Source organism: Rhinatrema bivittatum, chromosome 2 (assembly GCF_901001135.1).
Source record: "Rhinatrema bivittatum chromosome 2, aRhiBiv1.1, whole genome shotgun sequence".
Taxonomy (NCBI): domain Eukaryota; kingdom Metazoa; phylum Chordata; class Amphibia; order Gymnophiona; family Rhinatrematidae; genus Rhinatrema; species Rhinatrema bivittatum.
In genome coordinates this window covers 179586422-179874779 of record NC_042616.1, presented here as the reverse complement: position 1 = coordinate 179874779, position 288358 = coordinate 179586422, and the positions used below count along the sequence as shown (strand labels likewise).

The 288358-nt window shown below is 43.1% G+C and overlaps 1 protein-coding gene and 2 long non-coding RNA genes across 4 annotated transcripts; 2 read left to right on the top strand and 1 right to left on the bottom strand.

Moving 5' to 3' along the window:
- Window positions 1–84913: 84913 nt before the first annotated feature.
- SDHAF3 (succinate dehydrogenase complex assembly factor 3) lies at window positions 84914–252327 on the bottom strand. 2 transcript variants are annotated; one of them, XM_029588932.1, is made up of 3 exons: window positions 251966–252097; window positions 251690–251872; window positions 84914–87249 (listed from the first exon to the last, which is right to left on the bottom strand). In XM_029588932.1, the coding sequence occupies exons 1-3, from the start codon at window positions 252047–252049 to the stop codon at window positions 87046–87048; spliced, it is 471 nt and encodes a 156-aa protein (XP_029444792.1). In that variant the 5' UTR covers window positions 252050–252097; the 3' UTR covers window positions 84914–87045. The 2 variants fall into 2 exon arrangements, with proteins under 2 accessions (XP_029444792.1, XP_029444793.1); XM_029588933.1 differs by lacking the exon at window positions 251966–252097 and adding an exon at window positions 252148–252327 and having other exon boundaries at window positions 84916–87249.
- Window positions 252263–252987, top strand: LOC115084283. The gene is made up of 2 exons (XR_003854514.1): window positions 252263–252421; window positions 252631–252987. It is a non-coding gene; the product is annotated as an uncharacterized LOC115084283 (long non-coding RNA).
- Window positions 252988–274912: 21925 nt separating this feature from the next.
- LOC115084284 lies at window positions 274913–276006 on the top strand. The gene is made up of 2 exons (XR_003854515.1): window positions 274913–275052; window positions 275230–276006. It is a non-coding gene; the product is annotated as an uncharacterized LOC115084284 (long non-coding RNA).
- Window positions 276007–288358: the final 12352 nt, after the last annotated feature.

The following is a 288358-nucleotide window of genomic DNA, read 5'->3' as shown; positions in this document are numbered from 1 at the left end:
GTTGCTAGTAATAGCAGTAGCTATTTTCTAAGTCAACTTAATTAATAGCAGGCAATGGACCTCTCCTCCAAGAACTTATCCAATCCTTTTTTAAGCACAGCTTCTGATGCAGTGGCTATTCCCTAAGTAAACTTGATTAATACCAGTTAATGGACTTCTCCTCCAAGAACTTATCAAAACCTTTTTTGATCCCAGCTATACAAATTGCACTAACCACATCCTCTGGCAACAAATTCCAGAGCTTAATTGTGCGTTGAGTGAAAAATAATTTTCTCCAATTAGTCTTAAATGTACTACTTGCTAACTTCATAGAATGCCCCCTAGTCTGTTAACTGAAAGAGTAAATAACCAATTCACGTCTACCCATTCTAGACGTCTCATGATTTTAAACACCTCTATCATATCCCCCCCTCAGCAGTCTCTTCTCCAAGCTGAACAGCCCTAACCTCTTCAGTCTTTCCTCTTAGGGGAGCTGTTCCATCCCCTTTATCATTTTGGTTGCCCTTCTCTGTACCTTCTCCATCGCAACTATATCTTTTTTGAGATGCGGCGACCAGAACTGTACACAGTATTCAAGGTGTGGTCTCACCATGGAGCAATACAGAGGCATTATAACATTTTCCGTTTAGTGAGTCAGACCAAGAAACTTTTTGAGAAGAAACTTGCCATTAAGTCAAAAACTATTAATGAAATCTTATTCAAGTATATTTGAAGCAAATTGTCTTTGATGAATCAGTTGGGTCACTAGATGACTAAGGGATAAAAGAGGTGTTCAGAGGGTTTATGGAAATAGCAGAAAAATTTAATGAATTCCTTGCCTCATGTTTTACAGAGAAGAATGATGGGAACATTACAACACCAAAAACATTCTTTTATGGTGCGATTCTGAGCACCTAAAGTAAATTTTGTGAAAGTGGAAGATGTAATAGATTAAACTGACAAACTCAAAAGTAACAAATCATCAGAATACAATGGTATTCACCACAGAGGTCTGCAAGAACTCAAAAATGAAACTGTAGACCTATTATAAGTAATCTGCAACTTATCATTTAAAACAGACACAGTTCCTGCAACCCGAAGGGTAGCCAATATAAAATCAAATTTTTTAAAATGTTTTAGGAATGTTCCAGGAAACTATAAATAAGTAAACCTAACACTGATGCTAGACAAAATGATGGAAGCTATTTTTAAAAACAAAATTACTAGCCATTTAGATAGACATGACTTAATGGTGAATAGTCAATATGGTTTCAGGAATGAGAAGTTTTGCCTTACAAATCTATTACACTTTTGAAGGTGTAAATAAACATGTGGGTAAAGGTTAGCCAATTGATATAGTATGGTTTGTAGGTATGTGGACCCTTGGCCCGAGGCATGAGTTGTTACAGCCTGTGGGGAGGAGCCCCACAGGTTCGCACCATCAGGAGGCGAGATACCGGCACAGCAGAGAGCTCTAGGCACAGCAGTGGAGAGGCCCCAGGGTCCAGGAGCTAACTCCCACAGGGTGATAGGCTGTAGGTGGTTCTTGGAGAGAGTCCCTGGAGAAAGAGGCACCAGGCAAACTGCGGAGCAGAAGGCACAGGGATAGTCAAGTAGGAGGTTCTCCGGGAGGTCAGCCCCAAGGGGGCAGAGCTGCAGCATGGTGGACGTAGGTAAGAGATGTAGACCACCACGGGTTTGGATAGTCCGGTCCCGAATGCAGCTGCTGATGTAGGCAGGAATCCAGAGAGTGGAGGTATTGCCAGCGATGTAGCAAGGGACTGACCCAAGGAGCGGGACAGCTGACAGTCAGGAACAAGCTGGAGTCCAGCCCCATGGAGCGGGGTGGGACTAGGTAGTTCTCCTGAATAGAAGCATGGCCTGAGGAGCGGGGAAGCAAAGCCAGTCTTGGTGAGGATACGGGTGCAACCCTGAGGAGCGAGGAGGGCCAAACGAGGAACTCACAGCTTGCCACGGTGTTCCGAGTAGCTAGAGCCAATGCAGAGTAGGACCCAAGAGGCACAGAGCCAGATCAAGGAGCGGGGTAGGCCAGGGAAGCGAGTACCCGAAGGAGCACACACTGACCCCCGAGGAGCGGGTGCCAGACAGGGTCCAAGAGCAAGGCAGCAGGTAAAATCTCAGGAACACAGAGGAGTTCAGACCTCGGATGGAACTAGTTGCCAAGTCGGGTTGCTGGGGGCGAAGGTGGAGCTTAAATATGAGAGGCCGATGATGTCATCATAGAGGGACGCCCCCGAGGTTCCCGCCGAAGAGGCTTCAAAGGCAGGGCCTGTGACGCGTGCACACATGCCTAGGGAAGCCCAGCATTGGAGTAAGAAGTAGCGGCGTTCATGCTGCCGCGAGAAGTCCCGCAGAGCGTGGCGATGTAGACAGGCCCACGCCATGAGCAGCCCTGGGGAGGGCAGGAGAGCAGTGCAGGACGTGAGTTCTCGCAGTTGCAGCCATCTGCAACCAACAGGTATAACAGTGTATTTGGATTTTCAGATGACATTTGAGAAAATCAACTATGAGAGATTTCTCAGGAAATGAACAGTTCATGGATAGGAGGCAGTGTTCTACTGTGGATTGGTAATTGATTAAAAGATAGGAAACAGAGGGTAGAACTAAATGATCATATTTCCAAATGGACAAATGTCATTAGTGGAGTGCTCCAGGGAGTTATATTGTATTTGTGCTGTTTAATATGGTCATAAATGATCTGGAAAAAGGAACAATGAGTGAGGTGATCAGATTTGCAGATTCAGAGTTATTAAAGCAGTGGATTGTGAGGAATTGCAGAAGAACCTTGCAAGACAAGGAGATCAAGGAGATCAGAAGAACCTTGCAAGACAAGGAGATCAAACATCTGATTGGCAGATGAAATGATCAGACTAGATATGTCATATGGATTTTTTTCTGCCATCATCTGTTTCTAGGAAATGTAATGTGAAAAAGTACAAAGTGATGAAGATAGGGAAATATAATCCCAACTACAGGTACAAAATCACTATTGTGTATTAGGAGTCACCACACAGGAAAAGGATCATATAGTTCTGGTGTACAATACATTGAAATCCTCAGCTTAGTATGTGGCAGGAGTGAAAAAAGCAAATAGAATGTTAGGAATGATTGGAAAAGGAATGGACAATAAAATAGAGAATATAATATTGCCTATGTATCGAGCCATAGTGCAGCCATACTTTGAGTACTGTGTGTAGTTCTGGTCACTCCATCTCAAAAAAGACATAACAGAACTAGAAAAGGTGCAGAGGAGAGCAATACAAATGTTAAAGGTGATGGAATGGCTCCTGTATGATGAGAGACTGCACAGGTTAGGGATCTTCAGTTTGGAAAAGAGACAGCTGAGTGGGAACATGATAGATGTATATAAAATAATGAGTGTGTTGGAACAAATAAATAAAAGACAGTTATTTACCCTTTCAAATAATACTAATGTATCCCCCTCTTCAGCAGGGGTCACATTCCCAGCCCTGGAGAGCACTGGATTCATATAAACAGGGTGGGGGAAAGAGTTCTTTGGGCCCTGTGGAATGGGGGCTAGAACACCTGCAAGGCTAAATTGGGCAGAGGTTACCTTCAAAATTAAAGCACAAGAGAGACCAAAATGTTATTCTAAAGAGAAAGTTAATTAACTTACAAACTATCCAATTTCAGCAGTACAAAAACAAAGTTCACAGCAGAAAACGTAGACAATCCAGAAATAACACAAAAGGTTCAATAATCTTCCAAATAATTTCCACAAACACAGATCTTATGCTTTATGAGTCTTTGCAACTCTTAAAATGCTTCTCCTTCGTTCACAGGTGCTCTACTGTTTCCAAAAGAAGTCTCTCTTGTTCTTTCTCCACTCAGTAGATGACCCACAAAAATCCTCCTCTTGTTTCTGGTGGACAGATTCTCCAGGTTTCACTTCTGAAATATCTTAAGAAAGGGGTTTTTTTTTCCTTTCTAGAGACACTCCCAAGGACTGGAGAGGAGGGCCAAGATAATTTCTCTTGTTGTTCCTCCCTTTCTCTAAACTCTTTACATTTCTTTTCTTCTCAACTCAACATACACTGGTTCTTCAACAACTAGAACTCCAAGCCAATTTCTTTTGGTGCCTCATGGGAGGCATTTTCATACTTCTTAATTTGTTCAATCCCCTTTGAGTGAAGAACTACCCTGTCAATCCAATAAATTACTTACATCTCCCTGAATTCCCTCTGAACTTAGTTTTGCCAGAAGATTCTCAATGATAACCAATACATCTACCCTCTGAATGCCTAATGACCTTCCACTGCCATAAAATTCTCAGTAGTAAGACATAAGACACTCCAACAGACTCTAGTGGCCAAGCAGGGGCCACACTAAGAGAAAGGGACGTTACTTTCATGTAACAACCAGCAGATTTAAAACAAATCGCAGAAAGTACTTTTTCATTCAACACACACTCAAGCCATGGAATCTATTGCCAAAAGATTTGGTCAATGTGACTAGCATAGCAGAGTTTCAAAACGGTTTGGACAGGTTCCTGGAAGACATAAAATATTTTTAACCTGCTGGAGTAGGAAAAACCATCACTATCCCTGGGAGTGAGAAACAAGAAATATATCTACTTTTTGGGATCTGCTGGATACTTGTGACCAGGACTGGCCACAGTTGAGATGGGATGCTGGCTCAATGGATCTTGGTCTGACCCAATATGGTATATCTTACTATCTTATGAAATATTTGCAAATGAACACACTCATCTATAGAGATCTGACCCTTAACAAAATATAGATCTGTGGAAAATGTAGTTAATCCAGACTGACACAAGATTCCCTGGAACAAAAAAAAAAGTTATTGCAAGCATATCTAATGGAAAATATTATATAAAACTATAATTCCATTATTAAAAATACTGAGCAAAATCAACTATTCACCAGTTTTATCTCTTGAAATGTCTTCATGAAGCTAGCAATTGTCAATTTGCTCATCTTTGCTTGTCTTGAAATGGGGACACAGGTGACCATCTTGAGAATAGAGACAAAGAGGAAAGACTAGATTTAGTTAAGTTGTAGAAGAGAAAGAGATGGTAGAATGGAAGTGATACAAAGGACTTGATCCATTCTAGGCCTTTCTCCCATTCTGTGTCTCTGGAAAATTATCTTTTATTTTTGTTAAAATAATTTTTATTAACCAGAAGACATTACACACACATGGGATAACAATAGCATATGCAACACAGAAAACAGCGTACAAGTGTTGCACATAAATGTTCGGTCCAACAACCAATCCCACTGTAAACGTATTCCCTGGTTTACCTTTTTTATTCCATCATCCAATCCTGGCCCTATCACCCCCTCCCCGCAGAACCAACTCCATATCTTGATGAATCAGGCCATAAGAGATCATGTTTTGAGAACTACAATGAGGACCAGAAGGAGAATTTGAGATGGCAAGATGGATGTGAGTATAGACCAAGTATTAAAAAATAATAATAAACATACTGCATTCAGCTGCTGAAGTGCTCACTGCTATATATGAATATGCACATTCCCTAGAGAAGCCATTGTTCTGTTAGGAGAATATAAAACAAGCTAAAATCCTACTCACTTCGGAGGGCCTAGGGACACCATTAACAAGAGTATCAAACTTTGTCAACATACTTTTCAAAAAATGCCTGCTCAGTAAATGGTTATAAGATTATAAAATTAGAACATGCCAATTGAAATAGATATATGCAAAGACAGAATCTAATAAATCGCCAGTTTTACAGATCTGTGTGTGCTTCCTTTTTACTTAAAATCCGTGTACAATAACACAGTAAATATAGGCAGTAATTCAAGATGAAACAGTTAAAGACATATCCGACCAGCACCTGATCACTCAACCCTCAATATATCCAGTGATTCCATATGTTTTTAATAACTACATTATGCAGGACTGCCTATGCTTAATCCCAGATACAGTCATAAAAGTGCACATAATTATAACAATGAAGAATTATTGATTATCAGGTAATGACTACTTATGAGCAAATTCTTGCCAATTGGGCTCTGACCAAATGATAAGCAAGCCATGCAGTTGTTCATTTATAATTTTTATATTTCCGAGATAGCAAATTAATGAAACACACTTTACAAGAATTGTTGTTTCTCAGAAGAGATTTCATAAATATTTTCCATTAAATCATGCATTTCCATTAAATCATGCATGGACAATGACAAAGAACCAACTTTGATTAGCATTTATCCAACCACAATGTGTTCGAGAGGGCTTCAAGCTACAGAAAATCATGCTATCACATGAAACAAAATGAACTTAGACAATCTTTGTCCCCCACAAGGTGATTTCAAATCTGCATCTTTCTTTCAACAAGCACACATCTCGTGTTCCAAGATAATTATTCTCAAATGTAAAATTACTTTGCTACCTCTTTATCTTGTTTTATTGCAAACATTTTAAATAAAAAGCAAGCATTTAGGACATTAATAATTAAGAAGAATGAGTGGTATTTCAAATTGAATTGACTTTAACGTGGCACTCACATCAGGGGGGGAGGGGCAATTTTAAAAAGCGCCCACATTGTTGTAACATCTATGGTTGCATCACACACAGGCTTTGTACCAGGTCTCTTTGAAAATTTCCCCAGGAAAAATTACCCACAGAGATTCACACCTGCTTTTTTTGCAGGTATTTTTTCCCTTGAAAATAACTAGCTTAGATGAGAAAATGTAATCTACACACTTTATTTCCCTCCCCTGACCTCCACATACCCTCAAGGCCCACCTATTTTTTTACCCAGCCAAAAGTATGTGCATTGTTTATCCTGGCACATACCATTTGAGGCAGACATTTTACCCAGGTAATTCAGTATGTATGAAACTTGTCCTCTTAATGACTAAATGCTGTAAAACTGCTTTCAAAGTCAAGATTAAATTACAGCTAAACTCATCAGAAATTTTAGAAACCAACTAGATGATGGTGTTGCGCTGGAGGTGGACCCTTGGCCTGGTGCAGGATTGGTACGGCCCTCTGGTCAGACCCAGAGAGCGCCTGCTCCCAGGAGGCGGAGCACAAGAGGAGACAGAGGCTAGCTGGAGCTTCGCCAATAGCAATCCGGGCTTTCCGCAGGTTGAACCTTTGGGTACTCGGACTTAGGTAGGCCTCTGAGGGTCTCGCGGAGAGGTGTGCCCACCACGAGCAAGGGTGCGTGGCTGATGCAGAGGGAATGGACTAGACCTGAACTGGAAGCTCCAGAGACCTCAAGGAGGTAACAGTTCAGGAAGATTCTCCGAGCGAGGTAGGCAGCGCCTGCAGGTCTAGTCAAGTGGAAGCCGCAGTTAGTTTCTAAGCAGGTTGGTCTGATAGTCACAGTAGGCCAGAAGAGAATGTCCGAGTGAAGCACAAGGGTCAGAGCCAGAGTATCAGTCCAGGAGAAGTCAGCTAAAGCAGGGGTCAATACAGAGTCAGTCCAAGTGTAGTGAAGGCAAGCGAGGGTCGGTTCCAGGTGGCAGACAAGAGAATGGCCAGGTAGGCAGTGGTCAGTTCCAGGCAGCAGGCAAAAGAATGGTCAGGCAGACAGTGGTCAGTTTCAGGTGGCAGATAGGAGAATGGTCAGGCAGGCAGAGGTCAGTACCAGAGGTCAGTCCAAAGAGGTACTACCTGAGAAGGATACAGGAACACATGGAGCCACTGGGAACGGAGAGACACTGGAACACGGAGACACTGGAACAAGAGAACACTGGAAAACAAAAAGGCAAACTAGTACACCAACGGTGTCGACCTGATTGCCAAGGCAGGGATCAGGAGTCTGAGCCCTGCCTTATATACAGGGCTCTGGTGATGTCATCTGAACGTGCCTTCGTTGGATTTCCCGCGCTTGTCTCTTTAAAAGAATGGACGTCGGCCGCGCGGGCACCTAGGGTGGGGCAGAGATGGCCGAAGACGCGGAGCCCCGATGGGATCCGCTGCAAGGCCTGCAGGGATGAGGACGCTGAGGCAGGCCAAGGAGAGCGACGGGGACACCGGGGGTTAGCGGCAGCAGCCAGGCCAGCGCTTGTGGAGGGCAGCGCGAGGTGAGCAGGGCCAGTCGCAGCACCCACACGGCTGGGACGCACAACAGTTTCAGATGGTAAACCTGTAAAAGGTCCCTAGATGTTATACTCACAGAATGAGCCAATCGATGCCCTCTTTCCTACCAAGTTCAGAGTAGAGAAAAGGGGTCTGGAACACATTCATCTCCCAGAGGTAGAGAAGGAAAGCAAGGTTAAAAAGTATTACATCAAGCAGGGTAATTTTATGGATTTCTGATTTAAAAAATGTATTATTAGTCTACAATAAACTGGCAACAAGTATATTAAAAGTAAAAGAATACTGAATATAACAAGCAAGTTGATATTTAATAACAAATCATTTTCTTTTCTAGAACTGGTTCACCCAAGAAAGTTAATAGTGCCTTTGTCAGATAAGTATAGTTTTTACTCTATCCTTTCTAACAATGTTTATAAATTAATCACATTTTATTATTAGAAATTATTTTTTTGTGTGTTGTTTACCTTCCTTATAGATGTTTCAAGCTTCCAGATTGTTCTTTAGAGCTAAGTATAGTTTGTCATTTTGTTGTTTTCATGTTTCTCTGGTTTAGTTGTTCTTGTGTGCTCATCTTATGTATGTTTGTGTGTTTTCTTTATAGTATCTTTAGCTAGCTAGACTGGCTGTATTATGGATGGTGTATACACTTTTCTTTTGTCTTTGCTCTCCTGCCATTTGTCTTCTTCCTTCTCTCCAATGTTTTTCTCCCGGAACCTACTACCCTATTCTGTAAATAAATCTACTCTGGCTCCATCGATCTTCCAATAGTGTTCCCTAGTGCATGTCACTATGGTGTCCTCTAAATGTACTAGACTCTAACTAATATAAAATAAATGGATAATCGATTCTCCCTTTTCTAATATGATGAAAGAAGGAACAATTGATGTGTACTTGGTTGTTTATGCCTTTACTCACATTCTCTCTCTCTCAAGATAGTTATATCTTGAATTGTTTTTTACTTTAAATTCAGCACTTTCTTTTACTACTTTATCTTGGTGAATTTGTATACTATGTGTTAAATATCCACAACAGATTCCTGTTCTGTTATATTATTACAAAGAGTTCTTCCTTTGTTTTAAGAACTTGCATTGAAATCAAATACTAGAAGACTTTTCAGCATATCTCAGTTTTTAGCTGATTAAAAAACAACTTCCTTCTGACTGTTTTCCAGCAGTTTCCCTTGCTAAAATCAGATCTGTTGCTACAACTGTTTAACTTTCTCTCTGACTTTACTATCCAAAATAACTCTGGACACTTATTAGAAAGTAACTCCTTTAAATTGTTAAAGGTGTCAGGCCTAACACAGCTTTAATCTGTACTATGCCCACTCCAAATTTGATTTTTGCTATACTCACATAGTCTCCAAATTTTGAGTGTTGCTATACTCACACAGTCTGAAAAGTCTTTCTTTTAAATTCAATATAATTTTATCTGCACTGCACTCTATAAAAAGCTGATTTAAGTACCACATTTCAGTTTTAATTTACTACTAAAGCTGTCTGCTCTCATCATTACCTTTTATTTTCTCAGTTGGAGAAACTAGTACTTTTAAAATCTCTCAATCACTCTTACACATTCATATATATATATATATATATATATATATATATATATATATACATACACACACACACACACACACACATATAGATATGTGCTTTTAATTGTTCCCCAAATCTTTAGGTACTTAACTATTGCTTGGCTGCCACTCCAGATGAGCCACAGCTCAGCACCTCCAATTTGTACTATTTCAACTGTTTCTCTCCTAATTGTGGTAACTATAACAGCTTTTATTTCTTATAGTATCCTTGCCTCACTGATAATACTATCAAAAGCAGTGCCCATTAAATAATGTTTCCTTCCTCACACAGCTTTCTTCCATCCTTCTTACTGCCCTGCCCTGTAACAGACTCTTACAGGAGGTAGGGGTAATGCATGTGAAAGTACCAAATGTGCCTAAGATGGCAAAAGCCCTAAATCCCCCTCTGCTTAAGACACACCTAGCCAGTCAGGTTTTCAGGATATCCACAATGAATATTCATTAGATAGATTTGCATGCATTGCTCCATGATTTAAATAATTTATATTCAACTCACATCAATAAAAGTTCTGGGCGGATTACAGCATTTCACATACATAAATAATATCAATTAAGGAAATTGCAATAGAGACTCAATAATGTCATAAAATCATCAATTTAACATGCATAAATAATAAAACAGAAAAAAAATACATTAAAACAATGCATGCACAACTCTCATAAAGAGTAAAGAACACCAACAATGTTAAACAGATACCGAGGTATGTCCCAAGAACTGGATTGAGAAGCTCTGTGATAAAGGATGCACACTGGTAATAGTCATATTCAGGGTATCACGATGTTGTGAATTATTGCAGTACAAGTGAGATGTCAAGATCCAGCAGTCTTTGAAACTTCTGTTGGCAGATTTTGTTGTGTTACAGGAGCCTCCCATAGATGGAAGAGGGAAGATAACTGGTAAACTGTGATACCATGTGAGCAGTCTTTAGCGTTAGAGGACAGAGCAGTCTGGACTCCGGCCTTTTCTCCATAGAATATGTTTTATTTTCAATGAAACAGAACAATAACAGAATTACCTCATCAACTTAAATCAAGACATAGCAGTCACAGATAGACAGTCTCTCTGCATAGTATCTGCCGTCTCCTCCTCCCCTGCTCCCTCCTGGGCCTGCCCATTATTTTCCCTGCTTAGGGCAACACTTTGCCAGCTGAGGTTTCCTTGGTTCATGGTCTTAAGCTAGACTAGCTGTTTCCAAACACTCATGATATTTAAACCCTAGCACATGATTTAAAACACATCAGCTCCTATTGTAGGTCATTGTGCTAAGAAGCAACATAGCTTCAGTCAATTGCGATGGACTATCAATGACCAGGATGTGTATACTATTAGAGAAGGAAATCATCCATTGTGGTTAAATCATAGGCAATAATTTTGGATTTACACGTTATAAACAGTGGTTCCTAAAGGATCAAATGAAGAATTGTATTGGATTTCGTTAGTGTGATAACATTGTTGACAGCTTCCATTAAGAACATAAGAACATAAGAAAATGCCATACTGGGTCAGACCAAGGGTCTATCAAGCCCAGCAACCTGTTTCCAACAGTGGCCAATCCAGGCCATAAGAACCTGGCAAGTACCCAAAAACTAAATCTATTTCATGTTACCATTGCTAATGGCAGTGGCTATTCTCTAAGTGAACTTAATAGCAGGTAATGGACTTCTCCTCCAAGAACTTATCCAATCCTTTTTTAAACACAGCTATACTGCCACATTAAATTTCATCTGCCATTTGGATGCCCAATTTTCCAGTCTCACAAGGTCTTCCTGTAATTTATCACAATCTGCTTGTAATTTAACTACTCTGAACAATTTTGTGTCATCTGCAAATTTGATTATCTCACTCGTCGTATTTCTTTCCAGATCATTTATAAATATATTGAAAAGTAAGGGTCCCAATACAGATCCCTGAGGCACTCCACTGTCCACTCCCCTCCACAGAGAAAATTGTCCATTTAATCCTACTCTCTGTTTCCTGTCTTTTAGCCAGTTTGCAATCCACGAAAGGACATCGCCACCTATCCCATGACTTTTTACTTTTCCTAGAAGCCTTTCATGAGGATCTTTGTCAAACGCCTTCTGAAAATCCATATATACTGCATCTACCGGTTCACCTTTATCCACATATTTATTAACTCCTTCAAAAAAGTGAAGCAGATTTGTGAGGCAAGACTTGCCTTGGGTAAAGCCATGCTGACTTTGTTCCATTAAACCATGCCTTTCTATATGTTCTGTGATTTTGATGTTTAGAACACTTTCCACTATTTTTCCTGGCACTAAAGTCAGGCTAACTGGTCTGTAGTTTCCCAGATCGCCCCTGGAGCCCTTTTTCAATATTGGGGTTACATTTGCTATCCTCCAGTCTTCAGGTACAATGGATAATTTTAATGATAGGTTACAAATTTTTACTAATAGGTCTGAATTTTCATTTTTTAGTTCCTTCAGAACTCTGGGGTGTATACCATCTGGTCCAGGTGATTTACTACTCTTCAGTCTGTCAATCAGGTCTACCACATCTTCTAGGTTCACCATGATTTGATTCAGTCCATCTGAATCATTACCCATGAAAACCTTCTCCATTACGGGTACTTCCCCAACATCCTCTTCAGTAAACACCGAAGCAAAGAAATCATTTAATCTTTCTGTGATGGCCTTATCTTCTCTTAGTGCCATTGGTGGATTTAAATCATGTGCTAGGGTTTAAATATCTTGAGTGGAAACAGCTAGTCCACACCATTTAATAACTTTCTGCTGCCGGAGATACATGGCAACTTGTGCAGATTGTGCAGACATTGTTCTGAAACCTGGCCACATCTGGAGATTTAGAAAGCTAAGTATATATTGAAATAAGACATGAGATTGAGCAGTTGTTTCTAGCCTTTTTGATTGGATAAGGTAGAAAGAAGATCTATGTTCACTATATGTGTTGTGCCAGGAGATGGACCCTTGGCCTGGGGCAGGATTGGTAGGCTCCCTGGTCAGACCTAGAGAGTGCCTTCCACCAGGAGGCGGAGCACAGGAGGAGACAGAGGCTAGCTGGAGCTTCACCAATAGCAACCCAGAGTTCCCTCAGGTTGAGCCCTTGGTTACCCGGGCCACCTTGTCTTAGGTGGGCCTAGCAGGATCTCCGAGAGATAAAGTTCAGGGGTGTGCCCACCACAAACAAGGGTGCGCAGTCGATGTTCAGGTCAGGGATTCCAGGAGCCAGAGAAGGCCAGAACAGAGTCTCTATGTGGAGAACGAGGATAAAGGCTAGAGTCAAGGATAGTGTGGTCAGCCAATGCAGGGGGTCAATACCAGTGGTCAATCCATGGATGGTCAGTCAGTCAGGCAAAGGTCAGGTTCCAGGCAGTGGTCAGATATGGTCAGTGGTCAGGCAGAGGTCAGTTCCAGACAGTGTGCAGATGTGGTCAGTGGACAGGCAGAGGTCAGTTCCAGGCAGCATGCAGACATGGTCAAAGGACAAGTAGAAGTCAGTTCCAGGCAGCATCCAGACATGGTCAAGGAAACAAGCAAAGGTCAAATCCAGGCGATGGTCAAACATAGTCAAAGTAACAGGCAGAGGTCAATACCGAGAAGACAGTCTGAATGGTACTACCTGGGGAGATGAAGGAACAGAAGGACGCTGGAACAGGAGACTGGAACAGGACACTGGAACAGGAAGGTAAACTTGCTATCACAATGTGATCGACCCAAAGCAGCACTTGATGTTAGTCCTGCTGGACCAGGACCCCAGCTTCTGAAGAGAAGGGTCAATGGGAGGAACGGTACCCCAGGGAATGGACAGCCAGAGGCACGATCCGAGGCAAGCGCTGTACAAGGCAGACATGAGCCGAGTCCTTGGTGGGAAAGACCTGATTGCCAAGGAAAGGAAGTGGGGTCATAACACTTCCTTTTAAGTAGCGATCAATCAGGGCGCACCATGGAGCTGGGTTCCACCCCTGGCCCTTTAAGAGGCAGGGCGGTCCACATGTGCGCGCGCCTAGGGTTGAGGTCGATGCCATGGAGGACGCCGAGCCCCGCTGTGAGGCCTGGTCCAGAGCGGGAGCACAGGAGGACCGGAGATGCCATGAACTGGAAGCGACCATGGAGGGGACGTGCCCGGAGCTGGTAGAAGGAGTAGCGAGGTGAGCAAGCCCGGCCATGGAGCATACGCAGCCGGGAAGCACAACAGTATGAACAAGAGAGCCATGAGTTTCACATGAATATTTTCATTTAAGACATTTTTAAGTCACTAATTTCACAGCATATAATTAAAAACATTTCTTAAAAATATTTTTTGTGAATCTGCAACACAATGAGGTGGTGGGTGGTTTGTTAATGATTATAACTGAAAAGATTGGCAACCAAGTCAGTGCTGGGACCAGTTAATATATGAAACTACCACGTATCCACTTTACTTGGTGATTTTGAATTTTTCAAGCAGAGTTTCACATATTAAGATTGAATAGGGTTAAAAGTATTGAGATTTGTATTGTTATATTGTTAACCCCAAGAATGGACATTTTGGAGATTATTCAGTTTAAAACTTTAGCCTGCCAGGAGTGTCTGCAATGATTGGTCTCGGTATCTTCTGTCATCCATTGCGATATCCATGCTGGTTGTTGTGTGTGGTTGGCCTATCTGACTTCTGGGGGACACCAAGCTCATCAGAATACATAGGCCACCTTTCATTGATTATTCAATATCAGGCCTACTGTGCTCAGCATAGCCTGCATCCACATGGGCAGTTATTTTGGTGCCTCTCCACCCTGCAATGAAGTATTGTCTCAAGACCTTGCTCAACAGCCTCTCCAACTAGCAGCATATAACCTGCTAATCCTTATTTTTTAGGTATCTGGAACACTTAAGGTATAGCACATACTCCCCCACCCATTGCTAGTGAAAAACAAAAGCAAAATCTCAGTTTCAAAAATCTATTCTATTTATTTCTACTAAAAAAAATTACTATATGGTTGTCAGATTGATGTGCAGATACAAGTACCTGGTGATCCAGTGGGAGTCCCAGGAGCAATCTCCCGCTCTCGGGCCGTCGGCTGCCACTAATCAAAATGGTGCTAATGGCCCTTTGCCCTTACCATGTGACAGGGTATCCGTGCCATTGGCCGGCCCCTGTCACATGGTAGGAGCACTGGATGGCTTCAGAGAAAAAGGTTACGTTAGTATTTTTTGCCAGTGTTAACAATTGTGAGAGTTTTGAGATAATGGGCTCTGAGATAATTTTGTGAGTTAGTAAAGATTAGTATTGATTTGTAAGCATTAGTATTAAGAGTTTGAAAAGATCACTTACTTGATCTGAAAAGATGAGAGTACTGGTTCCTAGGCAATTAGTCTCTAATGTGTGTAGTGAAAAGGTGTTAAGGAGAAATGTTATAAGAAACAGGAAGGGAGATTAGCTAAAAAGGCCAATTGTTAATCTATTTGTAGTGTGATTCCATCAGAGGAAATGTCTTTTTTTTTTTTTAGTATTTTTGTTTGAAGTAATTGCCTTAGAAGCAAAGATGTATAAGAAAGCAAAAACTGAGTAAGCCTCATTGACATCTATAAGTTCACCTCTTGTCTGAGGACAGTCACAGGGAAAGTGATCTATTTCTCCACAGTTGAAGCAGAGCAGCAGACCTGGACCCTGTGACTGATATCTTGCTTTCAAAGTGCGGCATTCCAGTCCCAGTGGTGGCAGTCTCTCTGGTAGCCTGGGGTACTCTGGCATTGACTGTGCCTGATGGAAGGTGTCAGCTGCTTCTAAGGCTGTCCCTATGGTGATCTTTGGGTGCTGGTTTTGGTTTACTCACTGTCATATAGGCCGATCCAAGCCATCCAAAATCTGCTCCAGTAGAATCAGTTTGGCTACTTTAGAGCCTGTCTTCACTTCAAACTGTAACTATTTCCAGCCTATATTTTATTGCTGGTAGAAAAGGTTTGCAGACTCTCCCTAGATTGAAGGATTCCTTGCCAAAACTGTTGCCAATATACTTCTGGGATGTACCCTGCTCTCAAGTAAAATGTCTATAACCTCTACATAGTTGGCCTTTCCAAGCAGCTTGTAAAGCATCCTGGCTGCTGCCTGTCAATAGATTCCATAGGAACATGGTCCGCATGGACTCTGACCATTCCATCAGCTGCGAGGTTTGTTCAAAATTGACTAAGAAGCAGTCTGGGTTCTCACCTGGGTCCATCTTAAATAGTAGGAGAGACGGTGGGGTAGATTGCGCTGTAGTGGTTTGTACAGTTTGTGCTAATTGTGTAAACTGCTCTTGTAGTATCTGCTGCTGGGCATACTTGTTCTGTACAACAGTTTGTAGCTGCTATTGCTCTTCTGTGGGGGCCTGGAGTAATCGCTCTGTGCTGGCTTGAAATTTTTTTTCTGTATCTGGGACCTCTGCACATTAAGAGGAATGCTATCACTTCACCAAAGTCATTGAGAGAGAAAAAATTACTCTTTTGTATTCCAAAAAAAGCCTCTAGTCTATTCGGCTCTAGCTTACTCTATTGTCCTTTCTGTCTAGTTGGAGCTAGCCCCCTTGGACTGCTGTTCTTAACTTTTGACCGTGCCCCCCCCCCCCCCCCCCCCAACAAATATTTTTTTCTTTTTTAAGTGTAGATCTCTGGTCTGTGCGGGTGATTAGACCGGGCATCCCACTGCTGCCTCCAGATCTGATTCCATGCAAACTGTCTTTTGGCTTTAGAAGGGTGCTGGAGGACAGAGCAATCTAGACTCTCACCTTTTCTCCACAGAATCAGGCCAATGCACTATCGGTGCGCATAAAATGGGTGCTCATGATTGAGCACCCACTCCCTTAATGTGCACCAATCCATCTCTCCTGGGTGCCCAGTAAAAGGAGGCAATAGGGGAAATTGCATGCCCCTAGTGCCTCCTTGGCAGTGGGTGCCTGAGAGAGGTGGCTGTCAGCCGGTTAGGAAAATGGACGCTCATTAATTGAGTGTCCCATTTCTTAACCTGACCACCAGCATTCTTTTTTTGGGGGAGGGGGGAGCATTTCTAATTTTTTAGTTTCTCCGACTTAATATCACCACAATATTAAGACAGAGGAAGTACAGAAAAGCAGTATTTTTTGCTTTTCTGCATACTTTTTGGAATCTTCCCAAATTAACACCTGCTCGGGGCAGACGTTAATTTTGGCGAATAAAAATGTGTGCGTCGGGTGCACTTTTTTTTTTTTTGTATTGGAGGAATAGATAATAGCCTCGTCAACATGCATTTACAAGTGATGAGCACCTGTTTCGGGGTTATGGACACACATCCAAAACGTGCGTTGAGCCATGCAGTGCGGCCAGCGCACGGTATTGCATTGGCTTGCAAATGTTTTATTTACAGTGAAAAAGAACAATAGCAGAAATGTCCTGCTTCTCTCATCCATTTAAATTAAGACTTGGAGCAGTCTTGGATAGACAGTCTCTGCAATGTATCTTTAGTTTAGTTTATTGATTAATCACAGTTTCTTACTCTCATAAATCAGAATGATGTATAATTAAAATATCAAACTAACAGTGTCATTCTAATCAAAATAAAACTGTAATGATAAAACAGTTGAGTAACGCTTCACTAACATAAACCAAACCATAAAATATTATGACAGTGAAAACAGAAATACAAATCAACATAAAATAATTTAATGTATTAAATATAATAATAATAATAATAATAATAATAATAATATACTAAACAATCATCAAAATAAAATGAAGACAATTAAAATAATACAAATGGATAAAATTCTGCCTTTGCCTCCTCCCCTGGGCCTCCTTATTCCCCTGTTTAAGGCAATGCCCTGTCAACTGAGTTTTCCTGGTTCATGGACTTAAGGTGGACCAGGCTAAATGCTTGGCCCTGGTCTTTTAAGAGGATCCTGTTATACACTCCTATACATATTCCCTGATTTATCATTCTATCTAGGAAAGAACGAGGAGGGTGAAAAATTACTAACCAAAGTAATTTATTATTGCAGATCCTGTTAAGAATGAAGTGAGGAGAAGCATTGGGGTAGATTTTAAAAGAAGCGCGCACGTGCTACCCGGCACATGCACATGTACTCCCGATTTTATAACATGCGCACATATGATATAAAATCGGGGGTTGGCACACGCAAGGGGGTGCACAATTATGCACTTTGCATGCGCCGAGCCACACTGCCTTCCCCCATTCCCTCCGCCCTAACCTGACCTTCCCACCCCTTCCCCTAACCTTTCTTCCCCCTAGCCCTACTCTAACCCTCCCCAAAATTTTTAATTTACCTTTTGCACCTGCCGGCCAACTGCCTGCGCACGATCCCAAGCACAGCGGAAAATGGCCGCTGTGCCTGGAGCCTCTGACCCCGCCCACACCCCACCCCTTTAGTAAAGCCCTGGGACTTTATGCGAGTCGCTGGGCCTTTTGAAAATAGGCCCAGCACGCGTAACCTTTTTAAAATCCGGCCCATAATGAAGGGTAACCTGGTCAGTGATTAGCGTGATTTCATTTAGCTCAAATGAATTCCAATACATTTTCAAAGAACATACTGAGGGGCAATGTGTGTTTTTCAGGTGCCTAGTGTTGCGTCCATCGGTCTTCGACAGCTTCGCCCCACCTATCTCTCTCTACTTGCGGCTCCTCCCGCTCACCTTGGACTGATGGCCGCTGCGGCATCTGCTTGCCATTCTCTCCGGCGTCCCCGGACCAGCTTTGGTGCTGCCTCCCGCCATTCTCCTTCAAGATACCTTTAGGGCGCGCATGCGCATGCCACCCTCATCTTTATTTTCATGTTGGTGCGAACCTCAGGGGCGTCCCCCTGTGCTGAAGTCACGGCTCCAGGGTATATCTGCCTACAGTATTTGCTAGCTCGTTAAGTTAGCAACAGGATTCGTATGGATGGGATTCGCTATCCTTTCCTAAACTACTCTGCCACTCCAGCTCTATCTGGAACTCTTACTAACCTTCGGGGTCCTTAACGGGATACCCACTCCTCGGGGGCCCTCTCTGCTTCTTTCAGGTGCTATCAGGAAACCGGTACTCGCTCCTCGAGGGTCCATGTTCCCTGTGTCGCTGCCTACAACTTCTACCCTTCTACTTGGAAGAACTAACTTACAGTCACCATCAGTGAGTACTAGGGGTGTGCATTCGTATTGACCGCATATGTAAAACGCTACTTATATTTTTTTTTTAACTTAAAAAAGTGATGAGACATAAACGATCGGATTTCCCACATATCCAACATAGCTATGTTGGATATGTTGGAAATCGCGATTGTTGATCCAAAATAAAAATTTAAACCCCTCACCTTCCTTAATCCCCCCCCAAAGACTTACCACAACTCCCTGGTGATCCAGCGAGCAGTGAGGACGCCATTTCTGAAAGCCTTTCCGAGGAGCAAGTGACGTCGGCGCCACGTCGGAGTGATGCGGCGTCACGTGATTCCCCACGGGTTCGCGCCGGAACGCTCGTTCGGCCCAAAAGGAACTTTTGGCCAGCTTGGGGGGGTCAGGAGGCCCCCCCAAGCTGGCCAAAAGTTCCTTTTGGGCCGAACGAGGGTGCCGAAGGGAACTCGCGGGGAATCACGTGACGCCGCGTCACGCCGACGTCACGTGATTCCCCGCGGGGTCGCTTCTGGGATCCTTGTTCGGCCCAAAAGGAACTTTTGGCCAGCTTGAGGGTGTCAGGAGGCCCCCCAAGCTGGCCAAAAGTTCCTTTTGGGCCGAACGAGCGTTCCGGCGCGAACCTGCGGGGAATCACGTGACGCCGCATCACTCCGACGTGACGCCGACGTCACGTGCTCCTTGCAAAGTTGGTCAGAAATGGCGTCCTGACCCCGCTGGACCACCAGGGAGTTGTGGTAAGTCTTGGGGGGGGGGGGGGGATTAAGGAGGGTGAGGGGTTTAAATTTTTATTTGCACATATGGACATATACTCAACTCATTGAATTCTGTTTATGTCCATATTGACCGCAAATGGGACCCCCTTTGGACATATGGACATAAACTTTTGCTCTGCACATCCCTAGTGAGTACAGAAAATCTCTCTCTCTACAGTACTGCTTCGCCGGAATCAGGTACTTGCTCCTCGAGGGCCTGCTCTCTGCTCCGGAGCCAGACCTCTCGTCTAGTGGAATCTCTGCTACTGCTAGTGAGTACAATGCTACTGAGTCTCTTTGCTCTAAGGGATCAGGTACTCGCTCCACGAGGGCCTGCTCTCCCTGTCTCGGAGCTCTCCTATTTCTATTTGGGACTCTGAATGCTAATCTTATTGTGTGCTCATAACTCTGTCTCTTTCCACTACAGCACTGCTTTACAGTGGATCCGCTGATCCAGCATTCTATGAGAGACGCGCCCAGCCGGGCTCTACAATCACTACTCACTACTGCCACCTCTGGAGGTTCCATAAACTGTTTAATAAAAGATTCAAATCTGTATTTGTCCGGAGTTTAGCCTGACACTGTGGTCCCTCACAGGACTGCCCCCTGTGGGCGTGGTCAGTTGCCACAGTGTCCAAGGATCCATCCAAATACCATTAACCATAACACTAGCTGAGAGCCTTCTTCCTCTGTGGGAAAGAAGTGCATCATCCTTTGTGTTCTTTTATTACTACACTATATTAGTGTCCAATATGAAAAGTATGTTCTCATAAGTGAGGAAGAAATGCATCATACTATGTCCTTTCATTAGGTATTAAGGGTCTAATATGAAATATGTGAAATATCTATGGTTATCTTCTTGTAAAAGGAAGAAATGCATCTTTTTCCAAGGATGATCTTATGCTAGTTTTCTTTTATATGCTCCTAACAGATTTTGTCATTTTGTCTGATGTCTGTTTTCAGATTTCTCTTAATGCATCTGATAATATACTTTATTTGCATATCTGACTTATGTAGGTATGGATATATATGGTGTCCCTGGGGGTCACTAGTTGCTTTTGGAACTAGGTTAGTGTGAAAATGTTTCCTATTAACAGCATTATATGGCAATTTTTCTTAGAGGCTGTTCTGGGTTTGGAAGTGCACACTGGCATTCTGTCCGGGGGCTAATCTCACTGGGGATCTACATTGGGAGTTAGCTGAGGGGCTTATCACCTGCACACACACAAGACTGACTTGGGGGCTTACCAAATGTAAACATATACACATCCAATTACTGGGATTATAACTGGGATCTTGAACCCAGTAACTTATTCTCAAAAAAGTGCTTATGTGCACACAGTACATCACAGTTCCAGAGCTTTATGAAAATAGATTTATTTGAGCAATAAGAGGATAGAAACAAGAATAAATAAAATCAGATAATACAGAAGAGTTACTTGCAGATGATAATTACTAATGAGAACACCTAAATATATCTAGATACATGAAGCTTATATTTCGAAGGGATCAATCTGTGATATCATGTCAAGGAAGAATAAAATCTGTGTGGCTCTGATTACTTACACCTTTTTCCACTCTTTAGTTCAGTACTCACGGTCTATCCCTCTGCCAGTTATACTCTTTCTATTTGTATATCTGAAACTATGTTATAAGAAATGCATGCAGTGTTTCCAAAACACAGTCTAGGCTGTCTCTTGTAATTCTGACACCCTCACATCCAATTCTGCTTAGCTGTTGGTAACACTTATTTGTACAGTAGTTACAATCATGTGTCTGTGTGAAAACTCCAAATCCACTAAGGCCTAATTTCTAAATATATCCTCAGCTAGAGTAGTCAGACTCAGGGTAAGTAATTCATTTACATTCCATCTCCTGGACTCAGAGGACTCACACTGACACCTGCTGGATGAAAAGTTTCCTATTCTATGGTTATATTGGTGTCAGCACTATTCCGAGCAATGTTTATTACTTGTTTGGTATATAAAAACATTAAAAACTAGCCCCCCTTATTTCTGTTTTTAATTCTACTTTACTATCCTCTTGATCCTTAACACATGACACTTTTTGTGAACACATGCAAAGTTAAATACACAATATTCTGTACCCAGCATGTTTTCTTATTCTCTATCCTGTGTTCTGCAGACTACAAGATAAATCATTAACATAAAACTACACAATACTGAAACAAACAAATCTTCCCTTCACATTAAAAGAGCAAGAAATACTCAAGCACATAAAGTACAGACTCATATAGACTTGGAACCCCATCCTGGTACCAGAGACCTCATTAAGTAAAGATGTAAGCGAGGACCTCTAGGAAGAGTGAGCCCTTTCTCAACACAACACAAGCTGGCTCTCAGAGTATGAATGTGTGATTACAAACATGGGTTCTTGGGAGAGTACATCTGTAATTCCGCAGTGATTCCTGGTGACCTGTTGGCTTAACCAGCCCAGCAGGGCCATGCCACCATGAAAGCAAGTGACCCCTCACTGGCTCCTAGGAAATGCCCTTCAGCAGCCTAGGGAGACTGATGGACTAGAATCTCCTTGAACCTCCCACAAGAACATTGTTGTGTTGTGTTGTGTTGTGTTGTGTTGTGCTGCTAAGAGAGGATCCTGTAAAAGGAAATGACTATTGATAAGAACTTGTTTGAAGAGGGACTAAGTTACTTATGTGTAAGATTCTGAGTATGATCTGGAAGAAGTGTTAGCAAAGGATGAGGAAATGTTATGAGTATATTTGGGTTTTTTTCTGCTGCTCATCTCTGCTCTGTGATTTCCTGTGATTCATCCTTTTGGTAAGCTTTACTATTATGATGTTGACTGCTGGTAACCCCAACAGAATAAACTTTTTTTATTATTATTATTTTGAAGATGCCCTTTGTGTAGAATTGTTTGATTCCAGAGCATGGGTTCAAAGACTGAGTCTGCCAGTCAAAAGAAGAGACCACTGAAGGAAGCGTAACTATTGGGGTCCAGTTAGATGTTTCACATAGGGGAAAGTGAGGAAATAAGCCCTCTGGTTCTGGGCTAAGTCCACTGTACCATCAGATCAACCATTATTTTAATTTTCAGAACCCACAGAGACTAGTATCAGGCTCCAAATCAGCATCTATATATTTTATGTACCCCAGTTGGGGATTACATGTTGTATGTTTAGAAAAGGCTACAGCTCTTGAGTAATAAAACCCCAGACTTAAAGCATATATAGGTAGAACTCAGAGGAAGAAGACAACCTTTCAATTCTGAAATCTCTGACGATTGTGTCCAGCTCTGTTACCACATATGTGTGGCCTCAATGGCACATGCTCCTGCCTGATACGAATGGAGTAGAATGGAATTAGCTGGAATGAGGAAACTTGATTCACTGAATTTGGTGGCCAGTCATGTCTTGGCTTAATGAAGTCCTTCCTTACAGTGCTCAGTCTGTCCACTGAGGCCTACAAGTTGTTCAAGCCTTTAGCAGGGCCTTCAACTCTTATGGAAATGGAAAAGCTTTTTATTGACTGCTTTCAAGCTCTCATTCTCATTCTGCCTGGCAAATTCCTACCAGGTATGATAGGATGGCCTCTGCTGGACCTAAACAAGGCACCCACTGATGGAAAGCCTTCTCTTCCATGCAGACTCTCTTGGCTGGGTGTCATCTAAGGGTATGAATCAAGCATCCTGCGATTCGTGATAGAGATAATATCTTAGCTGGGTTAAGAGCTTATAATGGGATAAGCAGTAGAAAAATTTGAGGCTGCAGGGCAAAGTGATTATTACTGTCTGATGTGAATGAGTAATGGTTCTCTATTATGGCATCAGTCCTAAAATATTACAATTTGAGGTCCAAGAAAAATCCAGAAAAATATCCAGTTGTACACTTAACAAAAGCATTCATTGAGGTTCACTTCTCCCATATATAGCAACTATACTCATTACAGTATGTGAGTTAGCTGTGCATTTCTTTTTTTAAATAATGGATTTGCAGAAATAATTTTATATAGAATGGTAGTTGTCTTTTCCTATTTTTTTCCTTTCATACTGTGCTGCTTGTGCAAAAATGGCCATATACATCCAGAGGGGTCTGAAAGACATTATTATTAACTAGACAAATTGGTGGATTAATTGAATAATTTGATGATTTATGTGCTATTGCAAACTTCATAGCACAATGTATTTGGGTCTTGCAGCATATGAAAAAAACCTCTAAAATCACAATAGATAAAAACATAAATAAAAAATTGGAAAGCTGAGAATGTGCCTTACATGAGCACGTTTTAAAATCTGCTGACATACACAATAAAAGCCGACAAAGTCTTATGGAAGACACATGGGTGCTAGATGTGCTGGAATAACCACTTAAAATTAGGAGCATACTTATGAATGGTTGGTGTATTTTACAACATAAGCACAGAATTATACACACATTTAAAAATTCTAGCATACACACGTGCATGGAGACACACACGCTCATTTTAAAATTATCATCTCTGGTTTTAAACAATGAATTGACAGGGTTGTGAGGTTTCTCTGTCCAAATAAAGTCATAAGGTTGAATTCTGTCACATCAGAAATAAATTGCTTATGGGACATTCCAGTTTCATTCTTTTATAATATGGCATTCTACTTGCAAATCCTCAGAAGGTGATTAGCTATGCTTTCTATTCTAAAATAATGCCAGTTTACAGCTGATAAATATGTAGCCTCCATCACAGTCAGCCGTAGTAGGCATGGGGGAACACAGGGAGGAGAAAGCCGTCTTATCTGCACATAGTTCTGGCGTTTTGTCACTTTAAACTGCCGGATGAAAGAAGCAGCACACTGCGGTTCAATTGGAAGCATTAGAATCACTCCCTGAGAAAGCTTTTCAGCGATACTCCAGCCAATGTCAGCGTATTTGAGACCTCACAACTCTTTTCTGTATCAAATTACAAGCCTAGAGCGTTCACATTTAGCATCTGAAGCATTTTTTCTTCTTCTGAAGAGTTACCAAAAATGTTTATGAGTTGTTTGAATATAAGGAGCTCTCCTTCTGTGTTATTTTTATTATTTGAGTCCCTATTGGCAGAAAGGGAAGGTCCCAGACCACGCAAGGCCCCACAACTCCCCAGTGTTCCTGAAAAGGGGGGAAAAGTCAGTCTTTTCAAGGTTCTTAGGGTTTTGCTTCACTCTGGGGCTCTTCCTCACACCAGTTAGTTACACAAAAGAAAAAAAAAAACACTCTTCACTCTGTAAGCTATTGTTCAAAACGCCACCAATAGCAGGAAATCAAATTAAAAGTCCAGAAATTCTGGTACACCACAATGATACAAGTCTAAAATTTGTATAAAACATCTGTTTTTTTTCACACCCTCCAATCTTCTTCTCACAAAGGTAAATTCTTGGTGACATAAGAACATAAGTTGCCATACTGGGTCAGACAGAGGGTCCATCAAGCCCAGCATCCTGTTTTCAACAGTGGCCAATCCAGGATGCAAGTATTGTACTTGGCAAGTACCTAAACATTAAATAAATCCCATGCTACTAATGCTGGTAATAAGCAGCGGCTATTCCCTAAGTCAACTTGAGTAATAGCAGTTTATGAACTTCTCCTCCAGGAACTTATCCAAACCTTTTTTTAAATCCAGCTATGATAACTAGGGATGTGAATCGGGCTTCGGACGATTGAAAATATCGTTGATATTTTCAAAATCGTCAGAAATCGGGGGCTCTCCCGAAATGATAGGAAAACCCCACAATATTGATTGTGAGGGTTCTCATCATTTTGGGGGAGGGCGGGAAAAACGGCACACAAAAATAACCCCTAAACCCACCCCGACCCTTTAAAACTAATCCCTTTGCTTCCCCCACCCTCCCGACCCCCCAAAAAACATTTTACAGGTACCTGGTGGTCCAGTGGGGGTCCCGGGAGCGATCTCCCGCTCTCGGGCCGTCGGCTGCCACTAATCAAAATGGCGCCGATGGCCTTTGCCCTTACCATGTGACAGGGTATCCGTGCCATTGGCCGGCCCCTGTCACATGGTAGGAGCACTGGATGGCCCGTGCCATTTTTAAAGATGGTGCCAGCCATCCAGTGCTCCCTCCATGTGACAGGGGCCGGCCAATGGCACGGATACCCTGTCACATGGTAAGGGCAAAGGCCATCGGCGCCATTTTTATTAGTGGCAGCCGACGGCCCGAGAGCGGGAGATCGCTCCCGGGACCCCCACTGGACCACCAGGTACCTGTAAAATGTTTTTTGGGGGGGTCGGGAGGGTGGGGGAAGCAAAGGGATTAGTTTTAAAGGGTTGGGGTGGGTTTTATGTTTATCGGCTCGGGCGCAGCCGATAAACAAAACCGCGATTGGGCCCAATGGAAAAAAAACCACATGTGAATCAGAACCAGAATATGAACCGATTCCAGTTCTGATTCACATCTCTAATGATAACTGCCCTTCCCATATTTTCTGGCAATAAATACCAGATGTTTTTTGTGCATTGGGTAAAAAAGAATTTTATGAAATTTGTTTTAAATGTGCTACTTCCTAACTTGATGGAGTGCCCTCTAGTCCTTGTATTATCTGAAAGAATAAATACTGAATCCACATTTACCTGTTCTACTGCTCTCATGATTTTACAGACCTCTATCATATCCCCCCTCAGCTGTCTCTTCTCTAAGCTAAATAGCCCTCACCTCTTTAGCCTTTCCTCCTATGTGATCCATTCTATCCCCTTTATCATTTTGATTGCCCTTCTCTGTACCTTTTCTAGTGGAACTATATCTTTTTTGAGAATCAGTGACAAAAATTGCACATGGTACTCAAGGTGCAGTCTCACCATGGAGCATTACAGAGGCATTATGACAGTCTCTGTTTTATTCACCATTCTGTTCCTAATAATTCCTAACATTCCTTCTGCTTTTTTTGACTGCTGCAGCACATGATGTCTAGAATATTTTCCTGGGTGATAACTCCTAATAAGGAACTTAACATTATATAAGTACAACATGGGTTATTTTTCCCTATATGCATCACTTTTCACTTGTCCACATTAAATTTCATCATCGATTTGGACACCTAGTCTTCTAGTCTCACAACTACCTTTTCTCCTTGGGCCCTCCCAATACTTTTTGGGTAGCAAAACTCTTTTCTGTGTGTCTCACTTTTGTTCCTCTCTAGAGCCTCTGACTGAAATGTTTGATGGGTTTTTAACTTTGTGAATTTTCCCAGGCAGACTGTTCTCCCTTGGGACTCCCCGGTACACTCATCTAGGACTCTGCAGAATTCCCTTCTCTCTTGGGTTTTCTCAGAATCCGATACTTTCTCAGGATCTCTTCTTCCAATACTCTGGCCTCTCAGGAATTCCCCTCCTGGGATCCTGAAATTCTCCTGCTTCTGTTCTCCACAGACCTCCTCAGTGGAGGGATAAGGCCCAGCAAACTTCCTCCACAAGGAGAGACACTTGCTACCTCACCCCTGTACTAATCTTGATTCTTGACTGCCTCCATGTCACATGGACACAGGAATTTGTTAACATTCAAACACCTCCCAATAGAATGGTATACTACATTGGCATACTTCAGTACTCTGACTTCACACAAAGGGGTAGAGGCTCTGGTTGGAGATCTCTGACACACACTGCTGGTAAGCAGACCTGTTGAAGACACTTCTATTGTACCAGAAAGGGGCAGAATTTGGCATCCCCCATTGCAACTTGCAAAACCACTCACAGCTGTCCGACTCAAACACTTTTAAAAGCATTCTTAGTAAATGCAATAGTTTACAGTAGAAAAAACTTAAAATTTTGTTATTATATTTAAAAGTAGATATGCACTCATTAGTGAAAAAAATAAGCATAGGCAAATAAGCTTATGATTCTTTATCAGGTGCATACACTTATTATGAGGATCTTGCAAATACCTCAGACAGTGCACTCATCTTAAAATATTTTGGCCCTGATTCACTAAGGCTTTTCTCCCATTCTGTATCTAGGGGCAAAAAGCCTTAACGATTCAGGCACTTTATGAATTCTCTCTATTAATACAGTTTCTGTGTAGCATACAAAAATAAAAATTCAGGAATAGTGATGAATTATCCTTGATCACATGTCTCTAGACCTAGTTTAATGTTTTTTTTCACTGCAAATATATTTAGCATACAGCACTGATGTACCCAATATAACAAGAAGGATGTCACTGCCTTCCTATCTTCCCCACTCCTAATTCAACCCTGTCAACACACACATTACAGTTTTCCAGGAAGTGGCAAGACCCTTTCAAACCTAAAAACGTCATCTCCTGACGTATTCGGTCATAAAATAGATTCTGCTTCTACTTGACCTTTCTGCATTAAGCTGCAGTCTTAGTTCACAGTTATTAGTATCATGGGAACAAACCATAAACAGTCAGCATTATTTGCCATATAATATAGTAAACTGTGAAATAGTTATTACACTTCTGATCTTTAACATCACTAAAATAAGACACACTTATTATGAAGAATTTTATTAGTGTACATAATTATTGAAAGGGAACATTAGATACTATACTTATGCCTTTCAAACGTAACCAGTGATCTTGATTTACTGTTTATGGAAAAATCTTAATCAGTCAGACTTAAATGTATTATTACAATCAACGTTTATCTGCTGGCAACATTATTAGAAAGATTCCACAAACATTTTCAGATTCAATAACTGAGTGCTCTGGCACAGGCTGTCAACTCCTATTCAGCATTCAGCAGTTCAACAAGTTAAAATGCAAAGACAGAGCAAACATACTGAAAAAAAGGATATAGTCTACTAATAAGCCAACATTTGCATTTATAAGAACCCTGATGAAAGTTCTTATGAATAGAAAACATAGATCTAGTAGTAAACTATGAGATAAATCACAATCCAGATTTCTCCCCAGATTCATATATATATGAATCCAGAAAATAGCCACAATACTCTGGTGTAATTTAAATATTTCTCCCCAGATTCATATATATATGAATCCAGAAAATAGCCACAATACTCTGGTGTAATTTAAATATTTCAAATACCAAAAAAATTATTTTTTTTATATTGTTGCTTTACTTTGTTCTATTATATACCTAAAAATAAAAAAAAAAAAACAATTGGACACCAACCGCTCAAGTATTTGTTGGCAGAAAAATATTTCTTTGAAAGGGAAGAACCTCAGACAGTCACTCTGGAAAACGTCAGCTTCCACAATATTATAGTGTCATGTTTGCAAGCAAGCTGCCATCACAGGATTAAAAACCCTTTCATAAAGACTCTATATATCTAATATCATTTTAAAAACATTTTGAAATTCTTCCCAATATACTTAAAAAATTTTGTTAGCACTTAATATCCTTAAGATATATTTAAAAAAAAACAAACTGTCAGTAGAACAGCTAAGGTACGGTAATCCTTGCCCTGCTGAACATAAAGGGGTAGATTTTAAAAGGGTTACGTGCGTAACCCTTTTAAACCCGCTCCTGCGTGCGCCGAGTCTATTTTGCATAGGCCCGGCGACGCGAGCAAGCCCCGGGACGCGCGTATGTCCCGGGGCTTGAAAAAAGGGGCGGGGAGTGGGCGGGGTGGGAGCGGGACGGAGGCCTCCAGCACAGCGGCCATGCCGGGGGATCGCGCAACCTACGCCTGCCCGGAGGCAGGCGCAACCTTTTCACAAAGGTCAGGGGGGGTTAGATAAGGCTGGGGGGGTGGGTTAGGTAGGGGAAGGGAGTGGAAGGGAGGGGAAGGGAAGGGAGGGGCTCCCCTAGGGCTCGGCATGTGCAAGGTGCACAAGTGTGCACCCATCTTGCGCGCGCCGACCCCGAATTTTATAACACATGCGCACAAATCTACGCCCACGCGTATCTCCTAAAATCTGGCCCAAAGTCTGTTTCTATGTGGAAAAGATCATGCATTTTAAACGTTTTTCAACTCAAAAAATAGCCAGAGGATATCATTAAGTATTTTGCACCAATCAATGCAAAAGCATCTAATCCAATCACAACACTGCATATAGAATAGACAGTTCAAACAGCCAATCAGGGCAGTTCTTTAGTATGCAAAATACTCACAAAGAATCATTCATTATTAACAGAGTTACCATTCATAAAAATTGACTCCATTCAATGGCTAAATTAAGTACTCTTGGTTATCAAGTGTCAAGATGGAAGATCCATTGTTGCTCTCATTGAACAAATTGAGCACTGCAATTCCCTCCTCGAATCGAGACTGGGGTGGTGTCAATTAAATAGTACTGAAGATCAAAAAATCTGTGTTGAAAACTAATGCATTGTTGAACTATTGGTGCTTCGAGGTTCTGATATGCTATAAAGCTTTTAAGTTCAGAGAGGTATGTTTTAACTTTTTGATAGTCTTTCCAACATAAACCAGTTTATAAGGACAGACCAAAGTATATACCACATATTAGGGATGTGCAGACAAAAAGTTTTCGTTGATAAGTTGAAGTTGAGGGTCAATTTCGTTCAATATGGACATATGGAGAATTCCATAAGTTGAGGGTCTGTCCATACGTTCACCGGTTCCCTAAATAAAAATTTAAACCCCTCACCCTCCTTAATCCCCTCCCCCCAAGACTTACCAAAACTCCCTGGTGGTCCAGCAGGGAGTTAGGAAGCCATCCCTGCACTCGTCTGCGATTTCCTCATGGCGCCGATAGCCTGTGTCACAGGGGCTGCTGTGCCATTGGTCAGCCCCTGTCACATGGTCACCGGCGCCATCTTGTACTCCTACCATGTGACAGGTAGGTCATGTGGCAGGAGGTCGCTCCGGGACCCCCGTTGGACCCAACCGGAACTTTTGGCCAGCTTGGGGGGGCCTCCTGACCCCCCCAAGTTGGCCAAAAGTTCCGGTTGGGTCCAGCGGGGGTCCGGGAGCGGAGGCGCGGAGGAGCACGTGACGTCTGCGTCACGTCGGAGTGACGTGGGGAGGCCCCCCCAAGCTGGCCAAAAGTTCCGGGTGGGTCCAACGGGGGTCCCAGAGCAGAGGCGCAGAGGAGCACGTGACGTCCGCGTCACTCGACGTGACGCTGACGTCACTCGACGTGACGCCAACTTCACGTGCTCCTCGCAAAGGAATACAGGGATGGCTTCCTGACTCCCTGCTGGACCACCAGGGAGTTTTGGTAAGACTTGGGGGGGTCAGGAGGGTGGGGGGTTTAAGTGTTTATTTAGGTTCAACATATTCAACATAGCTATATTGAATACGTTGGAACTCGCGATGCGTTTCTCCTCAAACCTTTTTTTTCTCTTTTAAAAATATAAGTTGCGTTTACATATGCGTTCAAAACGAATGCACACCCCTACCACATATATCTGTCAGGCTACATGGAAACAACAGAGTTATGATGTGACAGTTTCTGGGGGAAACTTCTGATCATTCCAGGCTTTTTGCTATCAGTCCTAATGCACTTTGGTACTTGAAATACTGAGAGCAAATGGCAGCAGCAGTATTACAATTATTGTACTTTGCTGCACTGGGTGGAAGTTCAAACACAGGGGTTGGCCAAAAATCTCTCTCCAGAAATTAAGTCACTTTATAATCCCTGTGTTACTCCCCTCTTTGATTTAAAGGCAGAAAGAAATGACCACACCACTCCCCAGGGCCAATCTCATTGTTCCAGAGTCTCCAGACCTCTAACTTTTCACTCATCACACGGTTATCCACTAAGGTGCCAGGATTCCACCGGCAGGGAGGCAAACAAGCCTCCGGGGCCCTAGGTGCATGATAGGTGGGGATCTATACACAGTCTCTCCAGTCCCGCTCAACCTTTTTTACAAGGGTACTTACTCTAGTAGATCTCAGGAGGCTAATCCTACAATTTCAGAAAGAGCAGTCAAGAAAGTGGGGTTCAAATAAAATTGTTTATTGTAACTCATAAAAACTTGATACAAAGCAAAAACAGGAAAATAAAAAAAAAATACACAAAATAAAAATCTTGGTCGCTGAAATTATTTCCTGCTGAAGCTGAGTGGTCCACTTGTGGTGAGCCTTCTCCTTCAGATTATTTCTTTGAATTTGAAACCGTCTCTGATGTCAGTGGGAGGAGCTGGGACTGCTATAAAACCTGCACATCGCTGGCGCAACGTCAAAGCTGCGCACGGCTAAGGAGCGCGTGGCTTTGCCCGGATTGGAACAGAATAGAGCAGACTGGTTTATTTCTGTCAGCGGTCTCGAGATCATTGAGAAGATAAGTAAAAGTTTTTTGTTAATTGTCAACTTGAAATACAATCACTACTGGGATAAATTTATACAAATTATATAATTGTCCTATATCATTTTAGTCTTTTCCCTTTTTTTCTTTGCTATGCCTCATACAAAGAGGAAAGCAAAAGTGAAAGAGTTTTCCTCAACCTCTACTCCAACCTTATGACTAAATCAATCTCGGATAGTCAATTTTTTTTCAAAGAACTCCTTCATATACACCGGAAGAAGTCGCAGGTAGTTCTGGCCAGGAGCAGGAGCCGAACTCCTAGACATGTGAAATATCTCTAAGTCCCAGTGCTCAAGCAACACCAGGACACCCCCCCCCCCCAAATCTGGAAAGATAGAGCTGGATCCTGGCAACCAGGATTTTAAGATAAAAACAAGTATTACTTTGTTAGATTCCCAGAGAGAAGCTGAAGGATTAGTAAACATCTCGGAGAACCTAGAAAAACAAGGTTCCAGGGAATTGAACAATGTGTTTACATCCTTTACAATTGAAATTGGAGGGCATCTGTGCAGAAAGGAACTGAAAATCAACAGCAAATAAGGGTTTTTCTATAATTACACCAAAAAAATTTACAATTGAAGAACTTGGGACTATGTTGATTTTCATGCAGAAATCCATAAATAATCTTACAGATACAGAACAGGAAGCTTTAAACAAAAATATTTTAGTACAGAATAAGATAGAAAAAATTGATAAAACTGTTAATTTGTTAGAAAAGAAAGTAGAAGATATCCAAAAAGTACAGGCCAACTTAATAAAATCAGAGAAAATGCAAGAGGATAAGTTTGAAACATTAGAGAATCAGTTTAGGAAATTTAATCTTAGGGTGTTAAACTTCCCTAAGATACATTTGGCCTCCCCAACTGATCTACCTTATAAATGGCCTGTGACCGACGGCCCGCAAATGCGCAGTAGAGCGCAGCTCTACTGCGCATGTGCGGGCAAGGATGTCGATCAGAAAAAAAAAATGGCGGTGGGGCCGCAGGAGCGGGAGGAGAAGCAGCGGCGCCGCGCGCGCGCGCGGTGCCGCTGCTTCTCCTCCCCAGATCTGCCGGCAGATCTCGGGGGGGTCACTGCCGCGCGCGCGGGAGTGACCCCCCCCCGAGATCTGGCGGCAGGAGCGGGAGGAGTTAATGGAGCAGGGTGAGGGTTGCGGGAAGTCGCGCTTACGGCGCCGGGAGGAAATGGAGGTGGGTGAAGGGAGGGAGAGGGGGACTGAGTGAGTGGGAGGGAGGGAGGGAGAGGGGGACTGAGTGAGTGGGAGGGAGGGAGAGGGGTGACTGAGTGAGAGGGAGTGAGGGAGAGGGGGGACTGAGTGAGAGGAGAGGGAGGGTGGAGAGGAGTGGGTGGGGGAGGGGGGTGGTGAAGAGTGAGGGGAGAGAGAATGAGGGGGAGGTGAGAGACAGAGGGATGTAGCCCGTTTTAACGGGCTTTACGGCTTGTCTATTTATAAGTTATTTGAAAAACATATTAAAATATTCAGAACTAGCTATTCCTATATTATCGAGGATCTATTATCTCCCACAACCTCAGAATTTAGATAGTAATCAAAAGCAAAAGAATCCGGTTGAAGCAGATCTTAATCTTACTGATTTTTTAGAAAAATCATACGAGATGAATATAGAGTCAAGAGCAACCTTGATAGTTCAGTTTTCTTTTTTGCTTGAACGTGATTCGGTAATGAGGTTATATTTCAGATATCAAAATCAAGATTTGTATGGCCAACGCATCAGGATCTTCCCTGATATAGCACGTACTACTCAATTAAGACGAAGGAAATTTATATCCATGAGAGCTGAAGTACTAGAAAGAGGGGCAAAGGTTTTCTTAAGATACCCGTGTAGGTGTCATATTAGTTACCAAGACTCGAGATATGTTTTTAATCAACCAGAATAATTGCATATATATATCTTGATTCACACTCCTAGATTCTACACAGAGCTGGAAAGAAAATTTGTTTGATGAAGGTGTTAGACAATTGTAATAGAATATGATTATTCCTTATTACTGCTTCGTTTAGTTACTTAATAACCAATCATCTCAGATTTCCTTACATTTCTTAATAATGGATGTATACATATAGGGGCAAGATAGGCTTGGTGCATGCAGGGGGGGGGGGTTGGGGTAGGTTTTTGGGGGTTACGCGCGTAACATACGTGCGTAACCCTCTGAAAATGTACCCCATAATGTTGATGAGTTAGCTTTATATAGAATTGTAAATGAGATATTTACCAATATACATCTGTATAATTATAATTGTAATTCATATATATAAATGCAAATCAAAATCAAAATCAAAATACTTGGATACAGATGGAATAAAACACCAAGGGCCAGATTTTAAAAAGGTTATGCGCACCGGGCCTATTTTCAAAAGGCCCAGCGACAAGCGTAAAGCCCAGGGATGCATGTAAGTCCCAGGGCTTTACTAAAGGGGCAGGGATGGGGGCAGGGCAGTCCGGGGGCAGGGCGGGGCCAGGCTCCCGGCACAGGGGCCATATTTACTGCTGTGCTGGGGATCACACGCCGGCAGTTGGCCAGCGCGTGCAACTTGCACCTGCCCAGAGGAAGGCGCAAAAGGTAAAATAAAGGTTGGGGGTTAGAGTAGGGCTAGGGGGGAAAGGCTAGGGGAAGGGGTGAAAGATCAGGTTAGGGGTGAGGGAACGGGGGAAGGCAGCGCGGCTCAGCCCATGCGCAACCTTTTAAAATCTACCCCCAATTGTCTTAGTCTCTTTCTCTCCCTCTTGGACTCAGAATCAATGTCCCTTCCTGGTGACAGATTGAAAATCTCTTCTCCAAAATGTGGATAGGAAGGTGGTGATAAAAAGACTTCCTCCCATCCAAGAATAAAGAAAACTTCTCCAAAACAGTCCTTACTTCTGGCAACTATAGTCCCCACTTTAACTGAATGCAGAGCAAGGTATCTAAATCCTATCCCCTCAGGCAGTGGGAAAAAGGTCCTTCTGAGCTGGGAGCAGGCCAAAAACAAAACAAACTCTCTCAAAAGGCAAAAATTATTTTCACCACCACTCACAAATGGACAGCCCCTCTTCCAGTTCTGTGAAGGCAGCAGGCAAGCAGGGCAAAGTCCTACTCCTCTGGATCAGGCTGTGGAGCCTGAATATGGGGAATAGATAGGATATCGTTGAGGGTGCGGTGAAGTGTATTGGATAGGTGAGAGGGTTGTTTCATTGATTGAATTATTAGCTGGTTGCGTTAAAATTCGGGTATATATACTAGGTATGGGTTAAGCTCTGGTCTACCAGCTGAGCTAGAAAATTCTGTATTGGTACATAAGGCTCTTGTTTGTAGGCAGCAAGTCATTTCTGAATAATTGCACTCAGATCCTGATTTAAAATACTTCTGTTCCATTGTCGGGATGTGTGAAAACTCACTTTCAAATATTTTTGACAACATATTGCATACGTTAGTGGTACCGAGGAAATGAAAAGCTTGCCACAAGGATTACTATTCTACAGCAACCTGTCATTTCAACAATCGGGACTGAACCAGTCTCCCACTTCTCAGCTGCAAAGAAATTGAATGCTAAGCTTCAGCTATCAATTTATAGGATTCAAAGAACAGAAACCTATAATTCTGAATGTTATCGATTTACCCTACTGCTCACAGCTGTGTAAAAGCTGACAGAAATCAAAGCTAGCAAAGACTTGTATTGTTCAAAAACAGCTTTTCACTTGCTATGTTTTATAACAAACAAAATATTTAAGGATAAAGAAATCCTGCTGATGGAGAAAAGATAATTGTGTGGAATGAACAACATCTAAAGCTGAATGTGTACAAGAAAGTTGAGTGCCTCCCTGATTACTTTCCTCCACTACAGAACATCCTCCCTCCAAAATACCTAGCCTATTCCATAAGCTTATTGATTGGAATGAGCTTTATTGACAGCCCCTGGGGCAAGAGAGTGCCAGACCTTGCACAGTTGTGACACCTATGGCCAGACTCAGGGTTCACAAATACTGGATTCTGAAAGGGAATGTTGATAGATGGACTAGGTTTGGAGGTGGAGGTGGTGATAAAAAAACTGTGTTAAAAAACCCCAATTAGTGTTAAATGAAGGCTCAAAGTGCTGCAGGTTGGTTTTGATTGAGCTTGAAGCACAAATGAGCAGGAGGAAATTTCTGGGTTAATTAAACCAAAACAGCATTCCCTTTTCTCCCACGTCCAAATAAAACGTACAGATTTATTACACTAGCTCAGGGATAGACAACTCCGGTCCTGGAGTGCCACAAACAGATCTGGTTTTGAAGTCACCCACAATGAATGCGCGTGAGATACTAGCTTTTCCATTTAACACAAAAGTACAATCCAATGTGAGACAGATTCTGCTGCGGCAGAGAATTAGTAACAGAAGTCTAAAAAATAAAAAACATGCTGGCAAAATTTTCTCTTTTTCACCTTAATTAAATATTCCTCAAAAAATGAAAACAAAAACTTTAGAAGTCCAGTTTAGCAGTGAAAAACTTTGTTACCATGCCATTAATGTGGAAAACTTTGCAATACCTTGAGGACAGTCTTTCAAGTGATAAGTTGTGATGCAAGGGAAAAAAATCCCATACAAATCCCCTCCGCTTCTTCCTCTGTTCTCATTTCCACCTCGCCTCCATCCTCCCTCTCCCACCTCTACTGCTCCCTTCCATTTCCCACCTCAGACCCTTACCTATTCCTCTTCTTCATGGGGGTCTATGCTCCAGCTGGCCTCCCAGCTCACTTGCTTCAACATCAGGTCTTCTTTGGCTGGTGTATCATGTGCTCCCCACGGCCCCATTGTTTGGTCCAGAACATGGCTCCAGTCTTGGCTTTTGCCTTCCTGACTGCTGGCTAGTCCCACCTGTGATGTCATGTCTGATGTCAGTGTCACAGATGGGATGGACAGACAGAAGCGTAAACATAAGTGCTTTTATTATTACTAAATGTGCTAAAACATAAGCGCAACATCGCATTGATTAATGCAGTGTGATATCCAGGGCCGGTGGAAGCACTAGGCGAACTAGATCTGGGCCTAGGGCACCGAGTATTAGCGGGTGCCGCGAGCAGTGGTATCCTGAGGGGAGCCAATGCCCCCGGGCGCAGGGAGGCTCATGCGGCCGCCAGTGGACCTCAACCCACTGGTGGCTGAACAGCGACACGCATATAGCAGGAGATCGGAAGATCGCGTTTAAATGCACTGATACTCCTCCTCCTTCCTGCCTGCGCGGCCCCAGAAGTAAACGTTGCCGGAGCCGCGCAGGCAGGAAGGAGGAGGAGCATCAGCACGTGCAGAAGAGGAGCAGCGTTTACGGGCCGCCGCAAATCCCAAGTCTCAGCGGCCCGAGAAGAGGAAGAGGCCCGGTAGCAGGGCCACTGCGGCCCGAGAAGATCAGAGCCACTGCAGAGTCCATCCTGCGGCGACCCGCGAAGAGAAGGCCCAGAGGTGAGAAAGAGGCTGAGGGTCTGTAGAGTGTGTGCGTGTATGAGATGAGTTGAGAGACTGTGTGTGGGAGTGAGGACCTGAATGTTTGCAGAGACAACATGTGACAGCCTCTGTGTGTGTGAGAGAGACAGCATGTGCCAGTGAGAGACTGTGTGTATGAATGATTGTATGAGAGAGAGCATATGACAGTGAGAACCTGTGTGTATGAATGATTGTATGAGAGAGAGCATGTGACAGTGAGAGCCTGTGTGTATGAATGATTGTATGAGAGACAGCATGTGCCAGTGAGAGCCTGTGTGTATGAATGATTGTATGAGACAGAGCATGTGACAGTGAGAGCCTGTGCTTGAGCAAGACAGCATGTGGGAGTGAGAGAGAGCCTGTGTGTGTGAGTCTCAGACAGCATGTGCCAGTGAGAGACTGTGTGTATGAATGATTGTATGAGAGAGAGCATGTGACAGTGAGAGCCTGTGTGTGAGAGAGAGAGAGAGAGAGAGAAATGCATGTGAGAATGAGAACCTGACTGTGTATTTGAGGGAAGAAGATGGAGAGAAAAGAAATAGGAAAAAAAGACAATATAAAAGGAATTGGCAAAAAAATAAGAAAGGGAAGGTGGAAAAAAAAAAGCCTGTGACCAACCGATTAGAAAACTAAGATCAGACAGCAAAGGCAAAAAAAAAAAAATACTTTTTAGTGATTGGCACATGTAATCTTTGGGAATGTGCAAGAATAGCACTCTCTCTATACGGATCTCACAATGTACGAGATTAGCATAGAGAAAGTGGAAGCCTATGGGGCCTGCACAGAGGAGGCAGCAGAATGGGCTTCAGGGTCAGTAGCAGCAATCGGCACCTCCCCAATAGCCATGCGGCAGCAGTGACAGTGGCAGCAAAGGAATGAGAGAGGTTCTGAGGTTGCTGGTAAAAGAAAGAGAGGGGGGGGGGGGGTCTGCCTTTAGTGTGTGCATGTGTATGAATGGGACTCTGCCTGGGGGTGTATGTGTGTGTATGAGAATGAATTGGTGCCTGCCTGGGGATCTGTGTGTGTGAGAATGAATGTGTGCATGCCTGGGGGATGGGGAGGGAGTGGTGTGAAAATGAATGAGAGCCTGCCTGGGGGTCAGTTGCAGTGTGTGAGAATGACTGGGAACTTGCCTGGGTGTGTGTGTATGTGAGGGAGCCAGTGACTGTGAGAGCATGAGTGCGTATGAGAAAATCCAAGGGAGTAAGAGTTTGTGTATGTGGGGGAGAGAGTGTCTTACAGCCTGAGAGTGTGTCAGTGTCAGTGAGAGCGAGAGGTTATGGTGGATATAAGAGCATGAATGTGTATGTATGTGACGGTGCATGTGTGAGAAAGAATGGACATGTGAGTATGTGTGAGAGAGAGGATAACCTCCTAATCCTCGACAATATCAGGGTGACTGGAAATCAAGAGCTCCCACAGAAGGGGACAGCAGGGGCTTTTTAAAATCCTTATTAGTTTTAATTATTGAATGTTATTTGATATATGTGCTGTTTTGAAATATTTTATTGGTGTTTGGGAAATTGTAAAAAATGTATATGATTTTAATTAATAGAAATTCTGTTTATCCGTAGTTTTAAAATATTCATTTATTACGGTTTTACTATTATAACTGATGCTTTATGTTTCTTGATTTTATGTGTTTTATGAGGAATAGTGGTTCTGTTTTTCTATTGTTAATACAAGGAGTCTGGCTTCTTGGAGTTTCCATTTCAGTTTTTGTCTAATTTGTGCTCCTTCATTTTGTATTCTGTATTTGGTGAGAGTCTGTCTCTACTCTGTGTGTGTGACCGTGATGAGAGATTCTGCTAGCATGTAGTGACTGTATAGGGATCTATAGCAATTGGGTTTGTTTTGTTTCCTCAGTAGGTGGTGTATTGGTATTCTAGGACCCAGTGTAATATTTACCCTTGCTTTTTCACAGGTAGGGTTATTGTTGTTTGAGTCCTTGGTGTTATTACTGTTATGTTATGATGGGATTGCAGTATAGATTTTGAGTGTATTTTTTTGTGGGGTTTTGTGTTAGTTCACAATGTGCCTGGCAGTGGAAGCTGTTTGAGCTGCTGTTACTGTGAGGTGGCACCAGAATTTGAAAATATCTTTTAGTATGATGAGCTGTAAGGGAAACATCCAAGCTCCATTGTTTGGGAGAATTTCAGTGGATGCACAGAGTCAGAGAACTGGAGGTGCAGGATTTATATTTATTTAACATTTTTCTATACCGACCTTCATGAAAAAGATTCACAGGGGCTTACTAACTTAGGGGCTAACTAAATAACCATTAACAAGATGGCAAAAGGCAAAGTTACATATAACAGGGAAATCAAACTTGGAGGCTAGAGTAGCCGGGAAGTAGTAGGATAGCAAAACTAGAGGATAAATATATGTGCAATGAGACTAGGCAGGGCGTCTAGTCAGTTGGGCGAAGCCTAGTTGAGAGGCATGTTGACGTTAGGGGAAGGCTTGGAGGAAAAGCCAAGTCTTATGTTTTTTTCGAAACGTCAGAAGGCAGGGTTCCAATCTTAGGTCTATCAGCAAGTTGTTCCAAATGATAGGGCCCGCTGTGGAGAATGCACGTTCTTTGGTGGATGACAGATGCGTGGCTTTAGTTGGTGGGACTTGAAGGGTACCTTTATATGCTTCTCTGATAGGTCTTGAGGATGAGTAAAGTTTGAGAGGGATCTGAAGGTCTAGTGGTAGCTGGTTGTGGATGGTTTTGTGGATTATCGTGAGTGCCTTGTGCAGGATTCTGTATTTTATTGGCAGCCAGTGCAAGTTTCGGAGAATGGGAGTGATGTGGGCTCCTCAATTAGTGTTGGTTAAGATTCTCGCCGCTGCGTTCTGGAGCATCTGTAGTGGTTTGGTGGAAGAGAAGATCGCACGCGAAAAGGGACTTTTTGCGTGCGATCACTAAATGGGGGTGGAGTCAGGGCGACGTCAAGACCAGAACAGGAGGAATTCGGGGTGGCACAGAGGCAGACGCCATGAAGACTTTTCGCTGCCAATTTCGCGCCCAATAGCGCCATCTTTTATGATGGCGCTATTGGGTGCGAAAGCCATCAGCGATCGCACCGCAGAGGTGTGATCGCTGCCGGCTTTCGCAGGCCCATCCCCCGCTTTGCCCCCCCTCCCCTGCCCTCCAGTACCATGCGATTCAAAGAGCCCGGCAGTATTAGAGAATCCAGGCCTAAGTCTAACACACAAAGCAGGACATACACTCGACTTCATCTTTGTAAATGATTATACTGTTGAAAAAATTACCCCAGATTTAGAGTCCTTGGTCTGACCACAAATTAGTATCTACTACAATATCTTTCAATACCGCCCCCACTGACCATCATTATAGTGAGTTACGATTTTCTGTTCGAAAACCGATAAAGCTGTTATTGTTTGTAAGGTTTTGGGTGGACCCTTGGACCCTATGGCAGATGACCACACCCACGGGGGGAAGTCCTGTGAGGGGCCACAGGTCAGGCTCAGCTTTAGGACACACAATACAGAATTATCTTTTATTAAACAGAGTTGAGAAGCCACCAGAGGTGGCAGTAGTGAGTTGAGATGAAGCCCGGCGGGGCTTGTAGTCCCTCAGGACACTGGAAGAGCGATTCCTCAATAGCTGTGCTGTAGTGGAGAGAAACTGAGATAGTGAGTACAGTGGAGCATACACAGGGTTCTGGTATAGAGCCTCGTTAGTTGATTACTCACACAGCGGTTTCTCCCGGAAGGTAACACAGAAGCTGGAGTAAAGGCAGGACCTCGAGGAGTGAGTACCTGGTTCCAGGGAACAGCTCTGAGAGAATATAGATGGTAACTCACTGATGGTGTAGGCAACGGGTTCTTCCAAGCAGAAGTGAGCTCAGGCAGCAAGTCCGGGCACATGGGCCCTCGAGGAGCGAGTACCGGTTCCAGACAGTGACCTGAAAGAAAAGAGAGAGGCCCCCGAGGAACGGGTACCCCGATAGAGTAAATCCAAATAAGGAGAGGCAGAGTAGCTAGGTACGGAGAGCGAATCCCATCCGTAAGGAGTCCCTTGCTAACTCAAATAGCTAGCAAACAGAATAGGCTTTTGTATCCGGGATGCATGACGTCATCACAGGGGTCGCCCCTGAGGTTCGCGCCAAAGAAGGAATAAGAAGCAGGGCCGCTCAGCGCGGGCCCTTTGGCAGCTGAACAACATAGCGGGATGCAGCGCCCAAGCTGGACTGGGGAAGCCGGAGAGGATGGCAGGCAGACGCCGCGGCAGCCAGATGTCCATCAACCACGGGAGGAGTCGCCAAAGAGGTACGGAGGGTGGAGTGGAGACGTCGGGCAGTGACAGTTGTAACAAAAGCCAGATGATTTAATTGAATCCCTGCCTCTAGCCCTTGAAAATGTGACTTATGAAAATTCAGAAATAGCTGCCTCATCCTGGACTTATGCAATGTCTCCTGGCTGATAAGCTTAGTCCTGTCTTTAACAAAACTATTTCAGGAAAAAAAAACCCACGTTCGCCCTTATATACTAGACAGGTAAATTTTCAAAGGTCCACGCGCATAAATTTCAGAGTTTACACACGTTGATGGGCCTTGCGCATGCTGTGCGCATTTTTCAACAGGCCCAGCCAAGCACGTAAACCCCAATATGCGCATAAGCACCAGGCCTGTCAGAAGGGTCGGGGCAGGGGAGCGGGCTGGAACAGCACCATTAGCTGCTGTCCTGGGGAAGCGCGCGTCGGCAGCCAGCCAGCGCACAGAAGTTGCTTCTGCTCCAACGGAGCAGAAAGTATAAAAACAAAAAAAAAAATGTGGCTAGTTAGGGTTAGGACAGAGGTCAGGGTGGAGAAGGGAAGAGTTAGGAAGGGTAGGGTTAGGAATAGGAAAGTTCCCTCCCAGTCTGCTCCTTAATTGGCACAGACTGGGAGAGAACTGGGGGAGGTCCGATTGCGTTGCCGCACATAGTTTACTAAAGTTCACCCCCATGCGTGTGCTGCCCACACACGCGCATGCGGATTTTAAAATCCAGCGCGCATGTCCATGCAGCCATGAGATTTCAGAACGTGTGAGTGCGCTGGCATGCGCAAGTTATAAAATCAGCGTGTTCATGTGCGCGCGGGTGCTCCTTTTAAAATAGACCCCTAAGGACTTAAGGGAATAAAAATACTACCCAGAAAAAGAGAAAGCCTGTGGCATAAGAGGCCATCTGATCAAACACTTGATTCTTAAAGAATTCTTCTTAAAAAATATAGAACAGTTATTAACAATGCTAAATGTGATTATTATACTAAAAAAATCTATGATTTAAAATTTAATCCTAAAATTATTTTTCACATGGTCCAATGTTTAATTCTGCCTAACTCAGATAACCAATATTCCAAATCAGAGATTTAAAAAAGAAATGTAATGAGTTTGCTAATTTCTTTAATCAAATATCTTTAATTTATTGAATAGCCTCCCTGCATCTTCAACACAAAAAATACTTTTGCCAATGGATGACTATCTCCTGGACTTCCTTTCAACCTACCTGTTTCTTAGAAATTCAGTCAATTTTGCTGACAATGAATCCTACTAATCACCCATTAGATTCAATCTCTCTTAAATACCTAAAAGTAATAGAATTAATTACTCCTATTACCAGGATTGTAAACTTATTCTTTCTGAAAGTCATATGCCAAATTCCTTAAAATGTGCTGTAGTTATTCTAAAAAATAAAAAATCCGACACTACTGACTTACCACTCCGTCCTAAAGTTATTGAAAAAATAGTGCAGACAAATAATATTCTCTATCCTTCTCAGTTTGGTTTTAGAAAAATTTTTAATACTGAATCTTTATTAGCTTTGTCCGATACTATTTTGACAATGGACAATCCTATTTTTTTATTTTATTAGATCTATCAGCAGCATTTGATACTGTAGATCATAATATTCTGATTCAAAGATTAATTGATATCGGCTTGAGTGGTTCCATTCTCTCATGGTCCATTTTCCAGATGATGTATTGTCCTCTCGCACTGAAGACAAGTCTCCCAGGGCTAATGCCCAGGAGGGAAGAGTTAGGCCAGCCATCATAGTTGGTGATTCAATTATTAGAAATGTAGATAGCAGGGTGGCTGGTGGACGTGAGGACCACCTGGTAACTTGCCTGCCTGGTGCGAAGGTGTTGCGTTCGTGCCTGCTCTTGCCCTCGCTCCACCCTCTCTACCTCTGAAGCGACTCCCTTTGGGTCTGATGGACAGTTGCTGCTGCGGCTTCTCCTCGCCATTTCTTCCTGGAGTCCCCGGGCTGGCCTGACGCTGTGGATCCGCCATGTTCCTGATGACGTAAGGTGCACGCGCTCCTAAGTTTGTACCAGCAAGGGCGTGAACCTCGGGGGCGTCCCCCCGTAGTGAGCACTGGATGGCCGGCACCATCTTTAAAAATGGCGCGGGCCATGGCCGGCCATCCAGTGTTCCTACCATGTGACAGGGGCCGGCCAATGGCACTGATAACCTGTCACATGGTAAGGGCAAAGGGCCATCGGCGCCATTTTTATTAGTGGCAGTCGATGGCCTGAGAGTGGGAGATCGCTCTCCGCACCCCCACTGGACTACCAGGTAATTTTAAAACGTTTTTGGGGAGGTCAGGAGGGTGGGGGAAGCTAAGGGGTCGGTTTTTAAGGGTCGGGGTAGGTTTTTTGTTTATTGGATCGAGCGCAGCCGATAAACAAAAACCCAATTGGGCCGGACAATAAAAATTTTAAGATTTGAATCAAAACCGGAACCGATCAGATTCCGGTTCCGATTCACATCTCTACTAGAAACCATTACAGAGATAGTAACAGACAGAGTTACCATCGCTCTCACAGAGCTGTCCCTGGAATCAGGTACTCGCTCCTTGAAGGCCTAACTCTCTCCAGCTACTGAGCCTTCTTATTAATCTATGTGAGTGTATCATCTACTTCTGGTTATGTATCCAGCATATCCTGTCTACTCACTTTGAGTCTCTCTCTACAGCTCAGCAAACCCGGAGATAGCAGTTCCAGTATCTGAGGGACTTCAGCCCTGCTGGGCACATCAGCTCACCACTGCCACCTCTGGTGGTTCTACTACCTGTCTAATAAAGAACTATCTGTGTCTGTCTCCATACTCCAGCCTAGCCGGTGGTCCCTCTCATGATATCCTCCTGAGGGTGCTGTCATCTGCCATTGGCCCAAGGATTCACCATTCTACATTAGACTGCTCATCTCTCACACTTCAAGAGCTGAGTACAACAAACTGCTACCTTGCAGTCTAACCCTCAACTGTTGCTAACATCTCCTTCCTCAGGAACTGTATCATTACCAATTGCTACTTCTTGCAGGAACCATATAGATGGCCAACACCTCCCTTCTGGGGAGTACTATTCAATGATTATTTCATGTTTGGTCAAGAATATTTCCATCAAATACATATAATACCAATGGGGTCACCATTGGCTCCATCGGTAGCGAATTTATATTGGCGGAGCTCGAACATCATATAATCATTTCCAGTTGGTGGTCTCAAATTAAATGTTGGTATTGTTTCATTGACGATATATTTTGTATATGGAAGGATCAGAAGAACGTTTGGAAGAATTTCTTCGATGGATCAATACAGGTGATAGTCATCTGCAATTTACAGCTCAGACATCGCACAGTCATGTCACTTTTTTGGATGTGGTGGTGTCATATAGTAATGGAGTATTTTCTACCACAGTACACCGCAAGTTAACAGACCAAAATAATCTGTAAAAATTCCCCAGCCATCATGCCCACAGTTTCAAAATGGGCTTACCAGTAAGCCAGCTTTTTAGAATTAGCTCTTCCTAACAGGAGTTTGAATTTCATGCTGACATACTGAGAGATAGATTTAAGGCAAGGGGAGATCCACAGAGAGTGATACAGTGGGCTTATAAAAGAGCGAAATATAGTGATCACCAACAACTTCTTCAATATAAACCTAAGAAAGAGGAATCCAGATTGGTATGTGAACTCCAACAATCTACAGCAGTTGGAGTCATCACAGCAGCCATCAAGAGACATTGGCATATATTATCCCTTTCTGAAGTTTTTAAAGAACCACCTATGTTTGCCACAACTCGATGCAAGAACATCAGAGACATATTAGTACACTCATAATTACAGCAAGAAAGTCCGGTAGTGGACATTATAGGACATCAAGCTTGTAGGCATTGCATTTGGTGCCAAAAATCAATCACTGGCAAAAAATGGGAGGACCCAGATACTGGATATAGGGTTTGGAGAAAATCTAACACAGACTGCAATTCGAGCAATGTCATTTATGCAGTACTATGTCCCTGTCCCAAATTATATATTGGGCAAACCTCCCAGCCAGTGAAGGTGAGATTGGGAGAACATAAATCGCATTTCAGTATGTCTAAATCCACGGCACCTATGGTTCAACATTTGCAAGATGCTGGACACAAGTTTGCAGAAATGCAGTGGACTATTTTGGAGCAAGTCAGTACTTCTATGAGAGGAGGAGATTTGAATATTAAATTGAACTACCAAGAAGCATTCTGGATTTATACTTTAAATACTTCCCATCCACAAGGTATGAATGAAGATCTGAATTTAGCTTCTCTTTTATAGGATAAATATTGACATCAGCAGAGATTTTTTAGGATTTTTCTAGTTGTTTGGCTCTTTAAAAGCCTGGTTGTTGTAGTCAGCAGTTACCAAAGCAATACAGCGCAACGAGCGTCACTTACTGAGCGCCTATTTTTTCGGGCGAATTTAAGTTTAAGTGAGAACTTCTGGGTGAATAAGCGTGCTATTGGTTACCGCATCAGCAAGCTCTCTGATAGGTAGGATTAACAAACATGGACCCATATATTAGATTGGTCATGCCGTGGAACTTTTGCCATTCAAGCCATGGGATAGAAAACCGGCAGAACAACAAAGCAGAACATGTGGAACTTCTTAAAAATTTGGTGATACACTTTTTCTTCTGGAGCTTGTTCAATAGCGTTAACATCCCCTGAAGAAGGACTATTAGTCTTAAACATGTACATGTCAGGACATCCAGAGTGAATTATCTTCAGCAGGAGGAAAGTATATATAATTTTTTTGAGACATAAAAAGAAAAATTTTCAGTATTCAATGGCGATTTATACAAGGCTTTTTTAAAGCCAGTTTGAATTGCATGTTTCCCCACTGATATTAGAAAGTTGGCATTTAGTTAAAAGTAGTAAAAGTTCAATAACGTTTAAGGATTTTAAAAGAACTTTTTTTTTTGTTGGGACTTTCACATGTTTAAAGGTACCGTATAAAATCACGATAATGGAGGTGGTTGGAAGTTAATGATTATACTCACAGAGAGGTACAGGGACACCCACACAAATATATGAAACTTTCAACCTACCCCCCAAAAAAATGTTTTGTCTTGAAAGGAAGTAAAAATATAAAAATAAAATTCAAAATAAATCACAATCCCAGAGCGTGTGGTATAAAATAAGGGATTTTCAAAAGGCCCAGCGAAGCGTGTAAAGCCCCGGAACGCGTGTAAGTCCCGGGGCTTGCAAAAAGGGGCAGGGCGGGGCAAGAGGCCTCCGACACAGCAGCCATTTGCCGCTGTGATGGAGGATCACCTGCCAGCATGGCAGCAGCGACCGAGTCTAGGAAAGGCTATTATAACACTGGAGGCATTAAAAGAAAGAAGGGAGGTGCCAGTAATGAAGAGAGGGGCCACTACTCTGTGTTTGGCCACAAATGATGAATGTCAGGCCCTCCCCCCAGTTCTTCTTGGGCAGAAAGAATCGGAGATATCAGCACTTGCCTGGTGGTTGAGAATAGGCAGTGATGGCAGGACACGGCGCCTAAATTAGACTCCCCTGTTAGGGTATTCTAATAAACTGCTGTGATCATATGCAACCCAGAGATGTGTCACATTTCCTTGTGTGTGTAATGTTGCAGTGTCCGGCCAAGATGAGATGGGGGTGGGATAGAACCATGAATGTCTGAGCTGTCCAGTTAATAGAGAATAATGTTTCTTTTCTTTTCAGCAGGTTTTATGAAATCAAAAAGTGCTATGATTTCATTTCTGTCTGTGACACTGTCAGAGGTGGGCAGGTAGGCAGGCAAAAGCAGAAACATAAGTACTAAAGCCTTTCTTTGGACTGAACCATGTGGCAGGAGGGGAGCCCATGCCCCATCAATTGAAGGAGGACTTGGGGCTGAGTGAGTGTACTGCAGGGCCATCTGCTGGCTGAAGAAAAAGAGTGCAGAATGTGGTTGAGGTGGGAGGAAAGGAGAAGGAAGAGGTAGGTGTGAGAGGAGGGAAGAGAAAGGAGAGATAGGAGTGGGGGCAGGGGAGAGGGGCAAAGAGAGTGGGAGATGGATGGAATAGAGGGGAGGAAAAGAGAGAGCTGGGGAAAGGAGAGTGGGAGGGGGAGGGGAAGAACATGGAACAGAGTGCAAGGGGGAAGATAAGGAAATATTAGAAGGAATAGAATTTTGCAGATTTACCTTATATTGTTAAGGCTGCTACACAAAATATTGGGTAGCAACTAACATAACTGTTTTCCAAAAATAACAAGCTAAAATGTTTCACCTTTTGCATGTTGGAAAAGAAACTGGATGAAGAATGTGCGTTGCCCTCTCTTTTAGCTTCAGCTGGACATCGTGCTGATATTTTTCAGGGGAAAAACAAATTTTCAGAATTCCATCTCCATTCCCCCCAATATGGGAAGTTTATCACAGGAAAAACTTGCAGTTTATTATAGGCAATGTGTGAAACCCATTAATTAAGAAGATGATTCTCATTTTAAAACTAAGTAGAAAGAATTGTCTGTGCACCTCTAACCATTTCTCTAAGTTTCTTTTCTTGTAGCCATGAAATATACATCTTACTTAATCTGTCTATGTTCCTCATTTCTTTTTATCATCTATTGAGATTTAATGTTGCTTTTTAGTTTGATATTAATATTAATTTTATCTTCATAACTGGGTGCAGATGTGTCCTCATTTACACCATCTCCATCCCTTTCTGTGTAAAAGTAAAAAAAACCATTCAAAATTAAATTAAATCAAATTAATTACTCAATCATGTTTTATATTATTCCTCCAAGGACACTTCTATAGCATCCAAAATGATTGGTTGCGTTTAGAAGCTTGAAGTGATGGAAGAAGGGAAAATTGAGTTATAAAAATATGTATTATGCCAATGAATTAAAGTTAACTCACTTGAGATTCTTTCAGAAGCCATACGGACAAGCTATAAAACATATAAACATGAATACATGGGTTATTGCAGAAAGGAGAAAGAACATTTCAAATAAAACATACAGTAATTAATTTACTGCCTCTATCAACTTGATCATTACATACTGTGTTGAAAAACATTTTCACATGATAGATGGTACCTGCCCAGGTGTCTTTATGAACTAATGTCCTTTGTGCCTATTTTCCTACTTATCAAATATGTATCTTTACATTAAACTGAATGTGAATGAATAATTCATAATATTGACTGATGGAATTTTAAAAAGCCGTTTAATTTCCTTTGGAGTTTTTCCTTGGTAACAAAAAATGTTCAGTGCTTCCAGTTTAAGCATTTGTCATATGTAATCAAATAATATCATTCATTTAAGTTTTATATTGGTAATAATAGGTTTCAGACTGAACATCTGCACCAAAAGAACATTCTTACATTATCCAAAACTAATTTGATAATACAATAGACTCCTGTTATGACCACTTTTTAAAGTCAATATATTATCTGCCTATGGAAATAGGAAGGTCTTGCCCCACTCTTGAGAGGGTATCCTTAAACCCCACCACCTTGTGACAGTGCCATTGGGAGCATTGGGCTTGCCCCAATTTTACAAAATGCTCCATAATAGCATGCTACAGCAGTACAGCATTACTGGGGGATGCAGGACCGATAAAGCCTTGCCCCGCAGGTTATCCTACAATTTGATCCTTGATCACCGAAGAAGTTCTCTGCAGTGCAATGAGTCCCTGGTCCATAAAAAAGCAGGGTCATTCATTAAGTATACCAATACAATTTTAGGGTGATGCACAGGCCAATCCCAGCCATCAGAACTGAAGACTTGACAGGTGACTTGTCTTGCTCCCACCCACTGATGCAACGTAGAAGCAGAATACCACATTATTTGGTGTTGTTTGCCTGGCCAGTTTTCAACATTGCACATGCGGTGCACCCCAGGATGTGGTCAACTCTGCCACCCAACAACCTAGCTGTGGCCATACCCTAAAATCAGTAATGCCGCCTAAAGCTCTTAGTCATCAAATTGGGAAACCATAATAATGCTGTTACATACTGCATATTGTTGTCAAGACGGCATTTCCCCTTCTCAATTAAAGGAGGATATTTCAGATTGGTGCCAACATATACAGTTGCTCCCATTCAGGAATGGTAACATATATTGCCATACTATTGCAGTAATAGCACAGCCACTCTGAGACCAAAGCAAATTTTTCCAACATAGATGAATAGCAATAGAATTTCTTAGGATTCGTTAACACATGTCTGATTATTCGTAGCTCCAGGAGGTTGATCTGAGATAGATGTTCTGTTGACAACCAGATCTTTTGAGTTCAAAAGGAAGCTATGTGTGTGCCCCACCCCTTGGTGGATACATCCTTTGCCAGCGTTACTTGATGTGGTAGAAGCCGAAGAGGAGCACCCATCGCTTGGATGTTTGAGCCTAGCTAACACTGGAGAAACCTCTTCATGTCTGCTGGATGCAACAAGGGGTAAAGCATGGAGTGTAGAGGCCCCACTGGAGAATCCTCATGTTGAGGCAGGTCATGGAAACTATATACATTGCTACCACCATATGCCCCAACACAACCAGCATTTCTCAAGCTGGAACTTTATCCCGCTTTAGCAGGTTCAGGATCAAGGATTAAAGGCAGAATGCCCACTCCAGTGAGAGGAACACTTTTTCCTCCAGGGAATCTATAAATGCTGCAATGAACTTGATTGAGTAGAAAAAAGGTTTGACTAATTATGAACTCCCTGCGACTGGAAGAGCTGGATCATTTTCTGCAGGGAGTCTAATACCTCTGCTTGTGAAGGTCCCATCACTAGCCAGTTGTTCAAGTAAGAAAAATGCAAATTCCCTGGTGATGAAGGTGCATTGCTACTACGGTTAGGCATTTCATGAAGACCTTCAGGGCTGCCATGAACCCAAAAGGGAGAACATTGTATTGGTAGTGAGAGGAATTCTCTACAAAATGGAGGTATTTCCATTGGGAGTTTTAGTTGGGTAACATAAGCATCTTTCATATCAAGGGGGCACATCCAGTCTTTTGCTTGAATGAAGGGTAGGATGGTGTGGAGGAAATTCATTTTGAACTTCTGTAACAAAAGTTCTTGATCAGTATTTGTAAATCCAGGATGGGTCTCAATCCCCTGACTTCTTGGGGATAAGGAAATAGAAAGAATAGAACCCCTTGCTAAGCCATTTGGGAGGGCAGGTTCTAGTGCTCACTGGCTGAGAAATGACTCCACCTCAGAACAGACCTGAGTCAAGTGAGATGAATCCATATTGAAAGGCTGTGCTGAAGGATAGAAGTACAAATGGTAACAAGGTTCCACAATTCTGAGGACCCAAATGATCCTTTGTGATCTTCCACCACTCATCTAGAAAAAGGTGAATCCTCCCATATATTGGAGGGGCCAATGCATGAGGGTTAATTCCCTTTAAATACTAGGCCCAGGATTAGGCTGTGCTTGTTGTGGCATCTTTGGTTGATGTCTCCCACACTAACGTCCGCATGCTGGAAGCTGCTTTTGTAGTAACACAGGTGGTGAATGAAACTGTTGAAATTGGTGGAAGAGGCATCTCTGGAAGAAGGATGATTTAAATGCAAAGTAAGGCTACCTAGAAGAAGACAGTTGATTGGTAGCATGTTGCTCCGTAATTTGGATGACTGTTTCCTTAATCTTGTCCCCAAATAGTTTGTCTCTGAGCAAGGGACATCAGCCAACTTGTTATGAATATCTTCATGCAAGCTGCTAGCTCTCAACCAGACCATCCTGCATGCAATGATGGCAGCTGGATAAGACCTAGCTGCAGTATTGAATAATTCATATAACAATCAGAGAAGATGATGTTCGTAATCTTCTGCATCCATAAGAACCTGCTGATAGTCAGGGGTTTCAGCTTGTTGATACAATTGTGTAAGTATTGTACCATGTAGAATTTGTAGGCTGTGATGTGGGCATTGAGCATTGAACTCTGGAAACCTTCTTACCAAAACTGTCCTACAATCTAGAGTCATTTCCCAGGGGAGGGGTGGGGGGATGTTGGAGAAGATTCTAGTCTTATCTCAATTTAATGCTAACTCTACTACCACTGACTGATGTGGTAGCTGAACAACTCCAAACTCTGGGATTTGTTGCACTCTATATTTCAAGTCCAGTTTCCTGGCTACTGAGGTACAGGATGCAACTCTCTCACATTCTCATTTGTAAATCTTATAGGATCAAATCAATTAGGATTGAAGCAGGCATGAGCAGTCTTTCTACAATTAAAGACCAAAAGACCTTGGTGCAAGGGTCCTAGTCATTAAAAACCTTGACTCCTATTGCCTTGCCCAACTTGTCCAATAATTTGTAGTATAAGAGGTCTTCTGTTGGCAAAGAATGCATCAGTGGATCAGGTAGGGAGTTCTGAGAGAATACCCATAGACCCTTTCAAAAAAGAGAGAAGAGAAGGTGCACCATAAATCCAATGATGATGAAGGTGACTGGGGTGGGGTCCTCATTCATCCTAGAGGGGAATATTCCTAGGGTATGCTCCAGATGGTGGTGTCCTTTGCTTCTTACTCAGACTGACTAGATTCCTCTACAGAGATGGATGATTGGGGGCAAGATCCTGCCACTGGGACATCTGACAGGAGCTTCTGAGGCATGAAGGTAAAAGGGACTCACCTTTGAAACAACAAGTATGCCACTCTAGAAAGAAGAGATTAAAGAGTGCCATCTTTGTCATTTCCTGCCAGTGAGGCAAAAAGAGTTTTCTTCAATTCTGCTACCTGATCTATGGGTTGCTGTGACCTATACCCAGGAGTTGGGGAAGGAACATTCTCTTCTGAGACCAGAATGAATCATCCTCCTGAGAAGCTCCTAGTGGACTCCATGAGGGAGCCTCTTCCAGCATCAACTGCACTGGTGGATGCATGGAAACCAGAGATATAATGGAGCATATTGGATTTGAAATCAAAGGAAGCAGGATGGAGACAAGGACATCAACATGGAGGGAGGTAAGTGGTATGAATCACCCTCAATGATTGTGCTTGCTTCAAATGCACAGATGGGGCCAGGGACTGGTGTTCTGATTCTACTGGAACATGGACTATTGAGGGTTATGAAGCTGGGTGTGCAGACAAATTGAATAGCTGCATTGGCTGATTCTGCAGCAATGGGGAAATAGGAGTGGAGGCCCAGTCATCAATGACACTTCACTGACACTGAGTCCTGGAGCATCAATGCTGCCGATGGCTAATGCTTTGAAAGCACCAGGTTAATTGATGTGACTACTCCCGATCTTAGCTTTGGCAGCAATGAATGCACCATTGGATCCAACACAAGGCACATCTTCTTGTGCATTGAGAAGCCCCATGGGGCTTGTGACAAAGGGCTTACCAACCCCCGTTGGTGATGCTGTCATGCCTTGCTCGATACCAACCAAGTGCTAGATCTGGGACCTGGCACCACAAAAGAGGGAGCTTTACTTGAGGAGCATCTCCTCCTCAGCTCAGCATGGAAGAAGTCCAAGGAGGCTGTACTGCAAGAAGAGTAATGATTCCAACTTTTCACCGGCCCATGAAATTCTACCATTTTCCAGACCCTGTTCCTCTGGGACCTCAGTGACTTCCAGCCACAGTCATAGCAGTTGGCTATGTCATGGTCTTTCTCCACACATTCATAACAGATATTGTGGTCATTGGTGATAGATATCTTTGAGCAACATATACAAACCTTGAAGCCGGACATTCTTTGGCAGCATACATGTCCATGAGGAAGCTTGGATGAAAAAATGTAAAAAGACATACAAGGCAGTATGTGGGAACTCCTGCACATGCTCAGAAGATCAAAAGCTCTATGAGCTAGGAGAAAAAGTTCCATTTAGTGTAATCGAATGACATCACCCAAGTGTCATAGCTAATTCATCCCTGCTTGTTGACAGAGAACACTTTGGCCATAACCTATTTGCCAAATAGTAGTGTCAATTTACCCTCATCTGGAATCTTAATACATTGTGATACTTTGTAAAGGACTAAAAAAAAAAAAGAGAGATGTATATGAGCTTTTAAGACCACATTTTCTAGAACATCTCTATTCTATGTGGAAGACACATGCTTGCAACAAATGTTTGGCACTTGATAAATAAGATCTAGTAATGTGAAGGAAGCAGAACTTGCCTAGATTTATATCTTATGCTTCTTTATATTCCAGGTTCTGTAATAGGATGAAATTTCAAAGTTCTCATATATCATTTCAAGAAAACAGGGCCTTTTTTTTTTTTTAAATAAAATACTACCCTTCGCTCTTGATATCTAGCTTGAGTGCGTAGACAGTCAGTTAAACCTTCTTCCCAGCTTTAGGTACCAGAGAAAACTCAGTTCATAAATACCAAGCAACATTTATTAGAATGATGAATAATTCAAAACACACAGAATGAGAAGGCATCAAGACAGGAGAGACTGTTACAGGTGTGATAAGTTCTGTCTTGAAGCCTATTAGTCTGAAGGAAACCACTGGTGCTGTAATAGAAGCTGTGGAGCAGGAATGGTGAAAAACAATGCTTCTGCGGGGCTTATGGCAGGGTTCACAAAAAGATGTTAGCTTGTCAAGAGTCTATCTTCAATTGAAGTCCTTCCAGGAAGTAAACTGTCCTAGGCTTCATTTGGTTAGAAGACCAATAGGAAGAAGAGAGAAGCACAAAGAGACTTAGCAGGGAATAGATCTAATACGAAGTTCATAAACATTCAATCAATAATCAAGATACAGAAAGGTTGTACCCTGTAGAAAATCAAAGCCAAACAATCTCATAAGATGACACAGGGTGGCAATATACTTAAGAAAAATGCAAATATATTGTGGAAACAGAATAACTAATCTTAAATTTAAGGGAGAGAAATACAAATCATATTTTACATGATATACTGGTCTACAGTCAAAATGCTTTTAAAATGAATTTAGTCAAACTTTACTGAATCTGGATCACTGAGAATGAAAATGATGCTTAAAATTTTGATTGACTTTAGTGTTCAAGATATGCTACTGGGTCACTATATACTAGGGGGTAGATTTTAAAAGGTGCGCGCGGGAGTAGATTTGTTCTCGCAACCCGGCGCGAACAAATCTACTCCCGATTTTATAACATGCGAGCAGCCATCTTCCGTTCCCTCCGAGGCCGCTCCGAAATTGGAGCGGCCTCAGAGGGAACTTTCCTTCTGGCCCCCCCACCTTCCCCTATCTAACCCACCCCCCAGCCCTAACTAATTCCCCCCCACCTTTATTTTACAAGTTACGCCTGCCCGAGGCAGGCGCAATTTGCACGCGCCGGCCAGCTGCCGGCACACCATGTTCCGGTCTAGGGGCTGGTCCAGAGGCCATGGCCATGTCCCCGGAACGCCCCTGGGCTGGAACCATGCCCACAGCCCCGCCCACAGAACGCCCCCCTGTGACACGCTGGCTGTGACACTGCCCTGACATGCCCCCCCAGGAAAGCCCCGGGATGCACGCGCGACCCAGAGTTTACGCGCACAGGGGGTGGAAGGGGTAGCTTTTCAGGGGTTACACGCGTAAGCCTTTGAAAATCTGCCACTAGGGATGCACATGGAAAAAAAATTGTTTTCATTTTTCAGTTTGTTTTCAGGAGGGGTTTTTCCATGAATTTTGGTTCATAGAATGTTTGATTCATTTCATTCACATGAAATAAACGAATCAAACATTAAAAAAAAAAATTACCAAAAAGCAAAAACATGGCCTTCCACCCACCCAGTGGGGATCTGCCGGCAAGGCCTCGGCTTTGGCCAGAGCCCGGACACAGGCCAGATGCCGCAACTTTGCCTAGAGGCCGGGTCCCAAAACCAAGGCTTCAGCCCAGACCCGGATCCTGATGCCTGGGCCTTGGATTAGGGTCATGCCCAGGCCCAGTGCCCAGGCCTCGCAGCTCCACAGATGCTAGCTTCTTCATCTTCTTTCTTCTGATGCTGTATACTGAGGTCATGGCAGAGTTAGTTAACTCTGGCCTATTTATTCCCGTGGATGCCACCATTTTGATATAAGGCATTGCCATACAATTGACATAGATCAAAATAGTGCCATCCGTTAGGGTGAATGCTCCGCAGTTAATTAACTCCGGTGCAACCCTGATGCATGGCTTCAGAAGAAAGAAGACAAAAAAAACCTAATGACCATGGAGCCGTGAGGCCTGTGCTCCAAGCCTGGGCCTGACACTGTGCTAAGGCCCAGGCATCGGAACCCAATCTCCAGGCCAGGCCATGGTGTCCAGGCTGGGCCAAGACAAGACCCCATATTCTGGATGTGACCTTCAGGCCAAGTTGCAACATTGGGCCTGGACTCAGGCTCCAGCCAAAGCACAGGCATTGGGACTAAGGCTCTCAGGATGCAACATGAGGCCTGGGCTCAGGTTCCAGCCTAGGCTGAGGCCCAGGCATTAAGACCCAACCTTAGGGTTGGGCAATGACATTGGCCCTGGGCCAAGTCTCCTGCCCAACCAAATACCCAACAGATCAGAAAATGTATTTAGGGTTTCAGGTCTTGGCCGAGGCCCTGCATTGGCCTGGGTCTAGGTCGAGACTACAGCATCTCACTCTGACCTCGGTCATGGGCTTTACCTTGGGCCTCCGTCAAATGCCCTAGGTGAGGCCCCAGGCTCGGGCCTAGGCATAGGCCTGATGCATTCATTTCAAATGAATGCAATGAATAAGGTTTGTTTCATTCAGGGGGCTCCAATTCATTTCAGTATCCCCTAAATGAAACAAATTGCCCTTATTCATTGCATTTTTGAAATTTGTTTGAAACAAATGCACATCTCTAGAATATATGACTTTTAACTTGGAATTCTGGAAGATAAGTAAGTTAACAAGGGAAAGAATCTCATATTAAACCAGACATGATGCATTTAAAGGCAGTGTGGAAAGCCTTCCAGTTAGTAATAACAAATTTTCTTGGAAAGGCAGAAAACTACAAGGATTTGGTGGAAAACCTCCTCAAGGCAGCAATAGATTTGGCTGCAACATGTCACTAAACATACATTTTTTGCACTGCATCTAGATTTTTTTCCCACCAAACTGTGGAGCAGCGAGCAATGAGCATAGCGAGAAATTTCAACACGACATTGCAGCAATGGAAAAGTGGTGTCAGGGAAAATAGAGCCCATCAATGTTTGCAGACTAATGCTAGACAATGACAAGACATGTTCTATTTAATGACTGCAAAAGACAAGACAAGAAGAGCCGAGTAGCCAATGAATAAGTTTTTGGCCTTTTGTTTGATAACCCTTGCTGTAGTTACACGATGTTAGGTTCCATATTAGGAGCTACCACCCAAGAAAGAGATCTAGGCGTCATACTAGATAATACATTGAAATCGTCGGCTCAGTGTGCTGCAGCAGTCAAAAAAGCAAATAGAAAGTTAGGAATTATTAGGAAGGGAATGGTTAATAAAACGGAAAATGTCATAATGCCTCTATATCGCTCCATGGTGAGACCACACCTTGAATACCGTGTACAATTCTGGTCGCCGTATCTCAAAAAAGATATAGTTGCAATGGAGAAGGTACAGAGAAGGGCAACCAAAATGATAAAGGGGATGGAACAGCTCCCTTATGAGGAAAGGCTGAAGAGGTTAGGGCTGTTCAGCTTGGAGAAGAGACGGCTGAGGGGGGATATGATAGAGGTCTTTAAGATCATGAGAGGTCTTGAACGAGTAGATGTGACTCGGTTATTTACACTTTCGAATAATAGAAGGACTAGGGGGCATTCCATGAAGTTAGCAAGTAGCACATTTAAGACAAATCGGAGAAAATTCTTTTTCACTCAACGCACAATAAAGCTCTGGAATTTGTTGCCAGAGGATGTGGTTAGTGCAGTTAGTGTAGCTGGGTTCCAAAAAGGTTTGGATAAGTTCTTGGAAGAGAAGTCCATTAACTGCTATTAATCAAGTTTACTTAGGGAATAGCCACTGCTATTAATTGCATCAGTAGCATGGGATCTTCTTAGTGTTTGGGTAATTGCCAGGTTCTTGTGGCCTGGTTTGGCCTCTGTTGGAAACAGGATGCTGGGCTTGATGGACCCTTGGTCTGACCCAGCATGGCAATTTCTTATGTTCTTATGTTCTTATGTAAATTTCTCTAAACCTTTTGCTGATTTAAATTATTAAAGTGTTACATAAACAGGACAGGTGGCTTATTATGCAACCATAAATACACAAAAAGACGTAAGTTTACAATTTATAATTAAAACTCTACTACCTATTAGAGATGTGAATCGTGTCCTCGATCGTCTTAACGATCGATTTCGGCTGGGAGGGGGAGGGAATCGTATTGTTGCCGTTTGGGTGTGTAAACTATCGTGAAAATCGTTAAAATCGTGAGCCGACACACTAAAACCCCCTAAAGCCCACCCCCGACCCTTTAAATTAAATCCCCCACCCTCCCGAACCCCCCCCCAAATGCTTTAAATAACCTGGGGATCCAGCGGTGGTCCAGAACGGCGGCGGTCCGGAACGGCCCCCTCAATTGAATCCTGTTGTCTTCAGCCGGCGCTATTTTGCAAAATGGCCACCGCAAAATGGCGGCGGCCATAGACAAAAACGATTTGACGCAGGAGGTCGTTCCGGACCCCCGCTGGACTTTTGGCAAGTCTTGTGGGGGTCAGGAGGCCCCCCCAAGCTGGCCAAAAGTTCTTGGGAGTCCAGCGGGGTTCAGGAAGCGATTTCTTGCCGCGAATCGTTTTCCGTACGGAAAATGGCGCCGGCAGGAGATCGACTGCAGGAGGTCGTTCAGCGGGGGTTCCGGACCGCTGCTGAACGACCTCCTGCAGTCGATCTCCTGCCGGCGCCATTTTCCGTACGGAAAACGATTCGCGGCAAGAAATCGCTTCCTGAACCCCGCTGGACTCCCAGGAACTTTTGGCCAGCTTGGGGGGGCCTCCTGACCCCCACAAGACTTGCCAAAAGTCCAGAGGGGGTCCGGAACGACCTCCTGCGTCGAATCGTTTTTGTCTATGGCCGCCGCCATTTTGCGGCGGCCATTTTGCAAAATGGCGCCGGCTGAAGACAACAGGATTCAATTGAGGGGGCTGTTCCGGACCGCCGCCGTTCTGGACCACCGCTGGATCCCCAGGTTATTTAAAGCATTTGGGGGGGGGGGGGTTCGGGAGGGTGGGGGATTTAATTTAAAGGGTCGGGGGTGGGTTTTAGGGGGTTTTAGTGTGCCGGTTTTCCTGCCCTCCCCCTTCCCCCGATTTACGATTTTTTTAACGATAAATCGGGGGAATTGGTATTGTATCGTGGCCCTAACGATTTTTGACGATTTAAAATATATCGGACGATATTTTAAATCGTCAAAAAACGATTCACATCCCTACTACCTATGCAATAGAAAGACATAATATGTAAAAACTTAAATATCATGGAAACAGTAGCCAGTTACATGGTTTAATTGTCATATTTGAATTCAGCACAACAACATTGTTGCACCTGTGGACCCTTGAGCTGAGACAGAATTAGCCCAACCTGCAGGGAGGAGCATTGCAGGTTCCTACCATTGGCAGGTAGACCCGGATGAAGCAGAGACCTGGCAAGAACTTCGTTATGCCAGCCATCATGCCATTCGGGTTGAGCTTTTGATGCCAGGGCCTCAGTGTTAAGTGGGTTCTCTGCTGATGGCAGAAGTGGTGGTCCTTGGATTACTTGGTACACAGGCAGGCGGTGGTCAGATGAAGTCAAGGTCCAAACAATGGTCAAAGGCAGGCAGCATTCTGGCATATCCAAGATCAGACAGTGGTCAGAGGCAGGCAATGGTCAGGCATATTCAAGTCAGGCTGAGGTCATACCAAGTATCCATCTGAGAGGAGAGGAGGGGCAGATAGGTAAGGCAGGCAAGCAAGGAGAAGAACAGGTGAGCAATGAAAAAAGAGATGAAGACTTAACACAAGGCTGGAAGTAAAGACAGGACGCTGGAACAACATGCTCCTCTGTTGCGCAGAGCCAGCAAGGGCCTTTTATAGGCCTCAGCGTCTGATGTCATTAGGGGAACTGCATGTTTTTTTCTGCCATGGGCCCTTTAAATCAAGCAGCATTGGGCGCGTGTACCTAAGGGAAAGCAGCGTTCTGCCACAGAGAGGTTGGGTGGCATTTTGCTGCATCAAAGCATGGCGTTCTGCCATGGGAAGAGCCAGAGGGCCTTGGGTACATTGGGGGCCTTTGGTCCAACCAAAAGGGTGAGTGCGGTGGTCCATGGGAACAGCTCATGGACCGCCAAACATAACACTATCCCACCCCCCCCGAGAGGCTATAGGTTTCTTGGGGTACCATAGATGGAATTCTCTTAAGAGATTGCAGTCCTAGATGTTGGAGGCTGGCTTCCAAGATTTTTCTTCTGGGCCACAGTTGTTCTTTGAAATTTGATATTCAATTTTTTTGCCTCTACAACAACAATCCAAAACCTCCTGGACTTCATATATAGCATCTTCATCAGTGGTCACATCTTGTGGCTTATGCGACACTCTTGAGGGCCAAGAGAGTATTACAAGTTTGAGCAGTGACACATGAAATATGTTGTGGATCTTCAACATGGGTAGTAATCTTTGTTGGGATGTGACAGGGCCTTATTGCTGAAGCACAGAGAAAGGTCCAATATGAAGTGGTGCCACGCGCATAGATGGGAGTTATAAGCATAAGTGCTGAGTACTCAACCAGACTTTTTCTCCTACTTTAAACTGAAGAGCCGATCTTCTATGGGCATCTGCTGTTTTCTTGGCTCTGCCAGTGGCTTTCTCAATCAAGTGATTGGTCCGTTCCCATAGTTCATGCAGAGTTGAGCTGCTGGAGACAGGACTGTCACAGGCAGTTGTAGAGATGGCAGAGACTGTTTACCATAGACCAGCTGAAAAGGTGAAGAGCAGGTGGCAGCATTGATATGATCGTAATAAGAGAATTTGGCCCAAAGTAAGAGAGATGCCCAGTTATCTTGGCACTAATTGACTTAGGAGCAGAGGAAGGTTTTGAGAGTACAGTTAGTACTCTCTGCTAGTCTGTTATCTTGCTGGTGATAGGCTGTAGTGTAGACAAGGGTGATACTGGCAATCTCTTTGCAAGAAGTTCAGTATCTGGAGTGAATTGAACTCCTCTGATAGTATGTGTTGAGGTAGGCCATGCAGGCAAAAATCTTGGAAGGTGAAGAAAAGCACTAACTCTGGTGCAAAAGGAAGGCCTGGTAATGGGACGAAGTGTGCCATCTTCGAGAACCGATTAATCATCACTCAAATCACGGTGGTGCCGTTTGAGACAGGGAGATCCATGATAAAATCCATGGACAAGTGGGTCCAGGGTTCCCTGGGTACTGGCACCTAGAGTCAGCCATGCAGCACTTTTTGCTGTGTGCAATTAGGCCATGAATCAACATAGGCCTTGACCTCTTGCTTCATCTGGGAACACCAGTAGTGTTTTTTAAGTAATTCAAGGGTTTGTGCTCATCCAGGATGACCTGCGATATGGAAGTCATGGGCCCATTTCAACACCTTCACATGGAGTCTGGAAGATATTACCATCTTCCATGGAGGGACATATCAATAATGTGTCAGGGATGTTCTGGGACATCCTTGGTCTGGAAAGAATGCAAGAGGGCATCTGCCCATTGATTCTTGAGTGCTGGGTGACACCACAATTCAAAATCCAAGCAAAGAACAAAGACCATTGGGTCTGTCTTGTATTAAGAAGCTAAGCTTGATGTAGATGTTAGAGGTTCTTATGGTTCACGTATATGGTAATACTATGTTGGGCTCCTTCAAGCAGATGGCATCTTCCCTTGAGAGCTAATTTGACAGCCAAGAGCTGTCAATCTCCCATTCTGTAATTATGTTCAGCTGGCAAGAACTTCTTAGAAAATAAGGAACATGGACGACGTACTCCTTCTGGGGTGTGCTGGCTGAGGACAGTCCCTATGCCCAGGGTAGAGGCATCAACTTTCAGGATCCAGGTTATACAGGCAAGGCTCATTTGTGAAGGCATTTTTAAACTTCTGGAATGCCTCTAAAGCCTCAAATGGCCAATTTTTGATATTTGTACCCTTGCAGATAAGGGCTGTAAGGGGGCTGCCATGGAGGAGTAATTTGAGATAAACTGATGATAATAATTAGCAAATCTCAAGAATCATACGTGCAATGAAGTGGCAAAATCTCAGGTTTTTTCTTCAAAAAGATATCTTGGTAGTCCGTGTACTGTGGAGGAAGACCAGGAAATAAGATAGCCACAGTCATAGGACGAGGAGGTTCTATAGGTTCCAAGCAGGAATTTATGCACCCACGGCTCCATTGGGTGAGCTGTAGGATAGCCCAATCAAAGTGTGGTTGATGCTGCTGGACTCACGGTAACCCCAGTATAATAGGGTAGATGGCCCTGAAAATCACATGCAGATTGTTTTTTCAGGTCCAGGAGATTGGTGCATAAGGCCACAGGGATTATGGTCAGAGTGACTTATGGAGGAGATTATTAAGGGAGACATCATCTGGATCGTGGGAATTAGGAGTTGGTCAAGATAAAGTTTCATCCAGAATCAGAATCCACAAAAGTTTGCATGGAGAAATGTGTAGAACCCAACTCCAGGGTCATGGGAAGTTGTAGTTGAGAAGCTGGAACATTAAGGCCTAGGGTCATCTCCCTGCTAGACAATATGCGTAGACCTTTCACGACCTCAGTGGGCACTGGGCCAAAAGGTGCACCGAGCAACGCAGTACAGGCTGCTGTCCATGATGGAGCCTCTCCTTTGGGGCCAAGCAACAACATCCCAATTGCAGTGGCTCTTCGGAGGAGGAGAGGTTGAAGGAATAGCAGCCAGAGGTGAGAGCGGGTGCTGAAACTGGGGCACCAATGCAATATTCTTTTGTTCTGGATAGGTCTCTTGTGCCCTTTGCTGTAGATGGTGGTCTATTTTGCCAGTTAGAGTGATGAGCTCCTCTAGTGAGGTAGGGAGATCCGAGGCAGTGAGCTCATCTTTTATTTTAGAAAAGAGGCCTTTGAGAAAGATAGTTTACTTGCTATCTTCTCTCCAGTTTAGCTCAGTAGCCAGTGTCCAGAACTCTACTGCATACTCTTCCAGGATTCTGGAGCCTTGACTGCTGCATGGCCAGGCTTCTCGAAGACAATTCGAAATTGTTCAGTGAACTGCTGTTAGTTGAGCAAGAGGCGATCCCCTTGTTCTCAGAGGGGAGAGGCCCAAGTAGGGCTATTCCATCCAACAGAGACAGAATGTATGTAGTTTTCACCTGGTCTTTGGGGAATAATGGTGCTTGTAGTTGAAAGTGCATGAGGCACTGGTTCTAAAATCCGACATTGCTTGGGATCCCTGGCATATCATGGTGGAGGTGGTAACTGTGGTATAAGATGGCTGGAGGCCATAGAAGGTAGCAGTGCAGGTACAGGTAGAGGTGGCACTGCAGAAGTGGTCAAGACATCCAGGTGAGTGGATAGCTGATCCATCGAAGTGGTCAGAAGTTTCAAGGTTCTTTGATGATTGTGCAGCCTGTAGTCTAGACCTGGAATGGCCTGCAAGGAAGTCAAGTCCACCAGATCCATGACCCCCTGTTGCATCTGTGAATACTTGGGCCAAGGCAGGATTTGCACGAACTGTAAAGAGGAGCCCTGCAGGTTCCCACCATCAGCAGGCATACCCAGGTGAAGCAGAGACTTGGTAGGGCCTTCACCTATACCAGCCCTCATTCCCCTCGGGTTGAGTCTTTGGGTGCCAGGGCCGACAGGTCTTAGGTGTGGTCTCTGCTTATGGAAGAAGTGGTGGTCCTTGGATCACTTGAGTCATAGGCAGGCAAAGGTCAGGTGAGTCTGAGGTCTGAGCAGTGGTCAAAGGCAGGCAGCACTTAGGTGTATCCAAGATCAGGCAATGGTCAAAGGCGGGCAGTGGTCAGGCGTAACCGAGAACAGTCTGAGGTCATACCAGGTATCTGCCCGAGAGGAGAGAAGGGTTGAATAGGCAGGGCAGGCAGGCAAGGAGAAGAACAAGCAGGTAATGAAGAAGGAGATGAAGATAGGATGCTAGAGCAACACGCTCTACTCTGGAGTAGGTGGACCTTTTGCTGAGGCATCAAAGCAGAGCTAGCAAGGGTCTTTTATAGGTCTCAACATCTGACATCATCCAGGGGCATGTGGGGCTTTTCCCACTGTGGGCCCTTTATATCAGGCAGCATCATGTGCCCACATGCCTAAGGGGAAGCACTGGTAGTTGCGGCAGCAGTATCTTGCCACATGGAGGTTGGGCTGCATTTCACCGAGTCAAAGCAAGGCATTCTGCTGCAGGAAGAGCAGGAGAGCCTCAGGTACATCGGGGGCCTGCAACACGATCAGGAGGGTGAGTGCTTGGGTTCATGGGAGCAGCCCTCAGTCCGCCAAACGCAAAAAACATCAATAATAAATGATACATTTTATCGCTGAAGCAGATGACTTCTATAAATTTGTGTACCAGTGCTCTCCGCATGTGTTTGTGGACACATTTTATGAATTACCATAACTAGCTATTAACAGATTTGCTTTTCAGTCCTCAGACATACAAACAATACTGTTAGCTTATTAAAAAAGAATATTTTTTTCAATTTTGTGATAAAGTGCTTTTTTTGGAAAAAAAATACACATTGAGTGGCATACAGTACTCAATTTATATGTGCAGTAATGCTTCTGTGGATGCTCAGTAATCAGTTTTAGAGAGAAAGAAAAAATATTACCAAAGGTTTAAAGAAAAGAAAAATAGGAGGCTCATTAGGTGGGGAGTCGTCATAAATAAATAAATAAAACATTTGCATGTATTTATAGATATGTGCTAAATGTATCCCTTATGACAAAATTAATTAATCCTATTCAAATCTCTTTAAATGTTATGTACTAAGTCTTTGCATCATGACACAGCTGACAGAATCCATCTACAACATTTAAGGGCCAGAGTACTGTGTGCTAATGCTTTTGCAAGTGTTAACTTGTATTAAAAGCATTATTAATATGTACAATCTATCTTATATAACTTATCGAGATTTTTAATGTGCATAAACAAACTTGCAAGAGATTTCATGCAAGATATATGCTAATGAGATGCAAAACAGTTCATTATCTATTTGCATAAAGGAAAAGAACACACTATAATGCCTTTAGAATTTAACAGATGCTTTAACACAAAAGCTTAACTCAGGGGTGTGTAGTTAAGTTTTTGTAAGAACGTCCACATTGTTAATATTAGCAAATCAATCACAAATTTATGCACAACTCATTTGCATCTCTCGTTAAAATGGGCCATTAACACGTTAGTGGATGATGTTAATGAGCTTTAGTACATTGACCCCAAGGTTTGTTTAAATTATTTTAGAAGTTGTGTCTAGGCTTCTTTTTACTGAAGAGTTAAGACATGTCCTGCTATGACTCTAGGAAATATCAGATGACTGATTTTTATAAACAGATCTGTGATTTCAGTATGGAATGATTTAGTTTCACTGTTTCATGAAAACTACATCACAAAAATGCCACTAGAATAATAATACAGCTTATGGGGCTGTTTTCAAACATTTTAATGAAGTCGCATTGCTTATGGCTAGGAAAACTGGAACAAAGAATACAATTTTTTTTTTCTAATTTTCTTTTGAACATTCACTTATATTTCATTCCTGACTTAAACATTTCAAAGAATACAAATATTTCCTAGGAATTTATGGCTTAATGACCTACAATATGGAATGCTGTAAAGCTCAGATCATAAAAGCTGCACATCACAGCCAACAAATTTATGCAGAGAAGGAAAAAAAAAAAAACAAAGCCTGGCAGCGGTAATGTAGAAAAGGTTACGAAAAAACCTAATGGATTTTTAAAGAAATATCTGTGGAAAGAATGCAATTATTACTGTCATTGTTCTGTGTAGGGTAATGGAGATAATAGCAGTGATAATTTAAAGGGAGTAGAAATAATGAAAGATACCATTAGGAAGCAGCAACATCTGTAGGTAAAAAATATAAATAACCCTTTCTATGAATTGTTTCTTTTCAACATCACAGAAACCGTTCCATTTAACTTATTTATAAAATGATTTCTGAATGCAGGGAGAGAGAAAGTTAGGGAGTGGTGAAGATTAAGGCTACACCCCCTCAAAGAACTTGCATGAGAAAATTTGGCACAAATTCTGTCTTTTTGAAATCAAAGAACTAACAATGCCAATTTGCAGCTGTCTTAATTTTAAAAGACAGACAAAACTAGACAACAGGCTTGTGTTAAAAACTTGCTATTTGTTCTTGCCTTAATTTTTTTTTCTACCCGCATGACATTCTGAAACCATTTCCAACCCATTTGGAATCTTCTGAATAAACACTTAAGCAAATGCTCCTGAAATAAAGTTACCATAGTTTTATAAGGCAGATGATCTCTGTAAAAAAAAAAAAAAAAAAAAAAAAAAAGGTTTTTGGGCAAAATTGTAATAAGTTATTATATACTGGGAAATAAAGGCTCAGTCTCACACAAAGAGGACAAGGGTCATATAACTCTGTTTGGTTCTATTTATGCACGTATATGGGCATGCAGAAATCTACCATAATATTTTATAATCTGTATGTATTTGATTTTAAAATGCACGTATATCCACCCCATGCATGTTGCGATACACACAAATATCAGCAAAATACTGAAGGCACATAGTTTTTCTACCTATTTTATAAATTAGAACTTGTTTGCCTAAAACCAAGATTTATATGCTTATGTCCTTATCTTCCAATGAAACTGCTAGCATGCAGTTTCATGGGTGTGTCCCCTGGTCCTAATATTTTTGGAGAGTGTAAACGACTACTTGTTGTGGTTTGTTATTTGCTGTTCATGATCTTTTAAAAGTCCAGTGTGCACCAAAACTGGGAGATATTTGAGTATGTCCGGCCCGTGCGCACCAAGCAGATTTTAAAAGCTGCCCGTGTACGCGTCCAAGTAAGAAAGCCCAAAAAAGGGGTGGGGTATGGGTGTTCCAGGACTTTAACATGAAACACCCAGGGTATTTATGCGCACAAGTGCACACTGGGGTCCCCTGCCACATAACTTTGCCAGTGCTATGGATGGTGTGTAAGTAATATAACAAAAAAAAACTAGTCAGAAGGGTTTTTAAGGGTTGGGGCTAACAGGAGGACAGGGAGGCTAATAACCTAGAGAGATTTAGAAGTCCTATCCCTTAACTGGATGAACCGGGAACAAACTGGGAAAACTAGTAATGGCGTTGGCATGTCACTTATAAAATTTCCCCACTTACACTGTAGAGGCAGCATTTGTGTGCACATGTATGCATGTTCATCCTGTTTTCTACCATGCATACGAGGTATAAGCGCGATTGTTATAAAATGGTGACAGCAGGCATTTGCACATGCACGTGTGCCCGTATCAAAGTTACCATCTAAAGATGTAATTTTCAAAAGGATTTACATGCTTAATACTTGATTTTACACATGTACAGGAAAATTGGCTCTTACCTGCTAATTTTTGTTCCTGTAATACCACAGATCAGTCCAGACCAGTGGGTTATTCATCCCTTCCAGCAGATGGAGTCAGAGAACAAAACTTTGAGGCACTGCTGCTTAACCAAAAGTGCCACCTGCAGGAACTCAGTATTGACCTGAACCCAAGCCAAAATACTTAAAAAAAAACCCCTTCAGACAGATATAGGGAACTAAAGGTTGGATACCCCTGAACTATAAACCTTGTTCATCAAGAACCAAATAAGACAAGGAAGTGGATGCTGAAACTGCCCTCTAAAAGAGGCATTGTTTATGAAACAGAAAAATTCCATACTAAACAGCAAAACTTGGCAGGAAATTAGTCTTTTGGCATCAAACCAATGGGATGAACCCAAGCACCCCTAAACCAGGTGGGCCCCTGAAAGACCTATGCACAGGACACTCTCCCCGAAGGTCGTCTCATCCTATGCCCTGACATCTAGACGATAATGCCTGGTAAAGATATGAATTGAGGACCACACTGCTGCCCTAAAAATCTCCTGTGGCAACAGAAGTTGGACACTCAGCCCAGGAAGCAGCCTGCGCTCTAGTGGAATGCACCCGCAAACTGACAGGAATTTGTCGGCCCTTACAAATGTAAGCCAAACAAATGGCCATCTAAGCCAATGATATATGGTAGCCTTAGAGGCCTTGTCCCCTTTCTTCAGTCCACTGAAGAGGACAAACAGATGATCTGAGTGATGAAAGGCATTAGTAACCTCCAAATACCAAAGTAGCATTCGCTGCACATCCAGAAGATGCAATTCTCTATCCTGAGGAGAATCTTTCAACTACTCTGGAAACCCTGGAAGATCTACTGTCTGATTAACATGAAAGGCAGACACTACCTTACAACAAAGGAAGGCACTGTTCTCAAAGAAATTCCATTCCTGGAAATCCACAAAAAAGGATCCCATCATGACAGAGCCTGAAGTTCTGAAATCCTTCGAGCTGAACAAATAGCTACCAAGAAGACCGCTTTCAGGGTCAAGTCCTTCAGGGTCGCCCTTCGCAAGGGTTCAAAGGTGTGTGTGTGTGTGGGGGGGGGGGGGGGGGGGGGGGGGTCTGCAAAGGACATGAAGAACTAGGCTGATTCTCCAATCTGGGCAGATCTTTTGCACCAGAGGACGTAGCAGCTTAGCCCCCTTGAGGAACCTTACCACATCCGGATGAACACGCAGAGTCCTACCCTGAAACTTGCCTCGAAGCATACCCAAGGCAGCCACCTACACCCAGAGTGAGTTATAAGCCAAACCCTTGGACAACCCCTGCTGCTGGAAATCCAGCATATGCAAGATGTCCACCGCCAGAGGATCTAGACGACACTAAAGACACCAAACATCAAACAGTTTCCAGTCCATAATATACACCATAGAGGTCACCGGTCTTCTGGATTAAAGAAGAGTTGAGATGACCTGTTTGGAGTAACACTTCAATCAAAGTCTCCACCTCTCAAAAGCCAAGCTGTGAGACAAAAGCGAGCCTCCCGATCTGAAAATATAGGACCCTGACGCAACAGGTCTGGGAGATGAGTCAAACTAAGAGGACCTTCCATCGCAATACGCACCAGATCTGCGAATCACAATCTCTGCAGCCACTTCGGAGCCTCTAGAACCATGGTCCCAGAATGTGACTCTATGCACCTGAAGTCCCAACCTATGAGGGGCCAAGGAGAAAAAACGTACAGAAGAATTCCCATCGGCCAAGGGCACACCAGAGCATCAAGGCCCACCAAGCCGAGTTCCTTTCAGCAACTAAAGAATCTCTCCATCTTGGAGTTGTTGCATCGCCATAAAATCCAATTGGGGATTGCCCCACCTCACACAAATGTGATTCCATGCCTCCGGGGACAACTCCCATTCCCAAAGATCCAACTGCTGCCTGCTGAGAAAGTCCTCCTGCACGTTGTCTACTCCTGCTGAATGTGATGTGGCTAGGCCTTCAAGATGACGCTCCGCACAGGCAAATAATCTCTGAGACTCCAATGCCATTGCATGACTCTTCATGCTGCCCTGCCTATTGATGTATGCCACAGTCATCGCATTGTCCGAGTATACTTGACCCATATGACCCCAGACCAGGGGCAGAAAAACCTCCAGGGTTCGACGGACCGCCCTCGTCTCGAGGCGATTGATGGACCAGAACTTCTCCTTTGGTTGCCACAGACCTTGAGCGGATCAGCCCAAGCACACTGCTCCCCAACCAGAAAGGCTTGCATCCATGGAGACCACCACACAGTCCGGAGGCTCCAGATACATCCCCTTCTCTAAATTGGGACGAGACAGCCAGCACAAGAGACTGGACCCGGACTCCTGAAGCAGAGGGAAAGGAAGATGAAACTCCCCCATGCAGGTGCTTTGCAGTGGCCTCATGTGCGTGATGCCCACGGAACCAAGTCCAACGTGGATGCTATGGACCCCAGAACCTGTAAACACTATGGGCACCTTCAGACAAAGAAGACGCTTGACATGAGACTGCCACTTTGACACCCAGTCTGCTGCCAGGAAAACCCTGCCTCACTGAGTGTCGAAGTGGACCCCTAAGTAAACCAGGGACTGAGTGGGCTCCAACTGACTCTTCTGCACATTGATAACCCAACCGAGAGACTAAGGTGGACATCACTCTTCAGATGGACTTCTCACATTCCTCCCTGGACTTCATTTGAACCAACCAATCATCCAGATATGGGTGGGCCAAAATTCCCTCCCGGCAAAGATCCACAACCACCACCACCACCACCACCACCTTAGTGAATGTGCGGGGCACTGTTGCTAGGTTGAATGGGAGGGCTCTGAACTGAAAATGTTGACTCAATAATTTCAAGTGAGCGAATTTCTGATATTCCTGCCAAATGGGGATGAGCAGGTATGCGTCCGTCAGGTCTAGGGAGGTGAGGAATTCCCCTTTGCGAACCACTGCCATCACACTATGCAGCGTCTCCATGCTAAAGTGCGGAACCCGAAGGAACCGATTCACCTTTTGCAAATCGAGAATGGGCCGAAAAGAGCCCTCCTTTTTTGGCACCACAAAGTAAATGGAATACCTTCCCTGACCCTGCTCCTCCAGAGTAACAGGAACAATGGCCTTTAGGGCAAGCAGCCTATGCAGCATTCCTAACACTGCCTCCCACCTGATGCGGGAGACCACGTGGGACTCCACAAAGGCCTCCCAAGGCAGGTACAAAAAATCTAGAGCGTAGCCTCTCATATCACCTCCAGCACCCAACGGTCCAAGGTAATCTTTTCCCACTCCTCGTAGAAGCTGGACAATCTGCCTCCTATAGCTTCTAAGGAGGATAGGGACCACTGGCTTCATTGGGATGATTTTCTGCTCCCAGTTCCCTGCCCAACACCATCTCTTCCCGACCTGCATATTCCATGAAATGACTGCTGGTGCCTGCCGCCCTGTTTAAAGATGGAAACAGATGAGGACTTGCTGGAACGAAACTGACGAAAATCCCAAAAATGAACCAGAGAAGGAAATACCTTCTTACTGGGCTTCCTGTCCTCAGACAATCTATTTCCCTTGGACTCCCCTAGGACCTTCATCAACTGATCCAGGTCCTCTCCAAATAAGTTTCCCCTTAAAGGGAAGATTACAGAGCTGGACCTTGGGTGATAAATTGGCCAACCAGTTACGTAACCACAGCAGCATATGAGCTGCTATTGAGACCACCATGCAGCGAGCTGAGATATGCACCAAATCATACAGGGCATCCACCATGTAGGCTATGCCTGTCTCCATACAGCCTGCAATGTGCTGCTGTCCACTGTGGACAAAGGCATTGGGCCCTTCTGAACCCAACAGAGACAGGCCCTTTGCATTAAATTGGCAGAGACTGCTGCCCAAAGACTCAGTGCTGAAACCACAAACATCTGTTTAAGCTGCACCTCCAGCTTATGATCCTTGACTTCCTTCAGGGCCGCTGCCCTGGCCACCGGGATCATCTTCTTGGTTACCGCTGATACAGCCATGTCCACCTTCGGGATCCTCAACAGTTCCTGGGAGTCATCCATTAAGGGGTAAATTTGGCCATTACTCTGCCCATCTTCAGGCCAGCATCTGGGGAGTCCCACTCCCGGTTTACCAGCTTTCGGATCTTCCTGGACAATGGAAAAGCGCTAACGGATCCCCTCAGCCCAGCCAGGACTGGGTTAACACCCTCATTATCTGACTCTTCCTGAGTGTCCTTCACTCCTAATTTCTCCAGCACCTGCGGGATGAGGGGCTGCAGTTCATCTCTTTTAAACAGATGCACTACCCATGGATTGTCTCCCTCCAGCACCGGAAATTCATCGGGATCAGGATCATTTTTTGCCCCATCTGTGTCAGGGGTCGGTGGGGCACCCGGTCAGCCCCTGCATCAAGGAGGTCCAATTGGAACTGATCCAAGTCCTCATTGTCTCTGGGACCAGCCTCTGCAGCCACATGGTGCAAACCCAGTCACTGAAGAATTTCACAAGTCCCCCGAGAGGCCACCTTAGACTTTTTAGCCACGGGAAACCGGGGGCAATCCCCTGCCTGCCTTTTTCCTCCACTTCTCCTAGCCAGGTAGACCTAGTGGAGGAGGAGGATAAAATCCGGGGAAAAAATCTCCTTATCAGCCACTGCACCCTCCCCTTCAGAGGCATCCTGGTCAGGCAGGGTGAGAATCACCCGACCGCCCTGTGATCTCCTGCACTGCCTCTCTGGTGGCAATAGAGACAGACCCTGCTGACCTCCTGCCACGAGTTCCTGCGTGGCTTGAGGGGCCTTCCTGCTCCGAAACGTATGCTGGGCAGAAGGGCCATGAGTTCAGACATGCGGCAGGTGACAATTTTAGATGATGATGTCATGCCTCCTGATTGCGCCCCACTGCGCTCCCCAACGAGGCTTCCTATGCAGTGATGCACGCCAGACACGGGTCCACTGAGCTGCCGGCAGGAACAAATGCAAACCCTGTTGGAGAGTTCCCAGGAACGCTGACAGAGTTCAGTCGGCCCCACAGGACTACAGAAAAAATGAGGCACTGCAGTTCCCTCCCAGCACGAGCATCGCAATCGACCACGAACCCCCTGAGCCCCGGGGTTACCAGTCAGGCAACTGCCACTCAGTCCTGCACCTCCCGGCCCCGGCCGACAGCTCCCGTTGACTAGGCCCTCCCTGAAGTTCCTGCTAAGCTCTACTCCTTTGCATCATGTACGCTACTGTTTTTATTTTTTTTTTTAATTTTTTTTTTAAACAAGGAACTTAAACTTTATTAAGTGGGTACTTCCCTGACCAGAGGAAGAAGGCTGAGAGGGAGCCTCGGAGGGTCGAGGAAGCCAGGACCCTGGCTATTAGACCATTCGGTATATTGTGGGCAAACCCAGTCAGGGGTATACCACCCCACTCAGCGGCCCGGCTCCACCTGAGGGATGGCCCACGAAGATGCCTAACACCTCAGGAAGCGTCCGTGATCTGGAACCTAAAACTACAGTAAAAACAAAAAAATCTTTCTTTTTCTTCAAACTAACTGTTTGCAGGTGCATCTGTACCATCTGCTGGAGTCAGAGAAATACTGAGGTCCTGCAGGTGGCACTCTCAGTTAAGTAGCAGTGCCTCAAAGCTTTGTTCTCGGACTCCATCTACTGGAAGGGATGAATAATCCACTGGTCTGGACTGATCTGGGTATGTTCAGGAAATGCACTTTACATTTATAAGTGAGCTTTTGAAAATTGCTACCATATAATATATGCCAGTGAATTGCCAATAGGTTTTATATGCGCAAGTGCATTTTACACGCACAAAGGAACTACAATAGTATGTTGCATCTACACGTGTAACCCCTTTGAAAATCACCTGTTAAGAGAAATTTCAAAGCAGCGCATGGGTGCGCATTGACACTTGTGCGTTGGCACGTGCCCAGGGACACAGCAATTTTATAACTTGCACATACATACGCGTATATTCTAAAATAGCCCAATCATGCAAACATGTGCACCTAATTTTAAGTGGGTGCACAAATCCAGTTTCTACCTTGTAAGTCAGGGTATTTTAAAACCCAACGCATGTTCACGCCATGCCCGGTTTCACCAGTTTGTCCCACCATCTTGCCCAGTATCAATGTCAGCCTAACAGGTCTGTCCTGGTTCCACCCCGGAGCCCTTCTTAAAAACTGGGAGTCATGTTGGCCACCTTTCAGCTGCTGTTAGCGACAAATTAGTGTTGAGTGTGACTGCAATTTATAATTTTAGTTCTTTTCCATCCAGCCCAAGGAACTTGTTATTTATTTGATTTATATTCTGCTTTTTGACTGTTATTGTTTAGTGTATAATTCTTATCACTTCTTCCCATTCCACAGTGATGTCTTCAGAGGCACTAACCCTAAGGAAGGCCTCTGGTTTGGGAATCACCCCAGTATCCTCCCCCCTGAAGACTGATGCAAACAAATCATTATGCTTAACTGCTGTGGCCTAATCTTCAATAACCCTCTTAGCCCCTTGGACATCCAGAGGGCCAACTGCCTTCCTCGTTGGTCTCTTATTTCTCACTCATTGGGAAACTTATTCTTATTATCCCTTTCTGTCCAGCCTTTTCAATGTTTTAAATCTTCTCTGGCATGGTTAGTGCTACCTTCTATTTTCATCACTTGCATCTCTTTTCCATTTTTTAAAGGAATCTTTCTTGCCTCCAACAGCACTGTCTCCAGCAAAGTGAGGAGACAATAATAATGAAGGGCTTTCATTATCCCTTTTTTGATGTGTGGGATGTACTTCAATTCGGCTTCCAATATGATATTTGTTTAAATTATTCCATTCATTATGCACACCTTGAACCCTTCTGTTGGATCTCGAATATCTTTCTAACCAGTTTCCTCAATCTTTATAATTCTACTTTTTGAAATTCAGGCAAACTGCTGCAGTTTTGTCTTGGACTTTTATTCTAATAGGTATATCAAGTTCAATTATGTTGTAGTCGCTGCTACCCAGCAGTTCCACCACTGTTTCCCACTGTACAAAGCCCTGCATTTCGCCAAGGCCCAGGTCTGTTAGCAGTGCACCTTAACTCATGAGCTTTCAAACCAAGTGCTCCAAGAAGCAGTCATTTATATATCTAGAAACCTTACTACTTTTGCATTGCCTAAAGAGAGAGTCACACAATCAATTTTGGGATAATGAATGCCCTTCATTATTATTGTCTCCTCACTTTGCTGGCTTGCTTAATCTCAGCATACATTCCCTAATCTATTTCTATCATCTGGTCCACTGGATAGTAGTATGCTCCCACTACTAAACTTCCCTTATGCTCTCTTGGAAGTTCAGTCCATAGGGTTTCAAGACTTTGGCCTGTACCTTTTGAAGTTTAACCTTACTTGATTGTATGCCACTCCTGCTGGCTACCTCACCACCGGATCAATTTCTCCTGTTACTTCTATATGTCTTTTACCCTGGTACCCCACTGGTTGTCTTTCTACCAGGTTTCCACGATGCCTATTAAGTCTATATTCTCACTCATCACCTTACATTCCAATTCATCAATATTTTTTTTATTCAGGCTGGTGCTCTCCTACCCTTTGACCTTGCTCCTCCAAGGACAATCTAGGGGTGCTAGAGGGGAGGTTTCTGTAGGCCTCATTGATGTTCCTCTCTATCTCCTGAAGTTCCTCCAGATCAGCGACTGTGGCATCCAGCGATCATAATCTTTCCCTGTAGTACACATATTTCTCTGCACTAGTACACAAATACAGTCTCTTCCCTACTGGGAGATAATCATTCATGTTGCATGTGATGTAAAAGATTGGATAACCCCCATCTTGCTGCTGGACTTTGTCCATAATAATATTTTTATTTAAGCTCTTTTGCAAGTTGTTTTAGGCCAAGTGATTTAGGAAGATTTGGTTGTATTTATGTTTTGTAGGCTTATTCTGTTAACTTAGGGCCTGATTTAAAAAAAAAATTACAATCATTTACAATTGGGTTATACACATATAAATATACTTTACCAGTGTAAGTGGGCTTTTGAAAACTGCTACAGTATATGCCAATTATCTATAGGATATGTAAGTGCATTTTACACACATAAATGGCTTTTTTAAATTGCTATGATAGTATGTTACATTTACAGGTATAAACTTTTAAAAATTACCTCAATTACCACAATTAATCCTGATTAATGAAGGATCCAACCTCTGCCTCCCAAGAGGATATCTATATACAGTAAGGAAAAAAGCCTGTGGGACTGGGATGGTGGGTGCACTACTTAATCCACCTTCCTCTCAGCAGAATAGTTTTAGAATCACCAGCAGATCCCAGCAAAATACCTTTATAGAGTTTATGCAGTTCTTCACAAAATTACCTTGGTTAGTGCCTAGAAAGTCCCCCGCCTCCCCCCCCCCCAAAAAAAAAAAAAATAAACCTGAAATTTTAGAAGTACTCGAGTCTTACCTGCTTTAAGGTGCTGCTGCTCTATTGCTAGATCCCCTAAGACTGAATTTTTTAAGAAGAAAGAAATGAAGGCATCAGGCCTCAAAGACTTCTCAGAATCGAATACTTTAGTAGGCAATCCATGCTTACCTTTTATAACAATGTACCACTTCTTACCTTTTAACAATGAATGAATTAGGTGATACCTTACATTCAACAGAACAGCTTTAGAATCACCAGCAGTTCAGCAAAATACTTTCACAGAGTTTATGCAATTTAATTTACCACAAAGTTACCTTAGCTAGACCCTAGAAAGTTTCCAGAAAAGAATCTGAAGTCATAGAGGTCCTCTTGGTCCTTACCCAATAAAAGGTCTAGCATCTGATCAGAAAAAGACAGAAGGCATATGGGACTGTTTTGCACCCTTAGGATCTACACAGAAGAAATTCCGATTACATTAAAACATACTTTTTGTGAGTTGGACCCTTGTCCATCATTTTTGATTCAGGGAACTAAGGAAGCTTTGTTCTCCCAATTGTTAATGGTGGCGAATGCCTCCTTAAATGAAAGCTTTTTCCCACAACAGTTGAAACAAGCAGCGATATGCCTATTTAAAAAAAAAAAAAAAATAGGACTGGACGCTCAGGATAAGGCAAATTTTAGACGAGTTGCCCACACACCCTATTTTAGGGAAGGTGAGTGAGAAAATAGAAAGCCAGTTAATTGATTACATTGAGACCCAGAAACTGTTGGACAAATTCCAGTCTTGGTTCATGGAGTCAGTGTTAATGTTATGGTTGGATGATCTCTATAGATGGTTGGATAGGGAAGACAATATGGTGTTCTAGTTGATTGTCAGCTGCCTTCATCATGGTCATCCATGATGTTAGGGTTGATTGATTGAGAGAGCTGGAGTAGCAGGAACTGTAATTGAATTGATTTGTCTTATTTTAGCAACCAGGCTCAACAGGTGAGGATGGGGCCTTTGTATGTTGAAAACTTGGGAACTCCTTTATGGAGTTTCCCAAGGCTCAATACTATCTTCCTGTTTAATCTGTATGTAAAGCCACTTTATGGAGTTTTGAAGGAAATTATATTATATTACCCTGGAGTTAAAAAAAAAAAAAAAGAAAAAGAAAGAAAGAAATCTGAGAGTTTGGTTAGACATAGGATTAAATTATGAGAGATCAAGTGATGGCTGTTAAGATGGTCAACTTTTAATCGGCTATGTTTGGTTAAGAAACTGTGTCCATATTTACTCAGACAGATCTTATAACAGTAATTCAGGTTTTAGTATTGTCAAAACTGTAACTCAGTTTATAATGGACTGCCAGAAAACAGCTGTTTACAGATAGTACAGAATGAGACTGCATGTGCTGGGGTACATTTTAAAAGACAGCGCGCGCGTACTTTTGTTCGCGCATCAGGTGCAAACAAAAGTACACTAGATTTTATAAGATACGCGCGTAGCCGTGCGTATCTTATAAAATCCGGGGTCAGTGCGAGCAAGGGGGTGCACATTTGTGCAACTTGCGAGCGCTGAGCCCTGCGCGCGCTGCCCGTTCCCTCCGAGGCCGCTCCAAAATCGGAGCGGCCTCGGAGGGAATTTTCCTTCCACCCCCCTGCACCCCCCCACCTTTATCCAAAAAGTTATTACTGCCTCCGGGCAGTAGTAACTTACACGCGCCAGCGCAGTAGGCCCCGACACAGGCCGCTGTGTCAGGGCACTCGGCCACGCCCCCAGACTGCCCACACACCCCCAAACATGCCCCCTGGCCATGCCCCCGACCACCCCTTTTTGCAAGCCCCGGGACTTACGCGCATCCTGGGGCTTGCGCGCGCCGCCGAGCCTATGCAAAATAGGCTCGGCGGCGCGCGCAGGGGGGGTTTTAAAAGGGTTACACGCGTACCTTATGCGCGTAACCCTTTTAAAATCCGGTCCTCAATGGGCCATTTAAAAAACTAAGACCATGTCTTTTCTGCTGAAATCACTGCACTGACTTCCAATTATAGTCAGGATGGAATTTAGAATTATGCTTAATTTTAAAGTATAGAATGAGATGGGCCCTTCCAACTTATGGGACAATTTGAGGCAATACATACCGGGATGCCAGTTACACTCTGAGCAAAAAGAATTAATGACTATCCCAGATATATTGGAGGTTAGATTAGAAAGGACAGAGAAGATCTTTTTCTGTGGTGGCACCTTATAGAACAGATTACAGGGTAACCTTAAACAGAAAGATTACCTCCAGTTCAGAAAACACGTAAAGACACGACTCTTTCCTCAGGTTTATCAAGTTAAGAGCTAGATTGGTCAATACAGGGGTATGCATGTGTTGAATGCATAGTTGTGGCGAGTGAGTTAATAATAAAAAAGCAAGGTTGGTTAGATATACAGGACTATGGTAAGGTTGCTCAATGAGATGATTTAATTTTTATTTATTCATTTTGAAGTTTAAAATGAAGGATGATAAGCATATGAACTGAAACCACTGAATATAATTTAATTCATAGTGGATTTATGCACATTTTCAATGTTTCAAATATTTTATTGTGCATTTTTTTGTTGCAGTCTATATTTACAATGCAACGTGATTTACAACATCATCAATATTGTAACTATAAAATGCAGTCTTTACATACAAGGTACTCAAATCATATTTATGTAGCTAAAAACAACCTATTACTTTTTGTATTGTTATAAAGAACTGACATGGGGTAAATTCAGTTAATGGACAATATACTGAGCATAACACTCTATATAGCTCATGCATGGGTATAACAGCAGACATTTTTTTAAACTTAACATTGGGTAAGAGGTAAGAATTAGGTGTTTGTTCAAATAATATAACAAAATCCTTTTCTTTTTTAGTTCAAATATATTTTAGAAGCATATCAAAAAACAATATAAACCATTTCAGAGACAAAAATCACTGTACATCAAATGTATATTTAGCCAGCTAAAGATTTCACCGAGACTGAGCCCTGCATAAAATGATGCATGGAATTCCAGGTCTCTTGGGATTCAAAATCAAAAAAGTCCCAATGCAAAGACTTTGAAAGTAATATTGTGAATGGAGACAATAGAAAGGTAAAATTCTTTTTGTTCTTTAATATTTTTTTTAGAAAAAAAAGACCTGTTTGAGCAGTAACATATGACACCTTTGGACAGCTCTAACGTCTCATCATGGGTCAAAAAAACTTTTTTTGTTGTTGTGTTATGTGCATATTTCTTACAAATATATTAAGAACTATTTCCTAGTTTTCGCTTTTACTTTGTGTTCTGAAGAACATTAATGAGATAAGTGCTCAGTTTTAAAAAAAAAAAGAATACAATAGAAGGTGAATTTTAAAAGGCCGGTGCGTTAAAACTGGGAGATATGCATATCAGGTTGGCATGCGCTGAGCAGATTTTAAAAGATGCTGGTGTACGTGTGTATCTGCCACTACGTGCAAAAAAAAAATTCTCTCAAAAGGGGGAAGGGCATGAGCATTCCTGGATTTTACCTGCAAATACTTATGCGCACAAGCACGTGACGGGGTTCCCTGCCATGTAACATTTTCTGCTACGAATGGTATGCAAGTAAGAGAACATGATACAGATCAGTGGGGCTTTAAGGGTCAGGAATAACAGGGGGAAGGTCGGCTACTAAAATATGGGGTTTGGAAGTTGTATCCCTTCCCTGGGTGAACTGGGAAAATGGGCAATATGTTGTGCTTTCACAGAAGAATGTGTGTGTGTGTGTGTGTGTACTGTGTTAATTTGTGGCCATTTCTTTAGTAACACAAAAGACTGACCAAAGGAAACACAAAAATGTAGGGCTTAATTCATTTAGAGGTAGATTTTAAAAACATACGCGCGCGCGAACAAAAGTACGCTGGATTTTATAAGATATGCACGTAGCCGCACGTATCTTATAAAATCCGGGGTCGGCGCGCGCAAGGGGGTGCACATTTGTGCAACTTGTGCACGCCGAGCCCTGCGCGCTCTGCTGTTCCCTCCGAGGCCGCTCCGAAATCGGAGCGGCCTCAGAGGGAACTTTTTTTCTACCCCCCTGGCCCTATCTAGACCCACTCCCTACCTTTATCGGAGAAGTTACTACTGCCTCCGGGCAGTAGTAACTTACGCGTGCCAGTGCGGCAGGCGCCGACACAGGCCACTGTGTCGGGGCACTCGGCCACGCCCCCGGACCGCCGACACGCCCCCAATCCCTAACCGCACCCCCTGGCCACGCCCCCATCCACCCCTTTTTGCAAGCCCCGGGACTTGCGCGTGCCGCCGAGCCTATGCAAAATAGGCTCGGCACGCGCAGGGGGGGTTTGGAGTAGGTTTTCGGGGGGTACGCACGTACCCCTTTGAAAATCTACCCCTTTATGTTCAGAAATATTTTCTGCACATAAAATTTAGTTTTAAGCACATAAGTACAACCTATGCAAATAAAATTCAATTTTATGCATGTAAAACTGCATATAGACTACTGCAACAAACCAAAAAAATCATGCTGAAAAAAAAAAGCAGAAATGAACGAACCAAATCAAAAACTGCTTGTGTGCACATTCCTATTAGTGGTGATTTTCTAAAACAAAGTAAAGAGTCAGGACCAGAGGTGCTTCCACCTTCTTCAACTGCAGTGTGAAAAAAGAAGCAATATGCCACAGTTCCAAAAGATTCCAAATCAGTGAGCTGGTGTGACCTGGTAGAAAATCAGTATTGGTCCCCATTCAGAAGTATGTAATGTGCAAAATGCACCGCCCTCATTATCCCGTTCCTGATATGCAGAGTCACTCTGCTAATGTTACCATTTGTAATTGGGTATAGTAAGCACAATTAGCATGTCCACACCTTGCTTTTATCTCGGATCCAGGACAAGAAGTCAAATATATTTGTCCACACTTGAAAGTAAAAGGAATGCCACATATGAGTCTGGGAATGCTCATATGGCTACAGAAATTCATAACATGAAAATAAAAAGCATACCATAAGAACCTAAGAAATGCCATGCTCTGCTAATCAAAGGTCTGTTTAGCCTAGCATCCTCTCTTTTGACAGTGGCCAATCCATGTCATAAACACCTGGCAGATCCCATAAAGTAGATCTATTTCCTGTTAATCACTCCCATGTATAGCAATAGCTTTCCTTGGTCTACTCTTAAGTCTTGTGCCTGCTACTATCCCAGAACTACCTTATTAACCTATTACAGGTTCGGAGCTGTGGAAGGGTGTTGGACACCACCTCCAAGGTGGCACAGGATGGCAGGGCAGACTAGAATTAGGTTGGGCAGTCTGGAGAGGCTCAGGAATGGAGTGCAGGCAGGACTGGAGCTCAGAAATGGAGTTCAGGCTGGATTGAAGCTCAGGAATAGAGTGCAGGATGGATTGGAACTGCATGGACGTAAGAGTGAACTGGAACACTGGAGTAGACTGGAGTTGCATGGAGCTAAGAGTGAACTGAAACACTGTAGGTGCATGGGAGTAAGTGTGAACTCAGGAACTCAAGGACAGACTGGAACACAGAACTTACACAGGGCAAGGACAACACACACCATAAAACCCAAAGGCAGCATAGGCAAGAGGGCCCCAGCAATCAGAGGCCTAGTAAAAAAAAAAGATACCTAGGGAGGCCTCTTGGCTAGGCCAGACAGAACAGAAGGCCAGGCAGCCACAAGACAGGAACAAAGATCAGAAGACCGGTTGGCCACAAAGCAGACCAGAAACAGAGGGCCAGAGGCCTCAAGACAAAAGAAGGCAAACTAGAAATCAGAAGGCTCAGTGGCCATGAGACAGAACAAAGAAATGCCTGCAAAGGCCGAAAGGCAGTAGTGGCTTGAACAAGGAACAGAATAGCACTCTATGCCAAAGCACTGAGGCAGAGGTTAGACAGGGTTAAATAGGACTGGGCTGGGGATGTGGTGCAAACAGACAAGAGGGGCTTGGCCAGCCAGGGGAGTGAGCTGATGGAGGTCTCCTGGTGGTGCTAAGGCAAGAAACCAATGACATGAAGGAGTGTGCAATTCGGAGCTGGTCTCAAGAGTCCTCTGGTGGAAGGGAAGCCATGCAGCGGCCTGAATCACAACAGTATCCCCCCTTTAAGACCCCCTCGTCCTGGCTGAGAGAGAATGCTGAGATTTGGCCAGGCGGATAACTCTTGCTAAGCAGACTCAGTTTAGGGCAGAGGTCCTTTCTTGGGTGGCTGGTGTGGGTAAATGTCCCTTCATGGGTGGATGGGCTGTGGACTGGTACTCTCTTCAGGGCAGACTGGCTGGGGATAGGTGCCCTCTTCAGGGGGGACTAGCTGAGATGAAGCATCCTCTGCTGGACAAAGTTGCTGTGAGTAGGTGCCCCTTGCTGGACAAAGTGGCTGGGGCTCCTCCTGAAGCTGCATAGCTGGCTGGGGCTCCTCATGGAGCAGCAGGGCTGAAATGGATTCCTCCTCAACAGCAGGACTACACTAGTCAAAACAGGACTGGAATCTACTGCTAGGTGGACAGGTTGGAGAGAAGCGCCCTCCTCTGGGTACTGGGCTAGAGAATTGGAGACTCTCTGACATGGGCTGCCTGGAGAAATGGGAGCTTTCTGCAGTAAGGCATCTAGATAGGGCTGCACCTTTAAGAATGGTTCTGCAGGCCTCCCAGAGGCTTTTCCCTTGCACCCGGACAGTATCAGGAGTCTGAGTTTAACAGGAGACAAACCCAGGAATGAAGGGGCGGTAGTAATCTGACCTGGATTCAGTGTAGCAGGACTGGAGTTGGTTTCAAAACCTAGATGATTCTTAAAAGATGCAAAGCAAGCATATTTTTAAAAAGTACATGCAAGTCTTCCTATAAACCTGGACAGATTTTCTTAAATGTCCAGGTTACCCAGCTCAGAGTGGATGGTAGCTACAAACTGGCTGGAATTAGCTACTTGCTCAAAGCACCTGATGGGAAGTGAGATTCACAGATTGACTTAATTAGGTTCCTCTGAGCTAGAAACTCTGCAGATGGGGACCAAACAGAATTATTCAAAGTAGTCCTTTAGCCCAGGTCACCTCAAGTGGAATCAGGAGATTCAGTTTTCCTAGGTAAGGGCTCTAATTTATCTGCAGAAATCATTTCAGTGCTGATTGCGTGATTTACCTTAGGCTGACAAACAGAGGTTTTCAGGGACTTTGTTTTCTTAAAAGCTGCTGTGCTGGAGTGTTCTTTAGCACTCTGCAAGCAGGCAACCTTTATTCCCCTTGTCTGTAGCAACACCTCTGTGGACTAGCACAAGGACTCCAAAGCACTCAAATTCTGGCCTTCCATGGCTATACTTGAAAGCAAATCTCATAGAAGCAGGGAAAGGTATGGAATTCCCCTGGGTTCCCACCAAAACTGTGCCTTTTAAACTGCTTTAGTAAGGGGAGGTTTTCATTACTGCTGTGCAAGCAATATTTGTTTTTGCAGAATCTGATTTGGAATTAGGGTTCTGTGCTGAATTGGCCCACAAGTATCTTTAATTTTCCTTCTTGGCTGAGGTTCAGGTTTTAATAATGCGTTCTTGGAAAATGGCTTGTGGCCCCACAGATGGGGCAAGTTTCCTCTGGACATATAAGGCTGGGAAAGTAGGGGCAATTCCACCAACTTGGCTGAGAGCAATTGCAGTTCAGTTAAGTTATGGTATAAAAAAAACTTTTCTCCCCATATCTACTACATACCCATGTTTGATGGTCTGGAAACTGACATACTAAGCACTCTCGGTAGTACAGATGGCTTAATGTCTGGAAGGTATTGCAGGAATAATACTGCTTAATAGCATAGCTGTTAATCTGAAAAGAATTAAAAGTGGATTTACCAGGCTGGTTTAGGGTCCTGCCCCCACATCTGGAAATGATGGTTGGCTTCGGCATCCTGTTGTGGGTTCAGAGGTGGGGGAATGGTGGTGGACTACCTCCAGGGTAGCACAGAATGGCAAGACAGAATAGAACTAGGTTGAGTAGTCTGGTAAGGCTGGAGCTCAGGAACTGCATTGCAGGCTGGGCTGGAGCTGCATGGAGGTAAGAGTGAACTGGAACATGGGAGGTGCATGGGAGTAAAAGTAAACTCAGGAATATAAGAACAGATTGGAAAAACAGGACAACACAGACCATGAAACATAAAGCCCAAAGGCAGTGTAGGCAAGAGAGCCCCAAGGAGCAAAGCAGAGGCTTAGTAACAAAAAAGAGACCTAGAGAGGCCTCAGGGCTAGGCCAGACAAAGCAGAAGGCCGGGAGACCACAAAGCAGATCAAGAACGATGAGCCAGAGACTTCAAGGCAAACTAGAAATCAAAAGGCCCAGAGACCACAAGAAAGGCCTCAAAGCCATAGTGACTAGAGCAAAAAGAACAACACTCTATGCTGAAGCAGAGTTTAGACAGGGTTAAATAGGACTGGGGTCTGGGCATGGTGCAGACAGGCAAGAGGGGCTTGACCAGTCAGGGGAGTGAGCTCATGGAGGCAACTGGTGGCGTGGAGGCTGTATGACTGGCTGAGGCAAGAAACCAAGGACATGTAGGAGAGTGCAATTCTGAGCTGGGCTCACCGGAGTCCTCTGGTGGAGGGGAGGCCTGCAGTGGCCAGAAATGCAACACAACACATACCCCCCCCCCCAATACCACTCTTATACACACAGCTTGTTCTCTGTGACACTGATCCACTGTGGCTTTTATACAATTATTAACACTTGGAAATACTAATTTTTTATAGCTCACAAAATTACTCCAAAGTCTATTTTCCCAGAACACCAATAATTATTAACACTTGCAAATACTTAAAACTATCACAGAATATACACAGCTAGTAATAGTTTAACCCACTATGAAATTTTGTTTTCAAGGTTTAAATGCTTTTTTCCAGCAGGTCCAACTTACCACCAGTAGATGGTGGTTATATAGTCAGCACTGTCTGAATGCCTCTTCCACTCTCACTACCTTATCAGCAATACTGCATATTAAGGAGGAACAATTCTCTCATAAATATTGTAAGCCTGCATTTTACTAAAACATTAGTTTCTACTGTAAACTCTCCTAAGATAGGATGCCTTGACATCTTAGAACTAACTATATAGAAAAACCTAATACAGGAAGGTTCAGAAAGGAAAAAGGGCTGCTTATCTGACTTGTACAACAGATATGAATGAGCTCCGTCTCCAGCCCTCTGCAATCTGGAACATTCATATCCCAAGAAAGGCATATTGAAGTTGGGTACCTATAAAACACATTTACAACAAACTAATTCACCATTATGAGTTTGCACACAAGAGGCTTGAGTCTTTATTTTAAAATATATTTTTCTCTAAAGAAAAAAGAATTGTATTTCTATACATGTATGGGTAAATTTACAAAGTGGTGCACGTACATGGACGCACCAATTTCATAACATGCATGCGTCACCATATGCATGTTATAAAATTGGGTTCCTGCACGCACGTGTGCCCGATTTTATATTGGCGCACGCATGTGCATGCAGGTACCGACTTCCATTGGCAAAAGGGGGGAGCTTGTTATAAATGCACAGCGCCACGATCGGCCCTTTCCCTAGTTCCTTCCCAGTCCACTCCAATAAAGGAGCTGACTGGAAGGGAACTTCCGAAACCCCTACCTATCCTTCCTTTTCCCCTCTCCTCTCCTCCCCAACCCCTATACCCCTTCTACCTACCCTAAATTTTGTTTTACAACTTACCTGCTCCTCCGAGCAGAGGTAAGTTGAGCACGCCGGCCTGTGCTGTCCCTGCCGGCCCCCGCAATGCTCCTTTTCAAAAGCCAGGCACTTCCGGGCACAGCAGGCGACACGCACGTGGCCGAGCCGCTTGGAAAATGCGCTCGGCACACGCACAGCCCAGTCACACGCTTATCTCCCGGGATTTGCGCATGCCGGGCTTTTAAAATCAGCCCCATATTTAGTACAGCGTCAGCTCCTGTATAACTGATTCTCTGTTAGGCTGTGCTTTCATACACCAAGAGCCATGAAACCAGAATGCACAGTAGCAGAGTCTCACCTTGTGTGTGTGTGGAAGAAAAGGATAACTCTCTTAATCTTTCACCTTATCCCAACCAGTCTTTCTTAACATCTCACCCTATCCTACCAGTGTCTCTCTTTCCATGTCCCCCACCAGTCACTCGTAAGTCCTCATCTTGTCCCCACTAGTCTCTCTCAAACCCTCACCCCACCATATGTCTCTTGCGCTATAATGCTCCCGCCACATGTCTCCAAGTATAAAGTAAATTAAAGAGCCTGGGCTCTCCCACAGCAACTTCATCTTGTTCCTGCCACTGCCCCACTACTGCTTGAGCCACAATTAATCCATGCTGATCTCTTTTTTTTTCTTCCCACTCCCACGCCGTCTTTTCTTCATGACAATGGTCCATTGCGGTTTTTACATGAAAAGCCTAGCCAGTGTTTAAACATATGGGAAGAAACTAAATTTATTTTTTTGTGGTGCTGTAGTTTACCAGTTAAAGAAGAGGGTGTGAATCTGGCTCCTTTACCCCCAAGTGTAAAGACATAAAATTATCAAAATTTCTTCCACAGGAAGTTCTCTGAGTTGGACTCTGGCAGCCTTGAACAGGCACAAATATATTAAGGACTGAGGGTTGCTGAAGGTGAATAAATGAGACAAGTATTTGGTGAATAAATAATTGTAGGTATGTCTGTTTATTGGCACGGAAGGCTTCAATTGCACATTTATGGCGCTTCCTCTTTACGCATTTTCTTCTTTTATTAAATTTTTGCTCCAGTACTGGTTTTCATAATAGTTGCTATTCTGGGTTTTTCAGACCACACACCCCTCCAGAGGCCAATAGAAATTTGATGAATTGAGCCTGTCATGAATGGCATAATTCTGGTCATGCATAGCTACAACTTGGTTGAACTGTTGCTAAGAAAATAGTTTTTAGATATTTTTTCTGAAAAGATAAAAAAAGAAGATCACATGCCCTGGTCCTATCCATCTGTGACACCATGGTACAGTACTCCAGGGCAGGACGTGTGGGGCTGCTGAGCCTGGAAAGACCGTGAAGGCATCTGGGGCTATGAAGCCATTGCTTGGATACAGGCATCCACACAAGCTGACTAAGAAAGCTAAAGGGTGCTGTGGAAGGACGTCAGTGCCAGCAACTGGGATCCTGGAACAGGCAAGTTGGCCACACAAGTCGAGTGGGCCAGGGACAGATAGGAACACAGATGGGATTCTGGACCTGTGAGGCAGACGCAGGACTCCACAAGAGCCACCTGAGAAACTAGAGGGTGCTATTAGTGTCAGCAGCTGGGGTCCTAGGTTGCATGCATCTCTATTCAAGCTAAAAGATGCTGTGGCGGGGAATAAGAGATAGTGTTATCCAGAGCTCTGGAGCCTGTGGTTGGCTACAGTGTGATAGACAGACCAGGAAGAGGAAGGCTAGTAGAGGAAAGAACACCAGCCTAATCTTCACACCCTCTGGGTGTATAGGCTTTCCAACTTGTTTGGTAGATAGAGTCAATCTTTAGCCTTTGTATAATAAAACATCAGAGGTATATTCCAATGGCAAGATAAAAGCACTATTTGTTATAATGCAAGCCTCTAAAATGTGACTGATTTCTGTGGAAATCTTTCAAAAACTGACAGCGATTCTGTTTACAGCAACAGACATTTCTATGGATTCCTAAAGATTGCCCTCAGAAAGCTGCCACTTTTTAGCAGTCTAATATATGCCTTAAACTTTGTCACAGTAGTGATAATCACAGTTAGCATTACAATTCGTCTAAATGCACACTTTGTACAAACACACTTTCTAATTCTTCTCTGCTGGATCTTCAGCAATATTAAACTGACTATTAGGTTTTGTGGCTTCTTGCATCAGTTCATGTAATTGTCCAATCTGTTCTTCTCGGAAGTCATTAAGTTTTTCCTTTGTTAGGGGAATTCCATAGTATGTCTTTTGTGTTGGATTTTGGATGCTTTCACTGGTTTGATGTAGGAGCACTGCTGCATATGCCTTTAAAGGAAAAGAAGACAGATGGTGGTCAGTAGGCAGCAGTAAATTTAGCAGTGACTGTATTAATAATTATTTTTCTTAAACTACCAGCATCTATGCAGTTGATCCAAATTAAGAGTTACATAAAATCTTTATGTTTTGTAAATTTATTTTCAGTTTTTTTATTCTTATGTCTTAAAGGATAACTACCTTCTGTTCAGGTCAATAACTGTGAAATCAATTATTTCCCACTATCTAGATATTATTGAAGTCATCTGATATGGCTGCAGACAATCTAATACTCATGTCATTTTTTACATATGTCTCGCTTCAATATAAAAGTTCACTGAAATGGAAGAATTTTTCTTTTGCTATGCTTCTGAAATTCTTTAGTGAATATAAGACTAATAACAAAGGGATAGACTAAAGTTCTCCATTTTATTGCAAAAATAGAAAGGCAGTGATAGTGATTTCCCACACTGCTCCATCAATGTGCTTCAACTCCCTTCAGAAGAAACGAGGCTATCCATTAGTGCCTAATGTGAAGGCAGATTTATTCTTGGGGATACCTATCCATTGGGAACTGGACTAAGACATCAGACACACCTCACACAAGCCACCAAAAATCAGATAGGAATTACATTCAGTTACTACCGTAGTACCAACTTGAACAAGCTACATAAAAGTGAAAGGCTCTGTATCTCTACAATAGTCCACTGAGCTATTGTAAAATCTGCCTGGCAACAGAGACAGAGGGCCAGGCTGGGTACCCTGTGTGAACTTGATCGTGTCCAACAGGTGGAAACTTGTGTGTGGGTGATGGAGATAAGACAGTTTAGTCGAAAGAGGACCTGTGTGAGCTTGATAACAAGAAGACTGCAGCAGCATGAGCAATGATGTGTTACCACGGGTAAACCTTATCAATACAGAACAGGCCTGTACATGATACTAAGAAAAGGAACTATGCTGGTAGTAGGGGAGGAGTAGGATAACTGGAAATTAACAGTTACTGGAAAGTTACAAGAAATCTAATGACACATGACGAAAGGGCTTAAAATGGTCAGAGAGCACAAAGCCTATAGCATGAAAAAATGTATATAATAAGTTTAAATGTGACAAGCATTCAGAGAATGAGGTAAAAATCAGGCTTACTCTAACCTTCTGAGAAGCCTGGCCACATTCCCAATACTTTGTCTGAACAAGGCATATCAATAAAGCTTAAGTCTATTGCTTACCTTGTGTCCTGAGTATTGGTTACTAAGAGGCAAAACACACACTATCCTCTTAGTATTATCATTTATTATTAGGTTGCCAGGGTGCTGAAGAAGGTGGAAACAACTCCTGCCTGACCCTGATAGCTCAGAAATTACGATGGAGTACTGAATAATCTGTGAAGAGCTTCCATTATAGTGCCATACCATGACGGTACAAGCTCAGCATTTTAATTACTTTATACTAAAGACCATAGAAAGATGAATGTTTGGGCATCCATATAAAGGTAGTTAACCACCCCAAAATTTAGACAATTATTACTTTGACAATGATATAGTGCCCTAAAACATGGTGCTTTATGACAAATTACATGCAAATAAAATGAGGCCCGGCCCCAGAGGTTGTACAATCAGTGACAGTAACTTTCAAAGGGGCATGCAGGTGCACATGGTGAGCACTGGGAAGCAGATTTTTTTTTTTTAAACATACACACACTTACACATGTATGTTATAAGAGAGCCTGGGCGCACATATGCAGGTGCCCTATTGCACAACAGGGGTACACAGCCAGGTATGACCGGCGCAAATGGGGGGAATTTTACAATCGGCGCATATCCAATCCATGAACAGTTTACCAATTCCTGAACCAGTTCGCCCAGTGTAGCGCTAGGTCCTCCAAACCCCCCTGGTTTAATAGCTCATACTCCCCCCCAGTTATGCCAGACCCTTAAAACCCCTCAGGGATGGCTGGGTTTTTGTTTTTTTTTATTTAACACCTCCTTCATAGCAGAAGTAAAGTCACGTGGCACCAGACCTGGAAGTGGGCCCAGATAGGTAAGTATTTGCGTGCACATCTCATAGCCCTGCCCTAGAGGACCCATGCCCAAATCACACCCACACCATAATCCCTTCCTGAATCGGAGTGAGATATTTGAACCTCGGGAGATGCGTGTGCATGTGGGCGCCTTTTAAGATTAGATGGACATGCGCATGTCCTACATGCACGCGCATCTCCTAATTTTGGCGCATGCTGGGCTTTTAAAATTCACCTTTAAGTAGATACCTACAGTAATGAAAAATAAAGTGACTTGCCTAAGTCACAACAAACATCGGTGGCAGAGGCAGGATTCTCAGTCCATTATTACTGCTACTTATCATTCCTATAGTGCTACTGGAAGCAGGCTGTATCATACAGATACATATAGTTCACATGTTTATATATTATCATTACTGAGGGAAGAGACGGTGTCAGAAAAATAGGTGTAAGGATTTTAATCCACTGTCTCTTGCCCTCAAAGGGCTTCAAACAGTATCAGTATTTAAACACCAAAGATTCAGATCATGTACCACGACTCCATATCACGTTATAAAAAAAAAAAGCTTTATTCATAAACCTATCAAAATGTACCAAAGGTCAATATATCTGACAAGTAACTATCAAAAAAGTCTTTTCAAATATACACAACTCCAAATGGCTGCCGAGCAATACTTAGCTTGATAGATTCATCGACAATTTTTATGCTGAAACATGGGCCATGCTGAGTCGGTGACTCTATCGAGCTAAGTATTGCTCGGCAGCCATTTGGAGTTGTGTATATTTGAAAAGACTTTTTTGATAGTTACTTGTCAGATATATTGACCTTTGGTACATTTTGATAGGTTTATGAATAAAGCTTTTTTTTTTATAACGTGATATGGAGTCGTGGTACATGATCTGAATCTTTGGTGTTTAAATACTGATACGGTTTGAAGCCCTTTGCGGGCAAGAGACAGTGGATTAAAATCCTTACACCTATTTCTCTGACACCGCCTCTTCCCTCAGTAATGATAATATATAAACATGTGAACTGATTAAGGTTGTTTTTATATATATATATAATTCTTGTGACTATTCAGTCCCTACATCTCTTTACTTTTTGGATTCTGATGTTCATCTGGGGAGGTGTTTGCTCTTTTGCATTTATTATATGATTGGAAGAGGCAGAGCTTAAGATTTAAAAGCAACCCTAAAAACTTGGTTTCTAGGTGGGACTTGAACAAGGTCAGAGAAGGAGCATGGCACCAACTCAGGAAGGTTACACCAGGCATTCAACGAGCAAAGTGGAGAGTGCAGCCTTGGAAATGGTCAATGGATGACAGATAAGAACAGCATATTATTCCTACCAATAGGTCATCTACTCAATAAAATCAATTAATTAAATGTTTTAAAAGAGAAAGATACAATATGATGGTAAATAATGACCACGTGTAAAAAAAATAATAATATATATATATATATATAAATTTCTTGTGAATAATACACATAAAAGCATAACACTTTGCTTCACAGATCACAAACTTCAATATGCAAAGCTCTATTTTAGGGTATCTAGTATGTTAACTGAAAAAAGTGCAGGATCTGACATATCTGAATTTTAATAAGGCAATTTTTTTTTTTTTAAACCAAAAACTCTCTCACACAAATACTTATACACGGACAAGTGGCTCATTTGGTAATGTAATTAGCCTTTAATTGTTTTCTATTTGTATGACTATGCACAAATCAAATCCAACACAGTTTCTTGGAAACATGCCATCGAACTAAAGTTGTAGAAGCACTTAAACTTTGTAAATCACAGGCTTTTCATACTGGCAGATTCTTTTATCTTTTTCTAGTTGCAAATTCCTGCACAAGACAAGGGAAGTAATACCTCACAGTTTCTTTCCATTTTGCTCAGTGCACATGTAGGGTTTTTTCCTGCAACTAAATAAAATGAAAAAAAAAAAAAATCACACAAAATGTAAGCACTTGCCATTATTCAAGCAATCCCAGGAGAATAGACTCAAAGATAAGAGCTCCTCCAGAAGAAAAACTAAAAAAGTATACGCTAAACAGAGGTAAAATTGTCACTAAATCCAGAAATCCTTTAGAGATCTTGAATATGTCCTTTATCGCAGTAACATTAAATACTTCATATTTTATTTAAAAAAAAAACCAAAAACGTGGGAAGTTAAACTACAAAAAAAAAAATTCAATTGCTTAGCATGCCATTATTTATACATCACAAATTTCAAGTCCATAATGGTATCAATTTATGCATTTTTATAAGAATTAGAGTACTTCAGAATCTGAACTATTTCTTAGACAAATGGAGGCTTGGGGTGACTCTGAAAGCTTTTCTTATTTTTATTTTCCTTTATGATTAAGGTTTCTATTCTGAGGCATTTGTTAATTATAAAAGTTAAATGTTTATTTTCCAGCTAATTGGAGTTCAGAGTTATCAGTGTTTTCGCAGTGTGGCACTAACGTTGGGTACCTTTTCAGCTGAACTTAATACATACATTTGTGCAGCTGAGGAGTTAGTAGCACAGAAAAAAGTGGATAACTAAAGCAGGCAAGGGGAGGGAGTGAGAAAGTAGTAGGGGAAGTGGTGTTTTTCCAATGGTTAGCCAATAAACCTCTATTTTAGGTTTTGCATCGGTGTGTTTATCTGTGAGAATCTAAAATCAGAAGCCCTATTTATGAAGCATTCAAAGAATCCTCTGATGCCTCTCAATACTGGTATCCAGAAGAAATGTGATTCTTTTATTTCTAGCTCATAATAATAATAAAAAAAAGTTCTCTTCACCTCTTTCAGGCCAATGCAATATTGGCGCGCGTTAAATGCTTCCTTAATATGTGCCGATATACCGCTCCAGGGCGCCCAGCGCAAAATGCAAATGGGCTGCCATAGTAAAGAGGCGACACTAGGGGAAATTGCACGCACTTTTAGCACGTCCTGTGCAGCGGACGCCCAGGAGAGGTGGCTGTCACGGCATTGCATTGGCCTGTTTGTATCTAAGGCACTGATGCAGCAAAAAAAAAAAAAAATAATAATAATAATTTTTGCAAAGATGTAAATAAAGGAACAAGTGAAAGATGGCTAACTTCCTCTATCTTTATTTTCACTGCAGGAACAGGCAAAAATTAATTTGAATCTTCTATACATTGTTCTCTTTATCTTTTTCTAACAATTTGTAGTGTAGTGTTTTAGCAATCATATTAGTTGTGGAGAAAACTGGAATTCTTGTAAGGTTGTGTTAACTTTTATTGGAGAGCAAAAGCGCCCCCACAATAATGCACAAGTAACCCAGTGGAGAGCCAAACAATTTTACTGAAATTTTTGAACACAAACTTAATGAAAAGTCATCAAAACTGTGGAACCTTGGCTAGATTTCAAGCCAAAGGAAATCACAATAGGATCATCATTTACCAGTCTTACAAAAAATAAATTATTCTTTTGAAAAACTTGTACAAGTAATGTCATACGTCAGTAAATGCACAAAGCTCAAAAACATCAAGCTATAATTCTTAACTCCGGTGCACCTTCCGCTGACAACAGGTCCCAACACCAATGTTTCAAACAACTGTCTCAGGAGACCTGTGGGAAGAGAACAAATGTCAGTGCCGTATTCAACCAATTATAAAAATTTATATTAATTCCTGCCACACCTCCAACCTTACTTAAAACAGAAAAAAAAAAGACATATTAGGGGCACATGATGAACTTTAAAAAAAATGCTGTACATCTTGTTGTGGAATTTCTCATCATAATTCAGCCAAGCCCGGCCATCATATTCCTTGTAGGCCTAGAGGATGATATCTGCCTAACTTAGCATGGGGCTGTTCTGAGACAGGTTATTTTGTCTGATAACCCTTATCAGGAATGCATGAGTTTAACCAATAATATTCATGGGGACTCTCTTGTCTGAGCTATGTACAGCATCCTCATTCATTACCTTCAACTGCACGCCTCTCCAACGCGTCCCTCCATGATCCTGAAAATGACAATATATGAAAGTTTCTTGATCTTCTTGTGGAGGGATCTAGGGGCACTTTCCCAAAGTTTAGATGAGATTGTCAGGGCTGGGGGTCCCCTAGACACTTCTCCAGCCATGGTTGAATGGCTGTGTGCTCTCATGAGGGCTCTGGTGTCTATTTGCAGAAGCCAGTACCCCCAAAGGAATTGTCCTGCTGCCAGCCATGAACTGCTTCTGCCAATGCGGTCTCTGCCTCGCTCGTCACGTATTTGGTCTGCGAGCCATTTAGTTCTCTCTGGATCCCATTAGTAGAACTCTCCTGGCAACTTCCTTGGTTGGTTTTGATGCCTCTCTCTTGGGTGTGCCTCAACTTCGATCCCTCATCGATGCACTCCCCTACAGCAAGCCAGCTGCTTCACCTTTATCCCTTGCCATTCCCTACGGGAGTCATTGTCAGAGCCATTTCATATATGACTCCCAAATGCAGACTGTAGCACGTAACTCCTGGTTTCAGGCCAACTTACCTCTTTTTGCTGTTGATGGCATTCCTCTAGGTCCCAACTGACTGCCTTGGCCATGTGCAGTGTCTCAGCTCCGTGTGGTGTCCTCTCCTACTGCCCTCGAGACAACTATCAAAACACTGTGTTGTGGGAGAGCATTGGTGTGCTGGGAGACTGCGTGCACAGAGTGAGGAGAAGGGCCAGTGGGGGAGCAAGTCAGACAGGAGGCCCCAATGTGCCACTGGAGCTCCACTTGGTCGGACCGCAGACAGGCCTCCACTCGCAGCATCCAGTTACAGCTGGGCTCTAGGCATGGGGCACGGGCTCATGTATTTTGCTCTGACCATTATTCTCAGACTCCATGGATGTTTTGTACCTGAATCCCAGGTGGACATACTTTCCCCATCTGAGAGTACTACTGACCAGTAACAAAGAAGAGTGGGAAGAGTGAATTTGATGACTATATCCACGATTGCACCAAGGGCCTGAAAGATTACATTTCCTACTGGATGAACCCTGGTGTCTCTAGGGGCTCTTGTGAAGCAGGTATGAGAAAAAGTGAGGTCCAGAACGTAGAAGAGCTGCCTGGGGAACTTTATGACCCCTAAATGTGATGCTTCCCTGAAAGGGGGGGGGGGGGGAGGCACACTCTTTTTACACAGTTTAATGGATACAGCCCTCCCCCTCCCCTGGATATAAACTGAGCAAACATATCACAAGCTTGGATTTTAAATTTCTGTGTAGAAGAATAAGTCACCTCAAATGTAAAAATTGACCAAAGGGTGAATTTGCTTTGAGGTGATGCGGATGAAAACTGTTCCAATCAATAGACTTATGATGAATAAAAATGGCAACATCTAAAAAAGCTATGGGCTGTAGATCAAACTTGTAAGTAAACTGCAAATGTGGATCACAGGTGTATAAAAAAAAAAAAAAAAAAAGTATACTTCCTCAAAATCACCAGCTCATAAAAGAGGACATCAAACAATACCCGGACAATAAATACTTCTGAAAAAACCCGAAATGAAGGTTTGCTATATCAGGGTACATTAAGGCACCTTTCACTTGCAAACAGAACTGATCTTGAAAAAGAAAAAAATTCTTAGTACAGTATGAGAGAGCACATAGAGTCAGTAGAATACGAAAATTAGACCTCTGTTCTAAAGTATCCCTTACAATATGTAAGGCAGGATGTTGTAGAATAATGGTATATCGGTTGTTACCAACACCAACCAAGGTGGCAATGCAGGCAGATCCTGTAACGTCTTCATGATGTGAGAAGAATTTCTGATACAGGATAGCAATGATGATACAAAAGGATTCAAAAATTTATCAACAAATAGAGAAATTGGTTCCAATAATGACCCCTATGGAGAGATAATAGTACAGTCTGGAGGATTAAACATGTCTTTAAGTATCTTTGGTAAATTGTAGATAACAGGCACAATAGGTGAGGATACAGCCAGAAAATTCTTCTCTTTTAATGTAAGTACATTATTTGCAAATCCCTCTTCAACCAGAGAATGAATGGCTAGCTAAATCTCTGCTATAGGGTCCCCAGGGAGGACTTGATAAAATGCAGAATCACTCAATTAAGATTGTATCTCCGCTATGTATTTAGCTTTATCCATTACCACTATAACCCTGCTTTTATCAGCATATATGACAACAATTTTTGACTCCTCACAGCTTCCCAATCTGATCTGGAAAAATTGGAATATTAATTAGACTATGAAATCCCAGCAATGGAATAAACAACTAATTTCTGGAAAGTAAATATGGATGGATAGATATGACTTGGTATCCAATTTGTTGGTTTTCGAAGTAATGACTGATCACTTTCCTTTTCAATGGTAGAAAAACAATTCCACAAGTAAAGATCGTTAAAATCGAGCTAGTGCCACATGTATGTGAAACAAATAAGCATTAGAAGAAGGAGCATAAGATACACCAGTGATATTGTCATATCCGATATATTTATGGCAGTGCCTTTCAAGAGAATCATTGTTTACTGGAGATCTGTCTTTCCTCATTTCTAACCAAGTTTCAGCATCCCCGGCTGTAATTTGCAATGAGTCCAGGATGGCCATTCCTCTGAAAAAACAGTGGACATGGAATCTAGATTGTGTATCATCACTTGATGAATCATCAGAACTATTAGCAAACGTAATATTTTTAAAGAGTTATCAGATCTGACATCCATGGATAGATGGACTCAATTATAATCATCATGCTTAAATTTTTTTAAATTTGAACCATTTAAAATCAGCACAAAAAGACTGCATACGATCTTGTAATGATGTAAACTCAGATTCATACTCAATCACAGATTGTTCCCTCAATAAATTTAATGCATTTTCCAATTCTTCTTTAACTTTAGTTGATTTTTTTTTTTTTTGCTTGATTGATGTTTTACGTAGATCATGTTGTTGGGGGCCTGGCAAGAATTAATATGTCTTTATAATGATTGGTTCAACATGGAACTATGACAGTTCTCTCTGCAAAGTTCTCCTGAGGTATTCATTCAAAATACCAGTAACCAGAACCCAGTGGCAGCGGAATGTGCACTAAAGGTAAGTATTATAGCTTAATATGTTTTTGAGTTCAGTGCATTTACTGATGTAAGGCATCACCTGAAAAGAATAACTTACTGAACATTTTTGGTAAAAACTGAAAATGTTTTGTAGGACTTGCAAATGATCCTGTTGTGGTTTTGTTTGGCATGAAATCTAGTCATGGTTTTGATGCCTTTTTATTAAGTTTGTGTTAAAACTTTTCAGTAAAATTATTTGACTCTCCACTGGGTTATTTATTTACATTATAATAGACTAACCAAAAAGACGTTGTAGTGCATAGTTCCCTACTTCAGATGACATCCAGTTAACAATTTGTACTAATTGTCACAAGATGCATTTGTTTTTTAGGATAAATTATGGTATAATCCATAACACACTGTCATTCCACTGTACTTGTGCTCTGTGCATTCCAAGGAATATCTATGTACTACACATTTATAATATGAATTTAAATACATATGACAATCTCCTAATCATGATCCATACCAGAAAAAATAGGATATGTGGCATTTTCAGAGGCCAATGGGTAGCACTATGTGCTATCATGGATGACATTTGTGTTCTAATAAAATCTCACATCATCTTGACAGGAGACAAGATAATCACAGATCCATACTATAACTCCTGGATAGATCCATGCTTGAAAGTTACTTGCTTCTAAATTAGATACCAACAACTTTGAACACATGAAGGGAAAGAACCCGAGAGTCATGGATTAAAAACAGCATTAAGAATATACACTTGTGATTTGTTGTGCCAGAGTCCAAAGGGAATCATACTGAGAGTGGTAAGAGAAGTATAAGCATGTCACACAGTATGCTGTGGAATCTGACTGTGCCAAAGTGAATTGTATATGTCTACTGGATATACCACATGGTTGTAATAATAAGGCCAATGATACCACATGGTTGTAATATAATGATACCACATGGTTGTAATATAAGCCCAATGATAGGGCCAAAGAAATGTGCATGCAACTCATATCAAAGATGAAGGATATTAGATTCCACTTTAGGTGTTCCTTTTTGTTTTCAATTTTCACATTTGCAATGCTAAAAATGTTATAGCAGGACAGATTGCAGGAAATATCAGCCTGGGGGATTTTTTTCAAAACCAGCTCACAGGCTATCTGTCTGATTCCCTTGTGCATTTTCCTTGCAGCATGTGTTTCGACAGTTCCCAAAAGCATGCCAAACTGACCCTTCACAGGTACATCATGTGACCTGGAGCCTGGCTGAACTGAGTCAAAAATTCTCCAACATAAATTTCATATCTTCCCTAAATAACTAAGTAGTAGAACATACCCTAGATCAGGAGTAAGCAAACAGAGCTGTGTGTCCTCTTCCATCCATGCAATCGGTTGCCATCTGCCTCCAAGTCTGGTTACATCTCTCATAATTATATCTTGGATTTCTACTCTGGTGTTAAAGTCTCTTGTGTGTGATGGTAAATGGAACTTACTCTGAAGAGAGAGCGGTGTTAAGCAGAGTGCCACAAGGATCGGTTTTGGGACCGGTCCCGTTCAATATCTTTGTGAGTGACATTGCGGATGGTATAGAAGGTAAGGTCTGTCTTTTTGTGGATGATACTAAGATCTGCAACAGAGTGGACACGCCGGAAGGAGTGGAGAGAATGAGATGGGATTTAGGGAAGCTGGAAGAGTGGTAGAAGATATGGCAGCTTAGATTCAATGCCAAGAAGTGCAGAGTCATGCATATGGGATGTGGAAATCCGAAAGAACTGTATTTGATGGGGGGAGAAGGGCTGATGTGCACGGAACAGGAGAGACACCTTGGAGTGATAATGTCTAATGATCTGAAGTCGGCAAAACAACGTGACAAGGCGATAGCTAAAGCTTGAGGAATGCTGGGCTACATAGAGAGAGTAATATCTAGTAAGAAAAAGGAAGTGATGATCACCTTGTACAGGGCCTTGGTGAGGCCTCACCTGGAGTACTGTGTTCAGTTCTGGAGACCGTATCTCCAAAGGGACAGAGACAGGATGGAGCCGGTCCAGAGAAGGGTGACCAAAAAGGTGGATGGTCTTCATAAAATGACTTATAAGGAGAGATTGAAGAACCTAAATATGTACACCCTGAAGGAGAGAAGGAGCAGGGGTGATATGATACAGACTTTCAGATACTTGAAAGGTTTTAATGATCCATGGTCAACAACAAACCTTTTCCATTGGAAAAAAATCAGTAGAACAAGGAGTCACGTTTTGAAGCTCCAGGGAGGAAGACTCAGAACCAATGTCAGGAAGTATTTCTTCATGGAGGATGCCTGGAATGCCCTTCCAGAAGAAGTGATGAAGACTAAAACTGTGAAGGATTTCAAAGGGGCATGGGATAAACACTGTGGATCCATAAAGGCTAGAGGATGGGAATGAAGAGAAGAGCCATGGGGGTGGAGTACTGGAGTGGAGGCTACTACCTGATGATTACTACCCTTACTCAATAAGCCTTCACAACTCCAACATTACTCTCTGCTTCAACGGCAAGGGGAAATGTAGAAAAGAGGATTTGCATTCAAACAACCACCAACAAGGACTGAACTTCACAATCTGGGTAAACAAATAAGCATGGGGGAAGCTTGCTTATTTCAGCGGTTACTACCCTAAACCAATTAAGCCTGATACATCACTTTGAATACATATACAGCACTGCTCTTTGCTTCAATGGTAGGGGGGAATGTGGAAAACAGGTTTTACATTCAGACAACATCCAACAAGGCATTGATCTGTGCAGTCTGGGTAACCAAGCATTGGAGTAACTTGCTTGATACGGTGGTTACTACCCTTAGCCATTAAGCCTTATGTTCACCTTTGATGAAACTCCAACATTACTTTCTGCATCAATGACAGGGGATGGCAGGAAATTTGAATCAAACAGTTACCAACAAGGGCCCTAAACTTGGTGGTTGATGAAACAGATAAGTATGGGAAAATAATGAAACAGATAAGAATGGGTAAATAATGAAACAGATAAGTATGGGAAAATAAGTGTGGGATATTGCTGGGCAGACTGGATGGGCCGATTGGCCTTTTTCTGCCGTCATTTCTATGTTTCTATGTTGTCAACCAATCAGCTCTTGAACCAGTTGCCAAGTAATATGACAACTACACTGCCAGCCAGTGTTAGACACAAACAGCCCCACGCACTCTTTCTGATACCCATTTTGTGTCTGAGAGAGGGTGTGTGTGGGTTTCTCTCTCTGACACAAAGACACTCTCACACAAACTTTCACCTCTCAGTGTATGGGTGTGTCAGAGAAGTGTGTGTATGGGTGTCTTTCTGTATCACAGAGAGAGAGACACCCACACACATACATACTCTCTCTCTTTCTCTGACACACACACATTCTATCATTGTGCTGCTGCTCATATGCTCACACTCCAGTACAACCACATCATTATCTAATAAGTTTCTGCTTGCTGCCAGCCCTTCCCCTGCCTGCAGCAGCCTTCACCCTCTCCCATCCCTTTTTGGCACCCTGACTTCAAGAGACTCACTGGTTCTACAGCCAGCTGGCCCTTTCAGGAGGGCCTACAGAAACCTCCCCAACACTGCATAGGCACTTCCTCTTGGTTTGCCCCATCCTTTTTTCTGCCTGTAGCTTGCCTCCACTTTTCCATATACAACCCCCTCCCCATTCCAATGGGGAGGGGGTTGTATATGGAAAATATCTGTATAACCTGTATAACCTGCCATAATTGTTGTAATTAAGCTTCCATATATATCCTCTATATAATCTATATATCCTCAATAACTACTGTAATTAAGCAACTATGTTTAACCCCGTTAATCTACCTCTCATGTAAACTCTGCTACGTTCCTCTACCTTTCTCAGCTGCTGGCTTTCCTCCTTTCACCTCCTCCATCTCTCTCCCCCCCTTTTTCACTCCTGCTTCATCCCCCACTCCCTGTTTTATGTAATTTCCTCCTTTCTCAAGTTTATTGTGAACCGGCGTGATGTGCTTGCACGAACACCGGTATATTAAAAGCTGTTAAATAAATAAAATAAATAAATAAATAAATGTCCAGTGGCTGCGTGCTACAGAGTCTGCTGCTCTTATGGTTCTCCAGGCTTTGCACTCCCTACCTACTCTAAAGGAGGAGTAGGGAAGGGAGACCAGACTAATCTATTGTTCCTCCATGACTTAGAAAGAAAAATGAAGCCCTTGTTGAGACTGGAGAGACCAAATGACCCAAAGTAGCACAGTTCCAAAATCCTGCTTTCCCATGTGAATCCAGTGCAGCCAGGGATGGTGCAAGGGTATTAGGCATCATAGGTAAAGCTTACAGCTTTGTATCTCCCAGCCCTTCCTTCCCCACACACAAAAATCATGCATTTATGATAATTTTACATATAAAAAGCCATTCAAGTACAGTCTTATGAGGTAAAAGTATTATTATATTTACATGCAGTGCTGTGGTGCCAACCAGAAAACCCTGAAAATAAAAAATAAACCTGTTGTAACACTTATTGAGAGTGGGTTTGGCTCTCAGAAAGCCTTGGGCATACTGAATCAATTAAACATACTGAAACAATTAAAATATAGTAGAACTCCAATACCAAAACAGCAATAACAGCCAGCATTCGAACAGTTACAACTCTACCTATGAAAAGGCAATGCTACAAATATTACACCAGGTCCTAAAACACCAGTTTGAAAACCAGAACAAGCTAAGCTACTATAGGTCCTAAACAGAAACTACATGCTAGCAGAATATCTCACCTCTGACACACATTCAGAACACAGATCAACCCTCACCAAATACAGAGTAAAGAGATCAGAGTATAAATAGAAATGTGCAGACAAAAACTAAACTGGAAACTGCAATAAGCCAGATCCTGTATGCAGTATAACAATAGAAAAAGAGAAACATTACCATTCCTTATAAAATATCAACAATTAAATTAAGAAATATAAGTCAGCAACAGTAAAACATTACAAATAAAAAGGATAAATATTACAAAACAGCTGACCATCCAATAATTAAACTAATATTAAACTTTAAAAAATTTCCCCAAAACCAATAACATATTTTAAAACAGCAATCAGATTAAAAACATTAATATTTAAAAAAATAACCCACTTTCTATACTTTCCAGTCACCCTGAGATTGTTCTGGATGAGTGGGGGTGGGGTTGTGCACAAACTTTCTCTTCCTTCCCAAACACACTGACACACAACACACTCCCTTCCGCATGATGACACATTTACACGCACACATGCTCCCTCATACCTAATGACTTCTACATAGATATGCTCCCTTGCACCCACTGACATCTACACACACACGCTCTCTCACTCCCATTGACTCCTACAAACATGCTCCAACACCCACTGACACCTAGACACACATGCTCCCTTGCACCCACTGACACCTAGACACACAAAGTCCCTTACTCCCATTGATACCTATACACTCCCTCCTCCCACTGACATATATACACACACATGCTCCCTCACACCTTCTGCAAAACACACATGCGCACCCTTGCACCCAACACATATACACACTCCCTCCTTCACACCCACTTTCACCTACATACATTCCCTTGTTCCCACTGACACCTACACACATGCTCCCTTGCACCCACTACCACCTGTATACACGCTCCCTTGCACCAACCGACACCTACAAAAATGCTCCCTTGTACCCACTGACACCTACACACAAGCTCCCTTCCAGCCACCGACACCTACACACTTGGACCCACTGATACTTAGACACACATTCTCCCTTGCTCTCACTCATACCTACACGCTCTCATTTGCTCCCACTGACACATTCATACACACATCCATGGCAACACACACACATGCGCTCCCTTGTACCCACTAATACCTAGACACACATGCTCCCTTGCTCCCATTGACACCTACATGCCCTCCCTTGCTCCCACTGACACTTCATACACACATCCGGGCAACTCACACACATGCGCTCCCTTGCACCAGCTGACACCTACATACACTTGCATACTCCCACTCTCTCTCTTCTCCCCTGCTGCCTTGGAATATGCAAAATAAATAAATAAATAGATTATACTTAAATTGGTGGTCAGGAGGAATGCAGGCAGGATTATAAACTGATGGCTCTAGTGTGGGAAGAGATAGACAGGCTCGATGCAAGGGGGGGGGGGGGTATTTTTTGCCACTGCTTCATTATAAGGGGACCACTGGCAGAAATAGGTGAGAGATGTTCAGCTGTGGTGAAGCAGCAGCTGGATGTCTGCTGGCTGCCTCCCATGGCAAAGAGTGATGAGGTCGGGAAAGAGAGGCAAGCTCGGGTGAGGGGAAGACTGCAGGAGCATTTCCACTGCTGTGGTAGTCAGGGGAAGGGAAGGAGCAGTCCCACATTGATCAGCGACGCTACAGGGCAAAGGACCAAAACAAAAAATTGCAGGCCCATAGAGCCACGGCTGCAGCTGCGGAGACAAAAAAATTGAAAGCATAGGCCTCTGGAACTGCGACTGCAGTCACAGCAAAAGGAAGGAAAACAAACAAGCAAACAAAAAAACCAGAAATGAGTAGAGCCTTGGTGCAAGCTCCTATTCTGCCAGAACAGTTGCTGTGGGGCTAGGTGCTAATTGCAGCTGCACCGCAGACCTGGGGCCACTGCGATCAACACCATTGTCACGTGACTGCCCTGATCGGCCCACCGAGGCATGCCTGAAGCCCCGATAGGCCAATCCGCCCTGTGTTATAGTGTTGTAGGAATTTATACAAAAGGTGAAATCTGTTTGAGATTTTGGAATCCATTACAGATGCTAAAGCAATATGTGTTCTGTACATACTCCTTCTGAAAAACTGAACTGAATTAGCTAAAGCAGGAGGCAACTGTGGATGAACGTTAATAAAGGGAATTAAACTAAATAATATGAGGATAACTTTCAAACAACTGTGCGAGTAGGCACATATGCGTGTATATGGCTGTGTGCAGATTTATGATAGTATTTTATAACCAATGCATATCAGATACACACATATTAAAAAACTACGCATATCTTTACCTCGCAACATACATTGCATGTGAATGCTTATGCACAAATGCAGGAAAGTATTTTGATGCACTGAATGTGCTAATGTTTCCTACTTATTTAAAAAAATATTTATGTGTATATTTTAAACAGGAAAATAAAATGGTATTTATGCGTGCAAGTCAGTCTATTTTAAAATATGCACACATAATTTAAATTACCAGTTTTACTGAGTACTCTACCAGTTTATTCAGTCCTTCCCCAGGTTATTGAAACCCTCCTGATTCTTCAGCCTGAACTCCCCACAGTTCACCCCACACCTCCTATCTGACCAATAAAAACATTTAGTATCACTTTTGCAATGTAATTAGCAGGTGTAAAATTATACATGTTGCCAAATCTACATAAGTGTCATTTAAAATAGCAACTTATGTTTGTAAATGTTGGCCCCCCTCTCCAGAACACTCCTAGACCACCCCCGTTTTACATGTGCATATGTGCTCATGAAAAGTAAATTAAGCACAGTTTCGATTTTTATAAAATATTAGGGATGTGCATTGGTTTTCAACAAATGTGCAATCCACAACAAATAAGTCCCTGTTCGTTTGATTCATGGGTTTGCAAAACACATGGCGATCCCCCACGAATGAAACATATCATATTAGTTTCATTCTTTTGGTTCGCAGTGCTTTCTTAGCGGCCGTTTGAAATAGGAGAAGGCCATGTGGGGAGTATCCATAGCAACAACCAGCCCTTTTCTGTCAGTCATAAGTGACCTCACAGCCCTGTCATTGAGTGGGTCAAGGTTGGCAAGGAGTCCAGAATGCCAATGTATCAAAGCAAAGCATTTTTTAAATTCAGCCATTCGCTGCTCTCAGTGCTCTGTGATGCTGTTCCTGCTGTACTATTTCTACCTTAAGCACTCGGCGCGCCACACACTTTCTTCTTGGCTTTTGTCTAGGGAGGTGGCATTACTCAGAGCTAATCTCTGAGAGTCTCAAATCTGTATTCAATTGCTATTGCTTGCTACTTTGAAATAATTTTCCATTGAAAAAGATATTTGTTCATTTTTGCTGCTGTGCCAGCCGGGCTTATTTTTACTGCACTTTTTTTTTTTTTATTGAACTCAGACTGTCTCGCTGTCTCTCCCACTGAGACAAGCTGCCAGCAGTGGCATTTTGCTGCTGATCTTACCCCCCTGGCAGGGTATGGGTGGGAGATAGCCACTGCAACTCTCACACTATCTGGGAGTTGGTATTTTCAAACAACAACAGCATCACTAGGAATTGTGCTTGTTCAGGCTTCCAGTCTTTTCTCTGGAGTTTAAATTTTTTTGTGCACACAGAGCAGTTTCAGTTGTAGTGTACAGCAAGGCACTGCACTATGTGTGTGTGTGTAGTTTTCCACACTCACATATATTGATATAGAGATTTTTTTTTAAATCCAAATTCCCAGTAGGCCTCTGGAGTTTAAATGTTTTTTGTGCACATACAGCAGTCTCAGTTGTAGTGTACAGCAAGGCACTGCACTGTGTGTGTGTGTAGTTTTCCACACTCACATATATTGGTACAGAGGTGTTCAGTAACCAATAAAGAAATAATTCTTTTAATTGAAATCCCTCGTAGGCAGTGACATTAAATCCATGATTTCAGGGAAAGGTAGATGTGGTCGAGTGATTGGGACTGGCAGAGGAGGCACTTCAAAAGGCAGTGCCAGTCCCCCATTAAAGTTAAAAGGGGAACTGTTCCAATCTAAAATTTCTGGACGGGCAGGCAGTTCCATCTGGAAAAAACTGAAATTTGAAGATGATGCACCGCCACCACCTGTTTCTGACCCTATTGTTTTGGAGGTGAGGGAAGGGGAGGCTGAGTCATGCAAGACAAAAGGGTGAGATCCAAAAGCAGCAGTGCGACAGCAGACTCTAGTTAGCACTGACAATGTAGCACAGACACTGTTTGCTTCTGATTCCGATGAAGAATCATCTTATGTGGGATTCTCATCATCAGAAATGGAAGAAATAATAGCTGAAGAAGGTTTAGGAGGATTAGTTAGTTCTGTCTTAGCCTCCACATCAGTGCTGGAGGGGAGAGATGAAACTGATGATGAGGAGGAGGAAGAGCAGTTAGCGCAGGCACAGAGTGTGACTGATGCCCCTGGCATTGCTTCTTAGGGTGCACCCACTACTTCAACTCCAGTGCCAGCATCCACCCTGAAGGCTATAGGAAAGGGATCACGAAAGAAATCTGTGATCTGGAGCCACTTTAAAATGACAGAGGACCCACGTTTTGCTCAGTGTAATTACTGTGCCAGGGCTATTAGCAGAGGCAAGCAAATGGGACATTAACTAATTTTGGCATGATGCATCTCATGCAGAAGCAACACCCAACAGTACTGACATCTGGGGATGGTGGCAGTACCAGTCAGGGGACCCCTTTCTCTAGGCAGCATAAAGTGGTTGAAAAGGAGCAAAGTCATCCCACGCCCTCAGCCCCTTCTAGCAGTAAGGTGGCAGGCCAACAGGCCCCTGCCATGTGTCAGAAGCAACAACCCACCATGGAGGAAATGGGGTGGTGTTCGGTAATGCTATCCCGGGGAAGGAGGCAGGCAGCCTCAAAAGTTGTAACCAGGAGCATTGGGGAAATGATTGCCCTTGATGACCAGCCCTTGCAGGAAGTGGAGAATGTGGGTTTCAAACATTTGCTGAAGGTCTTAGATCCAAATTACAAAGTCCCCTCCAGAACCACATTTAGCAGAAAGGTCATCCCCAGCCTGTACAACCAGTATCACAGTCTCAACCACACGCTGCTAGCTAAGGCAGAGGGGAGTGTGCATTTTACCTGCGATATCTGGACCGCCATGAATGCTGGCAGTCCAGAATGCTCTTACCTCTCCCTGACAGCACACTGGTTGGAACTGGCTGAGGCAGGGGCAGGCAGCAGCTCTATTAATGAACAAGTACCAGGGTGGCAGTGGGCTTTACTGCACACCCACCTGACGGACAATGCCCATACCTCAGCCAATATTCTAGCATGCATCAGACAGATGTTGGTAGGCTGGCAGCTATACCAGCAAGACAGGAATCTTCAGGCAGGGTTCTTTGTCACAGACAATGGGGCAAACATGGGAAAGCAATATCCTATGGGTGCATTCAGAACATTCGATGTTTTGCACACACTCTGTACCTGGTAGTGAAGTCAGGTCTGAGGTTGGAGTTGTCCATAATTTCTGGACTCAGGGCCAGGCATACAAGAACACTCAAACTCAGTAAAAGGTATAAATTCAGTTTTATTTGGCTTTTTTTTGGAAGTGTTCCTGGGAGATGCTGTATGTGGTGTGCCCTTTCTAAATAAACAGCATCTCAATGAAGATAGGACATGCCCTGACTTTTATAGTTAAAACATACAGTATTGCCGAAACTTCCAGAATGGCGTGACTGCCCAAAGACTTATTTACAAAGATACATTATGCTGTTGTCATGACAATCTATCATGTATAGGAAATGCTTGTGAGGATCACTCCCCCCAACTGAGAATTCTTCTAACCCTGTTCATCCTCCCACCATAAAAGTTCCTTTATCAACATGGCTTTGATGGCCTTTGTTCTTCTGTTCTTCTCTTGATATTCTTTGTTGTGTAAACAGATAGCAAGTCTGTGGCCTGAATAGGAAGCTCAGCATGAATTCCGTTTTCTGGAGCCAGGACTTAATTAAAACTGTACCCTCAGGTGCATCTTCATTCACCTGGCTCCTGTCCGTTGAGATAGGCATCTGCAAGACAAAAGCCTGCATCCTGGCTTCCTGCAAACCAAGCTTCCCTGTATTGTGGTGCAAATATTGTCATTGATGCCTTCCTGGCCTTTAATTATAGGCTTTGCAGAGCCACAAGTTTCCCAACTCTTCTACATCCTTTGAATCTGTGATAGTCAGAAAGTCACTATATTTCAGCAGTTGTCAGTATGAATCAGCCCTCTGAGGATTCTGGGAATGGCTGAATAAGCCAAAATTATGAACCAGAGTTATGAATTATATCAGAGTCCAATCACCATGAGAATGAATACCTGCATTCGTTAATACACAAGTACAGGAACATAGCAGCACACTACCACAGAAGTGTGAAGACGGGGCAGGTTCTCCATGAAAAACAGTGATTTAAGGATGCCTCACAAGCATCTCATTCAAGACATTGGCACCCAGTAGAATTCCACCTATATGATGCTACAGAGGTTAGTGGAGCAGCAGACACCCATTCATGACCTTTCTGTGGAAATGGACATAGGTGTGCAGAGTCCCCTAGGGCATCATGAGTGATTAGTCATTATTCAGTTGGTAAAAATCCTGCAGCCCTTCAAGGATGCCACGGAGGAGCTGAGTTCCAGAAGTGCCACCTTGGCTGACATCATTCCTATAGTTAATTTTCTGGAGGAAAATTTGGAGGGCTTTAAACAGGAAGAGGGAATGACAGCAGAGGAGCTGCATTGGTTGGACTTTTTGCAGAAGCAGGTGCAAGAGAGATTAAGACCTTTAATAAAAGACCACAGATACGTGCTCTCCACAGTCTGTGATCCCCATGTGAAAGGGAAACTCACCCTACAGTCCGATTGTCTCACATTTGTGAAGAACCCGCTGTTAGTAAACGTCCATGAATAGGAGCACCATAGGCAGAGACAGATTAGGCATGAAGTAGAGGAGGAAACAGCAGGTAATTCAGAGAGTAGTGCAAGCCCAAGCAGGAGCAGCACTCTGTCAGCGGCAGCTAGTACTTCTTCCTCCACTTCAGTACGCCAAAGCCATGTTGCCCCTAAAATGTATCTGTTCTGGAATGGGCTAGAGAGAAAGCAGCTGGCAAGAAGGACTTTCAGCCCACCCAAGCAAAGAAGACACCAGCACAAATGTCAGTGACACAGTATCTCACAGAGCCCATAGAGGACAAGGAGACAGATCCGCTGGCATATTGGGCACACAAGTCCACTGTCTGGCCACACCTAGCCAAAGTGGCTCAGCGATATCCGTCATGTCCACCAATCAGTGTGCCCAGTGAACGTGTATATCATGAGCCCTCATCGCTCAAAGCTGGCCCAGAGTTGATGGAAATCCTAGTGTTTTTGAAAATAAACATGCCTTTGCTTGAGTTTCCAGATTTTCCCTGTGAATGGCAAGATAAATAAAAGCAATTTAAAGGCTTGCAGCAGCTCCAACTGCCTCATATGCTCCAGAAAATATCAGTACGTGTACCTGAGCTCACCGCTGTGCCTGTCCGTCCAGCCCTTACGCCACTACAAGGGCTTGACCTCAACTGATGTGCCTGCCCGTCCAGCCCTTATGTCACTACAAGGGCCTGACCCCAAATGCTGTGCCTGTCTATCCAGCCCTTACGTCACTACAAGCGCCTGACCCCAAACGATGTGCCTGCCCGTCCAGCCCTTATGTCACTACAAGGGACTAACTCCAAATGCTGTGCCTGTCTGTCCACTGTCCAGCCCTGATGTCACTACAAGGGCCTGACCCCCAAATGCTGTGCCTGTCTGTCTACCCCTTACGTCACTACAAGCGCCTGACCCCAAACGATGTGCCTGCCCGTCCAGCCCTTATGTCACTACAAGGGACTAACTCCAAATGCTGTGCCTGTCTGTCCACTGTCCAGCCCTTAGGTCACTACAAGGGCCTGACCCCACCGCTGTGCCTGTCTGTCCAGCCCTTACATCACTATAAGGGCCTGACCCCAAACACTGTGCCTGCCCATCTAGCCCTTATGTTACTACAAGGGACTGACCCAATGCTGTGCCTGTCTGTCCACTGTCCAGCCCTGATGTCACTACAAGGGCCTGACCCCCAAACCCTGTGCCTGTCTGAGTTTAGTTCTAGTATCTCTAATTTCAGTTTCATGTATTTGTGCATCACTTCTTTCCAGAAAATTCTTTTTCCTGTTTTGCAACATTTGGAATGGAAGAACATAAAAAGCTGACTTAAGATGTTTGGAGCTTGCATATTTCATATGACCTTAATAATATGGGCCATTTTCCCTAAACCTTTCTTAAGTGCCAACATTAATGTTTCTAGTACTATAGAAAACTGGGAGTAGTTGTACTCTAGTTCATCCTCTGTGTTCCTATAGTTTACAGACGCACTGTGTAGGGTACAAATTCAACATAGGTTGATATTGTAGATTTGGACTTGAGTAGCAGTTTTTTTATTTCTGAGAGCTCTTCAAGTTCCTTTGTCATCAGCTGAAGTGCATAAGTACAGTTAATAGCTTCTGGGTATTGACAAATAATCTCCAGCTCAGTTCTTGCTTCACAAAATGCAGTCTCTATTGCTCTAAAAGCATCCTCTGTTTAATTATCTTTCACAAATGAAAAAGATGCCATTTTCTTCTGGCAGTGAACCAGTTCAGGAAGAAGTAACAGATCAAACCACAACATACCTGCAGAAAGGAAAGGGAACTCTTCCCGGGTGTCGCCTATCTCTTAACACCTGCTGACCCATGTTGAACCGCTGTTCACATGGAAACCTCCTCCACTTCGCCACACTTTGTAGGCTCATGCCCCATTCTCGGGGCGAACCCATTTCAGGGAGCCCTTTCCTGTGCAAAGGAAAGGGAACTCTCCCGGGTGTAGCCTATCTCTTAGTACCCGCTGACACATGTTGAACCGCTGCTCATATGGAAACCTCCTCCGCCTCGGCCTTCAAAAATTCTAGTTTGTATATCTGCTACATCCACCAGATTTTAAAAGACCAGCGAGAGCTCACTAGACGCCAAACGGAACCATTACACTCTAGGAGCGAACCCATTCTAGGGAGCCCTTCCCTGCACAAAGGAAAGGAAACTCTCCCCAGGGCTCTTGTTTGAATATTTGCTACTACCACCAAGATCTGTACCCGCAGCAGCTCCACCCCACCCAGGCATAGTTCATCATGTTTCAGGTCCTAGCACGCGTGTTAGATTCCTTGGTCCGTGTTTCAAGACGGGTCGGGCGGACAGTACACCCCGGTTGACAGTCACACTGCATGGAGAGGGTCCCGTCCCCCTTCAGCCCGCTCCCCTCTTCTTGGGTTCTATCTGAGAAACTTGTTTGCTGTTTGAGCTCTCTCAGAGTGTCTCAAATCTTTATTCAATTGGTATTGCTAGTTTGCTACAATTAATTTTCTATTGCTGAAAAATATATTTGTTCTTTTTTGCTGCCGTGCCTGCCAGGCAGCCAGGCTTTTTTCTACAGCACTTTTTTTTTTATTGAACTACTTGTTGACTTTCGGTCTCGTGCTGGTATTCAGCCTTAGATGGAGTTTACCACCCACTTTCAGCTGCATTCACAAACAACTCGAATGCGAGAAGACCTGGTCCCGGCACACCAGGGGCCACTACTACCGACCTAACAACATCCACAGGCTAAGCCTCATCTTGTCTTGCCTCCTTGTCTTTCCCCTAACACCACCACAGTGACCTGACTACCTCAGCTCTGCCAGCCTGTCTTACCCCTATCAAAACCACAGCGACCTGACTACCTCAGCTCTGCCAGCCTGTCTTGCCCCTATCAACTTTCTGCCACTCTGCCTTGCACCATACACCAGACGACTCACTCTACTCCTTGTGGTGTTCTTGCCACTATCACGGTTCCTCAGTGTGTTGGTGCTAGTCTTTCTGCTGCTTTGTCCCTTTTATTGGCGCTTGCTATGTTCCCCCTTCATTGTGCTGTAGGATGTTGATGCCACTTGTCTTGCCACTTTGCCTGTCGTGCTGCCTTTGAGGGTTCATGTAACTGTTATTGGTGCTCTCTTTTGAAGCTGTGCTGTGTTTTTGACACTCTCGCTGCTGCTTTGCGCCTCTGTTAAAGCACTCTTGCCACTCCTGGTACCCCTTTTCCACTTTAAAGTGGCTTAGGCTATTCATGCCACTTTGGTGCCACTTTGCCACAGTCTAAGTACCTTGGAGCTCTTTTCTCGTTCTGATGATTGCTCCCCAGAAGTTTCATCAGAATTGATAAGAAAACTCCAATTTTGCAGCCAAAAATAGGCTGCAAATTCTTCCCCCATTGACTTTAATGGCAAAAGGAAAAACGAATGAAAATAATAAACAAATTTGTTTTTTTTTCCCCTATGAAACTAATGAAATGAATTTGGGTCCCGGCGAAATGAAAAACGAAACTAATTTTTTTCTTCTGCACATCCCTATAAAATATGGATTATGCGAGTAGATGCTACTTACATGTAAATCTTTTACACAGATAACGCTTTGAAAATTCACCCTGAACTATGGCTGCTCTGGTCATTTCTATTCAGCCTCTAGTACCCAAATACATTTTAAAAATGGGACTTCTTGTTTGCTTGTCTATGCTATGTCTGTCCTTCTCATCAGGTACACCTGGATATGGTCAGATGCGATTGTGCACAATGAACATGATCATGCAGCAGCAACAATGGCAATAGGAGCGCTGATCCTGCTGGGTGGGGGTGACAGGCCCAGGGCATCGATTTGGTGGCTCTGCACCTGTGAGCCAGACGGGGTGCTGAGCTGTCAGTTCCACAGCTGTATTCCCTGCCTGGCACTGATGATGATGTTTTCAATTCTGAAACCTGCCTGATTTGTTCTATGCATCAGCGTGCAGTTTCCAACTTGTTTTGTTTTTCCATAAAAGCTTTGAGCTCCAAATAGAAGTTCCATAGACGTTTTAATAGCAACGATTCCAAAACAAGGTCAAAAATATTATTTTTTTTAAACTTAAATCATTTTTTTTTTTTATCAGTAGTTTACTCAGTCTTTACATATGTAGTTTCTCATATTAAATAATGGAAAAACAGCTTAAGCAGAAATATTTGTAATCGTGAAATCTTTTATCTCAAATCAGCTCTTTGTTAATTTGTTCCCATACATGGTGCATCTGATAATCTAAGCATTTATAAAATAAAACTTATGGTCAATGAAAGAGCAAGAAAATTTGCTTGGAGTGTCCACTTTATGACAATCTGCAAATAGATTGCCTACATGAAGATTTAATATGGCAAGAGCCAACCTAATAAAGTATCTGTGCTGATGTACGTATAAAGGCTGCTTTATAAAATCACATGATTCAGGCAAGAGTATTCGACAATTACTTTAATGTCCAAATACATAGAAAGCAAGAATGAATAGAATGGTAGAGAAATCCCTATGACTGTTTTTCTCGGTTTAATGGGAAAATGCCTTTTTTTTTTTCTTCAAAGTTTGGGCTAGATGCATACATTTCCTGGAAACGCTAATTCAGTTTCTTTTTTTTTTTTTATAATATAGTTGTATTTCTGAAAATTTGGTTGCTGTAGATTAAACAGTCTAGGAGATAATATGTACAAAAACAAAAATACAAAAGCAATTGTTTTTGTTTTAAAGGGAAAAAGTGCTAACAATAGCATTCTTCAGAGTTTTACCTACAGAAGGTTTTTTTAAAATAGATTTGTGAAGAACTGCATTAAAATCCTAGCAAAGATCTCAGCAAAATTAGTCTGATTTTAACATATGCCATATTTCATATTTGTCCATATAATCAAACTACTACACAAATTGGTACAATTGGTGGTTTCTTACTGAAGGCAGGCTCTGGACTAAAATAGCAGTTATAATGATGATCAGGAATGAAAACACTAAACCCTGCGAGTCTTTAAAGTTTTTGATCAAACTTTATGGAGGTCTAGAATGGGTAAATGGGAATCGGTTATTTACTCTTTCAGATAATAGAAGGACTAGGGGGCACGCCATGAAGTTAGCATGTGGCACATTTAAAACTAATCGGAGAAAGTTCTTTTTCACTCAATGCACAATTAAACTCTAATTTGTAGCCATGGGATGTGGTTAGTGCATTTAGGGGCAGATTTTTAAAAAATACGCACCAGGCGCGAACAAAAGTACGCTGGATTTTATAAGATACGCGCGTAGCCGCACGTATCTTATAAAATCCGGGGTCGGCGCGCGCAAGGGGGTGCCCAGCGCGGCCTGCCTGTTCCCTCCGAGACCGCTCCGATTTCGGAGTGGCCTCGGAGGGAACTTTTCTTTGCCCTCCCCCCACCTTCCCCTCCCTTCTCCTACCTAACCCACCCCCCTGGCCCTATCTAAACCCCCCCCTTTGTCGGCAAAGTTACGCCTGCTGAAAGCAGGCGTAACTTTGCGCGCATCGCCGGCAGCCCCGCTCCATCCTCCGGTCCCAGGGGCATGGTCCGGAGGCCTCGACCACACCCCCGGGCCGGCACCACGCCCCCAGGCCCGCCCCCGAAACACCGCGGCACGCCCCCTCCCTCCCCTTTTCGAAAGCGCCGGGACTTGCGCGCGCGGCCCTTTTAAAATCCGCCCCTTAGTGTAGCTGGGTTTAAAAAAGGTTTGGATAAATTCTTAGAGGAGAAGTTCATTACCTGCTATTAATCAAGTTGACTTAGAAAATAGCCACTGCTATTACTAGCATCAATAGCATGGGATAGACTTTTTTTGGGTACTTGCCAGGTACTTGTAACCTGGATTGACCACTGTTGGAAACAGGATGCTGGGCTTGGAGGACCATTGGTCTGACCCAGTATAACATGTTCTTATATTATTATTATCTGGAATACAGGCAAATATAGCTCATTTTCTTCCTAAAAGGGGTGCACTATAACATACCTACCATCAAATACAATTCAGACAGTTGCATGGAGAATATTCACCTTTAGTGCAGGAAGCCACCCATTGTATCTGCAAGAGCAGAAGCAAGGGGAGAAGGGAAAGGAGAAAAAGTATGGATAAAGGAAGCATGAGCTAGCGACATTTCAGGCCATGGAGTAGCCAGGTGGGAACAAGTAGGCTACAGCTCCCTAGAAACAAACCAGGCCAAACCTGGCAAATTGGATGGTGGCCTATGAAGGAATCCTTGCAGAGATCTGAAAGTGTTAACTGTGATTATAAGTGAAATATAATTAAAATTATAATGCACAGATAGAATAACCAGACTAAGTTATACCAATGAACCAAACACTTTCATAAAGTACAAACTGATTTGTCTTGGTTCTGAGATGTCTCAGGTCAGGCTGAAATGAGATGAAAACATTAGATTGGGTGTTTATGTATGTTCCATAAACATAGCTTCTATGGTTGTGAGTTTATATCATAAGATAGATGCCCTTTTTGCAACAGTAGCTTATATTACAGAGAGCCAAGATGGAACAGGATGTTATCGTGGCTTGTGAAAGCTAAACTGGTAGAGTGAATTAGGCTATGAAGTTATCATCTTAGCTGACCAGATAAGGTATATGTAGGAATGGAAGAAGGAAGAGAAAGAAGCAGCTTCTGATAGTGAAAGAACAATCTGAACAGTAAAAGACTTATACATGAAAAAAATAAGTGAATAGATTTTCTGTCTGTGCTTATATCTTACCTATTATTACATATTCGTGTGTGTGGATAAAAGGATATAGATAGATATACAAGCAGAAAAACATCTCAAAGGAATGGAGAAAAGAGCACTAGTATTATTAATGTGGTATTAATTAAAACATGATTCTTTATTGATCACTCACAAAATTTTTTAAAATAAATGAACACCTTAATGTTAACAAATGTAGCACAAACTAACAATCATGTGACCCTGTATACAAATAAGTATTGATAAGTTAAACATAAATCAGTTGCAGACTGTGCACTCCTGTGGCGTGATAGCTAATACAATTGTTGTCAATGTTTGGCCATCATAGCACAATTGCTTTCAAGCAGACCTAAGTATGTTACAACAATAATAAACACAAAAACCGTTTAAACAAGAAACATGCTTTACCTTAACAATTATAAATGACAATATTGGAAAGTACAAAAAATGAGTAGTCAGAGTATTATGCATAAAGTGCTTGCAATAGATCAGAGAACAAATTGCAAAAGCAAAAAAAGGGGTATGGTGTCAATTGCCCAGATAAGGTCCTGTTTTACCAAAAGCGGCTTCCTCAGGGGGGAACCCCTGAGATAAAGAACACCCGATGATCTTAGGTAGGCTTCTCGTCTAACAGGGAGAGAAACCAAGAGAATATATGGGCTAAAACGCCACTTGAGTTATTAAATATAGATGAATTGGCTCATATACTAAACTGGTGTAGAAGTTTAAAAAATGTCACTCTCCGTCAAGTGGCCAATTCATGTGCAGAAGGAACAGAAGCAGACTTAACTCAGCTAGCTGAAGGAATGTGACAGTCAGGCAAGGAGAAACACGCTCTCAATGAAAATCCACAGTATCTGAAAATGCGGGCAGACCCCCTCTTCAGGCTGTCTCGCAGTAAGGATCACGACTGAAAATCTGTTCCTGCTGGTGAGAATGCACAGCGGGAAGAAGGCTTAGCCATGGGAAATAAATTTTCAACCGTGATCCTTACCGCGAGGCAGCCATACAATTATATTAGCTATCATACCATAGGAGTGCACAGAATGCAATATGAATATTTTGAAAAATGTTAATATTTAATATTCAAAACCGTTAAATTTTATTACATCAATTTTCAAATAGTATCACTTATCAATCTTATACAAAAAATTATTTTAAAAATGCAAGTTAATCGGACCTTACAATACCTAACCATTTATACCATAAAATACACAAGAAAATCGAACCCTTAAATTCATTTACATTTGAAAAAGCATATTTTTCCATGAGTATATCCCTCATAGTTGAACCAAAACACCATAAAATGCTTATAAACCAGTTGGAGCTTAATGTTTTAATGCATATGCAGCTAAGCGTCACAGTTCAATCCAGTGTATATAAACCAGTTACAGCTTAATGTTTTAATATTTAAACATGTGTTTAGCTGAGTGTCATGGTTCAATCTCTCCAAAGGCCTCTTTTTGTCGAAGTGTCGGCTTCATCAAGGGAATGTATTTTATCACCGAACAAGTTGTTACTCTATATGCTTATATCGAAAATGTTCAATTTAATAGTTGTATATCAAAGTATTAGACCTTAGCAACATTCTTCACAAAGTAACTAGAACCATTCATCATGAGGAATAGTAACTTGTAGTCTTTTATTAGCTTTACAAAATACTTCACTGGCATATTCTTGGGTATTGCAACACGTTAACAAGAGTTTTCAAAATGTGATTGCTCACTTGTATTCTCGTATCGTGCTGTAAACTATTGCATACTTCAAAGGAAAAACGCTTACAAACTACAGTTATTGAAATCCAGGCAGCATTACCAGTTCCGATCAGAGACTTCCTGGTTATGAGTTTATATATTTGTAATAATAGGTAAGATATATAAACTCACAACCATTAAAGCTATGTTTATGGAACTTAGGGGAAGATTTTAATATGTGCATGCGTGCGTCCATGTGCGTGCGCTTCCCAGGACGTGCGCATGTTACAAAATCATGTGGCCGCGCACACATGCACAGCTGATTTTATAATCCGTGTGCGCATGTACATGTGGCGCGTGCAAGGGGAGTGACTTTTACAAACGCTGCACGGCGACGCAATCCGGGCTTCCCCAGTTCCCTCCCATTCCGCTCCAATTAAGGAGCAGACTGGGAGGGAACTTCCTTAACCCCCTGCCTAACCTTCCTTTCCCTTCCCCTCTCCACCCCACCCCCTAAACCAGGGGTGGGCACTTCGGTCCTCGAGGGCCATAAACCAGTCTGGTTTTCAGGATATCCCTAATGAATATGCATGAGAGAGATTTGCATGCACTCTGCCTCAGTTGTATGCAAATCTATGTCATGCATATTCATTAGGATATCCTAGAACCTCGACAGGTTTGTGGCCCTCGAGGACTGGAATTGCCCACCCCTGCCCTAAACCTAACCTACATTACTTGCTGCTCCTCCAGGGCAAAAGTAATTTACGGCCAGTGCACGCTTCCAGGGATCAGTGGCTAATGGCCGCTGTCCTGACCGGTCTCCATCCCGGCCCGCCCCCTTTTCAGGGTCCAGCACTCATTCACATACTGGGGTTTACCTGCGTGGCTGGGCCCATTTGAAAATTCAACCGGCACGTATAAGGCTTGGCTACGCACGTAAACACCAGGATTTATGCACACAGGGGTTTTAAAATCTACTCGATAATGTTTATGGAAGATATACGAACACCCAATCAAACGTTTTTATCTCATTTCAGCATGAGCTGAGACATCTAGGAGCCAAGACAAATCAGTTTGTACTTTTTTTGAAGATTTTTGGCTCTGTGGTATAATTTAGCCTATATAGATGTGTGTGTATGCATATATAACTCTGGTCATCGGGCAAGTCATTCTTATCTATATTCTTCTCCTCCTCTGCCAATTCTCAACGCCATGCTTTTCACCTTGCTGCACTACGCACTTGGAATAAACTTCCTGGGTTGGTGCATCATGTTCCTTCTCTGACCTTACTCAAATCCAATCTAAAACCCAACTTTTTGAGTCTGCTTTTAAACCAACTACTGATTATCTCTCTCACAGTCTTATTGATTTTAACCATTTTCTTAATAAATTAAATTCCCACTCTCTCTTTCACCCTATATATGATTAGATTGTAAGCTCTATGAACAGGGACTGTCTTGTAGATATTTGTGTAGTGCAATGTATGTCAAATAGCACTACAAAATGAGTAGCAGTAGCAGTAGTAGTAGTAGTAGTAGCAGAAGTTGTATTTTCTTCATAGCTGTATACGGAGAAATTTCTACTTACCTAATAATTTCCTTTTCTTTATTAAGGACAGGTGGATCCAGAACCAATGGGTTATGCACCTCAACTGGAAGATGGAATTGAAGCAAATCTGACATCACAGTATATATACCCTTGCAAAGAAATCAGCCTGCCAGTATTCTCTGCAAAAGTAAACTGTGGAAAAACTAACAAAAACTTGATTATTAACAGACAGCCACTCTAGCATTCAGCTAACCGGAAAACACTGAACTCAGATAATGAGTGTAATAACACAAGTCTAGTGACTGGATTGATACTTACCAATAATTCCTGGAACACACAGCCAAGCAGGAGGACAATAGCATAACTATCCAGCAGCCGAAGGCGGGAAGGTGGATCCACCTATTCTTATCAAAGAAAATGAAATTATCAGGTAAGGAATAATTTCTCCTCTCTTAGCATTTGGATAGGTGGATCCACAACTAGCGGGATGTACCAAAGCTACTCCCAAATAGGGTGGGAGGCTGGCCGCGGTCCGATCAATACCACACATGTGAAAGCTGCGTTCTCCCAGGCCTGCATATCCAAGCAGTAATGCCTGGAAAAGGTATGAAAGGAGGACCACGTCACAGCTCTGTAAATCTTGATGGAAGACAGCAATCTAATCTCTGACCATGACACTGCCTGATCCCTAGTGGAATGAGCCCTAACCATCCACATATGTGTCTGTGAATACCTTCTTAATTCAGCGGGCTATTGTAGCCCATGACGCTGGCTCACCCAGTGTACCCCCACCATGGAGTATAAACAGCCGGTCTGTCTTCCTGAGAGGTTCAGAAATCTCTAAATACCTCAAGATATGCTTCTTGACATCCAAGCACCATAACAGGTAATATTCCTCCACATCTCTCTCCCTACCCAGAGTCGGCAGGCAAATTGATTCAAGTGAAAATCTGAGACCACCTTTGGCAAAAGAGACGGAACAGTACACAACTGTATCACCCCTGGAGTCACTTACAGAAACAGTTCCCGGCAAGACAATACCTGCAGTTCGGAGACTCTATGTGCATAACAAATTGCCACAAGAAACATAATTTTCAACATAAGTAACCTCAAGGAAAGGCTGTGCAGCGGTCGAAAGGTAGGACCCACCAGAAATCCAAAACCAGTTGCCAGACTCCACAAGAGTACTGGCAACTGCAAGGGAGAATGAAGATGCTTCACCCCTTTTAAGAAACATGCTATATATGGATAAGCCAAGAAGAGTCCACCATTCATGTGACCTCGAAAACAGCCACCTGTACGTTCAATGAATTAAGGGCCAATGCTTTTTGCAATCCATTCTGTAAAAATTCCAAAATGAACAGGATCTTAACCATACAAGGGAAAATCCCTCGATCCTCACACCAAGTCTCAAACACTTGCCAAACCTGCACATAGGCTAAGGAAATGGAGAACTTAATCGCTCGTAGCAAGGTGGCAATCACCACAATGGAATATCCACGCTTCAGCATCCTAGCCCTCTCAAGGGCCACATTGTAAGAGAAAATCGAGTCAGATTTTCATGAAGAACAGGCCCCTGCCATAGCAAATTCCTGTGAATCGGTAATTGGATAGGAGGGTCCACCAGGAGCCTTCACAAATCTGCATACTACGGCCTCCTGGGCCAATATGGACTCCCCAGAAGCACCATCCCCATGTGACTCTTGATCCTCCAAATCATTCTGCCCTACATGGGCCACTTGGGAAAGGCATATAGGAGCTTGCTCACCAGCCACTCCTGCACAAGGGCATCAATGCCCAAGGACTTTTGATCTCTCTGGTGAAATAAGAAGCGAGGAACCTTTGCATTGTGAGATGTCGCCAGCAGGTCTAGAAATGGTAATCCCCAGCAGTCAATTACGAACTGGAATTGCCTCATTTGACAATTCCCATTCTCATGGGTCCAGACTCTGTCTGCTGAGAAAGTCGGCTCTTACGTTTTCTTTTCCTGCAATGTGGGAAGCTGAGATCTCCTGAAGATGCACTTCTGCCCATTCCATGAGTTGGGCTACTTCCTGCGACACTTGCTGGCTCTTGCTTCCTCCCTGCCAATTGATGTAAGCCACTGTCATTGCATTGTCTGACATTATCCGGACCACTCGACACTGAAATCAGTCAATGAATCGTAAGCATGCCAACCGGACGGCCTGGGCTTCCAGCCAGTTGATGCTCCAGAGAGACTTTTCTGTATTCCTGCGCCCTCGCGCCAACAGCTCCTGACAGTGGGCCCCCTGGCACAGAAGGCTCGCATCTGTCATGATTACTAACCCCTTTCTTTAGATAGTCCGCTTGCAACCACCACTGTTGCATGCTGATCTCCACCAGCAGGTGAATCTGTATTGAATAGTTTTGAGACTGTGGACTAAAACGAGCCAGCAGAGTGTGAAGAGGACACAAATGTGCCCCTGTCCAAGGAACCACGACCAGGATGGCTGCCATCAAACCGAACAACTGTAGATAAGACCACACGGTCAGGTGTATTGTTTCTGTCAATAGTCGCACCGGCACTATCAGCTTCTGAACGCAGCCCTCCAGCAAGAACACCCTTCCTTGCTTCATGTCGAACTGATCACTGAGATACTCCAGTTTCTAGTATGGCTGCAGATTGCTTTTGGCCAAGTTCACCACTCATACTAGTTCCTGTAGCAAGGAGATCACCTTGCGTGAGACCCGAAGGCTCTCTTCCAGACTCTTGCCCTGAAACATCCAATCATCTAAATACGGGTAAACCAGAATGTCATCCTTTCTCAGCACTGCCACAATCACCACCATAACTTTGGAAAAGGTTCTGGGCGTGTTGGCCAAACCAAAAGGCAGTGCTCAAATTGATAATTTCGCCCCAAATCAGCGAAACGCAGAAACATTGATGCTACAAATGAATGGGAATATGAAGGTACGTCTCTGACAAATCCAGGGACGTCAGAAACTCTTCTGACTGTACAACCAATATCACTGAGTGTAAGGTTTCTATGCGAAAACGAGTCACCCACAAATGACAGTTGACTCCCTTAAGATCTAGGATGAGGCAAAAGGAGCCCTCCTTCTTGGATACAACAAAATAAATGGAATATCGGCACATATTTTCTTGCGACCTGGGCACTGGAACTACAGCCTGCAGGCTGAAGAGTCTTGACAAAGTACACTCCACTGCTTGTCTAATCTGCGGAGAGTTGCAGGGAGACACCCCTTCTGGGCTGTCTGGGATGAAAGGACTGAGACCTACCCAAAGGCAGAGTATTCTTGGAAGCTGTTCCTCTGTAGGGTCAAAAGCGCCTGAAATTCCTGGCCCGATCTCTCACGCCGAAGAAGCGAGGTGTCTGCTTCTTATCCTCTGGTAACTGAGGAATCTGGGCCTCACCCTACTTTTTGGCCATTTTTTACACCTCACTCTCAAACAAGAGTGATCCTTTAAAGGGCAATTTTGTAAGATTAGACTTGCAAATTTTATCAGCCAACCAATTCCTGAGCCATAGCTGATGCCTGACCACTATTACTGAAGCCACCACTCTATCCGAAGTGCAGACTAGGTCGCAACCTGCATGTGCCAAAAAGGCGGCTGCTGGTTCCATCACTGCCCTAGAATTCACACCAGATTCATCAACTTCCTGAGAGAGAAGTAAACAAGAGCAAGCCACCAGGGAACAACAATAAGATATCTGTAAATTCATTGCCATCACTTCAAAGGCCTGCTTAAGGATGGTCTCAATTTTTCTATCATGTGTATCCTTCAATGCCCCTTCCCCTTCTATGGGGATAGTCATCTGCTTGGCGACAGCAAACACAAGTGCATCCACTTTAAGAAAACACTTCAAAATACTGCAGCCAGAATACTGATGGGAAAAAAGAGGAGGGACCATATAACCGAAACTCTAGCAGACTTACATTGGTTACCCATCGAATACAGGATAAAATACAAGGCCTTATGTACCATACACAAACTAATATATGATAAAGAAGCAGACTGGCTAAACACAGCCTTACGAGTACACGTTCCACAAAGAAACCTCCGCTCAGCAAACAAAGCACTACTAACAATCCCTTCAGTAAAGTCAGCAAAACTAACCCAAGTGAGAGAAAGGGCTTTATCATTGGTTGGGCCCATACTATGGAACACGATGCCCCCTGAACTCAGATTACAGAATAATCTCAAAACGTTTAAGAAAAATTTAAAAACATGGCTCTTTAAAAAAGCCTTCACTAAAGAGTGTGGAGGGTAGAGAATGAAAGTACACGGAAATGCAGATGAGAATGATTTTATTCAATCCTACATTTAAGAAGTAATATCTCAAAGAGATAGTAACTCAATAATATACCTGGACTTGACCAACATTACTCAAATAATGATTTTATTTATGAAATTGTAACCGAACTTTATTGGCACCTGTTAGAATGTACTATATCCTAGATTTACTAACCTTAGTCTATGTGCCTATTTGTAAACCATTGCAATGGTATATAACTTAGCGACGGTATAGAAAAGTTTTTAAATAAATAAATAAATTGCTCTCTTGCAGCTGGATCCAGGGGGTATAGTCCTTCCAAGGCTCATCCCCCTTTAAAATAAGTTCCAGGGCATCCCTTTCAAGATCAATCAATTCTTGAAGAGCCTCCATAATAGGAAAGAAACATGAGGCTTTGTGCAAAGAAATCCTCATGGGATCTTTCTTTGGCTCACACATGGAATCAGCCCCCAGTACCCCCCATCATCTTCACTGTCTAGGAAATCAGAGTCAGGGAAATCAGATCTAGGGAATCTGCAGCCTGTGATCCTGAATTGTTAAGATTGACTGGGGCCAATGACTGCGCCTGAAGAAAGGACTGCAGCCCTTGAAAAAATTCCCACTCAAGTAAAGTCAGAGGGGTCCATGCCAAAACCAGGGGGCATCAGTCCTGTGCCCACTGAACTACCTTCTCTCGCTGACGCACCAGTTAGGGGGAGCCCCAGTTCTAGGCGAAACCTCTGACAATTCTTTTTCTATTCCCGCATCCTGCTGGAAGGACTGGGCTTAGCAAAATCAGATGGAGTAAAGTCTCCCTGAACCTCCAAACATTGCTGACACAAGTTAGAGGGAATACTACACTGAGGTGCCCGAATATGGCAAGCAGCACATAGGGAAAGGTCCTTAGGCTTCTTTACTATTGGCGACAGTCAGGCATATGAGAAGTGTGCACCCAGCTGTGCTCGCAATAGGCGCTTAAAAAATAGGTGCTCTATGCACTATTTAGGAGGATGCCCAATTTGAGTGCCCATCTAGGTGCCCCTACCTGCACAACTGAGCGCCCAGTTAGGCATTCTTATGCGCCAAACTGAGCGCCCAGCAGGTCGCACAACTAGATGCATAGCCGGGTGTGCAAGTGCAAACAGACATACCTGAAAAGGGCAGACTTATGCGCTGAGAAAAAATGTACAGACACCGTCATGACCTACATTGCAGTGAAAAATATAAGCCTGAGAGCAAGGCCTAGCCCAGAAGGCTGCTCAACCTGCCAAGCTGCCCGAGTCCCCCAAGCTCCCCCGAAGGCGGGAGCTGATGTTAGATCGGCGCACCGAGCATGGAGACCAGAGGAGAGAGGAATCCCTAAACTCAATTCCCCTCTTTTTATTTTAAATGTTCTTTACCTGAGCTCAGCGTGTCCCAGCTGAGTACGGAGTTGGTCTCTGGCTGCAGGGGCAGAGGGCATATACCTTTACCTTTGCGCTTGCCTTCCTGCACCTGCTTGCCTTTCAACTGTTTTTTTTTTTTTCTGTACAGCTAAGTCCACAAAGCAAAAACCAGCTACCAGACCAAAGTACTCATCTGAGAGAAGAATTTGAAGAAATCACCTTAGGAAACTCAACTGAGGGAGGGAGGGAAGGTAATGGGGGTATCACCACAGGAGAGCAGGGCAATAAACTTCTTTCTTCTTTTCTCCTTCTATAAAATTTTTTTTTAAGGCAATGCCCAGTAGGGAGATACATGTCTACCATCTGTTGGAGACAGAGAATACTGGCAGGCTGATGTCAGTACAGGGCTATATATACCATGACATCAGCTTTGCTCCATCTCCATCTGCTGGTAGAGGTGCATAACCCACTGTTTGTGGATCCACCTATCTGAATGCTAAGATAAGGATTCTGAAGCTTGTCTTTTTTCACAGAAAGGGTGCAGAAGCAGCAGCTAAAACTGAAATAGAGTTTAGGAGAGAATGGGATAAACACGGGGAATCCTTAGATGCTAAAAGTGGAAAGTGCAGCTAGCACTATCTAGTAACATGTATCTAAGCATTCATAATGTCATAGTTGCATGATTCAACATGGGTGTTAGGGCTACTAGAATGTACAGCAAAGTAGTTATATGAAATGTTAGAAGTCCTAGTGATAACGTAAGCCAGGTCATCTGACAGGCTGTGTTAGTAGACTTGACTAGCAGCTGGGTCTGTCTGGCAGGCTGCAATTTCTGTAATAAACTAGAAGTCTTAGTGGAAATGCAAGAACTTACATAACCAGGTCTGTTTAGCAGGCTACACAGGGGACCAAGGAGGTCAGATACTTCCATCAACAGCCATACTAGTATTGCTATTTATATTATAATAGAACCTTGTGGTTAGACACAGAAAAAGTAGGTGCTAGAGGGAAACTAAATGTGGATTTTGTATACTCTACTACCCAAGACAGTAGAGTACAAATGGGAAAGACAAAAAGACTGTCCTTTAAAAGGAGAAATCTGTGGTTGGCAGCTGCGATGTATCAATAGCAACGTAGACTGAGTGGGCAGATTGGATGGGCTGGGGTTTTTTCTGCCATCATTTGGATATCATAAAGTGACTGTATACTTTACAGGAAGCTGCAGCTAAATCCTATTTAATTAAAATTATTTTTGTTGTCAGCCTTTTGAGTCTCTTACAGAAAGTTTTCTTTCTCCTTTGTTAGTGATAGGAAAAAAATCAAACCTTCTGTGCAGATAGTATTAGGGGCATACAGATTAACTGATTATGCTTTTTCTGCCAAAGGAAAGTTTTTCTACCTAAATAGATTTCTTGGAATTTCAATAATTTTTATTTATTTGATTTATTTGCGGCTTTTATATACCGACATTCGTTTAGTAACATCACATAGGTTTACAGTTAACATAAAAAATTTAGCAAAGGAGCTTTACAAATGAAACAATTGCCAAATATAATAACAAAACTAGATACATCTGAAGAAAACGTCAAAGAGATTAGTAAAGAGAACTAGTTAAGTCAATGATTAATTACAGAATTAAAACATTTTCAACAAAGCAAATTAAAATATAATTTGCGAACAAATTGAGGATATGAAAGATAACTGATTATATCTCATACTACGTATTGTAAGACGAAAAACATATTGCATATATGAACAGAGATTTAGGATATATAAGACAGGAAGGGGTATTAGTTGCTTACGGATAAGGAACAGGAGGTAAATTTCTGTGGATAAGGCATATAATAAATATTGTAAGATAATAATATGAGTTGAGTATTAACTCCGTTGAGCCAGGCAGGTTAGTGGCAGCCTCTCTCTCCCCACAATCGCCGGTCCTTATATGTTCTATTAAACTGTCTACTAAATTTTCTTGGTTATGCACAGAAATGTGAAAATTGTAATTCATATGTGAAAATGCTTAATAAAGATTAAATTATAATATGAGTTGAGTATTGAGCGAAAGATTATAGCTCTGAATATTCGGAGGAGGAATATTATATGTCAAAATGTGGTAAGCTGAAGGGTGTAAATGGGTTATGAGTTTAAACCATGAAACTAAAAGACTGACCAGCATATGAAAACAAAATGTTGTGGGCAGAGGCCTTCTTATATAAATCCAAGTCATGGACTTTTGTCTCAGCTATGACTTCTTCCTAAGCTGAAAAAATATAACTAAAAGAAACAAATGCATACTACTCTGTAAATATGTTCCCTTGCCCACTTATTCTCTCCGTTTTAGTTCCTCTTTTTCAGGCTTCCCATTAGAGTCTTTTACCTTTTGTTTTTTAGGTTGTCCCCCCACCTCGCCCTGTTCTTTGTAATTTCCACCTTCTGTTAAGATGTAAACCGATATGATGTGTATTTTAATGTCTGTATAAAAAAGCTGTTAAATAAATAAAAAATATTCTACCTAATACTTATAAACTGCATACTGCAATTATTAGGGCATCTGTATTCTGTTTACCGTTATATAATCACAAAACATTCTGTCCTTTATTGGTAACATTTTATCTAAGATGAACAACACAATTTTCTTGTTACTATCTCTTTGTTTTAATTCATGAGTGCATATCATCACATTGCACGACAACAAAGGCTAATCCCAATAATGATATCGCCTATTACACAAATCCTAGGTCCCTCTCTGTTTACTTTATCTCTATTCAATGCTCATTCGCTCTCCAAAAAAACGCACATCCTCAACGATTATCTTATAGAAGTCAACCCTGATATCTGTGCAATCACAGAAACATGGTTAAAACATACAGATACTGTACTAACAAACCAGTTTCCCACGCAATCTTACGACCTCTTCTCAGTCCCCAGACCCAAAAAAAGAGGTGGAGGGCTCCTCCTGGCAGCAAAAAAAGGACTAGGCATAACCTTACAACATACTAACACCTCCCCCAAACTAGAATTCTCCCTCTTTAAATCTGAACAACTTTAATTAGCCCTCATCTACGCCCCACCAGGAACCTTAGAATCAGACCCCTCTCCTCTGATCGAGCTTATAGCCAAACACATTAACGCCGACAAACCCACAATAATCCTAGGAGACTTTAACCTGCATGTGGACGCTTCTCCACAATCCATCAACTGCGTAACAGTTCTCTCCTCACTCAATCACCTGGGTTTTACTCAAATTGTCAACAGCCCCACCCACAAAGCAGGCCATACGTTGGACCTCATCTTCATTAACGATAGCTTTACCATCTACTTCAATCCCACCTGCTCTCCAGTTCCCTGGTCAGACCACCGGGTCATCTATACGACCCTTAAGATCAACAATCCACCACCTCAAGTCTCTACCAAATCCACCATCCATTTCAGGAAACCATGTTCACTAGACCTACTCAGCGAAAAGATATCCGAAGCACTAAATCAACTAGATCTCACAGACGCAACCACAGCAACTACCTCATGGATCAATCTCAAAATAAAATTGCTGATCAAATCTGCCCAACTTCAACCAAAACCATACAACCCGCATTGGACAACAGAAAACCTTGGTTTACCCCTGAACATTAAATCCCTCAAGCAAACACTAAGAAATAAAGAACAAAGCTGGAGAAAAAACCCGACCACTTCGTCACTTGCTAGCTACAAATCCCTTCTCAATATATACAGGAACGCCATCCTTAGAACCAAGAAAGACTTCTACGCCAAAAAAATCCACAACTTCATTTTTGACTCAAAGGCACTTTTCTCCTACGTCTCTTCACTTACCAAACCATCTCCTCCCACCATTCCAGACCATCAAGCACTCAACAAAGCCAACAAACTCGCCAATTATATCAAGACAAAAATCGCCAGCCTTACCTATTCTCTCACAACCAACAGCCTCCCCCCAATACACCATCTCATAACCCTGCCTCAACAAAACGCTAGTCTCGAGTCTTTTGAGCCCACCTCTTCTCTTGAGATAGAAAATACCCTCAAGAAACTCAAACCATCCTCCCACCCATCAGACCCATTACCAACAAATCTGCTCATCGCCATCCCGAACACCATCTCAAAACCAATTTCTGAAATTAACACATCTCTTTCTCAAGGCCTAGTATCCAACCAGTTAAAATTGGCAATCCTCAAACCTCTGCTAAAAAAACCCAAATGCCTCTCCATCGGACCCAGCTAACTTTCGACCAATCACAAACCCACCTCTCATTGCCAAATTGATGGAGAAAATTGTCAACAAGCAACTGTCAGAATATCTGGAAGACTATAACATTCCGTCCCCGGCTCAGTACGGCTTCCGCAAATTCCTAAACACCGAATCTCTCTTACTATCTCTCACAGACACCATCCTCGTTAACCTGGAGAAAAACAATCCTACCTGCTTGTTCTTCTAGATTTGTCTGCAGCTTTTGACATGGTAAAACACACTATACTTATAGACCAACTAGCCAACATAGGCATCAAAGGCTCAGCTCTCAGTTGGTTTCAGTCCTTCTTGAGCAACAGTTTCTATAAAGTCAGGATAAAAACAAGGAATCTCATCCAGTCCTTACAGATCAAGGAGTCCCTCAAGGATCTTCACTTTCACCCACCCTCTTCAATATCTACCTCCTCCCTCTCTGCCACCTACTCACAAACCTTAAGCTTACCCATTACCTCTATGCGGATAACATACAAATCCTTCTCCCGATTACAGAATCCCTTCAAAAAACTATCACCGCTAAACCCTTTCGCCCGCCCTCCCTCCCACCCTTATTTCCCTTTAACCTGTAGCAATATTACGAAATGTTATAAATAAGTTCCTTCTGTATTTACAGTTGTTTTTTCTCTCTCTCACGCTACCTGCATTTCTCTCTTTCCTCTCCTATCTCCCCTACCCCTCGCCCCTTTCTTGCCTGCTCCCATCCCTTGCCCCCTGTTCATTGTAATTCCTCCTTCTATGAGTTATTTGTAAACCGGCGTGATGTGCCTTACGAACGTCGGTATATTAAAAGCTGTTAAATAAATAAATAAATAATCACCTACTGGAATGACTGCCTTCAGCCAATTAAAGACTTACTCTCTAGCCTCAACTTAGTAATGAATGCCAATAAAACTGAAATGCTCATTATCTCCCATGACCCCCTCACCAGCTCATCAAGCTCCTCTCAATCAATAAACTCAAATAGCATGTTCTCACCTGACGTCAGGGATCTTGGAGCCTGGCTAGACAACAATCTAAACCTAAAAATGTTTATAAACACTACCACAGAGGACTGCTTTTACAAACTGCAAGTCCTCAGAAAGCTAAAACCCCTCCTTCACGTCACTGACTTCTGGCTAGTACTCCAATCCATCGTACTATCTAAGCTCAATTATTGTAACGCCCTTCTACTCGGTCTCCCCACAAATACCATCAAACCCTTACAGATGGTACAGAATAGGGATGTGAATCGTTTTTCAACGATTAAAATTATCGTCCGATAATGTTAATATCGTCTTAAATCGTTATAGAACACGATACAATAGAAATTCTAACGATTTATCGTTAAAAATCGTTAAATCGTGTTAGTGCGCACTAACGGGAGTTAGTGCGCACTAACTCCCAGTTAGTGTGCACTAACTCGATTTAGTGCGCACTAACTGAAAATGATACAAATAAACACTTTCCAGGTCACTGAAGGTCAGTTAGGAATGAATATGTGTTCCTATTGGCTGGCTGCCCTCTTATCTATTGATGTTACCAAGGTTACCACTGAGGTGATGGTTGGGGGGATGGGAAATGGAACTGGAAACTAACGAACACCAACAGAAAATGAAACAAAGTGTTCACACTTCCCAGGTCAGTAAAGGTCACTTAGGAATGAATATGTATTCCTATTGGCTGGCTGTGCTCTTATCTATTGATGTTACCAAGGCTAACACTGAGGTAATGGTTGAGGGGATGTGAAATGGAAACAGTTGGAAGCTTGACAAAAAAAGTAATGTAATGATCAGCACTCACGTGACTAGAACTTGTTTGTTTATTATTTTTGTTAGCAGGCACCTGAAATGCTAGTGCATGTTGAATTTGCCAATCACTGTGCATTTTAGAAAGGTGGTCCTGGCTGGAACTGTACACAGTTCAAATATATGTAATTGATTGTTGGTAAGTGTAGATTTTAAGTGATTTTCCTGCACACAGTGCCCTAACCCTGGCACCAGGGGTGTTGTGATCTTCCTGCACACAGTGCCCTAACCCTGATACCAGTCTGAGACAGCTCCCTCCCTGCATTACTAGTGAGTGGCTGGCTTCACAGACAGGGGGGAGCTGCCTGACCCTCACTCCTGACTTCCCCCATGTCCCAGCTAGTGAATGGTGTGTGGGTGAGGGGGGGGGGAGGATGGTGAAGTCTGAGACAGCTCCCTCCCTGCATTACTAGTGAGAGGCTGGCTTCACAGACAGGGGGGAGCTGCCTGACCCTCACTCCTCCGGGGTGATCTTCCTGCACACAGTGCCCTATCCCTGATACCAGGGGTGTTGTGATCTTCCTGCATGCAGTGCCCTATCCCTATTAATACCAGGAGTGTTGTGATCTTCCTGCACGCAGTGCCCTATCCCTAATACCAGGGGTGTTGTGATCTTCCTGCATGCAGTGCCCTATCCCTGATACCGGGATGTGTGCAAGAAGATCCCAACACCCCCGGTATCAGGAATAGGGCACTGTGTGCAGGAAGATCACAATACCCCTGGTATCAGGGTTAGGGCACAAGTTCTAGTCACATTGACTGATCACATTACTTGTTTTGTCAAGCTACCAACTGTTTCCATTTCCCATCCCCCATATACTGTCAGTGGGAAGCTTGGTAACATGAATAAATAAGAGGGCAGCCAATAGGAATACATATTCATTCCTAAACTGACCTTAACTGACCTGAAAAGTGTCAAATTGTATCATTTTCAGTTAGTGCGCACTAACTCTCCGTTAGTGCGCACTAACTCGAGTTAGTGCGCACTAATCGGAAAAAACGATTTTTAACGATTTTTTAACTAAAAAATCGTGCCTAACACGATTTTCTTGCCCTGCCACACGATTTCTATCGTTAAGACGATATGGAAAACGATTCACATCCCTAGTACAGAACGCCGCTGCCAGAATCCTCACAAACTCTAACAAAAGAGAACATATCACTCCAATCCTTCGTAACCTCCACTGGCTTCCTATTAAACAAAGGATCCTCTATAAAGTTCTCACAATCGTTCACAAAGCAATACACAAACTTGCTCCTATCACGTTAAGCACACAACTTCAACCTCATACATCTTCCAGAGCAATTAGAAGCGCATACAAAGGCACACTGTATGCCCCGCCGGTAAAATCATCATTGAGCAAACGAGCACTATCTTCAGCAGGCCCCCACCAATGGAACGTGCTCCCCCCAGATCTAAGATTTGAACCAAGTCATCAGGAGTTCAAAAAAAAAAAAAGTTAAAAACCTGCCTTTTCCGCCAAGCCTTCCCAGACATTTAATGCAGCCCAGATGCTTTGATAAACTCAATTATGGGATACCTCTTGGTTATCCTATTATGACTTTTTTTTAACTGTACTATGATTTTGAGTTCAAACATTTCTTGTAATTATACTATACTATGTTTAATTTGTACTTTGTTCTATTGTTCTATGTAAAGCCCCTCCCCTTTTTTGGGCATTCCACTGTAAACCAGAGTGATTTGTATTTCATACAAGAACATCGGTATATAAAAATTAAAAATAAATAAATAAAATAAATGAGTGTTCTGTATGAACTGTTGTGTTGTAGCTATGAGAAGCATGTTTATCAGGTAGGAAAACACTTTTCTCAGATGTTCTACCTAGAACAGTACAAAGCATGGGACTTACCCAAGTAGTCTGAATACTTAAAACGTGGGAGGGAATTTCCTATTATACGTTTCATCTCTAAAATCTAGCATCTGCTGATGCTTATGCATCAATTCTGTAATGTTTATCAAATGTGTGATTGGATGCCCAATCAGCTGTTCTACCCAACTACTCTGGTGAAGCTGAAGGTCTTTTTGCCCAAAAGATGGCCACTGATCTAGTAGAATATGCTTCAGCCCCTGTTTGGGTCATTTGGAGGGTTTATTTATTTAAGTTTGTTAATGCCAGAAGTGCAGAAAGCAGGTTTGCTTACCTGTAACCAGGGTTCTCCGTAATCAGCAAGATGAATCAGCCATAACACATGAGTGATTTTATCCAACAGCACTGAAAAGACCACTCCCTCAAAACTCAGTAAGCAAAGCTGCTTACCTGTAACAGGTATTCTCCAAGAACAAAAGGATGTCAGCCCTCACAAGTGGGTGACATCATCCGATGGAGCCCATCCTGGAATCTTTATATAAAAAGTTACTAGAACTTTGATTCTGTGCTACTGGGCATGTGCAGGCTGACATGATACCATATGTCCACATGGGGGGGGCCTTAGTCCTTGGAGAACACCTGTTACAGGTAAGCAACTCTGCTTTCTTCAAAAACAAGCAGGAAGATTGTCCTCATATGTGGGAAATCTCTAGGTACAGATACAACAGTGCCAACAGGCACAACAACCATTTATGTTAGGAACAGGATTTTCTTCTCTATATTTTCTTATGGGGGCAGCCTGGAACAAAAACAACAGGCCCTAGGAAGAAAAGGAGTTGGGTTCGACACCTCAAAGAAATTCTGCAGGACAGATTGGCCAAACCTACAGTCACATCAAGACTCTTTGTACAAAGAGTAATGAGAAGTGAATATGTGGAGAGAACTCCACACATTCCAGCCTTGAAGATCTCCTCAATGGAGGCCTCTTCTGCTGTCATGGCTCCTATACTATGAGCAGGGCTGGCCATTGGATAGGGTGAGCTGGACAGTCACCCAAGGCTAGGCCTCCCCAAAGCTTGGTTGACCAGGTCTGCTGCCATGATTGCCCTTCCACCCCCCTCCCCCCCGATAGCAGAAGAAGTGATCATTAATAGCACATTGGCTTCCTCTACCGTGCTAGGGTAACTCTTGCAGTATGAGCCTTGAGTATATGGATCTTGCAGCTCAAAATGAGAGACTGACCTCCTGCAGCAAAGAAAGTTCTTGAGCTATTAAGTGCCACCTCTTCTGGCTGTGGCGGATCCAAAGAAGAGCTAGGAATACAGCCATGGGGGGGGGGGGGGGGGGAGAGGGTTTGAGAGTACGAGGAATTGGCAGCATGGAGCAGGATACCTACAACATATACGGTGGTGGAAGCAGGGTGAGGAAGAACAAGATAGAGTTGTGGTGGAGGAAGGGAGAGAGAAAGGGAGGGGGCATGAAGTAGGAGAGGATCAAAGATAGAGGGTTAGGACCCAAGATGGGGAAGAAGAGAGAGGACTGGGACTGGTGGAACTGAGAAGGAAAGAGGATCACATCTGAATGGAAGGAAGAGTGAGAGTGTACAGGAGATCTGGAGGGAAAAGGGAGGGAGCAAAGAGAAAACATGGGATGCAGGGAGCTGGAGAGGGGATAAGGAATGGAAGGATGAAGAGGAATAGAGGATATGAGATGGTGGGAGAAAGGGATTGGAAAGTACAGAGAAGGGTGACCAAAATGGTAAGGGGAATGGAACAACTCCCCTATGAGGAAAGACTAAAGAGGTTAGGACATTCCAGCTTGGAGAAGAGATGGCTGAGGGGGGGATATGATAGAGGTGTTTAAAATCATGAGAGGTCTAGAACGGGTAGATGTGAATCGGTTATTTACTCTTTCAGATAATAGAAAGACTAGGGGGCACTCCATGAAGTTAGCATGTGGCACATTTAAAACTAAATGGAGAAAGATCTTTATCACTCAACACACAATTAAACTGGAATTTGTTGCCAGAGGATGTGGTTAGTGCAGTTAGTATAGCTGTATTTAAAAAAGGATTGGATAAGTTCTTGGAGGAGAAGTCCATTACCTGCTATTAATTACGTTGACTTAGAAAATAGCCACTGCTATTACTAGCAACAGTAACATGGAATAGACTTAGTTTTTGGGTACTTGCCAGGTTCTTATGGCCTGTATTGGCCACTGTTGGAAACAGGATGCTGGGCTTGATGGACCCTTGGTCTGACCCAGTATGGCATGTTCTTATGGAATCAGTAGAGAGGTAAGTGCCAGGACAGGAGCTTCTAATGGTGGTGGTATGAGAGGTAGAAGAAAGCAGATGATAGCAAGATATGGAATGAGTATAGAGGCTGGAGAGAGACTAGGGAGTGGATGAAAGATAGAGGGAGAAACAGAAGAATGGGAGAGACATAAGAATGGAAAGGAGATGAGAAAGGAAGAGGAATAATGGATAGCAAGGATAGTGAAACTGGGAGATAGAATGCTGGTAAGTAGGCAAGAGATGAAAATAAGGAGATTGACAGGACTGTGAGGGACAATGGGTTTAGGAATAGAGAGGTAGGATGGCAAGAGGTAAGGAAGGGTGCAAGGATGTCTACATTTTTCTATTTCTAATTTGTGGTCCCTTATTCTGTATTAGATGATGGACATCTGGCTATGTTCTTCATGTTTGCCAGAGGTGAAGCAGTAGGAGAGAAATTAAATTACCTAAAATTCAGGAAAAATCTCAAAGCATGGCTTCTTACTCAAGCCCATGGTGATTTGTAGGCATTCACCTTGATTTTGTTAGGAATTTATCCAAATCTTTTTTAAAGCCAGTTACACTAACTACTGTAATCACATCCTCTGACAATGAATTTCAGAGCTTAACTATGTATTGAGTGAAAAGGAATTTTCTTCAACTTGTTTTAAATGAGCTACTTGCTAACTTCATAGAGTGCTCCCTGGTCCTTCTATTATCTGAGAGAGCAAATAACCGATGTATATTAACTTGTTCATGTCCTTTCATTATTTTATAGACTTCTATCATATCCCCTTCAGTCATCTCCAAAATGAACAGCTCTATTCTTAAGCCTTTCCTCATAGGGCAGCCATTCCATGCCCCTTTTCATTTTGGTCACCCTTCTCTGCACTTTGCCCAGTGCAGCTATATCCCTCTTGAGATGCGGTGATCAGAACACACAGTACTCAAGGTGCAGTCTCACCATGGAGCAACACAGAGGCATTATGAGATCCTCTGTTTTATCTGCCATTCCCTTCCTAGTAATTCCTAACATTCTGTTTGCTTTTTGATCGCCACAGCACACTTAGTTGAGGATTTCAATGTATTATCCAGTATGATGCCAAGAACTCTTTCCTGGGTGGTAACTCCTAAGATAGACCCTAACATTGTGTAACTACAGCAATGTTATTTTGCCCTATATGCATCACTTTGCACTTGTCCACGTTAAACGTCATCTGCCATTTGAAAGCCCAATCTTCAGTCTCACAAGGTCCTCCTGCAATTCATCACAATCTGCTTGAGATTTAACTACTCTATATAATTTTGTGTCATCCGCAAATTTGATCACCTCACTCATTGTACCCCTTTCCAGATCATTTATAAATATATTAAAAAGCACCGATCCAAATACAGATCCCTGAGCTGTTTAACTTTTTCCACTGTGAAAACTGACCATTTAATCCTACTCTCTGTTTCCTGTCATTTAACCAGTTTGTAATCTACAAAAGGACATCTTCTCCTATCCATGACATTTTAGTTTTCTTAGAAGCCTCTCATGTGGGACTTTGTTGAACGCCTTCTGAAAATCCAAATACACCACATCTACAGGTTCACCTTTGTCCATATGTTTATTCATCCCTTCAAAAAAAGTAGGAGATTTGTGAGGCAAGTCTTCTCTTGGGTAAATCCATGTTGGCTGTGTTCCATCAAACCATGTCTATCTTAATATTTTGTGATTTTATTCTTTTTAACAGTTTCCACAATTTTTCCCAGCACTGAAGTCAGGCTCACCGGTCTATAGTTTCCCAGATCACCTCTGGATCCCTTTTTAAATATAGCGGTTACATTGGCCATCTTCCAATCTTCAGGTACATCGGATGATTTTAGTAATAGGTTACAAATTAACTTAAATAGGTCTGAAATTTCATTTTTTAGCTCTTTCAGAACCCTGGGGTGTATACTGTCCAGTCCAGGTGATTTATTACTCTTCAGTTTGTCAATCAGGCCTACCATATCTTTCAGGTTCACCATGATTTTGTTCAATTGATCTGAATCATTACCTATGAAAACCTTCTCCGGAACAAGTATCTCTCCAACATCCTCTTCAGTGAACACCGAAAGAAATTGTTTAATCTTTCCACGATGGCCTTACCTTCTCTAAGTGCCCCTTTAACCCCTTGATCATCCAACGGTCCAACCGACTCCCTCACGGGCTTTCTGCTTCAGATATATTTTTTAAAGTTTTTATTGTGAGTTTTTCCCTCTATGCCAGTAATCGTTTTGTCTTCCTTCCACCTTTCTTAATGTGTAGAATACATCTGGTATTTTTTTTAGCAATGTCCATGCCTGTTGCACACTTTTTACCTTTATAGCTGCACCTTTCAGTTTTTTCTATCTATTTTTCTCATTTTATCAAAGTTTCCCTTTTGAAAATTTAGCGTTAGAGATGTGAATTTACTTACTGTCCCCCTTCCAGTCATTAATTCAAATTTGATCAAATTATGATCACTATTGCAAAGTGGCCCCACCACCGTTACCTCTCTCACCAAATCCTGCGGTCCACTGAGAATTAGATCTAAAACTGCTCCCTCTCTCATTGGTTCCTGAACCAATTGTGCCATAAAACTCATTTATTCCATCCAGGAACTTTATCTCTCTAGCAAGTCCTGATATTTCACTTACCCAGTCAATATTAAGGTAATTGAAATCTCCCATTATTACTGCGCTACCAGTTTGGTTAGCTTCCCTAATTTCTCTTAGCATTTCACTGTCCGTCTCACTATTTTGGCTAGGTGGACAGTAGTATACTCCTATCACTATACTCTTCTCCAACACACAAGGGATTTCTACCCATAAACATTTGATTGCGCATTTAGTCTCATGCAAGATCTTTATTCTGTTGGACTCTATGCCATCCCACCACCAAGATTCTCATCTCTCTCTCTGCGATATAATACATACTCCGGTATAGCACTATCCCATTGGTTATCCTCTTTCCACCATGCCTCTGAAATGCCAATTAAGTCTATGTCATCATTCACTGCTATATTTTCTATTTCTCCCATCTTACTTCTTATACTTCTTGCATTAGCATACAAACATTTCAAAGTGTGTTTTTTGTTTGTATTTCTGCTTCTGAATTGGCAGGGATAAATTGGAAACTTTTAGCTCAATACAATCATGCAGATTTTTCAAATTTTTCTGTTTGGTTTTAAAAAGCAGAATTGTTTGCTTTTTTTTTTTTTGTTATAGAAAATTAACTGTGAGATGAAATGAAAATTACAGTTCTGATTTCCTAGAGCATAATAATGCAAACAATAAAACTATCAACATTATACCACTGGTAATGGGGTTTAATATCAAGATTCAAGTTTAAGTCATTCGCCAGTAAATCTTCTGTAACAATCTAGAATTCATCCTTCAGAGACACTTAAGCAAGCTATTAAAAAAATGAATGCAAAACAGTTAACCAAATTACATTAGATAACCTATTAATAAATCAAATATAAACTGACATGTTTTACATTTCAATTTGAACTCATATAGAGTTCACAGATGCAATATCTATCTTTTCTTGGCTGAAGTTCACAATATCCATTTTAACATGAAAATTTCAATGAATATCTCTACTGCATTTTCAGCATTAGTGGAATATTTTATTTAAATGATTTTAATGGTGTTGCAATGTTTTGCACTAAGATGTTTTATGAGTAACAAAAAGCAAAGAATAATTTGCTATGCAGGGAATATATATAGAATCCAATATCCAATGTGACTCACAGAAAGCTGGGGCAACCATCAAAACTGGCACAGCTAATAGGTATGATTCAGAGAATGCAGTATGGCTATAAATTTCAGCACATCTTTTTCAATTTACGTGATACTATTTAACAATCACGCAAACTAAAAGTAATGATCTTTCGTTACTCGCATAAAGGAAATATATGAACAAAAAAAAGAGCAATGCTATCTCTGGAGGCATGGCATGCAGCAATGTATGTTCCATGCCATAATGTAACAAAATGGTATGCAAAAACTGTTGGCAACGTAACGGGTCTCTGTCACTACTAAAACGATTTCTCCATAGCCATTGTCATAGATTAGTATTTAGGAACTTCTAGCTAAACAGTTAAACAAATAAATAAGCTTACCAAGTAAAGGAAACCAATTCAATGAATATGGCAACCAATACAATATTTTAGACCCAAAAAAGAATTCATCATCATTGCTCTTATTGTCAGCAGTTGCTTTTAACTTATATTGGTATATTTCTTATGATGTGTTTTATAAAAGATTTCAAGATTTGTTACAAACATTTTACAATCTGTGGAGCAGTTATTTGAAGCATCAGTACATGTATTTCACCCAAATATTTCACATTTATACAAAAAACAAAGCAACTACAACATAGTTTGCTCCCTCACTACCAACACTGCTTCTGATCCGGAGGGCACAGACTGAAATCGCAGATGAAATTTCCTCACACTCCACAGAGGAATTGGCTGTTTCGTTCCCTGCTAGGTATAAAAGCTATTGCATTTTTTTCCATCAATAATCAGGACTGAATTAGCCATAATATGTGGGTGACATTATCCAGCAGCACTGAACATACCTCTCTCTCATACCTAGTAGAGCTTTTTTGCTCTATTGAGCATGTGTGGGAATTCCTGTTCAGGTGTTGCCACGTGAACCCCTTCAGTCTTTTTTCAACTGTGCACTAGCTCAGATATGTACCTCTATCTCTCTCTGTTTTTCTGATTCTTCAAAAGTTTATCTTTAAAAAGTTGTCTCACTGCTTCAGCTTCCCCAAAACAGCACTTTTCAGTACCACCTTTCTCAAAAAAAAAAAAAAAGTTTTCATCAGAATGTCTACTAAAAAGAAAGCCACAGTAAGTAATAATTAAGACTGTATTTGTGGTAGGAAAATGTCCATTACAGATGGACATGAACTCTGCTACCGTGGCCTGGATACAGTCCACAACCAAATTAGTTGTTAGAATTGTGGACGGATGTTCTTGCAAACACAAAGATCCAGGGCCTGGAAAATGGAGGACTTGCATAAGTCTCAGAGAAGCCACAATTGGTCTTCTTCCTGAAGTGCAGTCTCATCTGCCTCACTGGGAATAAAGTTGAGCACTAGGTCCTCTAAAATATCTCCATCGCTGAACAGGCTGAATCCTCGGGGTTGAGTACACAGAGCTGCCAAAGAAAAGGAGCACCACTCTGCATAACTGCTGAAGAAACTCACAGGTTTGAGAGCATCAGCACCTTTCACGTACAAGACTCCATCAGCACCATCAATGCACAAAGCTGCATTGGTGCTGAAGCATAACATCCTGGCACCATTGGCGTGTAAGATCTCTGCACCATCAATGCAAAAGTCACCGGTGTCACCAATGCATAAGTCCTTGATGCATAGAGCCTCAGAACATCGATCTTTAATACCTTTACCATTAGAAGTATCGATGCATCATGCCACGAATCTTCCAACACAGCTATATTCTGGTAAAGGAGCAGAAGGGGACAAAATCCATCTTCCTCCACCAATTACTACAGCAATCTTGCCAACAAAATTACAATCATAAGGTCTACATCTAGAAACACCAGAACTTATTTGCTCTCTAGTGCCTATTATTTTCAGTTGACCTCCAGTTCAGATTCTGCAAAGTTCACAAGATGTACAAGATTCCATTTTAGGATCAGCAGATGACCCACCACTCAGACCAAGTCCGACAACATGTCAGCCACTTTACCAAGTAACAGAGTAGGTGAAAAATTTATTTTCCTTATTAGTAGCTAAGGGTAAAATGGGTACCATACAACATTTCCATTTCAGAATGTTATCTTTACTTCTATGACAGGGAGTCCCAGCATCAACAATTCATGTGGATTCTCCATCAGATCCTCCACAAGTTGCTTCTAGCCCACAGCATTTGAGGACACTAGCCACTCTGAGTATGTCCAGGAGTATACTCTTCCAAGGTGACAGAGGAACCCTCCTCAGTCACCAGCTTTATCATTGGAGTTCCCTCATCCCTAGGTTCCAAAGAGAAATCAACGGGAATTGTCTTTGAACCTCCCCACCACAACACTCATCTCCCCTTGAAGATCTTTCCTGCTCCGGTTTCTGGACAAATTAGGAAAAGCCTTTGGAGTAAATGTGCATAAGGAAAAAAGTCCTTGATTAGATGTCTTGGGCCTCCTCCAGGCTCTGCAAGCTCAAGTGGACCCAGGTGCTATTCAGATCCATCATATCCTGCAAGATTTACAAATGAGAATGTGTGGAAATTAATTTCCTGCACCCAATAGCAAAGAAATGTGACCTCAAAGTTAAAAAAATCTATAGGTTTTGGAATAGTGCAATTACCCCATCAATGAGTAGTAGTGGAATCGGCACTTAAAAGAGCAAATTAAAACAAGAATACATTAAAATATGCCACCGGGGAAAGATCCCAGGCTATCGGACAATTTTGGCAAAAAGATATTTCAAAGCTCCATGCTTAATGCATGGATTACTGATCATCAATTCTACATGATTCAGTACTTACACAATAGTATACAAAGCTAACACCTTTTCTTCCTGCCAGTGATGGTGGAATTGCATACCATCAGTCACTACTGGATGCCAAAGTGTGTATATGACATCTTCTTCAATCTGTCTACAAGATGTTTGATACCACCTCATGTTCCTTGTCAAACTCCATTGTAGCTCACTGCATGGCCTGGTTGAGAACCAGTACTTTACATGAGGGTGCCCTCGAGAAGTTGGTGGACATACCCTGCTTGAGTGATAACCTCTTCAGCGAAAAGCTGAAACAGCGGATGAAAATAAAGAAGCAGCATGTGGTGGTGCAGTCCCTTTCCACAGGACTGGACCAGCAGTCTTCTGCAAGGCGTATCTTCTATGTTTTTAAAAGATCATATTTCCAAAGATGCCTCATCTGGCAATTCCAGTGATGCTGGATGCAGTCTCTGCTTCTGCAACAGCAACTTCTGACTAGTGCTTAACAGCCTGAACATAGTCAACCAAAAGCAGCACAATAGGTCCAGCCCATGCCTTGGCCAAGTTTTTGTCCAACCTTCAGATGCAGCAACTATCTTCTCTGGTTAGGGGGAGAATCGATCACTACCTAGAAAAGTGGCGTAAGATCATCAAAGATCACTGGGTTCTCAACATTGTGCAGACTGGATACCACATATGTTTCTCCCGGCTTTCCATGCTTCCTTACTGCTCAGCCTTCAATCTGGATTTGTCTCACTTGAGCAAGGAGGTGGACTCACTCCTTGAACAGTGGGTGATAAAACTGGTTTCTCCCCATTTCCATAGCCACAGGTTCTATTCTCGTTGTTCCTCCTCACCAAGAAATCTGGGGGACAGAGACCAATCCTGGATTTAAGAAGAGTGAACATGCATATACTCCAGGAGAAATTAAAAAATAACTCCCTTTCATCCAGGAGAAAGTGTGGATGTGCACTCTAGATCTCAAAGATGATTATGCTCGCATTCTCATCCACCCTTCCCATTTGCAATATAGACAATTTGTTGTGGCTTCTTCTTACTATTAGTACAAAGTTCTCCCCTGCCAAGGGTATTCACCAAATGCCTAGCTGTAGTAGCAGAGCATCTATGCCACAAGGATATCCAGGTCTTCTTGTACCTGGACAACTGTCTTGTGACATCCAATTCCCAAAACAGTGTTCTAACATACCTGGACATAGCAATATGCCTCCTACAGTTGCTCAGCTTCCTCGTGAATTTCAAGAAATTGGCTCCAATTCCATTCCCAGAAAATCAAGTTCATTGGAGCATGGATAGATTCTCAGCAGGACAGAGCTCATCTTGCCACAGATCAAATGCAAACTCTCCGAGCAGAGACTGCTCAACACAGATCAGACAATTGCCACATGGCAGCAGTAAGCGACATAGTATCATTGACCCACCTCCACATGCGTCTCCTACAGTGGGGCCTTCGATTCCAATGGGATGAGTTAACTCATCCCATAAACCATAGGGAGAGTTCACCAGAAATAAAACAGAGATTTGATGGTTGGACCCCTCATTCTTCAGGAAGGAGCACCACTGACATCATCTTCTCACCAAGTAACCTTGCAGCAGATGTTTCCATAAAGGGTTGGCGGAACTGCAAAGGCCCAATTCAAATTCAAGGGACATAGTCATTCCGGGAAAAACAATTCCAAATCAATTTTCTTGAGTTGAGAGCCATAAGGAATGCTCGAACAATTTTCCTTCGCCACTTTCAAAGGAAGAGCATTCTCATCCAGACAGACAATCAAGTCATCATGTTAGACGTGAACAAACAAGGACGCATGCAATAAAAATATGGGAATTGGCATGCAAACATCAAGCTATACTGCAAACGACCTACCTTCAGGTTCCAACATGATGGCAGATTGCCTCAGCAGAATCTTTCATCCACACTAATGGTCCCTTCAGTAATCAATAGCCAACAGACTATTCAATCTCTGGGGATTTCCAGCAAATTATTTGTGTCACAGCTAAACAGAAAACCAGAAAAGTATTGCTCCATTTTTCCTAGCAAGATCCACTGAAGATGCTTTTCTGCTAAACTGGAATACAGATATCATGTACGCTTTTCTACCAATCTTGCTAATATCCAGGACGACACAAAGTACTGAAGGACCCGGCTCATCTAGTTGTCATAGTTCCAGCATGGCTCAGTCAAGTCTGGTTTGTATATCTAGTTCAGCCAGAGACAGTCCAAATGTCTAGGTGTGGGAGAAGTGGTCAAGACCCTGTTCCACACACCAGGATGAGAACCTCCTCCACTTCGCTTGGTAGGACTTCCACGAGGAAGGCTTATGAGAAGCTACCAGAACTTGTGAGACATTGTTCGAAAGGTGGAGGGACTGCATCACTAGCCTTTCAACATCCAGACTGTGAGGGCCAATGACCGGAGATTTGGGTGGCGCAGCCTGGCATGATCCTGTGTGATTAGGTCGGGCGAGGTGCCCAGTTGGATGGGTTCCTGGACTGACAGGTCACAGAGGATCGGAACCAGACCTGCCACGGCCAGTGTGGGGCTGAGGATCAAGGAGTCTTGGTCTTGTTGTAGCTTCACGAAAGTCTTGCCTATTAGTGGAATCGGAAGAAATGCTTACAGGAGTCCCGCACTCCAGGAGTGGGCGAAGGTATCCATGGCTGGTCCCTTTCCCTCCCTGCGCAGGGAGAAGCAATTCACCTTGTGGTTCTGCGAGGACGTGAAGAGATCCACATCCAGCTGACCCCACCGGTGGAAGACCTTGTCCGCCACAGAGGGGTTTAGAGACCACTCGTGGGGGTGGAATGTCAGACTGAGGCGGTACACCACCACATTCTCCATCCCTGCCAGGTATACCGTGTGCAGGAGCATAGAACATGGCAGGGCCCAGGCCCAGATCTGTGCTGCTTCTTGATAGAGGAGATAAGAGCTTGTGCCCCCCTGTATGTTCAAGTAGCACATGGCCACTTGGTTGTCCATCTGAATTAAGACGATCCTGTTGGACAGGTAGTCCTGGAACACGTAGCTCGCATACCGCATCGCCAGGAGTTCCAGGAAGTTTACCTGGCATCTTGCTTCAGGCTTCGACCACACCAAGTAACAGGCTCCAGCATAGACGGCACTGCCCATGGCGGCAGGCATGGAGTTGCATCCTCCTCCTCCGAGGAACCCAGAATCGGGATCGCATCGGAAGGAGGGACCAGTGGCGAATGGGGCACCGGAGGGCCTGCTGGCACCGGCTACATTGGTAAGGCACAGAGCAAAATGTCCAGCCTTTCCAGCAAAGGCACTAACATGGAGGGTGCCGGTTCCGGCGCCGGCGCCGGTATGGGAGCCGGCATTGGTGGCTGCTGGAGACCCTGGAGGGCACTTAGCACTGCCTGTTGAGCCATACGATCCAACTCCTCCCTAAACACGGGCATGGTGAGCACTGACCCGGGAGGAGGCGGCATGCTGGGTGTCACTGAAGCCTCCACGGGGTCCGCGGAGGATCTGTGCCAGACACCAAAACAGGTGGGGAACACCCTGGGCTCCCAGCTTTGGAGGACGGAGCCTCCTCACCTCAGGGTCACCTCAGGGCCACTTCAGAGGGGGTCTGGCTGGCGCCATTGCCCCTCCGGTGTCTGTGCCAACACCAGACAGTGATGAGTATTGGTGCCGGTGTCTGTGCTTCCCATGGCACTCGGCCCGGTTCTTCTCCGGTGCCGAGAAAGATGACCCTGAGGTCTTGGAATGGCCTGATGCCAGTGAGGGGCGATCTCCCACGCTTTGATCATCATAGCAGGGAGGCAAAGAAGAAGGTCCTGAGTCAGATCGATCCCCAAGACTCAACATACCTGGTACTGGAGTCGATGGAGCCAATTGCCGGAACCAAACAAGTGCTCCATCTTGTCCAGGCAGGCGCACAGGCCTTTGGGGATCATCCAAGCACAGCTGGGACACCAATGGACATCGTGGGAAGGCCATGGACAGAGAACACAAACATCATGCGGATCCATGATGGACATAGTCCACGGTCACTGGGGGCACTTCCGAAAACTGGTCACCATTAAAAAAGGCTGGCACGCGGTCAGTGGCCACTGGGAGATAGGCGCTCTGAAACGGACCGCAACAACACAAATAAAGTACCTACCGAATGCCAGAGGAACCGATTCGCTATGGGGGACCGCACCGCGGAAAAAACGAGACTGAAGAGGGACCCCACATGGCTGCGGGGTTAATGGCATGCTGGGGTATGCTCAGTGTTCCAGTCAAAATTTCTAGAAACTTTGACAAAAGTATTCCGTGCCGGGCTCCATCTGATGATGTCACCCATGTGTGAGGACTACCATCCTGCTTGTCCTGGGAGAACTTTACATCTCATTACTGTCTGGGCAATCTCTCAAAAACTGACAGCAAATTCAGACAAGCAGTTTTAAGTACCTTGTTCATTCAGAAGTCTACTCTCTACAGTGGGGATTAGGTTGATTATTAAGTAAATGTTCCACTACAACCCTCAGCTTAGAACTCCCCACATATTATGACTAATTCAGCCCTGCTTAATGAAGGAAAAAGCAAGTTTGCTTACCATAAATGGTGCTTTCTGTAGACTGCAGGATGTATTAGCCGTACTAAATGCCTGGCTCCTTGAAGAATCGACTACATAGCTAGACTTATTTCTAAAATCAACTAAAAAGGCTCATGAGGCAATACCTGAGCAAGAATTTCCACACATGCTCAGTAGAGCAAAAGGATCTACTAGCTATGAGAGAGAGAAGTCTCTTCGGTGCCCAGGGCCAGATTTACACATTTCTACGCCCTAGGCCAAAGCACAATTCTGCACCCACTCCCCCTCAAAAGTTGATTTATAATTTTCAATTTAATATGTAATAGTTTATTTTTGAAACATGTAAGCACTTAATACAATCTTTATAATCTTTGAACCATATATTTTTTATTCAAAACTACACTACTGCACTACTTATGAAATTGCATAACATTAACACATACAAAAAAAAACAAAAAACTTTCCATCAAATTTCTTCAAGTCGTCTTAAATATCTACTAGAATTTCTTCCTTCGTGCTTTTCTCCATGAAAAGGCTTCAATTGTTTCATTGAAGTCGACAGATCTTGTTAAATCTGCATCAATGCAAAGAAGTACAAGGGCATTCAGCTTATTTTGCTGCATCATAGATCTTAAATGATCCTTGATTCTTTTCAGAGAAGAAAAAGACCTTTCAGCTGAGGAATCCATCACTGGCATGCAGACAAACATTCTTAATAAAATGTCAACGTTTGGATAAACTGTTTGTGGTCCTTTTTCTCGTAGCCACTTGCAAAGTGCTAAGGGGTTTATAGTCCCAATGTTGCAATCAGTTTCCTGTAACTATTCCCTGCCATTTATTCGAAACGTATTTAAACTGATGACGAGTGAATCCAGAAGGAAAATAAAACAGACAAAAACCAGTTAAAACTTTTTCAGCCCGCGGGACCCGCATTGCCCCGCAGAAAGTTCTTCTGTACGACCCGCACTGAAATATTTTGAACCCAACCTGGCCCGCGGGTTCGGGTCGGGTCAGCCCGCAAAATTCAGACATCTGCCTATATAACCCATACGAGGTACGACGACTACTTCTTTGGTTAGTTCAAATTATTCACCCAGATGGCGTATTTGATACAAAAAGCAGCGAATAAAATTGACATAAAATGCAGAAGATTTACATCGATTCTCATCTGACATTATAGAATTTTATTGAAATGTTTTGCATTTTGTGTCAAACTTACATTACATCACATTAAATGATGCTGCATAAACAAGCCATAAGTTGTGTAATGTTTCATGTTTTGTAATAAAAATTGCAGCCGCCTCATAATTTGGCGAACACCCCCGTCAACTTTTTCTGCTTACGGCTTTCTGCCCTGAGTTAACAAAACAGTATATAAAAGTAGTAACAATATATTTTACGTTTCTATTATCAGTAGATATGTAGAAGACAAGCGATATGAGCGTAATGAATCACTTGGAATCACTATTGTAACGCCAAATCTGGAATTTTCCTTTAACACTTGGTTTACGCTGTGTGTGTGAGAGCAAAATAGCAAATGCTTTTTTGCCTGTGACTGAGCAAGACAGTGCAAATTGTAGAGATAGACAATGTAAATGTACCGCTCAATTTATTTAAAGTATTTGGATGTAAATTTAAAAAAACAGCATTTTATATGGCCTTTTCAAAATAATACTGAAAAGTTTGTAAATGTTTGATTGTTATTTCTGCTGTATATACGCCCCCCTGACTGCTGCGCCCTAGGCCATGGCCTAGGTTGGCCTTATGGGAAATCCAACCCTGTTGGTGTCGCTGGATGCAGTCACCCTCATAGTGGCTAATTCATCCGGCTATCTACGGAAAACATGGTTTACGGTAAGCAAACTTGCTTTAGTCTGTCAGTATCAAAACTTTCCACTCATACATATATAAATTAATGCAGGAATGGAACTTTTTTTTAGAAAATTTTGGTACCAGCCAAAATTCTTAGGAGCCAAAAGATTAAAAAAAAAAAAAAAAAAAAAAACCACCCCAAAAACCTCCTTTATGTGTTTTGATTTTTTTTTTTAATTTAATCTTTATTATAATTTTCCAAATTATTAAAGTAAGACAAAACTTACAAAAGAAAAAAAGAATACAGCCGTATTAATAATCATGGTAATTATATATATGTCCAATATCACATTAAGGATTTGGCCAATTAAGTTAAAATGTGATATTGATTTTTTTTTTTTTAACTCTTATTTGGATTATTTTTCTTTCAACTTTTGCTCTCCCCTGCCTCCAGCTTCCCCCCCCCCCCAAAATACTCTCTTCTTCAGCAACCCAGTGACTGCTAATCTTTCCAGCCCCTGCCCCCTCCAGGAGTCTAGAGCTGATGCTGCTCTTTAAGCCTCTCTTTCGAGAGGGGATGAAGCTGCACTTACAGACCCCAGACTTCTGCTGTTCCTCCCCCACCCCCTCCCAGCAGCTAATACCCTTGCTAGTCCAATCCCTCCTTCCAATCCTGGTAGCTGCTGCCCCTCTGACTGGCTGCAGGTGCCAAATTTTAGGAGCTCAGGTTATTACACTTCTGAATTAATGGATGCACGCACTGATTTTATAGATTAGTAGATAAAACGTAGGGCCACATTTTAAAAGCATTAAATGCACTAAAAAGCCCATATATGCAAATATGTGGGCCATGCATGAGCTACGCAGATTTTAAAAGCCACTAATTACGTGTGTATGTGAGGACTAAAGAGAGGGGCAGGACATAGGCATTCCAGGGTGGGGCTAACAGCTCCGCAAGTAAATCCATATTTTAAAACCGGAGATCATAGTATGTGGCAGCTTGTTAATCATGTATATTTACGGCTGCTCCTGATGAGGTGCAAGTCTGCAGAAATTATTTAGGCCTAAACATGGCAGGGTGAGGGGTCTGGAACACCTGGGGAGCGTGCAGACTGAAGAACCAGAGGGGTCTGGATGACCTTGAGATAGACTGGGCAAACTGCTGGGCTAACTGGTAAAACTGGGAATGTCCTTCGTCTGAGCGTCTTTTAAAATCAACTTACCTGTGTGTGTTAAGGCTGACAAGGCCCTAAGGAAGATAAGTTTGCTCAAGGAGCAAACATACACGCGGTATTCATATTTTAAATCATAACGTGCAACTGCGCGCATGGTTTAAAAATCCAGTGTATGTCAGCTCGTGCACCCATATGTGCATGTATGGGCGCCCTTGCACTTCTTTTAAAGTTACCATCATAGGGGTAGATTTTTAAACTTAAGCGAGCGCGTCCATGTGCGTGCGCTACCCGGCGCGCACACATGGACAGGCGATTTTATAACATGCAGGCGCGCGCATGTTATAAAATCGGGGGTCGGCGCGTGCAAGGGGGTACACAATTGTACACCTTGCGTGCGCCGAGCCAGGCCGCACTGCCTTCCCCGTTCCCTCCCCCCCCACCCCACCTTCACTTCCCTTCCCTTATCTCCCCCGCCCTTTCCTCCCATCCTTTTTCCTTCTGTTATTGCAAAACTTACTTCAGCCCTGGGGCTGAAGCACGCCGGCCAACTACCAGCGCACAATCCCCGGCACAGCAGCAAATGGCCGCTGTGTCGGAGGCCTCTGACCACGCCCCTGCCCGCACCCCCAGACTGCCCCTTTAGTAAAGCACCGGGACTTAAACACGTCCCGGGGCTTTATGCGCGTCGCCGGGCATGTTTAAGCCTAAACAATTTCTGTAGACTTACAACTCATCAGGAGCAGCCGTAAATATACATGATTAACAAGCTGCCACATACTATGATCTCCGGTTTTAAAATATGGATTTACTTTTGCATAGGCTCAGCGGCGCTCGCAAGCTCCGGGATGCGCGTATGTTCCGGGGCTTCGAAAAAGGGGTGGGAAGGGGGTGGGGACGAATCCCCCGGCACAGTGGCCTGTGCTGGGGATGGCGAGCTGGCGCGCGCAAGTTACACCTGCCACAGGCAGGCGTAACTTTTGAAATAAAGGTAGGGGGGACGATTTAGTTAGGGCTTGGGGGGGTGGGTTAGATAGGGGAAGGGAGGGGAGGTGGGGGGTGGCCGAAAAAAAGTTCCCTCCGAGGCCACTCAGATTTTGGAGCGACCTTGGAGGGAACAGGGAAAGCCATCGGGGCTCCCCTCGGACTCAGCACGTGCAAGGTGCACGTGTGCACCCCCTTGTGTGCGCTGAGCCTGGATTTTATAACATGCACGTGGCAGCGCGCGCATGTTATAAAATCGGGTGTAGATTTGTTCACCCCGGTTGTGCGAACAAATCTACGCCCGCGCGTAGATTTTAAGATCTGGCCCTGAGTGGCTATTAATAAGATCACTAAATCCTTCTACCCTAAATTTTACGCGCAATCTAACTTATACTTAAAAGATGGTATTTACCTGATATCTTTGTCATCTATTAGTCACAGCTCACTGAATAACAAAACTGCAGTATAGATCTTTATACTCTGGTCAAAGCACTCTTCTTTAAAAGGAATGCTTTCATGCCCAAAATATATGTACAACTTGCAGTCCAGCTAGGAGAATGTCTACTTTTTTCAGCAACAAAATTTGGACTCAAATGAATCCTAAACTAGATAACCTTGAAGACATCTTCCTGTTTCTGGATATATCCATTTGGTGCAGCAGCAGCAGAATATCAGTGATATCAGCATGTCCCCACCTCCCATAACATCCTGCATTAACCAGGGCACCAGCAGCACAACTCTGATGCTCACAGAAGTAGCTGAAATCTCTTTTCAAGATAAGGTTAGCTCAAATTAGGGTCCTTCTTAAATTCAAGCAAATACACCCAATATATTGTTTTTTGAGAGGGGGAGGTTACCTTTGAGTTTAATTAGAAACATATTTCTCACAAAATCCAACTTTTCCAAGAAAGCAGTGCAAAAATATGAGGGCAGTTTGAATGTTTTTGTATGTCCAGAAAAAATCATTTAGAGAAATCCACCCTCTGGTTCTCATGAAATGTACATTACGCCTTTTTTCCAATAAAGCCCCAATTCAAACTTCTACTACAAAAGCATATGTAGGACAAAAACGGGGCCACCATATACCATCCATACCATGCAAACAAAATCTGTCATGACATCCACCTTCAGTGTGACTCCGATATGCCATCCCAAAAGGATGGAGCTCCCCATATTAAATCTAAACCTTTTCCCACCATTTCCTAATGGCCATTCTCACACATATATATCTCAATTGTTTACATTAAGTCACTGTTCATGCCGATGATTAGTATGTATGTTATTAAGTGATTGTTTAAGTCATGCCATAATTTGTATGTCATGTTGTAAACCGTGGTGGACTTCATTTGGAAAGACACAAGACAGTATATAAAATAACTAACACATGAGCTTGACTCCTACATGTGAGTTGGATATCGCATGCCTAAGTTTCCATGAGGCCTCAGCTGCTAAAGAACCTCAAACTGTTACAGCCAGAATAATTTAAAAACAAACAAAAAAACAGTTATTCAGCAAACAAAAGACAAAGAGTACTCCAACTTCCATGGTGCTTCTGGTACAAAAAGAATAAACTATCAAAACCACATTCATGTTGTTTAATCATATCAGACATTCTAATCTCCGCTCAGGATTTACAAATTAAAAAAAAAAAAACAAAGAAGGAGTGAATGCCATTACCATCAATCACAAAGATGTCAAACTGAGTTGCAACATCATATCAGACAGAACCATGCCCTAAAATCAAGCACAAATGTAATGAGAGTCCTAACATCACTGCTAAGCCCTACAGCAGGCTGCTGTGCAAACTTAGGTTTATGCTGTCTATAAAGACAAAGAATCACTATGCACGTATCCTGGAAGAGTACGGTGCTCAGGGAGTTAATGGGAACACTTTCAGTCAAGCAAGCAATGATATACAGGCCTTTAGATACTGATGTGCTCACATGGCATTCAATTTGAATTGGATATTCTTTCATGGCAGTGGAAGACAAAGGATTAGCATTAGATTCTGCATTATTCAATCCCTGAGTACCACCTTTTTAGTCAGACATTGTCACATATGAATGATTTATAACCAGCATTATACTTTTGGAAACTAGAGGGAATCTTGACCTTTTTTGCTATGTTTCTACAGTATGATACATGGATTCTGTTGAATTAAATTTAAATTTTGGCATATCCCATGATAAAAACAAAGGACATCAGTTATAGGTCTCCTTTGATATAATCTACATAGTTTTAAAAATCAGTCCACTACCCTGTCATTCCAAATAAAGTCCACAACGGTTTACAATCTATAAAATCCAGAAAGCTAGAACAAGCCTAATATCAAGCCATAAAAGACGTTTCCTTGTAGTTTTAGCTACTCTAGGCAGGTACAATAACACTTTCCATTGATATATGACTGTGTGGAAGGTTTAATCAACAAATGGAATATGGCAATTAGGACAAGGTCATAGGAACTCAGGTTAATATGACAAAACAAGTGCATTTAAAGATAAAGACCAAAGATAATGGAAAATCGATCCAAAGTCTAAATACTTATTCATACTGCAATGAAAGCCATTATATATCCTTGCTATTATTATGCTAAGCATGTTAATTAAATGCATATGCAGTACTACTAGATACTATAATATGATTAATACAACTGTAATATATTAACTGCTGATAAATATAAATGTATTAAGATTCAGCCACATTTGTTATCAAGATTTAAAGTATGTATGTTAATGCACAGAAGCTTTAGCTCATGAAAAATACAGTTGGCTTTTTTTTTTTTGGAGTGGTTATTTCTTTGAAGACTGACTAGTTCATAGCTACTGTATATTGAGACATTTTATCAACAGAATTGGAAACTCAATGATTCTTTTGGTACAACTATCACATACTTATGTAGCATTGTGAGATAACTTTACTAAAGCATAGAATCTTAGACAAAACAGTTTCAGATTGATAAATGCTCATTTCTAGTCTATTTAAGTTTGAAAATATTTAAAAAGTATAAATTATTAAATTTGAGGATGCATAATCATCATCTAAAAAGACCATTCCCTGAAGTTTCTATGAACAGAACACATATTGATGATACTGTAGTGACTGTCACTTATACTGTAGCACTCACTTCTGGAGGGAAGAGACAGGTAACTATAGCCAAGATTAATGCTCACTGTAAAAGAGTTAATGGAAATCTCTCCTCAGCTATTCCCACTTGAGGATCTCCTTTCACAGCCTACTACCAATTGCTCTTTCATCTCTATAATTAGGCAAACCATGACACCAATACAGATCCATCTGCTAAAACAGTGGTTCTCAACCTTTTTCCAGCTGGGACACACCTGACAGATGGTTCTCACATGCATGACACACTGAACATGTGACCATCACGGGGCTAAATGTAATCATGCACTCTGCATCCACAGGAACCCCCTCAGCAATGAGGGCAGAGCAGAACTAGGGCATTACCCTGCACAACTCGCCATACAAAACAGATATTCTGGTTCTGATGACATCTCAGTAAAAGCAAAACAAACTCCCTTTACTACCAGGCACAATAGCCTTCCTTATGAAAAGACAGTAATTTACCACTCATGCATGTCCTATTGAGAAAGCACAACAAATAAGATTGATACAAATGCCTACATGTTAGTAAAATACCTCACCTCGGTCACACACCCAGAACTGACCTTCATCAAGTACAGAAAAAACACAAATTATAAATATGGAGACAGAAACTGGAATGGAAAAGCAAAAAAGCCATTCTGCATCCAGTGCGAACCTGGAGAAATGGAAAGAGAAATATAGCACTTAACAGACTCTCAGGATTTGCAATAATGCACACAAACTAACCCGCACAAAGTTACACCTGTATTATGGAACACACTCAAACAGTAACAACCCAATCTAAGAAATACAACTATTAAACCAGGCCCTAAACACTAATACATTTCCTATTGGGAAAACAGAATAAGCCAAGCTCCTATAAAGCCCCACACATAAATAATTGTAAAGCTATAATAAAAATATTGCAAACAGCTGCTGAACAGAATAACATCCAACAATTAAAAACCCATACAAATTATTAAAACATGTCCAAATACCATTTAAATATTTCAAAATAGCAGACATTGCATAATACCCAATAATTAAAATGGCAGTCAATCAAGAAAAATAAACTTAAAAAGCCACCTTTACTTACCCTCTCCAGCAACTCTCCTACTCCTTTCCCTTCCAGGCCAATAGCACTCACCAGAAGCAGGAAGAGCTGCTGAAGCTCTCTCCTCACAGTGCTCTTCCTTAGTGCCCACAACCAGTCACTCACACACATGCACACCTCCAATCAGACCCCACGATCAGTCTTGGTCTCTCTCACACACACACACATACACACACCGGTCATTTTCCAGACCAGTCTCTCTCTCTCACACAGAAACACATCACCTCCCTGACCAGTCTCTCTTTCTCAATCACACTCATGCTCTCTTATATACAAGCTCTCAATCACACACACATGCTCTCGCACCCATTCACACCAGCTTTCAGCCAGGCACCCATTCATACCCACACACACAAGCTCTCACTGCCAAACCTCTTCTTCCTTCGCTGCGGGGATGGGCTCCAGTTCTGCCGCGGGTTTACTCCGGTGGACCTTCTTTTTTGCCGCCACGGGGATGGGCTCCCGTGGCGGCCTTCCTTGGTCGGAGTCAGGTTTCCTCTTTACCGCCACGGGGATGAGTTCCCGTGGTGGCGAAGAGGAAACCTGCCTCTTCTTCCTGCCTCACCAGCCAATGAGAGGATCCCTCCTTTCTTCCTACTCCCACTGGCAGTTAGAAGGGAGGAGGCTTCCCATTGGCCCGCTGGGCTGGAAAAAGGGAGAAGAGAAGTATAACTGGGGCAGTGGGACACCTGGAGCCATGACACACCTGCCGGTGCTTGGCGACACACTGGTGTGTTGTGACACACCGGTTGAGAATCGCTGAACTAAAATGTTTAATCATTTTGTCGAAGCTCACCACAAAAAAGGTACAAAGTTTGCCTTCAATACTCCATTTACTGATAATAGAAATAGAAAATGTGGTATCTCTCCATTACTCCCTATCGGGCCGATACAGTAAAGTCCGCGGGAGAGCGGACTAACGCCCGCTCTCCCGGCTCGCACACCAGCCCTTTGCCGGTGCGCGCGATTCTCTATTTAAATTAGGTGACACGGTAAAAACGGGGAAAAGGAGGCGCTAGGGACACTAGCGCGTCCCTAGCGCCTCCTTTTTGACAGGAGCGGCGGCTGTCAGCGGGTTTGACAGCCGACGCTCAATTTTCCGGCGTCGGTTCTCAAGCCCGCTGACAGCCACGGGCTCGGAAACCGGACGCCAGCAAAATTGAGCGTCCGATTTTTGGCCCGACAGCCGCGGGCCGAATTCAAATTTATTTATTTTTTTTTTTTACTTTTTTTTACTTTTCGAGACCTCCGACTTAATATTGCTATGATATTAAGTCGGAGGGTGCAGCGCCGGAAGAAATTAGCGCCGACCTTTGGGTTGGCGCTAATTTCTGAAAGTAAAACGTGCAGCTCAGCTGCACGTTTTACTTTCTGTATCCCGCGCGCATACCTAACAGGGCCATCAACATGCATTTGCATGTTGAGGGCGCTATTAGGTGCTACAGGTTGGACGCGCGTTTTCCTCCCCTTACTGAATAAGGGGTAAGGGAAAACACGCGTCCAAGACCAGGCTAACAGTGCCCTCCGTTGGAGCGCACTGTACTGTATCGGCCTGTATGTATTCCACATAATTATTGTGTCACTATTTCCAAAGCACCACACCCTAGTTCTTGAGGTCTGGTTTTCTGGGTAACCAAGCTATGGAAAATAACTTGGTTCTCAGACTGAAAGGCACACAAATATTCCTGATGAATATTCATTGTGAATATCCTGAAGACTGAGAAATTTCTACGTGCTTGATAATTTCCTTTCCTTTAGGACAGTTAGATGAATCCAGAACAAGTAGATTATGCACCTCTATCAGCAGATGGAAACGGAGCAAACTGACGTCACAGTATATATACCCCTGCAGTGACATCAGCCTGAAAGTATTTTCTTCAAAAGCAACTGTGGACAGACTAGCAAAAAACTTGATTAAAAACAAAATAACCATTTCAATACTCAGACAACAGGAAACTCTGAGCTCAGACAAGAATGTAATAACACTAGTCTAGGGGCTGGAGTAACACTTATCAGTACTCCCTGTAACATGTAGGCACACAGGAGGATCCATATGCAATCATTTGGCAGCCAAGGGAGGTAAGCTGGATTCATCTGACTGTCCTAAAGAAAAGGAAATTATCAGGTAAGAGTAATTTCTGATTTCTTAGCATTCAGTCAGATGAATCCAGAACAAGTGGGACGTACCCAAGCTACTCTCGAATAGGGCAGGAGGCTGCCTGCGGTCCTGTCAAAACCACACATGCAAAGGCTGCGTCCTCCTGGGCCTGCACATCCAGATGATAATACCTGGAAAAGGTGTGATCATATCGCAGCTCAGCAAATGTCGACGGAAGACAATAAACTAGCTTCTGCCCATGACACTGCTTGAGCCCTAGTGGAATGAGCCCTAATCTGACTAGGTAATGGCTTCTCAGAATCCACACATGCAGCCGTGACTACATCCTTAATCCAGTGAGCTATTGCAGACTGCGAGGCTGGCTTTCCCTGTCTAGTACAGCTGTGAAGGACAAACAGGTGATCCGACTTCCGCAAATGCTCAGTAACCTCCAAAAACTGACAATATATATCTTGGCATCCAAAGGTCACAACAGACAATACTCCTCTACATTTCTCTCTCTCTGTCCAGAAATGGTGGGAAGATGGACTGATTCAAGTGAAACTCTGTGACCACCTTCGGTAAAATGGAAGGAACAATACGCAGCTGTACCGTCCCTGGAGTCACCTGGAGAAATGGCTCCCGGCAAGAAAGGCCTGCAGTTTGGAGACCCTATGCACAGAACAAATTGCCACAAGGAACACCATTTTCAAGGTCAGCAACTACAAGGACAGAGCACATAGCAGTCTAAACGTAGAGCCTGCCAAAAAATCCAAAACCAAATTAAGACTCCATAGGGTCACCAGAAACCACAGAGAAGGATGAAGATATTTCACTCCTTTCAGAAAACAGGCCACATCAGGATGAGCCAACAAGGATCCACCATTTACCTGACCCCTGAAACAGGCGAAAGCTGCTACTTGTACCTTTAAGGAATTTCCTGCAAAAATTCCAAAATAAGCAGAATCTTGACCAAGGAAGGAAGAGTGCCTCGATCCTCACACCAGGCCTCAAACACTCTCAAAACCTGCACATAGGACAAGGAAGTGGAGAACTTTCTAGCTCTTAGCAAGGAGGAAATCACTGCTGCAGAGTATCCATGATTCAGCAAGTGAGCTCTTTCAAGGGCCATACCTTAAGACAAAATCTAGTAGGATCTTCATGAAGAACAGGTCCCTTCTGCAACAGGTTCCCGTGCGCTGGAAGTCAAAGAAGCAAATCCACCAGGATCCTCCGCAGATCTGCAAACCACGGTCTCCTTGGCCAATTTGGAGCAACCAAGAGCACCATCCCTCTGTGGCATTCTATCCTTCAAATCAATCTGCCCAACATGGGCCATAGAGGAAAGGCATATAGCAAATTTTCTTCTGGTCACTCCTGCCCTAGGGCATCGATCCCAAATGACTTCAGATCTCTTTTATGGCTAAAGAATCGCTGAACTTTTGCATGGCGCAAAGTTGCCAACAGTTCTAGGAACGGGAGAACCCAGCGATCCCGAATCAGCTGAAATGCATCGTCTGACCATGCCCACTCTCCTGGGTCCAGACTCTCCCCTGCTGAGAAAGTCTGCTCTTATTAGTGATGTGATTTGGCCGAACCTTTTGGTTCAGCCTTCGTTATTGGCCCGCCATGGGCCGAAACAAAGCCCGAAACCCACCCTGAATTACAACGAGGGTTGTAAAAAAACAAAACAAACAAACAAAACAAAACACAACCTAAACCCGCCCCAACTCTCCAAATTTAATTAATTGCAACCCCCCCATCCCGACCCCCCCATCAAGACTTACCGAAAGTCCCTGTGGGTCCAGTGGGGGTCCTGGGAGCGATCTCCCACTTTCAGGATGTCGGCTGCCAGTAATTAAAATGGCACTGATGGCCCTTTGCCCTTACCATGTGACAGGGGCTATCGGTGCCATTGCCTGGCCTCTGTCACATGATAGGAGCAACGGACAGCTGACACCATCTTAAAAAATGGCACAGGGCATCCATTGCTCCTCCCATGTGACAGGGGCTGAGCAATGGTAAGGGCAAAGGGCCATCGGCACCATTTTAATTAGTGGCAGGCGACAGCCCGAGAGGGGGAGATCGCTCCCAGGACCCCACTGGACCATCAGGGATCTTCGGTAAGTCTTGGGGGTGTCGGGAGGGTGGGGGGGATGCAATTAATTAAATTTGAAGGGTTAGGGTTTAGGTTTTTTTGTTTTTAATGTGACCTTTCTCCGCCCCCGAAATACGATAAGAAAACCACATTAAATTTCGTGGGTTCTCTTATCATTTCGTCGCCCTCCCGAAATGCGACGAAATAGGAAATATCGTCTCTATTTCCTATTTCGTCGCAAACGAATGCACATCCCTAGCTCTTATATTGTCTTTGCCTACAATGTGCGAAGCTGAGATCATCTGGAGATACACCTCTGCCCATTCCATAAATTGATCTATTTCCTGTGATACTTGTTGGCAAGCCACAGTCGTTGCATTGTCTGACATTATTCAGACCGATCGAACCTGCAGCCTGCCGCTAAACTGTAAACATGCCAACTGGACCATCCTGGCTTCCAGCCAACTGATCCAGAGAGACACTTCCGTGCTGTCAGCTCCCAACAGTGAGCTCCCCTCAAGGAGATTTGCATCCGTTGTCAGTACTAGCCAGTTCGGTGGGGATAGGGAAACTTCCTCCGTAGATGATCCGCCTGCAGCTGCTACTGAAGTTGGGAGGAGACCTCCATTGACAGGTAGAGCCGAATCGAATAGTCCTGAGACTACAGATTCCACCAAGATAGCAGGGAGCACTGAAGAGGACGCAATGTGCCCTCGCTTATGGTACCTACTTCCAGGTTCGCTGCCATTAAGCCAAGGACCGGCAGGTAAGACCATACGGTCAGGCGCAGAGTGTTCAACACACATTGAGCTAGCAACTTCTGAATTCGAGCTTCCAGCAGGAAAACCTTGCCCTGCTTTGTGTTCAACCAATCCCCCATATATTCCAGTGACTGAGTAGGCTGAAGGCTGCTCTTGGCTAGGTTCACCACTCAGCCGAGCTCCCGCAACAGGGAAATCAATTTGCGAGTCATTAGGCAGCTCTCTTCCAGTGACTTGGTGTGAATCAGCCAGTCGTCCAATATGGGTGTACTCAACTCTGCCACAACCACCACCATTACCATGGAAGAGATTCTGGGAGTGGTGGCCAGACCAAAGGGCAGCACCCAAAATGAAAGTGGCTTCCCAGAACTGCGAACCGCCGGAAGCATTGATGTTCTAGTTTTATGGGAATGTGGAGATACGACTCGGACAGATCCAGAGAGGTCAGAAATTCCTCCGACTACATGGCCATTATCACCGAGCACAATGTTTCCATGTGAAAATGCTTCACTCGTAGATGACTGTTGATGCCTTTGAGGTCCAGGATAGGACGAAAAGAGCCCTCCTTCTTTGCCACAATGAAATAAATGGAATATCACCCCATATTTTCTTGAGATGTTGGGACTGGGACCACAGCCCTCAGACTGAGGAGCCTTGTTAATGTACCCTTCTTCTTCTGCGGGGAGTGGCAAGGAGACTCCATGAACACGTCCCAAGGAACACTGCGAAACTCCATCACATATCCTCCTATCACCTCCAGAACCCACTGATCCAATGTGATTTCGACCCACCTCTGATAAAAGAGAGACAGGCATCCCCCTATCGCCTGTTCCCAGGGATGGGTCGGCAAACCTTCATTGGGAGGTCTGAAAGGTTCTACTACCTGAGCCTCTTCTGGGTTGTCGGGGATGAAAAGACTGAAATCTACTGAAGGGTCAAGTCCTCTGAAAGGTCTCTCCTCTACAGGGTCAAAAATGCTTGAATCCTCTAGCATGACCTCTCATGTTAAGGGAGCGCTGCATTTGCTTCTTATCCTCCAGCAAACGAGGAACTGGAGATTTGTCCCACTTACTGGCCAGTTCCTCCACACAAAAGTGAACCATTAAAAGGCAATTTGGTGAGGTTAGCCTTGGAGGTCACATCGACTGATCAATTTCTTAACCATAGCTGACCCCTGGCCGCTATTATCGAAGCCACCCCTCTGGCTGAAGTGATGACCATATCACAGTCTGCATCTGCCATGAAGGCAGTAGCTGGTTCCATAACTGCCCTGGAGTTTACCCCAAAGTCATCAACCTCCTGGGAGAGAAGCAAACAAGAGTGAGCCACCAAGGAACAACAAGAAGCGATCTGCAAGGTCATTGCTACAGCTTCAAATGCTTGCTTAAGGATAGTCTCAATCTTTTTATCATGAGCACCCTTCAAGGCCACTTCTCCTTCCACGGGAATAGAGCTCCGCTTGAAGACTGCGCACACAAGTGCATCTACCTTCGGAAAACGTAAGTGCTCTCTTACCACTCTATGCAGAGGGTACAGACCTTCCAAAATCTGACCCCCTTTGAAATTAGCTGCTGGGGTGCCACAATCAAGATCAATCAATTCTCGAATGGCCTCCATCATGGAGAAAAAACAAGAGGCTTTATGCAAGGAAACTAAAATGGGATTTCTCTTTGGCTCAGATACTGAATCCGCCCCCGGAACTCCAAGCATTTTCAAGGTCTGGGAAATCAAAGCTAGCAGTTCATGTCTATGAAAGAACCATAACATGGTACTATACAGTTCTTATCTAGTGAGAATGTCACCACCCTCAAGAGAGGGAGGATCGGCATCATCATCCTTGCCATCTGGATCTCTATCCAGATGTCTCTCTGCCACTCTAGAAGTACTCTGGTGCTTAACAGAAGGTCCAGGCAAGGTTCCTACCTGCACCTCTGCTCTAGGAGCATTGGACAGGGCAGAGGACTGCACCTGAAGAAAGGATTGCAATCCCTGGAAAAATTCTACCCATGAAAAAGTAGCGGTATCAAGACCAGGAAGTACCTGAGCTATATTCAGTGAGCTACCTTCCCCTGCTGAGGAACCAGTTAGGGGAGTTCCAATATCAGGCATCCCACCTGAGTTTTTACCCAGACCCACATCCGGCTGGGAAGAACCAGGCTTAGTGAAGTCAGAGGAAGACAATTCAACCTGAGCCTTCAAACGGCGCTGGCACAAAGCAGCAGGCACTCCTGGCTGAGACACCTGATTATCACAAGCAGTGCAAAGAGAAAGATGTTTAGGCATCTTAGGTGCAGGCACTATTATGGCCGACAGTTCGCTGAGCTGCAGCTGGAGGCATCCATCTAGCTATTTAACTTTTTATGTTTTTTTACGCGTTCAACTAGGCTCCCAAAACTTATGCATCCAACACACAGGCCCACCCACCTAGGTGCTTACGTAGGTGTCTAAGAAATAAACACACAAAAAAACTTAAGCACACAGTACCTGTGTGCAGAAGTAAATGCACAACAAAAAACCTCTTCCTAAGTCTCTCTCTTTTTTTTTTTTTTAAGACTTACTGGAGCTCAGCCTTACCTGAATAATAAAAGGACTAGGGGCATTCCATGAAGTTAGCAAGTAGCACATTTAAGATTAATCGGAGAAAATTCTTTTTCACTCAACGCACAATAAAGCTCTGGAATTTGTTGCCAGAGTATGTGGTTAGTGCAGTTAGTATAGCTGGGTTCAAAAAAGGTTTGGATAAGTTCTTGGAGAAGTCCATTAACGGCTATTAATCAAGTTTAGTTAGGGAATAGCCACTGCTATTAATTGCATCAGTAGCATGGGATCTTCTTAGTTTTTGGGTAATTGCCAGGTTCTTGTGGCCTGGTTTGGCCTCTGTTGGAAACAGGATGCTGGGCTTGATGGACGCTTGGTCTGATCCAGCATGGTAATTTCTTATGTTCTTATGAATACAGAGATGGTCTCCAGCTAAGGGGGGAGAGGGCATGTGCTGTTACAGCCGCGCTCAATTTCCTGCACCCACTGCCTACAGCTGCTTAAGCAGCTAAGTCCACGCCAGCTGAAAAATCAGCTAACGGACCAAGGCACTCGTCTGAGGGACCACGGAAATCACATCAGGAATTCTCAACTGTTGAAGGGACCATTTGGTATCACCACAGGAGAGCATGGCGAATTTATTTCCTTAATTCTCCTTTTCTTTTAAAATGAAGCAATCCCCAGTGGGGAGATGCATGTCCACCATCTGCTGGAAACAGAGCATACTGGAAGGCTGATGTGACTGCAGGAGTATATATATTGTGATGTCAGTTTGCTCACTCTCCATCTGCTGGTAGAGTTGCTTAACCCACTTGTTCTGGATTCATCTGACTGGAAGCTAAGAAACAGGTTTGTTTGCAGTCTTCGAGGACAAGTGTTGCCTACTCCTGTGGCAAAACCTTGAGCTCAAATGCAATACTTTAGAATTTATTTTTTTTTTATTTAAAAGTTTTTATATACCGCGTTAGGGTTAGGTATCTAACCATCTTAGCGGTTTACATAATAAAACACACATAATCATTGACATACATTAAAATACAATAAAATTACAAATTACATTCATTTATATTTGTATCTTCCATAGAATGGCAAGTATTGCTGAAGAGCTATGCCACTAAATATTATAACCACCCAGGAACTGTGATCCCAATGTCAGCAGGTCATGAATGCAAAAACTAGGATCAGTTATCATACTAAGTCCTCCAAATCATTTAAATGACCTTAGAGAAGACTTTTTTTTTATTTTTTTAATTAAGACACATCATACCACCACTAATAGTTTCCACTGCAAAGCAGTTACTCCAGGTATTCTTACTTAGAATGTAATCTCGACAAAGGTAACTAGACATAAGCTTTCCAACTTCAGCAACTATCACCAAACCAGTTAACAATAATAGATTTGGTAAATGTCATAATTTCTTGCATATTTTCCATAACAAGATTACAAGCACTAAGGGGTAGATTTTCAAAGGATATACGCGCGTAACCCTTTAAAACCTACCCCTGCGCGTGCAAGCCCCAGGATGCGCGTATATCCCAGGGCTTTGAAAAAGGGGTGGGGCGAGCCAGGGGCGGTCCCGAGTCCTCTGGCACAGTGGCTGTGCTGGGGGTTGGCACGCTGGCAGCTGGCTGGCGCACGCAAGTTACACCTGCCAGAGGGAACGGGGAAAGCCATCGGTCCTCCCCTAGGGCTTGGCATGTGCAAGGTGCACAAGTTTGCACCCACTTGCGTGTGCCGACCCCGGATTTCATAACATGCGCGTGGCAGCGCACGCATGTTATAAAATCGGGTGTACATTTGTGCGCGCCGGATAGCAAGCACAAATGTACTCCGCACACGTATGATTAAAAATCTGCCCCTAAGTGAAGCATAGTTTATGAGACATCATGCATGTGTAAATATAATAACTAATGTAGGAATCCATGCACATCTGAAAGCCTTACTTGCAATTATAAGTGAAAAATAGCTCAAATTATAATGCAGAGATAGAATCCAGGCTAAATTATACTGATTGGTCAAAAACCTTCAGCAATGTCTAAACAATGTGGGGCAGATTTTTAAAAAGTACGCGAGCGCGAACTTTTGTTCGTGCACCCAGCGCAAACAAGAGTATGCTGAATTTTAATAGATACGCACATAGCCGCGCGCATCTTTTAAAATCCGTGGTCGGTGCGTGCAAGGCTGCGCAAAATCGGAGCGGCCTCAGAGGGAACTTTCTTTTCGGCGACCCCCACCTTCCCTTTCCTTCCCCTAACTAACCTGCCCCCTGGCCCTAACTAATTCCCCCCCCCCCCCCACCTTCATTGCAAAAGTTACGCGCACTGGGCCACCATGTTCCAGTCCGGGGCTGGTCCGGAGGCCGCAGCCATGCCCCCAGAATGCCCCCGGGCCTGAACCATGGCTGCGGCCCTGCCCCCGGAATGCCCCCGATGACGCGCCGGCCGCGACACGCCCCCCCCCCCCAGGAAAGCCCCGGGACTTGTGCGCGCCTGCAGCCTATGCAACATAGGCTCGGCACACGCAGGGGGAGCTTGGGGCAGGTTTTTGTTTTTTTTTTTGGGGGGGACGACACGTGTACCCCTTTGAAAATCTGCCCCTATATCTTACTTGTTGGATAGCATTGAGATGTCTCTGGTCACTCTGATATATTCATCTTAGTGTCTGAGAATGCTCAGCTGCTCTGGTTGTGAGTTTACATCAAACAATATTTACCATTTTGTAGCAGAGAAATATATTACTAATTCACAAGATGGATTAATAAACTGATATCTTGGTTGGTGGGAAGCTTGGTAAAAGCTAAACAGCTGAGCAACTAATTAGGCTATATAGTTGCCATCTTAGCAGAGCAGACAAGATGGACTCTGATGAGGAGATGTGGAAATGGAGAAAGAGGAAAAAAGGAAAACAATTTCTGATGGTGAGAAGAGCAGTAAAGAACACTTGTACTACGTGGAGCAATTAGCGATCAGAGTACTGTATCTTATTTATGCAAGAATGCTGGATCTCAGCTATCTGCAAAATATTTTTTCCTCTTCCCTTCATGATCCCGATTCCTATCATTATCACATCTTTGATTTTGAATTCAAGCTTGCATATATTGCTGTTTGAGAAAAAGAAATATCACGTTTGTTGTGTACACCATTCTGGAAAGTTTCAAGATCATTTACTTTACAGTCTGAAACTTATAACCCAAAAGGGATTTGTAAGAAAAAAAAAAAAAAAAAGGCAGGGAGAGAAATCAGCATGTCTCCAAAAAATTCTTTTGGGATAACATAATGAGCATTGGTTATTTATTGTATGTCTGAAGGGCTAAAGGAACTCATATGAAGAATTGAAAGTATCACAGAACTGTACACTGAATTCTTTACAAGAAAACATATGTAAAATATCTAAAATCTTAAAGATGGTAAAACTAAAAAGTAGTTTCCAAGCTTATATGTGGCTCCCAGAAACAAAGCTAATGTTTAAAGATGCCCACTTATGGGAAACCAGTTACCAGCTCTGCAGCAGCAGATACACTTAAAGTAGAGTGGCTGCTACACGCACCAATTAAAGCAGCAACATAATTAAATAAACCATTGCAAATCTAAAAGAAAACACACAGCCACATGTAGGTTATGAACAAAAATAAGGAAAACAACATGCAAAAAGCCTGCATGTCAAATTTGCTTGCACAGTTTTGAAATGGCATAGAAAAAACTGTGCAAAACCTTCTGAAGGCACTATTAAACCTTTGCCCAATTGCATTTACCACTTTGAGCAAACTCCAACAGTGCACTCTGCACACATTTTTGCTTGTAGAATTCATGTGATTTTTATTTCATTTTCTGTTGTTGTAATTATATATTTGAGCAAAAGACTCACTGCTTCAAAACTGTGCAAGCAAACTGACTTGTAGGCTTTTTGCACTTTTCTTGTTCTACTTTTCATCAAAAAAACTGAAATGTACCCAGAGATCTATAGAAGTAGTAACTACTTCAACGTCTGTTTATAAAAGATTGCTGATTCTTGATTTTCTGTTCTTTGAAAATGTTCTCTTTCTTACTCCAGTTAAATAAGCCATTTAATAGTAGTCTCCCCTTCTTATACCCCAAAAATGAAAAGCTTGGAAAAGTAGGAGTCCATCTAATACAAACCAGAAATATTTAGATTACTGTGTAATGATGAACCACATAAACAAAACCTCTTACCATACCTGCAGCCAGTATACCACAAGTACAATTGAACCTTTCTGAGCAATGCAAGCGGTTAATTATATAACCATATACAATACCAGTTGCAGTCATGATTGGTTCTCCAAGGAAACTCAAAGTAAAAGACATTTAACTAAGATAGCATGGAAGAGATTACAGAATGTTTTCTCATGTAGGGTCCAAGTCCAATAATCAAATACTTCTGAGATTAAAAAGCTATTTATAACCACAGCGGTCATTCAGAGGTACACATTCAATGTCTACTCTACTCAAGACATTTGAATGATCCTTTTGCATCACCCATAAGTAAACTGCACAAATGCAAGGTGGTGACAAAAGAGCAGCAAAAGACGTCAAGATGTTATCATATACCAAACAAACACACTTCTCAAATTTTCAGCCCCTTCAGCAACATTTATTTTCAAGCATAGAGATAACACCTAAACAAAACTTATAAGGTCTACTACAGCTAATAAATCATAACTCCTCACCAAATATGGGAAATGTCCAGTCTAGATACAGTACTAGGTGATAGCAGATGAGAATCAAGTGATTGTCTTCTGAGCACAAGATTCTAGTCCAGCATATTTTAACCTTGCTATAACCCTCTCAGTTCCAAGGGGAGCCCTCTCTTTCTAGTAATGATTATTACAACCATGGGACCACTACCTTGAGCTTTCTTCAAGCATTAAGGACTTTAATTTACAAAATCTGCATTATAAAAATGATTCCAGTCACTGTAAACGCTAAAGGAAAGAAAATGTCCGGTTGCAAACATATGTAAGCTGAAATTCTAAATATCAATGGCTCAATCAAAACAGACATTTCAGCCTTCAAAACTGTTCATATGACTACAACTCTTGAATCAATTTAAATGGATAATTCATGAAATTAAATGGATTTTAAATGGATAATTCATGAAATTCATGAAATTTTATACATGCAAAATAGTCAAAAATGTCAATGTGTTATATTTGGCTCGAAGTTTTAGATTTGTTTTAAACTCTTGCCTGCAAATTAGCTCTGAATGCAATTTTTGAAAACACGTATTTGTGTAAATGAACAAAAGGTGATATTATAAATGTAAATCTAAAGGTCCTTTTAGTGAGTCCTTCTAACCAGAATATGTAACACCTGCATAAAATGCCATAAACTTTTACTGTATTTACGATACAATATCATTCTCTCACAGTGAAGATATGGAAAGTACATAATTACACCCTCTAGGAATGATGGCATCCTTTCATTAAGCATTTACAGTAACAGCAAAATCTTACTTTCTAATCAGTTGCCCAAGATAAAAAAAAAAATTAAAACCCAGCTCAAAATAGTTGCCAGTGAATCCTCCATCACTAATAGGATACAGTTCCCTTTCTATTTTTTGTGTGTTTTTGTTTTCTGTAACAGTATGTTTGTTCCTTTTTCTAATTAAAGAACTGTTGTTATCTGGATAATCCACCTGGGGGGCAATTAAAAAAGTTCCAGCTATTACTCCCTTCCTCTTTCAGTCTAATTATGGATTGATTTTTTTTCAAAGGGGAAGAATTTATTAACAGCCAGGGAAAAAGTATATGCAGACATGTTAAACTGAGAATCCCAAAAGAAAACAACAAAGAAAATGTGTTCAGCGCTGTGATTACATAATACTCCCTTGAAAATTACATTATCATTCGCTTGGCACCTCTACAGGACACAAGTGCTCTGTTAATTAAAATCAGTTTATCTTCCTGTAGGCCAGGCAATGAAATGTCAGAAACTCATTTAATGAACAGGCTCAACTTTAAGAATACCAAGTCAAAATATCAGTTTGGTCCAGACTGGATCTTTTCATATCCTCAATATAAACACATTTGGACATCTGTACTCCTTTTTGGAGTACAGAGAAGTTCCAAATGAGTTCTTTTTGAATGCCACAATGTGCTGCTGTTCCTTCACTGCGCCAGCAAACATGTGCTTCTTGACCGCTATAACAAAGGACCTGGTAACATAGGATATTTTGGCAGATAAAGGATTAACTGACCCATCTAGTCTACTCAGTTATTCTGTCCACATCATTAAGGATATATCTTGGCTGCCAGTCACAGAGCATGACTGCTTGTAAAATATCACACCCTATTTTATTTTTATTTAATGCGATTTAAAAATGCTTTAATATCAGATGCTGAAAGCACTGTAAAACACGACAGTCTTTTGTTGCCTTGGGACGATAAGAATACAAGATCTCCTCTTTACTTCACACCCAGTACCCTTCCCCATGCCAAGCCAGAAAGCTGTTACCTGGAAATCTGGCTTCCCAGATCCCCTACATGGCCTGCCAGTGTCAGCTATGTGAGAGCCTGCAATTCTACTAGGACTCTTAGTTACTTAGTACTGTACTTGCAGCCTGCCAGATAAAGCCACTCTGCATTGCTTGCCAGCCAGACCTCACTATGTGAATGAGAACCAAAGTCTTCTCGGGCAATCCAGATACCAGAATAAACAGTGAGCACTGGCTCTCTACCCTTAACGTCCTTCTTATGAGACACCAGGAAGAAACTGCATCTTTCTCTGGCCAGGGCTGGATAGGCAGTCTATTCCCTTTGAGCCGAACTTCCTGTGCCAACTAAAAAACACAGAGGGTCTTAACATTCTCATGAGTCACCACTGGATCCATGTGAGAGGGGGTCCCCACTGATCCACTATCTTCTGAAAAGTCTCCTGGGTATGCTCCCATTTTCCAAAATGTTTTGGTTGAGAAAATCATTCTGAATGTTTTCCAGATTCGCAATATGAGCTGCTAAAATTTGTAGAAGATTCTTCTCCACCAGTGACACAGAAGACTTGTTTCCATGGATATGCCTTGGTTTTGAGTTTCTCCCTGGCTATTCACGTAAGCCACTACCACAGCATTGTTAGAGAGTACCTGGATTGCCCTCCCCTTCACCAGGGTCAGAACATGCAACAATGCTAATCTGATTGCCCTGGTTTCCACTCTGCTGATGGACCACAAGATCTCCTTCTGTAACCAAAGTCCCTGAACAACTTCAACATGGCAGTGGGCCTTCACCTTGTCAAGCTTAAATCTGACTTGAAAAGCACCCAAAGGGGTGGCTCCAGACTCATCCCCCTTCAATAGATTCCACAGCATGGACCACTTAAATACTCTGCCTCATCAATTCTGGGAACAGAAGACAACACTCATAGCCCTAACACTGATGGGACCAATGAGATAGAAGGAAAAATTAGAGAGGACGAATGCGTGCCCTGGCCCAGAAAACTAGATCTAAGGTGGTCACTATACACCCCAGAAGCTATAGGTAATCTCAGACTCTGGATGTCCTTTCAGCAAGGAATTTTTTTCCATCTGACTTGCAAACTTGGCTATTCTCTTTTCTTAGATACAGTTGTATCAAACTGTGTGTTTCAATGAAACTCTACATGAACAGAAGCTGATACAACCTCTACATGGTATAACATTAAACATGATGGGGGCAATATTCAGTAGGAATGTGCATTCATTGCTCCATCCGTTTCATTAGTTGTGGTGGTACATGCATACCTTGTGGATTGATAGTACGCGCATATGTTTAATGAGTTACGCGCATACCATGCGTGTACTATAAATCCTTGAGGTACATGCATACCGCCAAAATGAATGAAACAAATGGAAGAATGAATGCACATCCTTAATATTCAGTCACAAGCCAGGTTGTAAAATGAGCTGGATAAGCTTATCTGGCTAACTTTCATGGGATATTCAGTGGTACTGCCACACCATTGAACATACCCAACTATCTTAAAGACAGATGGATAACTTTATCCAACTAACATTAGGATTTCTCTATGGCATGACCAGAATTAACCGGATTAGTTATCCAATTAACCTAACTCTGCCCCTAAGTTATCTGGCTATAATTTAGCCAGATATATGCCCAAAATATTCAAAAGTCAGAATTTAGCTGGCTAACAATGTTATCTGGCTAGACACCTCTGAATATGGACCCCCAATATCTTTCTGCAATGTTTAATACACAGTTACTATTTGCTCTTTTTAAAAAAATAAAAATAATAAAACAGTGAAAGTGGCTTGTGCAAATTTTGGACACCCTTTCTATCAGTATTTGATAAACCTCTTTTGGCAGAAACAACAGCTTCCAAATACTTTCTATAGCTAGCTAAATATTCTCTTCTTCTTACGTTTGGAACTTTTTTCCTTACGCTTCCTTGAAGAACTAGCTCAGAAAAATTGTAAGATCTCCTTGCATGCACTGCATATTTGAGATCTCCCCACAGATTTTTAATAATGTTCAAATCTGAAACTGTAAAGACCATGCCAAAATCTTTATTTTTCTTTCCTGTAACTACTTCAGAGTTTTGAGGCTTCGAATATTCTCCATACTCATATATATGTTAAGGAGGTGGAGAACTTGCGCGCTCGAAGCAGTGTGTCAATCACTGGTCCTGAGTATCCACTCTTTTTCAGGTGAAACCTATCAATGGCCAGACCGTAAGCGAGAATCTCGTTGGGTCTTCATGGAGGATCGGTCCTTGCTGGAGTTGATCCCTGTGTGGAGGTAGGCATAGAGGGTTTCCCGCCAGAAGCCTTCGCATGTCCGCGTACCATGGTCTTCTTGGCCAGTCTAGGGCCACTAGAAGTACCAGCCCTCTGTGGTGTTATATCTTGCGGATGATTCCACCTAGTAGTGGCCATAGAGGGAAGGCGTACACAGTAGGTCCTCCTGTGGCTAGGTCTGGATGAGGGCGTCTATTCTCTGGGACAGCGGTTCCTGTCTTCGGCTGAAGAACTTGGGAACCCGGGTGTTGGACCCAGTTGCCAGAAGATCCATGACTGGGGTTCCCCAGTGGTTTAATATCCGCTGGAAGGCTGCTGTATTTATTTATTTATACATTTTTTTTATATACCAACCTTCCTCAAAGATATCAGGTTGGTTAACAATGCAGCAAATACATCTCAATTAACAGTACAATCAAATATAGCATAAAACAAAATTAATACATAAAACAGTTCAACTCTTTATATTTCTCCAATATTAAATACTAAAATGAATAATTATTTCATTCAATATGTCCCTCAACTCAGCACAAAGATAGCTTCTTGAACCTAAAATTCCTAACCTAAAATTCCTACCCTCAGTAGGATCCAGACTCTCTCTGCTGAGGCAGTCTGCAGTGACGTATTTTCCCGCGATGTGGGCGGCTGATATCCCTTGTAGGTTTGATTCTGCCCACGTCATTAGGGGCTCTATTTCCAGAGACACCTCCTGGCTTCTGGTTCCCCCCCTGGCGGTTGATGAAGGCCACTGTTGTGGCGTTGCCGACATGATTCTGACTGATTTGCCCCGGAGTCTGTGACAGAACCGTAGGCAGGCTAGTCTGACTGCTCGGGCTTCCAGTTGGTTTATGTTCCATGCCAACTCTTCTTTGTCCCATTGCCCTTGAGGCGTTAGCTCCTGGCAGTGGGCTCCCCATCCTCACAGGCTCACATCCATGGTGAGCAAGGTCCATTCCGGTGGGGATAGGCTTGTTCCCTCGCTCAGATGGTCTTCATGTAGCCACCATTGTAGCTGGTTCCAAACCTTCACCGGTAGCCAGAGGGGAGCGGAGTAGTTTTGAGACATCGGGTTCCACCGTGACAGTAGGGAATGTTGTAGGGGCCACATGTGGGCCCTTGCCCACGGGACGACTTCTATGGTTGATGCCATGAGTCCAAGGACTTGGAGATAGTCCCATGCCATGGGAAGGGTGGAGTTCAACAATGCTCGTAGTTGTTCCATCAATCTCCTTCTCCTTGTAGGGGGAAGGGTGACTTTGTTCCATATGGTGTCAAACCGGACTCCCAGGTACTCTAGGGAGTGGGAGGGCTGCAGGTGGCTCTTGGGTGTGTTGACGACCCACCCAAGGCTCTGCAGTATTTCCTTGACTCTGGTGGTTGCTTGATGGCTTTCCTCTGGCGATTTTGCTCTGATCAGCCAATCATCCAGGTATGGGTGCACGAGGATTCCTTCTTTCCTCAGTGTCGCCACTACTACCACCATGATCTTGGTGAACGTTTGGGGAGCCATAGCTAGCCAGATTGGTAGGGCCTGGAACTGGTAGTGATGGCCCAATATCGCGAAGCGTTGGAAACACTGATGGAAACGCTGATGGATGCGATGGATCAGTATGTGGAGATAGGCTTCTGACAGATCCAGGGAGGTCAGGAATTCTCCCGGTTATACCGCCTTTATGACCGAACGCAGGGTTTCCATGCGGAAGCGAGGTATCTTCAGGTAGCGATTGATGGTCTTCAGGTCCAGTATGGGCCTGAATGTTTCCTCTTTCTTGGGCACGATGAAGTAGATGGAATAGTGCCCAGAATTCTGTTGGTGCGTGGGCACCGGTGTTATTGCCTTTAGGGTGAGGAGTTTTGATAGTGTGGTTTCCACTGCCTTCCTCTTGGAGGGGTCGTGGCACGGAGAAATCACAAACTTGTCCAGGGGGATGCTGTGGAAGTCCAGGTAGTATCCCTCTCGGATGATGGATAGGACCCAATTGTCCAACGTTATTTCGACCCATCTTTGGTAGAATAGGGCGAGTCTTCCCCCTATGATCTCTTCCTGTAGATGGGTCTGCTGATTCTCATTGCATGTTGCGCCAGAGGCCTGGTCCCGAGCTGGCTCCTCTTTTGATGTGTCTGTTCTGAAAGGACTGTCCCCTGCCGGTGGGGCGAGGGGCTTGGTAAATGTTTTTGTATGGTCTAAAACGCTGGGATCCTCTGCCCTTGGGTTCCCGGAGAGAGGGGCGTTGGTTCCTCTTGCTTCTGTCCTCCGGTAGACGGGGTACTGGGGACTCACCCCATTTGTTGGTTAATTTGTCCAGTTCGCTTCTGAACAGGAGTATTCCTCTAAAGGGCATTCTCGTGAGCTTCGTCTTAGAGGTCATGTCGGCTGACCAGCTTCGGAGCCAGAGCTGTCTTCTGGCTGCCACTATGGACGAGAGGCTCCTTGCTGAAGTGCGTACCAGGTCTGAAGTTGCATCCGTGAGGAATGATATTGCCGGGTCTAATGCCTCGACTGGTGTAGTTGCATCCCTGGCCATAGCCAGGCAGCGATCTGTAAGGTCGTAGCTGATATAATGTAAGACTGCTTGAGGATGGATTCCTGCCATCTGTCATTGGCATCCTTGAGTGAAGCTCCTCCCTTGACTGGTATAGTAGTGCGCTTTGTGGTGGCGCAGACCAGGGCATCGACCTTGGGAAACCTCAGGAGTTCCTTCGTTGCAGGGTCCAAGGGGTACAGAGCTTCTAGGGCTCACCCTCCCTTAAAGGTGGCCTCTGGAGCATCCCATTCCAGGTCAATCAGTTGTTGTACGGCCTGTAGTGTAGGAAAATGGCATGAGGTCTGGCGGAGCCCGGCCAGGAAGGGGCTCGCCTTGGACTCTGCCGTGTTGCATGTGTCCGGGATGGCCAATGCCTTCAGACTCATGGCTATGAGGTCTGATAATTCATCTTTTGGAAAGAAGTGCATCATGGTTCGATACGGTTCCGTTCCTGGAGGGATTTCCCTCTCTTCCAGGGGTTCTGATTCCTTCTCAGAGTCATCTGTGTCCCCTAAGGGGAGGCATTTGTCCAGGTGAGGCTCATCAGATAAAAGCCAGAAGGGGCCTGGGAAGTTCTGGGCCACTGGCGGTGATTGTGGCTGTGCCGCTGGTGGCCCTGTCTGTGCATGGATGTAGGATTGCATTTCAGCGAAGAATCCCGCCCAGTTGAAGTTACCTGGGACCGCATTGGGTCCGACGGCACTCCCAGAGGGCCCCCACTGTGGAGGGGTCAAGTCAGTCTCGCTGGTGGATCCGGAGTCCTCTACGGGCTGAGGGGGACCTTGTCTCGGTTCTCCCCGAGCTTCCTCACATAGCAGGCACAGGGCGGGGTTCATCTTGGACTGCGCCGCTCTCAGGTGGCATGCTGGACAGAGGGCTTGACCCTTAGCTGTCTTGGACGGCGGTGCCATGATTTGCACGTGTATCCTGTACAGGTGCGCGTGCCGGGAGGCCTGGTTATGCTCTCCAGGTGCACCTACGTTGTGCGCATAGGAGCGGAAGATGCACTTGGCACCCTTGAGCATGCCACTGTGCGCCCAGCCCCAATGTGCATGGAGTAGATGTGCACGCTGCTATGCGCACAATTACCTCGCAGCAGGAATACCACTATCAGATGCCTTCATAATTGCATTGCACCTCCCCCACTTATCAAGGCCCCATGGCAGGAAAGACTTTGGAGATGCCCTTTGATGATGTTGGCGTGGCTGGGTATTTAAACCCCAGCCATGCTCCAAGTCCTTGCTTCAGCCTGCAGTGCATGTTGCTACCCTTCATGCCTCATTATCCTGCTTGCCTTGGTGTTCTGCTGTGTTTCCTTGCTGTGCTCCTGCCATGTCCACCTCTCTGTTGCCTTGCCCTGTCCATTCTGTCTTGTCGTGATCCTCAGTGTCCATCTTTCCTTGTTTTTTTTTCTCTTGCCTGCCACTTGGTACTGACCTCTTCTACAGACCTTGACCATTCTCATGCCTGGCATCTGGTATTAACCTCTGCTAAGGACCCAGACCACTCTCATGTCAGCTGCCTGGTATTGATCTTCACTATGGACACTGACTCCTCCTTAAACACTGCCCATAACTGGACTCTCTCTGCCCATGCCTTAAGGGACACTCACCTAAGCCCTGCCAGCCCCTGGAATCCAAGGGTTCAACCTGCTGGGAACGGGGCAGCTATAGGTAAAACTCCAACTCCAGTCCCAGTAAGGGCGTGTCCACCAGATATCAGCATGAGCCTAGTGGGTTCACCTACTAAGCTGCGCTAACCATGCCACAGTCCAAGGGCTCACATTCATGACACTGCTGCTCCATGTAGGCTAACCTCAAGTCTTCTGTTAAGGGTAGTAGCAACTGCTGCTCCATGCACACCACCCCCAAGCCTCAATGGAAATTATAGGTGTACTAGAAAAGTTACACCATTTCTGCGTTTCCTTTCTCAAGCTAGCAGTGATCCTTTGTGTTTGTCCCACACCCTTTTGAATTCCGTTACTGTTCTCAACTTCACCTCTTTTTCCAGAAGGGTATTCCATGCATCCACCAACTTTTCTGTGAAGAAATATTTCCTGAGTCTTCCCCTTGGGAGTTTCATATTGTGATCTCTAGTTTTACAGTTTCCTTTCTATTGGAAAATATTTGATTTTTGTGCATCATTAATTATGAATGGAAGTGGTCCAGAGAAAGGCAACCAAAATGGTGTATGCTAAGAATGGAAAGCCATATGAGATGAGAATGAAGAACCTTAATATGTATGTCCTGCAATAGAGAAAAGACAGAGAGATATGATAAAGACCTTCAAATACTTGGGGACTGAAACTGGACCCTGGGGTAAGAGAAAATAAATTTAGCTTTTCTTTTGGGAGTTGGAGGGGAGGCGTTCTGGCTGTTATTTTGGTGTATTACATTTTGCTGGATTCTTCTAGCCCTCCTCAGATCTTCTTCTTTTCTTCAAGCAGCTCAGTGTGCTGGAGCAGTCAAAAAAGCAAACAGAAAGTTAGGAATTATTAGGAAGGGAATGGTTAATAAAACGGAAAATGTCATAATACCTCTGTATCGCCCCATGGTGAGACCACACCTTGAATACTGTGTACAATTCTGGTAGCCACATCTCAAAAAAGATATAGTTGCGATGGAGAAGGTACAGAGAAGGGCAACCAAAATGATAAAGGGGTTGGAACAGCTCTCCTATGAGGAAAAGCTGAAGAGGTTAGGGCTATTCAGCTTGGAGAAGAGACGGCTGAGGGGGGATATGATAGAGGTCTTTAAGATCATGAAAGGTCTTGAACGAGTAGATGTGACTCGGATATTCACACTTTCAAATAATAGAAGGACTAGGGGGCATTCCATGAAGTTAGCAGGTAGCACATTTAAGACTAATCGGAGAAAATTCTTTTTCACTCAACGCACAATAAAGCTCTGGAATTTGTTGCCAGAGGATGTGGTTAGAGCAGTTAGTGTAGTTGGGTTCAAAAAAGGTTTGGATAAGTTCTTGGAGAAGTCCATTAACGGCTATTAATCAAGTTTACTTAGGGAATAGCCACTGCTATTAATTGCATCAGCAGCATGGGATCTTCTTAGTGTTTGGGTAATTGCCAGGTTCTTGTGGCCTGGTTTGGCCTCTGTTGGAAACAGGATGCTGGGCTTGATGGACCCTTGGTCTGACCCAGCATGGCACTTTATGTTCTTATGTGCGCCCGGCTCGGTTGTGCGGACAATGTGGCGACCAAGGGGGGGGACAAGGTGCCAGTGACGTGGTAAGATGGCAGCCCCCTCAGTGGGTCTCCACGTGGGAGGACCCTCTTGCCGGATCGGGGTCTAGCCCGGACGTGGCTGCTCAACCCGAATGTACAGACACCGGAGGGACGATCTGTGTGGCTGTCTGAGCCTCGGAGACCGGAGACTTAGAGAAAGTTTTCTACCTTACCTTGTCTCGGTGCTTTCCGGAACTCTGCCGAGCGGTCTCCGGCTGCGGGGGGGGGAAGGGAATTACCTTCACTGCCACGCTCCGTTTTGCACCTGCTGCCTCTCAGCCGCTCAGGGGGCTTACTTCTGAGGGATCTTGGAAATCACCTCAGGAAATCTCGACCCAAAAATATGGAACTGGTTTTCTGATCCTTTGAAAGGAAAAATTTCATCCTTTGACCCTGAAAGTTAGAAAATCATTTGGTTACCCAGCCTAGCTTGTCTGGTATTTCCAAGTTGTCCCTGACCTCTGTTAATTGCAAAATAAGAGCAAATGTTATCCTCTAGGAGCTTATGAGGCTTTGCTTCCCCAGGTCCTTGACCAGCTTGTTCAATTTCTCGCCAAATAAACAACTCCCTTTAAAAAGAAGCTTGCTTAAACGAGCTTTGGATGGAGCATCCACCACCCAGTGCCATCACCAGAATAGCCTCTGTGCCACTAATGAAGCTATAGATTTGGAAGAAATTCTAATGAAATCATACAAAGTGTCTTCAAGGAAACCAGCCATCCGACTCCAATAGTGCTGCTTCCTAACTTTCTGGCAATTGTTGCAACCAGTGCAAGAGTGCCCTAGCAACATTAGCACTACAAATGGTGATCTGCACCATCAAGGACATGGAAGATAAGTCATGCTTCAGCAACACCTCAGTTTTTCTATCTTGAGGATCCTTTAGGCTGCTCCCTTCCATCAGAAGAAATGTTTTGCAGGTGATTGTGGGAACCAACACATCTGACAGAAAATGGATACAGCTTCATCAAACCTTTGATGCCTTTCAGGCCACTCTCAGGGGACTCCCATTCTCTGCCAGAAGCATTCCTTCTACTTCTGAATGAATGGGAAAGGTCTTTGACAAATTGGTACTCTCTCAACCTTATAATCATCAGTCCTGAGAAATGTGACCACCTGAGAAATAAGAGAAGTAATATTGTCTCTGTGGAACAGGGGGATGGCAGAGACATCCTCGCCGTCTGATGACAACTTCCCAGTGATCCATACAAACTGTGCATGCATGAGTCGCATGCAAATGACAGATGACTCCTTTGAGATCCAGGATGGGACGAAAAAAGCCCTTCTTCTTGAGAACAATGAAATAGGAATATCGGCCCATATTTACTTGGGACATGGACACTGGAACCACAGCCCATGGGCTGAGGAGTCTTGACAATGTACATTCCATTGCCTGTCTCTTCTACAGAGAGTTGCAGGGAGATATCATGAACATGTCCTGAGGAACACTGAGAAACTCCAGCACATAGCCATCTATCATCTCCAGAACTCACTGGTCTGTAATAATCTCGACCCACTGATAGAAAAAAAAGAGAGGCGACCTCCTATTTCCTGTTCCCATAGATGAGTCGGCACACCTTCATTGGGAGGCTCGGAGTGCTCCACTACCTGAGCCTCCCTGCCTAGGATGAAAGGACTGAGATCTACCCGAAGGTCAAATCTTCTGAAAAGCCATTACACTGTAGGGTTGAAAACATCTGAACCCCCTAGTATGACCTATTGTGCTGAAGGATCACGGTGCCTGTTTCTTATTCTCTGGTAATCGAGGAAACAGGGACTCACCCCACTTATTGGCCATTTTTTCCAGCTCACGCCCAAATAAGAGCGAGCCTTTAAAGGGTAACTTTGTACGGTTAGACTTCAAGGTTCTATTGGCCAACCAATTTCTCAGCCATAGCTGATGCCTAGCCACTATTACAAAAGCCACCCCTCTGGCCAAAGTGTGGACCAATGTGCAGCTGGCATCTGCCAAAAAGGTGGCTGCTGGTTCCATCACTGCTCTGGAATTTACACGATTCATCGAGAGAGCAGTAAACAAAGAGGGAACCACCAAGGATCAACAGGAAGCTATCTGCAAATACATTGCCATTGTCTCAAAGGACTGCTTAAGAATAAGCTCAATTCTCCTATCCTGTGCATCCTTCAAGGCCGCTCCCCCTTCTACGGGAATAGTCTGCTTGGTAACAGCACACAAAGCACATCCACCTTCAGAAAACGTAATTGCTCTCTTGCAACTGGATTCAGGGGTTACAGTCCTTCTAAGACTCATTCCCCCTTTTGAGATTAGCTTCTGGGGCACCCCATTCAAGATCAATTCATTTTTAATGGCCTTCATAATAGGAAAGAAGTATGAGGCTTTACACAAGGAAATCAAAATAGGATCTTTCTTTGGCTCAGACATGGATTCAGCCCCAGGTACTCCCCAGGAAATCAGAACCGGTTAGTCATCTCTATGAAAGAGCCACAACATAGTTCTATATGGCTCCAATCCTGGAGGAATTTCCCCATCCTCCAGGGAGTAAGGATCAGTCTCATCATCCATATCATCTGGGACCCTATTGGGACCAGCTCCAGGCATACCCCGATGCATACCCGCAGAACCAGGCGTGCGGGATTTCACCACCTGCGATCCTGACTTGTTAAGATTGGCCAGGGCTGGGGAGTGCACCTGAAAGGATTGCAGGCCTTGAAAAATATTTTACCCAAGAAAAGGCAGAAGAATCCATGCCAAAACCAGGGAGCAGCTAACTTGTCCCCACTCAAATAACTTCCCCTGCTGCCGAACCAGTTAGGGGGAGCTCCAAAGTCAGGCGACCCTTCTGGCAGCTCTTTTTCCTTTCCAGTACCAGGCTGGGAAGAACCAGACTTAGTAAAATCAGATAGAGGTAATTCACCCTGAGCCTCTAAACAGCGCCGACACAAATTAGAGGGAATGTCAAGCTGAGATGCCTGAAAATGACAAGCAACACATAGGGCAAGGCGCTTAGGGCTCTTTGCTATGGGCACCATCAGTCTGCCAATACACAATTGTGTACCCAGAAAATTAGGCACACAATACTATAGCTATATAAATGCCCAAACCAAGCTCCCCCAGGAAGCTCAGATAGTGCATGTAAAAAAGCACGTGTGCATGCGTGTACAACTGAGCACCCCAGTAGATGCTCCTAGGCGCCCAACCAGGCTCCCAACCAAATGCACAATGGGCCGTATGGTCAGGCGCACAAGCACAATCTGACAGAAACTGAGGAGGGCAGTCTGCGGTGCATAAAAACTTGTAAAAACGCAGCAAACCAGATAAGGCTTAGAGCGGGGCCTAGCTGCAAGGGCTGCTCAAACCACCAGGCTGCCACCATCCCCTAAATGCCACCTGAGGCGGGAATGACGTCAGATCATGCGTTGAGCTTGGACTGGGGGGAAGGAGGAAGAATCCCTATTCAGCTCCTCCACTTCATTATTATTTTTTTTTTTTAATTACTCTTTACCTGAGCTCAGTCCATCCCGACTGAGTACAAGTTCGGTCTCTGGCTCCAGGGAGAGAGGGCATAAACCTTCGCCGCGGTCGGCTTCCTACACCCACTTGCCTTTCAGTTTTGTTTTGGGTTTTTTTTTACATCTAAGTCCATGTCGGTTGAAAAACCAGCTACTGGACCAAGGCACTCATCTGAGGGACCATGGAAATCAGGAATTCTCAACTGAGGGAGGGACCTTAAGTTATCACACCACAGGAGAGCAAGCTGAATAATCCCCCTTTTTTTTTTTTTTTTTTTTTTTTTTTAAAGCAATCCCCAGTAGGGAGATGCATGTCCATCATCTGCTGGAGACAGAAAATACTGTTGGGCTGATGTCACTGCAGATATATAGATACTGTGATGTCAGCTTTGCTCCGTCAACCAAATAAAAATGTTATAGCTCTAGAGGTTCTAGGATCCTTGTATGGGTGTTCGAATTAATCAGCCAATGAAGATATTTTCCAAGCACCGAGTACAAGAAAAGTTTCGGGCCCAGGCAGGGACCATGTTTCGCCACATGGGCTGCATCGGGAGGACAGAAGCCCAAATACTCAACTAGTTGTGCTGTGTCTCAGCAGATTGCAAAATCAGTCAAGTCCATATACACGCAAAGGAAAGTCCATAAGAACCAACAACTAAACAAAAGTAACTGTTTCAATTGGCGAAAACAGAACAATTTCTCAAGGTCTTGTATGTTGTAAATCCCAGAAACAAGTAACTTTTAAACATTAGCACCATTTTTTAGAATACAACATTTTCCATGTGAGAGAAGAGAACCAGCAAGTGTTCAGGTCTTCATGTTTGCTGCTTAGCTCCTCTATTTCTTAAATGTGACCCATAGGAAACAAAATATTTCACCTGTATCAGATATGCATGGCAAAAGTCAGAATTTTAGATTTGCCATTTGCTCTGAGGACAGCAGTGGAGCATGAGAATTTTGACATTTCATTAAGGAGGTATGGTTTAGTGGTTGAAGCAGACAGCTAAGTATGTTCAATTTTAAATCCCCCTTCATTAGCAGTAAGTAGTCATAGTTTAAGTTGCTATACCTTTCTGTGCTTCAATTTACCTACATACTACCAGGATGTTAGTCAGTGCTCTTGTGCTTAAAAATAAAAGCTATCTACAACCATCCTAGAAGTCACTGCATGTATGATTCTGAAGTAATAGGTGTGTAAAATATGTTGAAATCATATTTGAACGAAAGAGCTGTATCAAACCAAATGATTATCATATGCAGAAAAACAATGTACAGAATAATGCTTATCACTATAATCATTTGCTTTCATTAGACAATAGAATGAAAAGTGTCACCAGGTCTTCATTTATTTATTTGTGGCTTTATTTATTTAAAAGTATTTGTTATGCGCCCCTCCAAATAGTCCAGGGCAAGTTACAACTGAAAGTCTGGCTTATTCTCCAACATGAAGAACCTGTCTGAGGCTTGATAGTTATGTCTGTCACTGGAAAGACAAGAACATGAAAGACAACGTCTTACAAGAAGCCAAAATGTGAATAATAAACAGATAAAATGCATTATCTGTTCCTAATGTTCTTTCTTGCGGGTTGCTAATGGAACACCCCTTGCTAATGGATAATTGCTCAGAAAGTTGTTTGTCGTTTATGCACTTACCATATGTCATCTATGCACATTAAGGTGTACTTTTGTGGGCCTTCTTGATGGTCTAGTGATTAGTGAAAAGAATAGCTAAGCAGGTTATTAAGAAATTAGCCATCAATGGGTGTGGTCACCAAACTATCCAGAAACCAAAAGTGGACACAATTTGTACCCGTGTACCAAAATATTCCATGGTACAGGCAGTTTGTCAACATGTACCCTCAATTGCCTGACCATCCAATTAGTATAGTAAGCTGTCCGGAACATTTGCTATCTGGCATAGTATAAATAGCTGTTTCTCAACTTCCTTTCAACAAAGAAAAAAGTTTAAGTTCTGAGTCATGAGCTTAGGACCGTTAATGGTGGTTAAGGACCTGCATATATAATGGGACTTAACCTGCTGGCACCTGATCATACTGGGGACAGGAAACGATTTGTGACCTGCCCAAACTGGGAGGACTTGAATGCACTTCTGTGCTACTGCGCAAGTAGGCATCCATTGGAGGTGGTTGAGCCAGTGGGATTGAGGCAACCTTAGAGATGATGTTGGACATGCAAGGGGAAATTTATGCCTTACTGGTGGTCCAACAGCTGGGGAGACTGAAACCATAGCAGTATTGTAACTGCAGGGGGATAGGCTGCATCCAAGGGACTTGTGGCTGCCAGGGAATGACTCTTATTGGTTGTGACTCAGAGGCATGCACTGAAGCAGCTCCCTCAAAATGTTATGAATTCCACTGATTTCCTCCCACAGCACTTCCTTATATGCCATGCAGCTCCTCTTGCAGCACTTCCTTTATGCCCTGTGTTTCCTACTGTAAGCCACAAAGAGGTCTGCAAAACAATCATTTTGTACAATCATGTGACCCTTTGCAGGAGTGAACGGCAACCACTGATCTGGACCTGGTGAAACACTTTGCTTTTTTCCTGTGCATCCTTCCACATCACTTACATCATATGCAAAGAGTTCAGGAGTATGTGGTTTGCCATATATGGGGTAATTCTCATCCTCAAAGTGTGTCTTGTTCTCATTTCCTTCCTTACTCATTTCCTCATCATGTTTGGCATCTGCAGACTCCTGGGACCCATCCTCTTCAGATAAGATTGCCGTCTCTGGACTTTCAGCCAACACTGTAAGACATCGCCCATGTATTGCCTGACCACCAGGACCAACTGCAGGCCCTACCAGCCTTTTGGGCCATAGACAATCTGCATATCTATAAAAACATATATAGTTTGATTCTTGAACCTATATGCAAATACCTTAATGCCTTTCTTACAAAAAACAGTCACCGGGAGATCACGTGATGTGGTGAGCGGGGTCGGTCACGTCTGCCTCCGCTCCGAACGGCTCATCCTGCTTCTGACCTCTAAAACCTGCTAAAACCCCGGACATCGACCTCACCTTGGTTGAGTGACATTTTCGCATGTCTATTACATCTTTTATGGCCAAATCGCCATCAAACATGGCACCAAAACTGGCGAAACGGGACAAGGAACACCCTAAGGCAGCGGAACCTAAAATGGCGCCCGGAACACCAACCATGGCGTCCGGAGGGACCCCTCCGGTGAATGCACTATCTCCCTCTTCTGTGACGGCAATCCAAGAAGCGGTACTAGCGGCTCTCGAGGGGAAGCTAACGGGGATCTCCGACCAAATTGCGGGGCTACGGGACTCCTTTCAGGAGTATGCCCCTCGTCTGTCGCAGGTCGAGGAAAGGACGTCCTCCCTGGAAGACGCGGTCACAGAGCTGCAAAAGACAGTACGTACCTTAGAAACGCAGCTTCAGGAGCAAACAGACAAATCGGAGGACCTCGAAAACCGGGCCCGTAGGTCTAATATTCGTTTTCTGGGTATTCCGGAGACCCTGGAGGATAATGCGCTACGCCCCACCTTGTTAAAATGGCTGCCGGAGGTTTTAGGCCTGCCGGCGCTGCAAGGGCCTCTGGAAATAGAGCGGGTGCATCGTATAGGAGCCAGGGGTCCGACTCAAACGAGGCCTCGTGTCGTTATAGCTAAAATCCTGAACTTCCATCATAAAGAGCTTATTATGCAGGCAGCTCGGAAAACTGAGAATTTACAGTTTCAAGGCACCCCAGTACGGCTGGCCCCAGATTATTCTGCGAAGGTGGCTGCCCTACGAAGAGCCTACGCACCTATCTGCAGCACTCTAATCGCTAGAAACATTCGTTTTGGAATGCAGTTCCCAGCGAAACTACGCATCAATCACGCAGGGAAGTGGCAAACATATAACAGTGTTGAAGAGGCCTCAAAATTTTTGGACTCTTTAAACAAATGACATGCAATGCATTAATGCTCTGTTATGGGGTTTATTCCTGTGTGTTGTTTACCTGATTAGAGAGGTTGGAAGCAGGCTCTGAGCCGAACGATCATTCATTTGGATCTTCGTTCAGTACAAGTGACTGAACGCTTTTGGGTATGGTGAAGGGAAAGGGGGGAAGGGGGGGTGGGGGCTTTGGTAACTCGGGAATAGTGGGATTTTTTGTTCATACTTCTCTTTATGTCTTTTTCTAGTGTTTCCTCATTGGGAAATGGTTGGGAGTTAGGGACGCTGGTTGGCTGGGAGCCAGTTCCCTACCCTAAATTGGTACCGTTTTACCTTTTAAATTGTTTTGCTAGAGCTAATGGGTAGTAAATGTAGGCTCATTTCGTGGAACGTAGCTGGACTGGGTACTCCCATAAAAAGGAAGAAAATTTTCCAGCATTTGCAAAGGTTGCGGGTCAATATTGCCTGCTTGCAGGAAACACACCTCTCCGAGCCTGAAAGTAAAAAACTGTGTAGGGAGTGGGCCTCGGCTTGTTACTTTTCGGAAGCCTGCGGGAAAAAGAGAGGGGTGGCCATTTTAATACACAAAAATACCCCCTTCACATTACACCAACAACTTAAAGACCCGGAGGGCAGGTACGTTGTGGTGGTAGGCAATCTTGCAGGGAAGGAGGTGACTATATGTAACCTTTATGCCCCCAACGTGCCTGACCAAGGTTTTCTCAACCATTTATCCCAGCTCCTATTGACAAACGCACGGGGGGAGTTACTATTGATGGGAGATTTCAATAGCATTGCCAACAGTGCTTTGGATAAATCACAGTTGCCCGCTAGTTATAAACCCACCTCTGAATCCAGTATCCGACTCCTTTGCAAGCGTCTAGATCTTATTGACATCTGGCGTACCTTACATCCAGAGGTGCGGGAATACACTCATGTTTCTAGAGCGTATGGTACCATGTCAAGAATTGATTACATTCTTACCCCTGCCACCCTTTTTTCAAGTGTCGCGGAGGCGGACATAGGTTCCATTATTATTGCTGATCATGCCCCGATTTGGGTAGACTTGTGGCTGTCTGCATCGCGCTCTGGTCATAGGTTTTGGAGGTTTCCGGGTCAGTTGAAGGAGGACAAGGACTTCCACAGCTATTTAAAGGAGAAGTGGGAGGAATATGCCAAGCACAATGCACAACATTATAGTGACCCCTCTTTATTCTGGGAGACGAGTAAGGCCGTTCTCAGGGGGGAAATCATAGCTTACTCTGCTTTAAAAAGGAGGAAACTAAACGCAGCTATCTTGCAGTTAGACACTAAGCTTCAGGCTGCAAAGCTGGCGTTGGCTGGGAATCCCTCGGGTGCACATCGGGAGGCTTATGCGGCCTGTCTCAATGCGTTAAATGCCCTTTTACATGTAAGAGCCCAGCGCTCTTTAAAGGCTTCGGAGCACTTCTTCTTTCGGTATGGCAACAAATCCAGTAAGCTGCTTGCTCGGTTGGTTGCTGCCAAACGGAAGAAAACCTTTATTGGCAGTCTCCACTCCTCAGCTGGGACTCCTTCCCATACAAGCAAGGATATTTGTGAAATTTTTCGCCTATTCTATGGCAGCCTATACAGTGAGGATAGACTGGGGGGGAAAGCCGATGAGAATCAATTTTTTGAGGGGCTCCAACTCCCACAAATTACTTCTTTACAAAAGGAGATGTTAAGCCGACCTATCTCGGCCGGAGAGGTACGTGGAGTAATTAAAACTTGTAAAAATCACAAATCACCGGGACCGGATGGACTGACATCCGAATATTATAAAATTCTCAGCCCTTCCATTGTAGATACTATGGTGTCCTTTTTTAACCATGCCTGGGATACCCAACATTTCCCTGCGAAATTTAATAGGGCGTATATTACAGTATTACCCAAGCCGGGTAAGGACTTGCTTCAGGCGTCATCTTATCGTCCCATATCCCTATTGAATACTGACCTAAAGATCTATGCCCGCATATTAGCAATTCGCCTGAACTCTGTCCTGCCTGCGATAATATCCCCTTACCAGGCGGGTTTTGTGAGTGGCCGGAATGCGAGTGCCCATGTCATTAGGCTTCTCGCCGCCATTGAAGCATCACACACCTGTCAGGTTGAGTCACTGGCTGTGGGGTTCGACTCAGAGAAGGCGTTTGACAGAGTCTCTTGGGATTATATGTTTTCTGTTCTCGCTCACTTTGGCCTCCACAGAACGCCTCATCACTGCCATCTTATATTGTATGAGGACCCGATTTCCCAGATTGTGGTCAATGACTCTCTCTCCGATGGGTTTCAGATAAAAAGAGGGGTCCGACAGGGCTGTCCGCTCTCCCCCATACTGTATATTCTGTCTTTAGACCCTTTACTCCGTAAGCTAGCGGACTCACCGGTTATACACGGCATGCCACTTAAACAGACTTCTTTTAAACTAGCGGCTTTCGCTGATGATATGCTGGTCTTTCTTAGTAACCCATCTGTGTCCCTGCCTCATGTGTTACATATTCAATCCACATTTGGCAAATTTGCGGGTTTAAAAGTAAACGTAGACAAGTCTGAAGCTCTGGATGTGCTGGGAACGCTACAAGCCAAATGGTTGGGAGTTTTCCCGCTGAAATGGGTCTCGACCTCATTAAAATATCTGGGGGTTATATACCAGCTCTCCCTAGTCAAACCTACATGTTAAATGTTACACCTCTTAAAGTGAAACTCCTTAAAAACCTATCAGCTTGGCAGGGTTTGCCTTTATCTTTGTCTGGGAAAATCTTGTTACTTAAGATGATGGAAATTTCAAAATGGTTATATCTGTTTCATATGTTACCGCTCTGGTTAAAAAAACGTGACATTTCTGACATCACAAAGGAATTGTTTCCTATTTGTGGAATGGTAAACGAGCCCGCATCCCATTACGGGTACTTATGGCTTCTAGACTGGAGGGTGGTCTGAACTGTCCAGATTTGGAAAGCTACAATCATGCTTGTCTACTGCGCCATGTCAAGGACTGGGTTTGTGACTCGTCGACTAACTCTCCCTTGGACTTCTATAAATGTTGGCTATCTCCACATGCTCCTAGTGCGGTTCTCCAGATGCCCAACTTCCCACGTCTGTTGTGCGCAGTATAGTCATCCGTCCTATAAAGCTGGCATGGAAACATCTTTGTCGTCAGCTGAGAATCTCGTCTGGCCCGCATGCAGGGCTTCCTATCAGAGGCTGCTTGCTGTTCCCCCCAGGGATGACCTATTTTCTCTTCCAACGGTGGTCCCAGATGGGTCTGCGGTTCATGCACCAGCTCTTTGATGCTACTGAGAACCCGCCGCGACTGCACAGTTTCCAGGACTTACAATCTCTATTCATCTGCCTGCAGCGGACTTCTTTGGATTTCTCCAAATCAGACATTTCATACAAGAGCAACAAGACCTTCACCCGGAATTCCTCTCCCATTACATTTCGGTGCGGACTTTTTATGCTTGGGGAAGATGGCAACGCAACTCATGCTCTCAATTTTATGCAGCGCTGACTGGCCTACATTCTGGACATGTCCTAGATCGAGTAGCTCAACGATGGTGGAATTTGGTACTTTCCTGCAATACTGCCAGTTCTGTTTTTAAGAAATGCTTCTTGAGACTACCAGGTTCTGTTGAAAATGTTTATTGCGTGACAAAGCCCTACAAATTTCTTCACCAGGCATTTTATTCGCAACAACAAGCTTTCTACGTGGGCGCCACTCCACATAAGAATTGTTTGTAGATGTGGACAACAAAACCCGGACTTTCTTCACTGTTTCTGGGCATGCCCTTGCCTGCAGTTATTTTGGGGGCACTTACAGCACCAGCTAGAGGGACTCTGGGACTGCGTTCTCCCCATTGGATCCGGTTATTGGCTCTTGGGAGGGATCCCACCTCAGGTTTTCTCTCCTACTGATGAGCAGTTGCTGCTGTTCGACAAATTCTGCCTCATGGCCAAGTTTCTATTTTGGCACACTGGACAAACCCTGCCCCGCTGTTTGCCTTGGTTTGGCAGGGGAAGATCCGTCAGCTGCTACACTGGGAATTGCTCACTGCAAAGCAAAAGTCGAAATCGCAGTATATTCGGACGTGGAGAGTCTGGGAGCTGTATGTAAACCAGCTGCCCGCTGTGGAACGGAACTTGCTTCCCAAGTAACACCTCCCTTTCTTGGGAAACTGGAAGGTTTGCAAGTTTTTGCAATGGATGTGAGTGACTCTTTAAAGCTTTAGACCAATACCACTTACTATCAATAACAATCTTGCTATGTTTTTCCTGTAATGCTTTTCCCAGGCTCTCTATGTATTTACTTTGTCCTATTGTTAGCCAATTCTCCCATGAGGTTTTCTTGGTCTCAGATTCATGATTGTTTTCCTTGTTACCAAAGTCTATGGGGAGGGAAGGGGGGGGTTGGGTTGGACTGGAATGGAATGGGTTCTGGGGATAAAACTAAAATCGAGCGGCAATCGAGACCTTGTACGGTATCTATTCTTTGCCAATTTCTGATGTTCTGTGCGCAGTATCTGTGAATTTATCATGTTTTGTTGTGTTGACTGTTGCTGAATAAAAATTATTACACAAAAAAAAAAAACAGTCACCGTGTCCAATGTCTGAACATGAGGCATTTTGCTCTTCAACCACTCATACTGCTGCCTCAGCTATGGTGCTCAGGACCATCCATTCAGATGAGGAGAAAGTAATCTGTCTAGAGTGCTTTTCTGACCTCATTCTGACCTGTTTTTCCTGGACCTTGCCTCTTGTGGCTGCAGTCTTGTATATTTCTGTTATTGTGAAAGATGCTATTCAATTTGTGGTAGACTTTCTCCCATATCAGCTATTTTCGATAAGATCCCACTTTACTAGAGGCCTTCCCATACATGTTCATCACCCTCTTGACAAGGTGGTCTACCTCCCAGGAATGGAAGTTAGGAATCCTCAGCAGAAGTCCTTTACCGCCAGACATGGTGCTGTCTGGGGGAAGAGGCAATAAGACCTGAGGATTAAATACTCTCATACATACTTAACAAATATGTAATTATGTATAGATGGGGGCTGGAACTTGCACCAAAAAATTAAATGTGTGCACTTTTACATAATAGAAAGTAATAGTTTGCAAGGTACCTGTATATGCATTCTTTTTCACATGTACGTATGTATACGGTAAAATCTTCTATATATGCGTGTGCAGCTTTAACTTATGTGCTAGAAAATTTGTGTGAGGAATCTAAGGCATGTGTGGATGATAAAAAAGGCATCAGTTTGTGAGGTTAATATTGCGTATGCCCTAGCTCTTCACCTCCATAGCGGGTATTTTAGCAGACATAGAAAGGCCCTGCATTCACCTTAGTTCACTCATCTATGTTTTCTTATAGCCCTTGTGTATTAGAAGAACTTAAGAGTGTTTTTACCTTGAAGCTAATGCTTGTTCTATGTTTTCTACAACCACCATTATTGTTAATGCATGTCTGTATACGAAGCTAGTATGGGTACAGTCACGTCAGATGATTTCACTTGAACTCTAATGGGCTGCTTTGTGTGGATCCTTGTCCATTATAGGGGGCCAGTTATAGGGGCCCAGTTGTTTGACATGACAAGAAATCCTTAATACTAAGAGTCTCAGATAGCTCACAGCTGTGTGCTTTTCTAAGGAAGTCTTCACATTCTCCTTTTACATATGTGTCAGGCTGAAGCCAGGAGCTCTCAGGGAGATGCTTAAGGGCTAGCAGGCTTCCATTGGCATGTAGAAATTCCTGTGATGTATTAGAAAGATGATGAAAAGGAATCATAGTTGTGAGCTGAGACCCTTGAGGTGGAAAGCTGGCCCCTAGCTGGATGGTTAGCTGTTGTATGAAGATCGATGGTGAGGATTGGACGCTTATTAATGTCAGCCTTCTGTTCAACTTTAGTTTTGCTACAGCCAGTAGGGTGTAAGACTCAATTTTGGGCCTATTTATTCCTTTATATTACCAGCATTTGGGAGATAGGAGTAGATGATTAGAACTAGATGCAGATAGCTTTTGTTGAAAAAGAGCACCTCCTGTATATCTATATGCACCTCTTCTCTGCTGGGCGGTTTCCGTTTGGTGAAAAGAGCATTTTTTGTCAGCAACTTGTCTTCTCATTGTATGATGGCAGTTGTAGTGTTGCAGCAAAGATATTACCCTCTAAAGCACTTATTTATTTTATTTATATGCCACCTTTTGGCATTTCAAAGTGGATTACATTCAGGTACTGAAGGTATTTTCCTATCCCCAGAGAGTTCACAATCTAACCCCTAGATTCATCAAAATGCATTAACACATTGATAATGCCTGCGTTAAGAAAAACGGGTGTATTTAGGGAAATTTTCCCTTTACTGGACCACGCAGTAACTTACCGCTTCGCGGTGCGGTAAACTTATCGCAATCTGCGCTAATCCCTATTTTTCATATGTGAGAGAGAGAGAGAGAGAGAGAGAGACACACACACACACACACACACACTATATACAAGGCCTTCATATTAGTCAACTATTTATATCTCTATAGGAGGGCCATCTAATAGGTCAAGGTGAGGTGTTGGTGGTGCTTTATGGTTTAGGGGCCATGTTCTCATGTAGAGTGAAACGTACGAACAGCACAGTATACCTTGGTGAAGATGTTTTTGCCCATTTGGGTGAGGAAAGTCTCACAAAGATGACATTTTGTACTATATTATCTCACCCTAGCCTGACTTTCCTCACTCCAAATGACATCACATCTTCACCAAGGTGTACTGTGCTGTTCGTACATCTCACGCTACATGAGAAACTGGCCCCTAAACCGTAAAGCACCACCAACACCTCACCTTGACCTATTAGATGGCCCTCCTATAGAGATATAAAGAGTTGCACACTGTGAGGCCCTCCCCAGAGGCTCGCTCTCTCCATCTACTCCTCTCCCCTCCTCCCCAGAAATGGCCAAAATGTAATTCAAAACATTTATCGCGAATTGCATTAGGGCCATTTTGGGCATAACCCACAGCCTAACACCAGGAAAAAAGGTGTAGTTATTTCCGGCGTTAAAACCATGTGATAGCATGCGTTATGCTATCTCACAGTGTGATATTGCCCCTCATTTTCCTAAATCCCACCCAACTTCCACCCTGATCCCGCCCCTCCCAAAAATTTGCATTTGCGCCATGCGTTAGTATTTTTATCGCATGCATTAACACCATAGTGCATTTTGATGAATGACCCTATTAGTTTGTACCCGAGGTACTGGAGAGTAAAGTGACTTGCCCAAGGTCACTAGGAGTAACAGGGGAATTTGAACCCTGGCTTCCCCTGTGCACAGCCCACTGCACTAACAGTAGGCTACTCCTCCATTCCTTGTATTTGGGATTTAGCTTCAAACACATCTCTGGGACTTAAAGGAAATAAGATCTAAGTGGTGACATTTATCTCTGTAGTGTAATGGACATAGTAGCAAGGACACTCAGGGGAGCATTGCTTTGACTTGACAGTCATATTCTTGAACTGAACCAAAGCTTGTGATAAGGTAGGAGAGAGGAGGATAGAGATTATTGGAATGAGTAGGATAATTAGCTACATGCAGGCTAGTATGTGTGTGAGAGAGCAAGTGCAGTAAGCTGTCCTAAAAGTGGCTCGACTGAGATGACATACTATCTAGCATGCAAAAGAAGAAAGCACACGCAAAAGGTAACATATATGTTTATAAAACAATATCAAAATATTAATAAATATAAAACATGTTTAAAGAACAGGAGGAACAGGAAAGTCTAGGGACATAACTATATACAAAACAGAAAAGGCCCCAGGAACCCAAGGAGGATAGATCTGCAAGATTTAGAGGGCTAGGGGCACTGGTGGTTGGCACATGCCAATCAGCTCAAGAGCAGCAGTGTGGACAAGGCACTCCATCACTACCAGCAGCCTCCTGAGGTCAGCTCTCATATGGTTGACTGCTTCCCCCATCCTCAGAGCAACAACACCCATATCCATGAGAGACTAGGCCTTTGGAGTAGAAGCAGGTTCTCCTGCTGCAGAGCCAGCCTCCACAGTCACAGGGTGCTGCCCTGTATCAGCAGCAAGATGTTCACTATCATATTCGCCTCTCTCTTCTGGCAATGGCGGGGCATCTTCAGGATCTTCATCCCAAGGTTCTGTGGGAAAAGGAAGTGGTGTCCCTATTGGGGGGGGGGGAGAATGGGAGGCTGGAGTTTTGTGGCTGTTAGTGGAGGAGCAGCTAGGGGAAGGCATGTTTGCCTTGTTGGGGGGGGGGGGGGGAGGCAGTGATGGGGGGTTATATTTAGCTGGGCAAAAACAGCATTGGTTGAGCACCTGCATTAGGCACTGTGGCTGCATCAGCAAGAGAGATCAGGCCCAGAGCTGGCAGGGTCAGTAAAAAGTACTGCATCAGCAAGAGAGATCAGGCCCAGAGCTGGCAGGGTCAGATTTTAAAAAGTACGTAGAAAGCCATTAAACTGGTGTGAACAGGGGTGCAATGTGGAGCATCATAAAAACTGTAAGGTGAGAGTTACATTTATGGGAGGAGTGGAGGCAAAGGGATGTGATTCAAGTAATGGGACATCCATCAGTAATATAGGTTTGCAAGGCCGTATATAGGTTCAAAACAGAAATGGAAGCAACTGTACGGCTGGCCTATAATGAACAGTGACCATATAGAGTTTGTGGCTTGAGTTAGGCCCTGTGCCAGATTGCTTTTTTAGGGATTTGCCTTGGATTCCAATGTCTCTGTGGTCATGATACTGCTACTAGGCAAAGGGACTTGTTGGAAGGGAGGCAAAGAGCTTCCCTCTTTTAGGTTTTTAGCGTTCTTATTGACACCCTAACATATATAGTAGGTCTGTCACTGCTATTAGAGTACTGCTTCATGGCAAGGAATGCCATGACCAAAGGGGTTTGCATGGGCCACTATTCTGTTTTTTGGACACCTAAGAACAATTTTACCTTCCTTTTCACATGCTAGACTAGTCCATTACACTTGGGAGATACAAAAGCTACCCTTTAGGTTGGCCAGGAAGAAAACAGAGCTGCCTTAAGAACCCAAGAGCCAAAAGACCATCTGCTTCTTTTCCTGTACATCCAAACTATAGTGCTTAGGAAATGAGTGCAGAGATGATCATGTTGCAGCCCTGCAGTTTTCTCTTAGGGAGATCGATAATGCTTCTGCCCAGGAAGATGCCTATGTTCTTGTGTAATGTACATGAAGCGCCTCTGGCGCTTGTCTGCCATTGAAAATATATGCCAAAGAGATGGGTTCCTTGATCCATCTCATTATTGTGGCTCTGGAAGCCACGTCTCCTTTAACGGTCCTCTAAACGGCACAAAAAAACTATCCGATCTCCTGAAGAGGTTCATAATTTTTTAAGTTACTTATCACGTAGTGCACATCCTGTAGGTGAAGGCTATCAGTTTTCCCCTTACATTTCTTCCTTCTGAATACCGGTAGAGACACTACCTGAATCAGGTGAAATAGAGATACCATCTTCGGGAGAACTGAAAGTACCAATTTGAAGATGACCAAATGAAGCAAGATCACCAAGTAGGGTTCCCTACATGAGAGGGCCTGCAAATCTGAAATACGCCTGGCATAACAGATCATTGCCAGAAAAGTAGTTTTTAATGTGACATCCTTGTTGGATGTTTGTTTCATAGGTTCGAAGGGTGCTCCCATTAAGGCTTTGAGGACCAGGTTAAGGTCCCATTGAGGAAAGATCGGTTTGAAGGGTGACCAGATATGCTTCACCCCTTGCAGGAAGTGCACTATGTCTGGGTATGCTGCAACCTGGACCCTCTTAATGTGGCCCCTGTAGCAGGATTAGCTGCCACTTGCACCCTCAATGAATTGAGTGTTAGGCCTTTATCTAATCCTTTCAGCAAGATTCTTGTCTCCATGGAGAAAATCCATTTTCCTGGCTTTAAGCCTCGAATAACCTCTAGATTATGAAGTAGGCTAGTGAGGTTGAGTTCTTCCGAGCTTTCATTATGGTTGCTACTAACACCTAAGAGTACCCCCCTACTTCGCAGCTGTGCCCTTTCAAGAGCCAGGCGTAAGAAAGAATGGAGGTGGGTTTTCAATTTGAATTACGCCCTGCCAAAAGTAGCCCCTGACTTCTGAGGAGCCGCAATGAGGCCCCCACCAAGAGCCTTATCAGATCTGCATACCATGGTTTTTTTTTTGGTCTTCTGGAGCTAGCAATATCACCTCTAAGGGGTGAGCTTCTATTCTCTTTATAAGATATCAAGTGCCAAGTAGGAAGACATATAGGAGCCTGCCCTTGGTTTTGGCTCAGATTACCATGCCATTAAGTCCACTGTAGGAGACTCCATATGGGCCACTAGCCTCTGAAACACTTCCTGGCAGAGTTCCCATTCTCCTGTTCCAGCTTGTTCCTGCTGAGATACACAAGCAAACTATTTTCTCTTCCTGCAACGTGGGATGCAGGTTCTCCTCTGCCCAGTCGAGTATTCTGTTCATTTCCTCCGCAAGCCTGAAGCTGTGTGTGCCCTCTTGCTTGTTTACATATGCCACTGATGATGTCTGAAAGTATTCTTACTGCCTTCCCCACTATGCTTGGTAGGAAGGCCTGAAGTGCATATCTGATGGCTCTTAGCTCTAGCCTGTTTATTGGCTACAGAGTCTCCTCCTTTGACCAACTCTCTTGGGCCAGAAGGATCTGACAATATCTCTGCAACCAGCCATGTTGGCATCTGTGGTTAGCACTATCCAGTTGGGGTTTCCAGGAATAATTCCTTTATGAGACTGATGGGATCCAGTCACCAGTCCAGACTCTCTTCAGTTGCCTGAGAGACCCGTAGTACCAGTCATAGTTCTGCGAGGTTGGTGATCAGCAAGCACACAGTGACTGTTCTAGTGGTTGTATATGTGCCCTGGTCCAGAGGACTACATCTATGGCAGCTTTCATGAACCCCAGCAGTTGGAGGCGGTCCAATACCCTGGGTCAATCTTGTATATTAAATTCCTTCACCTGCTCTACAGTCTTGGAGACTCTCATGTGTTCCATATCCTTCCCTCATGTCAAGAGAGTGCCTAGAAACTTTAATGATTTAGAGAGCTCCAAGTTGTTTTTTTGTATAATCCACCACCCAGCTCAGCCTCTTCTGCTGAATCACCATGGCTAAAGCCCGCCTACTCTCCTGGGCAGTTTTGGCTCTCATGTAGTACAAGTAGGGATGAACCAATATTCCTAGCTTGCGCAAAGCTGCTGCTATGACCACCAGGACGTTGGTAAAGGCCCTGGTGTTACTGCAAGCCAAAACCTAGGGCCTGAAACTTTTGGTCTAAAACGTAAAAATGAAGGAGCCTTTGAAAGAAAGATCTCATGGGAATGTGAAAGTAGGCCTCTGCCAGGTCCAATGACACTAGGAACTCTCCTTTCCACACCATGACCATGATTGAGAGGAGGGTCTCCATTCTGAAATGCAGTACCCTCAGATACTTCTTTCTAGGACAGGCCAGAAGACTCCATCCTTTTTAGGAACTACAAAATAAAATGGCAAGGGCCTTGACCACTCCCCCTCCCCCCGCCCCCCCCCCCTTTATGGCTGGAGTGTGGTAATGGAAAAAGGGGTGAACTCTCTGTCTCCAGCAACTCAGGTACAGACTGGTCTAGCAGGTGAAAAGGAATATATATAGTTTCTCACTCTTTTCTTCTCCCCTCTCCAAAACTAATCTTTCTCCCTGGCTTTCTCTCTCTCTTTTCTTTAATTCTTGGGTCTTTCCATCTTTGCTCCCTTCACTTCTTTCACAATCCTTTCCTTCACATCCTCTCCTCTTCATCTACCACCCACTCTTTCCCTTCATCCCCTTCCTACCTCTCTCCTTCTGCCTCTATCTTTGCAGTCTTCTCTCTCCAATGCAGCCTTTTCTCCCTCTGCAGTTGCCTCTCAAACCCGTCCTCCCCCACACCCTGCAGTCCCTCTGGCGGCACCCCTATCCTCTCAGACTGTACCACCACCACTGTCTTCCCATCAGTCAAACTGATCCTGCTTGTTTCAGGACCTGTGGCGACCACACTCTTCCTGGATATATCCTGGGTGACATTGGTGCCAGAGTGACCTGGCACCCCAGTGGTATTCAGTTCTGAATTAAGCTAACCAGTCTATAGCAGCCTAACTCCAATTTGGATCCTTTTTTCAATACAGGAGCTCTGGCACATCTTATGTTCTTGTATGTGCCACTTGCTAATCCTGAGCAAACTGCCCTATCTTAACTGATTCTTTTTTTTTTTAATCCAAGTATCTTTATATGAACAAACAGAAATTGTAAACTGAAAACAATACTGAAGATAACACTTCTTCAGCATGACACTAAACAATACAGAGTCCTAACTGATTCTTGAAATATTAAGTACTGTGTACAGAAAGACAGAAATTCTGCCAGTTATTTAGGAGTGTGGGATAAGACACAACAAAGAAACTAAACTGCCTGAACAAGCTTTAGAGAAATTAGAGAGCACTACAGATGAGGAAAACTTCGATCTGTACTTCAAGGCAGCCTCTCTCCCTTTAGTATTTCCAATGTAATTCTATTCTATGTAAGTTGGTACCCATTTGTAAGTACAATGATATGCAAGAACATGATGCTGATGATTTGGAAAAGCAATCCCAAACTAAGGTTTTGCTAAGAATATTGATATTGTTTGGGTACTAGTTAAATCACGGAATTTCTTTTATCCATTCACAAAAAGCAAAATTTACATTAAATTCTCACTTACAAAAGGAATATATGCCTATATTTGTGCACCAACACTAGAAAAAAGCTAGAACTGCAAACAAAACAAAAAAATATTCTCACTCTTTCTGAGTCTCTCCCATTGGCTAAAGCTGTTGGCACCAGGATGACAACCACAACAAAAGAAACACTTGATTTTGAATTCTAAGAAAGGAACTGAATATATTCAATCAAATGCATCTGAAACCATCCAATTAGAGACAAGAATGTAGTTTGTCAGAACTTTAAATGTTAAAAGAGGACAGCACTTGTATAATCAAAGATTTCCCAACAATCTCAACAGACATGTCCGCCATCATCATTATCAGTCAATAAACTGTAGTCCTGGTAGGTTGTGATACTTTTCTAAAGGATTATCCAAACAAACTTTACAGAGCACATTGGCCCCATCTTTTGGTCAGAAAGAAGGTTTCACAAGCTCCACTTTTCTCCAGGATCAGCGTTTGTGGAAGAAAATATACCTTTTTGGATTTCTTTTCTGAGACAGAAAATACAGTAAAACGAAAAGATTCCACTTTTCTCCAGGATCAATAAGTCTACTAGAACTTAATTGACAGATGCATACTTTAGAACCGCCCTACAAGCCCTTATACTATCCAAAATAGATTACTCAAACGCTTTACTCCTAGGTCTCCCGAAGAACAGCCTTGCCCCCCTTCAGCTACTCCAAAACGCAGCTGCACACATATTAACTGGCTCCCGTAGAAACGAACACATAACACCAATTCTTAAACAACTTCACTGGCTTCCCATCACTGCCAGAATTCAGTATAAAACTCTCACCCTCATACATAAATCCATCCACAATCCTGACATGCTCTGGTTCTCAGACAGCTTACACATCCGTCTCTCCTCCAGACCCACCAGAACACCCTACACAGCAAATATTCACACTCCATCGCCCAAACATTTTCACCTTACCACCACCAAACAACCGTGCACTATCCCTAGCTGGACCTTCCCTATGGAACTCCATTCTCACCCACCTACGCCTTGAGACCTGCTCCAAAATATTCCGACAAAATCTCAAGACCTGGCTCTTTACTCGAGCCTACACATGAACCCCCCAACCTGTCACTCCTCTCCCCCCACCAAATCCCCCTCCCCATAAGCACACCACCGATCCCCCCTCCCCTCGCCCACCAAGTATACTTCCGCTCTCCCCACCTCCTAAATCTTTTCCCTAATTATTTTTGTAAATAATTCACTTGTATATAATGTTTTCTTTGCGTATATCTAACCATTTTATTTCGCTTTTCAATTTGTACAGTATTACCTTTGTTTTTCCCCCCCTCTTCTCCTCTACCCAGTTCGCCTATCAGTTTCATTGTAAAGCCCAGGTGGCTACTTTATGTTACATGGAAACTGATGTGATGTTTTCCTAACGAATGCCGGTATACAAAAATGGCAAATAAATAAATATAATATCCAAGTTTCTCTATGACATTCTAATTCCTCTTCACCTTGGAAACTCCATTTTCTGTATTCACGTAATCTATTTTATTAAATACTATATTTACAATGATTCTAGTCCAGCAGGACAGCAACTAAATGATGTATAAGAATACAAAATATTTTTTTCATTCAGGATGGAAGGTTAGGTAATATAAGTTAACATAGGCCTTCCCTCTAGCAAACAATACTCTAGGCTTGTTATGCAGGCTGCCCAATAATTTAAAGAATTGATATTAGATACTGAGTAGTCTGTGCAGTAGGCAAATGCAATTAATTCACCAGTACTGTATACACAATTATTTACAAAAGCAGATAGCATGCTGTAACAATATTTCATTACAGCTTAGATAAGTTTCAATATAAAATGAAGGCTTTGTATACATCATCTTGATCTTATGCCATGTAGCAATGATTAAAATTGTTTGTGAAGCAAAATGGTAGAGACGTCTAACAGATATAAACAGTATTATGTTTTACTGTATTTTCTTTCTCAGAAAAGAAATCCAAAAAGGTACATGTTCTTCTACAAACGCTGATTTTTGTGTAGGATAAACTAATAGGATCATGAAATGGCTGGCTTAAAAGAGAATTCAAAGTCACTCACAGTAATTTTACCAGAATTTATCTTCAACCCACAACTTCACTGAAGTTATTATTACTTTTTATTTTTTCTAACACACTATTAGACATACACAGTGCTGGACAGACACACATAAGAGAGTCCCTGTTCAATGGAGCTTACAATCTAGTCAAGACAAACAAGTCTGTGAGAGAAGTGCATCTGTTTTAGAGAAGAACTTAACTTTTAAAAGAAGCTTCAAAAATGTGAGGTTTTTAAGCAGGATTTGAATACGGCTAGTGAGGGAGCATGACACATGGACTCAGGAAGTCTATTCCAGGTATACGGCACTGCAAGGTGGAACAAGTGGAGTCGGGAGTTGGCGGTTGAGGAGAAAGACAAAGATGAGAGCAACTTGCCTGATATATGGAGTTCACGAACAGTGAAGAGAGGGAGAAGAGAAGATAGGTAATGATGAGCTGCAGAGCGAATACATTTATAAATTAGTAACAGAAGCTTGAACTGTACACAAGCAGATAGGAAGCCACTATAGCCTGCAGTGGAGAAAACAGTTCAGTGGGTGGCCCGCAAATAGCAAGTTGCAGTAGTCTAGACAGGAGGCAACAAGAGAATGGATGAGCATTTTAGTAGCATGCTCTGAAAGGAGGAGAAAGATTGTAGCCATGTCATAGAGGACTTTAGCAGTGTTTTAAATGTGCATTGAGTTGGAGAGAGAGGCATCAAAGATGATCCCAAGGTTATAGGCTAGGGAACTGGGAGGATGAGAGTGCCATCCACAGAGAAAGAGGGAAGAAGGGAAGCCGAGCAAGAAGTTCCGTCTTGGCCATGTGAAGTTTAAAGTGGCAGCAGGACATCCAAGCGGTGATGTCAGACAAGCAGACTGAAATTTGAGATTGGATTTGAGATGAAATTAAGAAGCTGCTGTTCAAAACTAGAAAGTGCAAAATTTAATTAGGTGAATCTACCAGAACAAAGATGCACATTTTACAAGCAGCTGTATGTGGCACAGTGGTAGCTGAATTATCAAGAAAAACAAAGGGAGGCAAGGAAGAAGAGCAAATACCCAAGCAAATGAGAATACTGCACAATCAATAAAGAGAGGAGATAAATCCCTCTTTAGATAAATAAGGGACAAGCAAAAAAAAAAAAAACCCAAAAAAAAAACTAAAAGGAGGAATAAGATAAAAGTGGAAAGTGGAATTTGAAAAGAGGTGAACAGGCAAAAGGCAGATATATTACATTTTTGCTTGATATTTACAGACATTAAAGACGATTGATATAAGATGAGAAATGACTGATAATGTGAAATGATTATAAACCAAAATACTGAATAAGGACATGGGGCCTGATGGTGTAAACCATAGGATACCAAACAAACAGAAAAAAGTGCTGATGGCACCTCTTGTGGTTTTACATAACTTATTGAAGAAGGGGGAGGGTCTGAAGGTCTGGAAAAGAGTGGGTGTGGTCCCACTACACAAAAGCAGGGGCAAGGATCAGGTCAGACACTAAAGCCCTCTCAATCTAATGTTAGCTGTGGACACAATTATGTAAAACTACTAATGATAAAGATTGTGCAGCACTTCAAAAAAAAGTAGTGTACAGGACCTCAGACAACATGGTTTCACAATGGGAAGATCCTGCCAGACAAACTTGACTAAGTACTTCAAAGACGCGACAAAGGCAGTGATCAGGGAAGTGTAACAGACACTGTCAATTTGGACTTCAATAAAACTTCTGACACTGTTCCCCAGAGAAGACTGGTAAGCAAGCTGGATGGCATGGGACTGGAACTGGTTGAGTGAAAGGCTGTAGAAAGCGGTGGTAAATGAAGTCCACTCTGGGGAAGGCAAAGTAACCAGTGGGAGGTTCCCCAAGGCTCAATTCTGGGATTGTTTTTTTTTTTTTTTTTTTTAATATATTGCCTTCCAACCCTGTTATCCAAAAACTTATCCCCACTAATAAAAACCTTAACTACTCTCCCTGTTGACCTTTCAAAAACTATAATAGCTGGAGATTTTAATTTACATTTAGATGGCAGCTCCATATCAACTTCTGCTCTAACACTACTTGATTCTTTTGTCTGGGCTCGGATGGGTACAACTTATAAATTCACCCACCCACAATAAAGGTCACACATTAGATCTGGTATTCTATAATCCTACATTTCTAAATTTATCTGCAGTATCAAATCAAGTACCATGGTCTGATCACTTTTTAAATGAGGTAAAGGGCGAACTTAACAGGAATATACCAATCACCACCAATCACTGCAAAGAAATCTACAAAAAAAAATATATTGACACGGAAACTTTCACTAACACCTTTCTCCAAAACTTCCCTGTACATATTAATAATGATACTGAACAAACTATTCATAATTGGAACAATTCAATACATAAATCCATAGAGTCAATAGCGCCTAGAAAACTACACAAAATCCAATCCAAAAATAGCTCTTCCTGGTACACCGCAGAGTTAAGAACAAAAAAAAAAACCAAAAAACTATACTAAGACGTTTGGAAAGGAAATGACGAAAACACCCATGCCAAGAACGTAAAAATGCTTATTATGCACTATTAAATAAATATAGAAAAGACAGACAATGCCAAAAAAAGCTACTTTGCAAATAAAATAAACCTAGCAAATGGAAATTCCAGAGTCCTATTCAATATTGTCAAATCCCTGACCTCCCAAACAACTATACCAAATGATAAATTGACGGATTGCTTGCCACTTCCAAGAAAAACTAATTAAGATATCTACTGATTTTGAAAACTTACCTATACCTAAAATCAGTCTACCTCCCCTTACCTGCTCATGGTCTGACTTTACTGAAGCTGACTCTGCTACCATATCTAGACTACTTGCCACAACCAAAATATCACACACACCCCCCCCCCCCCCCCTACAATCCTTGTTCTGGAAAACTCTTAAAAGACAGTCGTAAATTTCTTTCCCCAGTCATAGCACAGATAGTAAATGTATCACTGACAACTGGTATTTTTCTAGACACCCTCAAAAAACATCAATAATTCCATTACCCAAGAAAAGTATACCAGGCCTATATGACCCTTCAAACCTTCGACCCATAGCATGTTTAAGTTCATTAGCCAAAATAATTGAATCAACTGTATTACACCAACTTACTGAATACATAAACAACAATAACATACTAATCAACATGGATTTCATAAGGGACATAGTACCGAAATCTTATTACTCAATACTTTTGATACAATCATTCGTGGTTTTGATGCTAATACTGATTTCAATATCATTCTTCTTGACCTCACTGCGGCATTTAACATGTTTATTCATGAAATTCTTCTATCTAGCTTACAGTTTATTGGCATTCAAGACACTGTGCTCGACTGGTTCACTTATTTTATATCAAATCGTTCTCAGCAGATAAACTTCAAATCCTATCACTCAGACTGGTACACCACAACAACCGGAGTACCACAAAGCTCTGCATTATCTGCCATGTTATTCAACATTTATCTTCTTTCACTATGTCATATACTATCAGGTTTGGGATTAGGTTTCAAAATCTATGCCGATGATATATAGCTGCTCATCCCCTACACTTCCTCATGGGCACATACCTTTTCATTAATTACCCTATACTTGAATACAATAAAAACCTGGCTTAAACATAACAGACTGAAATTTAATGATGCAAAAACATAACTAATATACATATCAACTATTCCAAGCTCTTCATGCTCACCCCCATCACATTTTACATTTAATTCACACTCCCTTCCATTTACCACGCAAGCACGCAACTTAGGAGTTATCATGGACTCAAAACTGTCAATGTCAGAAAATATATCAAAATGAACAAAAAGCTCATTTTACAAACTTAACCTATTAAAAAGGCTCAAGCCTCTACTATTCCAAGATGATTTTAGACTCGTACTCTAAGCACTTATTCTTTCCGGATTAGATTACTGTAATTCCTTATAGAATGGCCTTCCAGATTCAACACTTCGTCCGCTTCAATTTATCCAAAATTCTGCTGCTCAACTTCTAACTGGCTCCAAACTTAAAGACCAGGTAACTCCAGTTTTGCTAAACCTACACTGGTTGCCAATTAAAGAAAGAATTCACTATAAAATCTTAACCTTAATATTTAATTTAATCCACAATCCATCGGCTATCTGGCTATGTACAAATCTCCGTTTATATCAACCCCGGTGTCATTTAAGGTCATTAGACAAAAACCTTCTCGAGGTTTCAACAGTTAAAATTGCGAGACTAGAAATGACAAGAAAACATGCCTTTTCAGTAGCAGGTCCTCTATTTGGAATTCCCTCCCAACCTCTCTCAGAACCATATCTAATCCAAAAGAATTCAAGAAAAAACTGAAAAATATATCTCTGGTACACTGCCTTCAATCTAACATACACAGACTAATATCACCATTCCACCTGCATTATGTTGTATTTTGTTACTTTTTATTTGCTTTGTTTAAAATATTAAATTTTTACTTTATTTTATATCATTTTAAGCAAATGTATTTTATTTTCAATGCCTATGTTTTTTACCCTTTGAATTATGTATGTGTTATCTAAATTGTAAACCGCTTAGACCATGCTATGAATAAGCGGTATATAAGAGACTTTCAAATAAATAAATAAATAAATAGATAAATAAATAAATAAATCTTTATTAGTGACAATGCTGAGAACTTCAGGGGACAATATGCTTTTTAGCAGATGGTATTAAAATTAGTCACAGAGAAGGCATGCAAGGAGAGGTGTAAAAAAATGAAAGGTGATTTGAAAAAGACTGGATGAAAGATCAAGGGTTTGGAAAATGATTTTTCAGTGCTAAACAGTATAAAAAAACATGCATTTGAAATACAAAAATCCACTAACTATATATCAATTAAAGAACAAGAACTGGAAATTGTCACCCAATAGAGAGATTTGGAAGTAATAATCTCAGATTGATCTCAAGGAAGCCAATCAATGCAATAAAGCAAACAGAAAAGCTAACCGTGTACTTGGATACACAAGTCGAACCATTATCAGCAGGAAAAAGGAGGCAATATTGCTTCTTTATAGGTTACTCATAAGGCCTCAACTTCAGTTGCTTTTTTTTTTTGTTATTTTTTAAATATTCCTCTTTTTGGCACTTCAGAGCAGATTACATTCAGGTATTGTTGGTATTTCCCTATCCCAGGAAGGTTTACAATCTAATTTTGTACCCGAGGCAACTGAGGGTAAAGTGATTTGCCCAAGGTCAGAAGGAGCAATAGTGGGATTTGAACCCTGGTTCATAGCTCACTGCTTTAATCACTAGGCTACTCCTCCACTCAGCTCTGGAGGCTGTCCCTTAGAACAGTGACCAGATGGAGATGGTTCAAAGAAAGGCTACTTAAATGGTACAGGGCCTGCCAAACAAAACCTACAATCAAAATGTACTAACTGGAGGAAAGAGAGCATGGGGGAACATGATAGAAACTTTTAAACATTTGAAAAAGTTTCAGTAAAGAGCAGGAAGGTGAAATCTTCTATAGGAAAGGGACCTCAAAGACAAGAGGTCATGATAAGAAGCAGGGAGGAAGATACAAAGGAAACAGAAAATAATTCTAACTGGAATAGCCTATTGGCAGAGGTAGTGGCAACTAAAACTGTGACACAATTTAAAGTTGCCCAGACCAGACACAGAGTGAAATGGAGAAGACATATAACAGGTAATATCAATAGAGGGGCAACAGGCAGAAGAACAGAAAGAGAAGGCTTTGACTGTTCGCTTAGGTATATGAAATTTGGAGGGTTCAAGAGGGGAAAACACAGGCCAATGGACAGAGTGGAGGTACAACTACATCAGACTTAGTTAAATTCTAACAGCAGTGGAAGGGCTGGATTAGGCTGCCATATTTAAAACCACAACTGCCCTAACAGCAGCAATACAACTGCAGGCGGCTTCCAAAAAGGCTTTGCTAACCAGCACAGAGCAGTGGTGCAAACCCTAACAGCAGTGGTACAGCTGTATCAGGCGTCCAAGACTATTGGGTAACCTGCAATGAGACAGTAGTTTATAACCCAAATGTCAATGAGCAGAGGGATACTGCGTGCTTTTGGACAACAGCCTCGCTGGATTTTGGTGGTTGTAGGAATGTTATAAACCTTAAAGGGAAAAAACGGAAGAGGGCCTAAAAGTTGAATTAAACAAGGGATGGTAAGAATAACAGAGAAAGACAACTAAGCCAGGAAAGTCTATCAATGGAGGTGAGGAAGCTCAGTACTTATAAGAGAATCCAGACAGGCTTGGGTCAGGTAAGGAAGGCAGCGACAGGTACAGGGTTGAGTAGCTGAGTAAGTCTGTTGATATAGGGAAGAGCCAAGTTGATACGAGCAAGCCACAATTTTCCAGAAACCAACTGGGTCAGTGCCGGCAGGTTGGTGGTAGCTGATATCGTCTGTTAAGGCCAAGGAGGTTTAGGCAACTGAATGTTGGTACAGAGACCTCACTAGTTTTGGTAGTTGCCTGGATTGCTGCAGGGCTTGGGAGTAAGATCAGGAAGGAAACTGATGGGTATTGGATTAGGTGTAGAAACCTGTATGCTCAATTGCATGGAATGGTGGAAAACCAAAACAGGAAGACAACAAAAGCTGACTTGGATAAAATGCAATATCCTATAGGACAGGGGTGGCCAACTCTGCTTCGAGAGCCACAAACAGGCCAGGTTTTCAGGATATCCACAATGATTATATATGAGATATGCCCCCATTGTATGCATATTTATTGTGGATACCTTAAAGCCTGGCCTGTTTGTGCCTCTCGAGGACTGGCACTGGATACCCTTGCTCTAGGCGGTCATGCTTCTGAAGCTGGCTGGCAGCTGGAGTAAGTTCTTTGAGGTAGGGACCACAATAACTGTGCAGACTGGATGAGTCAGTTGATAGTTTTTTTTGCCATTATCTATCGCTCAAATTTTAAAAGGCCTGAACATGTAAATCCCGGGATTTATGCACGTGGTCAGGCAAATTTCCAAAGGGGCCCAGCCACGCGCTTAAACTCCACTACATGCACAAGTACCGGGCCTCTTCAAAGGGTCGGGCTGGGGGCGGGACGGAGGCCATTAGCCACTGTCCCAGGGAAGCGCGTACCAGCAGCCAGCCAGCCAGCACACATAAATTATTTCTGCTCCCGAGGAGCAGCAAGTAATAAAATGAAAGAAACAAAAACAGGTTTAGTTTTAGGGGTGAGGAGGATAGGGGGAAGGGGAAGAAAGGTTAGATAGGGGGTTAGGGAAGTTGGAGTGGACTGGGAGGGAACTGGGGAAGGCCAGATTGTGTCGCCGTGCAGAGTTTGCATAAATTCACCTCCCCTTGCACACGTGGATTATAAAATCCAGTATCCATGCGCACGCAGATTATAAAATCCGGTATCCATGCGCACGCAGATTATAAAATCCGGCATCCACACGCGCGCTCCGAGAACTGCACTCACATGGATGCGTGCGCACGTTATAAAATTTACACCATATTGTTATGCAATAGTACAACAGAACAGCAACTAAGTGCATTCATAAGTGGGTATATAAAGAAAAGGCATAGAAAGCATGAGCAAGAAAGCATCCAGGAAAAATTTCCCATGCTGGTAGATGTATGGCAGTGAGTCTCATCATCAGGTATACCCAACCAGTGAGACTTTCAGGATATCTTCAATGAATATACATGAGATATAGCTGCATAAAACGGAAGCAGGGCATCCAAGTATGTCTTATGCATATTCATGACAGATTTTCTAAAATTCCAACTGGCTAGGAGATCTGGCAAGAGGTTTGGGAGCCACAGGAATAGGGAATATCGAAAGGAAAGTAAATCTCCAATCTTGTAGAGCTCACCCAAAACAGGAGAAATGTCAGGACAATTCATCATTGGTGATTTTCATGTTCTGTTTCAATGTAAACCGATGTGATCTGTATTTCATACAGGAACACCGGTAGATAAAAACCAAAAAATAAATAAATAAATAAATACATCAACCAAGAAGAGGTCACCAGAGATTCCACAAAATGCCCAGTAACACATAAAAATATCTGGACCAATTCTGATAACTTTATTAAGGATTTCAGGTTCCAGAAGCTGATATACAAATGAAATGCACAGTTAACACCCAGTCTCATGGGGAGAAAGTCACATTAACCAAAAAGTATCTCTTTCCCTCAAACAATTCATCAAATATCACTAAAAGACTATATTCATCCAATGACTTCCAAAATAACAGAGACAGTACAACAGAAGTGCTCATATTTTTCCCTTTACAATGGGGAATTTTATATTAGTAGTAATAAGTCAGAGTGTATTATAAAAGATGATCATTTAAGGATATGCAATAGTCATATGCTTGTAATACCTAAAGCTATCATATAAGCATATCTTTAACACATTCTGGCTACAGTATTCTTCAGGGAAATTATACTGTAACAAAGTTAAATGATACAAATGTCCCTCCATAGCTGTATGTCTTATGTCATCCGTGTTTACAATATGTTTTATTTTTTTATATAATGCTGAAGAGTGTTCAAACATTCATAATATCTGTCCTTAGGTTGACGCATACAATGTACTTTAATTTTACTGCTCATTTCATGAAGAAGAAAAAAACATTAAAAAATTCTTAAACCTGTTCACACAGGAGAGAGAGTAGTTTTGTTAATAGAATATAGTTCTAAAAGCATAAGGCACCTAACAGTGAATCCTATGATCTAAACTGTGTTAATTTTAATGTGAATGTTAAATGTGATACACACTAAAAACAGAGTTATGTATACAGTAACTGCTGCTAAATAAGGCTACATCTGAAAAAAAATAAAATACTGGCATGTTATATTTATAAAGGGCATTTAGCATATAAAACTATGCTAATCTAGAAACAAATCTCAAAAATAAAGATTTTTGAAAACATATGACTTATGCATTTTATGCAGGAAAATCGGTATAAAAAAACTAAAAAAAAAATAAATAAATACAATTGAATTACTCAAGACACTCGCAAAGATTTCTGCGTCTCATCTTCAAAATAACCAAAGGTTTCAAAGGTCCATAAAACTTCTATGTAATAAACTAAATGTAATATAATAATAAAAACTTACATTTTGCACAAGATATTTCCCATGACACTCAGAAAAATACAAAAAAAAAAAAAAAAAAACAACCCCACACAACACGGGACCGTATTTCAAAGCTGCTGTCTTCTTCAAGGGCACTCGATGGTGTTCACCACCCTCTATTCTTGAAATGATGGCTTTGTTTTGCAATAAAAGTAAGCTTGCTTACCATAAATGGTGTTTTCCATAGATAGCAGGATGAGTTAGCCATGATCTGTGGGTGACATCATCCAGAGGCACTGAATGGATCTCTCTCTCCAATCTAGTAGAGCTTTGAACTCTACTGAGCATGTGCAGGAATTCCCATATAGGTATTACCTCAGTATCTCCTCAGTCTATGTCAAAGGTATCAGGAGCATAGTCTTCTTTCCATGGAGGAGGACAGGCATGCTTATGACTAATTCATCCTGCTATCTTTATTTATTTAATTTTTAAATTTATATTCCGCTTTTTTCACATTTTTTTCAGCGCTTCAAAGTGGATTACATTCAGGTACCATAGGTATTTCCCTATCCCCAGAGGGCTTACAATCTAAGGCTTGGATTTGCGCTAATTAGCTATGCGAAGAGCTAAGTTAGCACAAATTGTGATAACAGCCATACCTGTTGTATGTCTTGCATTCAACCATTGTTAATGAGCTCAGGAGACAGAGTGAGAGAGAGAGAGACACACACAGTCCATCAAGCTAGGTTGAGAGAACATTGCTCAAATCTCATCTTGGAGTGAGTTTCCTCACTCCGAAGGCCATCAAATCTTCACAAGAGACCACTGTTCTGTTCGTACATCTCACATTGAATGTCAAAGTTGCCCTTAACCCCCCTACACTAATACCTAAACCTCACCTCGAGTTACTAGGTGGGCCTACCATAGGGATCCAAATACCTATCTAGGGAAAAGACACTGTGGCTAGTCTCTCTCTCCTCCCCCCCCCCCCCCCCCCCAGGAGCTTGACATCTACTCAAACAGGCCTTTCTGGAGACATCACACAATGCGATAAAACCTTACCGCCTGTGTGATAGAATTTCGCAGACTGGCAAACCCGGCCCACTCCCCCTCCTCTTTTTGAAATTTGCATTGCACCATACGATATGGTGCTATCACATGTGATAAAGAAGTTTTCGCATGCGATAAGCCCTTAACGCATGCAAAAATGCCTTAGCGCATTTTGATAAATGACCCCCTAAGTTTGTACCTTCAGAAAAAATAAATAAAAATAAATAAATAAAAATAAGTTTGTATCTTCAGAAAAAAGCAAATTTGCTTACCATTGATAAGCAGGGCTGAATTAGCCATGATCTGTGGGGAGTCCCAATCTGAGGGTTGCAGCGAAGCATTTACTAGTAAGCAACCTGGATTCCACCATGGAGAGCAATCTATCTTTTTAATAAATATGCAGCACTGCCTATCCAACCACAATGTTTGAAGTAGCTAGTCTGTCTAGGCAATAATGAGATGTGAACATGTGCAAAGATGACCAAATAACAGCTTTACAAATATCTTCAATGGATACCTCCCTAAGCTGTACAATTGATAAAGCCATTGCTCTAACCTGGAAACAGGGTTGGTGAATTTGAGACCAGCTGTAGTAAAGCAATGCTGAATGCAGTTTGTAATCCAGTTAGATAACGTGGATTTAGTTACTGTGAAACCAAGTCCATTTATATCATAGAATATGAACAGCTGCAATGTTTTCCTTTGCAATTGTGTGCAACGTTTACAGTAAGCCAGAATCCTTTTGCAGTTCAAAGTTTGCAGTGCTTTTTCACTGTCATGAGTATGAGGCCTAGGAAAGAAAGTGAGCAGTATGATTGACTGATTTATATGGAACGCAGACACCATCACTGGCAAAAACTTGGGATGTGTTCTGAGGACCACCTTATATGGAAGAATTGCATATACTGAGGGCATCAACTAGAGCCAGAAGTTCACTCACACTGTGAAAGTCACTGCTACAAAGAAAACAAATTTCCATGCTAGGTATTTGAGAAATTCAGAATCCAAAGGCACAAACAGAGATGGCATTAGGTTTGTGAGAACCATATTCAGGTCCCAGGGTTCTGGAGGCTTGTGAACTGGTAGATGTCACCATAAAAGGCCTTATATATATATCTGGAAATGAACAGATTTTTGGAGATGGTGCCCTGTTTTCTGGGGAACAGTAAGCCACAATCGTGCTGAGGTGCACTCTCATAGACACTGTTGCAAAACTATATTGTGAATTAAAATAGAGGTACAACAACAATTGTTTTCAGCTCGCACATGAATAGATCTACTTATGAGAAGCAGACCAGCATTCCCTTTTGAAGAAGTAGCTATGTCTTGTTTGCATGCTGAGAGAAGGTGGTTTTGACTCTGTTCTAGCAGGGTCCAAGGTGCTATAATTGCATGCTTAACATCCAGGCCATGAAATTGAGAGATTGAAAGGCTAGGTGGAATAGACAGCCCTCCTCTTGAGATACAAAGCATGAGTTGTCTCCGAGACACATGGGCAGTTTCATGGACAGCTGTATGAGAAATGCATACAATTGACTGGGTCACACCAATATAATCAGAATCATGGTGGTTCAATCCTGCATAAAGCTTATGTATTGTTCTTGCTAAAAGCGATATAGGAGGAAAAACGTACAGGGGCCTGTATTCCAGGATAGTAGAAACATGTCCTGAGTTTCAATTTAATTTTCAGTTCTGTTCCAATGTGAATAGGTCGATACAAAGTTGACCTCAAAGCTGGGAAAGATGGTTGGCTATGGATTGTTCCGCTCGTGAAGATGGGAAATTCTGCTGAGGTGATCCACCAGGGTATTCACTCTGCCAGGTAAATAAGTGGCCTGATATGTAGCTTTCTTGTCTATTGCCAACAGCCACATGAGAAGGGTCTCTTGGCAAAGGTTTCAAGATTCAGTTTCACCCTACTTGTTCACATAAAACATGATTGTCTGTTTGAATCATGATGTGTTTCTCTCAGAGAATATGAGTGAATGCTTGAAGTGCATTGCACATTGCTCTGAGTTCCAAAAGATTGGTTCCAATATGGACTAGTGTGAGCTCCCCATCCTAGATTGTTGCATCTGGTCTCAGACGGCTTCGCCCAACATGCCTCACCTCTATTTCAGCCTTCTCCACCAGCCTCGGGAGAATGGCATCCGAGGCGTCTCCTTGCCGCACCCTCCGGCGTCCCCGGAGCAGCTTTGGCGCAGCGTCCCACCTTGTTGACCTGAGGCCTCCTAGGGCGTGCGCACACCTCACATCTTGTAGCAGTGTTGGGGCGAACCTCGGGGGCGTCCCCCTCGAGTGACGTCACTGCTTCATTCTACAAAAGGTTGCCCATTTGCTGACTCTCGCCGAGTTAGCAACGGATTGGATTCGTTCTGGTCTGAAGCTGCACTGCCGCTTCTGCTGCTGCTGGAAGCTATCTTCACCCTCTGTGGTTATACTAACTTGGGTACCCGCTCCTCAGGGGCCCTTTGCTTATTTCCAGGTGTCTATCCTGAATCCAGGTACTCGCTCCTCAAGGGCCTGTGTGTCTATCCTGGTGCCTGCTACCAATTCTTCTACCTGCTGGAACACCACCTATCAGCTACAGAGAGTGAGTACTACTTCTCTCAGTCTATTCTACTACAGCTCCTCGTTGTCTATCTGCATTGGGCCCTACACCACCATTGTGGAACAGGACTCCTCTGCAGAGGATCACAGACTGTTGATACCTATCCTCTCTCTACTGCTTATTGGGAACTCTATCTACTCAACTACAAGGGAGTGTGTAATAACATCTGCCAGTCTGTCTCTCCTACAGCGCCTCACTGGATATCTGCATCGGGGCCATATACCACCATTGTGAGATGGGTCTCCTCCGCCAAGGATCACAGACTGTTGCTATCTAATCCACTCTCTACTGCCACCTCTGGTGAATCATACAAGCTGCATATAAAGATATATTCTCTGTGTTTGTGCATCTGAGTCTAGCCTGGTGCTACAGTTCCCTACGGGGCTCCTCCCCATGGGATACACTATAACTGTTGCCCCTAAGAATCCACCAAATACCTCAATATCATAACATAGATTTGAGGCATCCATGACCAGTACAACTTGGTGAGTTGGAATGGCACCCCCATGCAAAGTACTGCAGGCTGTAACCACCAATGGATCTCCACTATCATCTATGGAGAGTTGTAAAATTTGGTTTCATTGTGTATGAGTCCCCACTGAAGCAGATATATGTGTGAGTGTACATGAACTGCCACTGCTAAGTGTCCCAAGACAACTAGAAATAGGAGTGCTGTTATGTTCAGGGATGACAGTAATGAATTGTCAATTTTGTTTAATGCAACTACTCTGTCCAAAAGAAGGAACACACATACCTGTGTGAGTCTATAATTGGCTCCAATAAATTGCAGACAGTAAGTGGATCTGAGTATCATTTTCTCAAAGTTGATGAGAAATCCCAGCAACTGTAGTGTCTCTATTGCTTTCCCTAAGTGTTTCTGAAAGCTAACAACCAGTCGTCCAAATAAGGAAACACTGAATCCCTTGATGACATAAATGTGCCAGTACCACTACAAGGCAGTGTTTTGTCTCACCTGCGCCCCCCTCCCCCCACAAGTCTTCATTGCTCCATGAAGAGCTGGGGGGCAATCAAGGGTCTGAATGGAAGAACTTTATATTGGAAGTGTTATGTATCCACACTGAAGAAGAGGTAATGCCAAAATGAAAGGGGTATAGGGATTTGTGCATAGGCATCCTTGAGCTCCAGGGAGCACATCCAGTTTCCTCATTGAATGAAGAGGAGAATAGTGATCAAGGAGGTCATTTTGAATTTCTCTTTTTTGGTAGCCATTTTCCAGAAGATTCGAAGAACAACTTTAGAACAATTTTTTGTTTGTTTTTTTAAACAAGCCAAAAATAAAAATAAAAGGCTTAACAGCACTGAAAAGTGCTTTTCCAGGTCATAAGAAACAGCAGGTTTGAAGAATTTTAAAGACTAAGGAGAAATTTTTTCTTAGAGAGACAGAAAAGCCATCCATGTAAAGAACAGACAAAAACAGACTGAGAAGATACTGAGACAACGCCCGCATGGGAATTCCCGCACATGCTCAATAGAGCTCAAAGCGCTAGTAGCTTGGAGAGACAAATTCTATTCGGTACCACTGCATGACTTCACTCACAGACCATGGCTAATTCAGCCCTGCATATTGACGGAAAACAAACAAGAACATTCATTTTGTTTATATACATGCTTCTCAATAAAGTGTCATCAAAACTTACATCTTTCATGGCAAGAGAAACAAGTGGGAAAAAAAAGCTTACTTAATAGCATTCACCATACTATTAGTAACATAAGTTGTGAGCATCTGTATTTGAAACTCTAGTGAGGCATATATATCTCTTTGCTAATGTATCATATGACTTTCAGTTTTCAAACCATCTGGTTGAACAACTCCAGAAGTGAAAATTCAGAAGTGCTGTCTAATGTTAAGCCATTTTTGTATGTCTCATCCCCTCCAATGTTTTAAAACATATTTAAGGTCTGAATGTCATGGGAAATACATATTTGCACAAGATATGTTTATTATTATAATCACATTTACTGAGGTTATATTACCAAATAGAATTTGTATGGACCTTTGAAACCTATGGCGGTAACTTTTAATAAGGACAGCGCAGGTGCATTGTGCGTTTGCCAGCTTGCATCCAGAGATGCGTCCATTTTATAACATACGCAGGTATATAGGCGTATGTCATAAAACAGCCTGGACGTGCATACATGTGCACACAATTTTATATGGTAATGCGCATGTGCCCACAAATCCGCGTCTACTGCTTAAGTCAAGGAAATTTTACAAGGGACACACACTAACGCCATAGCTGGTTTTCCAAGTTTGTTTCCAGTTCGCCCAGTTTAGGGATAGGACTTGCAAATCCCCCTAATTTTACAGCCAGTCTTCCCCCATTAGCCTTAAAAAGTCCCACTGCTTAGCCTATATTTTTTTATTTTACTACTTACATGCCATCCATAACAGAAGTAAATTTATGTGGCACACATGGACGCACAAATATTTACGCGCACATTTCTTGACTAGGTCCTAACATGCTCACGCCCCTTTTTAGAAACCTGTTGCTTGTGCACGCAGTGAGAGATATGCACATCCATAGGTGGCTTTTCAAATTCGCTCGGCACATGCCGGCCCAACTTGTTCATGTCCCTCCCAGTTTTGGAGAGTGCGAGGTTTTTAAAATTCTTCTAAGTGAGTACAAAGTCATCTATGGATATTTTGAAGATGAGACACGCAATAAGTCTTTGAGAGAGTATCGAGTAATTCACAGGCATGAGGTCAGATGTTTTCAAAAGAAGACTTACTTTTGAGATTAGTTTCGAGATAATAAAGAGCATGATTTAAGAATTGATTTTTGGATAGCCTGGATATTGTTTGCTAATTGCAAAGTGTCTTTCCCTTTTTGGGGGGGACTTTCTTTATGGTGTACTCTCATGTGCTAAATGCCATAGAAATGAGCTCATTAGCCAAGGTGTAGGAAATGACCTGTGACTTCTGGAACATGCCAGAGAGAGAGTCAGACATCAGTTGGGGTCTATGACATTTGCCTCAGGAAGTAAACTGGCAAGATTAGATGAGCTTTATGGCTTTTATATGCCATTATATTTGTTTTTATGTATTTTTTTAAAGAATAAAATGTGTTTTAATTTTTATTAGTCACATCTTCTTTCATCCCCACTGCCTCAGTTTGTTTTTCACTAAATAATGTGATCTTCATAGTTTTCATATGTCAGTGTCATCCCTACCTGGGATAAGGATTAGCCAAGAGTACTTCACTTTATGGGGAGTGAAGGTGAAAAGTCACTCACCAGGATGAATTTTCAAACACATTTAAAACACAAATCGACAGAAAAATGAGAATGAAATGCAGGGATAATTACTAATTATTCCTAAAACTAAATCAATTAAATTGAAAAAGAAGTTTGCTATTTACTGCTGCATTAACATTTCATGCCATAGCAATGTGTAGATTCTTTTTTGAACTTTATTTCAGATTTTTTTTTTTTTTTTTTTAGTTTTTCAATTTGCCATATACCCTTTACCGGAGCTCACTCTAATTATCGAAAAATGCATCATAGTCACCCAATACAAGGCTAACTCCCCTCCCCCCACCAATTTGCTGTGATTCAGTGGCTGCATTGGCTACTTGCAAGGCTGGCCTTTCTCTGCCCACTGCTCTAACACAGCTGCTATCTAGCTCTCATACCAATACTGCTGATAAGGGATGCGCCACTGCCAGTATTCTGAGTCACCCTGCCTCCCCCTCTTCAGGCTTCCTATGACACTGCTACACTGCACCTATCCTCTTTCACTCACCAACGTCAGGTTACAGTTAGCAAGAGCAGCGTGATGGATTTGTACTTAACTTTCACTGACCGATGTGATGAGACCTGGCACTCAAGATGCTCTAAGGAAGCTCATATAAAGGATAGAAAGCTGCTTATTTTTTAATTTTGTAAAATAAGGAAAGCCTTGATCTAATTTTGATGGATGACAAAAATGTATGCTAAAATATTAAGAATGAAACACACAGCATCTCGCTGTCAACTGTAGGAAAGTGTGATTAATGATTCTGGGGCCTGGGAACTAAGTATTTTCCCCCATAGATACAAATAGGCTCACTAATGAGCACTTGCTGTTAATGTGTGCTATTAGTTAACAGGGCTCATTAGAAATAATGGTAGTTGCAGGAAATAATATGCATTAATGTGTGGTAGCACAGTAGCACCTTTTAGTGAATCAGCCTGAAAATAGGGAAACCCTTTTAGTACATCTGATCCTATCTGACCACCTCCTTATCTATGTATGTAAACCACCTGGCCTAAAATGAATCTCTCGCAGTCACACTGTCATGTTTCTATTAAATGGCCAAAGCTATAGGGTTTTCCAAAATTATTTAAAATGTACAGATTTCTAGATGTTAAGACCAGAAAATTTACTATGAAAAAAAATTAAATGCAAAGAAAAGTTTTTAAGTAAAGAAGATATAGTTTCATTTTTTTAATTTAAGTTGGTAGTATTTAATCAAATAAATTGCACAATTGGATCGGTCAATGCGAATCTGAACATAAAGTATTGCACAAATATTGCAATAAAATTTAATAAAATAATGAATATTCATCAAATACTCTCTATACTTTTCAAATACCAGAATTAAAATTAGAAACCAATTCCTTCACAGAAATTTATCAGATAAGTATACATTCTTTTACATGTTCTTTGAATTATTGTGTAACACTTTCTTTTGAATTTTTGTTGAATTGATTCTGTGTAATTCACTTATATTTTTCAGGTCATCTAATAAGGATCAGAAGGCAACAAGGTAAGTATTATGACCAAGACTTAAATGGTATGGGTTTTGGGGGTTTTTTTTTTAATGTATTGCCTATCTAGATGTGTTTTTCTCTTTTGTTTGCTCTGTATAGTTATGTCAAGTAGTATACTCTTTATTACCATGTGATTTATATTTAATCAGTTCAGTTCATGTGCAACATACTTATCTTTGGGATCATATAGGGAGTATAGCTTGTGTTCGTTGCTGGCTTACGTTGATTTGAAACTCCAAAGTTGAGAAGCTTTAGTTGCTAAATAGAGATCAACACTGGCTCTTGATATTAACTTGCGTCAGCTGGAACCGATCTCTAATGAGACCAACTCTTGAGCACGTAGTCAAGAAATGGGTCTGGAGCAGGTGGATGTGGGTCGGTTATTTGCTCTTTTAGATGGTGGGGGTACTGGGGAGCGCTCCATGGGGTTAGCATGTAGCACATTTGAAGCTGGTCGGAGGGGGTTCTTTTTCTCTCAACGCGCGGTTGGACTCTGGAGTTTGTTGCCAGGGGATCTGATTGGTGCAGTTGGTGTGGCTGGGTTTGGGAAGGGATTGGATGGGTTCTTGGAGAGGTCCATTGCCTGCTGTTGGTTAGGTTGGCTTGGAGGGTGGCCGCTGCTGTTACTAGCGTTGGTGGCGTGGGACGGACTTGGTTTTTGGGTGCTGGCCGGGTTCTTGTGGCCTGGGTTGGCCACTGTTGGGGGTCGGATGCTGGCCTTGATGGATCCTTGGTCTGACCCAGTGTGGCATGTTCTTACAGAAACTAATAAAAAAAAGGGCTAGCTATCCTCCCTTATTCCAAAAATCTTCTAACAATCCAATATATTTCCTGCATGTGCTTAATCTGATGTAAAGTATACTTTTACACTAACTACATTGTTGCGTCCTTACACTTTTGGGCATAATCTTTTCTCAGACTTTCTTTGCCTTATAGTTTTCGCTTGGAGTTAAGTATTGATTGCCCAGAGTCTCTTCTGGGAACACACTTAGATTCTACTTGCACTGGATAAGAGCACTCAAAGAACTTTCAGACACCTAGTCCTTTATTTACAGGACAGATCTAAAACTTACATTCACTGGGAGAAAGACTTTAGCATTATTAGGGAATAATTTTTAAATAACCTATTTATAATATATGCCTCCCTTAAAATGGTCAATTTCATGCAGTATTCCCATTTTCATAACTTTCTAAATAGCTTAAAATAAATCTACAGTTCAGCTAATAAAATTTAACGATTTAGTAAATTTCTTTACCTTTTAAACAAAAAATACATACCCACTCATTATCTAGCGTTTCTAACTAAATTGTACTTTGAAATAGTAATTAGGACTCAAATTTGAGGTATCAGCTCTCTCAGTATTCTAAACTGTCAGTTCTAAAAACTGGGAAATTCTTGCTTCTAATGATGTCATTACTTAAAATATACTTAACATGCTCAATTTTATATTAAAAACTTTATAGTGTTGGCTCTAAACCATCCAGTTCATGTTACTGAATAAAGGGAATAAATTAAAGACTAATACATTTTTCTTTTGACTCACAGAGTTACTTAAAATCAACTGTGCTTTGTCTCAAACATGTACAATTACTCAGGACTCCTAACATTTCACTTCAGGAGAGCTAGTGTTTCCATAGTGTTTCTATGGATACAGCTTCCCTAGTTACTGATGGTCATATTATACTCAGCTGATGGACCAACTTCTTTTTTTTTTTTTAAACTGTACTGAAGTTTAAAATATAAGCACTGAAGTTTAAAATATAAGTAAAACATAAAATAAAAGCATCCAAAACAATCACTCCAAAAATTACTAGATTCCATTCATACATATATTAGGATCACCACTTATTCAAAAAAACAATCTTTCCAAGATCTCCTCTGTGTCAGAATTCTAAACTTTAATTTTTCTCTAAAATAACCCATTACAGAACCCCCTCATTTCCCTCTGTGGGTCTTCCTGGAGACTTTCTCCAGTTTATTGAAGCATTTTATTCCTTTTTAATAAGATGGAAGGATGGAAGTGCTCTGAGTACACTTAGGGGTAGATTTTAAAAGCCCTATGCGCGCCGAGCCTATTTTGCATAGGTCCGGTGACGCACGCAAGCCTCGGGACATGCGTATGTCCCGAGGCTTGAAAAAAGGGGCTGGGCAGGGCGGGGTCAGAGGCCTTTGTAGGGCCTCTTGGCCGGCACGCGCAACCTACACCTGCCCGGAGGCAGGCACAACTTGCAAAACAAAGGTTGGGGGGGGAGGGGGTTAGGTAGGGCTGGGGGGCGGAAGGAAAGTTCCCTCCGAGGCCGCTCCAATTTCAGAGTGGCCTTGGAGGCCGATTTTGGAGCGGCCTTGGAGGGAACAGGGAAAGCCATCAGGGCTCCCCTAGGGTTCGGCGCACGCATGTTATAAAATCGGGCGTAGATTTGTGCGCACAAATCTATGCCCGCGCGTAGGTATTAAAATCTGCCCCTTAGTCAAAAAACTATTTTATAAAACAAGTTTTTTTTCCACAAAAATGGTTTTGCCCAGGTCAAATATGTTAACTTTATTCAATTTCTGTGAGTTTTGAAGTCCTGTGGCAGCTGGAACCTTGAGGTGCTACTGGGATCTGAAAACTAAGTGGCAGCCTCTCCTCATATCTGCCATAAAAACTGCCATGTTTTTAAACTAGAAATGTACTTATTTCCCTTTTTTTTTTTTTTTTACTTACATTTGTTCCTTCAGGCACTGTGCTGGCCACTCACCCACTAACGTCACTGATGATATCATCTGTGGGGTCCTGAGGCTCTGGCATTGCACTGAGGCTTGCCTAAGGCCCCGGTGTCACGATTTCCCAATCATTGCAACAGCAGCGTCCGCATCTACTACCATTGCTTATTATGCAGTTTGCACAGTGACCCAGGGTTTCCTTTTTTTTATTATTAGTTTATTTATTTATACTCTTCCCAGCAACCCAGTGAACAGGTGATTAATTTTTTTCCTCATTTACCCCATTCACAAGTATTACTTATAGAAGTGGGCACTCTCTCTTCAAAAAGACATGCCATTTCCAGCTTCTTCTTCAATTTCCATAGTTCTGTATGGTCTATGGACTGGCCTTCTAAAGATCATAAATAAAGTCACTAAATGTCACCTAGAGGCACTATACTTTTCTTTGTCCTTACTAAGTGGGGGTTTCCAGACTGAAAAGAGAATTACCTGAAGCTCCCACATCTTGCTCTACTGATAGAAAGGCAAAGAGAAAAAAATGGGAGGGAAGAAACACAGAAGAGGAAGAAGAAAAGCCAGTGGGTGGAAGAGAGGGATGGATGAAATAAGAAAGCAAGACAAAGTGAGCAGAGGAAAAATGTAGAGAAGAGAGGGAAAAAAGCATAGATAGGGGAGCAAGGCAGGGGAGAAGGGAAGGAGAAATTACTACTTACCTGATAATTTCCTTTTCTTTAATAAGAACAGGTGGATCCAGAACCAATAGGTTATACACCTCCACCAGCAGATGGAGACAGAGCAAAGTTGACTTCATGGCATATATATTCTTCTTCATTATAGACCTATTGTTTGATTTGTTCCAAGATTTGTTCCATGTAAACTGCCAGCCGGCGGTAGTTATTACTGTTACCTGTGAACCGGAGTGATATGTATTGTATACAGGAACTCCCGGTATATAAAAACCATCCATAAATAAAAATAAATAAATAAATAAATAAATAAATACCTACACAGTGAAATCTGCCTGCCAGTATTCTCTGCAAAAGTCAACTGTAGACAACTAACAAAAACTTGATTGTTATTATAACCATTCCACCACTCAGCCAACAGGAAAACACTGAACTCAAACAAGAAGTGTAATAACAGTAGTCTAGGGACTGGAGTAACACCAGTAACCCCTGGAACATGCAGCCACACAGGAGGACAACAGCACAACCATCCGGCAGCCAAGGGAAGGAAGGTGGATCCACCTGTCCTTATTAAAGAAAAGGAAATTATCAGGTAAGTAGTAATTTCTCCTTTCTTAGCATACGGACAAGTGGATCCAGAACCAGTGGGATGTACCAAAGCTACTCCTGAACAGGGCAGGAGGCTACCCATGGTCCAATCAACACTGCACAAGCAAAGATTGTATCCTCCTGGGCTTGCACATCTAGGCGGTAATGCCTGGAAAAGGTATATAAGGAGGACAATGAAGCAGTTCAGCAAATATTAGGGGTACACACTCCACACAGGAACCTCCGCTCAGCAAATAAAGCACTCCTAACCATTCCATCAGTTAAAACAGCAAGACTGACACAAGTGAGAGAAAGAGCCCTATCACTAGCAGGACCCATAATCTGGAACACAATGCTTCCAGAGATCAGGCTACAAAGTGATCTCAAGACATTCAAGAAAAACCTAAAAACATGGCTTTTTAAACAAGCATTTTACAAAGAGACGGGAGAATAGAGAGAAATATTTCAGGAAAAGACAGAAAGGCACCGACATACAGTCCTTAGGACTATACAGTAGATTAGTCTATGAACTCCACACCACAATAAACCATAACTATAATACTATGTGTAATAAAACTACCGGTGTAAGTACCTTGGTACAATTGGTCATGAACTACTTCGCTAAATGACTATGTCTAATGATATATTGTAACCGAACCTTTGACGGCACCTGTTAGAATGTACTATTGTAAACTTTTACCTACATTAAATATGTGCCTACATGTAAACCGTTGCGACGGTATTTAACTTAGCAACGGTATAGAAAAGTTTTTAAATAAATAAATAAATAAATATCAACGGAAGACAACAATCTAACCTCTGCCCATGATACTGCCTGAGCCCTAGTGGAATGAGCCCTAACCTGACTAGCAACAGATGATACGTGGTTGTCACTACCTCCTTAATCTGGTGGGCTCCCCCTGTTGAGAACTAACAGGCAATCCATCTTCCTCAAAGGATTAGAAACCTCCAAATATCTCAAGATATGTCTCTTGATATCCAAGGGCCATAACATCTTTTTCCCTGTCCAGAGACGGCAAGGAAATTGACCGATTCAAGAGAAAATCCGACCATGTTTGGCATAAATGAAGGAATAGTATGCAGCATCACTGCCCCGAGTCATCCGTAGAAAGGGCTCATGGCAAGACAAGGCCTGCAGTTCGGAAACCCTACACACAGAACAGATTGCAACAAGAAACACTATTTTCAAGGTCAGTAACCTCAAGAAAAGGCTACGCATCAGTCTAAAAGTGGGGCCCGCCAAAAAATCTAAAACTAGATTAAGACTCCACAAAGGCACTGGCAACCACAAGGCAGGATAAAGACGCTTCACTCCTTTTAAGAAACGGGCTGCATCTGGATGAGCCGACAACGGTCCACCATTCACTTGACCTTGAAAACAGGCAAGAACCGTCACCTGTACCTTTAATGAATTAAATGCCATCCCTTTACTCAATCCATCCTGCAAAAATTCTAAAGTGAGTGGGATTTTAACCGAACAAGAAGGAACCCCTTGATCTTCACACCAAATTTCAAACACTTGCCAAACCCGCACATAGGCTAAGAAAATGAAATACTTTCTTGCATGTAACAAGGTGGAAAACACCACAATAGAATATCCATGCTTCAGCAACCAAGCCCTCTCAAGGGCCATACCGTAAGACAAAATAGAGTCAAATCTTGGTGAAGAACCGGTCCCTGCGAGCCGGAAACTGGAGAGGAGAGTCCACAAAGAAATTTCGCAAATCTACATACCACAGTCTTCAGGGCCAATCTGGTGCCACCAAAAGCACCATCCCTGTGTGACTCTTGATCCTCCAAATCAATCTGCCCAACATGGGCCACCGGGGGAAAGGCATACAGTAGCTTGCCTTCCGGCCACTCCTACACGATGGCATCAATGTCCAAGGACATTTGATCTCCCCTGCGACTGAAGAAGCAAGAAACCTTCACATTGCGAGACGTCGTTAGCAGGTCCAGAAACAGAAGGCCTCAGCAATCCACTATGAGCTGGAATGCCTTGTTTGACAATTCCCATTCTCCTGGATCAGACTGTCTGCTGAGAAAGTTAGCTCTTACATTGTATTTTCCTGCAATATGCAAGGCTGAGATCTCCTGAAGATGTACTTCTGCCCATTCCATAAGTTGGACTATTTCCTGCAACACTTGCTGTTTCTTGGTTCCTCCATGCCAACTGATGTAAGCCACTGTCGTCGCATTGTACGACATTATCTGGATCACTCGACCCTGCAATCAGTCGCTGAATCGCAAGCATGCTAACTGGACAGCACAGACTTCTAGCCAATTGATGCTGCAGAGAATCTTTTCTGTACTCCAGCGCCCTTGCACTGTCAGCTCCTGAGAGTGAGCTCCCCAACTCTGGAGGCTCGCATCTATCGTGAGTACTAGCCAGTCTGGTGATCTCAGGGAAATCCCCTCTCTTAGATAATCCACTTGCAACCACCACTGCAGGTATATGCAGATCTCCATCGGTAGGTCGAGCCGAATCAAATAGTCTGAGACTCTGGGTTCCAACGAGACAGCAGAGTCCACTGAAGAGGACGCATATGCGCCCTCACCACCACCTCCAGGATTTCCGCCATAAATATGAGTACCTCTAAATAAGACCACACTGTCGAACGTATTATGTTCGTCAACAGGCGGACCTGCGCCATCAACTTCTGAATGCCTCCCACCAGCAGGAACACCCTTCCCTGCTTCGTGTTGAACCAAACACCAAGATACTCTAGTGACTGTGATGGCTGAAGATTGCTCTTGGCCAGGTTCACCAGCCAACCTAGCCACTTCATCAAGGAGATCAACTTGCGTGAGACCCGAAGGCTCTCTTCCAGATTATTGGCCCGAATCAGCCAGTCATCTAAGTATGCATGTACTAGATGCCCATCCTTTTTCAACTCTGCTGCCACCAACCTTGGAAAAACTTCTAGGCATGGAGGCCAAACCAAAAGATAGTTTTCAAAACTGATAATGACACCCCAAAACCGTGAAATGCAGATAGTTGGTGCTCTAGCCAGATGGGAATATGAAGGTACACTTCAGACATCAGAAACGCCCCCACTATACTGCCATTATCACTGAGTGTAAGGTTTCCATGCGAAAATGAGTCACCCGCAAATGACAGTTGACCCCTTGAGATCTAGGATGGTGTGAAAAGAGCCTTCCTTCTTGGATACAACAAAATAAATGGAATATTGACCCGTATTTTCTTGAGATATGGGCACTGGAACCACAGCCCACAGGCTGAGGAATCTTGACAATGTAACTCCACTGCAGAGTGTTGCAGGGAGATACCATGAAAATGTCCCGAGGCACACTGCAAAACTCCAGGGCATATCCATTTCTTATCACCTCCAGAACTCACTGATCTGACATGATCTTGACCCACCTCTGATAAAAAAAAAAAAAAAAAGAGAGAGAGGTGATTCCCCTATCTCCTGTTCCCAGGGATGGGTCAGCATACCTTCATTTGGAGGCTCAGGGGGCTCCACTACCCAAGCCTGAGCCTTGTCTGGACTGCCTGGGATGAAAAGACTGAAACCTACCCCAAGGTCGAGTTCTCTGAAAGGCCGCTGCTCTGTAGGGTCAAAAACATCTGAACTCCATAGTACCTCTCTTGCTTGAGGAGCATGGCATCTGTTTCTTATCCTCTGTAAACTGAGCAACCTAGGACTCACCCCACTTATTGCCCATTTTCTCTAGCTTGCTCCCAAACAAGAGCAAGCCTTTAAAAGGCAACTTTGTAAGGTTAGATTTCAAGGTTGTAGCGGACGACCAATTTCTCAGCCGTAGCTGATGCCTGGCTACTATTACTGAAGCCACTCCTCCGGCCGAGGTGTGGACCAAATCACAGCCCAAATCTGCCAAAAAGGTAGCTACTGGTTCCATCACTGTCCTAGAATGCACCCCAGAATAAGATTCATTGACCTCCTGAGAGAGAATTAAACAAGAGCCAGCCACCAGGGAATAACAAGAAGCTATCTGCAAATTCAATGAGATTGCTTCAAAAGCCTGCTTAGGTATAGCCTCAATTTTCCTATCCTGTGCATCCTTCAAGGTCACTCCCCCTTCTACGGGGATAGTCGTCTGCTTGGTAATGACACAAATGCATCCACCTTCGTAAAGCACAATTGTTCTCTTGCAGCTGGATTCAGGGTGTACAGTCCTTCCAAGGCTCATCCCCCTTTAAAATTAGCTTCTGGGGTGCCCCATTCAAGATCAATCAATTCTTGAATGGCCTCCATAATAGGAAAGAAGCAAGAGGCTTTATGCAAAGAAATCAAAATAGGATCTTTCTTTGGCTCAGACATGGATTCACCCCACTACTCCCAACGTCTTCAATATCTGGGAAATCAGAGCCAGCAATTCATCTCCATGAAAGAAATGCAACACAGTTCTATACAGCTCCAAACCCAGAGGAAATTCCGCATCCTCCAGGAAGTAAGGATCAGCTTCATCATTCGTGTCATCAGGGTCCCAACAGGAGAGACCCACAGCAGACCTAGGCGTACTCCAACGCTTACCCGCAGCACCAGGCATGCGGGAATCCACAGCCTGTGATCCTGACTTAAGATTGGTCGGGGCCTCAGATTGTGCCTGATGAAAAGACTGCAATCCTTGAAAAAAATTCTACCCAGGAAAAGGCAGAGGGATCTGTGCCAAAACAGGGGGCATTAGGTCTGCACCCAATGTACTTAACTTCCCCCACTGATGAACCAGTTAGGGGGCCCCAAATTCAGGCGATATCACGGACAGCTCTTTTTCCATTCCCGCACCAGGCTGGAAGCACCAGGCTTAATAAAATCAAACTGAGACAATTCTCCCTGAGCCTCCAAACAGTACTGACACAAATTAGAGGGAATGCCAGGCTAGGATGCCCGAATATGACAAGAAACACAAAGAGTTAGGCTACTTTGCTATGAGCGCCATTAGTCTGTCAATACGCCCCAAAGGTGTCTGATAAGAGAGTGTGCCCAGCTATGTTCACACTGCAAAAACTAGGTGCCCAAAAGTTAGGCATCCAAAGATTAGGTGCTCAACACTATGCCTCGAGAAGCACACGAACTGAGCTCCCACCAGGACACTTCAGATAGTGCACAAAAATAAGTGTGCATGTGCGTGAGTGCGCACAACTGAGCGCTCTAGTAGGCAGTCCTATGCACACAACCAGGCATGCAACCTGGACACACAAGCACGAACCGACGTAACTAAAGAGGGCAGTCTTATGAGCAGGAAAATGCACGAAAACGCCACCGAAGCCTACCATGCGGCGAACAAGACAAGCCTGAGAGCGGAGCTAGCCAAAAGGCTGCTCAACCCGCTAGGCTGCCCACATTCCCTAGGCTCCTCCAGAGGCAGGAACGAATGTTGGATTGGCGTGAGTTCAGATCCTCCTGGCTGAGAAGGTCAGACACCGGCTGCGGGGAGAGAGAGTAAGGACCTTCATTGCCACACTCTGCTTCCTGCGCCCACTTTCTTTCAGCCTTTTTTTTTTTTTTTTTTTTTACAGCCAAGTCCACACCGGCTGAAAAACCAGCTATCGGACCAAGGTACTCATCTGAGGAAGGGATCGAAGATATCACCTCAGGAATTCTCAATTGAGAGAGGGAACTTAAGGTAGCATCACAGGAGAGTAGGGCAAATAAATCTCCTTTGAAAAATGTTTTAAGCAATCCCCAGTAGGCTCGCATCTATCGGGAGTACTGGCCAGTCCGGTGATCTCAGGGAAATCCCCTTTCTTAGATAATCCACTTGCAACCACCACTGCAGGTATGTGCAGATCTCCATCGGTAGGTGGAGCCGAATCAAATAGTCTGAGACTCTGGGTTCCAACGAGACAGCAGAGTCCGCTGAAAAGGACGCACATGCACCCTCGCGCCACCACCTCCAGGATTTCCACCATCAATATGAGTACCTCTAAATAAGGCCACACTGTCGGGCGTGGGCTGATGTCATTGCAGGGGGGTATAATATACCGTGACGTCAGCTTTGCTTTGCTCCATCTACTGGTGGAGGTGCATATCCCACTGGTTCTGGATCCACCTGTCCATATGCTAAGAAATAGACACTTTTAGGATGGAGAAGGCTGTGGTGAAAGGGTAACAAAAGAGAAGAGAAAAAAAAAATTCAGGATGATGTTCCTGTGAAGCTTCAAGGAGGCAGACTCGGGAACAATGTCAGAAAATATTTTTCCATAGAAAGGGTGGTATATGCCTGGAATGCCCTTCCAGAGGAGATAGTGGAGACCAGAAGAGTAATGGAATTCAAAACAGAATGGGATAAACAGAGAGAATCCCTAATAGCAAAAGAATGGTAATGAAGCACTGGATTAATCTACACGGAGCAGTAGATCAGCAGAAGTCAGCAGTGATATGACTGCATTGTGCTTCCAAGAAAGCATTGGGAAAACCTGCATGGCACAGCAACTGCAACCCAAACTATACTGGTACAACAACACTGGGCTTCCAAGAAAGCTGGAGTGACCTACATGGAGGGACCAATTACCTACATGGAGGGACCTTACCCCTTTATAAAAAAAAAAATATTGGGTGGTGGGATAAGGCAGGATTACATGGCAAGTGAATTCCATCTTTGGCAAATAAGTTTTGGAAAAATGTTGAAATCCCTGCCAAGCGTTATTCTAGACAGCAGAGCAGTTCACATATTCTTATCAGATGCAGGCTAGTTTTCTATTGGGGCTCAAGCCAATACATATATATCTCTTTTAGTTTTGTCTTCCATTTGGGCTACGTTGCCATAGACAGGAAGTCTTATTTTTTCTGTATGTGTACCGTATGCACTAAAAGATTTCCTGTTAAAGTGGTAGTCTTAACTAGCTCGAGCTCCTCATTTTGGTTTATTCCCCAGTCTCTTTTTTTATCCCAATTACACTTTTGCCTTAGAAAATCACACTTCTTTGGAATTAAAAAAGGTATGTGATTTGTTGTAGCCTTATCTAACCATTTTTTAATTTCTCCTTCCTCAAGTGCACCACGTGTGCTGTATCCATACTATGCTAACACTTTGGTGGGATGCTGGCATACAGCTCAGATGAAGATCAGCACTGCAGTATCACAACATAGTCATTCCAGCCTGTATGAAACGAGGTAAGTAGTAGGGGCTTTTAATAACAGTAAACTATGCCCAGGAATTAAAAAAAAAAAAAAAAAAAGGGAGCATATAAAAATCACAAGGGTTTAATTTGGCAGAAGTGTCTCAAAAATAGTTTTCCCCCAAAATAACATTTTTATGAACCTATTGTCTTTAGGGGATATTCTGAAATCTCCATATTCAACTAAAAATATGGGTCCAGTTGAACAATGAATAACCTGCAAGATTTGCAATCTTCTTAAGCCAATGCTGCATTCTGCCCGCAAAAGTACGACGAAGACAGAACACACACTTTGTGTAGTAGCAGGTCTTGCTGCAGTTTCCAAAGATTCAGCATTAGCTTTTCTCTCATACCTATAGAAACACTTGTTTTAGAGGCATATATAAAAAACGAACCACCCAAAAGGTCTCTTAGCTTGCATACCCCTCATCCACTCATAGCATGCACCACCCCTCATCCTTCTACCAGCTTTGCATGAATTCTCCCCATTTCGGGAGGGTAGATTCCCCCAATTCAGGCTAAAATGTTTTCCTCAGCTCAGCTAGTAAAGATGAATCTGGCATGATCACCCACCCCACTGCCCATATACACCCTTCCATCCTCTCTCCACACTCAGTGGGAACACCACCTCTTCCTGTCAACTACCAGATACTGCTCAAAATGGCACTACACCCAGTTCACACCAATAATTGTGTCTGTGCTGCCCCCTGTATTCCCAATCTGCTTAAAACTCATCTAGAAAATCAAGTAAGAATTCACAGTACAAAATAACATAGACTTTTAGGCTGCAAATCACTTTTCTTTTTTGCAATCTTTCTCAAACACAATTGCCACGGAAACTATAATGGTACGATGCCATAAAAACACACAGATCTTTACTTTTTTCCTAACAGTGCTTGAGAAAAGGACTGTGTAAATAAATCCATTTTATATAAGTTTGCAAGGTCAAACATGACAGAGATTAGCATTTGAATTCCAAACAGGTGCACTTGATGAGTAATAATCCTTTAAGGCAAATTTTAAAAGCCCTACGCATGCCAAAGCTGGATATGCAGGTATCTCAGGCTGGCGTGCACCATGCGAATTTAAAGCAGCACCCAAGTACGTGCGTATCTCCTGGTACACGCACAAATGGGAAAAGCAGAAAGGGGAGGGGGCATATGTAACATGAAATGTGCGCTAAGTATTTACACTCACAAGTGCACGCTGGGGTTCTATACCATGTAACTTTACTTAGAAACATAGAAATGACGGCAGACAAAGACCAATCGGCCTATCCAGTCTGCCCAGCAAGCTCCCACACTTATTTTCCCCATACGTATCTGTTTCACCAACCAATTTCAGGGCCCTTGTTGGTAACTGTTTGATTCAAGTTTCCTGCCATTGATGCAGCAATTTACCCCGATGCTTGTTTACCCAGAGTGCACAGATCATTGCCTTATTGGATGCTGTCTGAATGTAAATCTTGTTTTCCACATTTCCCCCTTTTCCCCCTGCCGTTGAAGCAGAGAACAATGCTATATATGCAGTCAAAGTGATGTATCAGGCTTAATTGATTAGGGTAGTAACCGCCGTATTAAGCAAGCTCCCCCCACGCTTATTTGTTTACCCCGATTGTGAAGTTCAGTCCTTGTTGTTTGTTGTCTGAATGCAAATCCTTTTTTCCACATTTCCCCTTGCCGTAGAAGCAGAGAGCAATGTTGGCGTTGCATTAACCTTGCGAAGGCTTATTGAATAAGGGTAGTAATCACCATATAATAGCCTCCACTCCATTAATCCACCCCATGGCTCTTCACTTCATTCCCATCCTCTAGCTTTTATGGATCCAAAGTGTTTATCCCATGCCCCTTTGAAATCCTTCACAATTTTAGTCTTCACCACTTCCTCCGGAAGGGTATTCCAGGCATCCACCACCCTCTCCGTGAAGAAATACTTCCTGACATTGGCTCTGAGTCTTCCTCCCTGGAGCTTCAAGTCGTGGCCCCTAGTTCTACTGATTTTTTTCCTATGGAAAAGGTTTGTTGACGACCATGGATCATTACAACCTTTCAAGTATATGAAAGTCTGTATCATATCACCCCTGCTCCTCCTCTCCTCCAGGGTGTACATATTTAGGTTCTTCAGTCTCTCCTCATAAGTCATTTTATGAAGACCATCCACCTCTTTGGTCGCCCTTCTCTGGACCGCCTTCATCCTGTCCCTGTCCCTTTGGAGATACGGTCTCCAGAACTGAACACAGTACTCCAGGTGAGGCCTCACCAAGGCCCTGTACAAGGGGATCATCCCTTCCTTTCTCTTACTCGATATTCCTCTCTCTATGCAGCCCAGCATTCTTCTGGCATTAGCTATCGCTTTGTCACATTAATGATCTAAAGTCGGAGAAACAGACACTATCACCCCAAAATAAATCTCTCTCTCGCCAAACATGGAATATGAACCCATGAGCCAGAGATGAAAAGTCTCACGTTTTATCATTTGAGCTACTCAGGCTTACTTCTGCTATGGAAGGCGTGTAAGTAATGAAACAAAAAATCTAGGCTAGTTAACGGGATTTTAAGGGTTGGGGCTAAAAGAAAAAAATGGGAGGCATATTAACTAGGAGGGTTAGGAAGTCCTATCCTTTACCTGAGTGAACTGAGAACAGACTGGGGAAACTGGTAATTGCATCGGTATGCATTTCTAATAAAATCCTCCCACTTATGTGGTAGAGCTGGCATCTGCGTGCACATCCAAATAAAACTGCGCGCTCATAGAATCAATTTGATATCATATGGGCATATATCGGTACGCATGTTATAAAATGGCCGCAAGATGGCATATGTGTGTACATGTATGCCTGCGCAGCTGTTTGAAAGTTACCATCTTAGAGTATACAAATACTAGAAGTAAAAAAAAATAAGATGGGAGAGTTAGAGTGTATAGCATTGGATGACGAAGCAGATATAAATGGCATCTCAGAGACCTGGTGGAAGAAGGATAACCAATAGGACACTGTGATACCAAGGTAGAAATTATAGCGAAATGATAGGATGGATCAAATTGGTGGAGGGGTAGCACTATATGTTCAAGAGATCATTGACTCAAACAGGATAAAAGTGCTGCAGGATACAAAATGCAATGTTGAATCTTCATGGATAGAAATTCCAGATGAAAAGGGGAATAAAATAGTAGTAGGAGTGTCTCACCATCCACCTGGCCAGAATAAACAATGAAATGCTAAAATAAATTAGGGACACTAACGAAATCAGCAGTACAGTAATAATGGGTGATTTCAATTACCCCAGTATTGACTTGAGTTAATGTCACATCAGGACATGCTAGAGAAGTTCCTAGATGAAATAAATGACAGCTTCATGGAGCAGCTGGTACAAGAACTAACAAGAGGGGAAACTATTTTAGACCTAGTCCTTAGTGGAACACAGGATTTGGTGGGAGAGGTAACCGTGTTGGAGCCACTTGGCAATAGTGATCACAACATGATCAAATTTGACTTAATAATTGGAGGGAGTGCATTAAAGAAATGTACAGTGACAGCACTTAACTTTCAAAAATGTGACTATGATAAAATGAGAAAAATGGTTAGGAAAAAACTGAAAGGAGCAACTGCAAAGGTTACGAGTTTAGCACAGTGTTATGTTTTGTAAAAGTGTGAACCCCTGGGCAGAGGTAGAGGTGTCTCCGCCTACAGGGAAGAGCACTGTGAGCCTCACCGTCGGTAGGTGCGGTCTCAGCGATGTCAGACACAGCTGTGGAATAGAGTCTTTTACTGAAAGAAGAGAAAAGGCACAGCCCGCGGAGCGGGAGATGCAGTAAAGTAAAGTTCTGAGCAAAGGGATATACCCAAGGGTGATGCCTCAGATTTGAAGATCCGGTAGTGGCCCGCAGAGCGGGGTACCCTAGGACGTCTTGCAGTAGTGTAGAAATACCTCAGACGTGCAGATCCATACGCCGGAGAGATGGTAATGAGATGGTAGTCGGAGGCCCAGGAACCCCAAAGAGGTTCCTGTAGTGGTGGTGTGGTAATGACCTACAGGCAGGGTATACCGGGTGGTTCCTTCTGAGATGAAGCGGTAGTGGCCCGAAGCACGGGGTACACCGAAGAGGATCCCACAATGAGGCTTGATAGTAGAGATCCATAGAATTAGGTACTCACAGGAGGTAGTTCCAGGAGAGGTCCCGGGAAGTGGGAGCAATAGAAATCCAAAGAGGAAAGGCCCTCCGAGGAGCAGATATCCAGAGATGAAGTAGGGCTCCCGAGGAGCGGGTACCCAAAGTATCTCACGCCAAACATAGAAACTGGAACCGGAAGTCCAAGGATAGAGCAGAATTCAGCAACGAGGGAACTCCTTGCTAACTCATAGAAGTGAAGGGCCAGCCAGCTTAAGTACAAGAGATGAGTGACTTCATCCGGAAGGGACGCCCCCAAGGTTCCCGCCATGACATGTACAAAGGTGGCCCATATGTGTGTGCGCACCTAAGTAATTCCTGAAACAAGATAGCGGTCGGCAACACCCACGCCGTCCCGGGAATGCCAGGCTGGTCGGCAGTGGCTGGTGGAGGCCGCCATTCTTCCAAAGGATGACAATGCAGCAAAGAAAGAGGTGAGCATTAGTGATCTCAGTGGTCTGTGACCGACGGGCGTAACACTCAGGCATGGATGTTGTTTAAAAATATCATCTTGGAAGTCTAGACTAGATATATTCCATGCATTAGAAAAGGTGGAAGGAAGGCTAAATGACTACAGGCATGGTTAACAGGCAAGGTGAGAAAGACTATATCTAAAAGAACATCTTTCAAAAAATGGAAAAGGGATCCGAATGAAGAAAACAGGAAACAGCATAAGCACTTGCAAGAAGGATGCAAAGTATTGATAAGGAAGGCAAAGAGAAAATTTGATAAGAAGTTTGCCATGGAAGCAAAAACACATAATAAAAATATTTTCAGGTACATTCGAGGTAAAAAGCCTGTGAGGGAGTCAGTTGGACCATTAGATGAGCAAAGGTAAGAGGGGCACTTAGCAATGTCAAAGCCACAGCAGAGAGACTAAATGAATTCTTTGCTTCGGTATTCACTGAGGAAGATGTAAGAGATATACCCATGCCGGAAAAGATATTCAAAGGTGATGTTTCAGAAGAACTGAAACAAATCTCAGTGAACATGGAAGATGTACTAGGGCAAACTGACAAACCAAAAAGAGTAGCCAATCACCTGTACCAGATGGTATACATCCCAGAGTGCTGAAAGAATTGAGAAATGAAACTGCTGAACTACTATTGGAAATTTGTAAACTATCAGTAACATTGCCTATGGTCCCTGAAGACTGGAGGGTTGCCAATGTAATGCCAAATTTAAAAAAAAAAAAAAAGAGATCAAGATGTGATCCAGGAAACTACAGACCAGTTAGTCTGATGTCTATACCAGGCAAAATGGTAGAAACTGTCATAAAGAAGATAGGCATAGTTTAATGGGACAAAGCCAACATGGATTTAGCCAAGGGAAGTCTTACCTCACAAATTTGCTACTTTTTTTTTTTAGGGCATAAACAAACATGTGGGTAAAGGAGAGCCAGTTGACATAGTGTATCTAGATTTCCAGAAAGCATTTGATAAAATCCCTTATGACAGACATCTTAGGAAATTAAAAAGTCATGGGATAGGTGTTATTGTGGATTGCCAACTGATTAAAAGATAGAAAACAGAGAGTAGGGCTAAATAGTAAATTTTCCCAATTGAGAAAAGTGAATAGTGGAGTTCCTCAGGGATCTGTTCTGGGACGATTGCTTTTTAATATATTTATAAACAACCAGGCAATGGGAATAAGTGAGGTGATCAAATTTACCGATGACACAAAATTATTCCAAGTTGTTAAATCACAAGAAGATTGTGAAAAAATTGCAAAAGGACATTGCAAAACTGGAAGACTGGGCATAGAAATAGTAAATGAAGTTTAATGTAGACAAGTGCAAAGTGATACTACTTAGGGCCAGATCTTAAAATCAACGCCCAATTTTATAACATGCGTGCGCTGCCGCGCGCATATTATAAAATCGGGGCTTGGCGCGCACAAGGGGGTGCTCACATGTGCACCTTGCGCACGCCAAGCCCGAGGGGAACCCCGATGGCTTTCCCCGTTCCCTCCAAGGCCACTCTGAAATCGGAGCGGCCTTGAAGGGAACTTTTTTTCCGGCACCCCCCCCCCCCCCCACCTTCCCCTCCCTTATCTAACCCACCCCCCATCCCTAACTAAATCCCCCCCCCCCCCACCTTTGTTGTAAAAGTTATGCCTGCCTGAGGCAGGCATAACTTGCGCACCCCGGCCGGCTGCCGGCACACCATGCCCCGGCACAGACCACTGTGCCGGAGCACTTGACCCCCGCCCCCGGACCACCGCCATGCCCCCGGCCATGCCCCCGACCCGCTGCCGCGCCCCCGGGCCACCCCTTTTTGCGAGCCCCAGGACATACGCGCGCTGCCGAGCTTATGCAAAATAGGCTCGGCGCGCACAGGGGCAGATTTTCTCGGGTTACGCGCGTAGCCTTTGAAAATCTGCCCCTTAGGGAAGAGTAACCCAAATTATGGCTACACAATGCAAAGTTCCATATTAGGAGTCATCACTCAAGAAAAGGTTCTAGGTGTCATTGTTGAAAATATGTTGAAATCTTCTGCTCAGTGTGCAGCAGCAGCCAAGAAAGCAAATAGAATGCTAGGAATTATTAGGAAAGGAATGGAGAATAAAACAGAGAATATCATAATGCCTCTGTATCACTCCCTGGTGCAACCTCATCTTGAATATTTTGTGCAGTTCTGGTCACCACATCTCAAAAAAGATATAGCAAAATTAGAAAAGTTACAGAGAAGGGCGACCAAAATGATAAAGGGGATGGAACAACTCCCCTATGAAAAAAGGCTAAAGAAGTTAAGACTCTTCAGCTTGGAGAAGAGACGGCTGAGGAGAGATATGATAGAAGTCTATAAAATAATGAGTGGAATGGAATTAGTAAATGTTAATCAGTTGTTTACTCTTTCAAAGAGTACAAAGACCAGAGGACACACAATGAAGTTACTAGGTAATACATTTAAAACTAATAAGAGAAAATATGTTTTTACTCAACATATAATTAAGCTCTGCAATTCATTGCCAGAGGATGTGGTGAAAGCTATTAGTGTAGCTGCATTTAAAAAAAGGTTTGGATAAGTTCCTGGAGGAAAAGTCCATTAACCATTATTAAGGTAGAGTTGAAGAAATCCAATGCTTATTCTTGGAATAAGCAGCTTGGAATCTATCTATCCCTTGGGATCCTGCCAGGTACCTGTGACCTGGACTGGTCACTGTTGGAAACAGGATACTGGGCTTGATGGACCTTTGATCAGGCCCAATATAGCAAGTCTTATGTACTTGTAACCAACCCTTCGGTTTTTCACTAGACGGCCCTAAGATCCTTACTATCTGGACTAGTAACGGCATGGGATTTTCCTTCTCTTTCAGTCTCTCCACTGAATTGATTGAGTTTGGCAATCCCAGGGACATAAGGAGGAGCTAGAAGTAGACAGGGTAAGGACATTTTGAGTTGGGTTTTGAGGAGTAAGGAGTGTTTCTTTTTCTTTTCTCCCTGCTGAGGTGGGCCCACTAACCTAGCTTGGTAGTTTTCTTGAGTTTAGAGGAAGATCCCTTCTCAGTATAGTCCCTATTTGAGAGGGTCTGCCTCCTTTTTGTACAGAGTGAAGGGGGATTTTTTGTAGCTTTCGATAAATTTAGTTATTCTGGGGAATACCCTGTGCCTTGGGAAAGGAGCAATCTCCTCTAATCCTGTGAGCAACCCCCTCTACTCCCTAGACCAGTGGTTCTCAACCTTTTTCCAGCTGGGACACACCTGACAGATGGTTCTCACATGCATGACACACTCAACATGTGACCATCATGGGGCTAAATGTAATCATGCACTCTGCATCCACAGGAACCCCCTCAGCAATGAGTGCATAGAAGATCTAGGGCATTACCCTGCACAACTCGCCATACAAAAAAGATATTCTGGTTCTGATGACATCTCAGTAAAAGCAAAAAAAACTCCTTTTACTACCAGGCACAATAGCCTTCCTTATGAAAAGACAGTAATTTACCACTAATGCATGTCCTATTGAGAAAACACAACAAATAAGATTGATACAAATGCCTACATGCTAGTAAAATACCTCACCTCGGTCACACACCCAGAACTGACCTTCACCAAGTACAGAAAAACCACAAATTATAAATATGGAGATAGAAACTGGAATGGAAAAGCAAAAAAGCCACTCTGCATACAGTGCGAACCTGGAGAAATGGAAAGAGAAATATAGCACCTAACAGACTCTCAGGATTTGCAATAATGCACACAAACTAACCCGCACAAAGTTACACCTGTATTATGGAACACACTCAAACAGTAACAACCCTATCTATGAAATACAACTATTAAACCAGGCCCTAAACACTAATACATTTCCTATTGGGAAAACCGAATAAGCCAAGCTGCTTTAGAGCCCCACACAGAAATAATTGTAAAACTATACTAATAGTTACAAAACAGCTATGACCAGAATAACATCCAACAATTAAAAACTCATAAAAATTATTAAAAATTGTCCAAAGATCAATAAAATATTTCAAAACATCAGACACATCACATAATACCCAATAATTAAAATGGCAGTCACACAATAAACTTAAAAAGCTGCCTTTACTTATCCTCTCCAACAACTCTCCTTGCAGGCCAATTGCATTTAACCAGAAGCAGCAGTGACTACTGAAGCTCTGTCCTCATGGTCCTCTTCCTTAGGGCCCACAACCAGTCACAACCAGTCTCTGTGTCACAGCCACCAGTTACCTCCCTGACCAGTCTCTCTTCCTCCCACACGCAGCCACCAGTCACCTCCCTGACCAGTCTCTCTTCCTCCCACACGCAGCCACCAGTCACCTCCCTGACCGGTCTATCACATAGAAACACATCACCTCCGACCAGTCTCTCTCTCAATCACACACAAATGTTCTTGTTCCCATTCTCCCACACACACATACACAGCTGCCACTCGTGCACCCATTCTCACACACACACAGCTGCCACTCGTGCACCCATTCACACACACACACAGCTGCCACTCGTGCACCCATTCACACACACACACAGCTGCCACTCGTGCACCCATTCTCCCACACACACAAAGCTTCCACTCGTGCACCCATTCTCCCACACACACAGCTGCCACTCGTGCACCCATTCACACACACACAGCTGCCACTCGTGCACCCATTCTCCCACACACACACACACACAAAGCTGCCACTCGTGCACCCATTCTCCCACACACACAAAGCTTCCACTCGTGCACCCATTCTCCCACACACACAAAGCTTCCACTCGTGCACCCATTCTCCCACACACACACACAAAGCTGCCACTCGTGCACCCATTCTCCCACACACACAAAGCTTCCACTCGTGCACCCATTCTCCCACACACACAAAGCTTCCACTCGTGCACCAATTCTCCCACACACACAAAGCTTCCACTCGTGCACCCACTCACACACAAACACACAAAGCTGCCACTCATGCACCCAGGCACCCATTCTCACAGACACACACACACAAAGCTTCCACTCATGTACACATTCTCCCACACACACAAAGCTGCCACTCATGCACCCATTCTCCCACACACACACACACAAAGCTGCCACTCGTGCACCCATTCTCCCACACACACACACACACACACAAAGCTGCCACTCGTGCACCCATTCTCCCACACACACACACACACACAAAGCTGCCACTCATGCACCCATTCTCCCACACACACACACACACAAAGCTGCCACTCATGCACCCATTCTCCCACACACACACACACAAAGCTGCCACTCGTGCACCCATTCTCCCACACACACACACACAAAGCTGCCACTCGTGCACCCATTCTCCCACACACACACACACACACACACACAAAGCTGCCACTCATGCACCCATTCTCCCACACACACACACACACAAAGCTGCCACTCATGCACCCATTCTCCCACACACACACACACAAAGCTGCCACTCATGCACCCATTCTCCCACACACACAAAGCTGCCACTCATGCACCCAGGCACCCATTCTCACACACACAAAGCTGCCACTCATGCACCCATTCTCCCACACACACACACACAAAGCTGCCACTCATGCACCCAGGCACCCATTCTCACACACACACACACACAAAGCTGCCACTCATATACCAGGCACCCATTCTATCACACACATACACAAAGCTGCCACTCACACATACACACACAAACAAGTTTCCTCTCTCATGTGGAGCCTCTTCTCTTTGTTTATCCCAATAAGCCTGGCTTCCACTCTTCAGCTGTTGCCGGCCTGGCCTCTGGCACCAGCACACAGGGTCTCTCTGCTCTTCAGCCGCCACCAGCCTAGCCTCCGGTGGCAGCACACAGCGTTACTCCACTACATCAGCCCACCGGGGGATGACAGATCACCTATTAGGCCAATCCACCCCTGGGGAGAAGCACAACAGGGGCAGGGGGACACCAGGAGCCGAGACACATCTGCCAGTGCTTGGCGACACACCGGTTGAGAATCCCTAGAGAATGCAAGACCAGTGACAGCACTACCCAGCTTAAGATATTTTGGATAGAGACTTTTGGATTTTCCCCTTTTTGTTCATGTGGAGCTTTTTGCCCACCCCTCTGTCTCCTTCAGCAGGTTGTGCAGAGAGCTGTGAGTTGAACTGGAACATTTGGTCTCTCTCTCTGAGAGGTCTTTGAGGTTATACCATCCAGCTTTGGGAGACTCCCAATCGGATCTCCACCCCAGAGGGATCGGGACACAGGCTGTGGGCGTCAGACTGAACTTTGGGCTCAAGTAGGACCTTTTCATAGTGTGGGGTTTCCCCATAGGATTCCCCCTCTACTGGGCTGTTGCACAGATGCATAGGCAGTGGCAGGTTCCCTCCTAGGAGCTGGAGAGATGGACACCAGCAGCCCAGCGGAGACCCCGTGTAAATAGTTCAGCTGTAAGTTTCAGTTGTTGAATGTCTGTGCAACAGTGATTGACCTTTTGGAAATGATCAGTAAATATGATTTGAACACCCAGTCTGAGTCCAGCCTGTCTGTGTTTGAGGAGAACACCACACCAGAAGGAGAGACCCACCATAGAAGAGACTCTCCATCACCTGGGCCACAGAGGTTTCCTCTCCCCCCCCCCCCCCCCCAGAAAGAGCGCACTCCCTGGGAAGGATGGCAAGAGCAGCCCCGACTTATAAATACTTTTATGGCCCGAAGGGAACCAACAAAACCCCAGCAAAGGGTTACATATTTATGTAGTGCTGCAACCTCATCACTAACTTCAGGTATCAGATTAAGCAGTGATGTTGCTGCTTAATTCAGTGGTGTCCAAACTGTTTCTCACGCTGCTCATCCCAAGCCTATCTAGTTTTCAGGATATCCCTCATGCATATGCGTGAGATCAATTTGCAAACACTGGAGACCCGGCTTATGCAAATTGATCCCATGCATATCCATGAGGCATATTCTGAAATCCACACTGGTTGGTGTGGAGAGACGTGAGGAATTGTTTGATCTCCACTGGCTTAGCTAATCAAACTGCAAAGGCATTAAAAACTAAATCATTTACCCATAAAAAAATACAATTATTGCCACACTAAAAATGACAAAACTATGGCCAAAGGACAAACATCTCCCACTGGTGTTACAACTTCAGTGAACATATATTGACTTCATTTTTCCTAAATTTTAAATATTTAAACTACTGGTAGGCAGGAGCAAGCAGTCAACAGCAGGACTGCATGCGAGGCATTTTTCAGATGCAAGTCTGTGCTGCCATCTTGTGGAAACTTCTGGAACTGCACACACATCTGAGAATTCAGCTGCTTTTTCAGCTGCCACTGGTTGGCTGCAAGCAACACCCCAGAGAGCCCCTCAGGAAAGATTTATGCAGTACCTGTCGGCAAATATTGCGGGATTTCAAAGCTACTAGCAGCAAATTAGAACAAAAAGCTTTTCTTAACTGAGGAACTGGGAAAAAAAAGTGTCAATTCCTTCTGAAACACATAGAAGGAATTTAAATCCATAACAAAACCATACAATATAATACAGAAAAGTAAAAATCTGTAGCACTTCTATAAAGACATTCTTTCTAAAGACCGTACACAGGATCAAACACACCCCCCAGATATACCAAACCACAGTACATGGCTGTTGTGTCCCGGAAGTGGATCCTTAGGCCGACCGGCGAAGAGAGACGGTCGGGAGGCAGAACACACACAGCCGAAGATGGATCTTCACCTGGAAACCCGTGACGCCCCCAGAGGAGCTGTCGACGCCCGGGTCGCTAGGGCTTAGGTGGCTTCGCCCTGGAAGTCCAAGGTCCCCCCAGGAGGAGCCCATAGGGACCCGGACCGCTGGGACTTAGGTGAGAATACGAGCCGAGGTCAAGGCAGGCAGCAGAAGTCAGAAAAACAGGAACAGGAACGCTGAAACTGGCAGGCAGGATCAGGAACAGCAACTAACACTCAGGAGCGACCACGTTGCAAGGCAAAGCAGGAAGGAGCACTGCAGACTTAAATCCCCCGCCGGCGCTGACGTCAGGAAGAGGGCGGTTCAGCACTTCCGGGTGCTGGACCTGTAAAAGGACGGCCCTTGCACGCGCGCGTTCCTTGCAGGGGGAGGAGTCGTGATCGGGCCTTGGCAGCGTCGGCGGCGTCTCCCTCGTGGAGACGCCGCTGCCATGCGGCCAGGCCGGCCCCGGATCCCGCGGCTCGCGGCAGTGCGGAGGGGACCCCGGTGGAGGTAAGGACCCGGTCGCTAAGGCGGCGACCGGGGCTGCAACACATGGCTACAGAAAAAGACCAATTAGTCTATCCACACTGCAAGGATATGTCCCAGCTACAGATGTTTGATCACTTGTAGACGGCTACTCCTTATCCAGCCAGTTTTGTTTTCTTCCTCATTGGCTCCCTACCATCAGGGGTAGATGAACATTAAAATCTCATACTTAATCCAACTCCCCATTTCATGCCTCTATGTTATGTAATAATTTAGGGCCAATTGGGAAAAAGGTTTTAGTAAACCAGGGCCTTAAGAAAAAGGTAGTAAGGCTGCTGTCCAAACATCCAGCTTCCTGGGCCTTTGTGGATTTCCTGAACAGTACCTGAATGACATCAATCTGGTTGGTTTCTGGGCCGTTGTAGCCTGCTGGTACCAACCAGTTACTCCATCTGTCCACCATAACAGGGGAACACCACAGACTCCAGCCAATCCCTGACTTCTTAAGCAATTTGTGTGACAAAATATCCCTGATCATCTAAATGTACTTCAAGGTGAGGGAAATTGTTTTTATTTCTTTTAAAGGCATAATCTAGCCATCAGTACAGTAATAAACCAATCTTGCTGTTGGTTTATTTAGCATCAAACTTTTCACTTTCACCTTTTGAATTTATACTATCTGGACAGCAAAGTGCTTTTGGAGTCATTTTCAGTTTGCGCTATGAATCACCAACCTCTTTGGATTATTGGGTAAAAATGTCACAGCAATATGACGAGTTCATGAAGGTTTTTACTCTGTTTAGGCTCCATCAAGGAAGCCTTATGCACGAAGAGAAGACCAGAGAGGAGGGAAGTAGGTAGCAGGTGCTGACTTGGGTTCTGCCAGAGAATGGAGTATGAAAGACACAGGCAGCAGAGGCCATCTCAAGTCAATTTCAAAGATGGCTGGGAAGAGAGACCTAAAGAATACCTGCAGTAGTGGCATGGGGGGGGAGGACAGGCAATAAAGGTGCAGTGGCTAGAGATGAGGCAAAGAGGGGCATAGGAACGCCCATGGTGGCAGCTGCAGGAATGGGAGATGAAATGTGCAGAGGAAAGCCTCTGCATCGATTATCCCTCTGGCTGTTTTGTGTGTAGTGGGTAAGCTGAGAAAAGGAGTGGCAGCTAGAAATGGGGAGGGAAGGCCTAAAAGGAGCAGTGGCTGGAGTTAACTGCTAGTACTGGTAATGTCTTCTAATGCTCACTGCAATCCTGACTAGAAAGGAAAACAGCAAGCTAATATCGCATAGAGGTGTATCTTGGGATACATCCTTGCACCAGCAGAAAGAAGCTGGCTGCACGCATGCTGATGCCAAGCTATAAGATCAAGTAACTTTAAAAAAAAAAAAAAAAAAGAGTGCAACTGAAAAGTATGTGCAACTTCATAAGAAATAATGTTTGGTGTTGTGATGAATAAAAGATTTGTGGTTTTATTGTTTATGAAAATGTATTTACATGCTCTTGACAATATGCCAGGGTCCTCTGTCTTATGCATGGTGCTGTGTATGAAGAGTGGCCTGTGCTACTGCAGCCTGTTGTCAAAAACCAAGCATAGCAGAGCACAGACAGACAGAGCTTATCTGGGGCCTGATTAATTAAGGCTTTTTTTTCCCTATTCCATGTCCATGAGAGAAAAAGCCTAGTTAATCAAGCCCTTAGTTTTTGACAGAATTAAAGCAGGCGAAAGACAGATACAAAATATGGTAGCATGGGAGATGCTGGAGTCAAAATGCACAGAGGGAAGTGGGAGAGCCAAGAGGTTTTTATTTATTGACAACTGCTATGTTAGGCCCTCATCCTGCTACTTAACATTTCTATAGCGCTACACGACATACGCAACGCGGAAACTGCATAACTGAAGGCATGAGGATTTGACCTGTATTTTCACCACTGGTTCCTCCACCCTATGTGGCTTCACAGAGCCAGTGCAAAGTAGCTGAGCTGGGATAGATTTTAAAAGCCCCGTGCGCACATCAATCAGGGGATGCATGCCCAAGTCGGGCTTATGCACGCCAACCGATTTTTTTTTTAAAAGCGCTCGCATCTGGACGGCATCTCCTGCTGCGTGCACTTCTCACTCGATTTTAAAAAAAGGGGCATGGTCTGGGTGGGGCCTAGGTGTTCCAGGGCATGGCCAAGAGATGTGCACTTAAATACTTACGCGCCCAAGTCCAGTGCTGTAAAACTTTACTTCTGCTACGGAGGAGGTGTAACTTCAAAAATAAAATACAATAGCTCTTTCTAACAGGTTTAAAGGGTCTGGAGTAACTGGAGGGCATGCAGGCTATTAAACCAGGGGATTTGGAGGAGCTAACCTCTTAAATGGGTGAACTGGTAAAACTGGCACTGGCATGGACGCACACCCATTATAAGATACCCTGATTTAGGCAGCAGAATCGGGATTTACGTGCCTAGGTGCATGCCTATTTAAAATTGGGCGCAGATGTGCGCACGTCCGGTGTGTTTTATAACCTGCACGTCAATGTGCGCCTGCACACCCGTTTGAAAGTTACCGTCTGAAGCAGCTGGTTCGAAACACGCTTGGGGGCGAGTCAGTACCGCTCCCCGTTCCTGGAGAGCTTCCAGCTATGACAGCACTTTGAATCAAGGCCTCATTAGAATGTATTTTATTTTACATATAGAGCTAGATACACAGACGCACGCATTCAGCTTTCATTTGATACATTCCATTTTCAGTAATACTGGAGAAAATATTTGCCAACTCTAGAATTTTACTACCTTCCTTCAACAGTAAAACATTTTTTACTTTAGAATTCATCCTAATGCGATGTGTTACTCAAGATTTTTCCTTCTTTATGTTGTTAGATTCGTAGAAAAATTGCTAACTTTTAATATTAGACTTCTCACATGCAATGTTGATTTTAACAACCTTATTGACAAGAATCATATCAATCACATTACATTATCATTATCCTTGATTACTTTACTTCTTTTTTACTAATATCGCTTTATATTTTTGATGTATATAGTTTGGATTTTCATTTATTTGCATTGCTAATGTAGATTTCCATTAGATTTAGTCATTTATCCTATGTGGTACCTCTTATGCCAGCTGCCTCTGCTCGGTGTCAGAGGGAACGTGTGATGGTCGGTCTGGTTTGATCTATTATATATTGCACCTAATGCTTAGACGAGGCTTTCAAGCATCGCAAAGGGCGGAAGAGGCTCATGCTAACTACCAAACCCAAAACCACAAAAGCTGAAGAAGCTGGAAAACTGCTGAATGCACAGACACCAGTGAAAGGGCAACAGACTGCAGGCTCTGTAAGACATTTGTCTTTTCTTTTGTGTTTACCAAAACACAGTAACACTGGTAATGATGCAAAAAAGATATAGTTGCGATGGAGAAGGTACAGAGAAGGGCAACCACAATGATAAAGGGGATAGAACAGCTCCCCTATGAGGAAAGGCTGAAGAGGTTAGGGCTGTTCAGCTTGGAGAAGAGACGGCTGAGGGGGGATATGATAGAGGTCTTTAAGATCATGAGAGGTCTTGAACGAGTAGATGTGACTCAGTTATTTACACTTTCGAATAATAGAAGGACTAGGGGGCATTCCATGAAGTTAGCAAGTAGCACATTTAAGACTAATCGGAGAAAATTATTTTTCACTCAACGCACAATAAAGCTCTGGAATTTGTTGCTAGAGGATGTGGTTAGTGCAGTTAGTGTAGCTGGGTTCAAAAAAAGATTTGGATAAGTTCTTGGAGGAGAAGTCCATTAATGACTATTAATCAAGTTTACTTAGGGAATAGCCACTGCTATTAATTGCATCAGTAGCATGGGATCTTCTTAGTGTTTGGGCAATTGCCCAAACACTAAGAAGATCCAACAGAGGCCAAACCAGGCCACAAGAACACTTGTGGCCTGGTTTGGCCTCTGTTGGAAACAGGATGCTGGGCTTGATGGACCCTTGGTCTGACCCAGCATGGCAATTTCTTATGTTCTTAAGTATAGCACTTGGAACAAGAAGGCCAAGTTACAGAAAAGATGTTCTGCATATGCCCCTCATCTATACGGCACCCATGACTGACGGGCAAAGAACTGCAAATGATAATAATAATGATCCCAGACCAAGAAAGGATAGAGAACACATCCTGCAAGAAATTCCCAATATAGTCGGATCAAAAAGACAACTGCCATCATTTTCTTCACTTGGCATGGCCTATCAGATGCAAGGTAGCATTCTAAGAATTATCTGCAGGGATAATCAACAAACCTGTCTGTTTTACTGTTTAAGAACATAAGCTGCTGGCATACTGGGTCAGACCCAGGGTGCATCAAGCCCAGCATCCTGTTTCCAATAGTGGCCAATTCAGGCTATACAAGCACCTGGCAAGTACCCAGACACTAAGTAGCTCCCATGCTACTGATGCCAGTAACTGCAGTGGCTATTCCCTAAGTCAGCTTGATTAATAGCAGTTAATGGACTTCTCCTACAAGAACTTATCCAAAACTTTTTAAACCCAGCTATACTAACTGCACTAACCACATCCTCTGGTAACAAATTCCAGAGCTTAATTGTGCAACGAGAGAAAAAGAATTTTCTCTGATTTGTTTTAAATGTTCTACTTGCTAACTTCATGGAATGCCCCCTAGTCCTTCTATTATCTGAAAGAGTAAATAACTGAGTTATATTTACCCGTTCTAGACCTCTCATGATTTTAAAGACCTCTATCATATCCCCCCTCAGCCGTCTCTTCTACAAGCTGAACAGTCCTAACCTCTTTAGTCTTTCCTCATAGGGAGCTGTTCCATCCCCTTTATCATTTTGGTCGCCCTTTTCTGTACTTTCTCCAATGCAACTATATCTTTTTTGAGATGCAGCAACCAAAACTGTACACAGAATTCAAGGTGCGGTACCATGGAGCAATACAGAGGCATTATGATATTTTCTGTTTTATTCACCATTCCCTTTCTAATAATTCCCAACATTCTGTTTGCTTTTTTGACTGCCGCAGCACACTGAACCGACGATTTCAATGTGTTATCCACTATGACACCTAGATCTCTTTCTTGGGTGCTAGCTCCTAATATGGATCCTAACATCGTGTAACTACAGCTAGCTCATAAGAGAGAACGATGAAATATCATTCTCTTTTACCAAAGAGCTTCCTGCTATTCTGTGAAATAAAGTGTTTACTTGGTCATTATTCTGAAATTTAAAGGAAAAAAAGTTCTTTAAATCACTCTGTGGATAGGGAAATACCTAAAGTACCTGAATGTGATCCGCTTTGAAGTGCCGAAAAGCAGAATATAAAAATCAGATTAATATTTTATTTATTAACTCTGGGGAAAAAAAAAACCCCTCTCCATCCCTACCCAGCTGCCCCTAACTTTGCATTATCTGGCTGTATTAGCGATACCACCTTCCTTGTACGTCTCTCTAGGCAAACTGAGTAAAGTGATACAGGTTTATTCTGTTTCATGTGACCCATCGGGACATAATTTTCAAAGCCAATTATGTGCAGAAAACCTAGTTTGGTAGGCATCCATGGCTATACAAAAATAGCCTGGGAGCCGTTTCACATGCACTTCTCTGCGAACTTCAGCGAGGCGTCTGGGAGGTGGAATTAGAACTTGTGTGCATACTTTTTGATTTAAAGAGGAGGTGTAACTTTACCCAAGGTTATTTCTGCACACACTAGGCCAATAACCAGAAGATTTTCACAGAGAGTTCACCTGCATAAATTCACTTTCAAAATGCTCAGTAAAGTCTGCGTGTACAATACACATGCAGACTCTACCACTACCGTATGCAGGAAATCATTTAAAAAGTAACCCATACTTACAATAAAACAAAGCCCTGAATGCTATTTTGGTTTTTCACTTTTTACATCTTCAAGGCCATAGTAATCTCAGAATAATAGAATACACATTATTTTTAATTACGCAAAAAGACCTAACTATAAAACAAAGTGAGTATTTTTGCTCTGTCTATTGAAGTAGATATTAGTAAGGCCTAGTTATTCCTTATGAAAAGGGTGCAGACTAAAACTGTGTATGAAAATGTCTCATTTCAGGCTTAGGTTAAGGGCGATTATGCATGCAGCACTGACTTTCTATAGACTCGCTATACAATGTTCAGGCCAGCTTGATTTTCTGCATATTGCATGCACACCACCTCCTGTGAGACTGAAAGAGAAACATTCAATTTCTCTCTTGCGTACAGTATTTTAGGGTTCACAGAACATCAAGGCACCTTTTTCCACGGAGCGCGAGCGGGAAAATAATCATGTATCACCTTGCAAAACAACAGAATCTGTTCTCTCAGTAGCACAAGGTCAAACAGGACGAAAATGGAATTGAAAACAGGCTTCTATGTAGCACACAACTAAAGGCTTGCAATTCACAACTTCGACCATCCTATGACCCCCCCTCCCCCCCTCCTTAGAAGGCCGGAGGGCCTGAACTGAATGGTCTATAGGCAAAAACCTAAATAAAATCATCTAAACCTGGTACAGCTACGCAATGTGCTGCCTTTAGCTTACAAAAACGGTTTCACAGTTCTCTGATCCAACCATCGTGAGAAGAATCTCTACAAGCCACCTGCCAACTTCTACATCTGCAAAAAAATTTTGTGAGCAGACCAAAGTTTCAGTGATCTTGCTACTATTCAGAAAATGCATACATACAAGTAGAGCCCATCATGTTCGCCCCAAATCCCAATAACAGGTGGAAAATGCACACAGCATAAACCGCTAGAGGTGCTGGCATCAAAAAAACACTCCAACTTATCCTTTTTCATTCATCCAGTTAGCATAAAATGTACCGAGTAATCAATTTATTTAAAAGAATGTAGCATGTTGCTGTTAGTTGGAACATGCTCTGAGTATCTCATTTATTGATCAAATGTTCAATGGGTTTAAAGTCTTATTCACCAACAATTCTGAACAAGCACAAAAGAGCAAATGACAGAAACCTAGCTCAGCAGGTAATATACACAGTTTCACTGCACACAAATACACAGTGTTCACTTCTGTAAGTTCATATTCAGCTAAGAGTTAAGCGACAATTCTTGAACACAGCACATCCACGAGGCACAATTCAGCCAGTTTTCGTTTCTTAGCCACCAGAACAGTGGTGACGGCAGGACAAAAAGAAAGCAAGACCCGGGCTGCAGCTGTCACCAGCTACACCGTATCCCGCACGCAGCCGCTCTTCCCAACCTCCTCCCCTCCCGTTTTATTTTTAGTTGATCACAGGAAGGATATTGACTTCAGCTAAAATGTGAAGGAGCAGGCTGGAGACTGAGGCAGCGTTGGCTCTGCTCTTTCTGCGTGGAAGCCAGGTTAGGGGCAGGGCTGCTGCAGGACCCAAAAGTGGAGTGGATATTAACTCAAGGTCCAGCCGCTTCCTTACCATTCAGTTGAAACCAATGCCCTCTCAGCAATCGGGACAAGAGAAGTGGCCCCCAACTTAAAAAAAAAAAAAAAAAAAGTTCCACAGAGTGGGATGTGGAAGGCACCAACTGCTGGCTGGCTGGAACGCGAGAGAGAAAGAGAGGGATTTTTCCTTGTTTTAATGACCAACTAGAGAGTACCTTGCTGGAAGGGATAGGAATTTTTTTTTTTTGTAAGACAATGTTTATTAATATTGGCTAACTACCTTCTTAAAAAGGCACAAACCGGCTGCAGGGCTGAGCCCTGTACACCAGTACTGCAGCCAGTCTACCCAATTTAAGGAAAGTAGCTAGCCAGTCCCTGACATACAAAGTTGAGACACTGAGCTACATGGATGGTAGTATTTAACGAGCAGGAGACATTTTCTCTCTCACCAGAATTTAAATCTTCTTAGGACAATTCTAGCTTTTAACATAGATAGCAAACAGCTGAATCAGCCAATCTGATTAGTCCATTCAAGTTTCGCAGAGTTCATGGACATAAAAGCTTTAATCGGCTTCTTGCCTTTTATAATAAAAAGGGATTTCAAAGACTTGTTTACATGTACCAGACTAAAAATGAGCAATTAAAAACCTGCGAGATGTTAGGACTTTCATTAAAGCAGCAGCCGTCTCAGCTCACATGGGGAATCTTTGCACAGCAGCTGCTGCCCGAAGTTAGAACTCACCAAGTGGTTCCCAAGTGTCCCTGTCAAGGGTGCAGGGACATCCCTTCTTCTGGGAAGTTTGAGAAATTCAGCCCCATCCCTGGCTCAAAGCTTTCAAATGCCGGAATTCACTCTCAGTTCTAAACTAATTTGCGACAGACTAGCAACTTCCTTCAAATCAAGTCCTCACGGACTGACCAAAGTATTTTTGGCCTCCATAAAACCAAATAGCAGCAAGTTTCAGGGGACCTTTTTTTTTTTTTTAACGCACCAAATACCATCTGTTGCAAAGACAGATATGGAGGTTAAAAATAATTAAATTCTTAGCCAAATCTAAGCAAAACATTTTTGCTTGGATAGGGGTGCTGCCAACACAGAGAGTATGCTAAACCCCTAAACGCCTCCTACAGGCCTGCCTCACACAAACACACATGTACCTTTTACTTGCCTTCCAGAGTCCTCAGATTCAAGCAGATTTAACTGTGGCTCTGACACCTGCTGCTACCATGCAGCCCGAGGTTTTGAAGTTAGAATACTACAGTAGACTTGGAAGGCCTCCTTTTACTACTGGGTCTACATTTAGGCCTGGTGGAGTATGTCTTAGGATTTCAGTGATTTTATATTTGTTGACTATGTTGTAACTTTGCTTCGGTTGATTGTTGTGTGATTTAATGTAATATTGTAGATCGTGCTGAGCAATGTAAATTGGGAGGGCAATTAAATGTATTTAAAATATTTCTCACCCACCTATCTATAAGCCTACGTGAGGAACAAGTAAAAATGCACATAATTTAAAACTTAAATTAACCAAGACAAACATCGAAACTGCTACCAACTATTTCGCTGTGAATGTGTCTTCTGGTTAAGTCAAATCATTGCCTAACTATCGAAAGCCTGTTTAAAGAAGCCCTCTACATTTTCCCTAAATGTTTTATACATACGTCAGATCGTAAATGAGTTCCAAATAGTTGGATCTGCCATCACAAACATTCACTCTGTTATGAAAAAGCAGCAACACATTCAGTACCTACAACTTCACGCAATGTTTTTCCAACATTTTTTATTCTTCTGTCCCAATTTCGATAATTGCATTCTCTTACTGTATCCACCCCTCACCACTTTCCGTCTGAAATGGATCATGCATAATGCACATGCTGTCCCTATTTATTAAGCCTGCCTTCACACTTTTACCATCCCTGAAAGCAGAGGAATTTAGTGATTTTTTTTCCCTAACACAATTTTCAAACTTCATGACTGCTTGGGTAAACTACTAGGAATTAATTCTAGCAAGCCCATGGCTTTTCACTGGTCTAAAGTTCATGTAAATACTAGCAAGAGTTAACCATAATCCCATTCCATGCCTTCTTGAATTCAGATACCTCTACTGGGAAACTGTTCCATGCATCAACTACAATCTCTGTAAAGAACTATTTCCTAAAATTACCTCTTTCATCCTCATCCCATGACCCCTTGTTCTAGAGCCTCCTTTCCATCTAAAGAGACTGACCTTCTGTGCATGGGAACCTTTGAGATATTTCAATGTCTTTACCATATCTCCACTATCTCGCCTTTCCTCTACCTCACCTTTCCTCTACAGAGTACATGTTTAGATCTTTCAGTTTATCCCCATGTGCTTTAGAATGAAGACCGCTCATCACGTTAGTAGCCGCCTGCTAGACCAACTCCAACTAGTTTATATCTTTTTTAAGCTGCAGTCTCCAGAATTGTACTCATTAATCCAAAAGAGGCGTCACCAGAGATTTATACAGGGGAAATACCACCTCCCTTTTTCTTCTGAGCATTCCTCTCCCCATGCAGCCAAGCATCTTTCTGTCTTTTGCCATTGCTTTATTCATCTATTTGGCCACCTTAAGATCATCAGATGCAATCACCCTCAGATCCCACTCTTCTTTTGCCTCCAATACTAAACCTCTCCCTTGGGTTTTTGCAAACCAAATGCATTACTCTTTATTATTTAGCATTAAATCTTAGCTGCCAGATCTTAGACTATTCCTCAAGCATCGCTAGATCTCTCCTCATGTTTTCCACTCCTTCCTGGCTGTCTACTGTGTTGCAAATTTTGATATCATCGGGCAAAAAGATAAACCCTTCCCGGCAATCCTTCTGCTATGTCACGCATGAAAATGTCGAAAAGAACTGGTTTCAGGAATGATCCCTAAGGCACACCACTAGTAATGCCCCCCTCCTCAAAGTAAACTCTGTTTACTACTACCCTTTGTTGCTTCCCATTCAGCCAGTTTCTAACCCAGTCAGTTACTATAGGTTCCATACCAAGGGCACTCAATTTATTTATACGTCTCCTGTGCAGAACCATGTCAAAGGCCTTACTGAAATCAAAGAACACTACGTCTAGAGCTCTCCTTTGATCCAACTCTCTAGTCACAAAATCAAAGAAATTGATCAGATTCTTCTGACTAGATTTATCTCTAGTAAAACCATGCTGCCTCAGATATGTAATCCACTGGATTCCAGAAACTGCACTATCCTCTGTTGTAGCAGTGATTCCATTAATTTGCTCACCACAAAAATCAGACTAATCAGCCTATAGTTCTCAGCCTCCTCCAGTCCTCTGGAATTACCCCATTACTTTAAAGAAGCATTGACAAGTTCAGCCAGTGGAGCTTCCAGGATTTCTCTAAGTTCCCTCAGTACTCTCGGATGAATCCCATCCAGACTCATCACCTACTCTAATTTATATTTAGTTAGCTCCACACTGTTCTGAAAACCAATTTGAGTTTTCCCTCACTTCTAATCTTATTTAGGTTTGCTTTATGTGGTCCTGCTCCAAGCCCTTCCACAGTGAACACAGAACAGAAATATTTGTTAAGCAATTTTGCTTTTTCCTCATCAGCCTCTACATATTCCACCCATCTACCTCAGAGTTTCACAATGGCACTTTTGCACATCCTTTTATCACTAGCATATCTTTAAAAACAAACAAAAAAAAAGTCATCTCTCAGTTTTAAAACATTTGCTTATTTATATTTCCATTTGAATTTTTGCATTCTTGACTTCTTTCCTAGCTTCTCTTAGCCTTTCTAAATATAGCTGCCTGCCTTCCACTTTCTGTGATCTCTTGTATTTTATGAATGATAACCTTTTCTCCCTAACTTTGCAGTTACTACTTTAGAAAACCATAGCAGCCTTTATCCTAACAAAAAGGTTAGTCACCCTTATAATATATCCTTTTAGTTTGGCCTACTCGCTTCTACTTCCCCTAGATTTTCCCAACTAGCTATCGACTCCTTGAAGTACTCCTCCATTTTAACAAAATTGGTTTTCCTGAAATTTAGGACCCTTGATCTCTTGTGCTCTAATACTGAACCACGCCATCCGGTGATCACTGGATCCCAGATGATCATCAACTACAACATCAGAGATACTGTCCTTATTGTTAAGCAGTATCTCCCCCTCCCATTTAGGCTCTGTTATCAGTCAACTGAACAGTTCTCCCTGCAGAGAATCCAGGGTCTCCCTGCTTCTAGAAAACATGGCAGCCAGGATGTCCCAATCAACATCCAGCAGATTTAAATCCCCTAATAGCAGCACTTTTGTGAATATCCTCCATTAAATCTCTATCATGGTAGTAATGGGTAAAAGGGAAGAGGGGATAAACAGGAAACTGTCATTTTTCCCTGAAACCCTCAGTTACACCTGTATCAAGAAATATAACTGGCAGCAAGAAGATACCTTATTGTACAGATATTTTCATGGGTTGCCAGATTGCAGTTGGGAGGAGGGGAACCCTCTTCTCTCTTTCAAAACAGTATCTGTACACTGAACAATCCTACTACAACTTATATTTTTAAGCTGGACAAAATGCATAGTAAGTACACTTTTCAACAAACAAGAAAAAAATTAGGTGCAAAGAATAAAATGCAAAAAAGTTGTCACTATCTCAAAAAAAAAGGGAGAATGATAGAGTAGTCAAGTGCTATGGTTAAATTCACTGTCTCCTGTCTGTAATGGGCTTCAAATAGTATCAGTGTTTAGTACATAACATTCAAATCATTTACAAAACTCAAACTCACTGTTGAATATAAAACTTTTTTATTTTTGTTTTTTAGTGTACTATAAAATCTCAAAAATTCAAAACCTCCAAGAGAATTGTAGGCATGTTTTTAGAAAGAAATTTAAATGTGAGCTATCTGGTAAAATATGTAATGTCTCCGGGAGAGAATTCCAGAGCTTTGGACCTGCTATGGAAAACATATGATCTCTTATTTGGGTCAGATATGTGCTCCGTTTTGTGGGAATAGTCAATAGTCCTTTATTTTGAGATCTTAGTGTTTGCCAAGGATTGTATGGTTGTAGTGTCACGCCTGACAAGCCAGTATTATTGGAATGAATGATGTTGAATATTATAGTTAATGTTTTATTGTAGATTCTGATTGCAGTTAAGGTAAAGTTATCCATGAGCACATTCTTGGGCAATTTTACCCTCTAGTCACCCACATCTAAAGATACCTCAAAAGCTTATGTAGCTAACTCCAAATATCATTGCCAGTTGGATAAATTATTCAGCTTCCGCAACTCCACCCTGGAACAACCCTGAAATGACTCCCAATTATCTGGATAAAATGTATCCAGATAAGTGGTGTCAAAATTGAAACCTTGCCAGGCATTTATCTGGGCAATTCAAAAGTTATTCAGATAAATGCATTGAATAAATAGCTCACATAGCTCATAAAACACCAATTATAGCGTAGGGAATGTATAATAACATCATATTCAACCAGACTGATGGCAGGGATTGGAAGGATCTCTGTTGTATAAGTTTTCCAAAACTCCTCCTAAGAGAGGCTTACTACTGTTATGCAAAACCCCTTTAGATGTGGAATGGGGATTGAAAATTCAGTAAAGATATTTTTGAAACAATCACAACGTATGTGGTTCCTCTAGGAACTTTGCCACTTAGGAGCCCTTCGTTAATAACCCTGGCATGAAAAACCTCTGCAGGCTCGAGGAGGTGAACTTGCCTCCCACTCCTCCAGGAATCGCTGGGCCTCTGCAGGGCTAACAGCCTTATGCCTCCGGAACTCGTCCTTCACATATTGATCCCCCAAAGTCTTTAGGTGCAGGGGCAGAATCTCGTGCAGCCGCAGAAGCTTCTTATACAGGCACCTCACCCTGGACACCTGGGAACTACCCGACATCACCGCCTAATAAAGATTGGGGGAAGAAAAAAAAAAAGAATAAATACCAAAACATGAAGGGGAAGGTCAGCGGTGTGCACCTGCCCCAGGCACGCATACCAGCAATTGGGACCCATAGCAAGAGCTAGCTGAAGGCAGGCAGACAGGCAGACTAATCTCTGCTGCCCCCCTCCTCCTCCTCATGCAATGCTCAAAAGGATGGAGGGAAAGAGATCGCGGGCTAATGCTCAGTACACATCTTAATTCGTGAGTTATGCGAGCTCGGCCAGACCCGTGCTTACCCTTCGCTCCGTTATTCTTTCCAGCAAGTAACCAAAGCAGGGGAAAGACATTTCAGGGGACAGCGCGCGGTTGCCACTCGGCGGTTTATTATTGAGACACCAAGGACGCGAGCGAGCGTGCGCTCTCTCTTTCTCGCCTCCCCCCCCCAAAAAAGGAAGAGGAGGCGGCCGCGTGCTTGGTGGTTGGGTCCGGGACTCTGCCGTGCAGAGAGTTCAGGAGCGAGGTCTGAAACGCGCACTCCGCGGCGGGCCCGCCTCTCTCGGGGTTTTAGCGGTGAGCGGGGCAGGGAGTGCTGTCCTTGCTTAGATTACAGCTGTGGTGTATGGGAGACTTTCAGTTTTGTTCGTGTTGAAAGTTCCGAGCGCGAAAAGTATTATAACGAAATATGAATCATTCTAAATTTAAAGGTCTTTTTTTTAAGCCTTGTAATTACTTGCTTCTTTTTTGGAGATGAATCCTTGTTTATGTTGTTTTTGTTGCAGGCGGATCGTCATCTAGATAAAGTGAGGGAGACAGCAGCAGTGCTAAGATCACAGCACATTTATTTATTTACTGCATAGGAAGCAATTTTTCACAATGACTAGAGGTGCTAACTCAACACAAATTACCCTTTCCTGGGCAAAGTGAAGGACTTCATTCAATATTGGTGCTCAAACACCCACAAAGCTGACGCGTATAATTTACTGTATGCTTGATGACCAAACCTTGCCATTGCTATTCTATCCATGTCACTCCTTGAGTCCTTGCTCAGTTGTCCATGACTGGCAATATGCTGAATACTCTGCTTTTGACTGCACCCAAAGCATGTATTGTGTTATTAAAAAATGAATTTATTTGAAGGAACTCAAAAAGTAGTTATGTTGGAAAAGCAAGGGGTACTGTATAGAACAATAAGGAACCTCAGGTTTGTACATGTAACCCTTAGTTGGGTGTAGTTGGTTCCCCTAGGGCCAAAAAAGTATTTATTTGTCGGGGCTGATCTTGCCATCCTCCCCCCACCCTCTTTCCTGCACTTCCCAGGGAGTGGGCTCTTTCTGTTGGGGAAAGAGGAAATCCTCTGTGGCCTAGGTGATGAAGTGTTCCTCCTGTGCTGTGGTATTCTCCTCAAGGAGAGACAGGCTGGTCTCAGACTTTGTGTTCAAAACAAATCATATTTACTGATTAATTCCAAAAGGTCAATCACTGTTCCACAAACATTTAGCAAATGAAACTGTACAGGTGCACTATTTACATGGGGTCTCGCCTGGGATGCTGGTGTCCATCTCTCCAGCTCCTGGGAGGGAGTCTGTGCAGCAACCCAGTAGAATCCTAGTGGGGGGGCCCCACCATGAAAAGATCCTACCTGAGTCCATAGTTCAATCTGAAGCCCACAGTCTGTGGTCCTTATCCCTTTGGGGTGGAGATCCAATTGGGAGTCTCCCAAGGCTGGATGGTACAACTCTGAAGGACCTCTCATAGAGAGAGGCCAGATATTCCAGTTCAGCTCACAGCTCTCTGTCTCCTTTGCCAGGTTGTGCAGAGGGGTGGGAAAAAAAATCCTCCCCATGAACAAAAAATGGGTAAAATCCAAAAAGTCTCATGCTGGGTAGTTCTGTCACTGGTCTTGCTTCCTCTAGGGAGTAGTAGAGGGGGTTGCTCACAGGTCTCCAGTGCCTGCTGTCAGGATTAGAGGGGGTTGCTCCTTTCCCAAGGCACAGGGTGTTCCCCAGAATTAAAAAAAACGTATTGAAAGCTACAAAAACCTTCACTATGTACCAAAGGGGAGGCAGACCTCCCTCAGACAGGGAGTGTACTGAGAAGGGATCTCCTCTAAACATAAGAAAAGTGCCAAGCTGGGTAGTGGGCCCAGCTCAGCAGGGAGAAATGAAAAATCACACCTTACTCCACAACCTCTAATTCAATATGTCCACACTATACTTCCCTAACTCCACTTTATCCCCCTGGGATAGCCAGTCACAGTCAGCTAAATGTAGGGACTGAAAAGGAATGGAAAATCCCATGATGTTACTAGTATAGATGGTAATGGACCTAGGGCCATCTAGTGGCAAATCAAAGGGTTGATCACCTACAAATTTCCAAAGTTATTTATTTTAAAACATTTATTAACTTCTAACCTGTGACCTTTTTTTTTATCAGCAGTTTCTCATGGGGCACTTTGTCAAATGTCTTCTGAAAATCCAAATACATTACATCCACCAGCTCACCATTATCACATGTTTATTAACCCTCTTCAAAATAATGTAGCAGATTAGTGAGGCAAGATTTCCCTTGTGTAAATTCATGCTGGCTGTATCCCATTAAACCATGTCTTTGTATATGATTTTTTTATTTTGTTCTTTACAATAGTTTCCACAATTTTTGCCACTAGCAGTTTGACCTTGAAGAGTTATTTGCATTAACCAAATTAAACTGCCATGTATTCATGGTTGCATAATATTTCACCTGTCTTATTTATATACTTTTAAAGTAAATCAGCAATAGGATTATAGAAATAAAATTTACTGTGAAACAAAAGGCCAAAAACTATTATGCATATATATGTACATAGTTTAGTCCTTATTCAGTAGCTACTGTACTCGTCTTGTCTCTTGTATTCATTAAATGGAACATCTCTTGTCACTGTCCAGTATTAGTTGCAAGCATTTATAGACTCCATTTGATCTAATACTGTTTTTCCATTGCTGCAATGCCCTTGTGAATTCACTCGCCATGCTCGCTGTTCCTCAGTTTGTTGGAAAAAAAATCTCAATGGGCATGCAAAGATATATCTTTAGTGATCTGTTTCAGCCAAGGCTTTTGTATGCCTTGAAGAGGTTTTCCACCAAGTTGTTGTAGTTGTCTGCCGTATTGTTTCCAAGACAATTTGTTACCACTAACTGGAAGACTTTCCACGCCGCTTTTCCTTACCATGCAAACCCAACCATAGATTTATTCATATATTTAGTCAAAGATGTATGTTAGTCATTTCTGGTTTCATATGAGATCCTTTCTAGTCTTAACTCACTTATCCTCCACCCAGTTGTATATCTTAAAAACTAAACCCATTCAACAATTTTAAGCATCATTTCCATTCTCAGTGACCTAGATTTAGTAAAGTTTGACTATATTCATTTTGGAAGCATTTTTGCTGTAGACCAGCTCAATACTTATCCCGACAAGTGACTTATCCGGCTAAGTGGTGCCTGTTGATCCTAGTTGGATATTAAGCAGTGCCACTTAGCCGAATAAGTCACTTATCCAGCTAAGTGCCGTTTTAAATATTTGCTTCATTATGTTGTTAAAAGCCTGTCTACTCTCTAGTTATAGGCTTTTCTGCACCACACTGAGGCATGGTATTGAACTGAAAAGTATGCAAGTGCATGAACACATGTAAAGCATAATAAAGCTGGAACCCTAGCAGAGGCCAGCTAATGACTGGGTCAATAAGTGGGAGATTCAGGGGGCGGAGTTGGGGCGGAGCATATGTAAAGTAGGAAAGAGTTATCGTGTGCGGCGAAACAGCCGCAGTGTTAGCGCAATGTTCTCTCAAACTAGCTTGTTGTTGCCCAGGTAGAGTGTCCATCAAGCTAGTTTGAGAGAACATTGCCCAAATCTCATCTTGGAGTGAGTTTCCTTACTCCGAAGGCCATCAAATCTTCACAAGAGACCACTGTTCTGTTCGTACGTCTCATGTTGGATGTGAAAGTGGCCCCCAACCCCCTACACTCATACCTAATCCCCACCTCGAGTTACTAGGTGGGCCTCCCATAGGGATACAAATACCTGTCTAGGGAGTAGACATTATAGCAAGTCTCTCTCTCTCTCTCTCTCCCTCTCCCCCTCCCCCTCCCCCCCCCCCCCCCCCCCGAGTAGACATTATAGCAAGTCTCTCTCTCTACAGAAACAGGCTGTCGTGAACCGCGATAAACCTTTCATGGTTTTTTATCGTGCACTGCGAAGATGTTTTCGCGATTTGCGAAAACATCGCGGCACGCGAAGTTTCCCCGCTGCACGAAAAAAGCCTCATTTGCATGGGAAACGCCCCTTAATGCGTTACCAATGCGATATTGGAAAATGAGGCCCTTAGTCTGACCTCTCTGATGAGCAAACTAGTAGAATCATTGCTAAAACAGAAGATAGTGCAATTTTTGGAATCCAATGGATTGCAAGAACTGAGGCAGCATGTTTTTACCAGAGGTAAATCTTGTCGGATGAATCTGATCAATTTCTTTGATTGGGTGACCAGAGAGTTGGATCAAGGGGGAGCACTAGACGTACTGTACTTGAGTTTCAGCAAGGCCTTTGACACAGTTCTGCACAGAAGACTTATACATAAATTGTGTGCTCTTGGTATGGATCCTAGAGTGACTGGGTTAGAAACTGGTTAAGTGAAAGGCGACAAAGGATAGTGGTAAATGGTGCTTTCTCTGAGGAGGGTGTTGTTGCTAGTAGTGTACCTCAGTGATCAGTCCTTGGACTAGTTCTTTTCAACATTTTTCTGAGTGAGATAATGGAATGGTTGTCAGAATAGGTTTATCTTTTTGCCGATGCTACCAAAATCTGTAACAAGATGGACAGCCAGGGAGAAGTAGACAACATGAGGAGGGATCTAGCAAAGCTCAAGGAATGGCCTAAGGTCTGGCAGCTAAGATTTAATGCTAAAAAATTCAGAGTAATGCATTTAGGATGCAAAATCCCATGGGAAAGGTACATTATTGGAGGTGAAATTCTTCGAAGCACAAAGGAAAGGTGGCATCTGGGGGTAATTGTATCTGATGATCTTAAGGTGGCTAAACAGGTGGATAAAGTGAAGGTAAAAGCCAGAAAGATGCTTGGCTGCATAGGGAGAGAATTGTCAGTAGAAAAAGGGAGATGAAAATGCCCCATATAGGACCCTGGTGAAACCTCTCTTGGAATACTGCATACAGTTCTGGGGACTGCATCTTCAAAAGAATATAAACAGGATGGAGTCAGTCCAGAGGACGGCTATAAAATGGTCTGTGGTCTTCGTTCTAAAGCATATGGGGATAGACTTAAAGATCTCCAACCTCCCATTCCTAGCAAAAATCATCGAAAAAACAGTCAACAATCAACTCACAGAACACCTTGAAACCTATAATGTTCTACAGCCTGCACAACATGGTTTCAGAAAATTCTTCAGCACTGAAACCCTCCTCCTCTCTCTCACTGATACCATCCTCAGAGGCCGCGACAAAGGCAAATCTTTCCTCCTGATACTTCTTGATATATCCGCCGCCTTTGACACCATCAATCACAGAACTCTCCTCACCAGACTTAAAGAAATTGGTCTCCAAGACACCACAATCAAATGGTTCAACTCCTACCTCTCAAACAGATCCTACATCGTCAAGACGAACTCATCTGAATCCTCTCAAGTGCCCCTCACTCATGGAGTCCCACAAGGTTCTTCACTATCCTCAACCCTATTTAACATTTACCTCATCCCACTATGCAAATACCTTTCAGAGGCAAACCTCACCTACTTCATCTATGCAGACGACATACAAATATTACTCCCCATAAACAAGTCCATCCAACTAACCATGGAAAAATGGAACAAACTCAGCTCAAATCTATCCCACTTGCTATCTCAATTATCACTATGCCTCAACCAAGCCAAAACAGAAATCATTCACATCCACGATGACCGTCCCTCTCATCCACTCAAGTGCACCCCCTCCGACCACCCAGGAAGCTCAACCAACCCGGGAGTGCCACAAATCTCACCCACGCCGTCCACAAGAAACCTAGGCGTAACAATCGACAGCCAACTCAACTTTAAACGACACATCTCCAATACAATCAAGGATGGATTCTTCAAACTCCAGACACTAAAAAAACTCAAACCCCTTCTCCAAGAGCACGATTTCCGAACAGTCCTTCAATCAATTATCCTCGCAAAACTTGACTACTGCAACTCCCTCCTCCTTGGCCTACCAGAAATCCACATCAAACCCCTCCAAGTGCTACAGATCGCTGCCGCCAGAATCATCTCTAACAACAAAAAATCCTCCCACATCACACCCACTCTCAAAGAACTCCACTGGCTACCCATTACACAAAGAATCCAGTATAAAACCCTCACCCTCATGCACAAAAAAATAAACAACAACAATATGAACTGGCTAAACAACGGAATACAACCTTACTCTACTCAAAGAACTCTCAGATCCACCAACACTGGCCTCCTAGCCGTACCCAATCTCAAATCTGCACACCTCAACGTCACCCGCAAACGAGCCATAACAATAGCGGGCCCCACCTTATGGAACTCCCTCCCCACCTGTCTCAGAAATGAACCTTCATTGCAAGTCTTATTTATTTATTTATTTAATTTCTTTTCCTATACCGATGCTCAAGACTAGGTCTTATCGTACCGGTTTACAATGTAACTGAGGGGAAACCAATTAACATCAAGGTAGAAAGTAAAGTTACATTAAACAGGGAGCATAAAACCTGGGCAATGGAAGACAGTACAGAGTTTAAACTAAGAAACAATTAGAGAGAGATAAATATATAAATCAACAAAAACTGTAAGATACAAAAACATAGATTTATCCTAGGCAATTATTAGCCTGGTATTATTAGTCTTCAAAAAACACCTCAAAACATGGCTGTTCCTAAAAGCTTTCCCACCTGACACGTAACCTGCCCAAATGCAACTGCAACACACCACGCCCCCTACACAAGCATCTCGCATCACCATCTTCCCTCCCTTGCACCACCTTCCTCCCACCTATCCCCCCCTCCCCCCTTTCAACCCTCCTTGCCAACCTTAACCTTAAAATATCCTCATCAACAAGTCATTTATGTACATATGTTATATACTATATCAAATGTTCCATGTAATCCTGTTATTTCTGTTATAATTCGTTATATTTTATTACAATGTTATAATTTATTATATTTATTACAATGTTATAATGTAAAATAGGGCTGTTACTACCCTATTCTTTTAGTTATCTGGAAACCGATGTGATATCTCGATCGAACGTCGGTATATAAAAGAAATAAATAAATAAATAAATAAATGTATATCTTAGAGAAAAGGTGGGGTAGGGGAAATATGATAGAGACATTCAAATATCTCAAAGGTTTCCATGCACCGGAGGTGAGCCTGTTTCAATAGAAAGGTAACTCTAGAATGAGGAATCATGAGATGTGGTTGAAAGGGGAGAGACTCAGGAATAGTCTTAGGAAATATTTCTTTATAGAGAAGGTGGTGGATGTGTGGAACAGCCTCCCAGTGGAAGTGGTGGAGACAAAAATAGTCTCTGAATTCAAGAAAGCATGGGATAAATACAGGGGATCTCTAAGGAAGTGATGAGAATTATAATGCTAAATTAATTGGACAGATGGGCAGATAAAATGGGCCGTATGGTCTTTTTCTGCCATCATGTTTCTACGTTTCTATTTTTCTGAGAAGATTTCAGTGAGTACTTTGAATATTAGGATGTTTTCCTTTTTCAGCTTTTGTGTGTGGAATGCACAAAACTAACCTATTTGGAGACACGACTCCCAGACTAGAAAAATAACCAAACCTAGAAACTTCCTGGGGGTCCTCTTCTTCTACCCCTTTCTTTGAATGGTCTGAACTTGACTTGATGAAATTATCAAGCGAAGAGTGACATCCTGAAAAAGCATAATGAGGGAGGGAGAAATATAGGCTGCATCATTACTAAATTAGACCTGCAGCAGCAAATCATTGTAGAATGCAGACTAGTGTGCCTTCAGCAGCGGCAGGAGCTGCTGCTGCTAACATCGGGGCCTGTGCAGAGGTCCGGCTTCTCCCTGCACTGCTCCTGCAGCATGGCTGCTGGCCATGGTTCTGCATACTTCCTGCTTCCTGTCTCCTAGGGCGCGGGCTGCACCTCCTTCAGAGATTTAAAGGGCCAGCCTCCTGGCCCCACCTGGACTCCTCCCAGAGCGTCTCCTGATCTTCAACCCTATATAAGGGCCCAGCTTCCAGTCCTTAGTTGCCTTCGCAAGGAGTTAGTTTGTCTCAAGGACTTCTCGTCTTCACTCCTGCTGGTATTTCCTGTTCTTCGTGGAATCCCTCATTGTTCTTCATGTTCCTGGTCTCTTCCTGATGTTTTGTGGTTTTCCTGATGTTTCATGGTTTTCCTGTGATGTTCCAGCTCCCCGAGTCCTCCAGATGTCCATCCCGAGGGTAAATCCGTTTCGTCTGGTTCCTGTTCTCGGACATTGGAGCCTTGGTCAGTTGGGTTCCTTCCTGATCCCTCGTCTCCGCTTCTGCTTCCTGGAACCTTGGTTCCTCATGGCTACCTTCTCTGGCGTGTCATGTCACCTCATGGCATGGGCCAGCCTTCTCGTCTCGCAGCACTAGTCTCCGGAGGGTCATCTTCACTTTGAAGCCAAGTCTCGTCTTGGTCCCATGTTTCATGCTTTAAGCCAAGTCTCGCCTTGGCCCCCTCCCTTTGCTCGATGCTAAGTCTCATCTTGGTCCTTTACCCTGGAATTCATCTTGGCCCTCAGATGTCCTGGTAGCTGCACCGTCCATGCCTAAGACTCTGACTGAACCTGTGCCTTTACAGCGTGGTCCGCGACCAGCCATGGGCAGCTGTGTAGGGTGCGCCTTGGTTCAGGCTTCTACTGAATCTTTGCCATGTTCCGGCTTCAACTACTACGTATTCATCTGGAGTCTGCCTCACACTCAAGCATGGTCCGCGACCAGTCCATGGGCTGTGGGCTGTGTAGGGTGCGCTGCGTCGCAGCCTCAAACCAGTACTTGTTCCTAAAACCTTAATCCTGAGTCTTCGTACTCAAGCTTCTCATCTGAGTCTTCACATCTCAAGCATCTTGTCTGAGTCTTTACGTCTCAAGTCTCCTGTCTCAGTCTTCATGTTCCAGAGCCTTCATCTGCCCTCATCTCCTGTCCGGCCTTCTCCCATTGCTGTTCCCAGCGGCGGTCCGAAAGGGCTTGGAGTAGTCAGAGGACTACTCAGAGACCAACCAAGGTATGCAGGTCGGCAGGGACCTGGGCTTGGTCTCGACCCAGACACGTTCTAGACCTCTCATGATTTTAAACACCTCTATCATATCCCTCCTCAGCCGTCTCTTCTCCAAGCTGAAAAGTCCTAACCTCTTTAGTCTTTCCTCATAGGGTAGCTGTTCCATTCCCCTTATCATTTTGGTTGTCTCACCTGCCTCTGTGTTCCCTGGAGCTCCTCCAAGGGCACACATCTCCTATTCTCGTGCAGCAGCTGCTCATGGTATCTCTTGCTACATCTAACCAAAGCCTGCATGCACATAACAGAGGGCTAAGGCCTCCCAAGGCCCCCCCTTTCTGTAACAACTACTATGAAGGCCTTGTAAAGAATCTCTCTTCCCCCCCCCCCCCCCCCCCACACACACACACACAAGCAAACGTGCCCCTTTTTCCTTATCATGGGCGTTATCCATCTGAAAATTATAGCATTTTGATGAATCTAGGGGTTGGTTAAGTGTTCATATGAAAATGTATTCTTCACTGTGATTTGATTGATATTAGGTCATTATTTTATTTTAATGATATATCAGTGTGATTCAAAATCAGAATCAAAGTTTTGCCCAAATTGCACACTTAAATATCTAAAATTATGAAGCTTCTGCAACTCTATACAGTGCTATGAACCTCCACCATTAACTTTTGACCCCTTCTCGTATTTTATCAGATCCTCCAAAAGTGAAATGCTGGAAGCAGGCCTGTAAATATTCTGTTTTGATATAACCAGTGCAACCAAGCCATTAGCACAGCTAATCTGGACTATGGATCTTAAATTCTGTATTTAAATGGGTGATATAAAACTTTTCATATCCATAAAACAAAACCAGCAATAAGAAAGTTGTCTTCATCTCTCACAATTATTCAAGAAAAGGCTAAAGCTGATAAACTCTGCCTGAACACAAGTATAATGGAGCAGCTGTGGGATCATAATACGAGTAGCCAGGTTTCTGACATCAAACTCCCTTTTGGAAAAAATGAATGCCCCCTAAAATCGCAGGTTAAGTGCTTAGAGATCATGTTAGACTCTACACTAATCCTGTTACCTGAAATTCAGGCAACCTTTAAAAGTTCCTACTTCCAGCTACAACGACTCTGTAAGCACCCATCCGTTCACCGAGAAATCGAGTCAGACAATAGTAGTCTACGCGAAGATAACACCAACTTCAACTAATTCAGAATACAGCCTCATGTCTTTTAGGGGGTACAAGTGGTGTGACCACATCACACACACATTGCAATAATATCAGTGGCTTCCAGTGATCTACAGAGCCAAATTTAAAATGCTTTCTCTTACTTTCAAAGCCCTCAGAGGCAACATCCCAAACAGTAAACTCCCTCTTTGTGCCCTCTTCCTGTGGAACACATTCCCAGAAGCACTACACCTTATCCAGCACTATCTTAATTTCAGGAAATATGGGGAAGCATGACTTTTCTGCCAGGCTTTTGATGGTAGATGTGACCAACTAAGATCCACACACTTACTGTTTGAGACCTGCCAAATACACAAACATAAGAACATGCCATACTGGGTCAGACCAAGGGTCCATCAAGCCCAGCATCCTGTTTCCAACAGTGGCCAATCCAGGCCATAAGAACCTGGCAAGTACCCAAAAACTAAGTCTATTCCATGTTACCGTTGCTAGTAATAGCAGGGGCTATTTTCTAAGTCAACTTAATAGCAGGTAATGGACTTCTCCTCCAAGAACTTATCCAATCCTTTTTTAAACACAGCTATACTAACTGCACTAACCACATCCTCTGGCAACAAATTCCAGAGTTTAATTGTGCGCTGGGTAAAAAAGAACTTTCTCCGATTAGTTTTAAATGTGCTACTTGCTAACTTCATGGAGTGCCCCCTAGTATTTCTATTATCCAAAAGAGTAAATAACTGATTCACATCTACCCGTTCTAGACCTCTCATGATTTTAAACACCTCTATCATATCCCTCCTCAGCCGTCTCTTCTCCAAGCTGAAAAGTCCTAACCTCTTTAGTCTTTCCTCATAGGGTAGCTGTTCCATTCCCCTTATCATTTTGGTAACCCTTCTCTGTACCTTCTCCATCGCAATTATATCTTTTTTGAGATGCGGCGACCAGAATTGTACACAGTATTCAAGGTGCGGTCTCACCATGGAGCAATGCAGAGGCATTATGACAATTTCCGTTTTATTCACCATTCCCTTCCTAATAATTCCTAACATTCTATTTGCTTTTTTGACTGCCGCAGCACACTGAACCGACAATTTCAATGTGTTATCCACTATGATGCCTAGATCTCTTTCGGGCCGATACAGTAAAGTCCGCGGGAGAGCGGATGAACGCCCGCTCTCCCGGCGCGCGCACCGGCCCTTCGCCGGTGTGCGCGATTCTCTATTTAAATTAGGTGACGCGGTAGATCCGGGTAAAAGGAGGTGCTAGGGACACTAGCGCGTCCCTAGCGCCTCCTTTTTGACAGGAGCGGTGGCTGTCAGCGGGTTTGACAGCCGATGTTCAATTTTGCTGGCGTCAGTTCTCGAGTCCGCTGACAGTGTCCAAAAATGGATCAACATAAAACCTGAATTTACTATTTATATAGTGACAGTTTTATACATGAAACATTTATATTCATTTTGAATCCTTGAAACAACCCATGAACTAAATGGTACAATAATATTAATTGTTCTGAACTTATAGCACTATAGATCACAATTTGGAGGTAAAATATATATTAAAAAAAAAATACCTCTCTGATTTTCCCTGTAACAATTTCTAAATTCTTTCCTTACTGCCTTCCCTGGTGACTGACCCCACTGGCCTCTATTAGAATGTGGCAATCACGCTTTAATAAAAAAACCAGCAGTGCAGAGGGCAGGTCAGTGAGAAAATTATAGTGGCAATAATTCAAGTTTTAAAAGTCCTTTCTCATCTCAAAAGTTGTGCAGTTTACCAAGAACAATTCTTGGTCAGTTAAAAAACTGAATGACTGTTTCCATACAACAGCAATAAAAAAAAAAAATTTAATATTTTTTATCAGTTAAGACAGTCATCTGTCATCCAGAAGGGAAATTAAAACACATTTGAACACAATATATGATGACATTTGTGAAAATCTTCATACAGCAGTTCATAACCTGAACAGAAAATCTTTAAAAGAATCTCCATGACTGGGGTCAAAAGGAGCAAATAGAGGAATAAAGTTGGCGAGTCTAAACTGCTCTTCTGTTCTCAGATCAGCTTCACATTAACCCAAGGGAAACCTAAACACAACATAAACATATATTTAGAAGAAAGCTTGTTGTCCTGTCTCCTTTCCTAATTAGATATGTCTTACATGTGAAGCACATAACTGCAAGCTGTGTGGTTTCGCTGGCAGTGTTGCAGCCCTAAGTAAATACACTATAGTATTATTTTCTTTGCTTTCTCCCCTAATTAAGTTTTAGAAGTTTCCTTAGCACACTCTGTGTGGCTTTAGTGAGTTCTGGCAGCAGTTCTTGTGGTAAAGGCATGGAGCTCAGCGCATACTTCTCCCAGTATGCTCCTCATCTCTGTATCAAGCATCAGATTCATCCTCTTCAGACTATACAATGGGAAAAACTACCCCAAGAGAAAACTGTATCAATGAGGGAAACATGATCATTCAGATAGGGTGTATTAAACCTTCACATTGTGGTCTAATTTAGTAGTGATACAGCCTAAACAATTCGCATGATAATTTCATCAAGTCAAGTTCAGACCATTCCAAGGAGGAGGTAAAAGAAGAAGATCACCAGGAAGTTTTTGAGTTAGGTTATTTTTCGGGTCTGGGAGTCGTGTCTCCAAATAGGTTAGTTTTGTGCATCCCACACAAAAAAAGCTGAAAAAGGAAAAGATCCTAACATTCAAAGTATTTATTTATTATTTATATATACCAACATTCAATCAAGATATCACACCAATTTACATTCAGGTACTGTAGGTATTTCTCTATGCCCAGAGGGCACTGCTCTAACCACTAGGCTATTCCTACTCACTGAAAACTGGTCTGAAAATAGAAACATGTCGGCAGAAAAAGACCATATGGCCCATCCAATTAATTTAGCATTATAATTCTTAACACTTCCTTAGAGATTCCCTGTATTTATCCTATGCTTTCTTGAATTCAGATACTGTTTTCGTCTCCACCACTTCCTCTGGGAGGCTGTGCCGTGCATCCACCACCCTCTCTGTAAAGAAATATTTCCTAAGATTACTCCTGAGTCTACCCCCTTTCACCCTCATCTCATGATCCATTGTTCTAATGTTACAAATTTTGGTAGCATCGGCAAAAAGATAAACTTTCCCAACAACCATCCCATTATCTCGCTCAGAAAAATGTTGAAAAGAACTAGTCCAAGGACTGATCACTGAGGCACACTGCTAGTAACAACACCCTCCTCAGGGAAAGCACCATTTACCACTATCCTTTGTCAACTTTCACTCAGCCAGTTTCTAACCCAGTCCAGGGGCGGATTGGCCTATTGGGGGATCGGGCATCCCCCGGTGGGCCGATCGCTCCAGTCACGTGGTCTGCTGTGTGCAGCCGTGACAGAGCGGCGCTCGGCAGACCACATGATGATGTGTCCTGGGCCGGCCTGGGCGGCGCATACCCGGGCCGGTCCGACATCGTGAGTCCGCCGCTGACCCAGTCACTCTAGGATCCATACCAAGGGCACACAATTTATTTATATGTCTTCTGTGCAGGTCCATCTCAAAGTCCTTGCAGAAATCCAAGTACACTGCATCTAGTGCTCTCCCTTGATCCAACTTTCTGGTCACCCAATCAAAAAAATTGATCAGATTTATTTGACAAGATTTAACTCTGGTAATACCATGCTGTCCCGGATCTTGCAATCCATTGGATTCCAAAACTTGCATTATCTTCTGTTTTAGCAATGATTCCACTAGTTTGCTCATCAAAGAGTTCAGGCAAACTGGCCTGTAGTTCCCAGTCTGATCCTTACTTCTACTTTTATGAATAGGAACCACATAAATCCTTTTTGTAGTCCTCCAGAACTGCTTCAACTCTAAAGAAACATTGAAAAGGTCAGCCAGTAGAGTTGCCAGGACATCTCTAACCCCCGTGAAATAAAAAGGGGCAGGGGGTGATAGTGGTCAGCCGGCCATATTGCGGCAGTGCGGTTTTGCCCACCGTGGTGCGGTCACACTGCACACTATTGCTCCCATAGTGCCGTGGGAAAAGGTATAGTTATTTCCCGTGGTGCTGCCAGTGATAATCTGAAAAGCATTATAGCCTGCAGCACTGCTGGGAGATAACCCTGCCCGCACTCCTCCCCTTTACCTAATTTTAATAATACCGCTGTGATACTGGCATATCGCAAAATAATGAATGACCCTGTAAGTTCCTTTTGTACCATCGGATGTATCCCATCCAGCCCCATCGCCTTATCTACTTTAAGTTTAGGTAGTTTCTCATGAGCACACTGGTCTGAAAATCAATTGCAGTTTACCTCACTTTCAATCTTGTGTTTGTTTTATGCGGTCCTGCTCCAGGCCTCTCCACAGTGAACATCGAACAGAAATATTTGTTAAGCAATTTTGCTTTTTCCTCATCAGTCATCACATATCCCTCTCCTTCACCTTTGAGTCTCACAATGCCACTTTTGTACTTCCTTCTATCATTAACAGATCTAAAAAAAATTCTTGTTCCTCCCATTTTACCATGTTTATTATTTTTTCTTCTATTTGAATTTTCACATTCCTGACTACTTTTCCAGCTTCTCTTTAAAAAAAATCTTAAATGTCATAAAGCACCTCTAATATCAACCTAATAATTGAAGGTTGACCGACGTGCCGCAAATGCGCAGTAGAGACCAGCTCTACCGCGCATGTGCGGGCGAGCACGTCGGTCTCAGCCAGCGTCAGAAAAAAAAAAACAAGGCGGCGTCGGGTGGCAGCGGCGGTGGCGGCAGCGGCGGCAGCGGGCGGCGGCGGCCAGTAGCGAGGGAGGGAGGAGAGAGAGAGAGGGAGGGACGGACAGTGGGAGGGAGGGAGGGAGTGACTGAGTGAGAGGGAGGGACTGAGTGGGAAGGAGGGAGGGAGGGAGGGACTGAGTGAGGGGGAGGACTGAGTGGGAGGGAGGGACTGAGTGAGAGGGAGGGAGAGGGACTGAGGGAGGGGGAGGGAGGGACTGAGTGAGAGGGAGGGAGGAGTGGGTGAGTGTGTGGGAGGGAGGAGGGGGTGGGGAAGAGTGAGGGGAGAGGTGAGCGACAGGGATGTGAGTAAGTGGAAGGGGAGAGGGAGAATGAGGGAGAGGTGAGAGACAGGGATGTGAGTAAGTGGAAGGGTAAGAAGTGGAGCAGAGAAAAAGGGAGTGGAGGAGGGCTGAGGGGGAGGGGATGGGATTGAGAGAGGGTGGGGAGTGACTGAGGGAAGGGGAGAGAGGTGGGAGTGACTGAGGGAAGGGGAGGGAGGTGAGAGTGAGGGGAAGGAGGCAGTGGGAGACAGAGGGTGAGTAAGACTGAGTGGAGGAAAGGGGAGGAGTGAACGAGGGGAAGGGGGAGAGAGGGAGAAAAAGTGTAGAAGGGTGCTGTGTTAGAAAATGGACTGAAAAAAAAAATGTAATGTAGCCTGTTTTAACGGGCTTAACGGCTTGTCTTATTTATAAAGGGTGGAAGTACCTTTATAAATTTAAATCATCCATTCAAAATCTTTCTGTGGAGATTCACAAATATAATTATAGCTTCATCTCACAACTGCTTTAGTTGTGCACTATAACTTGGGACCTTCATCTTCAGTTTTTATTTTATTTTTCCTGGGAATTTAAATGTTATAACAAATCAAATCTGTGGAAAAATGAATTTTCCATTTATTTCTCTCCTCTGATTTAGCCAAGTGGAGGCCGCAGTTGGTTTCCAAGCAGGTTGGCCCAAAGGTCACAGGAGGCCAGAAGAGAATGTCCGAGTGAAGCGCAAGGGTCAGAGCCAGAATATCAGTCCAAGAGAGGTCAGCCAAAGCAGGGGTCAATAACCAGAATCAGTCTGTGCGAAGTCGAGGCAAGCGAGGGTCAGTTCCAGGTGGCAGACAATAGAATGGTCACGCAGGCAGTGGTCAGTTCCAGGCAGCAAGCAAGAGAATGGTCAGGCAGGCAGAGATCAGTACCAAAGGTCAGTCCAGGTAGGTACTACCTTGGAAGGATACAGGAACATGGAGACACTGGGACTGGAGATGTTGGAACAGGAGACACTGGAACAGGAGACACTGGAAACACGGAGGCAAACTATCTCACCAATGGTGTCGATCCGATTGACAAGGCGAGGCTCTGGGGGAAGAGCCTTGCCTTATATACCAGGGCTATATGATGTCATCTCCGGGCACCGTGGACCAAGTTCCCGCGCTGGGCCCTTTAAAGGGAAGCGTGGCCGATGCCATGGAGGACGCTGAGCCCCGGCGAGAGCTGGTAGGCCCCGACAGACCTGGGGATGCCTGGGAGCACCACGGGCTTTGGGAGCTGGCCGCGGACACCAATGAGGGGGAGCCGGAGCTGGTGGACGAAAGCGCGAGGTGAGCAGGATCGGCTGCGGTGCTGGCGCGGCCGGGAAGCGTAACACTATTTACTAAAAGTTTTCTCCCATTCTGTGTCTATGGGAAAACGCTTAGTAAATGACCCCCTGTAAGACAAGTGCTAAAATGTCCTTTCTTTTTAATCTTTTACATGTAAAAATTACACTGTTAAATACAGTATACTGTTTCACATATAGGCTTATAAATACAATTTATTTAACTTCCAGACAGAGTATACTGTTCAATTATTTGTCACCCCAACACAGTCCATGTCTCAAAATATATCTGCTTCATGGCTAGGTCCACTACCTCTCTGTTTTAGAATGTCAAATGAATAGACGCAAAATGCCTTTTTACTAATAGTTTCTCAACTGAAAATATTTTTTGTCTAAATAGACTGCAATTTTGAATGTGTTCACTTGATATTATGGGCCTGATTTTTAAAAGCATTTTCACACTTAAAATGTGGTTTACATGTATAAATGCACTTTACCCGTGTAAGTGAGCTTTTGAAAATTGCATCAATGTATGCTATTGAATGGACCATAGGATTTACCCGCGTGAGTGCACTTTACACGGGTAAATGTTTTTTGAAAATTGCTACAATAGTAGTTACATTTACACATGTTAATCCTTTTGAAAATTACCCCCATACTTTTAATTGAGTGCAGAGTTGCTGCAGAAGAAATTAAATTAAAGATCAAAATGGAGGCTACAGTAGATCGTTTGATGTTGCATTGAAGGAATTTAAATCATCTATGGTAAATTTTCATCTGCCGATTAAATATGAAAAAGTTGCCAAATGTAGGCATGAAAAATTGGATTATAAACAAGATAATGTGTATGCATGGATAAATAAAGACAATATGGTATTAATCATATGTAAAAAGACTGCTGCATTTTGCAATTCTTCCAATTACTCTAGTTGTAGGAATTGGTTGCATAAAGAAATGGTCAATCTTTTGTTTGGAGACTGTCGGATGGGAAACAAATCCCACTGGTCCACTTGCTACAGATTGGGACAATGGGGAAAAAACTGGCAATGTTTAGTGATACTTTCCGAAATACATCAGGATCATCAGTAGTTAATATATCTGGCATTATGAGGATAAAAGATTGTTTGTTCCTAGTGCTGTGCACGATCCTTTTAAAAGTAGGGCAGATTTATTTCATTTTTTTCGACTACTACAAATCAAGCTATATTTTTCCAAGCATAGCTCTTGTGGCACCAACATACCAGTGGTGTATTTAGAGCCTACATCGGTTCCTTTGTGTCCCATGGATCCACATATTGCAACGATTAATAATCTAGTCTTACTTGATTTAGACATTTTAGAACACCAAAAAGAACGTGTTTTCTACAATTTAAAAGGAGGAGAAAGACCAGCATTGTATGATCTGGCTAAGAATTCTTCCTTGGTAATAAAACAAGCTGACAAAGGGGGTGGGTGGGATAGTCATTCAGAATTGTAATATAAATCAGATAAATAAATAAATCAGTATTGTATAGAAAATTACCGGCAGTTGAATAATCATGGTACTACATCAAGATGACTTGTGATCCAACCGAAAGAAACAGATTGCAGAGACAGTTGATCAAGCGGCAAAGAAAAGTTTTTTGACTAGTCATGAAATGAAATGTTTGACAGTATCACATCCTCAAATACCAGTAATTTATGCAGTACCAAAAAATACATGTCATTGTTGAAACCATTGGGAAGTCCAATTATATCCGCGAAAGGATCTGTGTTGGAGCCACTGTTGATTTTTGCAGATTTTTAAAACCTTTGTATGACGATTAAGTCATATATATGAGACACAATGCATATGCTTAATCTGTTACAAGAAATACAGTTACCTTCTTCTGAAGTTTATTTGGTTACATTGGATGTTGAGGCTCTTTTTACTTATATACCTAAGGAGACAGCATTGCATCTTTCTCCTCAACCAAATGAAATCCTACTGGTTTCATTTATAAGCTGGCAAAATTAACTCTCTTCAATAATTATTTTTCATTTCCACAGTAGTATTTTTATAGACTTATGGGGTGGCCATGGCTGCACCAGATGTGGCCAATCTCTATGTTGTTCAATTCGAGGATGAGTTTCTTTATTCCTCTGGTTAGTTCAAGTATATTAATTTATGGCATCTATACAGGCCTGGATTTGTTAATAGGCACACTACTAGACTTGTGCCTAGGGCAGCAAAAATCTGAGGGGGGGGCACTCAGCAGACAGGCTGAAGATTTACTGCCTTCCAGCTGTGCTGAATCTCACTCAGCAGAGAATAGACCTCTGATTCCTGATCCAGCCCCTCCCTTCCCAGGCAGCATGCACGGAACAAAATAGGAAGAGTGGGAGCCTGAGACTCCAGAGTTCTGAATAAATTGCCAGGTCTCCGGGCCGACACCCACAAACTCACTCAAAGATGAGATTTGTGCAATGTTCTCTCAATCTAGCTTGATGTTACCCAGGTAGAGAGTCCATTGGAAAAAATATCATGTAATATTAATACATGCCAGTTCTTTTGGAGTGGAGGAGTAGCCTGGTGGTTAGAGCAGTGGGCTATGAACCAGGAGACCAGATTTTGAGTCTTACTGTTGCTCCTTGTGACCTTGGGCAAGTCACTTAACCCTCCATTGCCTCAGGTACAAACTTATAGGGTCATTTATCAAAATGCTATAAGGTGTTTTCGCATGTGTTAAGGGCTTATCGCATGTGAAAAGTGCCTTTAACGCATGCAATAGCACCATATCGTATGGTGTGATGCAAATCCGAAAAAGAGAGAGAGAGAGCCTAGCCATAATGCCCCAACACTAGATAGGTATGTATATCTCTATGGGAGGTCCACCTAGTAACGTTAGGTATTAGTGTAGAGGTTAGGGGCCACTTTGACATTCAAAGTGAGAAGTACGAACAGAGCAGTGCTCTCTTGTGAAGATTTGATGACCCTCGGAGTGAGGAAACTCACCCAAAGATGAGATTTGTGCAATGTTCTCTCAACCTAGCTTGATGTTACCCAGGTAGAGAGCCCATCAAGCTAGGTTGAGAGAACATTGCACAAATCTCATCTTTGAGTTTCCTCACTCCGAGGGTCATCAAATCTTCACAAGAGAGCACTGTTCTGTTCGTACGACTCACTTTGAATGTCAAAGTGGCCCCTAACCCCTACACTAATACCTAACGTTACTAGGTGGACCTCCCATAGAGATATAAATACCTATCTAGTGTTGGGGCATTATGGCTCTCTCTCTCTCTCTTTTTCGGATTTGCATCACACCATACGATATGGTGCTATTGCATGCGTTAAAGGCACTTTTCACATGCGATAAGCCCTTAACACATGCGAAAACACCTTATAGCATTTTGATAAATGACCCTATAAGTTTGTACCTGAGGCAATGGAGGGTAAAGTGACTTGCCCACAGTCACAAGGAGCAACAGCAGGACTCAAACTCTGGTCTCCTGGTTCATAGCCACTGCTCTAACCACTAGGCTACTCCTCCACTCCAAAAGAACTGGCATGTATTAATATTACATGATATTTTTTCCAATTCACCATGCATTGCATATGCCAGAGATAGGAACATAAAGGATATTGTTGTTCAGTCTGAACTTCTTATTGAAAATCCAACTGTCATACAGCCTGAGATTGGGTATTTTTTAAGCCATCAGTGTAATTTATGTGACCCAATCATAGAAGGTGCTATTTGGCGTCATCCTGGCATGGGTATAAATATAGAAGACAGCATTCCGCATGTACATCGAGTTGGGTAGGACATACAGCAATACGCCCCTGTGATTTAGTGTATGTATGTGAGATATACAAAACGTGCTGTCAAGACAAGGTAATAGAACAATGCACTTGTATTACTACTTTGAAATAACAAGCTCCACTGGTGTCCTACTCTATATTGTATCATCATTTTTTTTTATTTATGCTGGACAATTATAGTCCCGATTCTTCCCAAGTGGCATGGGGGGGATACATTAGTATGTTTAAATTTTTGCAAACAATCATGGATATTTAGATTAAATTCAGTAAAGCCAGCAGGTTTAAATGAGGAACTTGAGTAGTTCTCTATGATATGACTAGGAGAGTCCTGCATTGATGACATGTATGTTGGACAGATGTTTCAAAGTTTTTTTGATACCTCCTTTCTTATCAGTTGAGTAATTATTAAAGGTGAATTTTCTAAGGTTTACTTGTGTAAAAATGGCCATATATGTGTGTATGTGACCCAGTCGTTCATAATGATGATAACTTTGAAACAGCCATGTGGGTGCACACGTACATGTGGCTGCTGGCTCGCGTCCAGAGACGCGACCATTTTATAACATACACGCGTGTATGTGTGCATGTTATAAAATAGCCTGGATGCACATACATGTGTGCACAATTTTAAATGGACATATGCACGCAAATCCCGCATATACTGCGTAAGTCGAGAACATTTTACAAGGGTAGTTTTCCCAGTTTGTTCCCAGTTCGCCCAGTTTAGGGACAGGACTTGAAACTCCCCCTCCCCCCCCCCCCTAATTTTATAACCACCCTTCCATTTAGCTCCAACCCTTAAAACCTCACTGCCTGGCCTAAATTTTTTTATTGTACTACTTACATGTCCTCCATAGCAGAAGTAAATTTACATGGCAGGGAACCCTGGCGCTTGCCTATGTATGTAAATATTTGTGAGCACATTTTTTGGCCAGGCCCTGAGACACCCATGTCCTGCCCAGACTATGCCTATACTCCACCCCTTTCTAGAAACTTTTCACTTGTGCATGCAGCATCCATGGGTAGCTTATAAAATCCACTTGGTGCTCGCCGACCCAACTTGTGCGCATATCTCCTGCGTTTGGCACACTCAGGGCTTTTACAATTCACCCCAATGTGTATTATAAAAAGAGGCCACATATGTGTGTATATGCATGTGCTTGAGCAAAAGTACATGCACAAAAGAAAGGGGATTTGCGTGCATATGTCCATTTAAAATTGTGCGCACATGTATGTGCGTCCAGGTGTATGTGGTGTATGTTATAAAATGGTCGCGTCTCTGGGGCATGTAGGGACAGGGTTTGCACATATGCGCATATTGACGTATGCAAGCAATGTACATGCAAACATCATTCAACTTCCTTGTATTCATTTACTACTCATTTACACACACAAGTGCAAACTTTCATTTTGATTTTGGACTTGGCATTTTGGGGGATGGCTTCTCTGGATGAGTGGCCCAGGAGCAGGCTAGAGGTTGGGAGGAAGTGTACCAGGGACATATTGGGACTAAATGAAGCCAAACCAAGACATACTTAGATCATCCGGGGGGGGGGGGGGGGGGGGGTGGCACCGGAACACATATGGTCATGCAGGATGGATGGGACTGAGGATACCTGGGATAGACAGAGCCATACTGGGTGGTAACTGGGACATACTGGTTTATACTGGGGATAATTGGAACAGATTGGAGTTGACTGGGAAATACAGGGCTATACAGGGGGTGGACGTGTATGTTACTGGGACATAGTGGGAACCACTGGGAGGTAAGAGTCAGTAGTGGAGATAACCTTTTCAATATGACTCTAATGGCCTTATGGATGCTCAGGTCACAATGGCTGAGGAGGGAAAGAAAGAGAACACTGGAAGAGAAGGAGGAGGAGGACGTATATAGAGAGTATACAGGTCTAGGGCATAGTTTTTGCATCTCTCAGAGGAGCAAGTCCTGCTTAGGTTCAGGTTCAACAAGCAAACCGTACTGTACCTATATCAACAATTACAGTAGGACTTGCAACCTACCAGACAAAGGGGTCACTCCTTCCCAGTACATGTGAGGATCACTAGCACCCTAACATTTTTGGTCATCAACACCTTCCAGACACCTCTAGGGATCACAGCAGGAATAAGTCAGTCTGTCACCTCCCTGTGTATCGAGCAGTTCCTGGCAGCGTTGTTCTGAAAAACACACCAATATATATCCTTCCCTCAGAGCAGACATCAACAACAATGAATCATGATTTCTATCATATAGCATGCTTGTCCTCTGTCTTGTGGGTTATCGATTGCACTTATGTCCCTATAAAAGCATAGGGGGAGATGAGACCATTTACCACAAGGGCTTCCACTTCCTCAATATGCAAGTGGTCTGCAATGCCAAGGGCATCATGCTGGACATCATGCTCAGGTTTTTGAGATCCACTCACGATGCCTACATTATTTATTATTTTTTTTTTTTATTTAAAAGATTTTATATACCGTCGTTCGTGTTTACATCACAACGGTGTACAAAGACCTTAAAGCATTCAACGAAATACATCGCAAGGAACGGCAATCAGGAATTCATGACCACTTCCAGGAAGGCCATTTCACCAGGCACTGGCTTCTAGGTAGGAATGTGCATATCACTGCCCCACACACCAATTAACCTCCTCATTGTCTCCCTCATATCTAAGTGGACTGACAACTTTGGCACAGGAGAACTGCTCTAACCCTGTCCTGTGAACAACCCCACTGCTCAACCCAAAGACATATCTAACTGCTCTTCTATGCCTTCTCCCCTACAGGTAATAGAGAATATTCACTCAAAACCTGGCTCATGATCCCACTGGCAAACTCACAGAACACTGCAGATGTTTACTACAACAGGGCCCACTGACAGACCAGGGCAGTCATCGAGAGAACCTTTGGTCTACTTAAAATGTGTTTCTGTTGACTGAACAGATCTGGGAGATGCCTTCTCTACAACCCCCTAAGGTCTGTAAGAAATTTCTAGTCTGCTGAATATTTCATAATCTGGCCAGAACCAGAGGTCTGACTTCTCCAGAGGAACTAGAAGGCTGGAAATATTTCCACTGCATTTACAATGCCATCTGGATTTCCACAGGGCTCTGTTTTGTCTTCAGCCTTTTTTAACATTTATCTGAGACCACTGTATGATTTATTGGTTAGTTAATCTATTAATTTTAGAATCTATACTAACTATATGCAGTTTTATTTTCCTTTTAATGGTAATTTGTCTCAAACATCACATCTCACACAGTCTGTCTCTTATTTATGAATGGATGTTTGAAAATCATTTATTGTTAAATGTTAAGACAGAGGCTATATACGTCTTGCGTCATGATGTCTCTTCAGCAAAGCCATCTCTAGAATCTCTCTTCATTTTGGGTAACTCTATACAGTTTCAGGATACAGTAAGAAATGTGGGATTTATATTTGACTCAAGACTTTCTTTTAAACCCCATGTACTTCAAGATCTCAGGAAGGGATATTTCAAATTACGTATGCTTCGTCATTTAAAGCCTATATTGGATTTTAATGATTTTAGAACTGTAGTTCAGGCATGTGCTCTTACAAACATAGGGGCGGATTTTCAGAGCCCTGCTCGCGTAAATCCGCCCAAAACCGGGCGGATTTACGCGAGCAGGGCCCTGTGCGCTGGTAAGCCTATTTTACATAGGCCTACCGGCGCGCGCACAGCCCCGGGACTCGTGTAAGTCCCGGGGTTTTCGGAGGGGGCATGTCGGGGGCGGGCCCAAACCGCGCGGCGTTTTCGGGGCGTGTCGGGAGCGTTCCGGGGGCGGGCCTGGGGGCGTGACCGCGCCCTCCGGACCCGCCCCCAGGTCGCGTCCCGGCGCGCAGGAGGCCCGCTGACGCGCTGGGATTTACGCCTCCCAGAGGGAGGCGTAAATCCCCCGACAAAGGTAAGGGGGGGGTTTAGACAGGGCCGGGCGGGTGGGTTAGGTAGGGGAAGGGAGGGGAAGGTGAGGGGAGGGCAAAGGAAAGTTCCCTCCGAGGCCGCTCCGATTTCGGAGCGGCCTTGGAGGGAACGGGGGTAGGCTGCGCGGCTCGGCGCGCGCCGGCTATACAAAATCCATAGCCTTGCGCGCGCCGATCCAGGTTTTTAGCAGATACGCGCGGCTCCGCGCGTATCTACTAAAATCCAGCGTACTTTTGTTTGCGCCTGAAGTGCAAACAAAAGTAGGCTAATCGCGCTCCTTTTAAAATCCGCCCCATAGAGTATTGTAATTCATTGTATGTTAGTTTAACTTCCTCCACAATCAGGGCTTTACAGGTATTACTAAACTCAGTAGCCCATCTTGTGACAAATGGAAGTAGATGGGACCATATAACTCTGCTGCTGTTTGAGCTTCATTGGGTGCCACTTTAGCAGAGGGTGGGATTTAAAATTTTAGTCTTAATTTTTAAAACTTTGTGCATAAATGGTCCTTCTTCTTTGGCAGATCTGATAACCTCTTATAATCCATCCTGCTCTCTGCATACTCAATCTAAGAATTCTTAAAAATTCCACCAGCTACTTCCACCAAATTTATGGCTGCAAGGAATTGTGCATTTTTTTCTAAGGGTCCTGATTTGTGGAACTCTTTGCCTGATTTTCTAAGAGCCTCTGATGATATACAATTTTTCCATAAACGTCATAAGGTTTTTCTATTCCATACAGCTTTTGACAGTCTTCAATCTTGAGTCGGTGAACTTGGTGCTCATGTCAGCATGGATTTTATGATATGTTATATTTGTTTTATTTAAAATGTTTTATATTTTTTTCTAATGTTTATTTAATGTTAATGTTATATGCACTTTTATTGTATTTGACTCAACATGAAACTTTTCAATATGAGTGGAATATAAAAGATTTTAAATAAATAAATAAATGGAGGAGGAGGAGGAAGAGGAAGAAAAGCTGAGTCAGAAGGAATTGTAGGATATACATTGCCAGGGTCAACAGCAAGCTATAGAGGAAAGGAACACTTTGATACAAAGGCATTTTCGAAGAGGAATATTAATTTATTTACATTGTGTGCTCAATGGGATGACTATAATAAATCTATTTAGAGCTTCCATGGCTGCCTTCTTTTTTTCAGGATGGGAAAAGCTCAGGAGCCTTAGATTGTCCAAATCTGGCAGTCCTCTACAGTGCTGTCCTGTTACAGCTAACATTGTCCTCGGAGAGCATGGAATTTGTTCGTTGTGGCACTTAAACAGAGCTGCTGGAGGGGCCTTCAGGGCTCTCCTTCTTCCAAGAAGATAGGCCAGCAACTGCAATGGCCCTTTCTTCCTCAGCTACCTGTTCCCTTAGAGAGATGGGAGCATCTCTCTGAGTTGGTGGCAGTGCTGGTGAGCGGAGATGATGGTGATATAAAAGGAGGTAATAGCATGATGGGGGCTGGTGAAGGAATACTGTAGGTGGATCTGGCAACAGTGCTGGTTGAGCTCCAGCCTAGCGAGGGATCATCCAGACTGGTGCTACTGCAAAGACATGTGGTGGCTACATCCAGTGGGACATGACATAGTAGGGAACTGGTAGGGGCTGCAACTGCCAGGGAGGGGGCATTCTCTGCAGCATCTTCCTCCACACTGCAATCTTGGCATCCATTGCATGACAAATGCCCTGCATCACCTCCCTCTCCACATCCTGGAGGCCCTGCATCTCCTCCCTTACAACTTCCTGCAGGTCCTGCATCTCCAGCCTGCTCCTACAATCTCCTCCACCACTCAGGTATTGATGTCCATGATGCACCTCTCCACATGAGTGGCCTGCACCTCTTCTTCTTAAGGAGAAATGACCTCCTCCTCTGCAGAGCTGTTCTCCTGCTAACCACCTGCAAAATGCCTGAGATTAGGTGTGCAGGAAAGAGTAGCCGCCTGTTCATCTCCTCCTCCTCCTCCTGTTGCGACCGTCGCTGCCCGATGTCTCCACTCTGCCCATCTTACCTCTTTTGCGACTCCCTCTTTGGTTGATGGAAGTTTGGCTGCCGCGGACCGGCTAGACGCTGCCTTCCGCCATGCTCTCCTGAAGCCTAAGGGCGTGTGCGCGGCGTGGCCCAGACTCAAGTACCAGCTGTGGCGAGAACCTCAGGAGCGTCCCCCTGAGATGACATCATCCTCACCAGATATTTAAGGTCTTTCGTTTTCCTAGCTATTCAAGTTAGCAAAGGTTAAGGTACAGGTTAAGGGTTTCTTACGTTTACCTACCTTCCTCCAGGTATCGCTGCAGATAGGATTCTCTCTCCGCATACCTTGCTACTCTGCCTCCTCGGACTTTACCAGGGGTACCCACTCCTTGGGGGCTTCACTCTCTCTCTTAATTTTCAGGTCACAGTCTGGAACCGGTACTCGCTCCTCGAGGGCCCATGTTCCCGGACCTGCTACCGAATACTACTTCTGCCAGGAAGTCACCGCTGCCTACAACACCAGTAAGTTATCATCTCTCTCTCAGAGCTTTCCCTGGAACCAGGTACTCGCTCCTCGAGGGCCTACTTCATTCCAGCCTCTGGGTTGCTTCAAGAGACTATTGTGTGAGTGTTACCATCAAGGTTCTGTTCCTGAACTCTGCATACCCTGCCTACTCACTATATTCAGTTTCTCTACAGCTCAGCCATCCTGGGATCGCTGTTCCAGTGCTTGAGGGACTACAGCCCAGCCGGGCTCTTCCAGCTCACTACTGCCACCTAATGGTGGTTCACTATACAGTTTAATAAAAGAACTAGTGTGTCTGCCTCCATTCTCTGAGCCTGACCGGTGGTCCCTCTCGGGATCTTCCCCCATGTGCGTGGTCACCTGCCACCGGCCCAAGGATCCACCCACAATTATCACAAATAATAACAGAGAGTAGCAGGCTTGGAAAGACAGGTTGCCTGAGGTGCAGTGGAGATGGGGGGGGTGCAGCTGCTGATAGAAGGCCTAGAAAGGAAAAGAGGGACAGAAGAGCTATAAGCAGGATGAGGGAGGGGCTGAGAGATCTGCTGGGAGCTGGTTGTAAAAGGGGATGCTGGCTGGGAGAGGACCTGATAGAAGGAAGTCTTGGTGGGGGAGGAGGAGAGGAGGAGCTGTGAGGGGAAGAAGGACAGGGAGAAGAGTTGAGGGAGAGGAGTAGTCACAGGCAGTGAGGGTCTGGGAGAATAGCAGAGAAGGCTGACAGGAGACATGTGCTGTGAGAAGGGAAAAAGGATACAAGCCAGGAAAGAGGACATGGGCTGTGATAAGAAGAGGAGCAGGGGTGAGTGATTAGGTGAAGAGGACTGGGAAAGGAGTTATGTGGATTGGGGGTCATGGATTGATAGGGGAGATAAATCAAGAGAAGGGTTGTGAGAAGAGAGGGATCATGGTGGAGAGAAGAAGAAGGTGAGGAGAGATGGAAGTAGTAGGAGGAGATGAGAGAAGATAATGAACTATAGAGAGACAGCTGACAAATAAAGAAAGACACAAGGAGGAAAATAATAAATGCTAAAGAAATGAGAGGAAGACTAGAAAACAAGCTTTAAAAAGTAAAAGGAAGGTCTAAGGCAGAGAGGAAACTGAGAAGTAACCCAAGAGCCAGCAGAGTCGGGGGATAGATTCAAACTACAGATTTAAAGGTTGGAAAATTGTTTATTTGAAGTTTGGTGAAGATTTCTGTGCTATCTGGGCAGGGTCAAGGAAGAGGGAAGGTGGTATCTGCCTTTTTTTTTTTCCAGCCCCTGTAGTCACCAGGGTAAATAAGGTATTTAATTAGAAGCATATGGATGGTGATATCAAAGGTTCAAAAATTCTCTTAAAAATTGGGAACTCCAGTATTGAGTGGGGCTATGATCAGGGCTTGAATTGAGATGAGCATTGCTTTCCTTGCTACAGAAGTAAATAAAGCATTCCCCTGTTATATCCCACAGGAGACAGCAGTTATCACTGGGGTTCCAAATCCAGGGCAAGAAGCATCACATGTAGCTGTGACCCTGGAGCTGGGGAGGTACTAACTGCTGAGCTGCTAGGGCTCAAGACATGCAAGTAGTGGAGTATCTTATGTGGACTCTGCAGGTATGGGACTGGCTCTGGACTGGAAACTGTGAGTGTCAGGAGCAGGCAAAGATAGTTCCAGAAAAACATAGTGCTTGGGCTCAGGGAGAGCAGAGTAGGGAAGTGATACAAGCCTGTAAAGGAGGGGAATCACAAATTGAAAGGTGTGTGGAGCCTGCCAATGAAGGGAAGCCTAACGTGCTGATGAGGGGTGGGAATCAGGGAAGGATGGGGTGAACCAAGCATGCAGAGGAGGGCAGCTGGCTGAGGAGGAACCTGCTAGGGAGTGCAGGGGTGGGAAGAAGAAATGGGAGGGGAACAGAGGAGGAAAGGTCAGTGGGAAATGAGGAGCAGAGCATTCTAAGGGATGTAGGGAGTGAAGCTGGAAGAGGGGAATTAAACCCTCTCCCACAAATATAAAATTCAGAGTATGCCCAGGCAAAAGGGTTAGAATTAACAGAGTAGCTGGGAGTAAGGAGGGGAGGGGAGAGGGAAGAGGAGATTAGGAGAATGAGAGAAAAGCAAGGTTGAGAGAGTGTGGTGGTGACAGGAGAGAGTACAGGAAGAGACTGTGATGTGGATGGGCTATTGGAGGGGAGGAGGGGGGAGGAGAATGGAGCCGGAGGGAGGAGAATGGTGAGGATGAGCTGGAATTGGAGAGAAGAATGAATGAATTGTGGGACTTTGAGTGCTTCTCTGGTTTTTGTTTTGGCTATATGAATCTTTCTATTGTTCACATTACCTCGGTTTGTGGGGTGCACATGGGGGATCTGGGGGTAGATTCAGAAGTATCTCTGTTGGTATGCATTGGTGTAGATTGAGATTATGGAATATACAGCAGAGCAGCACTATATCTCCTACTTTGGGTGGGGCATACATTAAAGCTCCACTCAATTTATCCAAACAGCAAAATCTACTTTTGAGAACTCCAAAACTGCATTCTAAGACACAGTGGATAGAACATAAGGCCTCATTGTACCTCGTCTCTATCAGCATGTTGTGAATAACAACAAGGGTGAAAAGCCAAGTCCTGCAACTGTCTCCAGAATCTCCTGTGGCAAAGTCAGAATGGGAGATTCAATGACACCACAGTCACTTTGACATCTTTCTGCCAAAACATGGCATGCTGTAAGACAGTAGAAGCTATCCTGTAGCTTAGCCTCAGCCTTAGAAGGCTATTTCCTTATCCTAGCTGCATACCACCTTTTTATGGAACCCTATATGACCAGAATAGCATTAGCTGAATCTTCCAGATTAATAAACTACGTCTGGAGATTCCACCAAATGCATGGCAGCCCCCTCACAACGAAGCTAAGGCTACTTGTTCATAGCAGTCATCAAACCCTAAAGCAGTACATCAGAGGTGCCACACCTGTCCTAGCAGAAAAACCTTTACCTCATGGTCTGACTGTGCATGTCCCTGGCAGCTCTGCATATGTCCTCTACAGATACAAAAATGTTTCTGTCCTGACACAGGGAATATGCTATGCCCCACGATGCAACGGCTGCTGCTTCCGGTTTACCTGTGCAATGGGCAAGACAAACTATGCCTGACATCCTGGCTGACCTATTACTAACAGGCCACACCTGATCTGCAAGTACAACAGTGTGGACACTTAAAGGTTGTGATTCAGCTGTGGTCCAAATGGGAGGATTGGAAAAGGTTACTTTTTACAGTGAACCCGAGGAACGTGTGTGTAGTGGCTGCTCACAACCAAGCTTTAGGGCAAGTGCATTGTTTGGCCTCACAAGATCAGCAGTCCTCTTGAGCATGGGGAGAGATAGGCAGGCCCTGCTACAAGAGCCTGCACACCTAACTGTACGAGCCACTTGTCATGTCAGTGACACTGTTACATCCCCCACAGCGCCGCCCCCCCCCAATGTCTGTGTCATTTGCTGCAAACACATAGCCAGAGATGGAATAGAGAAAGAAGCATCTCTCTTACCTATGAGCCAACCATCACCGTAGAGACCCAATTGCCTAAGTATAAAGGAATCATGCGCGGCTCCCGGGTACCTGGCCACCGTGTCGAGGATGCACATTCAAGCGTCCCAGACCACTTGCACATTGATGGATGGGAAGAGCTTTCTGTTGCGGAAGATCTCCTCTTTGTCACTTGGTGGGGTGATGGCTACGTGAGTGCAGTCGATAGCTCCCAGAACATTGGGAAAGTTAGGGTTGGCATAAAAGCCTCTCTTCAAGTCCATCATTTCCTGACTGTCCTAAGGAAATGCTATGTAGCAATTCAGGCGATTAGATATTGCTGCCATGACCTGGTCCAGACAGCGGAAACAAGTGGTTTGGGACATTTCCCTTGGAAGGAGCCACTTGCCATGAAATGCAGGGTGGCCAATAGTTTGGTGAGGCCCGGCACAGTGTGGGCTCTTTCTGTGACGAGATGCCGATCCCCTCAGATTTCTTTGTATAATTCCAGGATAACCTGAGAGCTGAGGCGATATCTGCCAACCACATAATCCTCTGGCATGCCCAGCAATGAAGCTTGTGGAGGAAAGATGCGCTCTCTCTATCTCCTTTGCCGTGCCCGCCTGCATGCCAGATGCTGCCGTGGGCCCCTGACCCTCTGCCTACGGGGCCAGTGGCGCGGGCTGCTGTGCAGAAGGGTTGGATCTTTCCTTGCCTTGTTGTTGTTCTGCTTGTTGCTGTCTGCGGTGAGCTTCCTGAAGCAGCCAGTATCCCCCAACAAGTAAACTTGCCACAAATATAATGGGTTTAGGAAGTCAGGCCAGGTAAGAACAGGTGTTTTTATTGGCCCAGAAGGGCCAGGTAGGCAAGTCTGATAAAATACCTCTTTTTATCACCCGTGATAATTGCTGCAGTAATAGCCATGATCCACAAATAATGGCCGCGGACACGTGATAAAAAATGTTTTCCCTTGGTACTGCAAAAAAAAAAAAAAAAAGTATATTTATTTCTGATGATAAATCCCAAGTTAGTGTGTGTTATTCTATCACAGAAGCGGTAGGACACCTTAATTTGGATTACCTCTTCCCACTTACATACTAAAATTAAAATTTGCATGATAGCTTGCGGTGCACTATTAATCACATGTGCAATTTGCATTAAACACCATTTAATGCGTGTTCGAGCTTTAGTGCAATCTGATGAATGACCCAGTAAATGAGAACAGTTTTAGTCTCAGCTTCCACTGATTAGCCTCGTGCCTTATATTTTGCACACATCCCTAATTTTGACAGACTCAAACTCTATGTAGATACAGAAAAAAAACATACCCCTCAAAATATTAGAAAACATCAAAGTATAATCCCCCCCACCCACCACCATTACTTGGAGAAATACACAGAATGATCACATAATCCCTCCCGCCGTTATTAAAGATCCAATGAGATCCAGTATTATTAACACAGGCAAAAAACCTCTTTTGGTCCTGTATAGAGCCTAACTATTTTGATTTAAAGGAAATCTTTGACTTCTGATACAAAAAAAGTATGCCCCTTAAGAAGTTAGTTTGTTTTGGAATCAGCTGAGGGTAACCCATGATAAAATTTCCTGAAAAGAAATGGTTTTAAACAAATAATTAGTTTTTTGGATGCAGTCATCTATTAGCTTACAGTTCACAAGAGTATTAGCCTGATTCTCTTGTGAATTGCGTTTGCTACTGCCTAGGAAAAAGAAATGAGCAGTGATGTGCTGGAGGAGACTCTTGGGAGCCTCTTGTTAAATTATTTTATGATAACAAAGAGAATGTGTCACTGAAGGAGCTGAGCTGGCAAGAGCCCCTTGATAAGAATTTGGCAGCACATCACTAGAAATGTGTCCTTGCTGAGCCAGATTAAAAAAAAAAAAATGTTAAAGTTATGGAAAAAAAAATCAGGAAAATTGAGCTTTCTAAAGAAAAAAACAACATGCTTGCCCTTTAATTAGAGCTTGCAAAGCATCTCTCCTAAATCATTTAATCTCCATAAGTAAGTAAATACCCTTTCCTAGCTGCCTCACTGGCATTTACTCGCATGCCACCCACATTGAATGCTAAATCTAGATCCAAGCAAGGACTGCTGAGTAGTGCGCACTATATTTGTGTAACTCTGCTAGTATCCACCCATGTAACCTCAGAGGAGTCAAGCTAAAGTAGAGATGTGCTGAAGCATTCATGAATGATTGAAAAACTTTATAATAAGCTGAAGTTTACATGTTTGTAATCTCCCTCCTACAAATGTAGAGACAGTCTCAGCACCCTGTAGTGTAAATCAAGTTATATGACTTATGCCAATAAAATAGGTTCATTGTTTTGAGGATACCACCTATCCAGTGAGGTCCCAAACTGCAGAATTTTATGATGCAATGTGTCAAGAACAAACCAAAAAAAATTTTTTTTATTTTTAATTGATGACTTGCTCAGCACAATTTTTCCTAAAATGATGCTATCATAAAATATTATTTTTATTACAAGATATCATGCTCAGCGAACTCAACATAAGATTGGCTGTACATAAAGTAAAATTACTTTTCTTCTTGCTGATTGAAATCTGGACCCTGACATGTTGATGAAGACATGTGGAAATGTTTTGACATTTTGTATTTGAAAACCTTTTGAAGTGGTCTAACATCTGATCAAGACATCATCAGTTTCATATTCTTGTTCCTCCATTCAGTAAAATTTCAATTTATCACAAACCTTTTTGGCCTCTGGAAGACAAAAAGAAAAACTCCAAATAATAACTGTTATAAATGCAGATATTTGGGAGATGTTTGTCATGGTCTACAAAAAGAGATTCAGAGCATAGTACATTTGAGGTTGAACCACCATAGGCTCTTCATTAGCACCTTCCATTCTGCTCATAGACATGCCCCAAAAAACTATTCACCCATATATATATATATATATATATATATATATATATATGCTTTTTATTCACCTTTGGCAGTCTTTATAAACAAATATATGAATGCCTGCTTGAGGTTGGCATAAGTCCAAACTGGAGGACCATCATAACCTCATAGTTGCCATTCCTTCATGTTACTTGCAGAAAATTCAGAAAAGCCAATTGCCAGAAACCCTTTTTTTTTACTTTACAATACAATACTCCACCTCAAAAAATAATTAATAAGATTTCTCTGTTTTTAAAGCTGGCCAAATACTTCCATGTTTCAAGCAGCTTTTAAAGGGCCATTGACACTTCTCTCACTATGGACTGTAAGGCTTCCTTTCTAAAAATCACTATGGCCTGTTGCCAACATATCATATAAAACATGCATATCTTTTCTTATCTTATCCTATTCTTTACTTACATTCACAGCTATATTTTCCCTCTCTCTCACAATCATTAACCACCCCTCAAAAACTCACATTTAACTTACATCAAACACATTGCATATAATCATGGGACTATGGATCTCCAGGACTGTGCTGATATAAAAGACACATCAGGTGCTGGTGTACTGTACTACTGCATTAGCCATCAAGACTCCTACATCCTGGCTACTTATAGTACTAGCTAGCACTATGCAATCATTTTGCAATCTCATAAACTGATTTGCATATATAGCATATCTATATCTATCTATCTGTCTATCTATCTCTCTATATTATACTCATGTCCCTCCTGCACACCTCATACAAAACAGGTGATAGTTGTGGAGGCCATGATGTGCCTATAGTAACACAGAGTCCTCTGTGAGTACCATTGTGGTTCTTATCCTTGGGATAGAGTTCTACTGGCTATGTGTAGAGGAGAATACGTCTCCATGTGGAGTGTTCCAGGAGAAATTTGAAATTAATATTGTAAATGGTGTGTTTTTCTTGCTGTGTTTGTGAATAATAATGCTTATTTTTGCATTGGCTGTTATCTCCATTTCTGCATTACAATAATGCCCATCAGTCTACCAGGATAGCTACTGACTTCATATTCAGCATTACTGTGTGAACAATACTCTAAGCTTTTTGCCACTGACCCCTGCCTATGGGGGTCATTTTCAAAAGGATTTATGCATATAAAACTGGGTTTTACGCATGTAAATGGGATTTTGAAAATTTCCATAATATATGCTATTGAATTGTCAATAGGTTTTATTTATTTATAACATTTATTATTCGCTTTCCAGTTTTTACGATAAATCTTCCAAAGCATATAAGTACATGTAAATAGGCTTCTGGAAATTACTACGAAAATAACCCCCAAAGTAAGCAATGTATATCATTTTTTCTTATTTCCTAACAAATATACTTTTTTTTTTCAGTACAAATGAAATGTCTTTATTTTCATTTATCTTTATTTCTCTATTGCTAAGTAGTTGGGCCACATAAGTGATTTTCATCATATTTGTATGATTTGTGTAATGATTGACATGTAGGCCTTTTGCTCTTAGTTCAAGTTTACATCACAGTCACAGCATGCTCAAATCTTTTCCTCCGCCCAGTTCCCGATGTCGGTGACATCATAAGAGCAACTCTGCATATCTGGAAAGAGATAATGAGGCATGTGCATACTGTAATGGAAGCTGATAATGTGTAATGAGATTCTGATCAAGAACCAGCCTAAAAAAAAAACATGTATATGGGATTTATTCTGTTTTATCAAGATACACAGAGGCTCACAGTTAGGCTGTGTTAACATAAGGTTTAAATATTTTCGTAAATGGTGCATATAAGAAGCTTATGCAGGCTAGGCCTTCCCAAATCTTCCATGAACCAGCAGTGGTGGCAGTAATAGCAGGCTGTGAAAGCCAGGGGTTGGGGTCCTGTTAACACACTTTTCCTCAGTTCCCACTGTCACAATGACCAGCCCCACAACAGCTTCCCCAAAGCATGCATGGCATAGAAGCAGAGACATGATGTCTGAGGTAGGAGGGAGGTAGTGGCACATAGGTGCCTTTCAGCAATGCAGTACATTTTTGTGCTGGCCAGAAACCTCTGTACTCTAAAACCTCATGCACAACCTACGGATGTTTTATTCACTCAAGTCAACAAATTGGATACATTTCTGCAAGAAACATTTTTAAGGCCCAGTTTGAACGAACTGAGCTTTAACTGAGTGAAAAGACATATTAAACATGCAAGGTGAACATATGTGATCTGGAAGTCATAGAGCCACCCTCCATAGACTACAGAGAGAAAATAATTTGTGAGATTTTAGCATTGCATGGATGCTTACAGCGTTTGTTGCATAACAGAAGTATAAGAGCGAAGGTAACATTGTCCATGTCTCATGTTTTGTCTCTGTTGAAAAGATGTACTTTTGTTACCAAAGAAGGATTGAGGAGTTTGCTACCCCTAGGCGCCCCTGCTGCTGTTGTGCTTCTCCCCGGGGTAAGGTCAGAGAAGAGTGAGCAGGAAGTGTAAGGCACAGTCCCACAGTTTGCTGCGGCAGCTCAGGCAGAGATTCTGTGCCAAAAACTAGAAAACTCTGAAGCACACTGGCAAACATTTCCATCTTTCATGTTATAAAAATTAAGTAATTTTCCAACCTTGTTTGTGTCTGTTTGATTTAATTTTTTTTATTGGGTGAGGAAAAGAGACCTTAAGTATTAGTACAGGAGGGAGAACTCAGAGATGGGCAGAAGAGAAGGAGAGGATAAGAGGATGGGAGGACCAGGGAGGGATGGGGACAGGAAAGGAGGAGGAGTAACTATGGAGTAAGGAGAAGGTGAAAGGACTGGGTAGGAGGGAGGCGTATGAGAAGCAAAGAGGACTGGGGATGGGGAGGAGGAGAAATGGGGAAGATTGAGGAAAAGGTAAAAATCAGGAATCTGAGATAGGAGAGGGAGGGGAGGTTCTGGGATTGAGAGAGAGGGAAAGGGAGTAGGAAACGTTGAGGGCTTGGTTCCAGGATCTGGAGAGAAGGGAGAGGAAGGAAGGAAGGGAGGTTCCAGGATCTGAGGGATAGAATCTGAGATCAAGGGAGGGAGAACCTGAATCGCAGTGG

Excerpts from the sequence above, each read along its gene's own strand:
- SDHAF3 (XM_029588932.1), bottom strand. The coding sequence starts at position 252,049 with ATGAGGAGGAGGAGGGGGGCAGCAGAGATTAGTCTGCCTGTCTGCCTG. Across the intron at positions 251,873-251,965 it reads GCTATGGGTCCCAATTGCTG|GCGGTGATGTCGGGTAGTTC; the intron begins GTATGCGTGCCT and ends AATCTTTATTAG. Across the intron at positions 87,250-251,689 it reads GATTCCTGGAGGAGTGGGAG|GCATATGCAGCAGTGCTCCT; the intron begins GCAAGTTCACCT and ends TTTCCTTTAAAG.